Raw genomic sequence first — 252350 nt, 5'->3', positions numbered from 1 at the left:
TCAATTCAAATCAACCCCTAATCGCTTTTATTAAAAAAAAAAAAAAACATTCTTAAAGCTATTAGCAAAAACTTTTTCATATCTTCGTATTTATTTATCTTATTTTTATCTTTTGGTGGCTTAAGATTGAAGATATGGAAAAAGAATACCCCTTTTCAGAGGTGTCAATGAGTCAGGCTGAGCCGACTCCAACTTGGCCCATTGGGTTAATGGGTCGAGCCGAGCTCAAGGCCCAAACAGTAATGGGCCTTCGGGCACTGTAGAGTGTCAGGTCAGGTTTTGTCATACTCGGGTTTTTTTGTGTTTCGGGTCGAACCTCCATTTGGCCTAACCTAATTGACGTGTCTACCCCTTTTCAAGCGTATAAATATATATATATAATATATAAATAATGGTATATTTAAATAATTAAATAATTAAAAATTAAATATAAAATATTATTCAATTATATGATAGCACATTATTATTTATATATAAAATTATATAAAAATTTATACATATAATTTTATCGTTAATCATCCAAAGCCAATTGATAAAAGGTTTTTAGAACCTTTTGATACAAATAAAGGTATCAAAATTTAACAAGTGTAATTTTATGCTATTGGATTGAAGTATTGGTTAGGTAAAATTATAAACACTCCCTCTTCAGCCAAAAACGTTTTAGCCAAATGAAATTACAAATTTCCCCTATCAAAAAAAAAAAAAAAAGTTTGATACCCTTTTGTGAGATTTGGCCGAGTTTAGTTGAAACCAATATTTTCACTAAGGTACGTAAAATATATGTTTTACACTAGTTTAATATAACTTTTTTTTTTTTTTACGGTTGTTAATTCAATATTCACTAGATATGTCGAAAAATATATTAAAGTTATAGTTGATGAATACAAAATTTATCCCTCCCAAATATATGAGCATATATCTCATTGCACAATTTAATTATAATATACTATAAATTTATAATCATAATGAGAATAAATTGGTGTTCGATACTTAACCAAATGGAGTCTCATACTTACTTGGGCGTTGCTTTGCAGAATTCGGGCTGGCTTTAACACCTCATAAATTGTCAGAACTCACTTTTGTTCATGGCCATCTCACGCTGAAACCAACACACACACACACACACACACTCAAGGTTCCTTGGCTTAAATAATTTTACATGTATACTCAATTAAAATCCTAACTTATACCACAATTGAAGATAATCATAATTATGCATGAAATTTTAGTAGTTCTAACCTTGACATGTAACTATAGTAGGTGTTACAATATTCCACTTGTCCTTTATATTATTGTAATTAATTTGAAAAGATTTATATTCAGAAGGTAATTAGATTAAAAATAATAATAATAATCTCAAGATTTCATTAAAATGTTCATCCCAAAAAAAATAAAAAATTGTAAGATATTCACATGAACTTTATAAAAGCCCAAAACTTAAACTTTATGTGTGAACCCATCACAAGAACTTTGTACATTGGCCCAGTAATACAATCTTTTTTAAAACTAAAGATAAAGAAGTCCATCATATAGGCCCATTATCTTTGTTTTATATATTTATATATTATCGTATAATTAAATAATTTTGTATTAAAATCACTCAATTATATAATAATATATATAAATGTGTATATAAAATTAGTACATATAATATTATTTTATATATATAAAAAACATTAAATACCTAAAAAACTGACATATAAAACAAAAACATTAAATTATGCTTAAAATTTCAATATTTTTTACCAAAACATCCCTCATAAACATATTGGTGGATCACGATAGAATGTTAACTCGTTAAACTAATTTAAAATAAATTTAGATATTAACTAATAGTTTTATTTGTTTTTCGAAACATACACATTAATCTCATTTATCAATTTTTATAACATATTTTATTAATATCGTTGAAGAGTATAGAGAAAATACCTCTATTTTAATACATAGAATACTCATATATTATACATAAGATACGAGGAATACTCATATATCACAAAACAAAAATGAATAAAATATAAAATAAGAACAGTTTATTTTAATAAAATTATTACAAATCTCAATAAATTATGAAAATTATATTACAATAAAATATTTATAAATAAGTTTTAATTAATTATTTTATTAAAAAAACACCCTTTGCCCTCGCTTCGGACTTAAACTTCTATCCTTATCTAAATTTAAAATGAAAATTCCGCCGAGAGTCTCAGCGGTCAAATCGGCCCACAAACTGATCAACTTGACATAATAATTTAAAATTACTTTGTTGACTCTTGATATTCCATCATGACTTTGTTAAATTTAAAAGGATTCTTATTCATCTTCTAACACATTAACGAATTTCCTTATCTTGATAAGATTGACATTAATTAATGGGAATTGCTTCATATTATAAGGTCTAAATCAATCACCATAAAGTTTAAAGGAATTTTTGCATGCACTCTGCAATAAATAATAATTTATTATTATTTTTTACAACAAGTTAATCAAAGTCTCCCTCTCGTAATATATTTATATTTTATCATGTGTGAACGTAATCTATTTACCACCCCCGTCTAAATCGAAGGTCGGAAGAATTATTCATTATCTTCAACCTTTTTTTTTTCGGTTAATATAAATTATTAATAAAATTCTAGAACTTAATTAACCGTAATAAACATATTAATAATATTACGTGTATTTAGTTTTAAATATTTAATTGATATTAAAATGATATATCATTACGTGATTAGTTGTTATATTATTTTTAATAATAATAATAATAATACGTGCACAATTTTATACATAAATAAGAGATATCACTGTATGATTGGATGTTGTTTTATTTTTAATTTTTAACTGTTTAATCACATGATGATATGTCGTTATTTGTACATAAAATTATGTACTACTTTATTATTAATTTAAAATTATTTAATTGCATGATAACTTAATTGAGAACTCAAAACTGGATGAAAAAGTTTTATTGAAACTCCCTTAAACTAATAGGTATATGTTGCTCTCAATTGATAGTTTGAGTGATAAATGATGTGAAAATCCCTAAACGAGGGAGGCTTAGGCTCAAGACTTATTGGTAAAATATCAAAATCAATACTATATATGATTTAGTAATTATGAAATTAATTATTGGTTTAATGTAGTCAATTCAACTATGAAGAGACGGTTGGGCAAGAGCCAAATCCAGTTGTATTATCTGCAAAGACCAAACCAAGTAAGGAATAATTTATTAACTTATTGTGATAATACGAAGAACACAGCCAATTAAGCTACAGACAACATGAAAGCCAAAACATAATTAATTCTTTCTGGTTAATAATTTCCTGGAAGCTGCACGTTGAAGAGAATACAAAAAGAACTTGGTTTTCCATAATAAATTAAAAGAAAGAGTACAAAGGTTGGGAGGTTGAGATTCTTTTGCAATGACCTCGACACCTTTGGCTCCTCTTGCCGCCCAGAATGTCAGTCTCTTCGTCAACTAAGCTTGCAATATTCAGTCTCCCTATTCCATATTTTGAATTCCAATATTGTAATTTTCCCGATCTCTGCATATCTATGAAACACGGAAATGAAAGCATAAGAACAGAGTTGCGAAAACACATTTTCTCAAAAATATAAGAACAAAAAGTGAGAAAATATATAAATATAAAAAAATATATATTTTTTTTCTGTAAATACTAAATTTTGTAAAGAATTCAATAACATATATTTATTTAAAAAGATATAACTTTGTAACAACAATAAGGTATGTATCCAATCAATTTGGTATATTAACTGATAACGAAATAAATAGAGTATATCAAATCTTACGAAATCAATTTTCAAATGTTCACCAACAGTTAGAGAAGCCGAAGATGGACAAAGAATAAATTTTAACACATCAAATAAGACAAAAACTTTAGAAGTTGGAGAAGAAGAGACAAAACAAAGTTAGAGTTTAAAATTGTAAAGAAAAGTAAAACATAAAATTGATTAAAAATTAAAGAAAACAAACATGTTTGGAATTTTTTTTAATATTTTCAACATATTTTTAAAACCTTTCGTATTAATTTTGAGATATTTTGGAAACGAAAATGTTTCGAAAATGCAAAAATGCACCATGCAGTGCGTTTCTATGCTTTGTAGACACACACATATAAAATATCAATTTGGGTCACTGGTATGAATCTAATGGTTTTAATCATAGGAGAATTAGTAGTAAATATAAACTCAAATTACTTAGGGATAAACACAAGAATAAAAGGGACAGCCATATGACGCGGAGGTCGCTGGATTATTAGTTGTCTCACATGACCGCCGAAATTAGGATAGCCTGTCCTTATAAGTACGCCCGATTTTTTTGAGAAGCTTACAAAAATTTGCTCGTTTAGTTTATCTATGTATTGGATTAAACCGAGATGGTGATTGATTGACAGTGGACAGTATGTTGATCTTTATCTTGTATTTTCTGTAAAGGAAGAGCCTGGTTGATGAGCGTTCCATGGTGATAACCATTTTTCATTGGACGAATTCTTCTCAATCTTATTCATACTTTGACTGTTTCTGCCATTAAAATAAGAAAGCTGACAGAATGAGGTAAAACAAAAAGAGGATAACTACATTGTATCCTTTCCTTTTCAAACGGCGTGTGCACATTTTCTTGATAATGATCAACAATGGTTTTATCTACACAAAAATCCCTGACTTTTAATCTCTTTTTTATCCTGAATTTTGTCCCTCGTAATCTCCTGTCAACAGAAATTTTCATTAAAAAAAAAAAAAAATCTAAATCACCATAGGTTTATCAACAAAAATGATGTCTCTTTACGTGAACAATATCAATTAAAAAATTATATTTATTATTTTAAATTAAAAATAAAATAATATTTAATTATATAATAATATATATAAATTTATATATTTAAAATAAATACCTATAGTATCACTCTTTTAATATTAACCCATATCAATAATTACTTTTTTAACAGTTACTAGTTAACATATTTATTTATCTATGAATAATGTTATGTAGATATATTTTAAATACATAAATAAATAAACACTTATATGTGTTAATATATGATTGAATATTATTTTATCTTTAATTCAAAATCATTCAATAAATTAATAATATATATAAGTAAATACCCATTTGGGTATTTAAAATATATACATATAATTTTATTATTTATTAATATGTTTAAGAAATTTTTTATTGTTAGTGCTTTCATGCTAACATGTGTTTTTTTATAATAGTATGATTAAGTGATTTTAAATTAAAGATAAAATAAGATTCAATTATATAATAATAAATTATTTAAATATTTAATTAAATACTTAAAATTAAATATGTATAATATTATTTTTTCCATAAACTTGAATCTCGAGGATATGTGAATTTATAACTCTCCCATGGCATATATTTAACTACTAGGAAAAGCATTCGCCAAAAACCTATTATAGTAGATAATATTTAGACATTTTCTTTGTTTTGATCTAAGATAGACAAAACGGTGTCGTGTTGGACTCAATATTTAATATATTCACATGAGAATTGACATTATTATCTACATCCAATGCAATGGTATCTTCAGATTATATTTTAAAATTTAATTTCTTATCTAGACAATTAATAATACTGATTGATATAATTAATATTTATTTAAGGGTCAAATTAATTATAATTAAATGATAATTAAAATTCTTTAGAAGGAATATTGGACTGTGCGTGACGAATGACTCATAATTTTTCTATAAAATGTGTTAAATTACAATAAAAATTATATAATATGATAGTTGATGAGTTTGAAGGAGTGGCAACAAACATGGGTCCAAGGGACTTTTAAAATGGGAGTGGGGAGTGGGGAGTGGGGTATAAAGGCTTCATCTCCATATCATATAATTGGAGTTTGGAATCATGTGGCATGAAGACGACAACGGTTTCTGGTTGGCCCCACCATTCACCACTGTTTGTTTTTCCCCCATTTTAAAGATTCCCATACCATTTTTTTTATTTTTAATCACCACCGTCGATTCCACCCATCAAGCATTTACCTTTCCATCAAATCAAGCCCACGTCTGGTCCCACCCTTCTGGTTCTCCAGGACCCCTAGATCCCCACTGGATGGTGATTGATTTATCATGTGAGAATAGCTTTTTAAGATACCACAACAAGCACAATAGACGTCTTTTATAAAGAATATATATATATATATATATATATATATATATATATATATATATATATATATATATATATAATGTATGCCAAGCTTACAGCTCATCATGTCACACCGAAACACCAAATAACAACCCTCCGATCATGTACAGACTGCAGTTTCGGTGCACCAAAGAGTAGCATTAGTTGTACGGAAAATTCAAAGGTTACCCGTGTGCGTGTGTATGACGTTGATCTAATGACCAGCACGGATTTCTAAAATGCTCCATCTGTACGGCTGCCAATGTACGCATTTTAAACCTGACAGTTGCCTCTCAATAAATTAACAATTCTCTCCGTTTTGGCTTTTATTTTTTTCTCTCCAAATATATGCCATTTCATAAATTTAGGGACAGACTGGTTTGAAGTTTTAACTATTATTTTGGTAATTAAATTAATATTAATTTTATTATAATTATATTATTATTTATGAATTTTTTGAGATAAAAATAAATTTATATTTAATTAATGTAATAAATAATATAAAAAATATTTAAAAATAATTATATTCAAGGTGTTTAAGTAAAATAATTTACTAGTATTCTTTTATTATCTTTAACCAAACATAATAATTATTTATACCTATCATATTTTATTAAACATAGTATCATTCTATCTTCAAGAAAATCTCTCTATTTTGGTAATAAAACATTATCCAAACCAAATACCCCTTACATGTGATAGAATGCCAAATGACATCATCTAACGAGTTACGGCGGCCACAGCAGCAATGGTCATGTGTGGAGGAGTAATGGTTGTGGGGGCAGCTGTGCCGGCGGATACAATGGTGGCGATACGTTCTTCAGGATAAAGAAATTTTTCAACAATTTTTGAACTGGGTAGTCTCACTAACTCTTCCCAAGCTTGGTCCGCCTCTACGCCCCGTTTTAGGAAGACTTCAGTGGCATCTATGCGGTGCATGTTCCAATTGCATTGATTAAACAGCCTTCGAATTTTTTGTAATTGGCGAGAAGCAAGCGAACAAGTGTTGTCTTTGATTTTCGCAATGGCAGCTTGGAGGAATTTGATGCGAGTTTCATCATCAAGAATCGATTCGGCTCGTAAATACTGGTCTAATTCAGGGACCCCAATTGCCCGTCTAATCCCTTGGGAATAATCAGCCTGTGGATCAAATATACTTCTCACCTCTTCTACCAGGCCAAGCTCCACCATCCGATCAACTCTTTCCGATACAAAAGAATGGAGAACAGGCAGGGAAACATCAACCCACAGAAAGCAACATTCGTACCTTAATTGAAAGTCGGGATCCTCGTTGACAAGAGCTTCAATGTAGGAATTGGAGCCACCGGCGATGATGGGGTGGCGATGTCGTGAGAGGATGGATTCAGTTGCTAATGAAGCTTCGTTTCGAAAATCAATTGCAGCGAAATGTGAATTGGGGTCTATTGTGCCAAGCAAATGGTGGGGGATACCATAACACTCCTCTTCTGTAACTTTATTGGTGACTATTTCAAGGCCTTTGTAAGCCTGTATTTTATCAGAATTTACAATCTCTGCAGGGAAACGATTAGCGAGATCAATTGCAAGCCGTGACTTGCCAGTACCCGTAGCTCCCATTACAAACACAACCTTATCTTTCCGTCGGAAGAAATGCTCCATGTTGAGTCCAACCTGGAAATTCACCAGCGGCTGCAGAGCCTGCTTACAGGCAGACATGGAAAGCTTCATGTTCGATTAACCTGATAAGAAATTAAGCACAAACAGTATAAGAAATCTGAAAACATTAGAAAGATCTATGGATGTTTAGTTATCTAAACTAGAAGCATGTAAAACGTTATATATACAAAAAAACGAAATAACCCCACATAGTTTGATGGGCCACATACCTTTACTATCAAATATGCGGCGACCTGTGGAGGAAATATGGCCAGTACAATCTCTCTCCTTGCAGAGAGAGAAGGAAAGAAAGAGTGAACTGTAGCAAAACTTGGTGGAAATGGAAATGTAAATGGCTCGCACAGAATATGAAGCAAACGTAGTGGGAAAGGAGGAGGTGTTTTTCGGGTATATGCAAAGCCAACTCTAAGTAATTGAAAATCTAACCTATAGGTATATGTACACTTGGAATAGAGGATTGCGACTAAAGATAATAGCACAAATGCTGAGGAGAAAACGAAAGATTTAGCAGCTTTGTGATTCTCTCTGATTTAAACTCCAGCCACCTGCTCAAAGTTTGCGTGATTACGCTGGGTATTTATGGTAGCAGGATGAGGTTATTTAACAAAAAGTTGCATCATTATTTTTCAATGGTGGTGGATTCCCCAAAAACACTTGTATTTCTTTGATAGGCAATCTTCTCTACAACCCAATAAACTAAATAACTTAATCAGAAACGGCGGAAAGAAAGGATTGCCCTGTAACTTTCCGGCTTTAATACGTACAAACAAAATTACAGCAATAATATGGTTAAGTGTGTTTCATATTAGGTCAAAGGTTTATGCTGACTTGAGTTTGACTCTTAATAAAGAATAGGACAGTGCTGGGTGCGAACTTTCATTCGTCTCTTGGCTGCAACACAAAAAATATTTTAAAAATTATTAAATATATATTATTATTATTTTTAATAAAACTTGATAAAATATGTATAAATAATTATTGTATTTAATTAGAAGTAATAAAAAAATAATAGTATATTATTTTACTTAAATTTTGTTAGATATAATTATTGTAAAATATTTTTTTTATGTTATTGTTACATTAATTAAAAACAAAATTATTTTTGCCTTAAAAAAATAATAAATAAAAATATAATTATAATAAAATCAAAATTACTTTGATAATTTTTAATAACTAAGATCGATGTGATAATTAAATTATCCTTTATATTATATGTCACATCACCATTAGTAATAGAAAATTATCGAAATTTTTTATTACTTATAAACGAAACAAAATAATATAAATAATAAAATATAAATTACCAGAATAATTTTTAATCCCCTCAAAATATTTATTGGTCACTTCTATACATGAATCAATTGAATTTTACTTTGAATTATCCATGAATCACAAGCTGGTTTTGTGTTTAACTAATTAATTTTCTTAATTTGGTATATTATTTCCTAATCAACATTAAAAGAAAGTAAAAAACAGCACCTTATTACCAACAATTTGAGTGGGCAAGCAGCCTAGTTGTTTCCAAGAAAACAGTGGGCGGGGAGAGCATTTTCTTTGTAGTGGCTTTGAATTTGGTTGCTAAAAATTATAAATAATATTAATAATAAATAAAGGGAATTGACATCCTAGCATTTTTTTATCTCATTAATTTAATTACCCACCAGTAGTAATTAATCCTATATTTATTTATGTATCAAGAAGAAATCAAAACTTTATTAGAATTCTAATTTTATTTTATTGATTTTTTGACAATTTCACATTAATATTCCTAAGGTAAGTCTTGAAAAGTAGTTAACTTTAACATTTGGGTTTTCCAAAGATAGCAGCCAATTTAAGAATCATATAGACTTGAAAAGTAAGGGAATAACAATACAATTAAAATATAAATGACGGTGGGCAGCTTTAGGGATCTTGGAATGTAAATTATAAAACACATTACAATAATCTTCTTCTTTTATGAGATTAATTGGTTATAATATACATAATAATAGACAACGGAAAAGAATATATATATATAAAATTCAAGGATTAATAAAATAAATAAAATATTAAAATTTTTAAAGAGAAAATTTGTGTTTAAATTTTTTCCACGTCAATGAAACTCTGATATTAATTATTTAAAAAACACTAAAGTCTCATTCCAATCATGATTATCAACTAGCTTAATTGATTTTCCAGTAGTCAAGAAGAAAAGTGATAGGGAGATGTACTAGTGTAGGTAGTGGGGGGATGAGATCCTTGTCACTATTTAACATATAAAAATATATATGGAAGATGCAAACTTTTGACCTTATAGTAATTAATCCATCATCCATCTTTTCACACTTTCATGTATAGACTCGCATGATAAGTTAGAAAAGATGGATGAGATGATGAATGATTAGAAAAAAGATAAACAATTCTTGGTTAGTGTCTATCAAGATTAATCACAAGATTTCAATATCAAAACTTTGATACTATTCATCGAAATTAATGTTTATCTTAATCGTTTTAACCTTGACATTGGCCTGTGGTTCAAGGCAACTCTACCCTCTAAGCTCCTATATGATAATATACAAATTAGTTTAAACTATGCATCAACCATATATTTAGGGCCTTTTGATTTCTTAATCATTGAGATTGGAGAGACCCTTTGAATGTTTAGTTGTTGAGATTTATACCTTGCACAAACCTGACACCCAAGCTCACCACCCGTGAGTATAATTATAACTAAGAAACTTGATTGTGGTTCTAATATCAAATGATATGAGTTTAAAAAAACTAAATCTCAAAAGGTAATTATTACTATTAGGAAACTCTAAGTCATATAAATCCTACATCAAAAACGTATATTTTTCTTATCTAGGATTCAAATTTAATGCCTTACAATTGGAATCCTAACACATTAAGGTAGAATATTGATTCAAGTATTGAGCTAATGATTGTCAACTTGTACATTCGGTAATGGGATGGGATGGCATATGGGGTAGGGCAACATGAAGCCATGGATAGTATAAGCACTACTAGGCTTCCCGCATGAAACTTTAAGCAGAAATTTAAAAAAGATAAAGTGGGGAGTTTGATTAGTGATATATGAAAATTTATAATGAATAAAATGAAATGTCCCCACTTAGTGATATTTTTTAGGGTTTGAAAATCATAACGGGGTAGTCATGGACAATGATAGATTAGAGGGTCCTAATAATCATTAGGAGAGAAAATATACAATATTATCTAAGGTGGCAACTTGACTAATAGTTTAACTTAGAGATTGAACATTAATCATATAAAGTTAAGGGGTTCTCAATTGTACATTTTTAGCAACCTAATGAATTGTGACTATGATGGGTTATGAGCGTGCGTGGGATCAGAAAAAAAAAAAAGGTCACTTTAATTGGCACTTACATAGATTTATAATGAGTGACTGAAAGGAATTTTCTTCAATATAAGTAATAAGAACCTTAAAAAAGCAATCATGCGAAGTCAATAGTGGGGGGTTTATAAATATAAATATGCTTTTCTTAATTAATTATAGAATCCACATTTTACTACATTATAAATTATAATATAAGCTTATTGACAAGGCATATTCATATTCACTACCCCCGCTTCTCTTATGCTTAATTTATATATTCAAGGGTCGTTTCTTCAATTGAGCCCACCTTCTTTTGATTCCCCCATCACACATCACGCATCACTTCATTCATTATTATTTAACCTAATTTTATATCTAAGCCACCAGGAACTATTTGTTTTACATGTATGCACTAATTGGCATAGTTATGTCGTCACATGTAAGTCAAACATACATATATATATATATATATAAATTTAGTACCATATATTAAAAATAAATCATTCAAAGTCTACCCGTCGGCTGTTGTAAAGTCTTATTCAATTTTCAAGTTAATTATATGCTTAAACCATTAGACAAGTTGGTACCTTATATAGATAATGTTGTGCATTCTTTAAATAATGATCATCCGAAAAAATTCCTTAAGCATTAGCTAGGTCTGTCCAAAGTTTTAAGTGGGTTTCCTTCTAGTTTCTAAGTCTAATTATTCATTCATTCTTATTGCACTAGAATAACATATCTAATTTCCAACTTTATGCTAAAAGAATTAGCCCGGGTTAAAATATATATTCGACAACTAATTTTAATGTATTATTTAAGGGCGCACTCCAAATCACCAAATTTGGTGTTAATTATAAGATAAAGGGCATAAAACAGAATCGTTTTGTATTAATGACTTGATTCGATACCAACGTTTGTTTAGCACCTTGAATTATAATATAATAATGTAATGTGTATTCAGTTTTGAGTATCTAATTAGATACCCAAATAATATATCATAGTATAATTAAATATTATTTTATTTTTATTTTAAAATTAATAAATCACATGATGATACATATCTAATTAGACACTTAAAACTAGTATTATTAAAATCAAATTGGATTGACCTGTTCAACCATGAACCAATCCATGGTTCTGTCTGTTTTATATATAAAAATTAGTTTTGTTTTGTGTATATGCATTTATAAAGAAACGAAAACCAAAGTGGTGGTGATGGGTAATATTAAAATATTATGATTGACTAATTGGTTTGAAGTTAGATAGTTGTTACTGAAAGTAAACAAATGTTAATTATAGAGAGAAAAGTTGTCATTGTGGTAAACAAATATTAATTAGAGAGGGAAGAGTTGCATTAAATTGATTTTAGTGGGCTAAAACAAATTAATTATCTATATAAGTGTTTCTAATCAGAGAAAACCATATGAGTGACATCAAATATTTGTTGTTTAAATATATACCATTTATGTTTAAAAAATGTGATGAATTTTTGATAGTATTTATAAAGCATATAATAATTTAGGAATAAACTAAACTAATTGGTTAAATCGATCGAAGTGTGAATTAGTAAAATAACCAGTTTAAACATCAATCCGATTTTAAAAACATTGTTTGAAAATGAATGCTCGGAGTTTTATTGATTAAAATAATATTGATGAAGTCGTTTTCTTATAAAAGTTGGTCGTTTTTATTGTTGGATTCATTTATGGATGCTAGTAGCCTTTTAACCTACTACTAATTAACATTGCTGCCTAAAAACTTTTGGTTTTGTAATTTTATATATAAAGGTAGCTTACTGCCTGTAAATTCCTTTCTCATTGAACAGGACTCACCCTCACTCTTCTGCCAGGAATTTTCTATATTCTCTCGAGCAAAAACTCAGTTAAATCCAGCTATAAATGAACTAAAAGAATGACATGAATTGGAGACCGAACACTTGGGAACCCTTTTTACCTGAAAAAATCTAATCAAGTAAAGTGTTTTTAATGTTCTCTCGTTTAGTCACATCTCCATTAGGTTCTATTCTTTCTGCACAGCTATTAGCTTTTACACATTCTAACCGGATCCATGAAAACAAGGATGAAAACAACGAACAACCCTTTTTTCTTTCTTTCTCTTTCTAAATTATGTGGGTGGCCACTCATGAAGCAATCCCATCGAAAGGCATGCCTCATAAAAATATTCTTCTAGCTAGTTACCTCAGTTTGGCTTCTTCCTTAAGAATGGTTCACGCTTGCAGTAGGAATCAAATTACAGAAGATTGATATATACGGCGGTCCTTTTCTAGATTAAAGTGGCAATAATGCACATGTACGTAGGAATTAATCAGATTAGAACCCTAGTTGTAATGCTTTGGTACAGTATTCTGTCCTAGCCTTTTGGCATTTCTAGCTAAGAATCGCAAAGAATATATTACTATTACTGCATATTTATATATAATATAGTTTACGTTGTTCTGTGCTGGATTATCATGCAGTGAGCTCCACTTCACTAATGCAACTGGATTTCAATTTTAAAAATCCATATGTGTACAAATTGATATGACAGAATGCGAAGAGAGTCTCACCCACTTCGGTTACCGTAAAAGCAAGCGAAGAAATTGTAAACCCTAACCGGGGAAAGGTAATATTTTAAATTTTTGAGTTGGGAAAATTGTTATTTTTTAATATTTTTGATTAAATAATGATTTTATCCTTAAAATTAATAAATTTTGTTAATTTTAATAGTTGATGGATGAATATTTAAGTTTTAAAAAATTAACGGACAAGAGTTTAGGAAAAAGAGTAAACCTTAGTGGGAATAAGTCATTTGGCCTAAAAACGTTTTTTTCTAAGAATGGGGAGAAGGCTCCAAGCCTCCAAATATTGTTTGCAGAGGGAAGTTAGAAATTTAGAGGAGGATTGTTATTAAACATTTTTACAAGGAGCAATACTAGGTGTAAACAATTTATATATATAATTTAAATATATAAATAATATATTATCATATAATTAAAATTACTTTATTTTTAATTTAAAATCATTCAATTATATAAAATATACCCAAATTATATAAAAAAATATTTATAATTTTATTATTTTACAAGAGGTTTTGGCATAATTTTAATCATATTGATTTTTTTTCTGCTTAGACCATTCTATATGATTTCCTTATCCACATGTTGCAAGGGGAAGAATTACTGTTGACAAAAAAACGTCCTTTGTCCTCACAAGTTGGATTTTTTTTTTTTTAAATCACAGTTATACATTTTCTAACAATATTTTATTTTATAACTTAATTTAAATATTTTATACCGATTAAATTATTATAAACAGTGTTATCTATACTTAATTTTTAGTATTAATTAAATAATTAGATAATATATTATCAGATAAATAGATAATATATTAGGGTAAGTGCAAAATTTTAAATATAAAAGGGGTTAGTGTAATTTTCATTAGCGTTTCCGTGGTTTATCTAAAATGCTATAATATAGAGGGCTAAATTCAAAAAATCTAATGTAAAATATATGCAATTGGCATATTATCTTGGTCCTTTGTAAGTTCAGCTTATTTAATGCGCTAATTGTAACTTTTTCACACTAATGGGGGGCACATTTAATTTTCCTTAACACCAAATTTCTATAGTGTAAGTTTGAGAAATCTATATTTCACCCATCTGGTAAAGTTAAAGTTAAATGTCTATTTTTGTCATTTTGCATAATATGTAATAAGTTTAATATTACTTGATATATAATAACAAAAGTAAGTTACATCTCCACTCTAATTATTTTATTTTTTAATTTTTCATTTTTTGGCTATAAAAAAACACTTAGATGGAGTTGATATATCTAGAAGCATATGTGATTTATATAAGTGACTGTGACCTATATGAGTGACGAGACATCTCGAAGTTTATGAAAAGGATGAGATCCACCCAAAATGATTCTGATAGTGATAAATCGCATCAAGGAATAATAAATTTGAGTGAGATATCGCATATTATATCGAGTTGGTTGTAAGCAATAACGATAGTATTGAAAAGTTGTGCACAAGTTTGAAAAAATGTAACAATAATAGGACCCAATCACTCAATGATGGAGAGTTAAAAAGTTGATTAGTTGTAATTCTAGGGTGACATGAGTGGAAGAGGAATAATCTTGTCAACATTTTTTTTTATAATTTTTATTTCTTATAATTATTAAGTGGAGGTAGATAAAAATTTTATAAAATTTTGGGGGGTGAACTTTTGTTTTTTTATCCACCCTATTCTCTCTTTTTTTTTTTTAAATTTTAATATTTTTTAGATTTACAGTATTACATAAATTCAAGAGTGAAACTGGCCATTTACTGCTTACCCAAAAAAAAGAGAAAAAAGCTGGTCATTTACTTGACAATTGATCAGTTTAATTTTTTATTTTCATGAACCATTACCATTTTGAGTGATGAAAAGAAATTACCCAAAGTAAAAAGTTGCAAGTATTACCATTTTGAGTGATGAAAAGTAAAAAATTGAAAACATATTTATTTACTGTTATCTTTACAAAGTGATTTGCTTGGCTCCCTTTACAGCGCAATTTTGAGGGTTTTGGAATGGCAGTATTGAAACCCTTTCTTCAATCCCCCAAACCCTGTGGAATTCCATCACTCTTCATCTCAAAGTCCCAAATTTCCACAATAATAACTCCCAAAACTTCTTCAGTCTCAGTTTCTGTTGCTACCAGTGACCGCTACCCATCTCTTAAGCGGTCTTGCTCTACCAGAAACTCAACTCCTTCAACGGAATCAGACACTTCTTCAACTGGGGTTTTCATCAAAGGTACGCATACGCATCTCTAATTTGACTGTGGGCATTCTAATAATTATTGATTATTGTTGTCGGAAACGTTGTTGATGATTGAAATGGATTATGTTTATATTGGTGCAGGACTGCCGGATTCAACGACGGAGGGCCGCTTGAAGAAGGCATTTTCACAGTTTGGGGAAGTTGTCCAAGGTGAATTTCTTTGTTCTGCAAGTAACGTAAAGATATAATTAACTTATTACTAGATGTAAATGTTATATTTAGCAACACTATTAGTAATTATCTTTCAGTTTGATGTTAAACAAGTTCATGGAGTTAACAAATCTAGGATCTTCAATTGAAAGATAGTTCCAATTGAATAGCTCTCAAGCTATTCTATTTAAGCCTTTTTATTTCTGTGTTAGCTTAGTAATTCTGAATTGCTGCTGTTATGTTGTTGGCAAAACATTAAAGCTAAAGTGATTTCGATATTACATTTATGTGTGATCTTGCAGTTAAAATTGTTGTAGAGAAAAAGTTTAAGCAGCCTTTAGGATCTGCATTTGTTTGGTTCACAAATAAAGAGTCTGCCCAACTGGCCGTAAAAGAAATGAACGGTGAGGTATCCGATTTTTCATAGTTTGATCTTCATGGGTATGCATTCATGCCTTTTAGCTGCTTGCAAATCATTTTGGTGTTTCAGTTTTTTGATGGCAGGTTTATCCTGGTTAAGATTGCAGAGCCAGGGTTGTCGAAACGTAAAGGGAGGCTGACACCCTACAAGTTCTAGTTCAATTTTGTTAATACTTTTGCAGTTGATTGTTGAAGCAGAGAAGAATATATGGAGTAGCTGATTTAAATATATTAGTCATCTAAAATAAGATTAGGTAATACTTGATGAAGTTTTGGGATGCCAGTTCCAGTACAGTGGAAAAGTATATGCATTTTCAGCATTTTTAGTTCCTTTTGAGGTTTTGTATTCCATTTTTTTTTCCTTTGGCCTTTTGCCATATCTATCTGCGTGAAGTGTGGTTCCATTGAAGGTTAGATACTAGAAGAAATCAATAATTTGATGGCAACTTCAAGTAAAGTAGCATGGAAGAGGTAAGTTTGCTGGAAATGTTATTTATTCATTCGTTGCTGTGAAACTGACATTGAGAGTTGATTTTCATAGGCTTAGGGTAAAGCTTGAAAATAATGATAATTTTTAACCTAGAATTGAAATAATATAAAAACATGTGGAACCAAAATGAATTTGTTATGTTATTTGATTTGTATATATTTGTGGATGTTCCATGCAATGATAAATACTGAAATCATACAAAAAAAATAAAAAATGAACAGATCATTTGGAAACTATGTTTTACTTTCAAGTGAAAAGTAGTGTTATGTGCACAAATAAAGATATATCATCATGTGATTAGATAGTTGAAAATTAAAGATAAAACAACCTCAATCACATGATGATATATCGATGTTTATGGACAAAAGTTATACACATAGTTTTATCTTTAAGGAGAATCATGGATTGTTGGGTAATAAGACAAAATAGTCTTTTTAACTTGTTTAGACAATATCTAAAACTTTCTTCTTCTTTTTTTAATTATAATTTTACTTTGATCATTGCATATTTGCGATAATATCTTTGTATTCCCACCTATTTATAACCTAATTGATATAGTAGCAAACTTTTAAATCTATGTACATAAATCACCTAGCAATGTTACTAGGACTAGGAGTGGATACAAACCTAGTTGGGCCCAAATATCTTTTGGTTTAAGTTTATTTTAAATAAAAAATAGTTTGACATAAGTTCATCAAACTAGTATTAAAGGTAAATTATATTTGGTTTGAATGAAAATTATTTGCTTCGAATTTAGTTCGAATTTATGATTCAAATTCATAACTCAAATATGTGATTCAGATTCATGATTCGAATTTACGAATAATTGACAAAACGATGTCGTTTAACAATTATTTAATAAAATTCGAATCGAGTTATGAGTCACGTTCGAATTGAATAGAGTCATTTATCTAGCTTATAAGCCGAATTTAGTTGAACTTTTTCTAGTTTGAGTTTAGTTTGGTTTTAAAATGAGTTGAACTTTTAAATATGAATTCAATTCATATTTAAATTAAAAGAATTTAAATTGAGTCGAGTTGGCTTTTAAGCTTGAGTCAGTTTGGGTCGGGTCTAGCACTAATGAGAATATATATTTTTATATATAATTGAGTATACAAATAATTTGTTATTATAGTTATCATCTACACACTTAAAAAAATGTGTATTATAGTTTTATTAATAAACCATCTCGAATAATAAAAATTAAATAGTAGATTTTTTAATTATATATTACTTCGTCATACAAATAACGGTGAAAAATTGAAAATTTTGCTAGTTTGAACTTTGAACGAGCTAATCTAAATTCAATTTGAATTAATCGATATTCAGCAATCCAATTTAGCGTTGAATAAATCATTCTTAAATTACGTTACTTATATATATAATTAATATTAACATGGCTTTTCTATATGAATATTCAATTCAAATCCAGTAAGTAGATAAATAAAATGATTTGACATATGTCCCTTAAGGATTTACCGGGCCTCGCTACGTGTGAAATAATTTATAATTTTTAGGCAATTATACTCCCATTTCCTCAGATGCCTCGAAAATCCATGTGAAAGACGGTGATTCAACTTTCAAGTTCACCTTAGTAGAAAGACGAGAGGTCCAAGATGCATTTAATTAATGCCATGGTGGCGACGAGGATGTTGACGATGATAGGTCAGTCAAGCGGCCTCGCGGAGGGCATTTCGTTTGGCTCCGTCTGGTGGTTCGTCTATGCTGGAGTTTCTTGCTGCTTGGTGCTTTTTGCTGGTATTATGTCTGGTTTAACCTTAGGTCTCATGTCTCTTGGACTCGTCGACCTTGAAATTCTCCAACGCAGCGGTACTCCCACAGAGAAGAAACAAGCAGGTCTCTCTCTCTCTCTCTCGCGCGCGCTTTTTTTTTTTTTTGCTTTAATTCCCGATCTCGTAGCTCAGTTGGATCTAGTTGTTAATATCCTCGAATTCGATCTGTTTATTTATTTATATAATTTTGGCGTCATTTTGTTTTCAGCTAGTATTCTTCCGGTGGTTCAAAAACAACACCAACTTCTTGTAACTTTACTACTGTGTAATGCAGTGGCCATGGAGGTATAAAGTTTAATTCTCTCTCTCTGTTGACTTTAGTAACTTCTACTAGTTGAATATGGCACTAGAATGGTAGTTATTATTAAAACTAGAAGTATGCAGTATGATACAGAAAAGATTTAGCGTTTTCATACGTTTTTCATGATCACATTAATTTTATGTGCACTATCTTAATACATATGGAGATAATTCTTGAAAATATATGGTATTAGACCTGCTTATAGGAGTTAAAAAGTAAGATATTGGCATGATTTTGGGGGCAACATATTGCAGATCAATAGGTGTTTAGGCTCCCATTTTGAATTTTTGTTAGACAGGATAACTTGTAGGAAGCATTTTCTAAAACGAAATAAGTTATTTTCAGAGTTGACGAAAATCCAACTTGAATTTTGTCAATGACTTGAAGTTTCAAAGCTTGTAAATAACTCATTTTTCAGTAGGTTCTGTTGAAATCATCCATGTCAACATTTGAGTACATACTCTCATCATCTAATTAATAACCCTATGATCAATACTTGTTACCATCTCTGTCATTTTCAACAGCCATTAATCATGTTTGTTCAATGTTGATTGTCATCCAAGGCAAGTATGGTCATAGATATATGCAACAAACTGTTCCATTGTGCTTACATTTATAAAGACAATGTATCTGTGATTTGAGCTGTTGATATTATATTTAAGAGGAAATACTGCTTATGTGGCTTTATGCCAAATGAAGATGCTTAAAGTATTGAGTTAAACTTGTTATCTTAATTCGAATCATTGTGGTGCTGTTTTTCCTCAATTAGTAAATATTTATATGCCTTGCTACAGCTAATGGCTTTGATTCTTGCAACCTGCAGGCCCTTCCTATATATCTGGATAAGATTTTCAACCAGTATGTTGCTATAATACTGTCTGTGACTTTTGTTCTGTTTTTTGGGAGGTATACTCTCTTGAATTCCATGCTTTGGCTGTTGAGTTTCAACCTGTATTTCTTTGGCTAGAAAGGAATTTGGTTTTCATGATTCCTTTTACTTGTCAGGTTATTCCGCAAGCAATATGTACAAGATATGGTCTTGCTGTAGGTGCAAATTTTGTGTGGCTTGTACGAATTTTAATGGTTATTTGTTATCCAATATCTTATCCCATTGGGAAGGTAAATTCTATGAGTGATTCTTAGACTTTTGTGGCATCATAGCTCTGATAATATAATTTAGTTGTTAACTTGTGGTGATCTGTAAGAAAAATTCTTTTATTACTTGAATTGGGATTTTCCTATTGATGCTAACAAGATTTTACTCCAGATTTTGGACTTTGTATTGGGACATAATGAAGCTCTATTTAGGCGAGCTCAGTTAAAAGCTCTTGTCTCAATCCACAGCCAGGAGGTAAAGTAAAGCAGTTCAGATGAAAATAATATAACAATTTTAAATATCAACTTGTATATTGGGCAAAGTGTTCAATTCTTCCATTATTAGTGTATAGTAATGCTATGGGAATCACTTTTGGCTATTTCATTGTTATAATATATTTTTTTTCATGGTAATTAGGCTGGTAAGGGAGGTGAACTAACACATGATGAGACAACAATTATCAGCGGTGCCCTAGATTTGACTGAAAAGGTATGCTCTGTGATGAAACTAGAATGTTGGGGCAGTTTATTTATCGTTTTCAATCACTGTACAATGTCCCATAAAACAGCCTTTGTTTTCTAACTTGAATTTGTAGAAATGCATCTGAAAATTGTTCAATTGCTTTTCTTTTAACTTTATATGTGGCTGCCTGTAAATGGATTGTGGTGAAGTATCTCAACTTTCTACTGAAAATTTGTTGTTAATTTGGGGTGGTAAGGGTTTCAATGTTTGACTGTACTGTCCTTGTTGAAGGACCGTATTCCTTCTTTTATCATGCTTGCTTCCAAAACTTGAGTTGGAATCAATTGATATTATTTTTTGTCATCATTTCAACTTACACTTTTTGCTACACTTTTTGAGTGAACAGACTGCAGAGGAGGCTATGACACCTATTGAATCAACTTTTTCCTTGGATGTCAATTCAAAGTTGGACTGGTAAGTCTTGATCCTGAATAAAGTTGGCATACTTATTACTCTTCATATTCGTATTCAGTTTCTTTCCTATGTTTCTATAAAGAATGAAGTGCACATAAAATTTGGTATATTAATTGCTAAAGATAGATTCCTCCATATGTAGTTATCTTCTATTACACAACTTTTATGATATTGTTACTACTTGAGGAAATGATTGTTCTGTTACTTTTGATATGCAACATGCATCTAGAGTTTTGTAATTGTATTAGTTTGTCTTTTCTTTATTTTATTTTATTTATAAAAAAGACAATCTATTAATATTGTTTGTCATGGAAGTTTGAATTTTCAGTCATCAACTTTTGTGAGTTCCATTTTGATAGCATTAGTCATGAAACGAATTTGCATGCAATATATCATTTACTTATATTTCTTTTTCAAATTAATAAACCAGGGAAGCAATGGGTAAAATTCTTGCTCGGGGTCATAGCCGGGTACCTGTCTATTCCGGGAATCCAAAAAATATTATTGGACTTCTGCTGGTGGGTGTTAGAACCTGTAGCATTTGACAAACTTTGTTTTGTACATGAATTCCTGGTTTGAAATGTTTACTGCTGTTAATCTTTTGTTTAAATTTTTCCCTTTCTCTTCTACTGGTTGCAATTAGGTGAAAAGTCTTCTCACTGTGAGACCTGAAACAGAGACTCCAGTTAGTGCTGTTTCCATCCGAAGAATTCCAAGGTGTAATTATTGGTCTGTAAATTTGAAATAATTTCCCTTAATATGGATGCAAAATTAGAGGATTCATCTTTGTGTGGGATTTTTTCCAGGGTACCATCAGATATGCCACTTTATGATATATTGAACGAATTTCAGAAGGGTAGCAGTCATATGGCGGCAGTCGTGAAAGCTAAAGGAAAAAGCAAGACTCTTCCACCAATGATTGATGGAGAAAATAAAGTGGAGGGTGGGGATTCCGAACTGACTACTCCTTTGCTTACCAAGCAGGATGAAAAGACAGAAAATGTTGTCATCGATATTGACAGGCCTTCGAAGCCTGACAATTTGATTCGACAAACCTCTTCACAACGTAGTGATGTGGCAACAAAAGGATTGGCATATGCATCTGAGGATATTGAAGATGGTGAAGTGATTGGAATCATTACCCTGGAAGACGTATTTGAAGAACTTTTGCAGGCAAATCAGGGCTCCTTGATATTTCACTTTCCTTTAGTTTATGTGTTTCTTCATTTTCCACCAGACCATATTTTGATGATTTTCGTGATTAATGCAGGAGGAGATTGTGGATGAGACGGATGAATTTGTTGATGTACATAAAAGGTAGTACAGATTACCTTGCTGGACTAAGTTGAAGTAATGTATGCTTACTGTAAAAACAGAAACATTAAACTGGATGCTGTTTAAATTGCTTTTTCAGAATCCGAGTGGCTGCAGCTGCAGCTGCTTCATCTGTAGCACGAGCTCCATCAAGTCGCAGGCTAATTGGCCAAAAAGCAGCTGTGAGTAGAATATATTTTTCGTATTATTTGTACTTTACCTTGTGCACATATGGCATAAAAAGTATACCAACTTTGGTATTTGACACTTGACTGATGCTATCAATGAAAACAATGAAATAAGCAGAATTTTTTCTGAAAATAGGTTTCAGTGCTTGATATTTTGGACCGGTTGAAAATTTTGGTCTAAGTCAATATGATGACACTAGGCTGCATTTGATTGAACAAGAAAGTCATTTTACTGGTTTAAGAACAAATTAAGTTTATAATGACTCTTTTCGTACTAGTACAAGATTATAACTAGATATCATGGACAGAAGTATATTTCTAGCAGCCGCTGGTTCAGAACATGATTTAGTTTTAAAGGAAACTGCTTCATTGGTGTAACTCAAGTGGTTTAGCAATCTCAATGTATTGTTGATGATATTCATGACCATTTTCCTTCTTGTTGCTGAAGCTCTAGTGTTTCTTATAATGCTTCTAGGGAGGCCAAAGTAAGCAAGGGCCTACGACTCCAAAGAAGTCTGCCAAGAATGATTCAAACTCGACGAAAGGGGCTCCCTCATCTTGAGAGCAATTGTTGTGTCTGTGTTCCAAGTGGTAATCCGGACACAAAAAACGAACAATGTATTTGAAGATTTAAATTTCATTATTGCAAATTATAAGTTTATTATGGATATGGGGAAAATTGTATTCTGATGTAATTCGCGGGAAATGTTAACATTTACAATAAGATCAAGGGGCCCGTATTGGAATACCCGAATGTCGAACTGAAAATGTTGGTACAAACGATGCTAAAGAATCAATCAATTGTTGTTTTGAAAAATTGTGTAAATTCTTTCTTCTAATCTTTTGCCACATTTTTGTTTTACAAAAATTGAGCAGTATGAGTAAATTGTCAGAAAGTTCTTGACAAATTTATCGTTTTTTTTTATAATTTTTGTTTTTAAAAAATTATTTTCTTTTATGATGGTTTTTCGTCTTTTTATTGATGGTCTTTGTTTTTCTTGGACCTTTTTTGTTAACTTCTCAATAAACTCCTTAATTGCATTTGAATTCATCCCTAAAGAAAAACAAACCGAATGGGTAATTGATACCCGAGATGAACCCAATTGGGTCTAGATATGCCAGATCCGTTTTGTAGTTTAAGCTTAAGATAATAGACTCAACACGATAATCATAATTTAAATGACCTGGGATCCCGCCCATGCTTTGTTGGCGATGCCGATTTGTTTAAACTGTTTTCACATGGAGACAAACTAGAAATGCTTTTATTCAGTAATTTGAACTAGAATTGCCCGAGAGAGACGAAGATTTAATATCTACAATTTTGCTCACAAAAAACAATAATCAAAACGTTCTTAATTTACATAGACTTTACACTAGTCTCTAAATGCTTGCTGATCCGACTGTAATATTGAATTTACAGAACTCGTACGTACTAACCTCGATCACGAGTACTCTTCCCAAAGAAGAAGAATCAGTGTGCACTTCCATATGATGTAGCAACGAGTTCGCTGTTCCATGAAAACCCTTGAACATCGTTGCCATGATCCAAGCTTTGGGGCCCCTTTTGAAGGCGAGTGATCATCTCTTTCTCTTCCCATGTCAACTTACTCACGTAGAAGAAACCCAATTCATATAGGAAATTGAGCTCATGATAGAACGTATATATGAAGGTTTTTTATATAGGGAAAATTAATGAGGTTTGGGAAAGCGAGATATGGGACAATATGTAGTGGGTGACTATAGTTGGGAAGGTCCCAATGAACCGAAAATGACAAGGCATAGTCACCAGCTTTGTCTCCCTGCCAAATCACCTGGAAAATGACTCTCTCTGTAACTCACCTTATTTCCAACCTCTTCTCTTTCTCCATAAATGGCTGTAATTTGTCCTACACTCTGTAATATTCCCACACCTGACTTTCTGCACGTGTGTTTCCATTTGTGCTTCCAAACTATGTTTTTATTAACTACTATAACTATATTTACAGGTTTCACGCTACATCAGAAGAGGGTTTAATTGTTTAAATCAGATTTCATCATGCAGGAAACTGATATTATACAAGTTTCATAAACACACTCTACCTGTGTACGATTTCACTCTGTTGGCCATTTAACCTCGGACATCCAAGAATTGTATCCTTGTAAGCTCCAGTAGTACTGTCATAACTGGCGAAAACCCTTTAAAAACTCAAGTTGACAAGTTCTAAGCTGATGAATTACCTTAACACTGAGAGAGGAAGATGAGACTTACAGAAATCTTTGACTTATATTTCTTGCTTTGAAGTAGTATATTACAGGCTATAAGAAAGGAAAATTTAATATGAACAAAGCTCCCTCTACTTGAATATCTGTGTTTTTAAGAGTACTTGTGCCAGCAAAGAAGCATGGTGATGCAGACCCTCATGATATGGAGCTTGCCTTTCTGCTGCCTCACCATTCTCTTCCATTTAGAAAATCTTCTGCCCATATTTTCCATATAATAAGTTCTTGTTTCTGATTGCCCAAATTAACCACCAGTACCTGAACAGCTCAGTTTATATACATATTAAGATGTTGAACTTGTCACAGGGTCCACTTGGACCTTCAATTAACTCATCAATATCAGAAACACTCTCAGATATTCAACCAAAAATTAAACGTTTACTTTCTTTATTATATGAAGTTGCCGGCCACTGATTCTTGTCACCTTTGTAAAGCAGTTTCCAGGTGCCAAACAAGAACCTTATCTTGTATAGTTGCTAAACCCACAGGATTATTGTCGTTTCATGGAGACCTGGACTCTACTTTCCCACCGTTTTAGGCTTAAAAAAGAGTGGAGGAAAGGAACTTTTCGAAGACCCAAGCACTAACTATAAACAGTAAGATTTTTGGTTTAGTAATGAATTCAATTCTTCTGTACCAATGCATAAATTTTAGAATAATTATGCATCATTAAACTATAAATAAAACTATATGTGTATTTTGAATATATAAATGGATACGTATATTTTAAAAAATAATATCTAATTATATTATGACACATATAAATATATATCTATTAATATAATTAAAGCGGGTTTATATATTATTATTTTAAATTATTTTATTATATTTCAAGAATTTTTTTTCACTCTTTTGCAAAGGACTATTTCCTACCCAAGTTTAGGTGAGAACCCAAAATTATACTCACGGGGTTTAAAAAATTCGAAATCTCACATATGACATAATTACTGTTAAAATTTTCTGTTAAAGTAAGAGTAAAATCATTATTTTCCTAATAATATTAAAAAAATAAAATTAATTATATTTTCTCCCATAACTTTTAAAAACTAATCTCTTTATAAGAAACGAAGAGATCATCCAAAGCTCAGATCTCTTCGTTAATGAAGAGGTTTTATTGTCATCATTTTCAGATCATCGAAGAAAGTGGTTGAAGGAAAAGAAAGAAATTTTAAGGTTTTGGGGGGGCGGGGGGAAGGGAATGTGATTTTTCAAAGTTAAAAAACTTTAAGAGGGGTGAAATGTTAGTTTTTAAAATTTAGGAGAAAAATGTAATAAATTTTATATTTTTTTAATATTATTAGTGAAATAACGATTTTATCTCTACTTCTTCTATAATAGAAAATTTTAATCGTAGTTGGTTAATATATAAGATTTCAAGTTTTTCAAACTCTATAAATATGATTTTGAGATCGCATTTAAACTTAAACGAAAAATAGCCTTTTTTTGCCTTTAAATTGCTTATTATTTTATAAAAGCTAAATAATTTAGAGATAAAAAAATCCAATTAATGTGATTACTAAGACCATCTTTAAGATAATCGATGGATATAAAATCAATTCATGATTACAATTACAAGTAATGAAGTTAACACATATAATAATCTTGTTAGCTTACACTATAATTTATCTTTAATCCTATATATATAATAATAATAATCATGATTAAAAATGTCAAGTCAATCCCAAATAAAATCTCGTTAAGTCAATTAAATAAATTAAAATTCTCGAATAACAGTAATCATGATTAAAAAATGTCAAGTTAATCATAAATAAAATGTCATTAAATCAACCAAATACATTAAAAATGAGGTTATTTTTATTCTTAAAAAATTAATAAATAAATAAATAATAATAATAATAATAAAATAAGATTATTTAAATAATTTTTTAATACTTAAAATAAAAATAATAATTAAATTATTTTTTATTATTTATAAATCAAATAGATTATTCTAAAAGTCCACCGGTTACCATCAAACTAAATTGCTTTATTTATAAAGCGTACTGACAAGTTTTGGGGTGTTTAGATTAAGCTTATTAGTCTAACACAGACAAGAACCTGGCATGAACTCTAAAAGAACTACTCAACTGGGACACATTTCTTCGTTCTTGACAATGACGGGTCATGAAGAAAAAATGTTGCAGAGATGGCCCAAGAAATTAAGCAAAGGAATCACAGTTTCATTTGGGTCTTTATCCCGGAGTCCAATCATGTCCCATTGCCATGCAAAAGAGAGGCAACGAAAGGGCTTTACACCTTATCTCAAAGCACCAGCATCAAAGATAAGATCCTAAACATAGCTGATAGACCTAAGTGGACCTTTGTGATTGATAACTTAACTGCTGATTTCCAGCTTAAAACAGGGAAATTATTTGTACAAGTACAAATAAATTGTATAAATTTACTTTTTCTCTTGGTCCAGTGTTAACCTATGACATGGAAGGTACTTGGCAGACATATGCTAAATGAAAACTGGGAGACAAGTGATATAAAGATTTGGAATGTTGTGGTGTGATTTAAGAAAGAGGAAGAAGAATCCAAGGTGGTGGGGAGTTTGATCTGTATAGCAGTTTGTTGGGGGTGGTGAGGATGTGACCAACTGAAGCACCATAGGCACAGCATATATATTTATCCCTTCTAAAGGAACATCGTGGAAAAAGAGATGAGATGGATAGAGATTATCGTGCAGTTGAAATCAAACTATATTAATTATTGGAGCAGGGTCTACGTCTTATCTTCTGAACTTAACATCAAGATTGTTTGTTTCAGAACAGTGGTGGATATACAGTGAAGTGTGCATTAAGTTGCTCATGAACGTGAGGGAAGTTGAGTCTGTCTCTCTCAAGCTGACAAAACCAGTATTTGTCACAGCAATCGCATGTGAAACCAGTGTTCACATTTAAGAGTAGAAAAACAAATCATTTACTAAAGATGAAACCCATTTCAGATTAGTTTGCAAAGTGGTGTATGTGCATATATGCAGTGTGAATGGTTTTTTATATATATATATGTGTGTGTGTGTGTGTGTGTGTGTGTGTGTAACTAGTGGATGAATTGCAGATGATTTTAACGGATGGCTAAAACATTGGTTTTTTCAATTTTAAAGGATATGAATTACTGTCTCATCAAACCTTGGGTGGAAAATGGGCCATTGGGCTAAGTTATAGGATGCCTATCATTTAGAAAATATATAGACTATTTTCCATATAAGGTTTAACTTATTTCTAACCACACGTTTATAAAATTTAAAAAATCCAGAACATCTATTTATCCCAAAATTTTATTTAATGATAAAATTATTATTTTAATAATAATATTAAAAAATATAATTTTATCTTATTTATCTCACAGGTTTTAAAAACTAATAACTTTCTCTCATTCAAGATTTGAAAAGTTAAATTTCGTCCTTTAAGGTTTGTTTCCCTTCTCTAACCACTACTATTCCAATCAATGACTAACCTTTTTCACTCATCTTCCAGATCTAATCACTCTAGCTTGCATTGAATCAAAGAAGGAAGATCAATGGATCTCATGATTCTTTGATTTATTGTCATTCCTTCTTCGATTCGTGGTTGAGCATTGTTTGAGCCATCACAAATTGACTGAACGAAGGTAAATTGTCTTCGTTTGATCGAAGAGACGAAGACAAACTTCGTCTGTCGAAACTGCTCTAGTGTAAAGGTTGATGTAAGGAGAAAAAGATGGTGGAAAGGTCGACGCGCAATGGAAACGAATTCTAGTCATTAAAAAAAAAAAAAGAATCCTAAAGGAAAAAGTGAATTTTTCAAAACTTTATCTTAAGAAAAAATTGTTAGTTTTTTAAACTAAAGAGGAAAAATGAAATATAATTTTATATATTTTAATATTACTAATAAAATAATATTTTATTTTTAATTCTAATAGAAAATTTTTAAATAGATAAAAATGGACTAAATCTTAGATAGATATTTGAGTTTTTAAGAGTACATTGATGTGCCGTGTCCTTGTGTCAAACATTGGGTGGGAAACAATTCTTTGGCCAAATATATATATATATATATATATATACATATATATTATTAAATCCTCTGGAGAAATTAATCCAAAGGCTAGACGAGTAAAATTACCGTGGGCACAGCTACCGAAGATAACAGCCTCTCCTACCAGTGAGTCAAACTATCCGAATCCTTTTTTTCTTGTTTTAATGTAAAATTGTAGCTGCAAGTTAGTAGTTTCTCGAAAGGGTGAAGAATTTGCACGTGAGAGAGGGAGAAAATGTCGTGCTTGGCATCATGCTGTGCAGCGATGACCTGTGGGCTCTGTACATCGGTGGCTTCAGGGATCTCTCAGAAGTCAGCTCGACTCGCTTACTGTGGTCTCTTTGGTCTTTCTCTTATTGTTTCTTGGGTCCTTCGAGAAGTTGCTGCTCCTCTCTTGAAGGAATTGCCGTGTAAGTCTTCATCTTTTTTAGTTTATTGGTTAATCGGGAATTCAGTTTGATTTTTAATCTTCCATTTCAGTGTTGCCGCAAATTCTATTCGTGTCTTCTTGTGCTTTTAAATGTTTCATATTGTTCAGTTTGCCAAATTTCAGTTAATATATTTAAACAAATTCTGAGCTGGGGAAGCAATTGAATTGCGGTGTTTTTTTTCTTCGACTTGCTTGACATATGAGTCCTTTTATCCAGCTTCAATTTTTTTGTTTACTAGTTAATGGGTCATAATTAGATTTTGGTGTCTTGTGAGCAATTTTAAATTCCAATTGCTACTGCCTAATTAAGGTATTTATAGAATAGCTTTTGAGCTGGTCCATGTTCATTTGGGCTTAAAAAAAAAAAACAGGCTCGAGCTCTGTTGCCATAAATGGTATATTGAATATTGATGTGAGAGCTCTTACTCTGAGTTCATGCTGAACTTCTTGAGGTCAGAGTTTGATCTTAGAATCCAAACAATAAATTGCCAAGCTTCAGTTCGGTTCGCTTATTGAACAAATCAAGCTGAATTGAACTCTTATTTCAAACAGTTAGAGAAATACTTGCAGAGTAGCTATCGCCCCTAACTTTAAGTTTCCAATCCATTCTATCTATATATGATTGATATGTGGTATCAAGATAAGACCTCTTGCCTAGTCACACAATTTTTTGATGCTTTTTTGTAGGGATAAGCTCTTCTGAAACACATTCGAAGCAATGGTATCAGATACAAGCAGTTCTTCGTGTGAGCTTGGGGAATTTTTTGTTTTTTGCAATATTTGCCCTTATAATGATTGGTGTGAAGGACCAAAATGACCGGCGAGATTCATGGCACCATGGAGGATGGATAGCAAAGATGGTTATCTGGCTTTTGCTTGTAATCATTATGTTTTTCCTCCCTGATATTGTCATCTCAATCTATGGTTAGTTCTGATCCTGTAGTTAATTTTGATACATGGATTTATCAGAATTCTGCTTTTCTTTGTTTTTTAATTCTTAAAATCATTATAGTAGAGGACTTCACAATCTTTGTAATGATTTATTGCCCTCTTCTTCTTTGGTAAGTTGTCATGTGCCCTTTGGCCACTTTCTGGTTTTTAAATTGTTGAAACCTATTTTGTTTCTGACTTTATTCAGATCCAACATTAAGTTCACTTATAGATTGAATCTAATTAGATTTCAGCAAAGCAAGAGAAGACTTTATTCCTTGTATTTTATTAAATAAAATTATGATATGACCAAAAAATGAAATTTATCTACCTGTTTCTCATTGTTTTATCTTTTTAACTGAACTGTAACCTCCCAATGTATTTTTTAGTGGTTATTGTCAACTAAATGATTCATATGTGCCGATATGAAGGGATTGGAGATAATGATACAGACGGATTTTACTACTTTTCTCCAATGATGATGGTCCTTCAGATTATTTTGGCATAATTTCCCAAATCTGAATTGCATAATTTTCACTATATAACACATTGCTGACATTGAATGTGAGCATTAATTATCAACCTATGCAATTGTACTGTACTTGCAGGAACCATTTCAAAATTTGGAGCAGGACTATTTTTATTGGTCCAAGTCATTATATTACTAGACTTTGTCCACTCTTGGAATGATGCATGGGTTGCAAAAGATGAACAGAAGTGGTTAGCTCAAGTTCTAATTGTAATATTTTCCTCCCATTGATTCTGTTTAAGCTCTAACCGTATTTTTGGGTGTGTTTAGGTATGTTGCTTTACTTGTAATATCAATCGCATGCTATCTTGTAGCTTTTACGTTCTCAGGAATTCTGTTTATCTGGTTCAATCCCTCTGGCAATGACTGTGGCCTGAATGTCTTCTTCATTGTCATGACCATGATTCTTGCATTTGGTTTTGCAGTTATGGCGTTGCATCCTTCGGTGAGCATTAGTATAATGTTTTCTTTTTATTGATGTCTAATAAGCAATATAGTGTTCATGGAGTTACCTTATTGAATGACTTCTAACCACCTGTTTTATATATTCTCTATGCTTAACATTGCTTAATGAATTAGATTGACGTCTAACGCCGTGAGAATGAATCGTGATAACTTGTGGACATATTATGTACTAGTGGGCCTTTCTGGCACTGCACTTCATAATAGGAAATTTTCTTTGATATGTCGTATTCTCTAATTAGTTGGTTTATGCAAAGTAACATTACAAGAGCAGACTTTGTCACTCATAATTAATCAGGAGACCAACTTGTCTTAGGTGTGGCAAGCTTGTTAAGTCACATGTCATAATTTAAAACTTCAGGATAAGGTTTTGCCTTGTTTCACCAATATGAATAGCATGGAATCAGGGAGCTGATTTAATATATATTCAAAAATATTGTCTAAATAAGTTTTTTCCCTTGTTCTGTCAACAAATGACAGTACTAATATGTTCCCTGAGTATGTGGAAATTCCTCTTACGTATATGATCTCTCAGTATGCTTAAATGTCTTGTTGAGTTTGGAGAAACTGGGAGTTTTTATCATGTCGGTGCTATTCTCCTTGATGAAATTAAATTTGGAATCATGTACAGGTGAATGGCAGCCTCTTGCCTGCTTCTGTGATATCAGTGTACTGTGCTTATGTATGCTTTACGGGTCTCTCCAGTGAACCTCGTGACTATGCATGCAATGGTCTCCACAACAAAACCAAAGCAGTTACCACAAGTACCCTTATTCTTGGGATGCTCACTACAGTTCTCTCAGTGTTGTATTCTGCTCTTCGTGCTGGTTCTTCAACAACATTTCTGTCGCCACCATCTTCGCCTAAGTCAGGTGCTAAAACTGCTTGGAATCCTTTTTAGATTTTTGAAAATGCAGGCACAATTTATTTCTAAATTAACATAGTATCTACCAAATTATCTGTATATGTTTATTGTTACTTCATTCTTTCATTTTTCTTTAATCACTGGAAGATACAAACTACTATTGGGGACATCTGTTATAATTTGTTTGGCCTAGTGTCACTTGCTGCATGAAATATTTGGAAATTTGAGAATTTTAGTTTTTTTTTTCCTGGACTACTTGCCTGCTCAAGGATATGGTCAATTCCTAGAAGGTAGCAATTTTCTGGAAAATCACTTGGTTAGTCAATGTTAGGAAAACCACTTATGGCTTTTAACAATGTTGCAAAAGATGATGAATTTAACTAAGTTGACTCAATTCTCGCATTTATGCAGACATGTTTCCTAACAATATTATTTTTGCCTTAACTCAAAAAGCTGAAAGACTGTCTCAGTTTTATTGCATTTTAAGTTATTCCTAATGCTCCTGTGTTGCAGCCGCAAAGAAACCACTCCTTGAAGGCGAGGACGTGGAAGAGGGAAAAGAGAAGAAGAAAGAAACGGAAGCAAGGCCAGTTAGTTATTCCTACTCATTCTTCCACTTGATATTTGCTTTGGCCAGCATGTACTCAGCCATGCTTTTATCTGGCTGGACAAACTCATCTGAAAGCTCAGATCTGATAGATGTTGGCTGGACATCAGTCTGGGTTCGAATCTGCTCTGAATGGGTCACTGCTGCACTCTATGTTTGGACACTTTTGGCCCCTATACTTATACCAGATCGAGAGTTTTTCTAAGTACTCTGTTGATGACTATGCTTCGCAAACCCAAAAGTCACAAATATCCAAACTCCCAAGAAATACCGTGCGAAGTTGATCTGTTTACCTATGCTCAGTTTGCCTATTTTTCATTTTAGCAGTTGATAGAATACGGTAGCGACAGACTTTGCTTGCGTTTTTCATTGTAATGTTCTATAGCAGTCGATGTGTAAAGCAGATATATATGTGTGTAATGTATATGTAGTGCTTCTTAAGAAAAGTCATTTCTTGATTTGTTTGGTGACGTGAGGAGGAACCAACTGAAAGTGCTTACCTTGTGTGCTGGAGATGGTATCTAAGTAGTATTCCAATTCTTTTCTTTTCCTTTTTCTACTTTTTATCAAAATTTTCATTGTCAAGCTATCTAAAGAGCTTCGATTGGGCATGGTCCATTGCCATTTTGCAGAAAAGGGTAAATAGAAGAAAAAACAGTGGTTCCTGTCCTGTTCTGTTTGGATGTTCTCATTTACACACAGAATTTCCCCAGTCACAATCGTAGACCAACTAACTAATACTGTTGAATTTAACTTAGGTCGGACTTGTATAAGCTTGATTTAAATTAGGTCTTTAAATTTATGCTGAAATTAGTTTGAGTTAAATTTATTTCATACATATTCAAATTAAATTTATTTTTGAATTTAAATAAAATCGGTTGGAATCTAACCTATTGATTGGGTATGGCTTCACTTCAATGAGATGACATTTTCATTTACAATTATAGCCTCCGCTAGAAACTCTTCATGTATACTAAAAGTATATAGAAAACACTTTTACTTTTAAATTTAATAATAAAACAAAAATATTTCATAAAACAGCCAAATTGGGCTTCGTCAAGGAAAGAATATATTTTTTTGAAAATAAAAAAAAGAGCAAAAAGAAATATATATTTTCTATCCCCACTCTCACTGAAGGCGCGTGTATGCATTCCCCGACTCTCTTCCCGGTTCCTTCCCACCCACACTCTCTTTCTCTCCCTTACAAACAAGCCCCCATTATTTCGTCTTCCCTAACATGCACCACCACCACCACCTTCTCTGCGCCGCCATGCCCTCCCCCACCACCTCCTCCTCTACCTCCGGTACTGCCACTTCCAATTCCAAACTATGCAAACACTCCCCCTCCGCCACCCTTGACCTCCTTATCCTCATCCTCGTCTTGTTTTCCGGCACTTTCTTAATTTCCTCTTACTTCTCCTACATCTTCCACTCACTCTCCCTCCTCCTCTCCCACTCCTCACCTCACTTCCTCCCCCCAGTCCCCTATATCCTCGGCTTCCTCCTCTTCTTCATCTTCATGGTTTTACTTGTTGAATTCTGTTGTGGACCCCGCTCCAGGAAGTGTCATAACCCTAATTGTAAGGGCCTCAAGAAGGCTATGGAATTTGATTTGCAACTTCAGACAGATGATTGTGTGAGATCGGGTGTTGCCGACGACATTGATCGCTTGCCCTGGAAAGGTGGCTCCGAGTCTAATCCTGATTATGAGTGTCTTCGGGCCGAGTTACGAAGGATGGCCCCCACTAATGGTCGGGCCGTTCTGTTGTTTCGAGCCCGGTGTGGCTGCCCCATCGCTAAACTTGAAGGCTGGGGGCCTAAGCGCGGCAGAAAGCATAAAAAGTCAGTTTTATATTCAATATCTAACTCTTTTAGTTTTCTTATGAATTTGTTTGATGATTGATTGATTGAATTGGTTGTTAGTAAAACATTTTGTACGAAGTGATGAATGGTTGACTTTGTTTAGGTGAATTTGTATTTCTGATCATCTGGGTCACCGGAATGTAATTCCTTCTTCAACTAATGGATTCCTCCCAGTTGTGAATTAATGGATTCCTTCTTGTTAGAGATTAATTTTTTTTCTGAGTTTCATTGGAATTGCGATGCCGATTTTTTTGTTGCAAACATTGGAAGTCTAGGACGCTTGAGAATCTTGATAAACGATGTGCTCATGCCTATTTGGACTATCATTCTGGCACAAAATTTGACCTTGGGAATTGAGAATGTAGATATACTAAAGCATAGATATTGTCTTTCATTGTTTGTTCAGATAGTTGGTGCATCCCTGTCTAATTGTCAAGATGTGCATTCTTGTTTTTGTTAATATTAATCAATTTCTGGTTTTGTCACATCTTTTGCTAAGATGAGGTTCATTTAATTCTTCTGCATCTCTTATTTGAAGTTTTACATGCTATTCATTTTAGAGATTAGATACCAGAAAGGTTTCAAGTTCTTTATTGATTCAGTGCAAGTGTAGGAGTGGTAGACCTGTGCGAGGCTTACTCTTTATATAAGTTAGTTGTTGTTGCACATTCAATATTAAGAATATATCATTTTTGCATTAACATTCTGTTATAATTTAGCCATTATGATATATTGTATTAAGAAGTATGTAAAGAAGCTATGATGGGCCAAGTGGTTCAGTTGTTTGGGTTTTTGCCTTTTCTAGGTTTCCTTGGCTATTGTCAAATTTTGTTATAAACTCTCCCTAACTGTGGTTCTAACCTTTGAGCAAATTATGTCTCTCCTACTTACCATAAAGACACGAAACAAAAGGCTTTGAAGTTGTGGCAAGGTGCGAGTCACAGGATTGCCTATATTTGCCAAATTGCATGAGTTTTGCCTTAAATCTGGGAGTTAAATTTCACATTGATCTTTGATAGCATAAGAACAAAGTAAATTTATTGATGAAGCTCAGCAGAAATGTATATGCACATCATGAATGTCTCTATTCGTGCGTGTGAAAAGTTACTTAATATGATATAGTAGAGGTAATCCTTGTAGTTTCTATAACGCTTGCATTCGTTCTATCATTAACTTAAATATTTTGCTAAAAACTTGCATTATACTTATTGCTTTTGTAAATGGAAATCTCTTTTGACATCCCAGAGCACAAGATTTAGACTTAAGCAATTAAGTTCCAAGATTCTTGTACTGACTTTTCTTAGTCTTTAGTATTAGTAAGAGCCAAAATCGTCAAGCAGACCAATAGTTGGAATTGGTTTGGGCATTTTAAAACTTCCCAACGAGTGATAAATATATTCTGGATTTGCTTCTCTAGCTTTAACTTAGCAAAGTCATGATAATTTAGTTTGCCTCCTTTTAAACCATCATGCAGGTCTGTATAAGGTTGTCTTTCTGAAGTAGAGCTAGGCTATATCTGAAAAGCTGTTGGGCATTCTGAGTGTCATCATCGGATCAATTAACAATGTTTTGACAGTAGTGAACAATCTAAAGAAGTTGCCTACCCAATTTTGTCATGTTTATCCAAGAATGTTCAATTTGTTGAAACCTTGACACTTGCCATTTTCTTAGACAAGATTATATGTTGTTTAACTGAGAAAAACCTTTTACCTTGCAAGCACACACTTGCTCATACCCATTTGTTCCGGCTTGAATTGCAAGCAAATTTTCTTATAGATTTTGTTGTCCTTCCTTGCATTATTATATAAATTGAAGGAATTAATAGGTCATAATTGTTTGCATCTGCATTTGAAAGTCAGAAAGTTCACTCACTGTATTCAAACAGAGTTGATAGGGTTATATGCTGTCTATGATATCTAAGACTGACTGAACTGTATTCAAAACCTCAAATATTTTATTTGTTGGTATGATTAATATTATATTTATTGGTGGCAATGCAGGGCTATTGCTAATCTGGCTTCAAATGGAGGAGATAGTCGCTGACTATTCCCGGTGGTTTTCTGGGTGGACTTCCCCTTATATATTCCATGTTTTTCACTATTTATTCTCCTTTCAGATTTCAAAATCTTTTCTCAACTTTTAGAAGATTTCACTTTGAATCAGAACAATTATCTAATTCAATTCCCTGTCTGGATAATTGTGTCTCATTTCTGGAAATATATACTAAATTTAATGAGAATAAATATATGAAATGCGAAATAGATTATTTGTTCGCTTGAATAATATTGCTGTATTATAATCCCTGTTATTATATTATGAGCATGGCGATGAAGTTGAACTTTCATAAATATTTCAAGTTGTACTACTTGATTACTAGAGTGGCTTTTTAGGTAGCCATTTTGCATGAACAATTTGAGGATGGGTTTGGGACTAGTGATGGAGTTGCTTGTGTATTCACCCCCTATTGCATTTTTGGTTTGGTTTCAGAAATTTTAATATGAATTCTACTCAAATAGGCAAGAATTTTGCAATTTGTTGGGAATCTTGCCTCAAATAAAGGAGAATTGATGAATGAATGTCCGTGATGAGGCTGTGGTTGATCTCCATCCTCAGCCTTGCACTGGCTTTATAAACTTTACTTTTGCGTATGCTTCAATATGATGGGTCACACTCACAAACTCATATGTCTTCACTTTTCACACAAGAAGGATGGTCTAGTGCTCAATTTTAATTTTTTTCATGGTTGAAATAGCCTGCATTATCTACTAAATTAAAATTCATCCTAAAAAAAATTAACCACTTAAACAAAAGTCAAATTCTCATCAACTATGATGATTTTTGGGGCATTTTGGTTCATCAAATTCACTAACTTATTCCAATTTACCGAAAATCTTATACAGCAAGAGATTTTATGAGAAAAATAATGTGAGGTACTTTTATGGCTGTAATTTATAAGAAATTTAGAGAAACCATAACCAACGCTTAAATGGTCGTTACAGCGGATATCTTTTGCCTCCAAAAAACTCCCCCCTCTGTAATCCAAATTCCTTCCCATGATCTCGTCTCATGATCAAATCTCTCACCCACAAACCTTCTCTTTTACTCTCATTTTCACATCTCAAATGGGTCTCCACCACAACCGCCTCCCCAAACCAAAATTCCCCGCTCCACCATCTTTGTATTCTCTTCAAATCCACCACAACCTCTGCTCAAAACCCAAATTACGAGAAGGCCTTAGTTTCAGCTCTCAAGTATTCAGCAACCAATACCGCCATCTCTCAAGGCCTCCAAATCCACTCTCTGATCTTGAAATCAGGCCTTGAATCAAAAAATTTCATCCAGAACAGCTTGATTAACATGTATGCGAGATGCGGGTTCATTTCTTATGCAAAATTTATCTTTGATTCTTGTTCTAGGTTGGATCCAGTATCTTACAACATTATGATTTCTGGGCATATTAGAAATGGTAGATTACATGATGCGCGCCAGCTGTTCGATGTAATGCCGAATAAAGGTTGTGTTTCGTATACTACTATGATAATGGGATTTGCTCAAAGTGACCATTGGAGTGAAGCAATTGATACTTTTAAGGATATGAGAAATGTAGGTGTTATGCCGAATGAGGTAACTTTAGCCAGTGTGATTTCGAGTTGTGTTCATGTGGATGGGAATTGGGGATGTAGAATGTTGCATGGGTTGGTTATTAAAATGATGATGGATGGGTTCGTTTTGGTCTCAACTAATTTGTTACACATGTATTGTGTATGTTTGAGATTGGGGGATGCAAGAAGTTTGTTTGATGAGATGAAGGAAAGGAATATTGTTTCATGGAATGTGATGTTAAATGGGTATGCAAAAGCGGGGCTAATTGAGTCTGCAAGAGAGTTGTTTGACAGGATTCCTTCAAAGGATGTGGTTTCATGGGGCACAATAATTGATGGGTACTTGCAAGTGGAATGGTTAGGTGAAGCTTTAATGATGTATCGTGCAATGCTACATGATGAAGTAGCACCAAATGATATCATGATTGTGGATATGATTTCATCCTGTGCTCGAGCCATGGCAATCAGTGAGGGTTTACAAATTCACAGTACAATAGTGAAGGCTGGTTTTGATAGTTATGTTTTTATACAGGCTACAATTATTCATTTCTACGCAGCCTCAGGGAGGATCAACCTTGCTTGTTTGCAATTTGAGACCGGAATTAAGGAACATATGGCATCTTGGAATGCCCTCCTGGCAGGGTTTATAAGAAATGGAATGATTGAAGAAGCAAGACAATTATTCAATAACATGCCAGAAAGAGATGTTTTTTCATGGAGCACTATGATTTCTGGTGACGCTCAAAGTGATCAGCCTATCATGGCTCTAGAACTCTTCCACAGAATGGTAGCTTCTGGAGTAAAACCAAATCAAATCACTATGGTGAGTGTTTTCTCTGCAATTGCCTCTTTAGGTACACTAAAAGAAGGACAATGGGCTCATGAATATGTTTGTAATAATTCCATCCCTCTTAATGACAATTTAGGTGCTGCTATTATTGACATGTATGCTAAATGTGGCAGCATTAATTCTGCCTTAGAAGTGTTTAATCAAGTCAAGGAGAAGGCATTAACTGTCTCACCTTGGAATGCAATCATATGTGGGTTAGCAATGCATGGACATGCAAGCTTGTCTCTCAGAATATATTATGAATTGGGAAGACAAAATATTAAGCCTAATTCTATTACATTCATCGGAGTCCTGAGTGCATGCTGCCATGCTGGGTTGGTAGATTTAGGGGAGAGATACTTCAAGAGCATGAAGAGTGTGTATAATATAGATCCTGACATCAGGCATTATGGTTGTATGGTAGATCTCTTAGGCAGGGCAGGGCGATTAGAAGAAGCTGAGGAGATAATTTTGAGCATGCCTATGAAGGCGGATGTTGTTATTTGGGGCACATTGTTGGCTGCATCCAGAACACATGGAAATGTGGAAATCGGAGAAAGGGCTGCCAAGAGTTTGGCAGGTTTGGAACCATCTCATGGTGCAAGTAGAGTTCTTTTATCTAACATATATGCCGATGCAGGGAGGTGGGAGGATGCACTTTCAGTAAGGAAAATTATGCGCAGTCAAGGAATGAAGAGATTACCTGGGTGCAGTGGCGTCCTTTAATTCTTGATCAGGTTTTAGTCAAACCTAACATGAGGATGAAGATTGCTGCTCAGTGAAGATAATTTTTTAATTTTATCATCAGTGAAAATTATATATACATTAAGATTTTACTCAGAAAATTTTTCATCTTTATCATTAATAAAACTTTTATATTGTTGTCTTCTGTTTATCAACTCCTTTCTACACCATTTGGTTTGTTGCATCTACAGTCACCCTGCATTCAATTAGTTATAGCATATTTTCTCAATGGTAATTATTAAGAAGCTAGACTCGGACTACTGGAGATGCAGCTAATTCGCCATAAGTTTGGGTACATTAATTTTTAACTGATCTTGCAAGATTGCCCTGCCCCTTGCCAATCTTTTATCTTGTCAGTGGATGATAATGAAGCTAAGTAAAGTATGCAGTGCTGCTGAAATTTATTTTTGATATATTGAATATGTTGACAAACTTTCTTATCCATTTTGAATTGTTTTAGTTTGAATTTAGTTGGAATGTAACCAATGCAGCTTGAAGTTGTTAGAGCAGGTAAGTTTTTGGTTTGCTTTGTAAGAAATTGGATGGTTTAGCTTAATTTGAGCTGCTGTGTACTTGTATTTAGTAAGATAGGATGTATATAAATGTATTATTAAAGTAATGAAAAAAGCAGTGACTTTTCACAGCCAAATAGACTTCCTCCGTTCCAGTTCTGATTTTTCTTCTTTTCTCCTCTGTTTTTTGCGTTTTTTCATGCTTTCTTTGCATACAAATCTCCATTAAAAACCAACAATTGGTATCAGAGCATTCTGTCTTTGTAAAGGCCTGTGTCAAGGAAGATTTGTAGAAGTGTTAGAAAGAAGGAACTCAGCAGTAACCATGGCTTCCAGCAACTTTACAGGAGTGACTGCACCAGTTTTTTCTGGTGAAAACTATGCAGCCTGGGCAGTAAAAATGAAAGCCTATTTGAGAGCTTTCGATTTGTGGGATGTAGTTGAAGTGGATAAGCAGCCAAATCCACTGCCTGAGAATCCAACACTGAACCAGATTAAACATCACTCTGAGGAGACAGCAAAGAGGTACAAAGCTTTGTCTTGTATCCATTCTGCTGTTTCAGAAATTATGTTTGCAAAAATCATGGCTTGTGAAACAGCAAAGGAGGCATGGGATAAGTTAAAACTAGAGTTCCATGGCAGTGAAAAATCAAAGCAAATGCAGATTTTCAACTTAAAGAGAGAGTTTGCTTTACTTAGAATGAAAGATGGAGAATCAGTCAAAAGTTTCATTGATAGATTGATGAAGATAGTGAACCAGCTCACTCTTCTTGGAGAAATCACTTCTGAAAGTAAGGTTGTGGAGCAAGTGTTAGTAAGTTTACCAGAAAAATTTGAAGCAAAGATTTCCTCCTTGGAAGATTCAAAGGATATGAGCACTATGACCATTTCAGAATTGTCCAATTCATTACAAGCTATGGAATTGAGACAAGCCTTTAGAGATAATGTTACAATCTCTGAAGGAGCATTTACAGCAGCCCAATCATCAAAAACACAAGCTGGTTTCAGTTCAAACAAGCAGTATGTTAACAAGAAAGGAAAGGAGAAGAAGGATGGATATGATAAGAGGCAAAGAGGAAAGAAAGGCAGGTTCCCACCTTGTCTGCACTGCAAAAAAACTAGCCATACAGAAAAATATTGCTGGTATAGGCCTGAGATTCAGTGTAGAGGATGTAAGGAGTTTGGTCATATGGAAAAGGTGTGCAAGAACAAAGGAAAAACAACTCAGCAGCAAGCTCAAGTTGCTGAAAATTTGCAAGAGAAGGAGGAGCATTCTGAAGAGCAGTTGTTTACTGTGGACTGCCATAATGCTCAATTTCATTCTCGAAATTGGCTACTAGACAGCGGATGCACTAATCATATGACCTTTGATAAAAGCCTTTTTATCAACCTTAGAAAGAGCAAAATTTCCAATGTCAAAATTGGAAATGGAGAGCTATTGCAAGTGCAAGGAGTGGGCACAGTGGCTGTCAAAACAATTTCAGGTACAAGATTGATCAATGATGTGTTACTTGTTCCTGGTATTGCTCTTAATCTTCCGAGTATTGGTCAAATGTTAGAAAATAATTATTCTCTAAAATTTGACAATAAAAAATGCCATGTGTATGACTCAAAAGGAGTAGAAGTAATGATGGTAGATATGATGCATAGAAGTTTTTGTTTAGAGCTAAATGATGTGAATGCTCAAGCACTTGTTAGTAGTGGTGATGAATCAATTAAATGGCATAAAAGATTAGGCCATTTTCATGAACATGGAATCAAATTGATGACTGAGAAAGAACTTGCTGTTGGAATGCCAAAGGTGGCAATGATGAGGAAAATTTGTGAAGCTTGCCAATTGGGAAAGCAAACAAGGCTTGCTTTTCCAAAGAGTGAAGCATGGAGGGCCAAGGAGAAGTTGCAATTAGTGCACACTGATGTGTGTGGCCCTATGTCAGAAAATTCCTTAAATGGCAGCAAGTATTTTGTATTGTTCATAGATGATTTTAGTAGGATGTGTTGGGTGTATTTCATCAAACAAAAATCTGAAGTTATTGATGTGTTTGTGAACTTCAAGAAGTTTGTAGAGAATGAATGTGGATGCAAACTAAGAATGATAAGAAGTGACAATGGAGGAGAGTATACTAATGAAAAATTTGAGAAATTTTGCAAGGAAAATGGCATCAAACACCAGCTCACTGTCTCATATACTTCTCAACAAAATGGGGTGAGTGAGAGGAAAAATAGGACTGTTATGGAGATGGGAAGATGTCTTTTGTTTGAAAGCAATCTACCAAAGAAATTTTGGGCAGAAGCAGTAAATACTGCAGTCCATTTGCTCAATAGGCTGCCAACAAGAGCATTAAAAGATAAAACACCTTATGAAGCTTGGTTTGGTTCAAAGCCAAATGTAAGATATGTGAGAATATTTGGTTGTGTTTGTTGGACTTTTATTCCAGAAATGAAGAGAGAAAAATTGAGCAAGAAGGCTGAGTTAGGTGTATTAGTGGGCTATAGTGACAAGTCCAAGGCATATAGAGTATATCATCCTTCAAATGGTAAAATTGGCATTCACAGAGACTTAAAGTTTGATGAAGAATCAGTGTGGAATTGGGAAATAAATGCAGCCCAAAGGAAGATAAAGGAGGAGCCAATTGTGCACAATGAAAGAAAAACAGAAAGTGAGCAGCAAAATAATTGTGATGATGAAGATAAAGCAGTCAAGATGAAATCACTTGCTGATATTTATAGCAGGTGTAATTTGGCAATGATTGAACCTACCAATTATGAAGAAGCTTCAAAGTTTTCTGGTTGGAGGGCAGCCATGCAGGAGGAGATAAAAATGATACAGAAAAATGAAACCTGGAAATTGGTTGATAGGCCACTTGATAAACATGTTTTAGGTGTCAAGTGGATTTACAGGACAAAACTAAATGCTGATGGTTCTGTAAACAAGTTAAAGGCAAGGCTTGTAGTGAAAGGCTATGCACAAAAGGAGGGTGAAGATTATTCTGAAACCTTTGCACCAGTTGCAAGGTTTGATACTATTAAACTTCTAATTGCATTGGCTGCTCAAAAGGGCTGGTTTCTTCATCAATTAGATGTCAAGTCAGCTTTTCTGAATGGTGACTTGAATGAAGAAGTGTACATAGAGCAGGCTCCTGGGTTTGTAAGAAAAGGAGATGAAAGGAAAGTGTGTTTGCTGAAGAAAGCCTTATATGGCCTGAAACAGGCTCCAAGAGCCTGGTATAGTAAAGTAAACACTTACTTGGTGAAGCTTGGTTTTGTGAAAAGCTTGAATGAAGCTACATTATATGTGAAGTCTGAAAATGATGATGTGTTAATAGTGTCCATTTATGTGGATGATCTTCTGATTACAGGTAGCAATGCAAATCTAATCACTTGGCTGAAACTGGAAATGCAAAATACATTTGAAATGACTGACTTAGGAAGACTCAATTTCTTCCTTGGCATTGAAGTTTTGCAATCAGAATCTGGTATTTTCATTAGCCAACAGAAATATGCTAAAGAATTAGTGAAAAGGTTTGGTATGGAGAATGCAAAAGGGGTTGACAATCCTCTTGTAGTAAGTCAGAAACTGAAAAAGAATGATGGATTTCCAGAAATTGAATCTGCTGTCTTCAGAAGTTTGATAGGATGTTTGCTTTATCTAACAGCTACTAGACCTGATATAATGTATGCAACAAGTTTGCTTTCAAGGTTTATGCAAAGACCAAGCCAAGAGCACTTTAAAGCAGCAAAAAAGGTCCTCAGGTATGTTAAGAACTCTGCTGATCTTGGAATATTATACAGCAGAAATTTGGAGGTCAATCTACATGGTTTTGTTGATAGTGACTGGGGTGGCTCAATGGATGATTTAAAGAGCACCTCTGGTTACATTTTCTCTCTTGGATCAGGATCAATCTGCTGGAATTCAAGAAAACAAAGTGTTGTTGCTCAGTCCACTGCAGAAGCAGAATATATAGCTGCTGCTTCTGCAGTAAATCAAACCATTTGGTTGAGAAAGATATTAGGTGATTTGCATGAAAAACAAATGAATGCAACACCTATTTATTGTGACAACAAGTCTGTTGTGGCTATAACTAAAAATCCAGTTTTTCATGGCAAAACAAAGCATATAAAGATCAAGTATCATGCAATAAGGCAAGCAGAAGAAGAATCTGAAATCCAGCTAATTCACTGCAGTTCAGAAGAGCAACTGGTTGACCTGTTGACAAAGGCTGTTAGCACAAATAAATTTGTTCAACTAAGGAACAAATTGGGAATGGTAAGTAAGTTTGTCAAGGAGGAGTAATGAAGCTAAGTAAAGTATGCAGTGCTGCTGAAATTTATTTTTGATATATTGAATATGTTGACAAACTTTCTTATCCATTTTGAATTGTTTTAGTTTGAATTTAGTTGGAATGTAACCAATGCAGCTTGGAGTTGTTAGAGCAGGTAAGTTTTTGGTTTGCTTTGTAAGAAATTGGATGGTTTAGCTTAATTTGAGCTGCTATGTACTTGTATTTAGTAAGATAGGATGTATATAAATGTATTATTAAAGTAATGAAAAAAGCAGTGACTTTTCACAGCCAAATAGACTTCCTCCGTTCCAGTTCTGATTTTTCTTCTTTTCTCCTCTGTTTTTTGCGTTTTTTCATGCTTTCTTTGCATACAAATCTCCATTAAAAACCAACAGATGAAACCAAGTTATTACAAAGCAGCAAGCAAAATTTAGCTGACAATAAAGATTGTTTATGGCAAACGACCCTTGGTCGAAAATTTTGAACAAATGAAGATATTTACGAACTTTACAACTACATACTGTTCATTATAAATCACAAGAGATGGGGCGAAATTTAGAGAAAGAACAAAGTCATTTATCATGCTCAATTATCAGTTCAGCAGCTGCACCCATTGTGCCAACTCCACCAATCCCCAGCAATGCCATGGCAAGCTCCTCTTCATTCCATTGTGTTAGCCCCTTGCTTAGCCTCTTCAATACTTCTACATCTATCTCTAGCACCCAAGTTGGCGTGCAACCTACCATCAGGCTCACAAAACCTGAGACATAGGCACGCCAAGTGGCCCTGTCACAACCAAGTGATATCTTTCCATCAAGTGCACTAGCAAGGAATTCCAGATGGGTTCCCAGGATGTTGGGACGCCACTTTGATGCTGAGGATGATGAGTCAATTCCCCAAGCACAGGCTCCACAGAGCACAGCAAAATATGCAAGTGCATATCCACCAAGCATTGTGACTAGCCCATCTAGAGCATCTGATCCTTCTCTTTCAGACCTGTGAACAGATATAAACCAAGAAGGCAAAGTTTCTTTTATCACTGACTGCACTAAAACTAAACCCCCAGAAAGCCACACTAATGAAGCCCCAAGTGAAGCTGCAAGTTTCACTTTAGTCATTGCTTCAGCGTGTGAAACCTGCTGATATCTCATTCCGTTCTTTGTTGTTTTTAACTTCTCCAATTTCTCTCTAGGGAGCCCACTGGACGCTATTTCTCTCACAGAATGCATCAAGAGAGATAGAATCTCCTCGGTTATAAACGTTATATCTCTGATGGATCGATAAACCCGGAGATAGAGAATTCCTGGAGCAACAGGGGAAATCCCACCACAAATATGGGAACCAAATCCATGCCCAAGAAGAGCTCCAACACCACCATTGCTAGAGATAGAATTAGTGTTCAAGCCAAGTGTCGCAGTGAAGCAGCTTTTAAGAAGCTGAACCACTGCATCACTGTTGTGAAGAAAGACAGTTCGAGATGCAGAAAAGACAAGGAAATCAAACCATCGCTTTGCCTTTTGGGTCCATAGTGAGGCAACAATAGGCATGCAAGGCCACGGGCAGCCTGCCGCAAGGGTCTCCAAGGCTGGGCCAGCCAAATTGAGAAATCTTTCTGAGGCTTTATCGATTTTATAGGTAATAGTGAGGCTTACAAAGGCAGCCAAAGGTAGAGGAAGTGTAGCTGGATAGCTCCCCCCTGCTGGAAAAACAAATGTTAGTCATAATATTGAAAAAATAGCTTCTAGATTTTTTAATGAGAAACCATATTCCTGCACAAGTGCAATTCCTTATGGTTGTTCTATCAGTTGTATGAATCAAATGACTTGACCCAGCTAGAGCCAGATAATATTTTAAAATAAGTTAGACTGAATATGTGCAGAGAGACTGAAGAAGATATGCCAAAAACAGCCACTGAAATAGGGCAAGATGGTTTCAACATCCACTCTCTCTGTTCTTGCTAAAGAATGTATAGTGCTCAAAAAAGACATTATCTATATAAGCATTCTAACTTAATTATCCATGAAAATACCTGCAGCAAGGCTTGGGATATCAACACCGGTGGTAGCAAGGATTCTCTTGATATGTTCCTCAACATTTAACAAATTTGCAGCTGGGCTTGGCCAATCCATACCATTCATAAAAGCTGGTTTCCAAACACCTCTACTCACTTCAGCTGAGAAGTAGCTCACAATTGTTGCCAAACATGCAGGAAGAAAATCAGCCAAGTCTTTAAGCCCTGAATTATCAAGTGATTTAGGTTATAGTTGCAGTGACTAACAAAAGAAATTTTTATTGTTTTGAGTACCCAGGTCAAACAAATAGCTTCCATTTGGGAAATTTTCATCAACATATATTTTTTTTTCCCTGTTTTCTTTACTACAACTTTATCTTTGTTTCCCATAACATAAATAACTAAATAAATAAACAATTTTGTCAATAGGATTCTAAAATAGCAGTCTTAAGGTTTCATCCTGCTAATATGTGTCTGTGCTATAGCTAAAACCAAGTAATGCAAGACAAACCTGTAGCAAGTTCACGCGGAGAAAGTATTCCATGAGTGCATGCTGTTAAAGCAGCATCAACGACAAAAGGAACAGCTTCCAGAATATCCCAGGCAGGCAATTTAGGTCTTAGAGAGCTATCTTCATTTACAGCTCCAGATGAACCACTACTTCCAGTGCCAACAGAAGTTAAAGACTGGTTTCCCCTGTTGATCTTTCTGAACATCATGTTAAGAAGTTCTTCTACTGTCTGATGAACTTGAGTTCCATGAACGAGACCAGAGAGAGTGGCAGCTATACACCTTAGATGCTGTCGATACCATACTTTTACTTTTGGAAATGAATCCACAAATATAGGTTTTGGGTATGATGAACTTGCAGCTGCTGAGAGTCTCCTTTTGTTTCGATCTCTGTGGATGCTTTCAGCAGACACTAGATGGGAATTTCTTACTGAGAGGAGGTATTCAGGAGTTAGCTGGGATCCTACAGTAGGCACATCTCCCACCCCATGGTCAATAGGTGGATGATTAAACCTCCATAGCTTTAAAAGAAGAGCAAAAGCACTTGAGAAAACAGCATGAGCAGAGATTTCTTCGCCTGTGGGGAGTGTCCATGAGACATTGGGCACACATGATCCGAAAACCTCACAAATCGGCATCAATGAGCATGCAAGTTGAGGAACCTGGAAAGAGAAGAAAGCCACACCCAAGAAAGAAGAAATTATTCCCATGAAAGTTTCAACCAGTAAATAACATAGGGCAAGTTAGACAAAATGAGATACTGTTTCACCAATTAACAAAATGAAGTCTTATTTTCACCAATTGTGTGGATTAAAAGAAATACTGTTTGCATTCAGCTTTATTGAGAACCATAACTCTTGCAACCCAGTAGTAGAATACCATACTTGTCTTTGCCCTTACCCCTAAATCATATCACCACCATTGCTGGTGTGCCTATTGGGTCTAACAGTAGAAGATAACTAAGCATTGGATAGGCAACCTATAATGACACAGAAGAAAAAAGATACCTCGCAAAGTAAAATCTTATATTTTATACATGTCATGGGAGATAATAGGCCAGTGAAAGTGAAACCTACCATGCCATGTAGAGAGAATATCTGTACACAATCAACAGTGGCAATCCCAACAATCAGTACATTCAGCATCGCAGCATAACTTATAAAATGGCTGTAACTCCCATCACAATCAGCAGGTGCTGGAGGAGACAATAATCTAGTAATGAATTGAATTGCATGTTCCTACATTAAGCATAGAGATGAACATAATCAGAACCTTCACTTAATCAGAGAACAACTTTGAAAAAAGGAAAATGAAATTGCTTCTGTTCCCAGCTACCTTCATTTTAATGAAGAACACATAGGTAAAATATTAAACCAAACAAATACAGAAATCAAACTATGTTAGAACTATCACATTACCTGTACATTCCAACCTCGGATTAGAGAGGCTCCACAAAGAATGGTAGCAGCAGATATCTTCTCATCTTCAGATCCTTTGACAGCAATCGCAAAAACTTTCTCGAGCTCTGCCAGGCTTCCATCAAATCCATGAGCTTAAATTCAGTTGCTTTACCCTTGGTAAATTTACAAAAAAGAGCATCTGATATACCTGGCTTCAGGAAAGAAAAAGGAGTAACTGAAGACCAGGCCAAAATCAAAACAACTAGAAAATCATTTAGAAGTTATTTGCATAGAGAGCACCCTTGAGTGTTCGCACATTGGAGTAACCATCAATGATGTGTAAGACTTAACTGCTGAAGCAATATTCCAATTTATTCTCATAACATTATTGTTGTTTAAATGATTTTGCAAACTGTATGTCAACCTCCTGGCTAATTATTGCACTGGAAATGTTTCACATCTAAGTTTGACGACCTTCAATGCATGGCGAACTACTTGAATAAACCCATACTCTCAGCCTTTAGGTATGATTTGTCAATCAAATTGAAGAATCCAGAACTTTCAAAATTGCCTAAAGAAGTTAAATTTGATTATAGCAAACAGTTGGTAGAACTATAGTTTGTGGGATAAATTTCCAACAATCATAAACCGTAAGGCTTGATCATTCAAATCAACTCAGAAAAACAGATTTAAGTATACCTTGAAGCGGGACTGGAAACTAGAGCATTAATCATTATAGGTGTAAATGCAGCTCCCTTCATGAATGATGACCAACCAGGTACTTGCGTTGGCACACTACGAGGTATTTGGTCAATGCGTCCATTCACATAGCCATGCCAGAAATATGCTGATGTGTCCAGAAGATCTCTGGAAATGCAAGCCTCTACAATCAGGTGGTGTAAATTTCCAGCTGAACAAGGACATAAAATTAAGATTAGAAAGCCTTATATGCTAAGGAGTAATGCTGGCACCAGTGGACTGATAGGATACATTACCAACTTTAAATTACCAGATAAAGACTGAAAAACCAGATTAATACACACATCAACTTTGTCAAAGTTAACTCCACTAAACAGTATTCTCAACAGTTATGTCTCAGTCGGGGAATTTATTTTGTACCATTTTGTTCTGGTTAACTGATATTAACTTTCCTCATTTACTGCAACTGACTAAAAACTTGCATACTCTAGCAAAACGAGAAATTTAACTGATGTTAACAGGTACCTACCGCTTCTTGCATTTGTCTTTCTCATCTCTGCATTTACAGATGTATTTCAAACAAATTCTTCCAAAAGCGCAAAGAAAAATTTTCAGAGAAGGGTCAAATGTAATTTGTTATTGGTTTTAAGTGAGAACCTGTTTACATATATCATCATAGATTATCAATTGATGCGAAACTTTGCTCATGGCAAACAGACAGACTGGCATAAAGCATGGAGAATCAACACTCTTGTAATTTTCACCTATGACTAGACTTTCATACATTGTAAACGCTTCAAGAATCAACATTCTGTTTTACTATCTTCTCTTTTCTGTTGGGTGATACATAGGCACTTAGATGCAGAGTTGTTTAAAGCAAAAATATTAAGAGGATTTTTGGCCTTCTTGAACCTGATGCACTAGGGTCACACTGTCAAGAGCATCACAAAGCAAAGAAAATTCCATGCCTTTTTGTGCTTATCAGGATTAATGAGACCAAAATATTACTTACAGCAATTGATAGGCATGTCTTTCATATTAATGCACTCAAAGTATGCGCTCCCAACACTGATGCCAGAGAGAAACAACATAGCTTTAGCAGCAGCCTGATTGGCTGCAGAAACAACAGATTGTGGTGGAGTCAGCAAGCCCTGATAGTCTCCTAGTACCTGTAAGCTGGAGACCAAATCATTTCGACGTTCCCATGGACCCTTATTTTCTTTCCATTGATTGCTGTACCGACATTCTGTTTCATCATTTGGTGCAGCCTCCTCTTCATCAATAAGATCCGCAATAACAAGAGGTGTGATTGACAACAATACGCACAAACGAGGATCTAGGCGAGGCTTAGGACCCTCAATCGGATCTCTCTCCTAGTAGCAACAGAGAATAATATACAAGAAAAATCAATAAGAGTACAATCTTGAAATGAATATAGACAATACCAAATGAAACATAGAAAATAATCCTCTACTTTTTCTATGTTTGTGTGGATGCCTCTTAATTTAAAATTAGCCAAACACAAGGAACTTATATGAACATAAAATCATGACAAAAAACAAGGCATTTGACTTCACAAATCTAAATTCTTCCTCGGAGATCTAATTTTAGCAGTAGGCATATTATTGATTATATCTATCCAGAAAGTTTGTTAACTATGATGATAAAGCACCAATTATTAGAAAGACTGAAACCTTGGCATAAAAGGTTCATTTTATTCTAGGGCTGAAGATATGGGGTTCAAGGTAAAGCTTTATGGAAACATTACGTTTTGTGCACCAAAAAATTAAATAAGAAAGTTTTTCAAAGATAAAGATTTTTTTTTTCAATCATCCATGACAATGCTAACCCTTTGAACGAGACGGAGAGCAGCAATCCAAAGGCCTAAAAAGGTGTCGTGCCAGGTGGTGCCATTAATTGCTTTCAGTGTTTTAATCATACCTGCACAAATAGGAAACTCAAATTTTCATTCTTTCAATTTGTTTAACAAATGGAATTTATGCCATTTCAATCATATAAGACATTTGGAGGCAAGCACAAAAGCTACATTTACCAGTTATTATTTCAATGGCACTTGTACTGTTAACTTGATATCCGTCCATAACATTCTCTAAGAACAGGTCAAGTGGTAGCCAAAGTGTAGAACGACTAGTACCATGGCGCAGACCAGTAGAACAAGCTAGAGATCTGAAGGTTATAACTGCATGGAAATTCTTTGGTGAACTTGTTTTGCATTCTCGAGACAAGACAATACGAGTATCAGATACCAACTGTAGAAGACCCTCAGGAGTTAAAATTTTTGAATTTCTCAATGCTGATGAATTTTCTCCTAGCAGCCGAATTCTCTGGGTGAAACCTACCCAATATGTGGGCCTAATGAAGTGGCAGGGAAGCGTTAAGCAACAGATAAAAGGGTAAGTAGAAAACTGATTAAAAAGACAAGACAGCTAGAGTCTTTCAAATTGGAGTAAACCTAAACAGACCACAATGGCAAAGAAGTATTCATGTAACTTTCCCAGACATATATACAATACTTTATTGAAGATAAGTTTTAAATATTTTTATCCAAAATATTAATAAGTTTTCAATTTTTACTATGTCCATTGTTTGCACGACCAATAAAACAAAATCATAATTTTTTTATGGTTAGCATGCATAAGATTTGAGAGCAACTGTTCAAGGGAACCAATACATACAAGTTTCGTCGTGCCAAATAAATAATCCTAGAAGTCACTTTATTTTGTAGAAATTTTCCAATTATCTCAAGCGCCATCACAGTATTCATATTATGCAATCTCTCATGATATTCAGTCCTCTCCTCATCAAAGCCATTGCAACTATCTATTTCCATTTCTAATGGTTGAGTTGGCCATCTAGACTTCCTCTCTGGGGTAAGTTCCAGCAAACCTTCATCATCTAGTGATGCATCAAGCAATTGCCACACTATAGAAAAGATAAACTCAACCACAAGAATGCCGGGCTCAGTTGCTGGCAGACCAAAATTCTTGGAAAGATGAAGAACAGCATCTATTGATTTCATAACCCTGTGGAGAGAAGAGATATAAAGAAAAGAAGGATATAATAATCAACTCTCACCTATGTAGTATAAACAATAATCATTTCAATAATAACCTGCTTGAATTTTTCACAGGCACTAGTAACATAAATGGACAACACAAAGTAAAAATCAAACACTTAAGACCTATGCACACATGAATTGGCAACAATAAGGGCATTCATTGGTGTTGAACCATATAAATTAAAACCAATTTCATTTTAGTGAATAGCTATAGTAACACAGTAAATAAAGCTTCCAAAAGTTTGCAATGGCTGAAATTGAAACAATATTATTAATAAAAGAATGATATCTTAAAGTCGCCAATGAAATTACCTGGGAATGAAATCTGTTTCATATTATTAAAAAATAATTGATGCAGGGCTGAGAAGCCTATTACAGCAAAGCAGTAGCATAGTTATTGCCTAAGAAACACTAAAATCTGGAAATGTCTTCAAATTTGTAAGTCTAAGAATCAATCAAAAGAAACAAACAGAGGTGATAGTTGGTTCTCCTGGATCGAATTTACAATATAAAGCAGGCAATGCAATAACAGTGCTTCACTTCTCATACAAAAAACAAACAGGAAGAACTAAAACTTACTTTTGATAATCTGGTCCATGAATTTGGCATTTTAGTGTAAAAGCGTATCTTTTGAGAAGCTCCAAGTAGAGCCTATATGCTGTTGGTTGCAAACGTCGACATGGAATGACTCTGTATCAAGAAAAAACAACCTGAATATGGCATAAACTTATAACAGAGAACTCTCAACTAAACAGCAGTCACCATAAGTCAATTTTTTCCATACATCAACTCACAATATGCCACTTTGGAACAACAAATATTTCAGTTTCTCGATGAAAAAAGAAAGGTTGATTCGTAATCGAAGACTTGAAAGGAACCACAAGAAAAGAAGAAGAAGAAGAGAAATCAGCCGGTTCAATCAACTAGTTGACTTTTCTTTGAATCCATTTTGGGAAAAGTTTTCTCATTTTCTTCAGCTTTCACATTGACACACAAAACTAACGAATCCAACACACAAAAAACAGAAACAAATTCATTCCAAAACTATGAAAAAAAAATCAAAACAAAACAAGAACCTGTCAGAAAGCAGAGCGAGGAGGAACAAAGGAGGGACGATCTTGAGCATGAGAGCCTTTTCTAGAAACTTCCATAGAATGGGAACATTGTTATCCCAACAAATGTACGAAACCAACACTTGAGCTAACTCAGTTGAAGGCAAACTCACTCCCGCCGAATTCAAACTCGAAGACAACTGTACAACCCACAATAACGGATCACTTCCTTTTAATTGCGCCACCTTTGTAATTTCCACTACGCTGTCCCAAACTCCACCACCAGCATCGCCACCGCCTCCTCCACCTCCGGCTACAGTCACCGTCATCTTGGGCCCAGTACTCAGTTTCCGCTTCCGACAAACCGAACTCCCTGTTCTGCCATCTGTTTTCAGTTAAGTAGAGGTTGATTGAGCTTGTCTCTTTTTTCATAGGAGCCGTTGATTGGCCGAGGGTAACAAAGAAAAGTCAATCGAATGAGGGGTAAAAGTGGTATAATAAATAATATTGTCTTATTGCTTGTTTATTTATTGTTAATTAAGTTAAACACGGACATAGAAATTTAAAAAATTATTTAATTTATTATCGATAGTACACACTCAAATATTATAAAAATCTAATATAATACCATTCTTGACCTTGTCAAACAGATGAAAATATATTACCAATTCAAAAATCATTATTTTATGAATGTCAGAATCACTAGTGGCCCACCAACCAACCCTCTCAATTAACTCTAACATTCCAAAATCCCCTATAATTGCTTTCAAAATATAAATAAATAAATAAATAAATAAATAAATAAATAATTTTTTTTGCTAAATGTGGTATATATATATATATATACACACATATACATGAATCACAATTCAGCCATGAATTTTTGTTAAGACAGTTAAAAAGAGCTTACAGAACTCTGAAGTTCTAAATGTCCTGTTGTCATCGATAAATGGAACAATAAATCTATCAAAATTCGGATAAAAAATAACTATTTCATTTTTTTATGTGTTAATTTGATAATAATACTAATGTTAAAAATGATTTATATGGTTAAGTATTGAATACTTTTATTGATACAATTTTAGTAGTATCAGCTTAAATGTTGCGAGAGACTTGGAGTCTGAATGGGGCAAAGACTTGCATATTTGGAGAAGTTAAGAATGATGAAAGAATTTTTGATGCTCGGATTTTGGATATTTAGATCTGGTTCTTCTTTTTTGAATACCTAAGTATCGGGTCAAATCAAAATTTTTTTTTAGGTTCTTAAATCTCATTAAAATTGAATGTTTATTACTGGATATAAGTTATTAGATATCTAGATCTATTTACCTCGTGCGTGTTTTCATATTTATCTTAATATTGAATGTTTGCTATTAGTTCATACAAAATGACATCCTTATCACTGATACGAGATATAAATAAAAATGTTAACATCATTGCAAAAGTCTTACGAAATTTTAATTAAATTTTATAATTATTATCATTAATGACATGAGATATAAAAACTTTATTAAAATCGATAAAAAGAAAAGAAAAGAAAATGGATAACGTGTTGAACAGAAGAGAGTTGTTAGGGTGGGTGAGGATGATGACTAGAGATGATGCATAGTTCCCATCCACATACTAAGTAGTGAATATTGGTGGGATTGGCATCTTTTTATTCATATAAAAAATTACAAGTTTTAGGTATTGCTTTAAGCCAAGTCTTTTTCCAATTGATACCAACGTTTGGCAGAATTGCAATGCTTTTCAATCTTTAGTAGTAGGTAGGCATGATATGAGGAGTAGTGGCTTCATTAGTTAAATCAAAGTGATTTTTTTGCTTCCTATGGGACCACTACAATATTGCCTCCGATGGAGCTTGATTACCCAAATATTTTTCATAATATTTTAATATAAAATTTTTTAAATTTATTTAATATAATAAATATGATACTGTTTAATACGATTGATTTAATCTTAAAAGGATATTTTGATTTTAAATAACAAAAAGTAAAAAATATCAAATATTAAAGTATGAGTTTAAACCCCATTTACGATATATCAAAATCAAATTCTTAATTTACATGATATAGTGATTGTCAGATGATCATTAGATTCGAGATTTTATCTATTTAATGTAATCAATTTAACTTTAAATGAGTGATCTGATTCAAATAAAACTTATCAAAAAAGTGCTTTTAACCCCATTTATCATTTTTATCCGTTAATTTCTCCCGGCTAAACATTGAAATATTGAATACTTTACAATTTAAGGCATATGATAGTAAGGCTTATTACTCAAAGTAATAGTGGGCAAAGAGAAGAGATAATAGTGAATAACAATAAAAAATTCCATGTTTGGAATCATAACATTTTGTGGGGTATGAATAATAAACAGGGTGAGTTTGGTGAGATGGTTGTGTCATACAAGTAACTACTGCACTTGAATTGGTAATAATCATTATTAATAGGGTGGTTAAGTTGTATGAAGAAAATTTGGATACAGTCAAACCCAGTATTTCACTCAATGCTTTGGAATATGCAAAGAGGAACTTAGGTGAGCCTGTGTTTTTCCTTTTTTTTTTTTTCATTTGAGATTGAGAGGTACATGGATGTTGAATCTTGATATGTTACCTAAGAATTAGTTTTAGAATTTAAGGTAGAGATTAATAGTAATGATAGGCAGAAAGCACAGCCACCAAACAGAGAAAACAAGAAAAAGATTCTTTAACTTGACAGAAAAAGTTGGTGGCCCCTGTTGTTATCATAACAAATATAGTAATGGGGTTGGTGGGTTACAGAAGGATCATATGCCCAACAAGTGTTTCTTAAATAAGAAGATCACCACCTCTGCACTCATTTTTAAGCTGCTTTGTTTGAATGCATTAATTGGTGATATATCCATGCCAGCTTTTTCACCCTTTTGTTTTATACTTTTAGTGCTGTTTGAAGGTGAGTCATCACCTCTGCACATAGAGAGAAGATTAACGTTTGGAGTGGCAATGAAGGGGATTTTAAGTATAAAAAAGGAAGTGTTTAAATTTTTTTTGATAATATTTTAAAATTAAAAATTTAATTTATTTAATGATGAAAAAGTTTCATTATTAATCCTGTTTGCTCTTTTAACTAATGTTCTCAGCAATCTGAACAGGCCTTTCACTTGTCTAATAAAAAAATGTCATGCTGTTTTCTGGGCCAACTTTCTAGGCCCTAATTTTTGGTGCAGCAACTTTTTAAAAGGGAGAATTCACAAACCAAGGCAATGTCATGATCTGAGACACAGAATTTGCCACTAAAAAGGATTATCTTTAAGCATAAAGCAATTCCCTGATGCTGTTTCTGCTAATAAAATGTTAACTTTGTGCAGAAGTTTGTATAAGCAATAGAGTGAAGTGAAAGTTATGATGATATAGACATTTTACAATATATGGAAACAGTTCCATGACAATCAGTACAATTAATAGAAAAAGATAGCAGTTAACATCAGACTGAATGGACACATGAATTCAAGTTTCAAGGCAGATGGACATGGGATTTAAGAACAACCCAGTTGGCTCAATGAATTAATGAAGCCTTCGGCAGTTCCTGTAAATAGAGTTCGATACAGACAAAGGCCCAAGTACTATTTCACCCCAAGTTTACGTGTTATCTCATGTCACACCTATGAGGTTTGAAAATCCAAATATCTCACTCATTTATTAAAAATCTTAGTTATAGTTTGGGATAAATCGTCATTTAATCAAAAATTTTAAAAATCTAAAGTTTTATTACGTTTGCTCCTCCCCAGCTTGAAAACTCATAATTTCACCCTACCTAAAGTTTGAAAAATCAAAATTTCCACCTCTAAGTTTTGCAAACCGTCGTTAGAGATGACCGTGTCTGGTGGCGTTGGCTCTCCCTTTCTGCTTAACTTTCCCTATCGATCACTTTCCAACCACCGGTGAAGCTCATCTCCTCCAACGAAGAAGAAATCATCTTTGTTGATGAAAATAATTTCATCTTCATCCAAGACGAAGACCACCGTCAGAGATCTTAGACAAAGACAACGTCACTATTTGAGACCTTTGACGGTCGTTTTTATTTCGGATGAAAATGATTTCTTCTCTGTCTGAGACAAAGACAATTTGACGAGGATGATTTTGTTTTCATTCGAGGAGATAGGTTTCGCCGATGATTGGAAAGTGATCGATAAGGAGAGTTAAATCGGGAGAGAGAGCCAACGCTACTGGAGAAGACAAAGTTCGTTGTCTCTGAAGATGATTTGAAAACCCTAAGGGAAAAAATTTGATTTTTTAAACTTTAGGTGGGGACATTGTGAGATTTTAAAGCTGAAGGGGGGCAAACGTAATAAAACTTTATTTTTTTATTAAATGACAGTTTTATTCTCAACTCTAACCGAGATTTTTAATGAATAGATAGAACTTTTGGATTTTCAAACCTTACAATATAACTTTGAGAAAACTCTTATACTTGGATAGGAAATAGTCCTTTGGCCTACAGACAAATCGTACTACTACAGTGAATAGTACCAAATTTGGATAACTACCTCCGCCACATGAACAATGCTAGAGGAAGGCAGCAAAATTTAGACTAAAAGTCTTCATCCAGCTTGAAGTCATAGTTTCCCCCTCCATTTTGAAGGTTTGACATGATTGATGCCTTCTGATAATCACCAACCCTTCTGTCAAAGAAGTCAGCTCTTCCCCTGCAAAGTCAAACAAAACATAAATACCAAGTAGAAGATATCATAATCGATAAAATATGTTCCTAGAAACTTATCTTAGTTTCAGATCCAGGACAGCTTAAGGACAATTAAAAAATTTAAGGGCTCAAAAGTCATTGTGTGAAAAGTCATAGTTTGCCGACTAATCTGTTTTAAAAAGCTATCCAACTCACGTGGTAATGAGCCTTGTAATGACCATCCTACACTTTCTTGTCCCTTTCACCACCAAGTCGTGCCCCACAAATTTTCAAACATGGTGATGGATTCTAAAGGATCTTAATTCTACTAGTAGAAGTTTAGGAGTCTGGGACCGATTTACAGAGGTCCTTCCATGGTGTCTTCATTGTTAACTTGAGGTATATCATCAATAATCTTATTTTATCATTGTTGTGTAGGATGGAGGAAAGTGTAAGAATTAAAAGATTCACATCTAAGTTATTGCAAGAGATATGTCCTTAGAAGTACCTTACAGCGGCAATAAAATTTATATCTACCTAAACGTTTATAGTACACATACAAATCATGGCCCTCAAGCAATTAGCTTATAGAAGAAAAATCAATCATCAGTGCTTTCAAGAAGAAGCATAAAATCATAATTTTATAGGCCACAAGAGTGTACACCATGTTTACTGCAATGATATAAGTTCCATCTAGTCAAAGGGATTTTCCGCATTGTACATCCTTTGGTACCCTAAGGCAACCTGAAAATAGAGAGGGAAGAATTGGAAATTTTCTGCAGCTCCTTTTACAGAAGCAATTCTTAAATGAAGTAAATATGAAATGAGATGTACCAAAAGACGATCAGCAAAAAACTTAATGTACTGGCTCATCAAAATAGAGTTCATGCCTATCAGTGCACAAGGTAGGGCCTCACGGACAAACTGAGTTTCTATTTCTACAGCTTTGTGAATAATGTGAAGAACTTTTTTCCAATCTAGCTGCTTTCGTAGCAAACTGTAAGAAATCAGAGCAATTACAATTTCAAGACTTTTCTATATCCTTCTTTTTTTTTTTCACTTCTGAAAAGCGAAATTTGATCAATGTATTCAGCTACAAGAAGCATGTCATAACACCTAGTCAAGAAATGATTCTTAAAAACAGCTAAGATCAAACACTTAATAAATAATAATAATGATAAAATGGAAAAATTCACCTGTACAGAAGACAAGCAAAGTCACAGTGCAATCCCTTATCTCTAGAAATAAGCTCGTTTGAGTATGTCAAACCTGGCATCAGTCCCCTCTTTTTCAGCCAAAATTTAGCACAGAAGCTGGACAGAGATGAATGTCAACAACAGGTAAATTCAATAAAATATTTAATATAAATTTCATAAAAAATAATAATTCATACGTTCATCATGAAATTATAATATAGAAGAGCCTGATGCCATGACGTTTAAAGAACAATACCTTCCTGAAAAAAAAATTCCCTCAACACAAGCAAAAACTACAAGTCTCTCTCCAAAAGTATTAGGACTGCATATGGCCCACAATGAGATAATGTGAAGAGTTCCCTTGCTTAAACTTATGCAGAGTTAGGTGCAAAATACAAATGACACAATGAAATTGGTACTATAAAAGTAGAGAATGTAAGAGGAAGCTACAAAACTGAACATGGAATTTGATAACCACAGATAGCAAGAAAGAATACAGAACAAAGAAATTAAGAACAAGGATAAACTCTAATTCATGATGATGTAGTTGTGTATGATATTTGTTCCCCTCCCAGACATTGCCTCCAAAAATTCCAGCCATGTTACCAAGCAACTGAATTTTGGTGGTATACTGAAATAACTGGAAGATGCACACCCATTCACCCAGAAATGAACAAATAACACTTGAACAATGTGACATGAATGCTCAGTATATAAAGAACAAAAGAAGAATGTATGATGCCTATATAAGTTTGCATCCTTGTAAAACCTCATGGCAAACCTCACATTGATAAAACACGAGAAAGACATCGGATATAAACATCTCATAATTAATAAAACTGGACTGATAAGAAAATATTGGTTAAATAACCCATGTACTTCTAAGTTGTCAAACAGTATTTTGGGTTGCAAAACCATAGCCAAAGTGGACAACATCTTGACAATGGATCGAGTTGTTGGACTGGATTTACAAATTTTGAACCTAAAATCATATGCCATCATAGTTGCAGATGAGATTAGAGAATTATATTTAATCCTTGGTGCACCTCAAGCTAGGTTATGTTTATTGCAATTGGAACAAAATGCTTGAGATTTGTATTAATTGTCACAAAATTATGTACGGAACTTTTTGCTCAAAAGGTTGTTACACATAATAATCTGAAAAAATATATAATAAATCTGTAGTAGTACCTATGAATCCACTCCAAAGCCCATTTAGCCTTACTAGCTACACAGGGAATACTTTCGCTGCGTTAACCAATCTATGCTTCTCTTTTGGGTGCTTAACATATGTCTCCAAAAGCAAGCTGTACATCTCTGACAAGAAGCAGCAGAAATAGCATCAGACGAAGCAGCAGCTATTAGTAGCAGAGAAAAGTCAACAAACAACACTAATGACACTCTACCAGAATGAATATTCTCCATTGCAATTTGAAATCCATAGAAAGCCTGGGCATGAGAGATGATAAGCCTTGAAGTTAGATAATCAACTTGAAGAAAGAAAGAAATTGGACCTTGACTCGCATAAATGATGAATAACTCTAAAATTCAAAACTAAAATTAGTCATAACAAGAAATTTCATTTCTCATTCCACCCGTACATCATATGAACCAGCAGGAGTGACTTGAAGCAGTTACCGGGAAAAAATTATGAAGAGCTAAAGAAGCTTTACAAAGAAGCAATAATGCATGCTATATAATTCACCTACTAATGAACAAGATTTAACAAAAAGAACATAGAAACAAAACAATTAAAGATATTATATCCGAAATATTTAAAAAAAAAAAAGGAGCTTAGACTATAATTTCACCTCTGGTACTTGAACATCATTTAGAAACCTTTTAGCCAAGTTCTCCAGAATGATCCCATCAGAAGCAGCAAAAAATGCCAATACATGGCTTATGAATTGTTTCTCAGAATCAGATAGTTTTTCCCAATGTCCCATATCCTGGGAGAGATCAACCTCCTCAACTGTAATCCCATTAACAAGTTAACAGAATATACAAAAGGGAAAAAGCAAACAGGCAATAAATTAACTTTGGCATAGATGAGAAAATCAACTATTTCGGTAGATAAAAGTTAACATGAGTCCAACTAGAAGATAGAAAATCGACTGTCTAATTTAAAGCCGGAAAAAATGACAACTTTTATTCTAATATTTATTTATTTAATTAATGGAAATCAAAAAGAAGAAGAGAAAGTAATTTTTCATACCTTCATCAGCATAATTAACAATCTATCACTAGTCAAACAATTTTACATCAGTATAGCTACCACAAACTTTCCATGCCAACAACTACACACCAGTAAACAACTGATACCATCACAACTTCTACCAACCTATCACTATTACAATCAAGAACACACCAATAAATTGAATAGAGAACCATATTTATATGGTATAATTTCTGGTTAGGCATTTAACGTAATGCCATGCATGACCTATAAGGCAACATATTTAGCATCAAATTGACTATCTGCAAATTCAACCAATGCCAAACCAAAAAATTAAAAGAATGAAAATCAATCAAGGGTCAATAGCTCTTAGCCAAATATGATTCAATCTAAAAAATTATAAATGATAAGCATTACTGAATATTGCCTATATACCTGAAGCTTAGTAAATGAATGACTAGAACGTCCAACCAAAACTGTAAGTTAAAATAAAATAAAAAGAGAATAAAGTTAATTTTTTATCCTAAAATTCAGAGCATTTCATAGCGTAGACATTTGAACAACTGCAAGGCTAACACGTAAAGTCATTTTACAGAAAATTAACACAATATACCCAACAATTCAAACAAAATCCTGTGTATAAGTTCAAACATGAATTTAAGAATTCCATTTCAATAATATATAGAACAAGGAACATAACGGACCAAAATGGACGGCCAAAAAGAAATTCAACAAAGAGTAACTACATTCACGTCAAAACATGAAAGAAACTAGACAGTTGATATCTAAAAAAGACAGTTAAAATAAAAGAGAAAAGAAAAACTACCAGTCCAAAAACTGGCTTCAGCCTTCTTGTACATCTCCCAAAGTTGCTTGTACCTGATGGGGAACATACAAAACCTCTGGTTTTGCTCCTTTAGTATTGGCTCTTCTTCTTTTTCATTATGCTGCTCTCTCTCAGGCTCTGCTTCATTCATCAGAGACCCCATTTCTCTTCCCTCTCTGTGAGGTTTTATTTTTGTTATCTGTACTGACAAACAAAGAAAGACCCTACATAAACCCTCACACAACCGACAGATTGTGAATTGCGGATGGATGGCGAATCTTGAGTGACAGGTTTTTGGTTTTGTTTTTTGACCTTTTCTTCCCTCTCCCTTTTTGTTTGTTTGTTTGTTTGTTAATGGGTAGTTAGTTTGTTTCCCGGTTTATATAACCATCAATTTTGCCATGGGTGTTGGGCGTTCCAAGTAATAGGGTAGACGGGAGCACGACCCAATCGGAAAGCCCATCCAAAAACATCCTATCGAATAGACTTTCTTGATCCCACCAACCTACATTTATTTTGCGTCAGTATTATATTATAGAGAAATTGAAATTTTTAGCGTTTTCTTTTTCACAGTATATACATATATCTCATTCATTTTAAAATTTAAATAAATATATCATAACAATAATTTACTTTTCTAAAATACTCTTCTTTAATCTTTTATGTAAAGATTTTCTATTTTTTTACTATTTTCTCCTTCAACTGAGGAAAGAATCTATGTAATATAAAAAAAAAAAACTTTAATTGCATGATTTTATTTCAGTTGACAAAAAACTTCAATTTTTTTTTTTATTTAACTGAAAAAAAGAAACTAAAAAAAAAAAAATTAAAAAGGGTTAGAAAGGGTTGACAGACGCCAACCCTTCAACCAACCCTTCAATTTAAAAAATAAAAAAAAAGGAATGTTAAGGGTTGACGTCAACGGTAACCTTTGTTTTTATTTAATAAAGGGTTGACCAGACGCTAACCCTTTTAAAATATAAAGGGTTGGCGCTTGACGTTAACGCTAAGGGTTGGTGTTGACGCCAACCCTTAAATTTTTCCCAAATCTTTATTTTTACGTCAACTCTTCCTTCCAAAATTTTTTAGCCAAAATTAGTTTTTTGACAATTTTTTTATTTTTAAAATTACTACACTAATAATCCTCTGTAAGTCAATTTATTCCCTGCAAGATGCTTCTGTAATAAAAATTATTCTCTCATACTTCTATAAATTTTTCCCTACAAGATTCTGTAATTTATTTTTGTTTTGATTTTTCAGATATATATATATATATATATATATATATATATATATATATATTGATGTATTATTTGTATATTCAACATCAAGTACACATAAATATAAATTTTGTTTCAAATATTGATACTAAATATTTATACATTTTCTCTTTCTATAGTGTATTAAAAATAAGTAATACTGAAAACTTAGTTTTGGTTTTTCAAGATTGAAGATAAGAGCAATTTAGGTATCTTATCCTATAAAACGGTAAAAATATTTAGAGTATAAAAAATATGGTATAAATATATATGTGGACCAGATATGGGTAAAAATTTCAATTTTCCTATATTATATAGGCAGCATAAAATGGCTGTTCCTTTACCGTTTAACTTTTAAGTTTATTGAGTCTGAGTTCAACTTGCACAGACTCAAGTCATATTCATAATATGGAACCCAAGCAAGCACAGTCCAAATTGGAGTTTGACTGAATCCACTCCAACATACTTGGACAGCGAATCGTAAGTGACAGGTTTTTGTATGGTCGTTTGTTTCCCGGTTTAAATAGTCTCCCATCACTTCTGCTACGAACTCTAAATGAGTTGGGTTTGTCTTGAATGCCCAAGGCAAAACTAAAATATCCCATCAATCAATCATCGCACAAAAAAATGATCCCACCTTTATTTTAATGAAATTTTAAATAAATTGCACTGACTGCACCAATACACTCGATGGATGTAAATGGTACATCAGCTCCTAAGAAGCCAAGTATAATGGTAGTGTAAATAATGATGGAGAGTCCATCAAAGCTGCAAATTGATTGGAAGAAGTGACAGGGCAATTATTTGACGAAAGCAGTGACGTGGTTTAAATCATTGTTTTATATATATGTCTTCCTATCACTGTGATACGTTAATTGATTTTGATTCCCTCTACTGGGTCCGGGCGTAGTTTGAAGAAAGCTATGGCAAGCTCTCAGTGCCTCGAGAACCCACCAACCCTCAGCCCCACTTGTGGAGCAGGGACTGTTGAAGAACTTGGAGGCCTCAACACTTATGTCACTGGCCCCTCTGATTCTAAGCGCGCAATTATTCTCATTTCTGATGCTTTTGGTAACAGCCCATTCTTTCATTTCCATCATTTTACAAAAGCTGTGTGGTTTATCTTGAAGTGAGGTTCCCCTTATTTTGGGTAGATTGAGTTAATATTATCTGATATATGCTTTTCTTCTTGAAAATTTTACAGGCTATGAAGCACCCCTCTTTAGGTACGGTTATTGATTTTTTGTTAGCTTCTGAATTAATTGATTACTAAGCTTTAACGTTGTCAATAAGTTACGAACACAGACTATTTGTTATAATTATTGATAAATTGAATATGTTTTTAATCCTGTGAACAAGAAACGCAGAATTTTCCTATACTTAGATTTCATGCAAACTGTCTTTTTCACTTCAATTGCTAATGTAAATTGAAGAGACTGATTATGAGATTCAATGCAAACTGTCTTCTCTCATGCTTTGAACTTGTTTTAAAGTTTAGCTATGGAAGTAAAGAGCCAAATGCCATTGAATCGTGTCCTGGAGACTGTAAGAAGCAGTCTTATGTACAATTAGCACTTAAAATAGTATTCTTTTTATTACCAATGGCATTAGAGTCTATCCTCTGCATAACACAGTTTCCTGGGTAAACGAATAGAGATTTTAGAACAATGCACCTCTCTTTATCCTGCAATTTCTTCAGGAAGTAAGTCTCTTAACCTTGTTGATGTGTATTTTTCAGTTAATTTGATATTTGTATTATCTTACCATACAGGAAACTTGCAGACAAAGTTGCAGCAGCTGGATTTTTAGTTGTGGCTCCTGATTTCTTTTACGGTGATCCTGTTGATCTGGATAACCCACAATTTGATCGAGATGCATGGTTGAAAGCTCATACCATGGTTAGTTTCTTGCTTCACTAAAGCAATTGTAGGATGCCCTGTTGAAATTGACAAAAATAAGAAAAGAATAATTTTTACCAATTTCATGATTCCAAAATTTCTTTTTAATATTGTTATAGTTATATGCATTAGATAGCAATTTAGTCACCATCTCTAATTGGGAGGTCAACAAGATGATGATAGATACAGTCATATCTTAATATTGAATTCATTGTGACAAATAATTTAGAGAAATAGATATATTTGATATAGTAAGGGGAAAAAAAAACTTCATATAGTTATCATTTCAATATGAGAGTTGAACTCACTTAAAAGGCCATTCAAATTGATTTTGTTGCCTTGGATTATTTGTAACAATCCACACCAAACTCTGTGCTAACCTTCTCTGGATAGAATTGTCAGTGTCTTTAGCTATTAGAACAGTAAAATCCTCTCTGGCTAATCTACTAATATTATGAATGCCAATATATGGTGAAATGGACTTTGCATATTAAACAATTGATTAAACAGCCTTTGTTGAACTGCACCCACCTTGACTTTAATAATTCCTTTATAGGACAAGGGATTTGAAGATGCCAAACCAGTGATTGCTGCCCTCAAAAGTAAAGGTTATTCTGCCATAGGGGCTGCAGGTTTTTGCTGGGGAGGTGAGCTTTTTTCATTCTCTTTGTCATTTTAAGGAGCCATATCACGCCATATCTTGAAATATTAAACATTTCCAGTATCTGGAATCTAGACTACTTGAATTAGACACTGAAATTTCATCGCTTGCATCTGCATCAGGCAAGGTGGCTGTGAAATTGGCCAGTACTGATGATATTCAGGCAGCTGTTCTTTTGCATCCTGGCCGGATCACGGTTGATGATATCCATGGTAAGTTTCACTGTTCCCTAGTTCATTCTATGTATTTGTTACTGACAAATCATAGCTTGTTTCAGAGGTCAAGATTCCTGTTGCTATTTTGGAAGCTGAAATTGATCATGCTACCCCAGTAGAACAAGTGAAACATTTTGCAGAGATACTGTCATCAAAATCTGAGGTAAGAGATCCTCAAGTAAGAAAATTTGTTGATCATAATTCATTCCATCAAAATCCAAAAATGTAGGCTGTAAAAATACATTGCTTCTGATTATTGCAAAATTTAATTGGTTCCCTCAAGCATATGTGAGCATTTGATATGACACTTGAGCTCACCTTTAAGGTGGAAGAATCATCTTTCAACAATAAACAGAAAAACCAATTTTGCGTAGAGTTTGAAAGACATAAAAGATTTCTTTTCTCTCTAGCAACAGTGGTTGTGTGTTCTCCAACATTCTCTTGCCTACTCAAACTTACATTTATACGTATGATTGCTGATTGCAGATTGATTCCATTGTAAAAGTATTCCCAGGTGTTTCACATTAATGGACAGTTAGGTACAAAGTTGAAGATGAATCTGCTGTGAAGAGCGCAGAAGAGGCGCATGAAGACATGTTAAACTGGTTTACTAGGCATGTCAAGTGACAGAATCAGCCCTTGGTGGGGTATTTGCACTAGGAGTCAAGTAACTGGCTCAGTATTTTGACTATCCTTGTAATCTTCTTGAGTTAGTACAATCGTTGCTGGATATTCTGCTGTTCAGAACATCACCCTTTTCATTTTGTTTCAGAACTTGCTGAAGGCAGTTACAATGCATAGTTTATATGCACAAAACAAATTATTGTCCACCCGGTTGTCCTCTTCTAAGGGATACATAATCTCCTTTACAAGCTATTCAGAAAAAAAAAAAATTGTTTCTGTGATCTAATTGTTAATTTCTCACTTTATATATATATATATATGAATTAATTACATTAACCTCTCTTGGGATTTCGATATTTCATGTAATTATAGAAAATATTATTAGGTTCTTTAACTTCGGATAGAGCTCTATTATGGTTCTCTCTCTATTTGTTTCATTCTAAGCTGTCTTACACTTTTATATTTTCCATAATTGATGTCCAATTGCCAAGAAGATAGTTTTAATCTGGATTGGATCAAATGTTCCCAACAAGATAAAAATGAAAATGGCCACTTGCAGGGAAGAATCTTAGGAAAACTTAACAAGGGTTTCCACATCATTGAGATTTTTTGGCCATCAAGATGAAAATTTAAATGGCTACTTTCATGTTAGTCGTATAAGTAGGCTTTAGTGACCGATGATCGAGCCAGCAGCCTGCCCATAGAAAAGACTAATTCTATTCTTAATATGCCAAGACTTAAACCCGAACTCTTATACTTGACATCGAAGCTCTTTATCATTCAAGTCACCATTTGGAGTAACATCTATCACTTTTGCTATGGACTCTGAGTTGGGTTTGTTTTGACTATGAACCCAAGCCAAAACAAAAATATCCCATCAATCAATCATCTCACAAAAAATTGAAGTACACTCAATAAATGGTGCCTGTGCTCAGCATAAGTAAGCATCATCTCCTAAGAAGGCAAGAATAATGGCTGTGTGAAAAATAGTGGAGAGTCCGTCAAAGCTGCAACTTGATTGGCCAAGAAATGGAAGAAGTGAGGCGACAGACCACGTCGGATTATTCGACGAAAGCAGTGACGTGGTTTAAATCATTGTCTTATTTATATATGTCCTCCCATCCCTAGAATACATCAATCCATTTTGATTACCTCAACTGGGTCTGGGTGTAGTCTGAAGAAAACTATGGCAAGCTCTCAGTGCCTCGACAACCCACCAATCCTCAGCCCCACTTGTGGAGCTGGGACTGTCCAAGAACTTGGAGGCCTCAACACTTATGTCACTGGCCCCTCTGATTCTAAGCGCGCAATTATTCTCATTTCTGATGTTTTTGGTAACAACCCATTCTTTCATTTCCATCAATTTACAAAAGCTGTATGGTTTGTCTTGAAGTGAGGTTCCCCTTAATTTGAGTAAATGGGACGCTTTCTTTGAGTTAGTGTTATCTAATATATGCTTTTCTTCTTGAACATTCTACAGGCTATGAAGCACCCCTCTTTAGGTACGGTTTATTAGCTTCTGCATAAATTGACTCTCAAGCTTTAACGTCGTCAATAAGTTTAGAACACAGACTATTTGTTATAATTGTTGATGTTAATTTGAATATGTATTTAATCTTGCGAAGAAGAAGCGCAGAATATTCATTTATGTGGAGCATGTTAACTGTGTTGACGGCCTATTCTAGCTAGGCTATCATAAATTTCATGTAAACTGTCTTTTTCACTTCAATTGCTGATGTAAATTGAAGAGAATGATTATGAGATTCAATGGTCACTGTTTAGCTTTGTGACAAATAATATATTCATTTGGATGTTTAAAAAGGGAGAATTCTTCTCACATGCTTTGAACTTGTTTTAAAGTTTAACTATGGAAGTGAAGAGCCAAATGCCATTGAATTGTGTCCTGGAGAGTGTCAGAAACGGTCCTATGTACAATCAGCACTTAGAATACTATTCCTTTTACTATCAATGCCATTAGAGATAGTCTATCTACTGCATAACACAGTTTTCTGGGTAAACAAATAAAGATGAACAATTCACCTCTCTTTATCTTTCAATTTCTTCTTGAACTAAGTCTCTTAACCTTGTTGATGTATATTTTTCAGTTGATTTGATATTGGTATTGTCTTATTATACAGGAAACTTGCAGACAAAGTTGCAGCAGCTGGATTCTTAGTTGTGGCTCCTGATTTCTTTTATGGTGATCCTGTTGATCTGAGCAACCCACAATTTGATCGAGATGCATGGAGAAAAGTTCATACCACGGTTAGTTTTTCTGTTGAAATTGACAAAAAATGATGGAAGTATAATGTTTACCGATTCAAAGATTTCAAAATTTCTTTTGAATATTGTTATAGTTATATGCAATAGATAGCAATTTATTCACCATCTCTGATTGGGAGGTCAACAAGATGATGATAGATATAGTCATATCTTATTATTGAATTCATTGTAACAAATAATTTAGAGAAGCAGATATATATGATATACATAGGAGGTAAAAAGAAAAAAAAGACTTCATATAGTTTTCATTTTCAAATGAGAGTTGAACTCACTTAAAAGGCCATGTGATGTGAAATGGTACCACTTCAAATTGATTTTGTTACCTTGGATTATTTGAAACAATCCACACCAACCTCTGTGCTTACCTTCTTTGGATAAAGTTGTCTGCATCTTTAAGTTTTAGAATGTTAAAGTCCTCTCTGGCTAATTTACTAATAATATGAATCCCAAAATATGGTGAATTAGACCTTGCAAATTAAACAGTTGTTTAAATAGCCTTTTGTTGAACTGCACACCAGCTGAACTTAAATAATTCCTTTATAGGACAAGGGATTTGAAGACGCCAAACCAGTGATTGCTGCTCTCAAAAGTAAAGGTGTGTCTGCCATAGGGGCTGCAGGTTTTTGCTGGGGAGGTGAGCTTTTTTCATTCTCTTTGTCATTTTAAGGAGTCATATCGTCCAATATCTTGAAATATTGAATATTTCCAGTATCTGGGATCTAGACTACTTGACTTAGATCATTGCATTCATCTGCATCAGGCAAGGTGGCTGTGAATTTGGCAAGTACTGATGATATTCAGGCAGCTGTTCTTTTGCATCCTAGTCGCATCACTGTTGATGATATCAAAGGTAAATTTCACTGTTCCCTAGTTCATTCTATGTATTTGTTACTGACAAATCATAACTTGTTTCAGAGGTTAAGATTCCTGTTGCTATTTTGGGAGCTGAAATTGATCATGCTACCCCACCAGAACAAGTGAAACATTTTGCAGAGATACTGTCATCAAAATCTGAGGTATGAGATCCTCAAGTGAGAAAATTTGTTGATTATAAATCATTCCATCAAAATCCAAAAATTTAGGCTGTGAAAATACATTGCTTCCGGTTAAAGCTATTGCAAAATTTAATTGGTTCCCTCACGCTTCTGTGAGCATTTGATGACACTTGAGCCTGCCTTTAAGGTGGAAGAATCATCTTTTAACGATAAACAGAAAAACCAATTTTCAAAGAGTTTGAAAGACATAAATGATTTCTCTCTCTAGCAACATCGGTTCTGTGTTTTACAACGTATGCTCTTGCCTATACAAACTTACATTTTATATGTATGATTGCTGATTGCAGATTGATTCTTTTGTAAAAGTATTCCCTGGTGTTTCACATGGATGGACAGTTAAGTTCAAAGTTGAAGATGAATCTGCTGTGAAGAGCGCAGAAGAGGCGCATGAAGACATGTTAAACTGGTTTACTAAGCATGTCAAGTGACAGAATCAGCCCTTGGTGGGATATTTGCACTAGGAGTCAAGTAACTGGCTCAGTATTTTGACTATCCTTGTAATCTTCTTGAGTTAGTACAATCTTTGCTGGATATTCTGCTGTACAGAACATCACCCTTTTCATTTTACACTCCTTAATTGATGGAAGGGCAAAATAGAAAATTTAAGTTAAATAGAATATTATAAATTAATTAATTAAAAATATTTAGAAAAATTCTTTTTAAAAATTAAAATTTAATATTATTTTTGTGATTGCTTTATGTGGGCTAGGTCACAAAGACATGATCTTGGGTCGTGCATTGGGTTTTATCGCAACCATGAGTCAATGCGACCCGTAGGCAGAACAACCCAGACATGGCCTATTGTCGTGTCCACTTCAGTCCAATTTGCTCTCACAGTTGACTCTTTCCCTTCTAATATTCTTTTCCTCCAATCCAATATTCTTTCAAACTCAAACAAAAACACATAAAATCTTATTGGCTATTGAAATCACGCTTCTCCGGTCTAGCGCCAGGAGTAAGAGATGTAGATGTTATGTATTAGTGGTTGGTGGAGTGACTCTAAGAATAGTTGACGAAGATAATAGCGAGGGAGAGGTCTGTACTAGCGATGAACTCCATTTGGTGCCTCCATTTCTATAGTTTCATTCAACAAGGTTGGATTTGCTGGTGTTTTTTTTCCTCAACAAGAGGAGAAGATGAATATGCAGGAGATGCTTGATCGAATAAAAGAGATGGGGAGTTCTGTGAATTGGGAGGAGATTTTATGGCGAAAACAGTGGCGGTGTTAGCGGCAGTTGTGATGCCTTTGTGTACCTTCGCCAAGACAAATTTGGCTTGGTGTGCTTGTGTCATGGTAGATCCAGCTTAGGTCCTGGTGTCAGTGACAGTAAAGAAAAAGGAGGAAAAAGCAAAAAAAAAAAGCAACGGAATTTTTTTTTTTTAATTTTCAAACTTTAGGGAATTAAAGGGACTATTATGCCTCTCCGAGTAAAGTTGATGTCTAGGTTTTGGATGATTCCAATGCGACTTTGGCAAATGGCATAACTTAATAGGCAATAATAAGAAGACACTCTCAAATTCTTTTACTCCAAGGTTGTGAATTTCTTAATTACCCATCCAATTTTTTTTTCCTCTAAATTTCTCTTCGTTACAGTAAAACACTGTTTGTCCCATTATTGTCTGGTGTGGTCTAACATTAAACATCAACTATAATGGGCAGTTAGGATAATGTCTCCGTTGGGTTGTCTAGCCCTGAGATGAAGCCATTAATTTAATTGCAGCCAAATGTCAGGTTTCAATTCATACCAAAAAGTTGAAAATGAAATTAAAATATACTATTGAGATGCTGTAAGATAGCGGCATGGACCAAGCAGAATAGTTCCCCTTTCGTCGAGGACCAGCGAAGCCATTGGCCCTACCTTTTTCATCAAGACAATCTTTTATATCTAACAGCATAATCTGAAACTTATTCGATTTTAAAGTAATTAAAAACGCTTGTAATTCATATTGTTTTTCGTTTTAACGGTAATATTTATTAGCGGAGTTGAATGATGGTTATGTCAGTGATGATGCAAGATTTTAGTGTAGTTGACAATCGACAAGTTATATAATTGGCTAGAGTCTCCAGTAGCTTGTAGTTGTGGCTCGGAGTGTTTTGTTTACTGTTCCAGGTGAAATAATGGCAGGTCGTCAATGCTGTGCGAATCCTCCAAACTTGAACCCAAGTAGTGGAGCAGGCCATGTTGAGAAGCTTGGTGGACTCAGCACTTATGTCACTGGCTCTACCCACTCCAAGCTTGGCGTTCTTCTTGTTTCTGACGTTTATGGTACCCAGCTTCAAGTCTCTCTCCTTTTTTTAAGCTCTTTTAAGTCAATTCATGTTCTATTCAACCATGCTTCGATTTATCAAGTGGGTTATTTGTAATTTTTTTTTCTTTTTACTATTGTAAGTCAAAATTTTTCGTCTTCTATTTAACGATTGCTTCGATCCATCAAGTGGGTTGTTTGTAATTCCGTTTTGTTTCGATTTATAAGGTGGGCTGTTTGCTTTCAACAAATAAATCATCTGATGTGTTTCTGTCTAGTATTTTTGTGATTGCTCTCTGTGGGTTTTCCTTTGCTGAATTTGAAGTGGTTAGGTAACTTAGGTTTTCTCTGTTTAGTGTTTTTTCACTTCAAAATATCATTTAGGTTGCTTGCCATTGATTCGTATATGTGGTTTCTGCCCGTTGTCTGTCCTATGGTTAGGTCAGGCCGACAGCGACAGGGTCAGTTTTACTTTTTTATCGATTATATTCTATCGTGCTTACTTTTTCATTTTTCCTGTTTGCTACAATCTTTTAACTATTACCTGTCTTGACTTGATCATGCAGGGTATGAAGCTCCAAACTTGAGGTGTGGCTTATTCTCATTTATGTTTTCTGCCGCCAATTGTTGTTTTTGCATTATTTTAACAGGATAAATTGTTGTAGACGGTTTTGCCTTTTTTGTCTTTATGTTCCTTGTTAAATCCTATTTGTAGATTGTGATAGGTTTGCTTTAATTTTACTTGATAATTTGGGAGTGATGTAAAGAAATTATTGACTTTAGGGCATTTCATTGGGAAAAAATAATGGTACAGGGATGTAAGGCTGATTAGCAGGTTAGCTTAGCCCAACTTTGCAAAGTCATAGCTGGGTTCCTCTAGCCGTAAAGGGAACTATGTTTAAAGAACCAAACAACATATGTTGGTCCAGAATCAAGTTACTATCTTCATACTGTATTTTTGTTGAGTTCCCATTAGGTTTTTGTTATAATTGCCTTAGTGTTTGTGAAACTGTAGACTTCAGAGAATCATGTAGATGACCATGTTGTTTGATCATCTCAATTTAATATATAAGGCTCAACCTATTGACAATATAAAGCCTTGCCTGACAGGATAAAGCCTAACATCCAAAGGAGGAATCAGTTAGTGCAATGCCACTTGCCCTGAAACTTGAACATGGTATTAAGATTTTGTAGCTCATGTCATTCAGTACAAGTTTATATAGAGAGTATTTAGCACTCTATTGTCTAAGAGACAAATGATTGTTTAAAATGGGAAAAAAGTTTTCGACTGCTGGATGTTGTCTTTTGAAATGAATAGGTCCCATGGTTCACCCAGTTGCTTCCTTCGCTTGACTCATTCTAATTAATTGCCACTGTTGCTTGCAACTCTGCATAAATGAGATTTGCAGAAGAAGAGTTATGATCAGTTCCTAAAATGCAGAGTACCCTATGTTTATAATTCAATAAATTAAATTTTCAAAAATGAAAGTGTTAAGTCAGTTTGGCTAATGAAAACTGTAATACAATGAAACATATTTCAAGCTGCCATTTCCTGACTTATGAGCACCATATATGATAACTGTTGCTTAACATTACTGTGGTTTGGCATGACTATGGTTTAGTATGTACGTGTGTGTGTGTGTGTGTGTGTTATTCTCTGCTTTGTCATTTATTACTACTTCTGGAGCTAATACCTGATGCTTTGTACAATAAAGAAAGCTGGCAGACAAAATTGCAGCTGCTGGATTCTATGTGGCAGCTCCTGACTTCTTTTATGGAGATCCATATGTAGTTAATCCTGAAAGACCTATACAAGCTTGGATAAAAGATCATGGAGCGGTTAGTTCTGAAATTCTGATACATGAACCTGGTCATTTAATCAAATTTTGTTACAAAAGGTCGTTTTGACTTCATTGACATCATGTGGGATTAACGTTTTAGCACTCTAGATTGGATTCAGCTGCCATATTTGTATTAATTGTTATTTCTGTTCTAAGCCTTCAAACTACCTGGCTGTACTCCACCGGTTACAATCTTGCCTAAATTCATAGTCCTGATGTCTCTATGGAGTTGTTAATAATGCACCCAAGTCATCTTTTAAGTGGCTGAGCCATTTATTGTTTTTAATAGGATAAGGGTTTTGATGATGCAAAGCCAGTAATTCAAGATCTTAAGAGTAAAGGTATATCTGCAATTGGGGCTGTAGGATTTTGCTGGGGTGGTAAGATTAGATCTTTTACTTAACTATTTTGTTTTAATTTTCAATAAAAATACACATCCCAAAAGTTATCCTAAAATTTCTATCCCAAATGATGTCTAATCTATGTGGCGTTAAGATGTAGATGCATAGTTGATTTGGTGAATAAAATGGAATGCCAAATGAGATGATACATCAATTGGTAAGTGAATGTTGGGATATTTTTTGGAGGTGTAGTATTACTCTTTATTTTTATTTATTTTTTATTCATATCATATTCTTTCATATTAAATATTTTAACACTGTAATACATCTTCAACTGGATGCATATCAAACTTAGTGCATTTATTGATTGAGCTGACTAATATCCACTTTTCTTCTCAGCTAAAGTTGTAGTTCAACTTGCGAAGGGTGAATTTATCAAAGCTGCTGTGCTGTGTCATCCTTCATTTGTCACTCATGACGATATCAAGGGTATGAATTCTTAGATATTCTGGAGCTATATTCTTGTGTTAGTCGCATATTTCATTCTCAGCAACTTGGGGTGCATTTCATGGGACCATTCTGTTAATCATTTATGTTTCATTTTGGTTTAATTAATTATAATGTTTGTGATTACTCAGCGGTTAAGGTTCCCATTGCCATACTGGGAGCTGAAATTGATCAGCTTTCTCCACCTGCACTTGTGAAAGAGTTTGAAGAGATCCTTACTACTAAACCTGAGGTAGGAAGATGCTTTGTCTTTCATGGTCATATTGTGTTTTGTAAGAGCCGAATGACATTGAACCATTTGGTTTAGGATGTTGAATCCTTATTCTAATGATGAATGATATTTATCAGGTTGATGCTTTTGTGAAAATATTCCCAAAAGTTTCACATGGCTGGACAGTGCGATACAACACAGAAGATCCCGACGCTGTCAAGTGTGCAGATGAAGCTCATCAGAACACACTGGAGTGGTTTGCCAAGTATGTCAAGTGACAAGCTTCCCAGATGATAGTAATGGTATATGTGTTCTCTATGTATCAATAATTGAAGACTTCCAAGAGATTTATCATCTGTGATGTCTGAAGTACCGAATTAGTATGCATCTTATAATGTGTAAAATGTGTCTGCCTGTGACTGAGTTATGCAGTTAAATGTGTTTCTCTGTGGAGTTATGTACCTGTCTGTGTAGTAGATTGTGAAATCTTCAAGACCAATGATGTTTGTTCGGCAATTGTATTTTTCTAGAGTAAGTTAAAAGTTTAATCTTAATATATTGTCAAGAAAACTTAAACCCATGTTTTTATACTTGATATCTCAATATTTTGCCACTCAAACTACCCTTTTTATTGTAATAAAGTTTCCTTTGAAGATTAACACACCTTGATCATATCACAAAAACTTTGCAGTTTCTTCTGACCTAGGTCTCCCACCAATATCATCTACTTGGTGGGCATATTCTTCACAGACACTGAAAGTCTGAAATTGACAGAAAAGGAAGATTTGTCGTCCAGGGCTTCTCTGTTGTGTGTGGTGAGTATTTGATAGTCTCATAACCACACACATCACGCATGCTGGTGACTGCCACAGGCCCCATTTCCTTCAACCAACAACCCTAAACAAGGAAATAGAAATCAATTACTCAAAACCCTCTTTGATTTTCATCTAAAGATAGACATGATAGATGGTTTTAGTTCCAGCATTGTGGGAGCCCTCAACAATCATGGTTTTTGTTGATGAACGCTGGGCCAAATTAGGATGGGGATTGGGTAAATTCCTCAGGTTTCTTATCGAATTCATCCAAATTGTTTTTACAATGGTTTAAGTTTCCAATATTTAATGGAAAAATAAATGAAGTCTGATCTGAAGATTGAATTTGCCAAGAGCGTGACAAAGAACAGTGATAAAGCGGCGGCTCACCAAGCAAGTTGGTCACAAGCTGTGTGTCTGTCACCGTTTATGTCTGCGCTGGCTTTGCGCAAGATGCCACTCATAGTGCTTTGGAGGCAATTGCGCGTGGACTTTGTATATGTAATTGTCTCGTCGTGGCCCGCTTTCATGCATGATTTTACGGACACTTTTCCCATCCCAATTTTGCCCTTCCTTCTTTGATATTAAGTTTTTCATTTATATTTAGACTAGTAAAATTTATTATGAAATTTAAATTTTATTTTATTTTTTAAATCTTTATCCTTATGTTTCATGACTTCATTCCCCCCAAGTTTTCTTACATTTTTTTTTGATATCTATATTTATTCTCACCCTGTATTTAGTCAATTTTCAAATTCTAACTATAAAATTTATAAAACTTAAATATTTATTTATTAATATTAAAATTAATAAAATCTGTTCGTTTTAAAGATAAAATTATCAGTTAATTAATAATATAAAAAATTATATTTTTTTCCTCACAAACCAAAAAAATTAATATTTTTCTTTTAAGCCAAATTTTAAAAAATAACACTTTTTCTTAGAGTTTATATCTCATTTTCAATACTTTTTTTCTCTTTAGTAGCCTCTCTTCTCTGTCTCCTTTTGATAATCCTCCCAAACAAAAATTATGTTGTCTTCATTTGAAAAGATTGTCAGACAAAAAAAACGTTGAGAAAAAGAGACTATCATGAAAGGTACTCGAAAAAATGGTTATAGAATAAAATATAAACTTTAAATAAGAAAATATTATTTTTTAAAATTTGATATAAAAGAAATTATTAATTTTTAAGATTTATAAAAAAATAAAATAAAATTTTATTTTTTAAATTGTTAATTAAATAATAATTTTATTCATAAAATTAAGAAATTTTATTAATTAATAAATTAATATATAATTTTTAAAAATTTTGTTGATAAAAATTTAGAAATGAATTAGCCCAAGGGTGGGGGGATAGGTCCTCTGGCCTAAAGTCAATAATTGTCAAATTCAGTGGCCTTGTCATGTGCCCCCACATGCTCCCATTGAAATCCATGTTAAGCTCTCCAAATTATTCTAACTCTAAGACATTGATGAATAGCCACGTGTATGCATTCAGAGCTGCGTGTACGAACCGCGAAAATTAGTTTGGTTTGCTGTCGTTTATTCTTCTACATATATAAAATACAATAAAAAACATGGACTGCACTTGGATCCACCATCTCCCCAATCACTCTGTTAGTTAATTAATTTCATTTTATTCCTTTTAGCTGTAAATTTCACCAAGTTTTGGTGGCAAAGTGGTCTTTTCATAGAAAAATCATTGTGTTCTACTTTATCAAATTTTAAAAAATAAATAAATAAAATCCCATTTCGCCTATTTTAATTCTCTTTCTGTTTCAGAAGAAAAAATTTCAAGTCGAAATAAATACAGTGCAGAGCCCACGTCGATTTTCCATTCTCCATTCCTCTTAAGATCCAAACGCTCAAACCCCTTTCAGAAAGCATTTCGTGTTTCCATTTTACTTCTGATAAAACAAAGACTCTCTCAAAACTCGAAAATATTTTTCATTTATATTTCTTTTCTCACAACACAAAGTACTAGTTTTTATCGATTTCTTAGATTCATCAAATTTTAGTTTTTTCCGCTAAATGCAATTCTTCTTATTCTGCAAACTTCCTTTTAAAGCTACATTTTTTAGATGCCTCCTTCACAATTGATTCCTTTTTGGTAAAGCAAAATTTGGGTTGCTGTTCCTTATTTGTATTCTAAACTCTAAAGTTTTTTGCTTTAGCCGCAAACTAATCGTTTATGTTCCATTCTTTCTAAACTTCTCTTTTGCTTTCTAATTAAAAAAAAAAAAAATCTTCATTTTAGCATTTGAGTGATTTTTGTTTAGTTTTGGCTTCTGGATATTTTTGTTTTGGTGGAATTGGTTTTTGGTTATCTGGGTGTTTGTGATCTTGTGGTTTGAGTTGCAGTTGAAGTTTAACTTGTTGACTTATTTGCTTTGAAGAGTTTTCATGCTTTGTTGTTAAGATGCAGCCTGATCAAAGAAAAAAGGTAACTTTAATCGTTTCAATTTGTGTGTGTGCCGTTTTGTTGTTTATAAGCATGTATTAGCTGATATTCATAGTGCAAGATCTAAATGAATATAAGAACTGGTGATGTTCACGTGCTGGGTATTACTGATTGCTTACGTTGTTTGTTGCTCTAGATTAAAAAATATGTTATCAATCTGTTCTATGTAGTCCTTGTACTTTCTTTTTTGGTTCAATTATTCTGGAAATTCTTGTTTTATTGTGGGTATAATTTTTGTATCTGGATAGGAAAGAACCGCATGTCATGCCATTCCCATCTTCTCTGCCACATGTTATGTTTCTTTTGACAATTTGATGGGAGGCCCCACTGTAACATTATTGGCATGTATGAACTGAATGGTTAAGTAGCTTTAGCACAAATTCTGGGATTTAAAATTGATTTGGGAGCTGTAAATCTGATCTAGTTGATACAAGGGATATCACAATTTTTGGTTCAGGATTGTGGAGGCTCTCTGCCACAAATTTTGTGCTCTAATTCTTTCTCGTCTTCTTTTTGTGTTCTCAAAGTTGCCGGAGAAAACAATTGCTAATTTTTGTTTTGCATTTACTTTCACTCTGCATATGTCAGTTTTACTTCATCTAGGCAACAGAACTCTAGGAATTCCTTTTCACAGTTTCTTTTATTAAGTCATTAACCATTTTTTAATTGAAGTTAAGTAATCCTTACAATAAGCAGAGAATGTAGACCAGATACTTCTGTTGTTCTTATACTTATATTGAGGTGTCGGCAAAAGCAAATCCTTGATGATGAGGGATGGAAAAAGGGTTTGTATCAAATTTTAGGTTTTTGGATGTCTAAATTGTTGGGTTTTTTATAATGTTTCTATATTTTAGAAGTTGATTGATTTCTACAATAACTGCTAGTGTCTTGTTGATATTGTTGTGGTAATGCAGTCATCTGCAGATGTGGACTTCTTCACAGAATATGGTGAGGGGAGCAGATACAAAATAGAGGAAGTGATCGGTAAAGGAAGCTATGGTGTTGTTTGCTCTGCATATGATACACATACTGGAGAAAAGGTTGCAATTAAAAAAATCAATGATATCTTCGAGCATGTCTCTGATGCCACTCGCATCCTTCGTGAGATTAAACTTCTTAGACTCTTGCGTCATCCGGACATTGTCGAGATCAAGCACATCCTGTTACCTCCTTCTAGACGGGAATTCAAAGATATATATGTTGTTTTTGAACTCATGGAATCTGATTTACACCAGGTTATTAAAGCAAATGATGATTTGACTCCAGAACACTACCAATTTTTTCTTTATCAGCTTCTGCGAGGTCTTAAGTACATCCATACAGGTTGGAATCTTATTCTTCAATTGTAGGGGATTTTTTTTGTCTTCTTGTTTGCTGTATGGTTACAAATCACAGATGTACCTTAAGTAAGAAAGTTACTTTAAGTAGTTGCCAATGAATATGGTGGTCTGATTTTTTTTATTTTATTATGGCTTTGTAGCAAATGTCTTTCATCGGGACCTGAAGCCCAAGAATATCTTAGCAAATGCGGACTGTAAACTCAAGATCTGTGACTTTGGTCTTGCAAGAGTAGCTTTCAGTGATACTCCAACTGCTATTTTTTGGACAGTAAGTTTTCTTTTAGCTGATTGCAAATTTGCAACACTATGAGACAATTTGCATGGACTACAGTTTTTTTTCCTTGTCAATTTTGTTATAATTGAACATACCTTTTTTTTTAATTCTAACAGGATTATGTTGCAACAAGGTGGTACAGGGCTCCTGAATTGTGTGGATCATTTTTCTCAAAGGTGCAAAAATTAATACCACTTACCATTTGCTTGGAAGTAGCTTGATCTTTGCATCTGGTATTGTGATTCTTGTTTTGTTTAAAGTGATTGTTCTTGAGTGCTTTCTTCAAACTTTGTTTGTTAATGTACCATGTACGGTGTATTTTTCTCTTTGAAATCGTTCAGTTTTCTATTATTTTATGCAAACTTGTGGCTAGGTTTGAATATCCTCATTACTATCTTTCTTTGTTTTTCTCCGCACTTTTTGTAATGTGTTTGCTCCTTCACCTTATTTATTTTTTATCGTTTCAATGCAATATGATTTGGATGAATAGTAGCTCAGAAAAACAATTCTTAAAATTCACCTGTTAGTCTGTAGGATCAGAGCCTTTCTAAGGTTGAACTTAATCTTTTGGCTGGATAATCCTAATGAAAATCTTTTGTATACGTATGGCCAATTTTCATAGCCTATTTTCTTCCTGTCTCCTATTCCTCGTCTATTATTGCAAACTGAGTTGGTATATTATTATAATTTACTCTAAATCTTCATATTATCTATGGGAATGTAGCCTCATGCAGGGTGACATTGTCAGGAGGAGCTTTTATGTTTTTTAACAAGCTAAGCCTAGGTTGAATATTCTCTTCTAGTGGATGAGCTCTGCCCAGCATAAATTAGATTCATTCATAATGATTTTTTTGTCTCTTTAATGACATGTAACTTTTTACAGTACTCAGTTTGTACTGTTGATCAAGATACTATAAATTTCTCTATCATAGCATGTTCTGCTCTTGATCATATTCTTTTTGTTGTTTTTTTTCAGTATACACCAGCAATTGATATATGGAGCATTGGTTGTATCTTTGCTGAACTTTTAACTGGGAAGCCTCTTTTCCCTGGAAAAAATGTTGTTCATCAATTAGACCTCATGACCGATCTGCTTGGAACTCCATCTGCTGAAGCCATTGCCAGGGTTCGTTCTATGTTGAACTTACTGTCTTGGTGTGGATATGATTGTTGAAATTTCATTTTTACTGTTTAATGTCCCTTTTTATGCATTTCTTCACAGAACTATTGATATTACATGGACAGGTAAGAAATGAGAAAGCTCGGAGATACTTGAGCAGCATGCGGAGGAAAAAGCCCATTCCTTTCTCTCAGAAGTTCCCTAATACCAATCCCCTCGCACTTAATTTATTAGAAAAAATGTTGGCATTTGAACCCAAGGATCGACCTTCAGCAGAAGAGGTGATTGATATGTCCTGCTTTATCTTAATTTTTGAAATATATTCCTTTTCTAACTGAGATTTGTTGCTGCATGTATTCAGGCCCTTGCTGATCCATATTTCAAGGGTTTAGCCAAGGTTGAGAGAGAGCCTTCTGCTCAACCAGTTACCAAGATGGAATTTGAATTTGAGAGACGAAGGATTACAAAGGAAGATGTAAGGGAGCTTATATACCGAGAAATTCTTGAATACCATCCTAAAATGTTGAAAGAGTACTTAGAAGGTTCGGATCCAACAGGCTTCATGTATCCAAGGTATTGTTGTCTATTGATACCTTGTAATGAAAATATCTACACTATGCTGCTAAATGAAGCTACATTTTTTGCATTGATTTTATTCCACTTTTAGAGTCTTGTATAATATAGTGTGAACTTTTCTTTACTGTACTTCTCTGGATTGTTGATAATTTTAGTAGTTCTGTTGTTTGATATTACTTTTGTTGAGGAACCATAAATTCCAAATCTTAAGTTGAAGCTTTCTAAGTGCCTTATGACACGAATGGTCTAATGTAATTAACAAACTTGTTGCAAGGATCTAAATGGATGTGGATCCTAGCAAGAGATCCTGCTTCCTTTATTTTATAAATTAATAGAGTGAAGGGATTTGACAAAAGACTTCTTGGTCCCCTAAGCTTTGATATTTTCAAAAACCTTTAATCTATTGAAAGAATCTAACAACTGTATTTAAACTCAAAGTTTAGTGGAAACTTTGTTTCTTTATGAATTCACTTTATTCTGAAGGATGTTAAACAGTCCCTTACTGTGAAAGTTGTTATCTTATGTATGCATTTCTTATGCAGTGCTGTTGATCATTTCAAAAAGCAATTTGCTTACCTTGAGGAGCACTATGGAAATGGCGCTACTGTTGCTCCACCCGAGAGGCAACATGCATCATTACCCAGGTATCCTTCTCATTGTAAATTGGGCATGCTGCTATCCATTTCTTGGGCATCTTTGTTTATACGTTGCTATGTTTCTTTGATGCTGCAATCAATTTTTATTTTATAACAATTTCCAGCATCCTCACAAAATTGTATCCATGCAGGCCATGCGTATTGTACTCTGATAAACCAGTACAGAACACTGTAGAGGTCACAGATAATCTTTACAAGTGTTCGATCAAAGAATTTGAAAAGCCACCTTTAAATAGAACTTCTGGGATACCTATGACAAGGCTCCCTCTTCAAGTTGCTCAAAGTACCCAAGGTAAATTTGTTTTGTGTAATTGCCAAGTTTACAGTGCCACCAAACAAGCATATTTATGACATTTGCTGTGGTTTTTTTGGTAAGGCTTTATCTGCAAAGAATAAATATAAGCATGTTCATGTATCTTAATTCTTGTAAATCCTTACCGTTATGAAATTGGCTTATACTGTCTTCCACAATAAAGCGACAAGATTTTAATTTTATATGTCCATTTCCACTACACAAGCCCCCAGACACAGCATGTGGATTGCTAACGGTGATATACTCATCCTTCACTTCTATTGGACCATGTATTATTGTGCTTAAACGTTCCTGTTTTTGCAACTTGATCTGAACCCTGTTGTTAAGCTCCTTAAAACGTTTTTGTTATCCAGATACTGAAATACTTTATGTAGTGGTGCTTAATGTATCACATAGTTGCTGTAGTTCAGCTTGTTTCATATATAGTATACTAATGGCTAATAAATTAATGTTTTCATTCCAGCAGTTGCTGCAAGACCTGGGAAAGTTGTCAGTTCAGTATTGCGCTATAACAATTGTGGAGCTGCAGTGGCAGCAGAGGCTCTTGATCAGCGAAGGGTGGCTAGGAATGCTGCTGTCTCTTCTCAATATCCTGCTAGTTCATATCAAAGAAGAAATCCTGTATGTAAAAATGACTCTGCTGATGATGAATCCGTTGAAAGGTCCAACGGTTTGCAGCCAAAGCCTCATTACATGGCACGCAAGCTTGCTGCTGCTCAAGGTGGTTCTGGAAGTAACTGGTATTGACTCCATGTCGTGTTCTTCTTCTTGTAGATTCTATTGCCTACAGTCAGCTGATGATGGTGGTTACATATCGCTGCAGATTAATGTGCTCTCAATTAAGTATCTCAATATTCCAATGGTATGTTTTACCAGCACAGGCCTGCAGGTACTGAAGTTTGGAACTCTATGTTGCAGAAAGCTCTCTAGTTGTAATTTATAGCACTAACTAGAAAGGTGGAAGGGTAATTTCATGCGCCACTGCCCACGACCCTGTTCTTGTATGATGAAAACTATAACCAAGACACAAGGCATGTCCTCATGAATGAGGAAAAGGCAAGCAATTCCTTGAGCAACCAAGTTCTCTGTATTCTCCTAAATCTTTTCAGACTAGAATTAAGTTATTACCACTTTGTTCTCCATGTCTTGTTTAGGTTATCTTGGGCCATAACTGTTAATTGTTGTATCCTTTTTATGTACTTTCTCAACTTGAAAGAATTGCGTCTGTTTTTGCTCCTCTTTCACATATTGTTGGACTTGGCATTAATTTTTACCAGAAACATGCACTTGCATTTAAAGAGAAGTGTGTCAACCTTAGTTGATGGTAACAAATGAGGTTTGTCACCAGCTTAATGCACATATGAGTTTGTTCATTTCTCTGTAAGAAGCCACTCACTATAATCTAGGGAAGTTGAGCATGAAGATGCAAAATCTTACACATTAAGCCTGAATAACCAATAAAATGAATGGCACAATTGGGCCCCTCCCACAATAGTAAGTTGCAAAAATCAAAATTCTGCTTCTAGCTTTAGTTTGACTAGATTTATTCAACAGAGTCACCAGACATCAGTTGAATAAAGTTCAAATTAATATCTAACAAATAATCCCGGATGCAAATGTATAATTACATACACTCATTTCAGGAGCAACCCAACTCACCAATCTTAACAGTCCAGAAAGCAAACTTATGACAGTCACAAAATGTAGAACAGATTAATCAACCAATAATCTTAAATTCTATCAAATGAATTGTCAACTGTTAGTATGATCCAAAATTTTTTTAATCTAACAAGCTTTATTATTATTATTATCAATGTTCTTCTGGAGAAAGATGAATCTATCTGTTTTGCTTAAATCAATGTGTCCTCGGCTTCACCCGCCTCCCATTCACATCACAGCCATCTAATGTTATCTCATTATATCCAGAAGCGATGACCGAATGCTCACCAATTTGTGCCACATGCTGCAACAGTTCGGTCAGGACAGAAGGGCAGCTTTCTTTTAGGTATTCAAATCCATCTGTTTGCATCACGGCTGAAAACGACAATAGACCACTCCTTTTGTTAGTAATCATAATGGCTGAGAAAGAAAATGGGATCAACCCAAATAAATTCAACCAAATTTTAAACTTAAAAACAAAAACATTATGCTGCACTAAACCAATATGGAGTTGGACAGTGCATTATGTATAACCACACATTAAATGAACAAACATAATAGATACACACAAATTTTGACCAGTTATAAAGAAGGCTGATCTTTGTGAACCATTGGACCGCTAAAAACCAACTTCTTCAACATTTGGTAGCTGTTCATGAATAACAAAGTTATGTAACATTCATGGACAGCCATTCATGGGCAACCCTAACAATACTTGAATTGGCCTGTTGATTATATACAGTTCCTGACATGCATGAAGTGACCATAATGTTCAAGGATTATATCAACCCATTTTTCGTTTCGAGTTCAAGAACATAAATAAGATTTTCTGGATGTCAACATAGCAAAAATCACAAACAAAAGACTAATGCTGTCATTAGAGCTATGTGGCCGATACAAAAATTAGAATAGAGGCTCATCTCCAAAACTACAATATGAGGCACCAGCTCTCCCACCCCTTGGGTCAAAAACATGAGTGAACAGAAAAAAAGTTCATTCTAAAATAACATATGTAACCCAAAAAGATTTTACAAAGAGAATTTAGTAACAAACGATAAATTAAAAAAAGTGGTGATGAATATGTATATTTAAATACCTTTCAAATTTTCAGGCAGTGCAATGAACTTGAGACAAACAGCTTTCAGTTGGAAACAGTGGTGCAGCTCTGCCAAGGCCAATGTAGTAGCAACTGTGTTTATGGCAACATCTTCACAAAGTTTAGCCTCACACAGCAACTTCAGCCTCTCAAGAGCATATCGATCTGCCGCTGCAAGCAGATGCTGAGCCATTAGTGTAGAAGCCCATTTTGGATTTAGATCCACAAGCTCTTCCATGTCTGGTAGGGTATCCCAGTAGATAAAATGGAGTAATGCCTGTAAAGTTCCAACTAACGTTAGAAGGAAGATACTTTCACACAGGTTTTCCAACCAACACTTGGGTACAACTAAAATTTAGAATCTTCTTGCATCACTAACTTGAACCGGAAAGAAGAAAATAAAAAGACATGAATGCATGAGAGGCAAAAAGTGTATTGGGAACCATCTCTGCCTTTGTTCAAACTATGTTCCACCGAGGAGGAAGAAACCATGATATCACTTGTATTTTCAATGCAGAATAAAATCTTAACGAATTTTGAGTAGTTATTGATAGTTCCAACAAAAACCAAAAGCTTGTTCAATTTAGAAATCCATAACTTGTGTCAACAAACAAACAATTGGATAAACTTGTCAAATGGTAGGCTCTCAACGTATCCTTTTAGCTGTGAGAATGCGATGAGAAACTAAAAGAAAAATCCTTAAAAATGCACAATCCGGCAACTAAGTCAATTTAGATGGACTTAAGAGGTGATTCATAGTAAAAAACAATTATACAGTCAAATTGACCAGCTATAGAATATATGCATGTAGCATAGTCAATCAGGAAGCGAAGCAAGAAGATAGTAAACCTTAGCTGGGGGTAAGATTTTTGTACAGGAGCAGCGCCTTAGAAGAAGGTTCCAGATGTACATTCGTGTATATATCATCCTGTACAGGAATGCAATTACTCACCTAACAAAGGCAACTAACAGAAGCCACCTCTTCCTATGAATTTTATACATAGTGCATAAAAAGCTAATTACCATAACATAGAACTCATTCTTGAAGATCACCAAGATGCTCAACAAAAAATTAAGAATACACTTGAGAATGTGCACCACATCTCAAAGAAACATCTGCCTACTGTAAACCAAAACAACCCCTTTTAGTGGTATTAATCCAAAAAAGGAAAAAAAAAAAATAATGAAAAACAACAAAATTATGTTTCAGCAGCAAGAAAATAAGTTAAGTTTACGACGAACCAATGCCTTTTTATAATTTTGTTTTAGCAACATACAAATACGATAGAATGTATTTAGATCACCACCATAACCAAAAGAAATTAAATATTGAAAATCAAAATCTAGCAGGAAAAATATCTCTTTTGGTGAAGGCTGCAGAAGTATGCATACAAAACAGGGAATAAAAATATGCAATAAGAGGGGGCGTTTGGTTTCAGGTTTTTAAGATTACTTTGATAATCTATCTTTTATTTCTTTGTTTGGTTTGTCAGTAATAAAAGATTACAGTAATATTTTATTACCGATACTGAAGTGGCAGGTAATATAGGTGATAATCTGATTACCACCTTCACCTTAGGTATTTAAAGATTACCAATGTAATTTTGATTTTATTATAATTATATTATTATTTATTAATTTTTTGAGACAAAAATAAATTTATTTTTAATTAATATGATAAATAATATAAAAAATATTTAAAAATAATTATTTTCAAAGACATTTAAGTAAAATAATTTATTAATAATCTTTTATTACTTTTAACCAAACACAATAATTATTTATACCTACCAAATTTTATCAAACATAATAATCATTTATACCCAGTAATCTTCTAAGTAATTTATCTTCAAGGTAATCTTTCTATTTTGGTAATAAAACATTACTCAAACCAAACGTCCCTAGAGGTTAATTTTTTTTAATGCCAAATTCCTCTAGTTTGCCTCTGAAACTTAGTGATTATACACAAGACAAGGTTCATAATGAGGCAAATAGAACAAATTTGCCATTCAAGTATATAAATGCAAAAGAAGACTTAGGAGAGTGGAATGAATCACAGAAAAAGAACATTTATATGGTATGAAGGAAAATAATTAATGTTTTCCTTTAAATTTCAACAAACAAGAACCAGCATATATTGCATCTCATATCTATCATTCTGTACAAACTTTAATCCGTACAATCTAACAAAGTAAGCACAACAGTGGTATTGGAGGGAGAGAAAAAGACAGTGAACCTTAAAAACTGGGGCTTCCATGTCTTCAACTTTAATGCATTGAGTATTTTGATCCTTCAGCGGACCAAAAAGTTGAGCTCTGAACACAGGTGAGCGCGCAGCAAGAACCAATTTGTGAGCCGGAAACTTTTCCCCGTCAACTTCAAAATTCACATCAGTAAACCTACCACTTTCTAGAAGCTTTCCAAATTGCTTACTGATATCAGAAGGTGGCACAGCAATTGAGAAAGTATCAGGTCCCTCTGTATATGACTTAACTACACCGACACAGCAGTGAATTGAGAGGCAATCATCTTTAAGGTAGTCTGATGTCTCAAGAAGAGTCCTTTTAAAAAAGCGCTTATAACCCCTGAAACACTCAACAGTAGAATCCATTTCAATACGTTTCCAATCCACAAAAATACTGGACTTCATATTAATTTAATACCACATTAGATATAACAAAACTCACAAGGATTTCTACAAGACAGCAAGTAAGGGAATGTGCAACAAGGCAGATATTTCTGACACTCAAGAACAACTTTCGTTTGTCTCTCCAAAGACAGAAAACTTACACTGTTGTACTCAGTACAGTTTAATCTTTGAATTTATATACTATCATTTTTTAATCCTGGATATGTGGCATTAAGATCTGAAAGATTAATGAAAGGTTTTTTTTTTTTTTAATGGATTGTTGGGGTAAAGCAAATGCACCTCTTCTCACATGAATGATGCTTGCCCTAGATTGAAGGTGGAATAGGGATTGACAATAAAAAAGAGGGATAGCGTTTTTGGAAAAATGGCTGACAATATTTCCTAATAGAGATTATCTTTGGCAAGAAGTAAAGGAGAAGTATTCATGAGATTCACGAATATAGCTGGGAGTCTGATGTGATTAGGGACTCTAAAGACTGGAAGGGAAGTAGCACGAAAGCAGAAACACAAAAATGCAAATATGTAGAAATGGAAATGCTAAAACAAATTTTCCCAAAAATGTAGGAAATAAAAACATGGAGAAAAGTGTTAATATTAAAAATATAGGTTTTTATAATAAATATCAATTTTTCAAAAAAAAATGCCATAAAAAATGGGTGTCTCATAAAAGAAAAAAATATGAAATTTAGCTTAATAAATATTATGCACAAACCATCACCATTAATTGTTCAACACATCCTAATTTCATATTCCAAAAGAATGATTTCATTTCAATTCAACCAATCAAAATAACTATAGGATGGGTTCACATCTAACAAGTTGAAATTTAAAGAACTACACTCTAGTGTTATATTGGCATCACATTCATGTGTAAGAAGTTGCACTAATAATAGTATTGTTTTGGATCCTTAAATCTTGACTTTGAATTGATAAATTCGCCTTTCTTCACTCCATCCATTGGGGGTGTTTACAATTTTATTTTATGGTGGGTACTGTTTTTATTAGCGATTGGACTTTTTGATTTGCTGTCCCCATGAAGTTTTGTTCAATGATAATGCTTTCCACTTAAAACAAATGTAAGAAGTTACTACCTTTAGTGACTTGTCTAAACAATCCTTTGTGTTTCTGGCTTTTGGGATATATCACAAAAACAAATGTGAATTTGAGGAGGTTTATGAAAGTTCTTATATATATAAATTGGTGAATTTGGATGGTGGCTTGGCTTATTGTCTGCAACTAATGATGGAGAAACACAGATTATCAAAGGCATGAAAAGAATACAAAGGGTTAAATCCGTTTCAATATGTTTCCAATCCACAAAAATATTGGACTTCATATTAATTTTATACCACATTAGATACAACAGAACTTGTATGGATTTCTACGACAAGACAACAAATATAGCAATGTATTCAAGGGCAGATTTTTCTGACGATCAAGAACAAGTTTAGCTTGCCTCTCCAAAGAAGGAAAGCTTACTTTGATGTACACAGTCCATTCTAATCTTTGAACTTACATACTCTCATTGTTTAAGATCCTGGGTAAGGTGGCAGTAAGAATTGAAAAATTAATGAAGGGCTTTTATTTTTGGCATGGACTGACCGAGTCAAGCAAATGCACCTTCTCACATGGAAGCTAATTTCTTGCCCCAAGTTGATGGTGGGCTAGGGATTGACAATAATGAAGAGGGATAGCATTTTTGGAAAAATGTCTGACAAGATTCCTTATAGAGCTTATCTTTGGCAAGAAGTAAATGTGCAGTATTCAAGAGATTCATGAAAATAGCTGGGATTCTGATGTGATTAGGGACTTTAAAGATTTATTGGAAGCTAAATAGCACGGAAACAGAAATGCGGAAACGTGGATATGTAGAAATGGAAACTCTAAAACCCATTTTCTAGAAAATTTAGGAAACGAAAACATGGAGAAACATGTAAATATTAAAAAAAAGGGTGTTTCATACAAGAAAAAATAGGAAATATAGTGTAATAAATCTTATGCACAAACCATCACCACTAATTATTAAACATATCCTAATTTCATATACCAAAAGAACGGTTTCATATTAAATTCAACCAATAAAATTACACACGTTCAAATGGTTCATGTGAAGAACTAAACTCTAGTGTTATATTGGCATCACATTAATGTCCAACAAGTTGCACTAATAATCTTGTTACTCATTAACTTAAATAATAATAATAATAGTAGTAGTATTGATTTGGATCCTTAATCTTGACATTGAATTGATTATTTCACCTTTCTTCACTCCATCCATTGTGGGTGTTTACAATTTCATTTTATTGGGGGTTTGGGGGTGTGGTTTGTTTAGTGAGCATTGCTTTTATTAGCAATTGGACCTTTTCATTTGCTGTCACCATGCAGTTTTGTTCATTGATAATGCTTTCCACCTAAGCAATACCTACCTTTGGACTTTTTCATTTGCTGTCACCATGCAGTTTTGTTCATTGATAATACTTTCCACTTAAGCAATACCTACCTTTGGTGCCCCGTCAAACCATCCTTTTGGGATATATCACAAAAATGAATATGAATTTAAGGAGGTTTATGGAAGTTTTATATATCTAAACTGGTGAATTTGGGTGATGGTTGGCTTAGTGTCTGAAACTAATCATGGAGAAACACAGCTTATCAAAGGCATAAAAAAGAAGCAAAGGGTTAAATCCATTTCAATATCTTTCAAATTCACAAAAATAAGGGACTTCATATTAATTTTATGCCATATCTATAACAGGACCAGTATGGATTTGTACAAGACAGCAAATATAGTAATGTATTCAAGGGCAGATTTTTCTGATGATCACAAACAAGTTTAGCTTGCGTCTCCAAGAAGGAAAGCTTACTTTGATGTACACAGTCCTGTCTAATTGTTGAATTTACATACCATCATTGTTTAAGATCCTGGGTAAGGTGCAGTAAGAGTTGAAAAATTAATGGATGGCTTTGTTTTTGGAATGGATTGATGGGATGAAGCAAATGCACCTTCTCGCATGGAAGTTAATTTCTTGCACTAGGTTGAAGGTGGGTTAGGGATTGACAATAAAGAAGAGGGACATAATTTTTTGAAAAAATGGCTGACAAGATTTCCTTATAGAGATTATCTTTGGCAAGAAGTAAAATGAGCTGTATTCACGAGATTCATGAAAATAGTTGGGATTCCGATGTGATTAGGGTCTCTAAAGATTTACTGGAAGCTAAACAGCACAGAAATAGAAGCGTGAAAATGCAGAAACTAAAACATTGAAGCACATTTTCTAAACATTGTAGGAAATTAAAACATGGATAAACGTGTAAATATTAAAATTATAGGGTTTTTTAAAAAAATATCAAAATTTTCAGAACAAATGCAACATAAAATATGGGTGCTTCATACAAGGAAAAAATATGAAATTTAGCTTAATAAATATTATGCAGAAACCGCAGCCATTAATTATTCAACACACCCTAATTTCATAGACCAAAAGAATAATTTCATTCTCAATTTAACCAATAAAATTACACACATATTAAAATGGTTCATGTCTAACAAGTTGCACTAATTATCTTGTTATTCATTAACTTAAATAATAATACTAATAATAGTATTGTTTTGGATCCTTAATTCTTTGACTTTGAATTGATAATTTCAGTTATCTTCACTCCATCCATTGTGGGTGTTTACAAATTTATTTTATGGGGGGCATAGTTTTGTGGGTATTGTTTTTATTAGCAATTGGACTTTTTGGTTTGCTGTCACCATGCTGTCAATAATAATGCTTTCCACTTCAGCAATACCTACCTTTGGTGCCTCGTCTAAACCATCCTTAGTGTTTCCGGCTTTTGGGATATTTCACAAAAATGAATGTGAATTTGAGGAGGTTTATTAAAGTTCTTATATATAAACTGTTTAATTTGGGTGGTGGCTTGGCTTATTGTCTGTAACAAATGATGGAGAAACACAAATTACCAAAGGCTTGAAAAGAATACAAAGGGTTAAAAACATGTCTTTTTTCACTTTAAAACCCAAATCTGATATGATATATTTGCAGAAAACAGAAACAAATGCCAACTTTTTCAGACTACAAACAGAATGTCAATGTTTCATAAGTCAAGGGTAGGAAACTTGATCTGCAAGAATATAAATGGAATCATACGGAAATAAAAATGAGAATAACTTTTAAGTCTAAGATATTTTAAAAAGCATAGAGAATGCCAGCCACTTTCATTAACTCACTTGTTTTTCAATAATCTAATCATTAATAATCTTTTCCAAATACAAATCAATTTGAAGATATTCAACTCAACTCATCATAAATCACAAGGTTTATGATCAAAAGTTGATTCTGAAAAATATACGAAGCACCAATTTGCAGTACACTTATTTAAAGTACATCAAAGAGACAAAAGATAATAAAGTACACTCACAAACATAATATCACAATTTAACAGCAATAAAAGAATACAGTAACTATTACTGTCGATCATCACTCAATTCTGATATGAACGTTGGTGACTCAACCATTGTCGGTGTAACGACGAAGACGAACAAATGATGACAGTTGACAGACAAAATCAAAGAATGGCCAACGGCAGAGAATGAAGAAGATGGCAGAGAAAAGAGGAATAGCCAAGAGCTCAATTTCAATAAAGTTTTAACAATTTCAATTTCGATTAAGTGTGATGAGTGATGAGTTAGGTTAGGCTGGGATTTCATATGCATTATCAGGTAAGTACTATAATTTTAGGGATTTTGATTATTTACCAAATAAATGCGTTTCAAATTTTCTTCAAATTTCTAAAATGCCCCCGAAATGTTTTGTACCAGTTTCATCATGTTTCTGTTTCCACAAGGTTTTGAAAATGCAGAAACTCACCCCATGGTGCGTTTCTGTGCTTCTAGACTGGAGGGCTATTAAAAAAAATTTATCATTTTTCTCCAGACATTTAAAGAACATTATTGAGAGGATGAATAGTTTTCAGTTTCGGGAGGATTACTGATGAGGAAACACTTCATTTTGCTCTTTAGAAATTTTAATGTTAATTAAGTAAGTTATTTTCTCTTCTGATTTAACTAACAATAACTTTCTGGGTGAAATGAATAAATTGAAAGATGACATTAGAACAAATAAATCAAATGAAATGCGGCAGATAAAAACCAATCTCCGAATTCCAGAGTCTCAAACCACACTGCATAAACATGTCACTAACCCCATTACTAGAAACTTTCCTGTCCCTTAGTCCATGCAAACAAATAAACATAATTCAACAGTTTCCTGCTCTACATAAATTTCATAGCTTTTAACCACAAATAAACCATAAAATACACTATAACTCAATAAAGATCCATAAACAGAGAAACTATACTATTCAGTTCAAAACACATACAACATGTTAAAGAAAACCACTCACCACATGCTCCCCCGATATTTAAGCGAGTAGGGTCCACTCTCGAGGGTCCTCCCAAAATGGGTATGAACCTTGTGCCGTGCTTTCCCGCTCTGATCCAAAAGCGCAAGCTCAAACAGAGCTCTAACGTCCGTCCCTTCGCTTGCGAGGGCGACAAACAGTGAAACGTAAGCGGCGTTGTCTTCAACGCTCTTGCCGTCAGGGTAGAAATAAACAGCCCACGCATACCCACCTACAAGGAAGGTATCGGAAGCTATGTACTTTCCGATGCCCATGCCTTTAGAAAGAGAGTAGCCACTGATCTTGAACTGGTGCGACCCATTTATGGTCTCGTTGCGAGAAGTGGAGGTTGTGATGGGTGTAATTAAGGGTTTTGAAGAATCTTTAAAGACCATTGTGTTCATCAACAAGGGTGACAATGAATTTCCACGTTACGAGAAATGAATCTTTGAATTTGTCTTTGATTAATTGGGTTTAATCAGAATTATGGTTTTGAGCGAATTGAAATTAGGGCATTCGGAGCAATGATTATTTGAGAGAAGGGATTAAGAAACGACGAGACGGTGTTGATGGACGTTTTATAAGTGGATGACGTTGGAAAGAGTGTTAAGAGTTGGCTCAGCTGTCGTCCACAAAGGCTGCCATGTGACAAGATACATCAAACGACATGTCGTTTCTTTGTTACCTCTGGGCCTAACTTCTGTGACAAAACCGAAATTGAAGCAAAAGACGGAAAAAAGAGATTTTCTATTTTCTGCAAGAAAACCCCTAATCCTTCTCCACCTAGAATTCCAATTCATGCTCTACTTCCTCTCCTCGCTATAACAACACACTCTCTCTCCTCATGTTTCGCCGACTTTGCACCTCTTTTTCTGTTTCTTTTTCAAAACCAAAACACGCACTTGTCTTCCAAAGCCCCATCAAACAATTAAAGTTGCAGTCTTTAACCCCGCGTTTTTTCTCATCTAATATCACAATGAGCGACAGCCAGAATCCTCAACTGAACAAAGCCGAGTTATTTCGATCTCTTGAAGCATCATTGGGTCATTCCTTCAACACGAACCCAATTTGGCCTCCACCCAATCCTTTGATAATTGTAATAAGCGGACCAAGTGGGGTTGGCAAAGACGCCGTTATAAAGAAACTGAGGGAATCTAGGGATTCGCTCCATTTTGTTGTAACGGCTACAAGCAGGCCAAAGCGCCCTGGTGAAGAGGATGGAAAAGATTATTATTTTGTGACAAAGGAGGAATTTTTAACAATGGTTCAGAAAAATGAGCTTTTAGAGTATGCACTTGTATATGGGGATTATAAGGGGATACCAAAGAAGCAAATAAGGGAGTTTATGGGAAAAGGGTATGATATAGTGTTGAGAGTGGACATTCAGGGGGCTGAGACGTTGAGGAGGATTTTGGGGAATTCTGCTGTGTTTGTGTTTTTGGCTGCGGAGAGTGAGATGGCAATGGTGGAGAGATTGGTTCAGAGGAAGACTGAGAGTAAGGAGGAGTTACTAGTGAGGATTGCCACGGCCAGGGAAGAGATAAAACACGTGAAAAACTTTGATTATGTGGTGGTAAATGCAGAGGGGAAGCTTGATAATGCGGTGAAGTTGGTCGAGTCTATTATTGATGCTGAGAAAGCCAAAGTCTGGCAAAGAAGTGCTGTGATTTGAGTATTTATTTATTTATTATTATTGTTATTATTCAATTATCCGCAAAAAAAAAAAAAAATCACATATTAGTGTAGACATTCTGAATTATTGAAATGAGTTTTATTAATGACTTTATTAAATGGTTGTCTTTGATTGGCTTAGGATAATCACACTTAAATGTTCTGTAACTCAGGAACTATGTAGTCAGCATATCATTTTGGCTACAATTATTTTTAAATTCTATTTTTACTTGTTTGAATTACATTTTTGTAGGTAATTTGTAGCTTTGGTCAATGGCTTCTTTAGTGTTTGTGTAATAGCACTGCAAACTTTTTGTGGCTGCACATTCAGTGTTGAACTAAACCTCTTGAACAAAACCTTTGGGCTTAACAAAACTAATTCTTGTAGAAATTTCTTCAATTATATTTTGTTTTATTCAGTTCTGTATGAAGTTTCCTATAACTGAATTTCGGGAATGTTTTGATTATCATTTTTAACTTTTCACCATGTCTCTTTTATGTTTTTGTTTTCATTATCTTAGTCATTAGTTTCTTAACATGGATTTAAGCATTTACCAGGTTTTCATATTTTAAGTTGTTTTTGTCTTGGGAGGACTTTTTGATATATCTTTCTGCTTTTACTATCCTTAGATGTAAATACTCTTTGCATAACATAGAATAGTTTGTTAAGACATTATCAGGGAAGATGGTGATTTTCTTGGATATATATATGTGCTGTCAAATGTTATATGGATGGGAAAGATTATCTTTGGCATATCTTTATTGCTATCTTGTGTAGAATTGCTGCCCTTTTTAGTTTTTTCAATCTTTTTTGTGGATTTTTGGTTTACTGGTGTACCTACCTCAACCTCTTTTTTAAATATTGTTGACAAGAAAGCTATGTATGTGGCTAGTTGGGATTATGCAGTATTGAGTTAATTGTAATATGCAAATTTCATTCCTCATTCAGGTAGTTAACACTTAACAAGAACTCTTTTAAAGAGAATTGTTGTTGTGATTAGTTTCTTTTTATGGATATCAATTTATCAGTTCTAAGGCATTGTTACGAGCATTTGATTTCTTGGAGTTATTAACTTCTTATTCAAGCATTTGTTACCAACTCATCTTATTTTTCTTGCTGTGCGTTTTCCTTTTATGAGTCATCTAGGTATTGATTCATGAATATAAATCTTGTAGAAATTGCATACTTTGAAAGATAAAAGAGCAATTAGTTGGGAAAAAAGAAAGTTTGTTAAATTGACTGTGTTGCTGAGATATCAGGGAAATGACTATTGTCATTATATTTTATTATTTAAAACATTTTTATTCTTCTATTTTGCATAGAGGAATGTTCTCTTTGCAAATTTGTGTATACTTGGAGTTGAATTTGGTTTCTGTTTCCTTGCAATTATATGTTGCATCTTGTTGAGCATTTTTATTTGGTCCATATCTTATACACTACATGTTTATGAAATCCTCAAATGGAGTACAGATAACTGAGGCATGAAGTTGAAAAAAGTTTCTATCTTGGTTAAGGTCTCATGTACCTTTATTATGCTTGTCAAACCTAAGATGAATGTGTTGTTGCCAAGTAAAGTGCGACGTGCATCTTAAAGTTAGTTCAGTCACCTTAATGTCATCAGTTTTTTTATTTGGTTTTGATCCCCTATGATAATGAAAATTTTGCACTAAAATGTGGGAACTAAATTGTTAGTGGTGAAGACAATTTTGAGAGTAGAGGATAAGATGGTTTTTGATATATAACAACTTGGTTGGTCCCCCATTCCATCTCCTTCCAGGTTGAAAAGAAAGCTTCAACACAAACACAATATATGGTGATTGTTATCTTGTGTTCAGTGTGGAATGAGTAATAGCCAGATGTTCACTGATGTCATTCAGAAAGTCATCTTCTCCAACTTCGGACTGGTTACATTCTTCATACTACATAATCAGGAAGCTGCTTTAAACCTGTGACGTAGCTTTTTCAGTTTTGGGATCTGGTGAGGAGCTTTTTGGCTTTTGTTGATCATGTATCCTGGGTTTTTTTCTGTCCTTAGCTTGTCCACTTTTCACGTAAATCTTTTTTCACATTCATAAATTCCGTAATAGATTAAACATCATACAACAGCTGAAACATGGGCAAAAACATGTCTTACGTCAATATGTTGGAGAACTTAAAAGTAAGTCTTTGAGAAGCAAAATTTTGAACAAGTCTCACAAATTGTTGATCACATTTAGATGCTTGCGTTTGTGTAAGCTTTATCCATTATTGTTAGCATGAGATGGTGTTTAATGATTAGAATTAAAGTTTGCGGAGGCCCCGCCACAGCTTAAAGAGATAAGTAAGACAAACATTACAGCAAGATGAATACGCAAGATGAATAGATTGTGTGCTTGCTACCATTTGGCCTGGAGAAATTGATAGATATTTCGTGTAGTTAAAGGAATATAATGCAGAAGAGACTTGGTCCCTTTGGAGCCTTTAACTTCACTCAAGAACACTCATATCGTATAACCTTTTTTGCAAGCCACAACTAACCAAATTTTAAGCATTAATAACACAAGACCTTGAACATTCTTAGTGGCGTTCTACAGAACACAACCACCCAAAAGATAGATTGAGTCACGAAATGGTTTTATTTTTTTCTTTATCGAATAATATTTAAAGTTGGCAATTGTTGATTAATATCTTAGTCTCCCAATTAAGAAACAGATTATCCTTAAAGCTGGCTGTTATTAAGATTAAAGTCAATGCATAATAGTAAGATATGGATGTTTTTAAGGTTAGTTGAGTCAATGCCCCAGAAAATGATGCATATTAAGATTTTTTTTTTTTAAAAAGTCTATGCAAATTCCCACGTTTCTATGCCAATTTGATTGCTTCGGTAATGGGTTTCTTATAGTGATCAATAGAAAAAAGTGGCTGACAGAGATAGAAAAGCTAGATCCCTTTTGGTTATAGCTTTTATATTTAGTTATTTTATCACTAAACAGTATTAGGCAACAAACAAAATACTTGATGAGAGAAACATGAAACAAATCCTTGCATCCAAGCCAAAAAAGCCTGGAAAAAGCGATAAAGCATACCAAAGCTTCTTGGAAAAATGACAGAAAGAGAAGTAACTTGACTTGACATCACACTTTCCTCTCATTTTCATAGAAGAAACGTGCTCCCCAAGCTAATTCTCCTCTTTATATATAATCAACATTCCAATTCAGACACACCATTCAAGCCAATCTTAAATCTAAAATCAAGTTCGAACAGAAAAAAATATCAAGTAAGAAAGGTGGCTTGTTTCTGAAACATGGAACTCGAGACTTCCACAGAAAATGGTGGAAGAGTTTGTGTGCAAGTCGTTGAGCTTCACAGGCTTACTGCAAATGGTGGTTCAGGTGCGACCATGTTTGAACCACAAAGCGGCATTGAAAAGAGAGAAAGTAGCAATGAACCTAGCCCTGTTTCTCCAACTACACCAGCAATCCGTGCACCTGAAAAGAAACTTACACTCTTTGCTCTGCGCCTTGCAATTCTTGAGAAGGCAGCTACTGGTCTGGGGGCGCTTGGTTTCATCTGGGCAACAGTTGTTCTTCTTGGTGGTTTTGCCATCACTTTAGATAAAAGTGACTTCTGGATTGTCACCATTATTTTGTTGATCGAGGGAGCTCGCATTTTTAGCCGAAGCCATGAGCTAGAATGGCAACACCAAGCCACCTGGTCAATAGCAGATGCAGGAGTCAATAGTTTTCGAGCAATAAGGTCTAGCTCCCACCATCTCATTGAAGCTATCAAGTCAACATTCCGGCCAATTTCTGTCATTGGAAAGCGTAGTGCAAGGACTAGAGACATAACAGAAAATGATGATGGAACAAGCTTCAGAGACTGCCAAAGAAATCAGTCTACTCGAACATGGAAGAGTTCAGATGTTCCAATTCTGCCATATGGGCAATGGGTTTTCCTCTCAAGAAATATCAGCAAGCTTCTTTATTGGCTACAGCTTGCATCTGCAGCAGCCTGCATAGCTCTCTCATTGATGAAGCTGATCAAGCGTAACTATGGGGAGGTAGCTAAAGGAGATACTGACAAGAGGAACCGGTATGCAGCTCTGACTATTTTCTATTCATTGGCCTTGGCAGAAGCTCTATTGTTTCTGGTGGAGAAAGCTTATTGGGAGTGGAAGGTTATATACTGTAAACTACTTGAAGAGGTGAACAAAGATTGTGATCTGGGGCCTACGGGTATGGTCTCAGTTAAGAGGTTCTTCTATGACGCGTATTCAAGATGTATCAATGGAAGCATTTTTGATGGCTTGAAAATGGATATGGTGAGTCTAGCTATGGATCTCTTGGATTCCAATTTCCCTGAAGAGCAGCTCATTGGTGCAAGAATTCTTCGTCAATTTGCGGTAAGTGAGAAGTTTTCCAATGACACCCTCCAGAAGATTGGAATAAATTTGTCTGTAATAGAAAGATTAGTGGAGATGTTGAACTGGAAAGATCCACAAGAGGAAGAGATCAGGCGATCAGCTGCAGAAATATTGTCAAAATTAGCAGGCAAAAAGCAGAACTCTCTTCGGGTTGCAGGAATACCTGGCGCTATGGAATCAATATCATCTCTACTCCAAACTAACAGAAACTCTTGTGGTGCAACTGATGAAATTGGTGAAAAGAAAATCATCTTCGACCATGCAAATTATGGAAGCTGGACAGTTAATCATTTAGGACTTCTCATTCTGAAGAAACTTGCCCGTGACCATGACAACTGTGGGAAGATTGGGAATACAAGAGGGCTCCTACCAAAAATCATAGATTTTACTCATGCTGGAGAGAGTTCGTTGAAGAATGAACATGCTACTTCATCTCAGATTCAGACAGTCAAATATTCTCTGCAAGTGGTGAAGATGCTGGCAAGCACAACAGGCGAAGGTGGGAAACATCTCCGAAGAGAGATCTCAGAGGTTGTTTTTACAATAAGTAACATCAGAGACATATTGAGACACGGAGAGAAACATCCACTGCTGCAGAAATTGGGAATAGAAATTTTAACTAGTCTGGCCATAGAAGAAGAGGCAACAGAGAGAATTGGAGGCACAGGTGGGATTCTTAAGGAGTTGTTCAACATTTTTTTTAAAGAGGAAATCCCAGAGAACCAGAATCATGTAAGAATCGCTGCAGGAGAAGCACTAGCAATGCTAGCATTGGATAGCAAAAGCAACTGTCAACACATCTTGAAATTGAAGGTAGTGGGCAAGCTAAAAGATGCATTGGAAATTCCACTGCTTCGTGTAAATGCTGCAAGAATCTTAAGAAATCTATGCACCTATGGTGAATCAGACTGCTTCGACCAATTAAGAGGACTTGTAACCGCTGCACCCATAGTAAGTCTCTCCCAACGAACATAGTTGATTTGTATAATGTTAAAAGAAGTAACAGACATGGCTTTGATTATTTCTTAATAAATATCATAGATCAATTAACTCAAACCTTTTCCCCCATTGCAGGTTCTTAAGACAATCATATCAGAGGAGCACAAATTACAGGAAGTAATGATTGGACTAGCAGCACACATTTTCAGATTCATGACTCCGGAAGAATCCAGCATCATGTTCCAGGTAGCTAGAGTTAGTGAGGAGGAATTAGCTAATACGTTAGTCCAGATTCTGAAGAAATACCAGTTCCCACCAATTAAGGTTCCAAGAATAAGAAGGTTTGCCATAGAGTTAGCAATTTGGATGATGAGAGACAAGGCAACTAATGTACATAGTTTCAAGGTGCTGGGATTGGAGGAGGAGCTAGAAGGAGTGTCAGAGACCACATCAGAGCTTGAAAATTTTAACATTTTCTGTGGCACCATTGGACTGAGCCGGCACAGCGCATCAATTCACTCATTAGTTGAGACTGCAATGAAGTTGCTTGCACAAGCATCATGCAACATTTAACTAATTTTCTGTACATAATTTATTTATATATATTGAAACAAATGAAAAAGAAACACATTGTGCTGAGTAAAATAATTTTGTAAATATGCATACAAACTGCAAGAGATTCTTTTTTCTCCAAGAAATAAAAATGTAAATTATTTAACTTTCCACCTACCCAGATACATAATGCTTCCTGCTGCAGTGTCGCTGCCATTCTGTACAAGATATTAACAAAACTGGGAACTTCACTGAAGAAAAACCATGTACGTAAAAGGCCCTATGGTTTTCGGTTTTCTCTCCAACCAGCTCATTGAAAAAGATACAAGAATTTGCACAACCATAGTTCATCTTAAAAGGCCTAAAGGGATAATTCGGCTTCCCTTCAATCAATTTAAACTCTTTTGCTCATAATTCTGTTTTCCTCTAAAATAAGGAAAAAAAAATCTACTTTGATCCACTTAGCACGTTTATGGAAGTCTCACGCTTTTTCCTAAAGCATACGAATGTTATTGCAATATGAGGAAGAAACCTATTGCAATATGAGGAAGAACCATGTGAGAGAGGGTTCTTTGAAACACACACACACATCCAAAACCGAAATTGTAAGGAAAAAGAGGCATACAAGCAAAAAATAAAATAAAATCAAAGTTACAATGGCACTGAAAGACTGTTGCCCTCAATGAGGGTGTCAAAAGAATCATTACATCCCTTTTTCAAGTGTGAAAACAAAAAACCACTGTAATTAAGTATTCAAACACATTCACAGAACCTAATTTTTTCTTTTTGATCAATCATTTTACATCACTACAATCTCTGAAACTATCTTAGTTACAAAACAATACATCATCAGACTCAATTTACTAAATATCATATTAATTTCTACCGACTGTTTCGAAAAAAGTTGAGATCCCAACGACGCATCAAACCTTCCATTATGTGCCCTGCTGGGTTTCTTACCACTGTCAACGTGGCTTTTGTATTACTTGACACATCAGCATCAGAGGCCACACTTGTCGGAGTAGTATCACTACGAGCAGATGTTACGGTGCTTGGTGTTTCAATGGCAGAAGGAGGAGTATCAAATACAAGCCCACCTGATGAGAAGCTTGTATCCGGAGATGGGTGTTGGGGAGCTGAATCATGGCAAGGTACTGTAGTAGAAGTGGATTCTGTCTTTACAGGCTTCAAATCATCTACTGAAACAAAAGCAGTAGCGACAGTAGTAGAAGTGGATTCTGTCTTTACAGGCTTCAAATCATCTACTGAAACAAAAGTAGTAGCGACAGAAGATTTAGAATCTTCTGCAGTGGAGCAATCATTTAGTTCATCTTTTTGTACAGACTCAAAGGAATCAGTGGTTGCAGAGGTTGGCTGTTCTCCTGCTTGGGGATGTCGCATCTCCAAGTCCTTTAATGACATAATCACTGCTTCCATGAACATCTGAAAAAGGTAAGTCAAATGTCAATGACCCATATCATTGCGAATAAAGATATGAAAAGAATAGTTTGACTCACCCTTTCTTCCTCCTCTACGTTGCTTGGGAAACCTGTCAAGTCTTCAAGTTGATATTCCACATACTGATCATCATCCATTGTTGTTGGGACATGAGGGCCATATGGATGACCATTGGACAATTCGAAGCTAATCATGTTGGATGATGATGATGGGCAATGATTATCATTAGTTACTTCGTCCTACATCAAAAGATCATTCAGCAACAAATAATAAGACACTCGTAAATTCATATTTTAAACAAGGAAAGAAAATTATCACTGCGGTGTATGGTCCATAGATAAAGCCATCCCACAAATAGGTGTCAAATTGTCACGATTCAGTCTAAGGTGGTAAGCACAGTTATCAAATGCAAGCGTTTTAGATAATATACTCTTCCATACATAATACACACACACGAGTCAGCATTCAGTGTATATAAGGGCATAAAATTGGACTAAAGCATCTTAGAAAACAGTTGAATGATGGATGAGGGGTAGAAGATACTTCAGCTTCTGCATGGTTATCTTTGGCTGATATATCAGAAGGGACCTGAGCAGAATCAAAAAAAAGAAAAAATTATAACCCGTAACAAAGAGAATAATAATGTCTGATGACTTTGACATGCAAGTGCTTGATGACACAACTAATCACGATGTACTAACCTCGGTCCGGCTCATTGGTCTTCTAGATCGAACTTGTTTGATGGCATCTACTGTGCTTCCAGTCACTGGTCCCAGAACTAACATAATTAAAGAGGAGAGTTAATAAAAGAGGCTGCCAAACGATGGCCCCAGCAGAAATTATGGGCTGAAAATTTTAAGTGGCTTGCGGCACATGAAACGTACCTCTAGATGAAGCTGAAGTTCCTGGATAAAAATCTAGCTCTTGCTTGGTGTTCCAACTACCCTGAATGGAAAACAATCAACCATTAGCAATTGGTTGTGGATTTGAAATCTGATGCTTCCAATTAAATCATGATCTAAAAACAGTTAATTGCAGTTTAATTTATTTACCTTACCGATGTAATCATTCGTTGCACCAAAAAGTGTTGTCCCCACCTCATCCTCTGGTGGTTGCAAGACATTATGGAAAAAAATATTTATAGAATCAAAGTAAAATTGTGGGCGTGGTGAGTTGTGATCTCCCTCAAATTTGATAATATTCTTGTCTCCCTGCAAAAGGCAAATGGTGAAACAAAACATAGTATCAAAATAATGGAAAAGGAAATGATATAAAGTGGCGACAAATGTTCACTAACTTCAGAGGTAGAATACTCAGCAGGATTTTATCTAAGAAATATTTTTTAGAAGATAAACTGAGTATAAGTATCATCAGTAGTGTAAGACAAGAAATTCGCAAACTTAAGATCATTAACTGCCCAGCTGATACTAAATGGTATTATAGGAAATTTTCATGCAACCTCAAGTAACATTTAACATTTAGGATATCTAGTCAACTACCAAGAAACAGGGGATGACCTTGTCATGAAGTTTTGCTGTTATAAGGACAATTAGATAAGATGATACAGGTTTGTTTTGTATATAATTTTTTTTAACTTTATAATAGTGTGGAAGAGACTTACTGCATAAACCTCAAATATACGATCTGAGTGATGAGGTTGTATAAAATCATCTTCAACTGCATGCCCAAATAAAGCCGGAACAAAGGAAGACTTTGCCACCTGACATTAAACATAAATTAAAAAAAAATGACTTTTATGAATAGCTTTAAATGAATATAAATTAATACACACGTTCTACTTTTAGGTTCATAATTGATAATTTTTCCCTTTATCCATCATAAATGTTTCACACACTTGTATTTTATCCAACACAAGCAATTCTCTCCTTTACTTCGTCCTGCAAACTTAGGAAGGCAAAATGGAATTTACAAAAAAGAACATGAAGCAATGCTCCAATATTTCATCAAGTTGCACTAATCACAAACTGAATAAATTATGAACATCTAGTCTGCAATTGAGCAGAGTTAGCAAAAAATTCAAATTCGCAGAGAATCCCAAGCTCAATTTCATTTCTTGACTTCTAGATGTGCACATTTCTTGCAACATGACTCTCATATAAACAATCTCAAAAACCTTGTTAAAACAGATGAGCTCTCAAGGTTATCATGCTCACAAATGTGCTATTGTCATTGAGTGACATCTAAACACTTACATTTTTTCCAGAGACTGACAGAATTATCTCGTAATTACATTTATGCTCACAGAGAATGGGTTGCCTAAAACACCTCGAATCAACCAAGATTCTTATTTGAGCTTCTTTCTTCATATTACTACAATAAAAAATCGTCAAGTGACTTCTATGTTGTTAAGAGAGAGATGCTGAAATAGCCAATATGAATTCATGAGGTTCACCAGCATTCTACATTCAAATTTGTTCTTTCCCAGTTTTAGATTGAAGTTGTCATCTCATTGTCAAAGCCTTATCATTATATGGATGGATTATATACTGTTAAGATTAGAACACTTGTCCTCAATCCAATGGTAGTCTTCATTATAAACAGAGTCTTTATGGTTCGGACGAGGGGAGGAGAAAAAAAATATTAGGGTTTTGCATTTGAGCAGCCATCCTTGGTTGATTCAAGGAGGTCTCAGGCACCTCGACTGACCAGAAAATGGGAGGTCCTGAACTCCTCGAATTGTTTGGTTTATCTGATAACCCTTTTTTATTAATGGAATAATTTTTAGTTTATTATGTTTTTGTGTTTTAATTTTCAATTTTAGTTGAATAAGAACTGAGTTCCTAACAAATACCTAACAACCTGGATAGTATTTGACAATTTCTATATAAATAACTCAGCAGGACATGTGCAGGATAAACAACCCCTCATTTTCACACAAGGGAAACAGATGTAGATTAATGCACTTCAAATGGTTAATGCTAATTGTCATGTCATAATTAACTTAAATTGGAAGTCATAGATGTCACTAGCATTCAAAACACATTAATGCAACAGTTGAAATGAAATGAAAAAGAGAGAATAAAACCTTAATAGTATTCAGGTCTGTTATGTCAAACTTTGCTTTTTTCTGGATAGCTTTTCGCATGAATTGGATTGCAAACTTTACCTGAGAACGAGTAAAACAATAAAAGTCAAGGCATCAGGAGAATAATACTCATGCTTCACCACCTCAAGCATTAAGAAGCACAACTGAGCATAGATAACCATACAAAACATCACTATCCAACTGTCTTGACTCCTAAAGAACACATATGAATATAATAAACCAAGTGGTGATTTTACCACAATTAATACTTCCAATAGGATAGTTGCTGCAAGGGGTCACAGTAACAAACATCTAAGAATCTTTACTTGATCGCAACACTAATATTCATACAGTATAACAAAATCTATAACAATATTTTTATCTTGCTCTGTTTTTGACAATTGAACAAATGAGGTACAGCACTGTATATCAACAAAATAAATAGTTGATATACTGCAGCATAATTTATTACTCACAGTGAATTTCGGTAACCGAATCTTATAGGTATCCACAAGTTCCATCATCAGGTCAACCAAATCAGAGAAAGGACTGTCGAGAACCATTCCTGCAATAGAAGGATCCTCTGCCCCATATAACAGGCTGCAATAGACAATGATTATTTTTAATGGTCAATATTTATGCAAAAGGCATCAGCATTATAGCAGATGTACAAATATATGATATAAACTCATACTAGTCCTAGAAAGAAGGCAATGAAGTTTACAAAACTGTATTCTTAATAAACAAAATGATTACAAAAATAGCACATTTTGTTAAATATATTACCATGCATTACTTTAGAAAGTAATGAATCTCAATTTATGGAGAAGGTTATGACCACAAAAGATGGAGGCACAGAATGCCTTCCGAATAAGCACACTAACATAAAAAAGTATTGCATCCTCCAGCCTAAGGTACTGGTTGGTTATAACAAATTCAATCAGTTGAGAATAATGCAATCTCCTTCATTCACTTATACAAATGTTATCAAAAGATATGATCATCTCATAGTTGTAAATCTTTCAAATACATCCATGATCAATGTCAAAGCCTTAGCTCAGGGATCCAGGGAATCCCCATAATCATCCTTATCTGAACCTGAGGAAAACCATAATAAAGCTTCCCCTTACACAATAGCTTGCTCAAGAGATTCACCATATACAATGCATGTTTTCTCATTGTATGTACTTTTTTTTTGAAATGAGACAACACAAACTATGTTTTTCGGCTAACATCTTTCAATGGCAAATAGTTTGTCACAACCTTTGACATGCATAAAGCAGCATCTGCATGACATCCAGTAAAGGTTCTAAAAAAGATCATAGTTTCTTTGAGGTACATTATTATAGAGCCAATACATATGTATAGACCACAGGATAAAAGAAAACAATCTAAACTTAAATGAAGTAGATCTGATTATAAGATAGACTCTTCAAATTGTGAAGTTGCAGAAGAAACAGATTTGGTTAACATAGCCATGAGGACAAAAGAAAGGTAATATGAAGAAAGAAACAATCCAGCATACGGCAAATAAATCTTTTGTTCTAGGCGAGGCTCAAATGATGGGTTGGTTTGGGGAGACAGAAAGTGGATGGAGCTACATTTTAACTCAGGTTTTGTAATTAACCTATGAAGAATTCAAGCTAAAAATGGCTACTAGTCTTTTAGTTGCCCTTTATTTGACTCAAATTGAACACTCAGAAGTAGAGTCATATCCATTAAGTACTATAAATTTACAGGCTGCATGACAACAAGTGTAGTGTTTGAACTATTTTGGTAGCCAGGATCATTGCACAGACCCATAATTCTGAGTTGCCTTTCAGGGTTTCCCAACTGAATTCAACTCAAGTTAAACACTTTGTAGAAATAGATTCACAACAATTACCTTAGTTATTGTCCAAACCTCAATTATATATCCACAACAATATGATACATGCACATTCCTAAAATTTGTAATAATTAACTTTCACTACTTCAGCATAATAAATACAAGTCTACACACAGATTTGGTATATGCCAGCTTAGATTAAGGTAAAAGTGCATGAAGAAAACCTAGTGACAGCACCCATTGAACGACCCCATAAGCCAATTAAGGAGACGTTTCCATCTGCCCGCAAATAATCTACCACGACTTTCAGATCATCCTTCTGTAAAATAGTATTGGAATGTTAGATAACATTAACTAATGGAGAGTAGAATTTACTAAGAAAAAAGTAGTAATCTAGTGCAAAGAGGACTAGATACACCATGTGACGGAGAGAACATAATATATTATAATATATTACCATGGGTTTTCCCAAAAACTACTCAGGTGTAACTCTGAGAGCAGATAAAAATTAATTTCTCTTGATTATTTATTCTTTGAATATGAATGAAATTAGAATATAAATAAAAACATTTTCCTACCACAATCATACATGAAAAGGAGATTACAGTTTTATCTCTCTCTGGCTTCACTTTAGTTACAGCCAATATGTCAAAGATTTTACTTTTGAGGGACAACAAATTTGTTGAACAGAAAACTTGAAATTGGGTTTAGTTGCAAAAAAAAAAACTATTGAAATAGATAAAACACTCATGAGACAGAATAATTTATCTTGTATAACAGATCCACATACAAGGGTAAAGCCAAATAACATGAGTCCCCAACTCCCCACACCCCAAGCTCCAGCTAGCATTCAGATAATATAAAGGTGATCTCAGAACACCATCGTTTCAACCAAAAGTGGTCTTCATGATACAAAAGGAATAAATACGTAGATTTAACACATGTAAATAGCTCTCTACATCAGTAATTTTTTTTCCTCTAAAAACATAAAATATAGGCATTTCTTTCAGCTAGTTAGTCAGCCACTTACTTCATTCCACCCTAAAGTGACATGCTCGCCTCCAGAAAGTCCAGATCCTGAGAAATCAAGGGTGAAAACAGTAATATTTGAAGGCAGCAATATTATTGCAGCTTCACTAGCATCAGCCCTGCAACCACTGCCAAAAATGAAGAAATATTCCCAATCAGCATTCAATACTATAGTTCAAGAGTCTAACATGGATTACATTCATCCTTTAAATTATAAACTTTGAAATGCCTACTGGAGAATTAATACAATATTTGTGAAAATCACTAACAAACAAGAACTTAACATGTTATAAAATAAGTCCTTAGTCACCTGTTTCCATGACAGTAAATAACGCAGGGTAGAGGCTTTTCTTCTGGACTAACAATTGGCACGTAGTGACTACATTGTAGAACCTCCCCTCGACCATTTTTAACCTGAAAAATGTTGAAAGCTTTTTACACGTGATGTATTGGAGTTCTCAAGCTTAAAAAATAATACCTGTCACCAAGATATTTACCTCTACGTCCTTTCTTTGGTACCACTTCCCTCTCAGCATGAACTCTTGATCCAACAAATCATGGTCTGGATGGTATTCAGCTCTATGCCATAAAAATAGATAGTCTCATAATCTCTTTATGTAGATGAAGCATAGTTTAAAATATGAAAATATTAAAAAATAAGATGACAAACCACTAAACTACTAAAAGTTCAGAGAGTCAGAGTGCTGATTTCTTTAGATGCCCCTCATACTATTTCATTTCACATATAATGAAAGGTGCATATAAGTTACATATATTGGCATCAATGCCAAAAGAGTTCGTCAAATCAATCAAGCCTCATGTTCTCCAACATACTCCAGTCATTCTCAGTGCTACAAACTATCTTATTTACTACAAGTAACAACCTTGGAGGGCATCATGATTATAGGTACTCCATAATATAACACAGCTAAACAAATTAGTTTTAGAGAAGATTATTTATAGCAATAAGAAGAGGATTTTAGCTGATACTCATAAATAAGTTGAGATCACAAACACATGGAACTACTACAATCTCAAATCTGTCACAAAAGTTTGCTAAAGTAGATGAAATTCATTTCCAACTGTTTCTAGGTTAACAAACAAGCTGACAACTGCCAAAGAGAACTCATTTCTATTCCCTTTCCTTGCATTATCACATTAGATGCACCAAATTGAAGGGAAAAAGAACTAAGTCCACACAAAGACAGAACCAAAAAGCCATTATCACATGTCAAACGCGATAATATCGTACTCAAATCAATACCAAAACTTCATAACAGATAAGATCAACAAACAAAAATAAGAACCCGGGATGAAAACAAGAAAAAGAAAGAAGATAAAGAAATTACTACTCCGTAGCCATCAAAATTAACTAAAAAAGATCTCAGATATTTATAAATCGAACCAAAGTTTTTAAAAAACAGATATCACTTAAATTATTTCAATTCAACTAGAATTTAAAAGAAATCCCCAGTTTGGGGAGCGAGAAAACGGATTAAAGTAAAATCAAAATCATATCTGAAGTCTTATGATCTATGTTGCATAATTTTTCTAAAGACCCAGATACCAAAAACACAAAGACTTATGTCAAAAATTTAAAAATTTTCCGACCAAAAAGCCTATTAGAATTTCACCGAGAAACAATGAAATCAAAGGCAGAATATTGATTACCTGGGTGGCCGAATAATAAAGTTGACAAGCTGCTCCATAGAAGAGATTCAGAAGGATGAAAACGAAATGATTTTTTTCCTTCTCTAAAGTCTCTATCTTTGTCTCTCTCTTAGCTGTGCTTTTGAGCTCTTTAACAAATATAATAATATTATAATAAATATAATATGAATAACAGTTAAAGATTCAGATTGAAGAAAAACAAAGACACACAGAATCTTCTTCTTCTTCTTCTGGGTGTAAAGATGCTATCGTTGAGACAAATAAGAGAAGCAGCAGCAAAAGAAGAAGAGGAACCGGCCTATGTTAATATTGTTTTTGTTTTCGTTATTTTCGTTGTTGCAGTTTCCATTTTCAGTTTGTTTCTTAGCAAACAAACAAAAACCACATTAATTTCTTTCCTTCCTTATCTGGCTTTCTACAGGCGTATTAATCTCTCTCTAACTTCAACCCTGTTCCTCCCACACGTGTGACTTTGGGCTTCTTATAAATAGCCCAAAAAGCCCATATCAGCCTCCTGATGAACACATGCATGCCCATCTCATCCGGGAATAATTTATGAATGAACTGGATAGGTTAGGAGAAGAGTCAATTTGGGCAAGTTGGAGGCACTGGTATTTGACATTTTCAAGAGGCAAGGGAAGAAAAATGTAAAGAGATGTTTGGTGTGCTTCAACTGTAGAAAAATAAAAAAGGTAATATTCTATGATAATAACTCATCACCACTTTCTTAGTAATTTATGATGTGAAACGACACCCACCTTACAAAATGTTCTGTCATCAACACAAATATAACAATAATTATGCCTGTTGTCTGCAAGATAATAGGCAAATTCAAGAACATTCCCACTTCAATGTTAGCCACAAAATGTGCAAATTCTTGAGGAATCAATTCCTACACCCAAAGTAGCACAAAACTTACAATGGGGCGTATTTCCACATTTCGAAAATGTTTTTATTTCCGAAACTCTCCGAAACTTGTAGAAAACGTTTCGGGTCATTTTGAAATTTTTGAAAAATTTTGAAACACGTTTCTTTTAGAAGAAAAAATCCTGAAATCGATTAAACACATTTTTTGTATTTTCAAACCGAAAATGTCTTTAAATCTTATATTAAATTCATCTCCTCTCTACTTTTTGATATGTTACTTATCTCTTCTTTGACATATCATATAGATTGATATGTATTGTTGTTTTTTTTTACATATTTACATATGTTTGCTCAAAAACAATTTACAATATGTTTTATGATTCTATTTTATAGTATTCTTTCTCTTTATTTTTTTTATTATTTATTTTTATATTATACAAGTTTATATATTTTTGTTATACAAAATCTAGTATTTATAAAAAAAACCCTTACATTTTTCATATTTATAAGTTTCTTCACGTTTCCGTTTCCAATATTTTTAAAAAAATGCATTTCCATATTTCCGTTTTCGCATTTCCACGTTTCTCCGTTTCCATTTCTGTGCTACATAGCCTACACCACCCTTAAAGTGTTTTTAGTGTATTTGGCTTATACTTTGAGGTGCAAGAGAAGTCTCTGTGTATGTTATTTTGTGGCCTAACTTTCTTTCCTGGCAACTGCATTTTGCTTGTCTTCGGCTTAAAGTGTCTCTCTCCTCCATATGCCTCTACTTGGTGCCTTTTTGAGTTTCTTCTTGGGATTAATCTCTTTTATTTTAACATATATCTGGCTGAACACATCATTGACAGCCAATCAATCCAAAGGCTGCTGGTCTGGGGTTTGCAATAGATACTGTTCAGTGTTCAAAATGCATTTAGATGCCGTGTAACTAACCAATTTTGATAGCTTTCAATTGACTGTTAATCTAAATAATTCCATGTATACAAAACAGGCAGCCACTAAATTTTAGATCAAAGGTCACAAAAAATAATTTAAACATGTGCATGATGCATCCCAAAACAAGGCCTCTTAATTCTTATCCAGCCTTCCCAAAAGTGCAAATTGTCTTAGTCTCCAACAACCATTCTCAAGCATTCATTGGATACTTAACCACAACAAATGAATATTCAGTACCAAAACTCAAGCAACTCTCATTCATCAGCAACCAAAAAGCGTATACAACACAATTTGAATGTAAGCAAAGCGTTGGGGCAAATCAATCTTATTAATCTTATCAATAAAATTTAATATAATTCATTGGAATCAAAGCATCATGTGCCAAAGTGTGGGGACTTTAAAGCATAATACTCTTCATATTCCCACTTTCTTTCTTGTTCTAATACACATAGTAAAATGTGATTCCGAGGCTTAAACTAACATTGAAACTATAAATTATTATTTTCTTGATTCAAGAAGAAAATACAAAAAACCACTAAGTTGTCCTGTTACTATTGTGGAGGAGGAGGCAGAAAAGGAGAAGGAAGAGAAGCTTGGAGCCTTATCTTAAAATTTTAGTATGGTCCAAGCTTCTCTTGGAGTCACTAAAGGAACCAAAAACTATTTTCCTCCACTCATAGCTCACCCACGCCTATCTATATGGAAAAAGCCCTCAAAACTTTTTGAGAATCAACCTTTATAATTTGAAGACTTTGTACCATGAACAACCATTTCAGTCTCTCCTTTTTTCTCAAGGCAATCTTGGAGATCATCATTTTTGGTTGCTCTTCAAGCCACTTCAGGCAGCTCCCAGGTTAGTTCTTAGTCGACTTCAGCGAATTTCATGACAGTGGCTGTAATTAGTGTGTGAAATTGGGCAACAAGAGTAAAAAAGGGGTATAGTTGGTCATTTATTATACACCTGCAACCAACTGAAATCCAGCATTTGTTTTAGTTTCTAGAGATCCTCAGAATTTGATTCTTCATTTTCTTTGATATGTTCAAGTTTCAAAAGTAATTCATGAAGATTGAGCTCAGGTGCCAGTAGAATCTGTTGAGACTCTCACAATGCTTTTCATTTCACCTCCAGAACAAAATCAATATTTCATTACATCAGTTGCTCTAGAATTATCATCCAGCTAGCATCAGTGCAGTCACTTTCAGTTTTTCTATTTGTAGACTAAAGGACTATTTGCCAATGTGTCAATCATGTGTCGAGTTCTACTACCTCTCCCATGCAAGATCTACATGTTCTCAGCACCTTTTTATAATCCAAATTCTTTCAAACTTGGCTTGCGAACCCTGAGTTTGAGACTAAAGCCCATATCAAATGCTACAACCTTTTGAAATAGGGAAATAATGGTCCTTAAATCCTTTAATTCAATGAGTATTAGGGAAATTTTTACAAAATTGGATGCCGGTGACAAGATTAAGTTTTAAAACATCGTTGTAACTCTGGTGGCTATTGCTAGTGTGGGTAGTGAGAATATGTTGGTGATGACGGTTGTAAATGCGATGGTGAGGAGGTGAAAAGGAGGGAAGTGATAAAAATATGTTTGTAATTGAACATTTATATAAACTGTTAATGACAATTTTGTAATTTCAATAATAATACAAAACAATTATTCATAAGTAAATTGAACAGATTCTCATATAGAATTGAATGATGCAGATTTAGTATTTTTGAAACATGAAAGATGATAATTTTGTCATTTCATCAAACGTGGAAAATAATCATTTGGCCATTTTTTTAATCTTTTAATGAGAAACAACAAGCAATAATGCATGCTTTACACCCTTGCGGCCCACTGAAACATGAAATGATACCTAGACAAGACAGTGAATGTGGCAGAAACCACAGTACCCTTATTTTATTTTTATCCCTTTGTATTTAAAAAATGTATCTTTTACCAAAATGAGAACTGGGAGGCCTGGCCTCTTCAATGTATTGAACTAATAAATCAGTTTCATTTTGACAGCTTCTTATCACCAAAAGCCAAAAGTGGTTGCACTATAAGACAATAAATTTGATAGCTTATGATGATATAACCCAGAAATGAGTAATTGACATTAATCTGATATGATAAGTTGTGTGGAGTATAATTGTGAAAGGGCAACACCTGTTAGAATGTACTTTTGACTCGCTTGAGTCTGCAGCCATTGTTTGTTTCGTGTAAGGCTATGCTCTTCTCTGTTAGCATGTGAACTTGTACTTAATGTTCTTAGTCACTAAAAGAAGAGAAAGAAAATTTGCAAATAACTAGTCTTGTTCTATTGAGAAATTGAAATAAGGTTTAGTGACTTGGTTGCATATGATGCGAATGAAGTTTTTGTAGCTTAAACTGATAAATTTCTGGTTGATTTTCTGTACTTCAATTTCAACTAAAATCAATGAGACTTTGATATTTTTAGTTTTTCAAGCTTTAAATTGTTGAGCATAGTTGTCTAAATTGTGTAGGGAGCAGGTGGGAATGGCGCAGATTTTGGCACCTTCACGACAACAAAAATGTGGAGTTCTCTGTTGCTGAAGCAGGGCAAGAAGGCAGCAGCTACAAGTAATGCTAAATTTAGAGTGCTTTCTGTGAAGTCTGAGAGCAGCACCATCAATAGGCTGGAGAATCTTCTAAATTTGGATATCACTCCATACGCTGATAAGATCATTGCTGAATACATTTGGTATAGCTTCTTGCCAATATATGTGGAAAATCCTTAATGAGACAATCCTGAAGACTCTTTGATCGCTTTCTTTGGGCATTTGCATAATAATCCTTTCTGATGCTAACTCATTTTGGAACAGGATTGGAGGTTCGGGGATCGATTTGTGCAGCAACTCGAGGGTAATATGATGTTAATAACTGACAAGAATGAAGCTTCTCAACATTTAATTTAACATGTAGTAGTCTTTCTCACTCCTTTTATCATTGATATTTCTGATATGCAGACAATCTCAAAGCCTGTGACACATCCATCTGAGCTTCCCAAATGGAATTATGATGGATCAAGTACTGGACAAGCACCTGGTGAAGATAGTGAAGTAATTATATAGTAAGATCTTGTGAGACAGAACTGTTTTTATACTTCTATTTATCATCACGAGAACATTTTTAATTGAATCTTTTATCCAGCCCACAAACTATTTTCAAGTACCCTTTCCGCAGAGGCAACAACATCTTGGTAAATGTTAATTAGTTTAAGTAAATGGAAAAATTATTTGGAGATTGGTTTGGCATCTGTCACTGAGACAATAAAATATTATGTCTTTTGATGCTACATTATATGTTTTGCAAGGTCATATGCGATACATACCCATCCCTACAAATAAACGCTACAGGGCTGCTCAGATCTTTAGTGACCCAAAGGTGGTGGCTGAAGTACCATGGTGTGCATTTTTCAATTATCTTGTTCGACTGGTGGCTTTGACCGTGATTGCAACAATTCTTTATTTATCATTAAACATTTAGTTTGTAACATACATGTATAATATTGCCATCTTGTCCAATAACTCTTATGTTAGGTATGGGATAGAACAAGAGTACACCTTACTTCAAACAAATGTGAAGTGGCCTTTGGGTTGGCCTGTTGGAGGCTACCCAGGTCCTCAGGTAATGATTTGGTTCACAATCATCAATCAATATAAATATTGTTTATATTATTGCTAATACAGAACTCTACAAAAGCTCAGCCTAGATAATATGCACAATTCTTATATGTTTTCAGGATCCTTATTACTGTGGGGCTGGGGCTGATAAGTCATTTGGCCGTGACATCTCAGATGCTCATTACAAGACTTGCTTATATGCTGGTATTAACATTAGTGGCACCAATGGGGAGATTATGCCAGGCCAGGTTTACCACTCATCATTGGCCTTTCTTTCTGGCTTATGGACTTCATTATCATCACAATAATTTCATTGTTCATTCATTCTTATTTAATCTTTCACCTATTCGCAGTGGGAATATCAAATAGGTCCGAGTGTGGGCATTGAGGCTGGATATCACATCTGATGTTCAAGACACATTCTTGGGGTAACTCTTCCACATCATTATTTCAATAAAGCATGGTAGTCATTTAGTTGGAGAGTGATCTTGATGGTAAAAGTATTTGCATTTGGCAAATATATGATTCTTGTAAATTCAAGCCTCTATTGACTCCTATGTTATAATCTATTAATGTGCTTTATGATATGTGTTAAGAATGAAAATGTTTCAATTAAAATTTTCGCTTTTTACCCATTTTAGAGGACTTCTATGAACAACATTAAACTCAATTTATTGATAACTTTTGTTGAAGTAACTTGATGGCATGTGCTCACATTGTTTTTCTTTTTAAATCCATTTATTCTTTTGAATTGAAATTCAAGATGAACATAGCACAAAGCTTACAGAAATTTTCCGTTCTCTCTTGAAATTTTTACAAAACAGATTGAATAGATAAAGATTAATCATGTGCTAAAATTCAACTTATTTGGTTGGTTGTTTTGATAATGAATAATTCTGATTCTACTCTGCCTTGACAGAGAATCACTGAGCAAGCCGGTGTTGTACTCTCACTTGATCCAAAACCAATAGAGGTAATATAATCTTCATCAAACTTCAGTTCTTGCTATTTCTCAATATTGGTCACACTTCTACTTGATGTTGACAGGGTGATTGGAATGGTGCTGGATACCACACCAACTTCAGGTATTTGGAAAGTCATATATACTGTAGATTAGCTTTTAGGTGAATCAAGGAGAAAGCTAAAGTGTCGATGATATAATCCAACAATTTGTAAGTAATAGTAATAGCTGAACTGTTGTTGCTTACAGTACCAAGTCTATGAGGGAGGATGGAGGCTATGAAGCAATAAAGAAGGCCATCTTGAATCTGTCCCTTCGCCATAAAGATCATATCAGTGCCTGTGGTGAAGGGAACGAAAGAATATTGACAGGAAAGCATGAAAACACCTTTGCTTGGGTATGCTCAGAAGATAACTACATCCATTCTTCCCTTCAGTCCAAGAGAAAAATTACATAAAAGAAGTTACCTACTTGTGCTGTTTGTGAAGTGTATCTTCTCAACATTCAGGGGTGGGCTAATCCTGGTTGCTCAATTCGTGTGGGGCGTGACACTGAGAAGCAAGGCAAAGGTACTGTGCTAAATAGCACTATGATTTTTTTATTTTAACTACTAGAGTAAATGGGGATGTTTTCTGAACTTTTACTGCACATTGATCAGGACAATATTTCAACTGTTTGTGATAGCAAATTTTATAATCCTGCAAAGGTGGAAATCGGCTTTCGTTCTAATGATTAAATGATTCAAAATTTCTTCTTTGAAGTTCAAACTAAAATGAAAAGCATATAGTTTATACAACTAGCAAAAGTTTTTTCCTTGAAAAAAGATTTGTTAACATAAAGAGTATAGAATTATAATACGTTTTGCTCTATAGAGTAACTCAAAATCAAACTTAAATATATTTTCTCAGTGATTTTTAAAGTCTCCAATTGTGGCTTTAGTAAATCTTGGGCATGATTTCTAACAGTAATCATCACCTCTACTGCTGATCCACTTTTTGTTGCTGCCCATTGTTTTGAGTAGGTTACTTGGAGGATCGACGTCCAGCATCAAACATGGACCCTTATGCTGTGACCTCATTACTGGCAGAAACCACATTATTGTGGCAGCCAATACTTGAGGCTGAAGCTCTAGCTGCTCAGAAACTAGCATTGAATGTCTGAGGTTGGTTAAGCCTCAGTTGAAGTAACTCGTGGAGAAATCTCTTGGATTAAAAAAGCCAAGGCATGGGGGAGTTTTTTTAATCTCTTATCTTTTAGCGTTAGAGGAGAGACCTGTAAATAAAAAGTCCAAGAGCCAGTGGTTCTTCCTGCTCAAGACTGTACAGTGGTTTCCCAGATGGAAGACAGCCTGTGAATCAGACATGCTTCACAATTGGTTTCAATTTATGCGCTACTTGGATGCTTGCACCATTAATTTTCTTGTGTACCTTTCTTTTAATCGTTTCTCTTATCGGCATAGTAGCATTTTTGCTTGTAGTTATATTTTGTCTTGAAGTTTTCATTCATTTTTTAAATTTGTTCTTATCAGCCAAGAAGGCAGGAAACAGTAGAAAGACTGGAATAGGAGTCTTAACAAATATAAAGTTTTGGAGACAAAGACAAACACTTTATTCCATTGTTTTGATTGCACAGAAAGAAAGGTTTATTCCTGATTAAAGTGATGATGCTTCGCTGAGTTAAAAATGAAAACAGATAAATCTCTCTTCTAGGAATTTCAATTCAATTGATTTCTTCTACTTCAGGTTATCAAGCCAATAAGGGTAAGGAATCAATGCCATATCATTGAATTGAAGGTATGCTATTCTTGTATAAACAAGGATTTTTAATATTTTTATATATAGTTTCTCTAATCTTAAGGAAAGTAACCCAAATCAAAATTTTCTTCATAGAGCCTCAAGGAACGACATGGCTTCTGGATCCAAATCTGCAGCGTTATTTCTCTTATTCCTTAACCTTGTTCTGTATTTTATTGTAGCAACAATTGCTTCATGGGCTGTTAACCATGCAATTGAAAGATCTCGTGAAACAGGTAACCCTGATGATTGAACAACATGGAATTAGTCAGTAAAGCATAGATCATTTGATAAATTGTTGAACTGTTACTTGTTGTTACCTGTGTGCAAATGCAGCATCTGTTTTATCACTTCCAGCTCGTATATTTCCAATATATTTTCCTTTCGGCAACCTGGCAACCGGGTTCTTCATCATCTTCTCCCTCCTTGCTGGTGTTGTGGGCATGGCCACCTCAATCACAGGCCTCAACAATGTTCAGCAATGGGATGCTCCCAACTTAAATGCAGCTACTGCCTCTTCCTTGTTAACTTGGTCGCTCACTCTGCTAGCCATGGGGTAAAAAAATTCCAATTTGCTCTTTTCCTGGTTTTGACTATAATGTGCACCACCAATTCATGATGCTTCTCTCATTATTCCTTCTGCAGACTGGCATGTAAAGAGATTGATCTTGGGTGGACAGATTCAAACCTGGTAAGCCATCTTTCTGACAGAATAAATTAGCTTCATCATTTTTTGAGTAGAGATTGGTTGAAAGAAAATTATTCTCACATTAACCAAATCATTTGCAGCGTACTCTGGAAGTTATGACGATAATTGTGAGCGGTACACAATTGATCTGCACGGGCACTCTCCATGATGCTGCTGCATGGCAGAGGAGCCAGGGGTGAGTTTGAGCTTCCAGTTTGAACCAACCCCGCGTAATGCATTGTTCTATATATAAAAGATGTAGGCTTGTAAATGATCTGTGCCCCCTTGTGCTCTGTGTGGTTCATTTCTTGAGAGACTGATTATGGATGGAGTGTGTGTAAAGCTCTTGAGCACTTTCAGTTTATGTCATCCTTGTGTGATCAGTATATTATAATTTTAATCATGATTAAAATAAGTTATTAGAATATTGGAAATTATTTAAATAATTAGCCTTGCTTTGTAGTCTCACAATGAAATGTAATCCAGCCAAAGCACCTCAAATCCTGTTTCCACCTTCTTTAACTCAAATCCATGCCCCAAATTGCTCAAACCCCAGATTGTTGGGAAAATCCCTTGCAATGAGAACTTCACAGCACCAGAATAACAATTAGAATTACCATGAAAGCGTTAAATGAGTAAATTGGTTACCCTGGAGGTTTTGCGCTGATGAGGCTTTCAGGTTGATTTCAACCACCACCGCCAGTCCCATTTACCAATTCATTGTTTCACCCTCCACATTATTGCACTCCCTGGTAAATTGTAGTTTTAGCTTTTTGGGTTTAATTTTTGGTTGGTGGTTGTTTTCACTTTATGGGTTTTGTTCGTTTATGTTTAAGAATTTGTGGGTTTGTTCATGAAATGATTTTTGTATTAAAGGAATTCATGCACCGGGTTGTGACTGTTTCTTGCTATTTTAGTTTCGCTGGAGACTGCAACAGCATGTAGCGTAGGGATCAGACTTTTACGCTGTTTTATCTGCCATCAAAGAGAACACCTACACTCTCTCGACACTGTCTACAAGAACCAACATTTTCTTTAGACAATGTTTCAAAACAAATGAATACTTTATGATTCTGAGATTTAGGTCTCTATTTTTGTGAAAGATCTTCCAAATCTCAATTCTCTGCCTGGCAACCACTACCCTGGAACAACTTGCATTTTCCAATGCGGTGGTTTATGATCCCCTGACACATATCAGTGTTCCTGTGGCTGAAATCATCCTTACCCTTCTGCTTTCTCTGAGTACCATATTTGAGACTGTTAAATTGGGCTGTGTGGATTTGAATAGATATATACTGCTTATTTGATAAAAGTTTCCTGTGGTTGAATAGTTCTCTTATGCTCTTTCTAATGGCCTATTTGCCTATAAATTCCAAATCAAACACAACCCAAACATGATATAAAATAGAGGAAAAATCTATTAACATCTTGACTTGACTTTCTTGGTTGCAGAAAGAAAGTGAAGAAAGTTAAAGATACAAAACCTTAAATCCATCCAGAAATAAATTGAAATTAAATATGGTACATTATAAATACTAATGCAATATTAAGCCATGTGTTTCCGGGGACAGAGGGAGATGCTGATCCTTTGTCTTTACCTCTGGGAAAATAGAAAAAACCTCCTCCTCCACCTCCGCCTTTGCTGCTGCGTCCACCTCCACCCTTACCTCCTCCACCTCCAAATCCTCCTCCACCTCCACCTCCACCCCTACCTCCACCCCCACCCCCACCTCCACCTTGGGCTTCAATAACCAAAGATGACATAAGAAGAAACAGAACCAACAATAGCTTTGCTGTCGGGTAGGACTCTTTCATCTCAGATTGCTTGCCATATAAACATTATACCAATTTTAACACTACAATAAATTACTTTAAAAAAAAAATAGTGACTCTAATAATATTATTGGTAAGATAAGTATAATAAATATTAAAAAAATTATCAAATCATATAATTAAACATTATTATCATTATTAATCTCTGGTATCTTACTTTTAAAATTTATTAGTCCTAGCCAAACAAAAAATTTAATCATGTGGCCACTATTTGCATCAAACAGGACAGGGCAGCTAAAATTCACAAAAGTAACTTCTACAAGAATCATCATATTATTCATATTGGCCCCAAAAATTTAAATTCTAAAAGCCTTAAACCCAAAAAATTTAATGTAAATTAAAAAATTCACAACTTTCTCCAAAGTAGTCGTTGTTAACTTCATTCTCACCAGCAAAATCACTCAAGAATTAATCAAAACACTTATTTAATCAATCCATACCTCGGTTAATGCAATACGAGAATGAAAATTCAAATATCAAAACCAGCTCCAAACCCTGGAAAATAGCATTAAGTGCTAATAGAAGAATAGGGTTTGAAATTTTGGGTGGTTATATAGGCCTCCAAAATTCAAAAAACCTAAAAAATAATATATCTTTTCCTATAATCAAGCATTATGAAATATGATATATCCATTCCTATAATCCAGCATTATGAAATATATATATATATATATATTTATTATTTATTTGTACCAAAATATAACAACAATTGTATTATTTAAAATTTAAAATAATTGTAAAATATGTTAATGGCCAAAATCATATTACTTTCACTTATACATCAAAGTTTGATTACTGATATAATATATGGTTGTGATGTGGCTCATGATTGATTTATATCATATTGATAAGGATTAGATTCACACCGAATTGAGTGTGAATACAACTCAATTTAGAAAGAGCCAAACTCACTAAGCGCACTTTAAAAGTATTCAAATTTAACTTGTTTGAGATAAATCAAGTTAGAATTTGATCATATTAAAACATTTTTTTTATACGTACTAATTAAAATGACTCATTTTAATCAATTTATATTAAATTTTTCAGGTTCACGAACTTGACAAGTTGAACACCCTTAAAGTTGAAACTCAAACTTGAAATAAAAAATATTTAACTCTTTATCTCAAACTCGCTTAAACCCAATTTGAATTTAATCCTATTAATGATTTCATGAAAATTAAAAATTAATTTACTCTTCTTTCTTATTATGACTGTTTAGTGTTTACTTTGAAGGATCTGTGGTTTCTGCACTGAAAGGTTTAGAGAGGATGGACCAAGATTTTCCAGCGTCTAACAAAGAAAAACTTAGCATAACAGTATCTCCACACCATTAAAAATTCAGTGAGATGGCCATCCACATAATTTATAGCTAAGTTTTTTATCCAAACACAAATGTAAAATTATTTACTCAAAGCAAGTCAACATATTCAGTTACAGAACTAAGACTCAGCTTAAAAGTAGCTCAAATTACAAAAACTTATCCGAACTCAGGTGCAAAGTGTTACCTTTGCCAACAAAGTTTGTTCCCACCTTCTCTCATTATCTCATAGGCAAGTTTGTATTTTTCTAAAGACCCTGTTCCAGATTCTATGTATTTACATGCTGTTTCTCTTAAACTCCACAACATTAAGGCCCTGAGTTCTTGAAAGCTAACCCTTGATTCTACATCACCGACAACACCATACACAGCGTTTCTTGTCCACCGATGTAAGATATATTGTGGTGGGATTTCCTTTATGTCCAACAGGTTTAACACTTTTAAGATATGCCTGCAAAGTATTCCTTCAAATTCAAACATCTGACAACTACAACTCACATTTAGAGGGCCGAAGGTTACAGCATGCTTCTCATTCTCATTTCCACACTTCCGCACCAAGTATCTGACAATGCTTCCTTCTTCATAAGTTTTTATTCCAAAACAACTATAGCTTTGCACAAGCTCATTCTGAAATATCCTGAAAACAGCAAGTGTATAAAGCCTTCTGCATTGCTCTTCCATTGGTTCCTTTGTTTGTAGCACCGCCTGCAGATTAAATGTGTTGAAATCTTCTTTCCTTTCCTGCTCACGACGTTTCTCAAGACCTTGATTGTATCGTGAAATAAATTCTCTAAGTGCTGTCTGGGCAGTTAAAGTTGAGCCAAAGAATGATTCAATGCTTTCACCTATTGGGATGCCAGCAAAGAAGGTGCCATGTAAGTACAATGGAACCCAACTTTCACGCTTTTCATACATTTGTTTTAGCCAAAGATTCTCCTTCAAGCCATATTTGTTTACAAGTTCAGTCCACATGGAATTGAATTCGATATTTGTTTGACTCTGATAGATGCACTTCTCATACTCATTCATAAATTCACTGGGCATTGACCTAAAAAACTCTCGTTCCTTTGACCTAATCTGCCACATTGAAAAACGATGGCGGGTCCTAGGAAAAACTTGGGCAATTGCCTGTTGGATAGCCATGTCTTGATCAGCTATAATTGACTTTGGACAACACCCAGACATTGCCTGAAGCCATGTTTGAAACAACCAACTGAAAGACTCCTTTGATTCATTAGCTATTAAAGCACACCCTAAAAGCACAGGTTGCTTGTGGTGGTTAACTCCAACAAATGTTGCAAATGGTACGAGGTAATTACTTTTCCTATATGAAGTATCAAGATTAACGGCATCACCAAATTGACTGCATGAATATCTAGACCTACCATCTGCCCAGAAAACACTCATGCATCTACCATCAACAACTTCCACTGAGTGAAAGAATCCTGTATCTTCTGCCTGTCTGGCTTGAAAATACTCAAATAGCACACGATACCAAATACTTCCAATGTTGTTTTCAAGATTTCCTTTCCCAAAAATGCTGTTATTTATTTCAGCTAGATCCACAGAGTCTAAACCATCACTCACCTCATCTATAAATTTCAGAGAAGTTGAAGAAATCTTCCTACTGGTCTCCATTCGGCCATCCAGATCATGATTATGATTTTTCTCAAGACGGTCCGCTATCCAACTTCCAGAATCTTGTCTCTTTATCCTCATAAATGCTCCACACCCTACTCTTGAAGGGTGTTGAAAGCCTTCCTTTGAGCACACAAATCGTCGGGATGTAATTGATCCATCATTCTTTGAGCGGAACAACTGACCAATCCGGATTTTAAATCCAGTAAATCTAGCATACGCTTGATAAAATAGGTACGCTTCATTAGCTGAATTGAACTCTAGACCTGGGTATGGTTCGGCTATGCATTCCCCTTCATCTCCCCCTTTTCTAAGGCGTTTGACACTAATAACACCAGATGAGCATGGGCGTCCTTTATCAACTTCCCCAAATGATATGATTTTGGACCTTTGTAACATATTAGATGATTTTGCAACTCTAGTATTTCTCTGATGTACAACAGGTGAACAATTTTCCTCTGCAGATCCAAGATCATGATTGTGATCCTTCTGGACTTGGTCAAGAACCCACTTCCCAGAATCACGCTTCTGTACCCTAATGAAGGCTGGGCAACCTGTCCTTGAATTGAGCTGAAATCCCTCCTTCGAACAAACATATCTCCTAGAAGAAACTGACCCATCGGTTCGAGAACGATACAACTGACCAGTTCGAATTTTGAATCCCACATGTGCAGCATATTGACTGTAAAATTCACGTGCATCATCTGCTGAATCAAATTCTAATCCCACATAAGGTTCATTTCCTGACTCATTTTCATCCACTCCATTGGCATTATTAGCCACTTGTACCACTCCGAGTGGAAATGCTTTTAAAACCATAGCTTTCCCCCAGTCTTCAGTGTTATCATCAGTATCAGAACTGTGTGAATGCAAAGGAAAAACAAAAATGAGGAAAACTTTTTCCCCTTTAATTTTAGCAGTTGTTCGAATGGCAAAACATAAAAAAAGTATAAAACTAATTATAATTTCACTCAAGACAGGCTAGAAACAAAAACAGTTCAAATGTAACACAGCACTCGAAAGATTATAAAATAAGCAAACACCATAAATTGTCCAAACTCTAACGTTAGTGCCAAAAGATTTCAACACACAGGTTCCTCAATAAAAAGGGCAAAATATTCCGAGTTCTTTTTCTCGTTTCCTACAATTCCCCAGCAAACAAACAGTGTAATAAGGTAAGAAATTCCGAAAACAAAAAATTTCCAGAAGCAAAAGATCAATCTAACAGATTAATACAGATTATAGAAACCGAATCCAAATTTATGCAAAACAAATCAAATGCCGCAAATCAAAAGAGGGGTTTCGCAGTCAACGTAAAAGTTATCACCTCTTCAAATCTGTGAAGTGACCGGAGCCAGAATCTAAAGCCATATCCGGAGAAATTTAAAACAAAAAACAGCGACAATCTTGTGTAGGGATTCGAAGGTTGATTTACAGTTTGATTAAATTCTATTTATAAGGTTTTGAGAAATTTGTTTGATTTTTGGCGGGAAGAAAGAAAGAAACAGAGAGAAAGCACACCTTTTAATGAAAGCCCAGTCTCTTCATCCTCTCCGCCCCCTTTGTTTTGTTCGCCTGCGACTGCAAGTTTGGGGTTTGACCATTTTAAGGTTAATCAGCGACTTAATATTCGTATTCTATTTATGTAATATGTTTTACTAATATAATAATGCCTCATGGTCAATTAAGTAATTTCAAACATATATTTAAACCTACAGTATAAAAGAAAATGTCTGTCTAAGGGCAAAGGACTATTTCCCAGCCAAGATCTACAGCGGCAGTCACCCCTCTCCATAAGATCTCCAGCGGCATTCACCAAAGCCCCTAGCTTTGGAATTTTCATCTGTTTCACTTCCCTGTACCGAGCTTCAAATCGCTGCTGCTCTGTGAGTCCAAGTATCAATCTTTTTTTCAATTTCAAAATAATTTCTTCGTTATAATTTCTATTTAATCTGAGAAGAGAAATTATTTAGAATTAAAGTAATATTTGATGGGAAGAGCTTCATCATCTGTTATAGCTTTTCTTCGCAAAAACCCTCCTACCCGTCAAAGCTCTAACTTCCATTTCAGAAATCTGTCGATAGAATCCAAAGAAACCCCACAACTCTGCTCAGACTTTGCCAAAGAAGTTTGCAAGATTATTAGGACAAAGCCCAGATGGGAGCAGACTCTGCTTTCTGATTTCCCTTCTTTCAGTTTTAATGATCCAAAGTTTTTTCGCCAGGTTTTGGAGCACCAAAACAATGTGCTTCTCTCACTTCGATTCTTTCATTGGTTGAACTCTAATTATACACTTTCATCTGATTTAGATTCGTGTAGTGCTCTGTTTGATTCTCTTGTTGCGGCCAAGGCTTGCAAGGCAGCAATGGATTTTCTTAATCATACTGCTTTTAGTCCTGATCCGGGTTCAATAGAGCAATGTATACGGTGTCTTTGTGAGTGTGGATTGGTTCAAGAAGCAATTGGTCTGCTCTCAAAGTTGAAAGAAGTGGGAGTTTCTGGTTCCATAAAAACATGGAATTCAGCATTGTTGGGAGCTCTTAAGGTTGATAGGACTGACCTTGTGTGGAAATTGTATGAAGATATGATTGAATCTGGTGTTGTAGCCAATGTTGATACTGAGACTGTAGGTTATTTGATTGAAGCTTTTTGCAATGATAGGAAACCTTATAAAGGTTATGAACTTCTTCAACAGGTTTTGGAGGAAGGTTTGGAGCCTGGGAATTTCACTTTTAACAGATTAATATCAGAGTTTTCTAAAATGGGGAAATATGATAGAGTATCTGAACTACTCCACACAATGGTGGCAAGGAACCATGCTCCAGATAGATACACATACCAGGAAGTCATTAATGGACTTTGCAAGAGTGCAAAGAGGCTTGAACTTTGCAAGAGTGGGAAGAGGCTTGACAGTTATCAAATTTTTAATGATGTCAAGGAGAGAGGGTATGCAACTGATACGGTCAGTTGCAAGACAATGACTCATGAACTAAGGCGTGAAGCTTATCGAGTTTTTAATGATATCAAGGAGAGAGGGTACGCACCAGATACAGTCAATTACACAACAATGATTCATGGTCTATGTAAAATGGAATGGATTGGGGATGCTAGGAACCTGTGGTCTGAGATGATTAATAAGGGATATCTTCCAAATGAGTATACATATAATGCATTGATTCATGGATTTTGCAAGATTGGTAAGTTTGAAGAGGCTAAAAAGTTGCACAAGGAGATGTGCAATAGGGGTTTTGGAGAAACCACAGTGGTTTACAATACTATGATTGCAGGGTTTTGCTCACATGGAAAGATAGATGAAGCTTATTGCTTGTTTGAAGAAATGATGCGAAAGGGTATCGTTCATGATGTGATTACGTATAACACTTTGATTAAAGGATTTTGTACCCAAGTTAAGATTGCTCGTAGTGCAGATCAGTTGATAAAACAATTTGCACTGGGTCTACAACCTTCATTCTCTTATGCCCCACTAATTAAAATGCTGTGTCAAATTGGAATGGTAAAACAAGCAAAAAAACTATGGACCATTATGTGTAATAGAGGCCAGGGCCGTAATCATCCATGTATAAAACTACGGGCCATTATGTGTAATAGAGCTCTGGGCCGTGATCATCAATGTAGAAGAGCAGAGATACATAGCAAAAGGAATGCAACAGTTCATCAATGGAGAGGTTGAAGAAGAAAAAATCATCATTATATCAAGAGCAAGGATACATAGCAGAAGGAATGCAATGTTTGATAAATGTATAGGTGGAAGAAGCACAAAAATTGTGGAATGGTATGTGTAATTGTTGAAAAATCAGAGATTGGTAGTGTCTCTCAAAAAATTATAGGTTGGATGATTCTTTACTTGTTTGGTAACTTTGTTTTGGGTAGGTTATGTAAAGTTTCTGTCATTCTCTAGTCACTCGAATTTTGTTGAAACATTATCAGTGAAGATCCAAGAAAAGAGACTAGGTAAAGCTTATCCAACTTTGTTGCTTGTAACTTTCTGTAACTTGATTGTGCTCTAATTCAACAAGAGGATTTATTGAAATTCTTTAGTTTAATCCAGGGTCGACAGATACTTTTGGAACACTGTTTTACCTTCTCCTTTTTCATGCAATTAAGAATTATGTGTAGATATTTTTGCATCTAGTCTTGAGAAGCTCTCACCTTTGGTTGCATGAATTGCCTGGAAAATAGATAGGAAGTGATTGTGGTGAATAAGTCAAGTCTTTGAAGACTTGATAACCTATTGATCATTAACCACAAAAGTCAATTTATTGGGATAGCAATATTATACGTATCTATTTTGAGTACACAAATAAATATATACTTATATTTGTTATTTCATAATTAGATGTTACTTTTTTTTAAATTTAAAATCACTAAATCACATGATGACACATATAAGTATGTATCCATTTATATACTCATAATAAATACGTATAGATTTATTGATATTGGAAATCTAATCACATTGGAAAATTGCTCCCTTGTTTTTTGAATTTTAAAAGTAATTTAAATAATATTTTTTAATTAATAAACATTTTAACTAATTTTTTCTGATAATTTTCCTAGTTATGGGTGGGATACTGAAATTCATTGGAAATTTATTATCTTGATCGACGAGTGGCTTTGACCATGATTGCAACAATTCTTTATTTATTTTTAAACATTTAGGTTGTAACATATGTGTATGATATTGCCATCTTGTCCTATAGCTCTTATGTTAGGTATGGGATAGAACAAGAGTACACCTTACTCCAAACAAATGTGAAGTGGCCTTTGGGTTGGCCTGTTGGAGGCTACCCAGGTCCTCAGGTAATGATTTGATTCACAATCATCAATCAATATAAATATTGTTTATATTATTGCTAATACAGAACTCTACAAAAGCTCAGCCCAGATAATATGCACAATTCTTATATGTTTTCAGGGTCCTTATTACTGTGGGGCCGGGGCTGATAAGTCATTTGGCCGTGACATCTCAGATGCTCATTACAAGACTTGCTTATATGCTGGTATTAACATCAGTGGCACCAATGGGGAGATTATGCCAGGCCAGGTTTACCACTCATCATTGGCCTTTCTTTCTGGCTTATGGACTTCATTATCATCACAATAATTTCATTGTTCATTCATTCTTATTTAATCTTTCACCTATTCGCAGTGGGAATATCAAATAGGTCCGAGTGTGGGCATTGTGGCTGGATATCACATCTGATGTTCAAGACACATTCTTGGGGTTACTCTTCCACATCATTATTTCAGTAACGCATGGTAGTCATTTAGTTGGAGAGTGATCTTGATGGTAAAAGTATTTGCATTTGGCAAATATATGATTCTTGTAAATTCAAGTCTCTATTGACTCCTATGTTATAATCTATTAATGTGCTTCATAATATGTGTTAAGGATGAAAATGTTTGAATTAAAATTTTCACTTTTTACCTAAAGATGACATTTTAGAGGACTTCTTTGAACAACACTGAGATCAATTTATTGATATCTTTTGTTGAAGTAACTTGATAGCATGTGTTCACAATGTTTTTCTTTTTAAATCCGTTTATTCTTTTGAATTGAAATTCAAGATGAACATAGCGCAAAGCTTACAGAAATTTTCCATTCTCTCTTGAAATCTTTACAAAACAGATTGAATAGATAAGGATTAATCATGTGCTTACATTCAACTTATTTGGTTGGTTGTTTTGATAATGAATAATTCTTATTCTACTCTGTCTTGACGGAGAATCACTGAGCAAGCCAGTGTTGTACTCTCACTTGATCCAAAACCGATAGAGGTAATATAATCTTCATCAAACTTCAGTTCTTGCTATTTCTCAATATTGATCACACCTCTACTTGATGTTGACAGGGTGATTGGAATGGTGCTGGATGCCACACCAACTTCAGGTATTTGGAAAGTCATATATACTGTAGATTAACGTTTAGTTGAATCAAGGAGAAAGCTAAAATATCGATGATATAATCCAACACTTGAATCTATGAGGGAGGATGGTTAAAATGCTGTGTCAAATTAGAATGGTAAAACAAGCAAAAAAAAAAAAAATGTGGACCATTATGTGTAATAGAGGCCAAGGCCGTAATCATCCATGTAGAAAACTGTGGGCCATTATGTGTAATAGAGCCGAGGGCCGTAATCATCAACATAGAAGAGCAAAGATACAAAGCAAAGGGAATGCAACGTTTCATCAAATGGAGAGGTGGAAGAAGAAAAAATCATCATTATATCAAAAGCAAGGATACATAGCAGAAGGAATGCAATGTTTCATAAATGTAGAGGTGGAAGAAGCACAATGAAAAATCAGAGATTGGTTGAGAGTCTCTCAAAAAATTATAGGTTGGATGATCCTTGTTTGGTAACTTTGTTTTGGGTGGTAGGTCATGTAAAATTTCTGTCATTGTTGCTTGTAACTTTCTATTCCTTGATTGTGCTCTAAGTCAGCAAGAGGAGTTACTGAAATACTTTTGGAACACTGTTTTACCTTCTCCTTTTTCATGCAATTAAGAATTACCTGTAGATATTTTTGCATCTAGTCTCGCGAAGCTCTCACCTTTGGTTGTATGAATTGCCTGGAAAATGAATAGGAAGTGATCGTGACGAATAAGCCAAGTCTTTGAAGACTTTATAACCTTTTGATTATTGACCATGAAAGTTAATTTATTAGAATAGTAATATTATATATATTTATTTTGAATATATAAAAAAATATATATTTATATATTATCATGTGATTGAGTATTATTTTTTTAATTTAAAATTTGAAAATCTAATCACATTGAAAAATTGGTCTTTTGTTTTTTAAATTTTAAAAGTATTTTTGCAATGTTTTTCGATTAATAAACATTTTAATTAATTTTTTCCGATAAATTTCCTAGTTATGGGTGGGATATTGAAATTCATTGGAAATTTGGTTGGATCCGAGACGTATGCAACGGGGTCAGCCAAGACTAAACGTCATCGTCAGAGTTACACAGAAAACGTGTGGGTCGCATAACAGCATTAACAGGCATTAGATTAGGAAAAAGCCAACCACGATGCGACTGTCCTTTACACACAAAGTTTAACCAACCAGTTACACTAACATACCTCTAACCACCGTCGTCAACTATTATGCTAGCTATTATTATTAGAAGTGCAAATTAGCCGAGAAAAATATTCAAAATTAAAATAAGAGAAAGAAAAATCCGTTGAGCGAGAGAGATGTCGGGTTACGAGAGCGTGAGGACCAAAGACGACGAGAAATTCAATGTAGACCTAGAGGGCGGCTGCGGTGATCAACTGTACCCAGGTATTAGCCTTGGGGAAAACCAACTCCGATGGGGATTCATCCGTAAGGTCTACGGAATTTTGGCCGCCCAGATCGTGTTGACCACTTTGGTCTCCTTCGTCACCGTCCTCTACTCTCCCATCAACGATCTCCTCAGGGGCAGTTCCGGCCTCATCATTCTCCTCTCCCTCCTCCCCTTCATCTGTATGTTCATATCTCTTATCATTTTTATTCTTTTACTAGATTCATTTGGCTGATTTCAACATTCGCTAGGTTAGTTAATTTAATGGATTTTTTAATCTGTGTTTTAATTGGATTATGATTTATCTTTCAATTGTTTGGGAAATTTTCGGAATATTTGTTGGTAGTCCCTTGAATTTGGTACCCCGATGGAATTGAATCTGATCTCATACGGGAACCATCTATATAGTTATTATTTGGGTCTTGATTTATCCTTTTACAGTCAATATAATTTCCTTCTGGTATAAACAAGACATCATTCTTTAACATAGATATGATTACATGTGAAAGATATGTATATTTAAAATTTTATGTGAATACGTCTGATGAGTTTATACTTCATGTGTTCAAGATTGGGCGCCCCGTAGAATTTTGTTCTTTGCTGACATCTGTGTTGTTGATATTAACTTTATATTGGATCTAAAATCCGTGCAGTGTTGTGGCCGTTGCATGTGTATCACCAGAAGCACCCTGTGAACCTGATTGTTCTTGGTCTCTTCACTGTGTCAATAAGTCTCCCTGTTGCCGTGACCTGCGCTAATTCCTCAAGTCAGTATAGTAGCTTTTCTGTTCACTTGAATTTACTCCGCCTAGTGGCGCTGTCCATTTTCCTCTAGCTTCTACAACTGTGACTTGATCCTTGTTATGCATTCAATTTGTTTTCAGGTAGGATTGTGCTTGAAGCACTAATTCTAACCTCAGCTGTAGTATGCTCTTTAACTGGCTACACTTTCTGGGCCTCTAAGAAGGGCAAGGACTTCAGCTTCCTTGGACCAATTTTATTCACCAGCCTCATTATCCTTGTCCTGACTAGCTTTATGCAGGTATGAGGTCTCGGTTTTGTTGAATTACCTTGTTATCTACAATAAATAAATGCATGAATTGGCATACATGTTTGGTAGTTTTCTTACATTATTTGATAAGCCTTGTGTTATGCTCCAGATGTTCTTTCCTCTTGGATCAACTACTGTCGCTGTATATGGTGGAATTAGTGCCCTGGTCTTCTGTGGATACATTGTTTATGACACTGATAATTTGATCAAGCGCTTCACATATGACCAATATATTTTGGCCTCTGTCACTCTTTATTTGGATATACTGAACCTGTTCATTTCCATTTTGCGGGTGCTGAGGTCAGCTGACAGTTAGGCATACAGTGGTCTACAACCAGCCTGGGTTAGTCTTGAAACAGACCATGTGTTGGCCAGTTTATATGTACTTTAAATTTGAAACTGAAGTATGAACCATGGTATTGAAGATATTGTACATGTTCCCATGTACTCGTGTTAGTGTCCTCGCAAACTTTCTTAAGTGTGATAAACAGACATATAATTGGGATATTTATACATTTGATGCTCTTGCCCTCTGCAAATGTGTTTTTTAATTATTCATGAATTTTGCTTGAGATGCTGTCACTGGATGGATACTGGAATAGCATGCTTATTGATTCATTTAGAGTTTGGAATGGATGGCAGCATGTTGGTTTTTCATTGAACACAGTCAATGAGAAAAATTGATGGAAATAAGACGTTATTATACATAGATGATTATATTTGGTTTTCAGCTTGGCAGCAGCTTTGAGGGCTTGCAATATATGGTTATCTGGAAGTATAACCGATCGTGTTGACATTCCAGTCCTAATTAATCTGTGGTTGCTGCTTGGATTTGTTCGTTATATCTATCATTGCATTGAAGGCATTCCTATTTATATCATCATCCAATCATATGTTATCATCTCTGTTTATACTGATACATTAATAAGATTTATTTGGATATATAGTTTTTATTGTTATTCATTCCCCTGCATGATAGTTGGACCATAATTTTCTGATATTCTCTAGACTTGGCAAGAAATGCATTTTTTGGTAGGTAAAAAATCATCAAACAAATTGTAAACCTTTCATCAATTTCATGTACAAAAATGTCTTTTTCTTATATATATTTTACTTGTTCATTACAGACAAGTATTTGGTTGAACCAATCCAAGTGTCTCTCCTATCACATTATTACAAGAAGATTGAGCCACATGATTCAAATATGTCAAATTTACATTCTGCAATCGAACCTCTGTGCATGGATACAAAGTACTACAATCAAATTTTATAGCCACAGTTGTTGCCGATGTTCCTTCAATGTCTTGATACATTACATCTCTAATTCTTACCCCAGATACCTAATATCACAGAACAAAATCAAAATCAAATTGAAATTAGTTCTGCATATATTTTCTTGCTCCTTTTGTGCAATGATTATAATATAAAGAAATTCATATGGGATTTTCTTACTTGGCGAGGACAATTTAACTTGTGAGGGCAATAGTTTTGGTCAATGACGATAGGGTTTTGAACATTTTGTATGGTGGCATTAATGAATCGAACACCTTCAACAAATCCATTGCTAGGCCTCGCCCAAGACTTTATCCTAAACCCATTCTTGGTACCTTTAAAAAAGGTCTTCTGGACAGTCACATTTTCTACTCCTTGTTCATCCATGTCTTTGCCTAGGCTTCCAATGCTGCAAAACCGAAACCGCCATCCACGGAAATAAAGTCCTCCAGGAAAATCATTTTTTTGAAAAATAGGCACTGTAACAGGGTTTGTAGTAAAATTCCATAAATATACAGTTTTCAGGGAATAAATTGGTAGAAAAATTACATATGTAAGCTAATATTAATTATAATTATAATTTAATAAAATCTAATAATTAAATAGTCTAACAACAGATAAACTTTAAGTGATTGATAAAAATAAACTTAATATACTTAAAAGTTATTATTTGAATTGATAATACTAGCATAAGCCTTAAGGCAATCTTTGATGGAAGACCTATCATATATATTGACTAGGTGCTCAATCTAAAATCCTATGTATTATAGACTATAATTTATAGTTTTTCCATTGAAAGTTGTCAGGTTTCAGAAACAAAAGTTGGGCACTTCATTTATATAATCTCCGTGGATTTATGGATTTAAATTACAAGGCAATATTCCAAGTATTTCTATAATTTTAAAATATTTAATTCAAAATTTTATAATTTATGTGTAGATCTTACGAATTAGAATTGCATTAAGAAATATCACCTTATGCCATGGCCAGGACCACAGGTGATACTTTCAATCCACAAGTTCTTCGTTCCCGGGCCAATGGAGATACAGTCGTCCCCAGTTTGTATAGACGAGTTTGTAATCATTACATTTCGAGAGTACTGAACATGTATACCATCTGTGTTGGGACTATCACTAGCAGCTGTGACATTAACTTCTTCAATATGGATATCTTGACAACCGTTGATCACAATGTGAAACATCTGACTGTTTAGTGACGAAACTCCATTGATTCTGATATTGTTTGAGTTTGTAAAGCTCAATGTCTGCAATCCAGTAGAAAAGTCAAATCAGAAAAAGAAAATGTTAAAGCAGTTAAACAAAGTAATTCTGCAATACCGTGGCTCCGGTGGGACAATTATAGCTGGCAGCCTTGCAAGCCCATAAAGCCGATCCATTTGCATTCACTGTCCCACCGACGATGGAAACATTGTCAACCCCTTCAAAGCTTAGCCAATTATCAGCTTCACCAAGGACATTGTAATCTAACGGAGCCACCAGTGTTCCATCAATGAGTATTTTAATATCAGAGCTTTTGCAGTCGCCTTTAAAAGCCACGGAGGAGCCGAGCAAGTAAGTTCCTTTTGGTACATAAATGGTGGTTGATTCTGTAGAGCCACAGGCTGCAGCCCATGCATTGAGAAATGCTTGAGTGGAGTCTGTTACTCCATCGCCTTTGGCTCCAAAACTCAACACATTATAGTTGGTGGCTGCAGAAGATGAATGCAAGCATACAATCAGAAACGTGTAAAGGAAAGTAAGAAACTTCATTTTTTCTGAATTAAAGCACACGGGGAAGCTAGAAATGAAGAATTTAAAGACGTTAGTAAGGAAGAGTTGAGGGGTGGAAGTTGAAAAGCGAGGGTGTAGTTATTTTTTCAAAAGCACGTAGGGGAAGATGAAACTGATAGATTAGATAAGAAGGAATGAATGATTTCAGCTGCAAAATGAAACCCACAGAAAGCAGCGCCGGAAAAATATTTAATACCCCTCTAATTAATGCGCCTGGGGCTCGTACGTTCATTGTAATCAGTAACTGATCGGAGAATATTCAGCTGAAACTTCTGATGATATTATTTTGAGCTGGAAATTAATCATAAATTCTGAATTAATGGCTAAGCGAAGAAACTTGTAAAGCAGGGCAAAAATTTGATGAAGAGGATTCAGGCAGCGCCCGACAATCAGTTGCATAGAATTTAGGGAATTAGAAAAGTCTTCATTCTCTTCACCAAAAATAAATGATTAGCCGAAAGGCCATTGATGTAGGAATTAAACAATCCAGAGCCTTTCTCACATTAAAATTCTTGATAGTAATTAATGAAAGCTACCAACTTTGCCTTCTCAGGAAAAAGTTTCTACACAAAAATTCTTGTATGGAATTCTGCTTTCTCCCCTGCCAGAGGCGTTGCTTCTTGGTCTTCCTGAGATCGCCTATTGTGAAGGTGGTAAGGTGGTCAAGGCATAGATTCTCCGTGTCAAGCTCTTTGTTTAGCCCTGGCGGGCTGGCTTCCTCTGTATTTTCTGTTCTTGGTGGTTTGTTTGTCCTTGTAAATTCTTTGGTGCCCCTCTTGAACTCTAACTTTGTATTTTCTTAGATAGGCTTCAAGAGGAAGTTAGTCTCTCCTTGTTGTTTGCGCAACCTAGGAGATCTGTCCTATGGTGCGTTTTAGTCGCCAGTCTCTTGTTCTCTCTTCGGTCAAGAGATTCAAGTTTTTGTCTGCTGATCTTTTGAAGGTTTCGATTGGTTTTTCTAATATATTATCACTTACCCAAAAAAAAAAAAAAAATCCTTCGGGTTGGCTTTATCACCCTTATTACGAAGAGATACAAGCTCATTGTGTTAAGGAAAATCCTAGTATGGAAGGATAGGAAGACCATTTTTCCTTTTCTTCTACCTTATTCTTCTTCTTCTTCTCTAATTTTGTACAATATCTTACTGTTATTCCATAAAGTTAAATCTCTTATTCTCAATAAATCTTAGATCTTCAGCTTCACTCAACTAAAATGGTCCTTTGTACAATATCTTTTCAAACAGAATTACTTGAGACTGCATTGAGAATGAAAGTAAAGGTGTTTGATATGTGAGACTGTCAAACTGTTAAGAGTGACAGTGAGTGGCATGTGTGTTTAGATATAAATAATGTAATTTAGAAGAGAATAGTCAGGGTTTGGTGGTGAAAAAAAGAGATAAAAATTGAGATTATGAAAGAAATGAATCGAAATGAGTTATTTGAAAGCAGAGGTGGAAATGGAAACTCAGGTGGCAATGAAAAGAAAAGAATTTATTTAGGAAAAGAAATAATAAAATGAATGACATACAGTTCCATCTTACCATGTACAAAAGCATTTTCATTACAATTTAATATTACAAACAATTGCTGGGTTGAACCATGCCAAGTTCCTTCCCAACTGCATTACTACAAGATGATTGAGCCACCTGGTTTAAATACTTCAAATTCACATTCTGCAATCTTATCCCCCTGCAAGGGTACTTTGTGCTGCAATCTAACTTTATGGCAACTGCTGTAGCAGACGTTCCTCGAATATTTTGATATGTTACATCACTAATTTGTATACCAGAAACCTGCAGGATGAACAACAAACAAACATATTTAGAACATAAAGGATCTAATATTTCCCATTTGTGAAGTAGAACTTTGGCAAATCTTTACCTGGCCCGGACAATTTAAGTTGTGAGGGCAGTAGTTTTGGTCGATGATAATGGGGTTTTGAACATTTCTCATAACAGCATCCATGAACCAAATGCCTTGAACAAATCCATTGCTAGGCCTTGCCCATGACTTTATTCTAAATCCATTTTGAGTACCTAAAAAAGTTGTGTTTTTCACTGTCACATTTTGAACTCCTTCCTCATTCATATCTTTCGCTAGGCTCCCAATGCTGCAAATTAAATATATATCCAGAGAAATTAGTACTCATTTGTATACTTAAAAAATGTATTAACATAACATTACTAGTTGAAATGTACCTAATGCCATGGCCAGGGCCGCATGTGACATCCTCAATGAATAAGTTCTTGGTGCCAGGGCCGATGGAGATGCAGTCATCGCCAGTTTTAATGGAGGAGCTCGAGATCTTGACATTTCGAGATAACTGGACATGAACGCCGTCGGTGTTGGGGCTATCGCCGGCCGCTATGACTTTAACACCTTCAACGAGAACATTTTGGCAACCGTTGATGACAATGTGAAACATTTGGCTGTTTAGTGACATGACTCCATTGATTCTGATGTTGTTTGAGTTGCTAAAGCTCAGTGTCTGCAAGACAACGCATAAAATCAAAATAAAGCTAAACTGTAAGCCAAACTAGCAGCAAATTAAGTTATGTAATACTCACCGTGGCTCCATTGGGACAGTTTGAGCCTTTAGCCTTGCAATTCCACAGCGCTGTTCCCATAGCATCCAGTGCTCCACCGATAACGGAAACACCGCTGACCCCTTTAAAGCTTAGCCAGCTATCAGCTTGACCCAGTACACGGTAGTCCGCCGGAGCCACCAGTGTTCCATCAATGCGAAGTGTAATATCCGAATTTTTACAGTCACCTTGAAAATTGATAGAGCCAAGCAAATATCTTCCTTTTGGTACATAAATTATGGCTGATTCAGCAGAGCCACAGGCTGCAGCCCATGTTTCGTTAAATGCTTGGGTGGAATCCGTCACACCATTGCCTTTGGCTCCAAAGCTTAAAACATTATATCTTGTTGCCGCCGATGATGGGTACGAGTAAATAGAGAGAATGAGAAGAAACAAGTAAAAATGATTACTGAGGAACCTTTTCACCATTTTATATGAAATCAAAGAAAGCAAGAGATCTGACGATAGCTGAGAAGAAGTTGCAAGCAGTTATAGTTAGGATGAGTTTGTGGGGAAGAAGTTGAAACCGTTCAGCTATTTATGCCAAAAACATTAATATTTTTTACAGTTGTTTGGATTAGATAAGCAGGAATCAAGTAGACTCGAAGAAAGTCGAAAGGGTAAATGAAATTTAAAGAAAGCAGCGCCATGGCGATTGTTGGTCTCTTACATGTATTTTCTTATTACGTGATTTCTAATGCACAGCCATGGCTGACTCCTGCCATTATCACATGCAATGTTAATGTATTTCCTTACGTAATTCCCAATGCACAGCCACGGCTGACTACTGCTTAATTCGTACCATATCAATTGCATTATCATGGATTGCTTTTTTCGTAAGAGAGAGAGCTTCTTCTCCGAATGGCAGAGTTAGGGCTTGAGTGGAACTCAACGTGGATTCAAGGTTTTGCTAAAACCACAACCATCATAAAATTCCAGAATAATATTATATACACTATTTTATAAAAAAATAATAATGTGTCATTATATAATTAATTAATTAAAAATTAAAAATAAAATAATATTCAATTATATGATAATACATCATTATTTAAATATCGAGATAAATTAAGATAATATTTAAATTAAGAGAGATAACAAATTAATCTATTAGAATAAAATAAAACTATATATACGAATAAATCTTTTATATAATCAAGATAATAATTTATAATTGAATAATATAATTATTTTTTTAATTAATCAATTAAATACTATCCTATCAAATTTTATTAATAAATTTTTATAATTTATTTTATTTGTAGAGAAAAACAGCCCGAAAGATACATATGGTTGGATTAGACGGAAGAAATGGCGTAAAGCTGAAGAAATGTGAATGAATCCTGAAGAAAACAGCGCCGAAACGACTGTCTCTCTCTTACATGTATCAAGTTTCGTAATTCTTAATTAATATAAAAGAAATTAATTAATAAATATTAGATGTATAAATACCTTTTTATAAACTTTACGTATAAATTTAAGTAAAATCATATAAAAAAATGGATTTACGTATAAATCTAATGCGACAGAAAATTTCTAGTATTGGTTTAATTAAATTCTTTACTAGTAATTAAGTAAAATCTTAATTTTGATTAGTGTGGCTTTGTGAATTAGAAAACAATTAATCTTTGTAATTATGCCAATGCATATTTTTTGGTAAGTTAAAAAAAATATATTTATTGGCATTTTTTCAAATTAAGGCAGTTGACGTGAAGTTTAATGAATTTAGGGCATTTTTTCAATTAAAAATATTATAAAGGCCAAAAGATAATCCTCTCCCAAGATTAGTGTATTCCCAAATTTTTAGTTGTAAAGTTTTAAAAATTTAAATATTTATTCTTATATTAAAATTTTTTGTTAAAGTTAAATATAAAAATATCATCTACTTAAAAATTTGTATCATATTTTTTTTTTTTAGTTTAAAAATTCAATCATTTTCTCCGTTTAAAATTTTAAAAGTGATAATTTTTTTTTTAGAGTTTTTTCTCTTTTTTTTCGACGACCATTAGCTAGTGTCCCTGAGTCTCATCTTCTCCCGTCAATGGTCTCCTTCCCACCATCTTTGTTCCTCTTCTCCTGTCTTCTTCCCACTTTCTCTCGTTGAATCCTTGTAGAATAGTAGAGAGAGATAAGAGAAATTGAGAGAGAGAGAATGCGATCAGAGACAACAAAGTTCATCGAAGTATGGTGATGGAAAAAAATAAAACCTTAAGGAGAAAAATACAACTTCTCAAAACTATTAGTAAAACAAATGGTTATATTTTATATAAAATGAGGGAAATATGATGAAATTTAATTTTTAATATTTTTAATTAAATAACATTTTTATCTTTAATTTTAACAGAATGATGAATATTTGAGTTTTTAAAACTTTACAGATAGAAGTTTAAGAATACACTAAACTTGATGTGAAAATAAATTTTTTAGCTTATTATAAAATAATAAGTAAAATCACATGTATATATTTTAAATACATAATTAAAGATATATATATATATATATATATTATATAATTAAATAATTTTAAAATATACGTAAGGGTGACATCCTAGACTCAAAATAGAGCAGTTAGAGGGAAAGTAGAAGTGTTTGAAATTGAGAAGTCAAAGAGTTGGTGTTCAATTAAATAGAGTGAAGAAGTCGTCTTCTAGGGTGGCTACCGGACAGTCAATCACAGAGCAAATATGTAAGCTCGTCAAACATGAACATATTTAGTAGTAACGACCGAAGATAAAAGAATTTATTTGGGAAAAGAACTGATAAAATGAATAACATACAGTTACATTTTATCATCCACAACAAAGATTTTTCATTACAATTCAAAATTCACAGACAATTGCTGGGCTGAACCATGCCAAGTTCCTGCCCAACTGCATTACTACAAGATGATTGAGCCACCTGGTTTAAATACTTCAAATTCACATTCTGCAATCTTATCCCTCTGCAAGGGTACATTGTGCTGCAATCTAACTTTATGGCAACTGCTGTAGCAGACGTTCCTCGAATATTTTTATATGTTACATCACTAATTTGAATACCAGAAACCTGCAGGATGAACAACAAACAAAAATATTTAGAACATAAAGGATCTAATATTTTCCATTTATGAAGTAGAACTTTGGTAAATCTTTACCTGGCCCGGACAATTTAAGTTGTGAGGGCAGTAGTTTTGGTCGATGATAATGGGGTTTTGAACATTTCTCATAACAGCATCCATGAACCAAATGCCTTGAACAAATCCATTGCTAGGCCTTGCCCATGACTTTATTCTAAATCCATTTTGAGTATCTAAAAAAGTTGTGCGTTTCACTTTCACATTCTGAACTCCTTCCTCATTCATATCTTTTGCTAGGCTCCCAATGCTGCAAATTAAATATATACCCAGATAAATTAATACTTATTTGTGTATTAAAAAATATATGCACATAACATTACTAGTTGTAATATACCTAATGCCATGGCCAGGGCCGCATGTGACATCCTCAATGAATAAGTTCTTGGTGCCAGGCCCGATGGAGATGCAGTCATCGCCAGTTTTAATGGAGGAGCTCGAGATCTTGACATTTCGAGAGAACTGGACATGAACGCCATCGGTGTTGGGGCTGTCGCCGGCAGCTATGACTTTAACATCTTCAACGAGAACATTTTGGCAACCTTTGATGACAATGTGAAACATTTGGCTGTTTAGTGACATGACTCCATTGATTCTGATGTTGTTTGAGTTGCTAAAGCTCAGTGTCTGCAAGACAGGGCAAAAAATAAAAATAAAGCTATTACTGTAAACCAAACTAGCAGCAAATTAAGTTATGCAATACTCACCGTGGCTCCCTTGGGACAGTCTGAGCCTTTAGCCTTGCAAATCCACAGCGCTGTTCCCATAGCATCCAGTGCTCCACCGATAACGGAAACACCACTGACCCCTTCAAAGCTTAGCCAGCTATCAGCTTGACCCAGTACACGGTAGTCCGCCGGAGCCACCAGTGCTCCATCAATGCCAATTGTAATATCCGAATTTTTACAGTCACCTTGAAAATTGATAGAGCCAAGCAAATATCTTCCTTCTGGTACATAAATTATGGCTGATTCAGCAGAGCCACAGGCTGCAGCCCATGTTTCGTAAAATGCTTGGGTGGAATCCGTTACACCATTGCCTTTGGCTCCAAAGCTTAAAACATTATAACTTGTTGCCGCCGATGATGGGTATGAGTAAATAAAGAGAATGAGAAGAAACAAGTAAAAATGATTACTGAAGAACCCTTTCACCATTTTTTCTGAAATCAAAGAAAGAAAGAGATCTGATGATAGCTGAGAAGAAGTTACAAGCAGTTATAGTTAGGATGAGTTGGTGGGGAAGAAGTTGAAACCGTTCGGCCATTTACCAAAAACATTAATATTTTTTACAGTTGTTTGGATTAGATAAGGGGAATAAAGTAGATTCGAAGAAAGTCGCAAGGGTACATGACATTTAACGAAACCAGCGCCATGGCGATTGTTGGTCTCTTACATGTATTTTCTTATTCCGTGATTTCCAATGCACAGCCATGGCTGACTCCTGCTATTATCTCATGTAACATTAATGCATTTTCTTACGTATTTCCTAATGCACGGCCACGGCCACGGCTGACTCCTGCTTAATTCATACAATATTAATAGCATTATCACGCATTGAGTTTTTCGGAATAAATTCTTAAACTCCTTCCACACTCGTAAATTTAAGCATTAATGCGTCAAAATTAACATTAAAGGTTTGTTGTTTAACCTTTCACTGAAATAAGGTCAAATAAAATGTCGCACCTAATATTTGACGAAATGACAATTGTTACCTTCTGAGTTTGAAAAAGATGATTTGTTATGTATATGTCAAAATCAAGGGTTAGTTATAACTTGGATTGAGTTGTTAATATAGGGTTGTAAATGTCATTTTTTAAAGATTTGTTAGGAAAATTAGATAATTTTCATATTTTGTTTTGAAAGTCATTATATTTTTCTTTTTTAGTTTGAAAAAGTGATATCTACACATATAATTTATCTTAACATTTTCTGTTTGGATGTTGGTGTGCTCAAGTTTGGTCCATATTTTGTTAGTATTTTTTTATTTTTTTATTTTTTAAGTAAATGTTTATTTTACACCCGAAAGCAAACAACCTAAGCTTATCTTCAGAAACGATGACAGCAGAACAAAAGAAATCACCAAAGCAAAGCCTTAATTATAAATTGAAGGGTTATGTTCTCTGTATTCGATTAAGTAATTACTATGATTAATGCTGCTAAGGCTCAGTCTAATAAACGTACGTGCATTTCAATCCATCTAATTAATTTGCTTTACACGTTAACCAGTAGCTTGTTTGTCACATTGCTTCTGCATAACTTAATTCAGCAGCACAACTATTTGAGAAGGAGCCATTCATTTTAATCTAATAATTTATCTTAATCACTAGGATAATAATTTTTTAGCATACTGGGATCCCTCCTTTGTTGGTTGAATGGATAAAATAAGGTACGGTGATCGAACTAACAAATATTATATCAAATAAATCAAGGTTTTATAAATATAATAAAGACTTAAACTTAAGTTTTTTTTTTTTAAATTCTAATGTTTTATAAGTTTTGTTAACTCTTAAGTTTTATTGTCTCATTTTGTCCTTGATTAATCAGTAAGATGTAAGATTTCTTAATGATGAATCATCCAAATCATTCTCACAGTTCAAAATTTTCTTTGTAATAGAATGGTTCTTCAGTTTTCCAGAGAAAAGAAAAAACCGCTTCAGGTTTGATTTTCAAATGTTGGTAATCAAAACCAGACATGATTCTGGTTCTACAACTTACTACTATAGTTAGAAAGAACAGCTAGTCTCACTATTTTTGAAATATATAGGCATAGACTAAAGAAAACTTAAGTCACTGCCAACAAGTAAAGTCAAATTAATGATCTTAAGAAACTTTTCTTGCTATGGAATCTGACATGATTTGGTTTCTGATTCATGGACACTTTTTTTGCAGGTTTTACATATTTGGCATTGGCATGCAGCTGCAGAGCCCTTCTGGGAAATTGCTCTTTTTTGTGTTCTTTTTTGTTCCATCTTTTATGGGATGCTCATCATGCCCCTTGTGTACCATTTTCATCTTTCTTCATTAACTACTGTTTTAGCATACACTTTCATAGTTAATAAGAAAAACTCAAATATATAGTTAAGTTGAACTTGATTCAGTAACACCTTCTCGACCTGCCATCGCCAGAAATTGTTCCTTCTTTCCCTTCAAAAACATCACATATAAATTGTAAATAAAAGGTAAATGATAGGTAAAATATTCCAATAGAAGAAGGAAGATGACAATGCTGTAAATTCTTTCAAGCTTAAGCGGCATTCCTCATGTATTATGCACAAACACCTATATAAATTACATTTATTTGAAGCCCTCGAACGCCTGAAAAAAATTCTACAAAGGAACAGCCATGGCCATGCAGATGTTTAAGTTTAACCCCCATATCCAGTTACAACCAAAGCTCCTTATTACTCCCTCTATGTCTATGAACCGGCTCTCTCGCACTCTCTCAAGTCGCGTCGTGGTCTCCGGCCGGATTGGTTTTACTTCACGGCCCTCTCCTTCTCATGGCCTCTCTCTCAACCAGCATTACAACCCCAACGAAACCTTTCCGATCAAAATCAACACCACCGCCAGGCAAATAAAAACTCCACCAAACAACAAACAAATACTACTGTCAGGTCCTACTGCTGGTGCTGATGAAGCAGTGACTGAGACAAAGCAAGATGAAGAAGGCTTGAGCAGTGAAGAAGAGAAGAAAGAGCATGAACATGAGCTGAGATGGGGATTTATAAGAAAGGTATACGGCATTTTAGTGGCCCAGCTCATGTTCGCCAAGCTTTTGTATGCAGTTATGAAGATGTACCCTCAAATCACTGCCTTCTTTACACAAAGCTACCTCCATTTATCGATTCTGCTTCTCACTGGCGGCTTGTGTATGTAAATCTGTGGTTTTTCATTTGTGCTCTCATGTTTATATAGTTCTTAGAAATTGTTTCCCAAAATCTTTGCAGCTTTCAAAGCCATGTGCTTCCTTAAGCAAAATGGCCTCCTCCACTCTATCTTTCTTATTCTTTACAATATGGCTTATTGCTCAAGGTGTTATCTTTGGCCAATCTGCGCCAAGCCACTCCCAATGGTTTGTGTTCTGGCTACATTTATATTTTCTTCATGAAAATGATTTCTAGGAGGGTTGATGTTTTTGTTCTTATTTTTGCAATGGGTGGTGCAAACAGGGAGAATGATGCTTGCAGCTTCAATTTCAACCTCAGTTGTGTTTGTTTCACTAGCAACGTTCACTTTCTCGGCTTCTAAGAAGGGCAACAACTTGAGCTCTCCAGGAAAATTCCTATTGTCTAACTATACAATAACTGTTGCTGTGATTGCTGGTTTTATCCAGGTGAGTTTTCCCACCAGCAATTTTATCTGATTATGAACATTTTGGATTTAAATGCAGATATTCTGGCCGATCCCTCTTTCTGTGCAATTGATACTGGATTCAATTCTGTCATATCCTGGGGCTATGTCATGTATGAAACTGAGATGGTGTTGATTCTGCCCATCTTTTTCTGGACATATATGCTCTGTTCATCAGCACAGTAAAGGTCATAAGGATGATAGTGAAATTGTGAAACTTTGAGGCTAAGTAGTAGAGATATTTAGATAATTTCTAGTTAGGCAATGTATATATCATCTATGCCACCATGCCGGTTAAGAATGTCCTTGGCATAGCTGAGATAGGCAGAAATATACTGGGTGCTCTTGTAATTTACAAACTCAATTGTTAAGTCTTTCTGTTTTGATCCTGTCATCCACAACAGTGTACATTGGTTTAGGTTGGAAGATTCTTGAATAGCAGCTTGTTGATTGAACATTTTAGACAAACCAAGCTATTGAATAGACTAGTATGCCAGCAAAATTTATACCAAATTTATTGGCTCCATGAATTTGGAATAATATTAGACCAGATAAACAGACAAACCAAGTTGTAAAGAGTATAGTTAAAATGGATACAAATCCAAAATAGATCAATCTAAATGTATAATGAAAATGCTAACCTATATCTAGCCCTACAGATGGGCAAAATTTCTTTTAACGATATTCCTAAAAGTAACTCTTCTCGCCGTTCTCATTGCAATGTCAAAATAAAATACCATAGACAAAAAAAAATAAGAAGGAATACTTTTGCTCCTAAAAATATTGGCAAAATAAAGTGAAGAAATTAAAAGCACAAACAATTGAAGAATCTCCAAACAACTTATCAACCCGTGGTGATTCTCCTCCTGATACAATCCTTTGCAATGCCACAATCTTCCTCTCCGCTTCACCTTTCTCATCTCCATCTTTTTTGTAATGCCACATTCTTTCTCTCCCCTTCACCTTTCTTATCTCCATCTTTTGTGCGATGCCACATTCTCTCTCTACTTCACTTTTCTTATCTTCATCTTCAAACGTTCTTAATCATAAACCTTTGTGTCTTTTCTCTTCCTCTGCTCACAACTACCACTAGACCTTGTTAATCATAAACCTTTGTGTCTCCTCTCTTCCTCTGCTCATAACTACCACTATTACTAGTTTCACCTCTCTTGCTACACCCAGAGCCACAATCATGCTCCTGCACTGCAACTTCACCAATCTCAGACTTCATGTGGCTTTTTGTTTTTATTTTTCTTCCACTCTTTCAAAATGTGGGTACAGAGTCTTTTGAACTTGCATTCTCCATAAAAATACATCAGAGAAAATGAGGAAGCTTGAGAGAGAATGAAAAGTTAAAACCTTAAACTTGTTTAGTAAAACTAAAAATTAAAAATAACAATTACATGATACTTGCAGTATACCCAGCCCACCCACAAAAAAACCAGTATTTTGATCTTTCTTCGTATCATGAGACCCTTGAATAATAGTGATAGAAAACATATCGGATACAAAAATAGAAAGTGTTTTGTGCATATGAGGTGCAAAAATAAATAACGTGCAAACTTCAAAACAAATTAAAAACTCAATTTTCTGAAACAAGATGTACTCAAAATTAAAGGAGTTAATTAACCCAACTGCACGAACAAAGAATAGACATATAACAGCAGTTATTAGACACAAACTGTAGGCACAAGTGTGGAAACAAGTTAAAACGGATTGAATCACACACTGTCTAGCAAGTAACTAACATTACCGCTTAAGAGTGTTGGGTTAAGGGAGCAGGGGAACACTGCAGCTTAACATGAGTTTTCTTCAACAATATTCATGAGCATTAAAGAATGAAATACCAAAAGACAAAAAAATCTTACACCAAAGTAAATCACTCTGCATAAAAATCCTAAAAAGTATCATGAACAATTAATTGAAGTTTCTATAAGAAAGAAATACCATGAAAACATTTACATGAATAAATTACAACAATTCAATAAATTGTTTAAGAAAGCATTTAACTTATTATTCTGGGACTAAACATTAGTTGTAAAAATATTACTCAGAACACTTCTGTACTGATATCATCACTCTATCATGATTTGATGGGCTCTTCATCATCTTCAATATCCCAACTCAAATCCTCATCTTCCTCTGCAGCACTCAACTGCTTCCGCAATCAGCTCTACTCATACTCCCAACCGCATCCCCTTTTTTCTCATCATAGCTCCCAATATCCTCAATCTCATCCCACCCAAGGTCCTCCACTTCAGGCATTGATGGTTGGGTTGATACCACTGAAAGATCACTATCCTTGCACGATTCACCATTTTCAGCATTCCCCTCCACAACTACTGCTTTCTCATTATCCTTTTCTTCAAATTCAGAATTCTTATTCTTCAAATTCTCAACATCATCCTTCTTCATTACACTTTCATCAGACTCTCTCTTCTCCTTCTCCAAATTACCAGTTGATTCACCTTTAACCAAAGACCCATTTGTCTCCTCATCCTCATCATCAAAATCCCAACTAAAATCCTCATCTTCTTCTTCCATAGCTCTTTTCACCATCCTTGCTCTCGCCTCCTCTGCTTGTTTCAACTTATGCACCCTATAGAAGTACCTACTCCAAAACGTTTCCTCATCGACAACTTTAGTATTCAACACAACATCACCATAAATCTCACCGATTGCCTCATTCTCCTTAACCAAACTATCAATCTCTTTAGTCCTCTCGTCATCCAACTCAAACCCTAGTCTCCAATTCTCATACTCCTTTACATCCTCCGGCTCCCTACAATACGTGTCACGATTACACCCAATAGCAATCAACTGTTTATCGAAACGACTATACAATTTAACATCACTCAAACGTCTACTATTACTATTATTATCAGAATCAACATAAGAATACGAATGATCAGGTGTTTCTGTTGAGAGAGTGCGCCTACCCTGAGAGATGATATCAGCCGTCGATTTCCAAACGGTGATCCCGATGTCGTCGATGGCCTGGCCGACAGACTCGAGAGACTCTTGCGCAACCGAGGCACCGATTTCCAATGAAGTGGGGAGTTCCTTAACGGCGCGAGAGGCTACTTCCCGAATCACGGCGGTCTCTTTCTTCAATCCAGATCGGAACTCCTCAAAATCTTTACGATAGTTCTCCATCACCGACTTGAATAGGCCGCCACCGGAAGTCCACAGTGAGCTGGGATTGGAGTTGTCGGAGGCTGAGGCTGAGGCTGAGGAATCAGAGGGTTCTGCCTCTGGCACTGGATCTTTGGAGAAAACAGACTTGAAGAAATCCATTCGAGTTTTTGAACGGTTTTGATTATTGTTCTACGTATAAAGGGATTTGGGTTTTTAGGTTATATATAGTGGGGCTTGCTTGGTTGGGTTTCAGATCAGATTACTGTAACAAACTCCATCCATTCATGCACTGTCATTGCATTGCAAGCCACTTGAGATTGTTCGTGGCCTATTTCCCTTTCAATGCCACACTAAAACGTGGGTTAAAGGTTATGTTGACTTTATATATTTATTTGCTATATAAATAATTACCCGAAATTACAAAACTATCGATATTAAAACTATAAAAAAAAATAAGGTATAAATTTAAATTTTTATCGTATTTATAAAATCTTAAATTTAAATTTCAGAATGATTCAATTCTTTTTTATTTTCCATTAGGATAGATTTATAATATAATAATTACATCAACTAATCATAAAGTGTCACTTTAATTTGTTTAGATAAGTGTATACTCCCGGTTTATATATATAATTTTATTCCATTTAAAACTTATTAGGTAAAAATTTTAAGTTTAAGAGGATGAAAAGGTAGTGCAAATCCTGAGCAAAAAACAGTGTTTTACCTTGCAAAAATGTACTCTCTCTTAGGGTTTTATCATGTGGATGACACAACCAAGGGAAGGGCCAGAACACTCAAAATGGATCCACATGTTCATAGTGGGATCTCATATCACAATCACACTTTGGTTATATAAAAAAGAGAATTAGATTACAAAGCCACACACATTTATACATCCAACTCCTATTGCTTCCCACATCATGCATCAATCTTTTTCCTCTCTTCCCTGGCCAATTGTGAGCAGAAAATCATTACACATAATCAAGCATTCAATAGTAGATATACGAGTCTCTTCCGGAAAGGAAAAAATGAACCTATTGGTTAAGATTTGATAGACGGGATACTCTTTCGATTTCCTTGATGATCAGTTCCTTTTCCTCTTCGAATTGATCATCGTCTGCTCCTGTAAAAATTTACATGCACAGCTATGAGGGGACAAAATAAATTTTCATAATGCTTGATACATCAAGTGTTAATTCTGGGTGACACAAGGCAGCTCACAGCAACAATACAAGTACCTTTTCCTGCAGAGAGATTGTGAAGAAGTTCCAGCAATTTTTCATGGTTTTTTGCCAGAATAACTTTTACTTCACGTGGTTTGTTAGGATTAGCTACAAAAACCTATATGGGCAAGGAGGAAGCCGAAAAAACAATGAATGAGAACCAGAAATAATACAATTTAAAGTCATTTAACTAATACAATCTTTGTGTGGCGCCAGTCCACATGAAATCTGCATATCAATGAGTCTTGAATCACATAGGATCAGGAATAAATCCATCAAGTCTTTTTCAAACATGCAATCTGATAAAGAGAAATCTCTCAAAACCCACATGAATATGATTCTTTTTCCTTCATTGCATAAAATATATATTCATCTATATATGTGTATAACTGCAGAATGCAAGTGCAAGTGATGACGTGCAATACATATCCCAAACAAGTGATTCTTAAGTAGTCTTGCAATTAATTTAGGCCTTTAGTTTAAGCGGCAACATAATATTGCAATCAAGTGAATGTTTTAGGATCAACTCCTAGGAGAGGATACTGCAAATGAGCCTAGAGTATAATTAGCATAAACACAACCAAGAAAAAATATAAGCAAGCAAGAAAAAATAAAGATAGCTATTATCACCTTGAAAATATGGAAAGCAGAAATTTGAATGTTTTTGCTTGAATCCTGCTCAGATAGATAACAATTTCCAGGGAAGAAGTCGTTAGGAAAAAGGCTACAAAAGATACAAATATCAAACAATCATAGGTTGGGCAGTCCATTAGTTTACTCAAAGTCGATAATATAATTAGTTTGCAGTTTAACCATTCCAACTGGCAAGCAAGGAATTGATTTGTGTCAGAGAGAGAAGGGAAAGCACAGTTCTTGATGAAATAAAATCATAAATCAAAATGAATATTCAATAACCTCCAGCATAGACAAAAATACTACTATCTATTTTAGTTACCTAAAAATAGAAGTCCCACCCAGCATTCACCAACCCATCTTACAGCAAGTAGAAAACCCTTCAGCCAATGAACAAAGGCCCTTTGTTCATTGATCATCTCTCATCTAAAGGTAGATTCCATTACAATATAGCCTTACTAAGACTGAGTGAAATTTAGAAACTACTTTCTGTGTGACATACAGTACAAGTGGAGCAATAAAAAACCTTAAGAAATCAGACAAAGAAAGCCAACAGTTAAATCCCATCATAATGTCCATTACTAAGAATTAGGAAGCATCTTTATGTTTATATCCACATTTTAGAGCTTCCCTTTCCAGTCTTTTGATCATCTTGGACAGTCCTTTAATTGTTCCTTGCCTTTATACACTAATGTGGATTAAAATTGCAATAACATATATTAATTTTGAGGAAAAATGTGTTACTATGTCATACAAACGGTACAACACAGTGAAACATTAAATACCAAAAAAGAAATAAATACCTTCAGCAATGTCATCATCACTTTCAAATACCGAACTTCTAAAATGTAGCGCTTCATTATATGGGAATTTGGCGGCTCCAAAAGAAAATCCGAGAGAAGCTAAATCCATAAATATTTTAAAAATTGAAAATCCTTCTAGAAGAAAATAAATAGAAGAGCAAAACTGGAAGATTATAGCCAGCACTAACCTTCAAAGATTGCCTCCTTGTAACATAATTAGAAGATGTCAGGAGTTTTTCATAAAGATCAAAGAACTGGAACAACAATATCTTATCAGGGATGTTAAAAAATAAAAGTTAAATCAAATATAACAATATATTCTTAAATAAAACTATGTTCAGTGCCTTAACGGCTTAACCGTGCAGGCAAATCTAAAATTCTCAGAAACAACAAGATTTCAAATGTTTTAGAACTGGTGGTAAAGAAACTTCATGGAAAATAATAAAAATATAAGAGTTCTAAAGAAATAATTCTCATCTTGGCCATGTCTAGGTCTGTACAGAATTATAGCATATTGAAAGTAAAATAAAGGCATACCTCATCATAATGGGCAGTCAAATATTCAGAGACCACAGATCCATGTTTAGTAAGCAGATCCTGTTAATCATTAGCAAACATGGACTAAGAACTCCTATAGATAAATGTTTATGGAAATATTAAACTTAATAATAGGTCTAACCTTAAAAGTACAAAACGCATCCGAAGAAATGTCAAAGACAGGTAGCTCCACATATTTGAAGAATAACTGAAAGCTTGCAGACTCTATAATGTATCTGAAAAATCACTACAAATTTAACAGCATGTAAAAGATGAAACTCCAGAGCCAGACAGAAGTTCTAAAAGACAAGGATCCCAAAGCATCAAGTAGTGTAATGAGCATTTTATGGTTGGACAAGGATGAGTTGTCCAGAATTACACTAAGATAACCGATGCCTTCGAGTATCCATTTCTATACAATTTCATTTAATATTCCATTGACTTCAACTTTTGGTTTGCTAATATTTAAGGAATTTTAGTTGCACAACTCTTTTGAGCCCTAAAGTGAAAGTGAAGTTCCTGCAATTACAAGAGACGAAAGGAAAGGACGAAGTGAAAATGGCAAAACAAGTGAAAACTCATAGAAGGTAATAGAACACAGAGCTAATGAACAAGGTAACTACAAGCAATGGAGAGAATCCCCTCTGCCATTCTTTGCATGTAGTAATATTCCTAGCACATACACTTGCCCATTCTTAGAGATAATACACTCAACCATTAATCAATACATGCCCAATTACGAGACAAACCTTCTTCAAACTACAAATGACGGTCCCTTGCTGGATCCTTTAATCTAAATTATGGATAAATTTACCCACGGTACACTTTATCTGCATATGCAGAGTAAAGCCCTAATGAAACGTGTTTTTTCTCCTATACAAAAAAGCAATGTCCATTAATGGTGCATTATGTTGTGATTGAACCCAAGATATCAACATGAGGAATCTAGGCTATTTCTCTAGCATTTAGTAACTACTGGTTCCAATCTTATGTATTATAGCAAGCCCTTTAAACCATGTTAATGGTAAAAATCATGATAATAGAATTGGTATTGCTGAATGGTAGTGTTAAAGAAGACAAACTAAAAACCAAAATATTGGAGAATTCCATGAAATGATATCATAGCATATATGCCAATTATAAAAATGTAACCACACAAGAAAAATTCCTATGTATCTAATGGAAGACTGCAAACTTTAGCAACATAATTCAGGACTTGTTTAACAATCCTGAACAAAATAGACAAGAATCAAGAATATCTTACTTTGCAAGGCTGGGAAATTTGATGCACTCCCTCAACATATTTCCAGAATTCAGGGCAACTTCCTTGTTGTCATAGCTGCTTGTAAAAGATTGAATAAAACAATGTATCACACGCAATACTACCAATTAGTTTGAATATTGAATACAGAAAGATATAGAAAAGCAAGTACCGATTAGTTTGAATATTGAATACAGAAAGATATAGAAAAGCAAGTACCGATTAGTTTGAATATTGAATACAGAAAGATATAGAAAAGCAAGTTTTGATCAAAACAACTTATCCAATGAACAGTAAGTCAATAAACAAATCAACCATTTCTGAAAGTAAACAAAACAACAAACATATGTAAGCAAGTTTGAATTCAGGGCAACTTCCTTGTTGTCATAGCTGCTTGTAAAAAATTGAATAAAAAAATGTATCACACACAATACTACCTATTAGTTTGAATATTGAATACACAAATATATAAAAGCAAAGTTTTGATCAAAACAACTATCCAATGAACGGTAAGTAAATAAACAAATCAACCATTTCTAAAAGAACACAAAACAACAAACATATCCAAGCAAATTAAACATGACAAACAGTTTAAATATCCTTATTGCTAAGTTCCTATTAAAGCTCCAAATTATCCACATCTACAACATATAGGGGAGGGCAAAACATGCTGTAGCCAGGTATAGGAGGGCAAACAATTCCCTGAAGATATAGAAAAACAGGGGAAAACATTTCATAACCTTACCAGACTACAAGAAAGTCCAGTAACTCAAAATGATTCTCAATGTATTGTACACAGCAATATGTGGCGCCAACCTTTTGCTTCAACAATATGGACCAGCAATGGACTAAGTCCTTTCTCGCCTATATCAAAGATTTAAAAAGAAAGAAAAGAAAATCAGTTAGTTAAATGTGCTAGGTAAAGTCATAGAAATCATAATAACTTACTTCCCATCCCAGTATTGGCAACTTATGAATTAGAAGGGTGAGAACATCCTCTTTACAAACTTCAGTCGCTAACTGAGAAACCTGATCCATGTTTGGTTCAACCTCCCCATCTCCAGCAAGCATACATCTCAGTGACACAAAATTCTTTTCAACTTCTTCCAGTGCCTGCAATAAACCCCCAAAAAGAAAAAGTGAGAAATATCCAAAACTACAAAATGCACGTTTCAGAAACAATCCCTATACATCAATAAATCAATTCTCCTATAGATTGCACAAATATGTCAGTCTGAGAAACAACAAATAAGTATATTTGAAGATGGCGAGCTGCCATTCTTATTCAATGCTTCTTTTTCAAAAGATCAAAGTTATACTTCCTCTGGTTTAGGGTAAAAGACTAAAATTTTGGAATAGTCTCCACACTTTTCAGGTTAAATGCATCGTTTTAAGCAATGCGAATAAAGCAACATCAAACGATATATATAATCTTCATTTCAGAAACATTTTTAGTGATAGCATCTCAGATAGCATCAATGAACAGAAACATTATAAACAGAACGACCAAAATAGAGGTAAAATCCATTGAAATTGATCGCAAAATCATCATCAAACAAAACAATTCCCAGAACCCATAAGTTGTTCTTCATCACCAGAAAAAAAGAGAGTGACCCAGATGAAAATTGAGATAAAAATAGAATGACGAATGTACCTTTTCAAGGGCTTTAACTTCGACAACGGTCTTGGTATCAAGAGCCATAAGGCAGTCCTTGGTTGCCTTCACCACCTCTTGTGGCGTTTTAGGCCGTGATGGCTTGAAGAACGAAAACGACATGATCGATCACCGTTTTCGATTTTGAATTTTGATCAAACAAATCCCTATATCACTGTTTCTTCGTGCTGTGCTTGGCTGAGATTCTTTATTTTTGTTTTCTCGTAGATCATGCACAGTTTTATGTCACATTACTTTGCAAAAATTCCCCGAGATTAAAAAATTTGGGATGGAACATCAACAAAAATATAAAATAAAATTTAATTATAATAGAAAGGCGTGTATTTGTTTGGTGAATGGGATTATTTATGATTAAAAAACAAAAATAGCTTAATTTTTTTAAAATAATCATTATTCTTTTATTATATTATTACAAATATTTATATGATCAGTTAATAATTAATTATTATCAATAATAAAATTTTAGAAATTTTAAAAGTGATTTCATTTTTTTTGGTAATTAATTAATATAATTATATATCCTTGTATTTAATATTAATGAATAGTATATTCTTTAACTAATATATATTGAAATAATAATTATATTATTTCAACTTTTGTATTTTGATAAATTAAATTAAATGTCTAAATTCATATGCTTAAAACAAAAATGTCAAATATTATTTATATAAAATCAAAATACCCACTTTAGACATATTGTTATCCAAGTTGTTTATTGGAAAATTAAATCAATTACCTAAAACTAATATATTCAAAGCAACAACTAAGGATGATTTGAAACGAGTTTGTTCAAACTTAAAATAAGTTTAGCTTCAATAAACATGGACATGAGTCTGAGATAATGAATACGAACTTGAGTACAAACTACAAATAAAACCATAAACAAACTGGAGTCTGAATTTGAACTAAAGCCATGTTCAGCTCACTTAAACTTTTAACAAACGATACCATTTCTAGCCCTACCTAAAGATAGGGATGAATTCAAAACAAGTTTGTTTTGTCTTTAAATAGACTTAACTTGAACCAAACTCTAACACAATCCCAAGACAACAGACATAAACCCGATTATAAATATGTGATTGAGCGAGCTCGACGAGCCCAAACTGAATATGAGTCTAGTCCAATCCAAAATAAGCCAAAAACTAGTTGGATCCTGTTTGGGCTCGGCTTATTTCTAGCCCTAGTAACAACAATCAAATCTATATATATTCTAACACAAAACCTTTCAATAAATTTATTCAAAACAGTTAAAAAAAATTATAAAGCTCTTAATATTTTTAAATATTATAGTTTATTTTTTAATATATGATTATACAAAAAAAAATATCTTTATTTATAAGGAGAGATGAAGACATTGTGAAGATAAAATGAAAAGAAATAAAAGAATTTTTATATAATTTAGATATTTAAAAAGTTAATTTTAATTTTTATTAATCTAAAGTATGATTATTTTAAAAAATAAAATAGTAGTGGTAAAATAATAATTTTCTTTTTAATGTTATTATTTTATTTAACTAGTTTAATTTTGAATAGAAAATTATTATTTTTGATTTATTTTGGATAAAAAAACATTATTTATACTAATTAGGGGTGAAAAAGCGAAACCTTGGTGGGACAATGCAATTCACTCTTGGTAATATTATTCTTAGTTTTAAAGCATAATAAAAACTCTATGAGGGACATTTCTGGTAAATCCAGACCAAAATGTGACTTCAACCGTCGGCTTCACCGATTACCCCATCTAAACATAACAGGGACACAGACGCGCGCAATTCTCAAACGAAACAATCATCATTATCGTTGGTTTCTGATATGCGCAGGTATGATCGGATCAACGCGTGTCTGCCGGACGAGTTGATTCTCGAGATCTTCCGGCACCTCGATTTAAAGGTCAGCCGAGATGCCTGCTCACTCGTCTGCAAGCGCTGGCTCACGCTCGAGCGCCTCAGCCGAACCACTCTCCGCATCGGCGCCTCCAGTAGCCCCGACCTCTTCGTCAAGTTGCTTTCTCGACGCTTCGCCAACGTTAAGAACATTCATATAGATGAACGCCTTTCCATTTCTCATCCTGTTCAACCAGTAATAAGCCTCTGATGATATTATATATGCTTTCTTATTTTATTTTTTGTTTTTCCATTTTTAAATTCGGAAAATTTTGAAATTATGTGGTTTTAATGGTTAATTATTCATTCTATGATAGGATTTTGTTTTGTTTGCGGTTGATGTAAAGATGAAGTTTCTTCTACAGGGAAGAAGGCGTGGCAGTGACCAATTGGCTCTTTCATCGCCTAAGCTGCAATTTGTTAGTGAAACAAGTGGATCCGAGGAAGGTCAGGTTGAGCCATATTGTTTATCAGATGCTGGGTTGACCGTACTTGCTGAAGGCTTTTCGAAGCTTGAGAAATTGAGCTTAATCTGGTGCTCTAACGTATCCTGTGTGGGTTTAATGTCCCTTGCTTACAACTGTGTATACTTGAAATCTTTGGATTTACAGGTATTTGTTAAAACTTTTATCTTAGTATCTATTACTGTTTTAGATATCAAATCTTGGATATTGTTAAATATATTCTCTTTTCCAACCATCTGAGGAATTAAGTTTACTTAAACCAGCATGATCTTTGTGAAATTTATTTCCATTGCGGGTGTCATTCAAGCCTGTAGAATGTTGACAGAGGCCTCTTTATCTAGAACTAAGTGCTTTATCTCTTTAGGATGGAATTTTGGTATTAAAACTACATAAATGTGTCCCCATTTGAGTTTTTAAAAAATGTTAATTTGTAAAATGAAAGACTTAGCTGAAAGAGGCTGTTAGAAAGATCATGAAGCGTAGTCATTGCAAGATTTGAGTAAATTTTAAAAACCTACAAGAGCATATGGTATACCAAGGGCCTGATCCATCTAGTTCAAGGCCCCTGCTTCATGTGTATTGTTCTTTGTATGTGGTGAATGTTCAAAGGCAACTGTCTACTATTCTGCCTGACATATTGTGGGACAAGGTTGGAATTCCTTGATTGCTCAATGTGATTCGTTGGGATGAGCTGCCTGGAGTCCCTGCTAACAGATATATGTTTGTATATGTTCTAATACCAATAGGCAAAACTGGCCTATACATATATTTGCCTTTCTATAGTGGGATTGCGCGCTTTATGGGTTTGGTTTCTTAATCTGCTAAGTTAGCCTCTAAGCTGCTGACATCAGAACTTTTGCCTGGTTGTTTAATGGCTTAGCCCGGTGGTTAATCAGAAGGAAACAGCCCTTACTATGCTACCAACATTTTGATTCTGGTTTCTAATCAGCTTTATTTGGAAAGTAAAAAGAGTGAAATGGAACGAGGAAAATAAAAAACCTCTCTCACCCAAGTTTCTAATCTTTCTTAATTAATTTAATTATTGAGAATACTCTATCAGGTATGCTTCATTGTTTTAATCTCAGGCCCTTTGAAAGCTCAAAGCAATGTTATTACTTCTTACATCCTTAATTCTCATCTTTGTACTTAGTGTTTCTTGTGTTTTTTAATGCATAAATTGCATTGCCTGTTTTCCTTCAATTTCGCTTGCTATTTGAGTACTTGATGTACTATCATTGCTTAAATTGTTTTATCAAGGGTTGTTACATTGGAGATCAAGGGCTATCTGCTGTTGGGAAATGTTGCAAGCAACTTGAAGATCTGAATTTGCGTTTTTGTGAAGGTTTGACTGACACGGGTTTAGCTGACTTGGCTCTTGGATGTGGCAAATCTTTAAAATCTATTGGTGTTGCGGCTTGTGTTAAAATTACTGATGTGTCATTAGAAGCTGTGGGATCTCACTGTAAATCTCTTGAAACATTGTCGTTGGATTCAGAATTCATCCACAATAAAGGGGTGCTTGTTGTGGCCCGAGGATGTCCTCATCTAAAAGTTTTGAAGCTTCAGTGTATTAACGTTACAGATGAGGCTTTGATAGCTGTGGGAACTTCTTGTTTTTCTTTGGAGTTATTGGCTCTATACAGTTTCCAGCAATTTACAGACATGTTAGTTACTCTTCTCAGATACTTTATGCAACATTATGACATCGTCTTTTACTTAATTGAACTTATCTACAAAACGTCTGCATAATAAGGCCATGTCCTTTTTTATATTAGTTCCTTTATTGAATGCAAAATTGGAGATATTGCTTCAATGTCTTTACTTGTGTATTTTTCATGCAATGGGTAATATGAGGCTAAATTATTATAAGAGAAGGTGATAAATTTCTGGCAATTATGAGGTTCCTTGGATATCTTAATTTCTCCTTGTGTGTCATCATTCTATTTGGGATGATGTGCAAATTTTGAGACTGTTATCTTACTTTTCAGGGGTTTGCATGCTATAGGAAATGGGTGTAAGAAGTTAAAAAATCTCACTCTTAGTGATTGCTATTTCCTGAGTGACAAGGGTTTGGAAGCTATAGCTGCAGGCTGCAAAGAACTTACACATCTTGAAGTCAATGGTTGCCACAATATTGGAACTGTGGGACTGGAGTCCATTGGACAATCTTGCCAGTATGCTCCTCTCTTATTAGCATAATTTAATTTGGTGTCTATTTGATAACCATGGAACTCTTGTTTTGTTTACAAAAGCCTTCAAGCTATATTTCATTGCAACGTCATCAGAGGTCACTCCTAAATGTCCTTAACCTAGTTTCAGTTAGTACTGCATATCTGTCACAGTTTTTTAGTTCATCGAATTGCAAAAGTTCTTTGACTTGATGTTATTTACCATCTTTAAGTGCCTTTCTGATGACTTGCAGGAGCCTCACTGAGTTAGCTTTATTATATTGCCAGAGAATTGGTAATTCTGCTCTTCTTGAAGTTGGAAGGGGCTGTAAGTTCTTGCAAGCTCTTCACTTGGTCGATTGCTCTAACATTGGAGATGAGGCTATTGGCAGTATAGCTAGAGGCTGCCAGAATTTAAAGAAACTTCACATCCGTCGATGCTATAAGGTTCTCTCTCACTTAAAGAGGTTTTAATATTATTGTTACTTAATTTTGTTAAATTTCTGCTGTCGTTAGAATTGTTGATGGGATAAATTCTACATGTAAAAAGATTATGTGTAGAAGTTTCTGCCGTTCTTAAAGTTTGATGAGTTTTCACACCTGATGAACCAAGTCTATAATCATCTCAATAACCTACATTCTGATTTTAGAGATCATTGTTTTGGTTTTGAACATTAAGGATCTTTGGTTTCTGAGTTTGGAACCTTTTAGAAATGATAGAATTTTTTATATCCTACGTTTTTATTTTCTTGCGTCTTATAGTTCTGGTTTAGCTGTTCATCTGTAATGCAGTAATTTCTCTAAAACTTTATGCGGGTGTATGAGGTAAGATATATCTGCTGTAAGAACTTGCTTAATTGGGTTGTTAACAGATTCTTATTTAATTTGTTTGTTGATAGATTGGGAACAGTGGAATTGTAGCTGTCGGTGAGAATTGCAAGTTTCTGACGGAGCTTAGCCTTCGATTTTGTGACAGGTAAAATCTTCTTCAAGCTTTAAGTTGGTTGAATTTTTATGGAGGTTTGCCTTGGGGTTTTTTTCTTTTTTTTTTTTCAAATGTAATAACTATGTTATTTTATTAAATTAAATTAACAATCAACAAGCTGCTATCACTCCATTCTTCCTTTATCTGATTGCTTATCATTTGAGGAAATAGCAACACTATGCGTATCCATTTTGAGTACACAAATGGACACATACTTATGTGTGTCATCACATGATTAAACGTTACTTTAGACATTAGCTAGCATTTACATATTTAAGGATGTTTTGTGAATAGATTGCATTATATTAAACAACAAATCACCTTATAAATCTTGTAACATCTAAAGTTTTCTGGTTCTCCATCTTTAATTTTATTTGCTATTCACCAGAGTGGGGGATGAAGCTCTTATTTCCATAGGTAAGGGCTGCTCCTTGAAACATCTTAATGTCAGTGGTTGCCACCAAATTGGTGATGCTGGAATTATAGCCATTGCAAGAGGGTGCCCTGAACTGAATTACCTAGATGTAAGCGTTCTCCAGGTAAGTCCTTTCTCTCTACCCTTTTGATACATGATGTTATATATATAGACTGAGTATTTATTAAATCTGGTTCATGATTGACAGAACTTGGGAGATATGGCAATGGCAGAGTTAGGTGAAGGTTGTCCATTACTGAAGGATATAGTGTTATCACACTGCCGTCAAATCACAGACATTGGTTTAGCCCATCTTGTTAGAAACTGCACAATGCTGGAGTCGTGTCACATGGTGTATTGCCCAGGGATTACTGCAGTTGGAGTTGCCACTGTAGTTTCCAGTTGTGTGAACATAAAAAAGGTGATGGTCGAGAAGCGGAAGGTGAGCCAGAGGACCCAAAGGAGGGCAGGTTCTGTTATCTCGTACTTCTGTGTGGACCTTTAGATCAAACAGCCTAGTTATTTTATATGCTGAGCTTGTTAAATGTAAAAGTTTTAATATTTCCAGTTCTTTTTTCTTTACCCCTCTTAAATATTCTTAGTTTAGCTTATATGTGTTCCAGTTTTTGTATACTTTTTTTGTAACAAAATTTTATTTAGAGTCAGTTGTTTAAGTACCGAGTCAAGGAAATTTTTGCCAGTTTACTTGAAGACATTGCAGTCTCTCATGTATAGTAATTTTTAAGGGGTTTTTTACTTCAAAGCCGCCTATTTTGAAATCTCACTTTAAAACATGATCATTTTTCAGTAAAATTAGATCCATAATTTCAAATAAATAATAATACAAACTTTATAATATTATTTGTTGAATTTTATTTACACTAAATGCAGCTTAATGTGTTAGCAGTTATGCGAGATGAAGGCTTAAAATATTTTCATTCCTTTGGTTTAACAAAATACCTTAATTTAGATGTTAGGTTAACAAAAGTAATAGGGTATTAAAATTTAAATAAAAAAGTTTGGGTTTAAATTTTTGTCATATTTATGAAACTCGTGATTTACTTGATGTAATAATAGTCATTTGATTATTATATTTTAGATTTATTTATTTAATTGATAGGTGTGAAATGAAAGCTGGTTGGGCTGGTAAATCTAGTCAAATGACTAAATCTCTGTTTACTTACCAAAATCTCTCTTTTTTGGTCTCTTTGATAGATTTCATGTTCAACAACATTAAAGTATTGAATACAAACAACAGGCATAAATGATGAAACAAATAATAGTGAAAATTGTATAAAAATAATAATAACAAAAATTTAAGTTTATTTACACATTTACTGGGATTGAAACGTCAACTTTGCCCTTGTTCGGTTGTATTTGGAGAATCAGATATCAAGGGCACTTTTATACTCTTACTCGCTCAAATGTTAAGGTGTGAAAAGTCACTTTTTAGAACCTCGGGTACCTCTCCTTCACTAAAACATGATGGGTGAAAATGATCTAAGCCGTGAGATTAATATGGATATGGGGTGGTGATCTGGCGGTTGACGTCATATGAGCGTGAAATTTAAAGCGGTGTCGTCTAAAAGGTTGTTCTATAGTACTAGAAAATCAAATCACGGGCAGGCCATCTCCGTCCATGTTCGAGTAACCGGAGGAATTTCCATTCATTGATTTCTCGTCACTGAAAGACAAAGAAACAACGCCAAGCCATGCCCGTTTGTTGCAGCATCAGAGCTCTCTGGGTCGTCAACAACCTTGACGCCGTCGTTTTCTCCAGGTTTTTCTTTACATTGCCGAATTTACCTTGCTTTGATTTGGATCTACTACATATCTGTTCATCGCTTATAGTATTTTAATTTTTCGTTTGTTGAATTATTAGTTTTAAATTTTTGGATATTTGTATATTAAAAATTAGTTCTGTACATCCATTAGTGTAATTTCATTTTATATTTGATATTAATTTAGTTTCTCCCATTTTGAATATTAGGAGGTTCCCGGTGGTGGAGAAGCGTTGGCAGGCAGCTTGCAAGACTGAAAATGAAAGTTGTAGCGAGGATCCTGTTAAGTACACTGTGTTACCTACACTACCTACTGATTCCGAGTTAGCTGCTGCTTTTGCTGAGAGAAAAAGAAGGTCTACTTTAACCTAAGATTATAATCATGTACTTTACGATTTGTTATTTGAAAAAAGAAAAAATCGTGTGATTATCTTACTCGTTAGAGAACATCATTTTTAATATAGGTAACGCCTCTTGGGAACCTGTATTAGGTTGACTAAGCTGTGTTTGATGATCAAGTAAATTATGTTGGCCTTTTGTTGTTTATTTACACCTAAATGATATATTATTGATTTAGATACTTGCATTAATTTTTATTTATTTCCTTGTTTTGACTGTGGTCCATGTTTCATTTATCATGTTACCGAGCATAATTAGTAACTTTATCTGTAATTATATAGGGAGGGATCTGTGCGTGGTTTTGGCATACGGGTAATTCAGTCAACTAAAGGGTCAGATTCATGGGTTGATGACCCAATTACACGCCATGTTATAAGCCTCAACATTGAAGAAGAGGAGGGAGGAGAGAATCACCTGCTATGGCCATTAATCTTGCACATAAAAGGCCCTTATTCTATCCTTGTACTGCCTCTGGTTGAGCCAAAGCACCTCAAAGCATACACAAAATTATGTAAACGATCTGATTGTGGAAATGCTGTTGGAGTTGATGATAGTTTTTCTTCCCTTCTGCTTGATCTTCCATCCATCACAGGGTATGGTAAGTTTGCTTTTATTTTAGGACAGATTATGCGTTCAGGGTTGTTGCTAGTTGTCTTAAACTTTGAACTGGTAAATTGTACCTCTTGATACTCTGCCAATGTTTGGTGGAGCGGCATTTTATTGAATTTGAAATCAGTAATTCCCAACGGTTCTAAGTTTGTAAAAAACAAAAATCTTGCATTATATATACCTAGGCATTGGGATTTGACCTTAGACCCTTGAAAAAGAACATGCTTTTACAATTTTTTTGAAAGAGCTTTTCCATGTCTTCAACCAATTCTTCTTGTATGAATGCTTTAGAGAAATTAATTAATGTTAACTTTTGTGCCCTTACTTAAGAGTTAAGTTTGCAAATACAGAAACACATGAATTCTCATTGGAACTTCAATCTATTGAGCATCATTGGAATTTTCAAATATTGTAAAGGGATTTTATTTACTTGTTTCATGCTCTTTAGTTGTGAAAAGAAATGGTGAGTAAGCCTGTTTGGAGTTTGCTTTTTGAAGGTCTTGATAGCATTGTTTCTATTCAGAGGATGATTAGGTCCTGTATTCTTGCCTTATATAGAAGTTGTTATATATAAGGAGCAGTAATTTTGCTTTAGTTTGCTTCTATAACTTGGATTCTTCATCAAAAAGAAAATCTTTACCGTTGAATAATTTGGTCGTCACATGCTTAAAGAAGGCAGAGTATAGTTGGCTTTACATGGTTAGAGAACTTGGGTTTACTTTCTCAAGTGACTAATTGGGTTTTTATAGTTGGTGAAGGACTTTGTTGGTTTCCGTTACAGGGCATTCACGGCAGCACATGCGATTGGTGAGGTAATTACTGGCGATGTGGTAGAACCTGAAGTTGTAGTAAGTGCATCACCATCAGTTGGAGGCTTGTTGGATTCACTAACAGGCAGTATTGGAATATCAGGCATCTCGTCAAGAACAAAACCTGCTGCTGCAACAGGTGCTTCTTCTGCACCTTCTGGTACTGCTGTGGTAGGAACTGTTACATCAGATGCTCCAAAACTTGGTTCAAGGGCTTTGGATAAGGATGCACTTCGAAGTTTTATAAGCAGCGCAATGCCCTTTGGTTGGTAATCTTTATTATGGTATCCCTCATCTCATTTTTTCTCTAAAATGTATGCGTATTGATCAATATGCATTTTACCTAATGTGCCTGATTGATTTCCTTCTTATTTAGGTACGCCTGTGGACCTGAACTACTCTAATATTTTTGCTATCAAGGTTAATGGCTTTTCTTCGTCGGATTTACCTCCTCAAGACCTCAAACAACCAGCATGGAAACCATATCTGTACAAAGGAAAACAAAGATTATTATTCACAATTCATGAAACAATTCATGCTGCAATGTATGATAGAGATGAGATTCCTGATAGTTTATCTGTCTCAGGTCAAATAAACTGTCGAGCAGAATTAGAGGGGTTACCTGATGTGTCATTTCCCTTAACAGGGTTGAACACTGGTCACATTGAAGTTTTATCCTTTCATCCTTGTGCCCAGGTTCCAGAGCATGGTGTGGATAAGCAGGCTGTGATGTTTCAACCACCACTTGGTAATTTTGTTTTGATGCGTTATCAGGCAATCTGTGGCCTTGGACCTCCTGTCAAGGGGTTTTACCAATTGTCAATGGTCTCTGAAGATGAAGGTGCATTTTTGTTCAAGTTGCGTCTAATGGAAGGCTATAAGGCTCCTTTGACAATGGAATTTTGTAATGTCACCATGCCCTTTCCTAGGAGAAGAGTTGTGTCTTTTGATGGGACTCCATCAATTGGAACAGTTTCAACTACTGAGCATGCTGTTGAATGGAAAATTGTCACGAGTGGACGGGGCTTTACTGGGAAAAGTGTTGAGGCAACTTTCCCTGGAACAGTTAAATTTGCGCCATGGCAAACCCAAAGGTTAGGAGGCACAGTAGATGAAGATAGTGATGGTGAGACAGAGAATGCAAATAATATGGTTAACATAGAGGAATATTTAATGGAGAAAATGAACAAGGATCTTCCTCCTACTGATCTAGAGGAGCCATTTTGCTGGCATGCATACAATTATGCTAAAGTATGTACTGTGTTTTTTAATATTTAATTGATTCCTAGTTTCATGGCTTCTGGAAATAGTATGAAAGTTGTGTGTTCTAACATAACAATCTATTACATATCTGAAATAACTAATACAACAATGATCACTTTGACGCAAAGTTAAATATTTTTTATGAACTGTTGCATTGTATTGTTCCTCAATGCATTGAGCTACTGTATTCTTGTTACATTATATTATGTAACATTTAGTTCCATAAGAAAGATAATTTTTTTAGCTTAAGTTCTTACTCCGGGCAGTTTAATGTGGTTCGGTATCACATTTCTGTGCTTAATAAATAGAAGAAAAGAAGGTGCTTAAGAGGATTTATGTTAGGAATTTGAAATTTGGTTTCACTGTCTGCTTAGGTTACCAGCCATGACAAATGCCTCAGTTGAGGCATTTGTCAATAATCAAAGTAATTGGGATTTGTTAATTTTTTTTCTCTCAAAATATAAAATTCAGTGTCATCACCATCCTTCTCTTTGATACTTCTCTTTGTAATATTGATACGAACCTTAGGAGAACTACACCTCAAAAGCTAGCTATTAAGATGGGAGAGTCCAAGGCCATATAAACCCCACACTAGTTGCCCATACTTTCCAATGTGGGATCCAAGTCTCATACCTTGCACTTGGGATCCTAACATACCACCACGCTCCGCAGCCCTGACGCCCACACGGGCTGGTTGTGCGCTAACTCCCTACTAGCCCCGGGCGAACACTGCAATGCCGGCGTCACCACCCGCGCTGCATGATTGCAACTGGGAGATATGGTGATGACTCTAATACCAAATGATACGAACATTATGAGAGTCACATCTCAAAAACTAGTTATTGAGATGGGAGAGCCCAAGGCCATATAAACCCCATACTAGTTGCCCATACTTTCCAATGTGGGATCTAAGTCTCATACATTGCACTTGAGATCCTAACAAATACTTTCATATCAATGCATTTATGAACTATTGCTTTTGTCGTTCTTCATGCACTGAGCAACTTAATGCTTTCTTGTTACATTATAATATGTAAGATGTACTTCTGTATGGAATTTTCTTTTAATATCTCTCTGCATGCTGTTTCATGTGGTTCAATACTACATTTTTGTGCTTAATGAACAAAAAAGAAAGGTGCTTTAAAGGAATTGTGTTAGGAATTTGAAATTTGGCTTTGCTTTCTGCTTGGGTTGCCATCAACACCAAATGCATCAGTTGAGGCTTCTATCAAAATGTAAAGAATTGCGGTTTTAGATTACGTTCTAAATTGTCTGAAGCTGGGATTGTGGGATTTTTTATGTGAAACTGCTGTTATTGCCATGTCTCTCTCTGATAGGTTTAAGCTTAATGATATCCTTTCACGAAATTATGATTATACTCTGTTTAAAATTGTCTTTAGAGAATATGACATCTGATATGATCACATTTGCTTGTATATTTTATGTGACCGTTATGTGCATTTGATTACAACAATCGTCAGCAAAGATGTTTCTACTAAGAACTGCTTTATTGGGTATTCATCACAACTAGAATTGTCAGATGTCTTACTAGAGTATTTTTGCCCTTCTGTGTTTATTAGTTGAGTAAAATTAAACTTTGAACCACCTAATTGGTGAAGAATGTTATCATTTAGATTCTGTTTATGTACATTTGAAGATTTGTATAATGCATCTGTTAATATGCTAGACCAGACACAGCCATTTCTAACTCATGATTACAGGTGTCTCTCAAGATTGTTGGGGCTTCAATATCCGGAATGTCGATTGATACTAAATCTGTAAGTTTTTCTCTTGAATGTGAGTCATTCCTTCATTGAACTGTCAATTAGGAATATTATTAAATTAAGAGTCCCCCAGGGTAATTTAGGAATTAGGGTGATTTAGGAATTTATTAAATATTTGGAAAAATTAGTAATAAGGGTTAGCAATTAGATTATTGATTGTCCAATTGGGGCTTGGTTGTTAATTCAATAAATAGTAGGGATTAAAGGAACTTTTGTGAATCTAATTTTCTGAGTAGCTTTGTGTCTGGGAGGTGGAACACCACTGTAATCTCTTGGTGGAGTGCAGGAGACATTAGGTTGCTAATTGTAATCTTTATACAAATTTCAATTAATTCCATTACAATCACAAAGCACTGACCCTTAAAATCCAAGGTCGCAACATCACTCTGTGTAGTCCATGTGTATTGCTCAAGCTAAAAAATATAGCATTGAACTGTTATGTCATGTTTAAACTACTTAACTTATATTTGTTTTTGCCTGTACGCAGGTAAGCATTTATCCAACCGTAAAAGCACCTGTAGAGTTTTCAACTCAGGTAGGATTGTCACATGACTCAGGATATTTCTGGTCATTATTAATTATTAAGAGCATAGTCTTTTTATTCTTTCATTATATGATAGTATGGTCACTATCAATATTGTCACTATATTGGTTGTTACTAAAGAGTTAGTCTTATGAAAATCATGTTTGTTTTTAATAACATGATCATTCATGAATTGTATTTCTTTCGAAATATTATAATTAAAAATTTTTGTCATTATTTAGATTCTATTTATCTGCATGGGATAATATGGTCACTATTATAGTATATGATTTAGAGTATATTTGCCCCAGATATAACAGTTCTCCACTTTTAATTGTCCATTTTGCTGCTTCCTTGTTAGAACTTCTAAGTGCATGTCTGGTCAGTGAAATTTTAGTTCTTGGAATAACTAGAAGGCCCTGTAATGCTTTTTTCACCTTTTTACCTTCAAAACCTGGTGTCTAATGAATGCTAAGCATGCTGTGAGATCTAGATATTTGGATACAAACAATATTCATCATGTAATATTTTTGAAGCTGGCAATTGGCCAGCACTTCTGGGGATTACATTTAGTTTCTAGTTGCTTCTCTCAAATTACAATTTGGTTGTAACAGGTTACATCTGGGGATTACATTTTGTGGAATACACTAGGAAAGTGCCCTTCTGTTGCCACAAATATAGGGGGCTGAATGGCAACTCAGGAGCATTTGTGATGAGAAGGATGCCTCTGTTGGCCAACTACTCCCTGATCTCATACTTAAGACATTGTATGTATGCTAGACTGAGGACTACCTTTCCATGTTCTGCCTTTGAGTTTGGTTATCCTCAGATCAGATTCACCTTCAATTTTTATGCTGCAGATCAAATTGAAAGTGAGGAATTCTAGGTAATTTATTGTTTTTCGTATTCAGTATCGCTCTGCATGGAAGCATTAGCTAGGACAATATAGGCAATTAAATCTAGATCACAAGACAATGGTTGCTTGCACTTTTTAGCATGACCCATTATTTCATTTTTTTTTTTAATTATTGCTACAGTAGTTGTCTTGCCCCCTTTTTGACAGAAAATTTCATGTAAAGAGTGTATTCTATTTGGTTGATGCCAACTGCTTGCACATACACCATGATTTGGATTTAATCTTGTTTATGTTTGTTTCCCAAGTTTTATTAAAAGGAAAAAAAATTGGAACAACTTGAAGGCTTACAGAGACATAACCACAGAGAGAGATTTAGCAGGGTTTTATGTCTATTGGTTGCTAACAAGGATGTCCTGCGGTGGTTCAAAATTGGAAAGGAAAAAGGAAAAAATTACTGACAGCAAAGTCAGAACCATAGGCCCTCTAAAAAATATTCCCATTTGGATTGGTCAATCCAATTTTACTTGAAAAATCTAACATTGTAACCTCTTAAAGATTTCTCACATTATTTCCGTCTTGTCATTGCCCCTAAATTTTACTCTTCTAAGGATCTTCGTGATGAACGGTAAAGGTCATAAGGTGCCCATAGATGATCAATAGCACAAGGCTTTCTAAGCTCTGATCTCAGCCATGGTTTACCCTTTCCACTCCAACGGAGAAGGCTAATAGGGCCAGGATGCAGGCTCCTGCATTTGCCTTCGACATTGTCACCGCCGAAGCCATGCTGGTTCCATCTATGATCAACTGACTTAATGTTCCCAACCAAAACTAGCAAAAACGGTGGCAATGACCCCAATGTCTATATCCTCTTTTGCTTCTGCACAACCATCCACTCTTCAACTTTCTGTGTATATCCTACTTTTCTCCATTTAGCAACCTCCATCACCATCACTCCTGTGTTAAAGTAACGGGGGTTTCTTCCCTGAAAAACGCTGGCTATTTCAGGATCTGCTCAAAATGCATCAGTGAAATATTTTGTAAAATTGGCATGGCAGTATTCTGGTGTGGCCAACGCTTTGCCCTCCATATCAATTTCCCATAGTTCTGCAATATCATCCACCACAACTAGGTCTGAATCCAGATAAATTACCCGTTTGACGGTTTTTGGCATAATATGGGCTAGATAGATTCTTGCATAGTTTAGAGGCTAATCCAAAGCTTGCCCAATTGACTTGGATATCTTCCCACGAACCCGGTTGGAGTCGAAATGATAAATCGTGAAATTCAAGTAAGGGAAGGTTGATTTGATGCTGGAAAAGAGTTGAGGTTTGAAATGAGTCTGAAGGAAATGAAATGTTAAGTTTTCCGGGCAAGTTGAGTGTTGCAGCAATGAGAATGCAGCTGCTATTGTACCTAGAAGATAATTGACGTCAAGGGTCATGGCAATGTGGATGGGATAAGTATCCTGAGAGCCACATTCATCACCATTGCGAAAGGTCAGAGCCTCATGAAATTCAGTCATGTTAGAGGCCCGCGAAGGTTGATGAATAATAGCTGTGGTGGTGATGGGGCAGAGGAGGAACAGGAGGCCTAGCATTAGCTGAGGAGGAGTGCCGCTCCATGAGGCCATCCTGTGCCTGCCTTTTGTGTGTGCGCTTTTGAGAATGATATGGTTACAACATTTAACTTAATTGGTAGATTATTCAAAGGACAGAGCTGTGAGGGAGAGAAAGAAGGACGCTGTGTCTTCAACTTATTATTACAAGTACTTTTAGCATTGTTTAAAATAATTTCAAAAAACAACTATTTTAAACCAACTTACATATATTTCAGTTAAATAAAAGCCATCCCATCACTGTATTTAGAAATCCTTTGAAGCTAAACACATTTTCTAAACTTGCCCTCTTGCCCATTTTTGCTTGTTGGCAAGTCAAACAGCAAGCTACCCATTAAATATAAGAGGATATGGTTTTGAGATATGGTTGAAGCAAGCATCCCAGAATCAGTTGTGGTATGATCCTTATTCTTAACTCTTGTACTAGTATTAAAGAGTAATATTATTTGTATCCATTTTTATTACATAAATAAGTATATACTTATATGTGTTATCCTGTGATTGATATGTTAATTTATCATTAATTCAAAATTATTTAATCACTGAGTATTAAAAAGGGAGAAGAATCTGAATTCTACTTCGACACAAGACTAATCTAATCAAAACATTTTTAGATGTACAATTCATATCACGTTATGCATATAATCCACTCATAACATGTCAACATATAATGATTATGTTATTTTTTAAGTAAAGTAAGAGATACACCATCTCATTTCTACCTACTGCTACACAACTAGATTATTAATTCCTTCCCCATCAAACCAGACGGTGGGCTTCTCTTTCTCAACCCCTTCTTTGCTTCACTAATTTCCAGTTTAATTTAATCAAGGAAAGAAAGAAAAGGAAATGTGGTGAAGTGTCTATATATAGAGAGAGAGAAAGAGAGAGAGAGGAGAGATAAGATATGGGTTCGCCTGAAATGAATTGATTAAAGGTATAAAAAAATGGAGGGTTATAATGTGTAGTACAATATTAGAATCTAATTTGCTGACAAAGCACACTTATTAAACAAGGATTAAGAGTTCCGAGATGTCGGCAATGGGTGGAAGATGAAGTTTTTAATAAGTCCACTGAGGGGGAGAAAAGCCTAATGACACTTTCCACTGATTTCTCATTGGAGAAAGTGTTGAAACTTGTAGGAGCTTTTCAACACCTACTCAGAGATTTTGTCCAATATATAATACTAGAATTTGGGTTTGCAGAAGCAGCATGCAAGTGCTAAGATACATGTAGAAAGTTTGGTTAATAAGTTAATACTAACTTTTGAAGAGGACAGAGAGTTTGGAGCAGAGGGAACATGATGGCCTCCATGTTTACATATCCATGCCTCACTTGCTCTTAATCATCAGTGCCTTCTAAAAGACCTCTACCTTTGTATGTATCATCAATTGTTTTTGTGCTTAATATTTTATCCATGAAAATCTCTTGAAACTCTCAACTTCTTCTTCTTCTCCTTCTTCATTTCTCTCTCTCTTTCATATGACGGACATGACACCATGTTTATGTCAGCTCCACCGCATGCAACTCATTAAAACTTTCATAAAAAAGCCTTTTACTTCAACATTTCTATTCTACCGTAAATGGCAACCCATAACATTAACTTCAAATTAACCCCACTTCCACCCACCACATATATGTTAACCAGAATCTACAAAAATACTTAATGATGGAAAATGTTGGTGTACAGAAGACTTAAAATTTACGGGAAAGTAACAGAAACAGTAATAGCAATAGTAATGACAGTAGACAGAAGTGTAAAGGGAGGGCAAGAGTGAGAGAGAAGATCAATATTGTTATTGTCACAAGTCACACAGTAGAATGATGCTTAATTGCGTGGAGCAATCGAGAGAGATATAGATTCTCATTGATTTTTTTTTCTTTTTCCTTTTATATATAAATAATATAATTATAGAAAATAGAGAGAGATGCAGTAGCTAGCTGGGTCAGCACGAGGAATGATGTGGCGTGTTAGTTGTTCAATATGCCTTCAATATCGAGATAGATTTAGGCCATGTCTGGGCTCGAGGCAAAACTTCACAGTCCCACTCATTTTCATATATGGGTTCGTGGCTTTGTGGGGGCAACTCTCACCATTATATTATTTTTATGCCTAATTTGTGTCTAAATCCTTTCCCCTTTGGTTGCTGTGGGTGGCCATCATCATCCAACCCCAGCTTAAATTATTCATAACCCATCTAGCTCTTGGACCATTTTTTAGAATGTATATCAAGTTTCATGTTAATTAAGATAGAGATGGAGATGCAGATGGATCATTAATGGATGTCGCTGTCTTTCCACTCGCAGACAATATGAAAAAAACAAACAAGATCCATTATGAACAATCAAAAGCTCCAAGATAGAGGAACCAGACCAATAGATTCATCAACATTTGTATTGTGTAGTGTTCATGATAGTGCTTTTGTGGTTTTGCCAATATTGGAAGTGTTCCTTTTTTTTTTACCCATAACCCCACCCATATTGGATCATCCTTTTTAAGATTTAACTAATCATATTAAATAAGTAAAATTCTAAAATTTAATCTTAAAATATTATTAAAGATTTAAATTTATATTTTCTTATATTAAAAATCTTTTTATTACCACTCCAACTACCAACTGGGGGGATTGGGGATACTGAGAAGTGTTAATCAAGCAGTGGAGTGGAGAAACTCAACTAGCTTCCATGTGTCGATGAGTGATGATTGGCCTAATTGAAATCCAAGAAAGATTGTGAAGCTTACAGAGACACCCACCTAATCCAGATTGTCCAAATAAAGCAAAGTCAAATGCAAGGAATGAGACTTATCATGGTGGGGCTTTGTACAAAATTCTGTACAATATTTATGCTGTGCGCATGGTACAGTAGCACTCAGCAACGCTCATTAGTGTTGTTCCAGTAGGCAAAATAAATAAAAATTGTCACATGTGTGGGAAAATGTGCGCGTGCAAGGTTGGATGGCGGCTAAAGCCACTTGGGCAAATGCAAATGTCGCCCAACAAAGGACCCAGTGGGGACTCTGTGTTTAACACAAGATAAAAAAATGGAGCCTTATCTGCCCAGAAGTTAGGGCACAGCTTGGATGATGTGTAGTTGCGTAGGGCCGGGCACGGCGGTTGTCGGGGGCACATTCAACTGATTAGTAGGGCCGATCATGGGGGGCTTTAGCCTAGGCTTCCATGATTAATTATTATTATTATTATTAGATGTAGAGTTTGGAAAGAAGAACAGAAAGATTGAAGAAGAAAAAGAGAAGATTTCTTTCTTTGTCCTTTTAAATTAACCTTGTATGAGTTAAAATTTTGGATATAGATCAAATGGGATTTTGTTTTGAAACTTTTTAAACAAGAATTGATTGAAAGATTGACTATCTACCGGTAATAAAATTATTTGTATTTACTTTGAAAACATAAATAAATATATATTAGATATATGTTATTGTATGATTAGAGAATTTTAAATTAAAAGTAAAATAACATATAATCACATGATAAATTTAAAGTTAGTACACATGATATTACTCATTTAACGTAAATTAAATACACTAATTTTATGAGAATTCGAATTACCTGTTTGCAAGAATGACACGAATTTGAATGTGAAAGATAGGGAATGTTTTTGAGTTGGTTTGGGTGGTGCATGTATTACATACGTATTGTGGTTAGAATAAGAGTTGTAAATCACCCATAAGATTATTCATAAAAATAGATAATCCGAATTATTTCTTCTCTTCTTCCCTATTAACGTTTATAATTTTTTTTTTATATTCTAATTAAACCCACCATTAATTTTCTACCATTTTCTACTCTTAATTATATATAAAAAAATATACACTTTAGACTTGATCATGTTGAAGAATTATGAGTATAATCTTGTGTATAAAGTCTTAAATAAGAGCCAACAATAGTGGGAAAACGTGATGATAATATAAGGTAGTTCAATTCAATTAGGAAACTGCCACCAAAAGCAAACCCAACCAAGCCACTAATTACTCCCATTATTTCCCGTATTTGGTTTTTTTTTTTTTTCAATTTAATCATCAATACTACTTGCTAGTTTCTTCTTTTTTTTGTATATTATTTAAATTGTAAAGAATAAATTCAACATTCAATTATAGGGCATTGGATATATTTGAAATTTAAGGCCTAAATTAACTCTAATTAAACTAGAAACTAAAACATAATTTGCTAGAGTGATCATGGAGTAAGTAATTAGTGGAGCTAAGTATAAATAGAGTTATTAATTAAAAGGCCAAAAGACTTATTTCCACCCAAGGTTTAGTGCATTGTTAAAGTGATATTTGCTACTTTTTGAAAATCTAAATACTCATCCGTTATTCAACTTTTGTTAAAATTTTCTGTTAGTTATAAAGGTAAAAACGTTATTTAACTAGTAATATTAAAAAAATAAAATTTAATTTTTTTTTTTAATTTAGCTTTGAAAACTGACTATATTACTCTAACTTCATATTTTATAGTTTTGAAAAGTGACTTCCTCCTCCCCGCCCCCCTAGTTCTAAGGTTTCATCTCTTTTAGATTTAGGGAATTCGGTCATCAACCAATATTCTCCATCGACACTCTCCTCTCACAATTCATCTCCCATCTTCGTTGGCTCTCCTTCTTTGAATTTGGTAGAATAATCTTCGTCAGTGCTCTCCTTCTCTCACTATTTTTGTCTTCTCTCATGTTTTGTCGACTCTCCACACATGTCCATTTGAACAAATGAAGAAGACTGTCAATTCAAATACGAACAAAAATGAAGGGCGATTGTAGATTCGAAGACGAACAAAGATGCACATCCAATGTCGATTTGAAGATGAACACAAGCATATGACTTCGCCTTCAATAAACGAGATTCAACCAATTCTGTCAGATAGTCTGTCATTGGGAGTGACAGAAGGTGCTAGAAAAAGAAGGTCGTTGGGCTCAGAGAAGGCAATTGGAGTATATTTTGTTGCCAGAGAATGTGTTACCTTAACAGGGGGAAAATACTTTTCAAAACTTATGTTTTATGGGAAATTATTAGTTTTTAAAATTAAAGTGAAAAATGAAATAAAATTTTATCTTTTTTAATATTATTGATTAAATGATAATTATATTATTAGATTTAATGAATTTTGTTAACTTTAACAGTTGATGAATTAGTATTTAGATTTTTAAAATTTAACGGATGAAAGTTTAACTATGGGCTAAACCTTTGGTGGGAATAAGTCTTTGAATAATACTAGATAGACAAATAATGTGCATAAATAGTGACATATTGTAATATGATAAAATAATTTTAAATTAAAAATAAAATAACATCTAATTATATAATAATAAGTCATTATTTATATATAAAATTGTGCATATAATTTTATTGGAAGTCTTTTGGCCTAATTAAAATGCCCACATTTTGAGCGGAATATACTTTACTGATGAATTCTTGAAAGACTAAACCTTCATGACCAAATGACGAAATTAAATATAAGTTTGCCCACATCTCTAACTTACAGAAAAAACCTAAAATCTTTCAACTCTAACTGTAGTTTTCTTCTAACTTAAAAGCTTGCAGTCCAAATTTTACACAAGACAAGCACAACTTCAAACAAGAAAAATTATTAAATCTATATAAAAAGATATATATAATGATTTTTTTTTTCATTTTAATTAATTGAATGGATTGTTGTATTATTAGAAATACAAGCAAGAAATCTTGATTTTGATTAGCTGAATGAATTTCAAGAAGTTTAGTGGGAACGCTAAACTTTCTAGCGGGAGACTAAATTTCAATTTAGGGGGTAAGTGCAACATTTAAAACTATAGGGGTTAGGATTTTCTAGTAGCATTTTAAGGGTATAGGTGCTAAATACAAAAGCTAATTATTCTTGTCAAGTTTAGTGATTCGGCAAAACTTTTAGCAGCACGATAAAATTTATTTTTAAAAAAACAAAAAGAAAAAATATTTTTTAAAATTTGCAATAACATCCTGGGAAATTAATTAAAATAGACAGTCAGTTTGTCGTGTAAACCTTTTTCAGTACGAATTCTTAGTTTTTACCTTTTTAAGCAAATCATATTTTTTATTCCAAAAATATACCTCTTCTAATTTCTCAGCTTTTACAATAGCTTTCACAGCATTAATCTCTTATATTTCAGACGATACGTATTAAACTTAATTTTTCTATAATGAATAATATCTATAGATGAAAAATAGATTAATTTTTTACATAATAATTGATTCTTATATACATTTATACAATTACAAAATGATGGATATAATGGACGTTTTCTCAAAACGGTACGTTTTTTTCAAACGAGTGCAAAAATGTGTGAAATGATGCGTGAAAGGGTACGGGTGCGGGTGCGGGTGCTGGTGCGTGGAAGGGTGTGGAAATTTGGAAAGAGTGCGGGAAAGGTTGCGAGTATGTAAAAGAGTGCGGCAATTTGGAAAGAGTGTGTGAAGGGGTGCGAGAACGGATGCAGGTGCGTGAAGGGGTGTGAATGCGTGAAAGGGTGCGACAATTTGGAAAGAATGCGTGAAGGGTTGTGAGAAGGGGTGCGGGTGAGTGGAAAGGTGTGACAATTTTGAAAAGAGTGTGTGAAGGGGTGCGGGTGCGTGGAAGGATGCGACAAATTTGAAAAGGGTGCGTGAAAGGGTGTAGGTGCATGAAAGGGTGTGACAAATTTGGAAATGGTGCATGAAAGGGTGTGGAAACAAGTGTGGATGCAGGAAATTGCATTTCCTGCACCCCTCTATGCACCCCTTTATATTCCCTTTATATAAATATAAAGGGGTGCGGGAAATGCAAATATATATATTATATATATTATTAATATAATATATATAATATATATATTTTTTATATTTCATGTACTCGCACCCTTTTCAAATTGTCACACCCTTTCACGTAGTTGCATCCCTTCCCGCACCCCTTTACACACTCTTTTTCAAATTGTCGCACCCGTACCCTTTCACGCACCCTTTCAACGTTGCTACATCTTTCTATGCGCTTGCACTATTTCACGCACAATTTCGCATATTTTCGCACCCGCTTGGAAAAATGCATTGTTTTGAGAAAACGTCAGATATATCCATTATTTTGTAATTGTATAAATGTATATAAGAATCAATTATTATATAAAAAATTAACCTTATTCATTACAAAAAAATTAAGTTTAATACGTATCCTCTGAAATATGAAAGATTAATCTACGAAAGCTACTGTGAAATCTATTGTAAACGTTGAGATATAAGATGAAGAATATTTTTGAAATGAAAAATATGATTTGCTTAAAAAGGTAAAAGCTAAGAATTATTACCCAAAAAGGTTTACGCGGCAAACTGGCTGCTTATTTTAATTAATTTCCCTAATATCCTACACCAAAAAATAGTACTACCTCCACCTCTAGATTAAACTTACTAACTCCACAATTTAAATAAATAAACAATAAAACTCTTTAGCTTATTTAGCTATCAATATACCTTCATATTTTAAGTTGGTCATAAACATCAAACTTTCTAGCATGAAATCTCAGGTCTTGGGCTTAGTTTATAGTACTTACACATGTACGCCTGATTCATGCATTCTAGCAATAAATGACAAATATTTATAAAAACCCTAGTTTTTTTTTTTTTCAATACCTCATTCCTTCGAAGTTTAACATTCCTGTTAAGCTTTCTTTACAACCAAAATAAACAAACAAAAAAAGTGACCAAAGGACATGAAATGAAATAAAACGACAAGCACAATAAAGGTTTGGTTTAGAACCAAGTGATTAGAGCAAACAACGATATGTCATCATGTGATTGACTTTTATTTTATCTTTAATTTTTATCTATTCAATCATCTAATAACATGTCATTGTTTGTGTACGTAACACTATTCTAAATATATAAGAGTATTTTTATCAATTTGTCTTCTATTGGTCATTAACATTTAATCCTTCAAGAGCTGGTCATTTACTACAACCCCTCAAAATATGGTCATTTGATTAATAAATATAAAAGTATACTGTACAAGTAAACATAAAGGCATGCAAGAAGACAAAAAGGGTTTGGTTTAGAACCAAGTGATTATAGCATAAACTTTTATCAAACTCATGAAAAGTAGCAACAGTTTTGAAAGTCCATTGTGTTTGAAATTGAATTAACTAGTAAAATGGTGATAATTAGGGGCAATTGTATAAAAAAGGAAAAAAAAAAAAAAAGATAGAGAAATGGATGATAATGCCTCCTACATGAAATTGCATGGAGAATAAAAATGATGTACCTTGCTTTAGATTTCACGTACGGGACCTCCCTAGTTCAAAAATATTCTCATTGTTTATCTGCCACGCCTGATTCCTTTTGTTTTTCTGTTTTGTATTTTGCAAACTTGCATAATTATTATTATTATTATTATTATTATTTTCATTTTCATCCTATAATACTGATGATATTTGGGCACGTCTACCCTTTTCTTAATTAAGACTTGCCCTCTTTGCCATCGACAAACTTGTCCCTATTAACCCACTTCTCCATTTCTCTTTATCTCATTACATCCTTCACTTTCCACCATTTTCTTCTGTTCTTTAATTAACTTAACATCAAATCCTTTCACTGTTTCATCATAATCGTTTAAGTTTTCATATCTTACACAAGCTGATGATATGTTGTTGTCATGCATCGGCAGACATTTAGTCTTTAGTTTATGATTATGTTTTGTGTTTAGAATTTAACTTTGATGCCAGGGAAATGACTTGGACATTAATATGCTGAATATATTTTATACATTTGACCTAATGCCCTAGTCCAAATTATTTTGAACCAACCATATGATGAGATAGTCTTAATTATTAATCTTAATTACCGGCTACTGTTTGCCCTAATTTTTTGATGAAAAAGAATCCTAAAAGTTTCTCAATGATTTGATGATCCCATACTAATTCCCAGTTTGTTGGCTAATCACATTAATTTGACTGAGTTTAACTGGTTAAACATGTTTTTTATTAATAACCCTGTTGGTAAAAAGAATTGCATAATCCATTATATTGTCAAAACCAGTAGTGATGAGTTACGGGTAAAATGGAAGATAGGAAGAGTTTGGCAGCTATGGAGAAAGAAGAAAATTGAATGGAAGCATGCGCGTGAGCATAAAATCGGATTGCTGTTGTCTGTTCTTGTCTGATGAAAGATAGATTTTGAGATTTCTCCCAATCTCAATCTCAAATCTTTTACGCACAAAGAAAATAAAAATAGAAAATACAGAAAAAAATGGTAACATATACCATCATCTTATTCACTTCATTATGCCTGCAATCATGATTCTTGGTTGCCTCACCCGCATGCCTCCCTCTTGCTCTCTCCCACCCCACTCTCTCTCACCGATCACCCACCTATAAATACCATTTAACCTGCCATTTCTCTCTCACCTTCCACTTTCTCACGCCACCTCACAAACATACATTAGCACTTCGACTGCTTACTTTCACTTGGACATTTCACTGTCACTTTACATTTCTTTCGAGTCTCTGATCATCTTCTCTTGATTTCTATGGCTATTTCTGGGTTTGAGGGTTTTGAGAAGCGCCTGGAGATTCATTTCTTTGGTGATGACCCTGTTGAAATTGATATGGGCCTTCGCCTGCTTGATTTCGAGTCTATTCAGGAAGTTCTTGATGCTGTGCAATGCACTGTGGTTTCTGCAGTTGGAAACCAATATTTTGATGCCTACGTGTTATCGGAATCGAGCCTTTTTGTTTACCCCACAAAGGTTATCATAAAGACCTGTGGGACAACTCAGCTCCTCAAATCCATCCGTCCATTGATGAATTATGCTCAGGATTTAGGCCTCAATTTATGCGCCTGTAGGTACACTAGGGGCAGCTTCATCTTCCCCAAAGCTCAACCTTTTCCTCACACCAGCTTTAAGGAAGAAGTCATTTACTTGGAAGAGAATCTGCCCATCAACCTTTGTTATCGAAAAGCCTCCGTTATGCCCTCCAAAATGCCATCTCATTCCTGGCATGTTTTCACCGCCAGTGACCAAACCCATCTCGTTGCAGACACCATGCCGGCTGAAATTACATTCACCATGGAGATATGCATGACTGAGCTCGACCGCGTACTCGCTCGGAAATTTTTCAGGCGAGCAAATGACGGCAAAAACGGCGACACTGCTGGCAAAGAAATGACTGAACTCACCGGCATCGACGACATCAATCCAAACGCCATTATCTGCGATTTCGCATTCGACCCATGTGGCTACTCAATGAATGGCATTGACGGTGATCGTTACTCCACCATCCACGTCACGCCGGAGGACGGTTACAGCTACGCCAGCTTCGAATGCGTGGGGTCCATTTTCGACGACCATGACGACATCACGAAGATGTTGAAAAAAGTGGTACAAATTTTCAAGCCTGCTACTTTTTCAGTCTCAACAACCTGCAGTAGCCATGAGATGTGGGCACATGTAGCACGTGCGATAGAGCCACTGGGTTGGAAATGCCGGAGTTGCGTAATGGACGAGTTTCCGGCGGCGGGAAGTGTGGTGTTTCAAGCGTTCACGGTGGCTCGCCGGAAGTAGTAGATAAGAAGAGATAAATATATTGTGGGGGGTGGGGGAGGGGGGATAGGATTAGGGTTTAAATTAATCAATTAGAATTGGGAAATTTTTAGGGGCTCGGGTGATGATGTGGCGAGACGTGATTGGCTGAAAAGGGTGATGAATGTGAGGTTGACTTGCGTAGAAAGATAAAAACTAAAAGTGGAAGTAGAAAAAGGGAAAGAGGGAAATTGGGATCACCATGATAATGCACCCCACTTAGGCTTGTCACGCCTAAGATTTTTGAGCTTATTTGTGTAGTGGTGGGGAGATTATTTAAAAACCAAAAAAAAAAAAAAAAAGTGCCGATGTTTTGAGGTTTATATATCTACTTTCTTTTCTTTTTAATTTCCTTTTATATATCAATATTTGCTCCTAATCTCTCTTGTTTAATGTCCCTCTCCTCACTTTTTCTCTCTTATTATGGTTTTAGTATGTTTCATTCGCATTTCTCTTCTTCTTCGTCTTTCTCTTCTACTAAGTTCACAATTATTATTTGGGTTAGATTTGAATGAAGTTAAGTTTAAGTTCATTGAATTTCTTTTAAAATTATTTGAGTTCGACTTAATTAAAAGAAATTGAGTTTAAGTTCAAATTAAATAAAGTTTTGAGCTTGATTCAATATTATAGTCAAATTGTTTAGATACATATTAATTAAAGCGATATTATTTTAGTTTATTTATATCGAATTTTTTCAAACTGATGAGTTTTATAAACTAAACACTCTTCATATTCGAGTTTGAAAATATTTCACTATTAAACTTGAGTTTATTTGAATTGAGTTTGATCAAATCGAACTTATTTTTAAATTCGAACAAACTTAGATTTTAATTCTAATTTTTGCATGGGAAAGGGTGTAGGGTGCAAAAATGAAAAAGTAAAATATTCTTTCTAAACTATGATTATGAATCTGATGTGGGAGTTGCCCAGCCTTTTATAGTTGTTTGTCGTGCTGTCACATTTTAAATAAATATTATATAATGTCATCTATTTTGAATACTGTAATTGGTCTACGTCTATGCCACCATACTGACTGGCTTTGTCAATGCCAATACATTTTTGTTTTTAAAATATTGAATTTTTTATCCTAAAATGAGTTCACATATATATTTGTATCATATTTTTTATAATTTAAATATTTTTATTATTTTATGTGTTAAAATATCTAAATTATCCTTATCTTCAACCTTATAAAGATTCAGGTTTATATTGTTATTATTGTAAAATATAATTTTTTATTATTTAATAATGTGATTTTATATTGTTATATTGTTTAATGTTATGATTTTATGATATTATATTATTTAATGTTGTTATAATATAGTTAGAATATTGATGGTTAAGAGTGAGAATGAGTTTACGGAGATTTAAGTCTGGATAAAAACACATGGAGAACAGGTTAACGTTAATGCTAAGGATGTACTAAAAATTGATTCGATCCCATGCAAATAATACCTTGTATGTTACGAATAACGTATACTAAAAATTGATTCAAACTCATGCAAATACGCTACATTTTCTTCAGTCCAACTATATTCATAATTAAATAATAAAAAACGACATTCAAATATATCAAATTAAATATATAAATCTAAAACAAAACTTTTTTAATTTTCAAAAACCTTCCAACCTTAAATAACTGTATTTATCATAAAATTTCTACAAGATATTATTTGTGAAGAGGGAGTTGGTCATTAGGGGTCTACATACCCCTTTGACTTTAAAAAGTTTTAACTATAGTATATGCAAAATATTAATAAAACCCTTGTAATTTTATATTAATTATACTATATTTCAACATTTTGTCATTAACTCCGTATTCAACCTTTTTAAGTTTTATTTCTGATTCCGTTACTTTTTTTTTATTTATCTTTAAAGCGGAAAAGTGATTTATCAGATGTAGTTAGATTTTGATCGACAACAGTTGGGGATGCTGAGATGAACTTTTGAAGATGGAAGAGAAGGATTGAAAATTCAATTTATATATGTGAGAGAAAATAATAGAACAATTGATTCAACAAAGGATATGTGCAATGCATTAATCTTTCAAAGAATAGCCACACTGGGCCAGTACCTGAATTTCCAGCAAACTTATACAAGCGCATATTCCTTTGGTTGAGCCTAGTAGATGACAAACCCTGGGTCTAAATTATGGGCTGCATTTTAGAATAAGTTGGGCTTCTGCAAGGTCCAACTGGCCCATACTATCTATTTTTTCCGTACTAAAATTTGTTGTTAATATAATAATAATTTAAACAGGTAAAAAAAAGATTGTATATATAAAATAATATAAATTTAAAATTTTTTAATAATATATTTAGATCAAATTTTTTATTTAGCTAATTTAATAGTTATGAGATTAGTTATTAAATTCAAAATTTATTCTGTTTAATATAATTAATTTGATTTTTAAAAAAAAATTTGATGCGATGAAATTCCTTCGTAAAAAACAAAAAAAAAGGTGGGCTGGTGAGCTTTTTACTTTACCTACCCATTTGCATTTCTAATTTTAAATTCCAAGCCAGAGTGACATAACGTGTCAAACTAAATGTTATATATTTAATTGGTCAAAGAACTATTTCCCACCCAAAGTATACGCTAATCTTTGTTTCTTCCTATTAACTTTAAAAATACCATTTATCCACCCGTGATCAGTTAAAATTAACGGTTTCAAGGATAAAATCATCATTTTATTTGTATTATTAAAAATAAACTTAAATTTGATTTTATTTTCCCCCATAAACCCTAAAAACTAATAATTTTCTCTAACCCAAGTTTTAAAAAACTATATTTTCCCTCCTAGGGTTTTCAATTTTCTGAGTTTGTTTTCCGGTGTCGTTTCTTCCTCTCCGGTGACCTCCAAGCTACTCCTCTTTCTCTACGGTGTGGCCTCCTTTCGACGGTTGTCCTAGAAACTGTCGTCGACGAAGACGACTTATCTTCGTCGAGACGAAGACCTAGTCTTCATCTCTAGACAAAGACGATTCATCTTCGTCTCGACGAAGACGACTCAACGACCGTGTCTAGTATAATCGCCAGAAGGAGGCCGCACTGGAGAGGAAGAGGAGTCGCTTGGAGGTCACAGGAGAGAAAGAAACGATGCCGAAAAACTAACTCTAGAAAATTGAAAACCCTAAGGGGGAAAATGCTGTTTTTTAAAAGTTGGGTTGGAAAAAATTGTTAGTTTTAAAATTTTAGGGGGGGAAATGAGATAAATTTTTTAGGGGCTAGGGTTCCGTTAAATTTAATAGCCCATGGATGGGTAAATGGTATTTTCAATGTTAATGGGGGAAACTTGACAAAAGCGCATACTTTGGGTGGGACATAGTCATTTGGCCTATTTAATTTGTGTCCATGGTCTTTAAATTGCTTGTTTCGCTTTCACTGTGCTTTCAATTTTTGAATATTTGGACTGGGCTTGGCGTATAAGAAGAAAATGAAGAGGGAAATAGAAGCGTTGTTTAGGGGTAAAATTGCCATTATGCTAGCTTCATGACTAACGTGGAAAGGGGATAGAATTTAAAGAATGGTTACTTTTATGAAGACCCTTAAGACTCAGTCAATAACTATACTTTTCCACACTTATATTATAATAAGATGTAGATTCTTTCTTAAAGAGACACAGTTTTGGTCCCGATCATAAAAAAAAACATTTTGGCAACACACCTGTTTAGGTTGAAGTCAAGCAATTCTATGTATATTTAAATAAGGGTAAATATAAATCGAATTGAGTTTAAATATCTTTTGAGTCAAGTTCAATTTGAATAAAAACTTAACTCAAGTTCATTTAGCTAACATTAAGGATGGTTCGAGTTCAGTTTAAATTTGATTCGAGTTTTACTTGAATTTATTAAATTTATGGTTTAAATATACAACTCAGATTTATAGTTTGAATTTGTGACTTATTAATAAAACGGTATTATTTAACAATTGCTTAACTTAATTTAAATCGAATCACAAGCGAAATTCGAATCAAATCAAATAATTTATCTAACTTGTGAGCCAAATCAAATTAAATTCTTTTGTTATACCATAACATCACTTATCCATTTTATCATTCGCATCGATCAAATAAAAAATTGGTCAGGCCAACCCATTGATCAAGTCAAGGCTAGATATGAAAATCATGTTCAACAAGGCAAATTTAATTCCCTTGGTTTCTATCTAAATCGTGATCACAAATAAAGAATTAAGGTAGAAAATAGTATATATTATTATAAAATATCACCTAAAATACAAAATATAAGATTTGTTATTATTTTATTCATAAAGTAAAATTGTAAATTATGAAATAAATAGCTCAATTATTTTTTTTTCATTTTAAGTGATATTTATAAATTTATGGGAATTTTTAATTACTATTAGGGTTTAATAAAGGTTAATGACTACTTTCCACTCATAGTTGATCAAAATTTCATCATTTAAATTTGAAAAAATTATTTTCTTTATGGATATGATAAATTTATTAAAAATATGTTAGATTTTTTAATTGTATTATTGAATAGATTTAAAAAAAAAAATCGTCGAGCCATATAATATTTTATAGTCAAATTTTTATTAAATAATTTTTGTACTCTTAATTTTTAATTTTATATTTGAGGGTGAATTATAATTTTTAAAAATATTATGAATGTTAATAAAATTTTATAAGATTTTAGAGAGATTTTTGAAAACTTTAAAATTATAATAAACCTTTCAGTAGTTTTTAAAATAATAATTATATCATCTAATAATTAAATATCAAATTATGAATGTAAATATTGTATTACAAATTATTAGAGAAAATTATCTTTGAAACATATGTGGGTGAATATGTAAATTTAAAAATAAGATATGGGAAAATATTCATATGCCTTATTAAGTTTTATAAATTAACTTCTACCCCCTTATAATATTGTTTACAATTCAATCTAACAACGATATTATTATAATATTTCAAACTTCAATGATAAAATAATAGTTAATTACACTTTTATAATAGAGTAATATTATATATATCTACTTTAAATGTGTAAATCGATACATATTTGTATATGTTATTATGTAATTATGTATTATTTAAATATTAGTTTAAAATCATCTAATAATATAATAATATATATTAAATATATATTTATTTATGTATTCATAATAGATATTTATAGATATAGTATTATTGTATGTTATAATATTTGAATGATTGATTTGGATAGAAAATAACTTTTTCAAACTTAAAGGATGATAATTGTCTTTTTATAATACCATAGGTGGGAAATTTTAATTTGGCCAAACCGATGAATGGGGCAACGGCATCTGTTTAAGAGACAATTATTCCTTCTGGTTTGAATTGGGGACTTCTTCTGTAGGGAAAATGAAATGAAAATTAATTTTTGGAAAAGGACCATCCAATTGTATCAAATTTCTGTGAGAAAAGAAGAGGAGAGTGGTCTTCTCCTCTCTTCCATCTTCGTCTGATTAGTAGTAGATGATGAGTAAAGAAGCGGGGCTCGGGGTTTATGCTTGTCCACTTGCTACGAATATAAATTTTTAATCAAAATTTGACAAATCTGCTCACACGTTCTACTTTACTGTGCCCTGTGCGCGTTTTCTTGGGACATGAGCCTTTGTTTTTGTGCAGAGACAGACCTACACACGAGCCTTTGTTCTTGGGACAAGTTCTTACATACATGCACGCACATCGAGTCCTCTCTTGAAACCAACCCCTGTTGTTGTTTATAGGGTTTTCTTTTCCTTCAAACTTTTCTGCTCGTGTTTTCTCTTTTGAGCCTTGATCTTGTGCCCTGAAAAGCTACCATTTTTCTTTGAAAATCCCACAACGCGTTCTCTTTCTTTTGCTGTGGGCAGCAAAAGGGTACAAAGGGAAAAATTAAAGAAACCAGGAAGAAGCTGTTTCACGATCAGACCAAAATGTCCCAATTTTTGCTTCAATCTGAGGCTTGTTTTGGGACCTTTAACACTCTTCTAATCTTTGCTTTTTAATTGGGTTGCTTCTGTTCTTTCTGAAATTCGTTTCTTGGGCTGGAATCCAGTTGAGTCTGAGTCTAATCATTCAAGAAACCGTATTCCCTCGAAGCATAGAATTTCATTTTGCTTATTCCAGGTTCATTTTTATTATGGACTGTAGACAAGATTACCGTCTTCACAGCTACAAATTTGAAATCAAAGGTTACCCATTTAGCCGTTTTCATCAAGAATTTCTCATCTTCATGTTCCATGTGGTTCTAATCATTTTTAGTTTCTCTTAAGACCTTAGTCAAATTCTTGTTCCGCTCATTTGTTTCTCTGTTATATTTTCCGATTTCATTTACCAAAAAAATGGGTTGTGTTCATGGAAAGTGTTGTAGTCGATACCCGTCATCATCAGACGGTGATCATCGTCCTGAAGTGAGTCCGAACAGTTTCCATAACAAGCACTTGATTACACGAAGAACTCTAGAGTCTGCTCCTGTTCCCTTACATAACTACAAATTAGAGTACTCTTTCTTGACACAACGTGGGCACTATCCGGACTCGCCTGATAAGGAAAACCAAGACAGTTTCTGCATCAAAACCCAAGTTCAAGGTAACCCAAATGTTCATTTCTTTGGTGTATTTGATGGGCATGGTCAATTTGGCACTCAGTGTTCAAATTTTGTTCAGCAAAAATTGATTGAGGTATTGGAAAATGAACCCTTGTTGTTGGATGATCCTGTTAGAGCTTATAATGCAGCATTTCAAACGGTAAATAATGAGTTACATATGAGTGAAATTGATGATACAATGAGTGGTACGACCGCGATTACCGTTCTTCTTATTGGAGATAAAATATATGTTGCTAATGTGGGTGATTCGAGGGCAGTAATTGCCGTCAAAGATGGGAATAAAATTGTTGCTGAGAGCTTGTCTCATGATCAAACGCCATTTAGGAAAGATGAGTGTGAGAGGGTGAAGCTTTCTGGGGCAAGGGTTCTGAGTGTTGATCAGGTGGAAGGGCTTAAGGACCCAAATATTCAGACATGGAGTGATGAAGAGAGCCATGGGGGTGATCCTCCCAGGTTGTGGGTTCAGAATGGGATATATCCGGGGACGGCATTTACTAGAAGTGTTGGTGATAGTATTGCTGAGAAGATTGGTGTAGTTGCAGTTCCTGAGGTTGCGGTGGTTCAGCTTACTTCCAATCATTCATTTTTTGTAGTTGCCAGTGATGGAATATTTGAGTTCCTTTCGAGCCAAGCTGTTGTCGATATGGTATGATACTTAATATCTAAGTAGACTAAAGATATTCATGTATGTCTTGTTTAATTGGTTTACTTTATTGCTATTCATTTAAGCATGATTGAATTATTGTCACTATGGTGAAACTTTGAATTTGTTGAGGATTGTATTGTTGGCAAGTATACAAGAGTACTGTACTTGAAGGAATTCGAAATTTAAACTTTCCAGTTGTAGTTTTGTTCCTGTTTTATTGCTTACTATTTTGGTGGAAATTAGTTGGTTGTTTCTTGGTTTAGCTTTTAGGAGATTGTTTTCTTATTTTGTTTTTCAAGCTATATAATGTATGTACTCTAAATTGAATATACAAGAGTCCTGTACCAAACCTTTGGTTAAAGTCGGGTTTTGAGTCAAATGTGAGCAAGTTGGGAATGATTGATATACAAGAATCCCATAATTTAGGGAGTTTGACAGTCAAAGTTTTTATTGTTTGCTATTTCAGTGAAAATTAGTTGGTTGTTTCCTGGTTTAGTTCTTAGGAGATTGATTTCCTATTTTGTTTTTCAAACTATATATTGTACCAACCGTAAATTGAATAGAACAACTCAGAGGAATTAGTTTCAACACCCTCTGATTTCATATATTTTCTTCTATGAAACATGGTGCTCTACTAAAAACTTGCCAGGTGCCTTTATATAGTTGGTGAAGTTATAAATTGACTTCATAACACTCTATGAATGGTTTGGCTTGTATTTTTGTTGTTAATGTTTTCTTAAGCCATATTTTTCTTTTATGTCAATATTAGCACTCAAACAATAAGAATGCATATTTGTTGACAGCTTGTGTGATTAAAAATTTAAAATCATATGAAAAAAGAGAGAGAGAAAAAGGATATGATGAGATTGCAATTGATATATTTGGTACGCTCAGAAGTGTTAGTGTTTTTTTTCCTTAATAAAAAAACTTCAAGAGTTGTTAATGTCTGTCTTGTGGGTATATTGATCCTTCTTCCTTGCTGTCATAAGTCTATTCTGCAAATGGATGGTTTTGGATCCTGCATTGCTCATTCCAATAACAGAGATTAAGCCGCTATGAAACTATGCATATAATTATGTTCATTTAGTTCATTGACTGGTGTATGCACAGGTGAATATTAGGGGGTATTAGATGCTCAAGGTAGATGGAAACATTTGAGGGCATTTGAGAGATTGGAGATATAAGCAGAAATTCGTTAAATCTCTGTAATTTTGGTTTTTTTTTTTTTTGGTGACTGTTATAGCCCAATTTCATACATAGTGTCGTACTGATTTTCAGTGGCATTTGAGAGTTTGGAGACATTAGCAGAAGTTGATAAATCTGTGTAATTTCATTTATTATTATTATTATTGTTATGTTTTAAATTTTTTATTTCTTTTATACCCCAATCTCACACATAGCATTAAACTGACTTACTTGCTGTGAAGTTCAAAATCGATAATTTGTTTTCTTATAGTAGTTGCTGAAGTGATGAATTTCTTTGGAAAGTTGGTATACTGCTAAGACGAGAGAATAGATGCACAAGTGTGAAGTCCTCCCTTGGTAGCCTCATGTAGTGCCAACTAAAATTTTCTAAGGAACCTTTTCCAAGTTATGGATTCTAGTTAATTCATTACTAAAAAACATATTTCAACTTTCTAAAAAAATTCTGTACATACCCTTTTTAATAAGGAATCAGAGTATATGGGAACATAGTATTACCTCAGATGTTTTTGTTTATTTTATATCAATGCATGTTTTGGATACTTGTATGTTTCTTTGGGTATATCAGGCCTAACCTAGATACAGTAATGTCTATTCCCACTGCTGTTTGCAGAATACATTGACCTTGGCATTTAATTGGATAAGGGTTCCATGGGCCAGCCTATTTGTATTCAGTTTGATTCATATTTGGAATTTCCTTTAAATACTAGACTGGAATCAACATCTTCAATAATTTCTGACATCAGATATGGGATTTTCTTCATTCCACTAGGTTCTTCCTGGTTGCCAGCTTTATGCATAATATTTTCTTTTATTTTTTTATTTCTTGATGAATTATTGAATCGTTATGTCCACTGTATCCAAATCTCAGTTTTTTCTTTTTCACTCTGAATATGGCATTACTCTTCACCCTGCTGTTTTTTCCCTAACAATTTTTCTTCTTTGTGCAGGCAGCAAATTATACGGATCCTCGGGATGCTTGTTCTGCAATAGCTGGAGAATCATACAAACTGTGGCTGGAGCATGAAAATCGAACTGATGATATCACAATTATCATTGTCAACATTAAAGACTTTTTTAATGTATGCATGATGTAAAATTTCGTTTGCCTACTTATTTTCTACATGTTTTTTGAGTTCTTACCATAGGCTGAATCTTTTACTCTGATTCATTAGTAATGAAACATGTAGCGATTCCTAGGATCTGCATTTTGTCAACTTCCACTTTTGAGAACTATTTTTCAAATTGAGCTTATTTAAATACCTAGTTTAGAGCCATAGATAAGTATAACCTATGGATGTGAATGCTTGGTGTCTTTCAGCTAGGAAACTTTTGAGGAGAACTAAGAAAGTCATAATTATGGCAATTATAGGAAACAAGAATTCATTTGAACTGTGTCTCATTTTCCTTTGCTCGTGCAACTTTGTAAGTTGTGAATTTGAGGCATGACTCAATAATATTTACTTTCATTCCATTGATTGGTGTGTAATTTCCAATATTTCTTTATATTGCTACAGCCAGGTGCTGCTTCTGCTGACACAAGCGGATACAATCTTAGGCCTTTACTTCTGAAAAATGGAAAGGGAGGTTCTGACATGGCGACTCCTTCAGGGTCAGAACTTTTTCGTTCAGTAAGAAGTGATTTGTCAGACCTTCAGCAAACTGTTTCAATTACTCAAAATCAAGCTAGTACTGGTTCATCTCTGACTCGTCGGAAGCCTGTAGAATTGGTATTTGTCTTATGCTTGCTTTTTTAACCATAATTTTATCTCTGCTGAAGCAGCTAAGAAAATTTTTTCCTTCGAATTCATTGCAGTGATCCGGATCGAAGGCTTTTAGAAGCTACCTTGGATACTGTGTTTAATTTTATCAAGTGGTACCTATCTATGCTTTTTTATTGACATGGTTTTTAAAAGACAATAGGCTGGAAGTGTCTGCAGAAGGGATACATGCTTATCTTTTAGAATAGTTGCCCAAAATTGTGATTCAGTAAAAATCTAATCAATGTTAACTAATGCTGTATATTTTGTTTGGTATCAGGATGTCGGCTTCAGGCAGCAGAAGCCATTTGTTCTGCATATCTTCTTCACTGATTCCAGGCCAGGATATCTTAGTGATGTTATTGAAAAACTGTTATTAACCAGTAACCACACAACATGCTACTGGGAGAACAAAATGCTCTCCTTATAGCTGTAACCTGCTGATTGAGAGGTAGAGAGGAAGGAAATGAAAAGATTTGAAGAGGCTTTTGGCAGATTGAACAGTTGGTAGTTGATGATCGAGGAAATGTGAATTTGAAGATATGTTTTCATTATGGCTGTAAAGTTGCTCGGGATGTTAGCTTTAAAGTTCAATTATATGTAAACCCCACTTATGATCATCTCACCAATACGAACATCGAATGAGGGATGTAACTTCCAGAGGTATATGATTGATAACACCATTTCCTTGGCAATGGCGTATTTAATATTCATGTGATGCTGAACCAGTTTGTATGATGTCAGCTTGCTCGATGTCCGAGGTTAAAGATTTGCAATAAAATTATATATATAAATAATAAGTATAAATTTGTACATAAACAATGATATATTATTATGTTTATGCATATAATATTGAGGTCTGCGATGATGAGATTAAATGCAGCATTTCCTCCGCCAGTACTAAGCATTTCAAGCAACAGTGCAAACACTTTCTCGACACTTGGATCATCAGAATTCTCGTAATATGTATAACCTGCGCATTGTCTTGGCATGACGCCCATGCTACTTAGAGGCTCGTTGAGTGTAGCATGCCAACTGCACCATGCTATCTTCGAATCCTAGGGGTGTATCATTTACCGTCATAGATGAAATTTTATTCACATGCAGTCCAGCATAGGTGACCGACTCCTGCCTGAGTGAACTGAAATGGCTCAAGCTTGTAAAGACGTAAATTTACTAGTATTTCTTTCTATGAATCTTCCAAATCATAGCATTTTAAGGCTTCACATATGTCCACAAGTAGTTCACCTCTGGATTGCATCTTAAAATTACAAGCTCCCAATTTGTCGGCTGAATATCTGCAGAAAACAAAGTCAGAATAGCCAAAAACCAAAGATCTCGTTATAACCTTTGTGTACATTATAAAAAAACATCGGAATAATGTTACAAATAGAGACTCTACTTGTCAAAATTCATATTTCAACTGGGCAAAATTCTTCACAAGCAATTAGCATATCAGAAAAACACCGACAGCCTTTTGTAATTTGTGTTCTGCACCATGAAGCATCGCTCAAACAAATCACTTAAATTTTCAGTCTCTCTCTCTACATTTTCGGACAACATTATTTCAGTGGCTGTGTTGTTTAATTTACTGGTAGTCTGTGAAACATCATCTGTCGTGACCAATTTATCTTTCTGTGGGGAATTTCTTTCATCGTCTTCTAAGTTAATTATGTTAGCAGGTTCTTGAACTTCACCATTTAAGACTAGCCCTGGTAGATGCCACTGAACTTCCGGATTGATATGGTGCCTGTCAATCTCTTTATTTCCAAGGGGCCGACAGTGAGTCCACTGAGTCAAATGAGAGCCGAAGCCACCTTCCAGTACTTCATCTAAAGACAGATGGTTTACGCTGTAAGGCATACCTACAAGTCCTGACTTATCCAGATTATCTAAAGCCAAAGCAGAAAGATGCTCCTCCAAAACATATGCCGAAGATAAGGCCCCATTGGCTAGACTCATTAGTCGCCAATTGAAAATCCGACGGAAAATCACAACCCAGTTTGGAACCATGTAGTAGCTCAAGTTTTGAAGCTCAAGCCTTGTGCTTCTTTGTAGCATTATGGATGCCTCTTTTATAGCTAGTGAAGCTCCCATCATGCATGATTGTGTCAAATATCTAATCAAGCAATTTTCAAGTTGTGATCTCTGAATCTCAATCTCCTTGCCCATGTTAGAGCCTCTACTCAACCAGGATATATCATCAGGAAAAGCTGGAAGTTTTAAGTTATTTAATGAACACTCGAATGATTCTGTTCTCTCTGTAGAGCTCCATCCTATGCTTGGCACACAACAATTCTCGATGAAATCACCAGAATTCTCCACTATTGCAATCTCAGGACAGGGCCAACTGGCAGGATTTGCTTTGGCAGCAGCCACAATTTCGTCCCGTGACAGATCCAAGGCTTTGTTGAAGGCTGATATACAGTGATTTGGACTCACTTCATGATCACTCAACTTTTTAAGCACCTCCAGTGCAGAGCCCAGGTGACTCAGGATGAGTTCACGTGTCTTGACACAATGAACAACAGGTTGTACAGGTGACTCATTTGCCAGCCAATCCAACCCTTCCCTTAGTTGCTCGTCACTGAAAAATCCATCTGAGTAACCCAATTGTTGGTTCCCAACAAGGAATTTAACAACAAAACTCTTCACCCTTGACTTGTCAATGTCACGGAGGCCTAATCCATCGACTATAACAGCAGAAGGATCTAAAACCTCTTCATTACATGAACTACTAAGGATCAGAAGAGGAAGGCAGGAACCAGAAGGTATTGACATCAGAAGATTATGGAGTTGAATTTTTTGGAGCTTCCATGGGATGTTTTCAGATACAAGAAACAGAACTGCACTTACACCAGATACAGTATTATTTGGAGGGTCAACTTTTGTTGACTTAACAATTGAGAAGCAGCAAGTCAAATCAGAGCCAGATTGGCTAGGAAGCCACTTCTTCCATATTGAAAGGCCAGGAAATGAAACTAGCAGATCATCATCATAATCTTTCCTAGGAGGCATTAGCTTTGAAAACAACCACGATTCTGCTGCAAAATGTGAAACCTGCCCCCTCTGCATGTGCTCATCCCCTTCTTGACTGTCCTGAGAACATAGAATAATTTTCCAGCACAGAAACTTAGCATCTCGGTTTCTTCTTCTGAGTATACCTGCTACCACATCTGAAACATTCAGCTTTGACCATGACCGTTCCTGTTTCTCATATCTCTCTATCATGACATGATCAATATCAAACTTGCCACGTGTGAAGGAATGCTACACAGAAAAGAAAATGCAAACAGTAAACAAAATAACTCAAGGTCGAGGAAAGTAATCAGCTAAATAAGCATTTTTTCTCAACAAAAAGATGTTTAGTTGCAGAAGGAACAAAAAAGCAAATTTTGGTTTGACCATTCCCATGTGGACTTCCCAAATTCAATCTTTAACAGACTATTAGCTCATTCTCATATGAAAACTTGAAGATGATTATTCTACAACATTAATATAACAATGATACACAATTTCAAGTATCCAATCAGATGCTCTATAATAGCATGGTAGCAACAAAACCCAAACGTATATCATCTTGAACTGGTGAACCAAAGAGGCTAAGGAGTCAAAGACAATATTTTCTTCTTCATAAGGTGACATGCAAACATTTAATAATAGATAATTTTCTGAACTAATTTAGTAGCACAAATCATGGGACAATACACAGAACTATTTGTTACACAGTAAATATTTGCAGAAGCTTTGAATAAAGTTCACTAATTAAATTGTTGAAAGTGCACTAAAGTCACTCCATTCCATTTTGTTCAAGAGAAGCATGAGGAACAGAACACTGAGACACAAAAGAAGAGGCCATATTTTTCCTTTAAAAGTAAACTATAGGTGCCAGAGGCAGAGACAAAAAGAGAGGCATGCAAGAAACAATGAATTGAATTTTCTGGTCTGGATATTTTGCCAAAATAAAAAAACTATAACACAGAACCAATAGGATCCATATTAAAAGGAGGTGAAATGGCTTACATCTTTGTTCCTTTGAATTCGTGGTCCCAGTGACAACGAATTTAGGGCTGCATTTGCAGCTAGTTTCCTTTGCTCACGCAACTCCTTTAGCTTTGACGAATGGCGCCTCCATAACCTTGAAGGAGAGAAATCCAAGATATGTGGTAAGGTACACAATTCTGAAACTTACAGTTTAAAATTTTTTAGAATTTTGAATAAGTTATCAAACCTTAAGATTAACTTGAGTTTTGCCAGAGCAACTTCTTCCTCTATATAACTTGCCCTAACTTCATCTTTTTCATTTTCCATAGCTTCATCATTTTCACCTATCATAACTTCATCATTTTCTTTCTCTTGATAAGTAACGGAAGGTTCTTCATCTTCTAAGTTATTAATAGCTACAACTTGAGGCAATGCATTATCTACAGAATAATCATATCTTCTAAAACTGGGGGATCTATCTTGCTGAGATGTTCTTGGCACAATTTGAAGAGGAAAAACTTCCATGCCAAAAGCAGACTTATTCTCTGGAGACATTCTGAAAAGAGGATCATCATCTTGTTTCTCCTCAGATACAACTCTAGCTGGCTGGTGTTTAGGGGAAGTATGAGGTACTAAGAAACTCCAGGGAGAAGTACTAGCCATAGTCACCTTGTGGTCATCTTGACTTTGCTGATCAACCATCGATGCCTCAATTAAGGGTGGCACTGATCTGCTATGTTTTGGGGGTGAAATGGCTGCAGAATCAGGCATTTCTTCATTAACTGCACAGACTGAGATTTTCCTTCCAATATAAGGAATGGCTGCTTTGTCATGCTTATAGATCTTATCAAGCTGAATTTCTTTTTTCGCTTCAGTAGGCAAGAATATGGCTTGAGTAGAAGCCAAAATATCCTCAACCATCGTTTTCGATCGTTTCATGTGGACAAGTTTTGAACACTTGGTGGGATAGTCACTGTCACTATTGAGAAATTGGCCTTCCTTTACCATATAATGCTCCTCAAATTCCTTTATCAAAAAACCATGATATTCTAAAAGGTTTTCTATGTCCTCTTCCTAAAATCAGCCACCAAAAGCAAAGATATAAGACCAGTAGGAATTTACACCAAATGGATAATTATAGAATTTAATCATGCCAAGGAAAGGTACCTCCATACCAAGCCACCTCCCAACATGGGCAACAGGGAGACCTTGATTATTCAGTAGACCAGAATGTAGGGAAGCAAGTGCCTGGGTTCGTAACTGATCAAAAAAGCATAATACATGAGACAAAATAACTTGCATATCTGTATTTTTGCAGATGTGTTCATGCAACTTTATTCCAAGCTCATTTTTTTAAAATGAAGTTCCTCATGTTAACATTTCATGACTAGTTCTCACCTTTTTAGGCATCAAGGTCCAACAATTTTTTGTTGCACTAAACATCAAACCAATGATATATCATATATATGCATTCCCTCCAAAAAATGTTTGTTAGCATAAAGAATGCTGAACTTCCCATATCAATATTCAAGCAAACACTTGAATTTACATATATGCACTCCCCTATACAGCACTGAAAAAAGAAGTTTGTTTAACCACTCAAATCAAAATAATAAATACATGAACAAGAGCACCGAGAAGCTTAAGATATATGCCTTAATCACAGAAAACATCATCAATGCATAAATGTATGTAAGCAATAACCAAATGTTCTAAGCATGAATGATAGTAGAGGAAAGAAAATCCTAATAAGATTTATGACAAACTTCAAAAGAACAACACAAGAGTTTGTCTTTGGATTAACCTATTAGCCAATTACCACGAGAACTAAACACATGGAACATAAAAAACTTTATGCTCTTTTGGAATCTTAAAGGCTAAATTGAATGTGACCACAAGCAATATTTCCTCATACCTTAGCAAAATGAGCATGCATTAGGCATGCTTGAAGATAACTCGCTTTCCTTGCAAGTCGAAAGAAGGAGATAAAATTTCCCATTCTACAAGCTCTGAAGAAGCCAAGAAGTTTTACTATTAGATGAAGTTTAACACGTTATCAACCATGTATAATTATAGTAATACTATACATCCTAAATCCAATTCATAAGTTGTGATTTCAAGTGACCGGATAATGTTTTATAGACCTCACAACCACATAATAGATTTACCAATAAAACAATATTGTATCATCACCTGAGAAGCAAAATTTGAAACACAAACCTAATACATAAAATTATTCATAAAATTAAGGAGAAAAAGCAACCTTGCAACATCACGGGCAAATAATACTTCTGGTGTTTGTCTTATCTCCGGAGTCATCTTTGCTAGATCTAACGATAGCTCTGCTGGTTCAACCTAGGACAATTTGCATATTTTCACATAACAAATTCAGATGAAATATGCAGAATTGAGTTGCCAGAGCAAATAACTTACTTTGTACCCAGGATGTTTGTCCAATTTGAGAAGTGCATAATAACCTCGAAATTCTTTTTCTGTTGGTACATTTATCCCCTTTTTCCTGTGATCATCATACATCTGGAACAACTCAACTGATGTTTTATTCATCTGCTCAATATTGAGGTGTGCATCAAATCCCTCAGAAAAGCCCTCTCCCTTTGTGTATTCACATAGCTCATGCATGGCCATAATGTGAAGCCTTATCTGACACCCACAGCAATCAGTTATAATACCATTTCTAAATAATAATCAGAACATGCTATTGCATATATATTACATGGTTAATGCAGATCTTCAGGAAAACAAACAATTTGTGCTTCAATTAATCGGATAAACATGACACAAAAATGAAAAAAGAAAGCAATACACGCGTGGATTAAAAAAACATGCACTTGATTAATATGGCAAGGACCCAAATATAATACATGTGGCCATAATTTAATTGTCTGTGCATTACTACTCATAAATTTTGTTTTTCAAGAATTAACTTGATTGCATCAACAAACAAACAATACTATGACTTCAACCAGAAATGCTCTACAACAAAACCATCAGAAAAAGCATTAATAGAATTTATATCCATCCAGAGTTGTCATTGGCATCACTTTGAGCAACTGCTAGAAAGATCAGCCCAACATGCTTAGAGAACAGCAACATGAGGCTACAATGAAAAGTGCTCCCTAACTTTGACTTCCAAACATTTCGATGTAAGTAATTTCCTTGTCTGGTGTCAAGATTTAATTCACTTCATTTGAGCACCATACACCTTTCTTTAAATATACATATATTTTTTTATATTCCACTCGTAAATTTAAACCAAACCCCTCTAAACAATAGTGCAAGACTTCTTATATACTAACAAGAGATCTTACAGCTAAGCTAACAAGTATCAAATCACAAATCCTAAATATTATACAAACAGAAACTGAAAGCATAATAAGTATGCACCATTTGTTCCAGCATAGTAATAGCTTCTCGGTTAAAAATATGCTGCATCCTCAGGTCCATTCGGATAGCTCGCATCCTATCCCATAGGAAATTGTATAAGCCAAGAAACCTTTCATCATAGGGCTTATCTAGCAAATCGAGAAGATGACCAACTGTCTTCTGCAGGATTGGCATAGGTCGTATTAAATTGGCTTCCCTCTCTGCTGTCCTATTATACTGTGTGAGCATAAACCAAATATATCCGTCATGTTTCTTCTCATAAATGAAATACAGGTGAAAGTAATTTCTTGAAAGAGGATAAAGGTTTAATTACATTAAGTTTAGTTCAAATACAAGTTCAAAAGGAAAATTTGATGACAAAATTACCTTTTTAACAGCAAGGTATTTGCTAGTTTGATTTCTATCCCCATCCAAGCGTTCATACCGATCAAGATCCCCTTTTCTTTCTCGCTCTGCCCTTTCTGACTCTGAAATATGAGCAAAACATCATAATGACAGCATTATTAGTGTACTTTAATAAAAGAGGACAGCTACTTCTCTAGAGATGCCATAAAAGAAGATTCAAGTTTAAAGAGTAAGATTATTTAGTTTTCCCTTTTTCCATCTTGGTATTATTTATCACCAAGAAATTACAGAAACCTTCTCTGCATTCAGATTTTAAAATGACAAGGAACAGATAAATTATGCGTGAATTCACAACCACAAAGGTTGCAACTGGAAAATATTATATTATATGCTGGCTCTTAAGACAAGGTATTCACATACCAGGACACATATCTGGACACAACCCAATAATTATACTGGATGTTTCCAAGCCTTCGTAATCAGATAAAGAATTTTCATTCAGATAATCCTTTGATGATTCTAAAGAAGGTGCCCCAACAATTTTTTGCCTCTCCACAGCAGACTGTTCTTGTCTATCAGTAGAAACTCTTTGATCAGCAAAATCAGGACTGATTTGCACATCTTCACTCAGTTCCACCTTGAAACGAGCCAGTCGCTTTGCCTTGGCTTGCATTTCTCTAAAAATTGCATGGAATTAGGAAAATGAAGTACACTGGAATCATTATACAACATTAATAAACCAAGATCCAACATACCGTTCAGTATCATATTGAGTGGAACTCAAGTTTCTGTGTAGACCTTCATCAAAAGAATGTGGAGGAGACCTAGTTCTTTCTGAAATTGGTGAGCTGGTGAACCTGGTAGCAGCAACACCAGTACTGTTTGCAGATGGCACAGACCTCTGAGGAAATTGAGAATCAGAGGAACTGTGAAAAACATTGAACCTATTACCAGCCCAAAAGCAGAAACAGAACATCAGGCAGGAAAATAAGCTCGAAAACAAGTAAATAAAAGAATTGGAAAGAAGGAAGGTATAAGACTTCTAAAAATCTTCAATATATGCCAACATATATGTTAAAAAGCTTTTAGAGCCACTAAGAGCAAACCGCGGGTTTTCCCAAGAAAGTCTATTTTCCGATGGCACATGTGGGAACTTGGTTCGTTTTGGGCCTTGCACATTAGGAACTTGCTCCATATAACTTCTTTCAGAATCATAAGAACCAACATTAGGCGAGGCTCTGAACGGACCTTGATGAGCAGGTAAGTTGGGATAATTGCCAAGCAATGTGGCATGATTACCCCCCATAGGAGAAGATAAAATTGGTCTGTCAACAAACAATACAACTATCAAAGGATATCACAATTGAAGAAATAACAAGCAATGGAACACATACACACGTGTATGATGAAGCCATAAAGTAAAACTGACAGCAAAAAATCCAATAACAATGTTTTCATGATCAAGAACATGATCTCCAGCATAAGGGATGCGCTTCCTCATTATAATTTCAAAGGTACATGAAATCACACACAGATAAAGAGGCTGCTGCTTCAAAAGATTTTATCAGAAAAGATGGTTTTCTTCCATCATAAGTGGAAACTTGACATGGTTTTAGGGCTTATGACAAACCAAACTGTTTGAGAATAAGTTGGTGTTGGTTTATCAAGATGTTATTGCAGGCTTGTTCAATTATGAGTATGAAAAGCTCAAGCTTTCCCTTGAAACGCATTTTACTAACAAATCAAGTTTAACAACCCTTGGCTCCACATGGATGGGCATCTAAACACAGGAATCTGCTGTTGCTTTCATTACTTTATGCTTATTTTAAAACACACTAGAGCTTGACAGAAGTAGCTTTTTTCTATATGAATATACAATAAATTCGGTACCAGCCATGCCAATGAAAAAAACTTCAACATAATTTAAAATGTTACATGTGTTGTTAAAATCCAAATCTTGTCAGTTCTCGTAATAAATAAAAGAGACAAAGCTAATGTTGGAAAAAGACAGCCAAGCTCAAGTTAAGCTAGCGAAATATGAATGTGGTTGCAGTCCTACTAAACAGAGCCAAGCTTGAACTGTAGTTTGTATATTGTGACCTATAAGGTACTAACCAATCAGTAGGAGAATATTAACAGAAAACTGTAGCCTACATACATTCGTGCATGCAGACAAAGAAACATATGGAGTTGAAACTGAAAACTTACTGTTGACTTTCATCAAAAGAAGGGTGAAAAGTGTCAACAGAATGATAGCTTTGAAAGCAGGTGAAACTTTTCTCAGTAAAGCTAGGGAACTGTGATTATCAACAAGTGAATCAGAATGGCTACAAGAGAAAGAAAGCAACAGTCAAAAGGCTAAAAATAAAATGGTGATGCAATATTCAAATACTTATGTCTCAAATTAACCGAAAAGGCTTTGAAAAAATATTTAAAAGGCCAGAAGTTAAAGGTTTGGTGAGAGAGAGGGAGCGGGAAGAAGACAGATGAATTTTTCATTCATGCAATGGATCTCCAAAACATGGTGAAACTTAAAGTTGATTTCAAAACACAAAATTTCAGGTAATAAAATATAGTTCTTTACACCACAGACATGCATTACTTTGAGAATAGAACAATGCAATTAGTTCCAATTACAGTAACCATCAACAACAACAAAAGGAAATCTAGGGGATATAATGCAGAGTTCTAAAGTTAAAGGACACAGGAAGATCACTCGACCCAAAAGCTTAAGCTGATAAATAAGGTTCAATTGTGGTACTTAAGCTTTAAGATGCACCTTCACGTGCACTTTCACATTGAATAAAACATAAACCAAAACCACATGACTACTTGGTCAACTTGAATCCAATACAATATCAAAAAAACACTTGTGACTTGACCCATAAGCATATTGATATGTAATGACCCAAAATAGTGTTTAAGCTTTATTACAATATGAAACAGGTTACCTTCATTATATCAATAAATAACTTGTGCTATTAGAAAGAAAGAATGATGAATTGATGTAATATACCTTGGATGCATAGGTTGAATAGATTTTCTTGAAAATTCTTCATCTCCAGAGAGTAAAGGAGGTGACCTAGTCCTTTTCAGTTCTTGGAATCGGGCAATCTTAGCCATGGCACTAGTTCCAGAATTAGGTGAAGCAACAACTGATGTCACTGCAGAAGGCCTGGCATGAGATGGGGCATCATAATCTTTGAAGAAAGATCTTTGCCCATCATCCAATCTATGAGGAGGCACAATGGATCTGAGAAAACAAGGCATTAGTAAAACATATGTGGTGTAACAGACTGCTGATCAAAAACAGAAAAAAACACTTTTGTGGTTAGCTAATGATTGTATGTGCTGAAGTTCAAAAGCTACATTTTGGAATATTCATATTATTATAACTCATACAAAAATGAAAAATAAATATAAAAAAGGTGCAAGGAATTTTCATCTAGAACTGCAATGGCAGCTAAGAAATTCCAAGATGTTAGCTCAGGATAGTAGGGGAACAAAGTAACAGGAGGTACTTAGACACGGTGCCTGAAGAGCACAATTTGATCATACAAGTTGGAGCCACAAGCATATGGCCCTAGTGCTTATCATGTGCTAACATGGTTATGTGAAAATACATATTTTATGCAGACATTGCCTTTTTCTTATCAGTCACAGAGAAGGAAACAAAATGGATGTTGTTTTTGGTTCACACTAAGGATCTGGCAGAATTTTTGGGGTGCATCATGATCTATACTAAACTATTTTAGCAGCTCATACCTGACTCAAAAACATGTGCATCAATGCACATACAGATACACATGTACATTTTAAGGGATTTTTTGCCAATAGCATCAGTGGATGTGTAGGCGAGAAACAAGTTGAAGTGACATTGTATGGATATAAATCAAAAGGAACAGTACCATTATAAAAGAAAAGGAAAAGAAAAAGAGACAAAGATAGAAAAATTATACATTAGTCTTGACAGTTACCTAAGGACCCCTGCAGATGAGTAAGAAGGACCAGCAAGAGAATGAGGGTTTTCAAATGCTGAAGGAGGTGACAGCACTTTCTGTGGAGCCTCGGGTCTTCTGGTACCAGAACAATACTCATAAATATCCATAATCAGCACGCAAAAAAAAAAAATGAAGCTTATAAAAATAAAAACTAGATAACTGTAGATTACATGAAGTGACCAAATGCAAAATGATGTCTAGATGTCATTTTGTCAAGATCACACAAGGGCCACTCCTAGGAGAAAATAATGTCAACTAAGTCATTGAACTATCTTACCATGTTTTCCTATAGCAATGGGCAACATTTGTACATCATGTTTTGAGTGGCTATTTGCGAATCCACACAACAGTAAAATATGAATTTCAAGTTTAATTCTCTGTTCTGTTTTGTCAAGAACCTGGACGAAATTCAAACACCCTATTGGACTTCAAGTGGGTAGCTTTCTAAGCACCCAACACATGTATCTTGTCTACGTTTTGCAACAGGAAATTAAACGATGGTCATAATCAGAGTACGAAGTTAATTTTACCTAAAAGTAAAATATAAAACCCTATAAATTTCGAATTGCTCTCACCTTACTCTGGAAGTTTGGTTTAGTCCGGCAGTTGGAGCGGAGCTCCCAAAAGACACAGGAGGTGGGCTTGTCCTCTCTACAACATCATGTTGCCTGAAATCAAAACATCATAATCAAACAAAAACCCATGTTTCATAGAAATATAAATTAGCCATCCAAGAAACGCATGATACTCAAATCACGAAATAGAAAAAGAAAAAATAGAACTTTCACATTAAAAAATCAATGACAAAGTTTGAAATTACTAAGAGAAAAAACAAATATATATATATATATCGTCACCTGGGAGATGGAGTAGTATTGGCAAAAGGAGAAGAAGAAGAGGCGGGAGGAGTGAAATTTCCAAAAGTGGGAAGGGGCTTTGTGGGAACAGAGGGGCCTGACTGCCTTCCAAACCCTGCATTATGATCCGCCATTTGTCTATTCTACTGCATTCCTGAGCTTCAAGAGTTAAAGCTTTCGTTGTTTCTTGCAATCGGCAAGGAAGAGTCGAAGATGGTTTTAATTTTGCGAACTTTAAAACCTTATTGTTTGGTGGGGGGCTCAGTGTGAGTTTGCAGCATATCAGGAGATTTTTTACTGCAATAGGCACACGTGTTTGGGGCCTTTGGGAATTTTTCACCACGCGTGGTGGTGGGTCTTTGAAATTTTCCAATTTGGGGTTTTATGATAATTTTAATCTTAGGGGTAGATTGAAAAATTTCTATTTTAGGGGTTTTTTTGTTAGTTTTAAAATTTTGGTCCATTTTATGAATAAAGCATGTATTATAAAAATTGGCGTATTTTTATTTTTTTTCTTTTAGAAAATTGCCCTAAGACCGAAAAAAGAGACATTATTTGAAAAAAAACTAAATCAATAATTTGAATCAAATTGACCTATAAAGTTGAATTATCAATTTAAATTATAAATTCACATTAAACAAAATCAAACACCACATATCTCGGCTTTAGTTTGGTCTTAAAAATAATTTAAATATTTCAATTTAAATTCATATTAAATAAATTCAAATTTAATTAATTTGAATTGAATTAACTTTTAAAAATGAGTCAATTCTATTTAGAGCTAATCCTAATTTATATATATATTATAAAGTTTTATTAAATATCATAAGTAAGAGTATACTTTAAAAAATTTGATACAAAAATTGAAAAAAGTTAATTACACAAACAACTAAAACGATATAAAATTTGATAAATATCAATTTATCTCAACTGGGTAAAATATAAATTTAACCCTTATGTGGATAAATACTAATAGCACGTATGGGATGATGTGTGTGTGTGTGTGTGTATATATATATATATATATATATATATATATATAGATGGTGGAAGTTTATATAGAAAAAGTGAAAAATAATTATATATTAAATTGGAGATTTCATCGGGCATGTTTAACACAAAAAATATGATCAATTTCATTTTGATTTCTCCACCCTTTTAAGTTTTAGAAGTTTATTTGTTCATTCATAATTGGCTTCTTTTAATGAAAACTATTGCTTGAAATAAGCGTGGAAACAAATCGAGTTATGCACTCATCAATTCAAGTTTGGTTTGATTTAAGTCCAGGTGGTAAATATTAAAGGTAACTTGAGTGAAAAATTAGTGCAATTCGATTTAGCTAAAGTTTATAATTTAAATTTATAATTCATTGATAAAAACAATATTGTTTTATCTATTAATTATCAAAATAATGTTATTTTAACAATTATTTAACCTAATTTAAATCCAGTTATTACTCAAATTCAAATTAAATCAAATAATCATTGATTTACAAATCAGATCAAGTCAAACTCTTTCTAATTCAAGTTTAACTCAGTTTTAAAAATCGAGTTAACCTTTTTAATTTAAATTCGACTCAAATTTGAGATTAAACTAGTTTGATTTGGGTTTATTCCTAATTTGGAAGGACACGATGATTATTTTACACATACTTAGAAAAGGTTATTCAAAAAATGTTTAGAATTTTAAAAATATGACTAGAAATATGAGGTAGTAACTAACAATAATAAAGAGACATCGATAATGACCGGAATCTGATTAACAGTAGATCTAATCCAAACGTAGGAAGAATTAGTAGGGGAGAAGAGAAGTGAGGGTGCGTTTGGTTGGCGGTAAGATAGATTATCTTGGTAATCTATCTTTTATTCCCTTGTTTGGTTTGTCAGTAATAAAAGATTACAGTAATCTTCTATTACCAATGCTGACGTGGCAAGTAATATAAGTGGTAATCTGATTATCACCTTCACTTTAGGTATTTAAAGATTATTGGGGTAATCTTGAGTTTATTATAGAAAAATTATTATTTATTAATTTTTTGAGATAAAAATAAATTTATTTTTAATTAATATGACAAATAATATAAAAAATATTTAAAAATAATTATATTCAAGGGCATTTAAATAAAATAATTTACTAGTAATCTTTTATTACCTTTAACCAAACACAATAATTATTTATACCTATCAAATTTTATCAAACATAGTAATCATTTATACCCAGTAATCTTCTAAGTAATCTATTTTCAAGGTAATATTTTTATTTTAGTAATCAAATATTACCCAAACCAAACGCCCCCTGACAAGTAACATAATGAGAAGGAAGGATAAATAGTCATTTGACCACCCATGATTGGGGAAAAATGCCATCGAGCAACAACGTCAAGTTATAGCTGTGCCTAAAATGAGAGAAAATTATGGGCCTCATTCCGGGCCGGGTTAGCCTAATCCGCAAATGAGTTATGAAACACCATTTGGCCTAAATTCCGTCCAGGTTCATTTCCCCAGGAATCTATAAGATCAAGTACATGTGGATGAGGTTAACAGGTGTAGCAAAATACAAGCATGGCCGGAGCTGGAGATGGAGGGCGTTCAGGTTCTGTGCAGAAATCGGAGGAAGAATGGCGGGCTATTCTCTCCCCCGAGCAGTTCAGGATTCTACGACTGAAAGGAACCGAGTAAGTTTATCTCATAAATTATCACACATCTATTGAGGTTGATCTATGATTATACACAATTGATTGATGGTGAAAATGCATAATCTAAATTTAATTACTTTAATTCATCCTCAATTTTACATTTTAGGTCATCTTGTTTGTTCTGCTACTTCCACTGATTTACAAATGATGTGCAGGCTGCGAGGAACCGGTGAGTATGACAAGGTCTTTGCCGATGGGATTTACAATTGTGCGGGTTGCGGAACACCGCTTTACAAGTCTAGTACTAAATTCAACTCAGGCTGTGGCTGGCCTGCTTTCTTTGAGGGTCTTCCCGGAGCCATTAATCTCTCTGTAAGTTGCTGATTATTTATCACAATAGTTGTTGTTGTTGGTTTTGATTGGATATTTTTTAACCATGAAAGCAATAATTTTCAGCCTGATCCAGATTGGAGGAGAACAGAGATTACATGTGCAGCCTGCGGGGGACACTTGGGCCATGTTTTCAAAGGTGAGGGATTCAAAACACCAACAGATGAACGCCATTGTGTCAACAGTGTATCTGTCAAATTTGTTCCTGCTAATTCCCCTCCTCCTCTGTGACGGCATGTACAATTAGATAATAATGTTGACACTTTTGGTGATAATAAAATGATTATTGAAATGTTGATTGTATCTTGTCGGAATATATTAGGTCTATAAGTGTATAGACCAAAATTCATTAGCTTGTGTTAAAGTTCAATCCACCTTATTTATTCACCTTATTAGATGTGAAATTTTAGTTTTCAACACCTTTCTTCAAGTATAATCACCATAGGTTGATAAAGTCGTCGTTTGGTTGGGTGTGTTATTGCTTAGTGTCAAAATCAAGTCAGATTGTTAGGTAGACGTATCCATTTTGGTTTTGGGCTTTGGAGATCAAAACTCATATTACATAAATTTGTGTTAAAATTTAATTTATCACATTTGTATACCATTTATATTATTTTTTTTAAATATGAGACTTTAGCCTCCAACAAATTTGAATGCGATGTGGGACTTTAGTCTCTCACAAACTTGAATGCTTAAGACATGCTATGTAATGCGGGGGTACAATGAATTGCTAATTTGTACCTTCTATTAGATGTGTTGTAGAATTGTTGAGAGTTTTTTCCAGGAGGAAGAGGTCACTATACACTGATTATTGCTATTACTCTATAGGAAAGACAGTGGAAGTGGCAAGATGAGCTGTGTCAAAATAACAAAATGTCATTGCTTTCAATTAAATAACCATCTACACCACCACCGGTTGTTATCACCCTCGCCAGATTGCCATCACCATCACCCAAACGACCACCACCCAACAAGTCAACACCACCTTTTGATTCTGTCCTTCCTGAGTGTTGTGAGTTTGTCCTGTGACTTACAGCGTTGCCCTCACCCAACACACTAAAGTTGATCTTCTCATCTTGATATCATCTATTAATTTCAGCCTCTACAACTTGCGATGCTGCCTTCACCTGCCACATTGGAGCAAGTGTTTGGGCGTGTTCTTGTCAATTTTGTTCGAGATCAAGATGAGATGGTTTTTGTAAGATCAAGATGAGAAGATCGAATTTGGAAGCAACTGACTAAAGATCAGTGAGCCAGTTCATGGAGCTGCTAGCTTCAACATCAATCAAGGGTGAGTGAGAACGCTCTAGTCATCACAACTGAACTTCTTGATTAGCCTCATGCCTTCTGATTTCTTGCGAAACTTCCCCTACCATGTCTCCTCTAGCACCCCACATTTTATTTATTTGATTTTCCTTGTCTCCACATTATTGATTTAGTTTAATATAAAAGGACATTTTAATAAATTTATATCTCATTATTTTATCATTACTGTCAATCGTATATAGTAATGATTATAAATGTTAACTTAAAAAAATATAATAATAATTTATATCCGGTTTTCTTTATCTACATATTGTTATTTATCTTTAGAAGTTGCATCTACGAGCTTAATGAAGGAAAAGTTTTGACCACATATTAATTACCTCCCTAGTTTTGAGAGTACGAATAACATTACAAAAAATCTTCACCCCTTGTGCATAGAAGATGAACATTATGTGGAAGGTTGAGATTCTATAATTGCTAATATGACAGTAAATAGTAAACATTTATGTATCACAAGCATGAGTTGAATGTATATCGAGTTGATTTATATGCTCATGATGTCTTGTAGATTACGTCTCATGCTTACAAGTGGATGGTTGACATGTGTTTTAGTGAAATCTTAAATCATTGATGAGTGTTAGAGAGTTACAAACTATCATGTTTAACAAGATTACTAACAATTGCTATTAAGGGCAATATAGTAAATTTCAAAAACTGAAATCCTTAAAAGATAATATAATAATTATAGTCTCTACATTATGGCATAAGTAAATTTTTGTTAACAAAATTAAGAATTCCGTGATTGGGTTGGATAATTTTTCCATTCAATGGATGAAAACTTGAAATATTACATTAAATAAAGTATAGTTATATTTTGACAAAATTAATAATAATGTAAAACATCAAAATATCAAATTGGCAATATTATTATAATTACACCATAATTCATAAATGTGTCAAACAATTTACTATAAGTAAAAATTATATGTACTTATTTTAAATACATAATTGTATACATATTTATGTATATCATCATATAATTACGTATTATTCTATTATTAATTTAAAATCATCTAATCATATAATAATATATATATATATTTGTGTCTATAAAATTGGTATACGTAGTTTTATTAATTTACTATATATAAAACTATTGCACTACATATGCAACATTTGTTGTAGTACCATAACCATGGTTGGTTTAAGAAGGCTAATTTAGCTAACCATAGTTACTTTGTTTGGTTAAGACCAATAATAATTATAATAATAATCATAAAGTAATATTACATATATATATATATATATTTTATATATAATTTAAATATATAAATAATATATTATTATATAATTTAATATTATTTTATTTTTAATTTAAAATTATTTAATTATATAATAATATATTATTTATATATTTAAATTATTTATAAAATATATGATATCGTAGTTTTTTGATTGGTAATAATACTCATAAAATATATATATATATATATATATAAACTTCTGTAAACCCATAAATTTATAATGAAGGCTTACTCTTATATAAAAAATTAACAATTAAAAAGGAGAGCTATATATATTTTGTTCTGTTTCTTCGATATCGTGAGATTGGTCTTTCCGCTGGAAACATAGCTCAAGCACGGGTATATCTCTATCGTCAGATTCTGATTATAAATCGGATATCATCTTACTTAATTAAGGATCCTTTTATATCAACAGTGACCGTACAAATTCTTATTTGTATGCTCTTGATGCTCTTTCTTTCTTGATCTAATGGGTCGATTTTGATTTTAGATTTATGTTCAATTCAAAAACTAATTTTATACTTTGGCCTTTTTGCTATCTGGGTATGTTCTGTGTGCATTGTATGTTAAGTTTTTAATTGGGGGTAGTACTTGTTTGTTTCTTGTTTTCTTTCTTCTTCTTTTTTTCCTTTTTAATGCAGAATTTTGATTCTCATTCCTTTATTGTGAGATTGAGGAATAAAGATGCGCTCACTTTTTATTCTTTCAATGGAGATCATTTTAACAAATTTGATGTCATGATTTGATTCGTTTTTGTTTTTGGTAGATGATTTTAATGAGATTTTTTGAATAATTTTGATGTAAATTTTGTTCTTGTATTGTTTCGATGTAGAAAATCGATTGGTATTGAGTGTTGTTATTGAGAAATGATAAATTGATGAATTATAAGGTCTGATAAGTATTTTGAATGACATTGTTTTGTGCAGTTTCAGATGGCATCAATGGTTGCTAAGGGAAGTAGTAGTAGTAGTGCTAGTTGTCAAGTGTCTCCTCTAATGTCAGTTCAAGAAAAAGGAAGCAGAAATAAGAGGAAGTTTCGAGCTGATCCACCTTTAGGTGAAACGAATAAGATTATCCCTTCAGCTCAAAATGAGTGCCCAGCTTATGAATTCTCTGCGGAGAAATTTGAAATCTCCCCAGGTCATGGACAAGCTAGTGCCTGTGACTTGTGTGGTATTATGCAAGACCATTCTGATGGATTAAAACTGGACCTTGGATTGTCTACTGCTGTAGGTTCATCTGAGGTTGGTCCAAGCCGACCTAGAGAAGAAATAGAGGCAGAAGAGTTCCAAGATGCTGACTGGAGCGACCTCACAGAAAGTCAGCTAGAAGAACTTGTTTTGAGCAATTTGGATGCAATTTTCATGAGTGCAATAAAAAAAATTGTTGCTTGTGGCTACACAGAAGAAGTGGCTACAAAGGCTGTGTTGAGGTCTGGCCTTTGTTATGGTTGTAAAGATACCATTTCAAATATTGTAGATAATACCTTAATGTTCCTTAGAAATGGCCAAGAGATAAATACTTCTAGGGAACACTATTTTGAGAATTTACAGCAGCTGGAGAAGTATGTACTGGCAGAACTGGTTTGTGTTCTTAGAGAAGTTAGGCCTTTCTTCAGTACTGGGGATGCAATGTGGTGCTTATTAATTTGTGACATGAATGTCTCGCATGCATGTGCAATGGATGGTGATCCCTTGAGTAGTTTTTCAAGTGATGGAGCTTCAATAGGGAATTCATATGTTTCCGCCCAACCCCAGCTGACAACAGAGGCAAAAAGTGCTGAAATGAATCTTCCGAATCTCAGTAAACCGGTTCCTTCAATCTCTTGTTCTCATAGTTCTCAATCTGAGGCACCTGCTATGGCAGGGGTTCCAAATATAACAAAACCAAAGAATTCCCTTGCTCTTACTGGGCTATCAGAGACACAGAGATCTCATTCCATATCCAATCCTGCAGATAAAACTTTCAGTGCTGCAGGAACATCTCAACCCCCTGCATTGGAGGAAAAGTTTGTGGGCAGTAGAAAGGTGCATTCAGGTAGTACCAAGAGAGAATATGTACTTCGTCAGAAGTCTTTTCATTTGGAGAAACACTACCGGACATATGGATCTAAGGGATCTTCAAGAGCTGGGAAACTGAATGGTTTGGGTAGCTTACTCTTAGATAAGAAACTAAAATCCATGACTGAGAATGCTTCCCTTAACATAAAGAATACTTCCTTAAAATTAAGCAAGGCCATTGAAGTACATCAAGAAAATGGGAACCATAATCCATCTACCGCTCCTGGACCCTCTTCGCCTGTAGTGTTCACTTCAGAAAGTTCTAGTGCCATTTCTGCATTGCAAAAGACCAGTATACTATCCACATTCCCTCCAGTTGGCACTCTATCTACTTTGCCTTTAGCCAAAAATCTGTCTGCATTACCAACTGCTGATACAGAGCTTTCTCTTTCATTGCCTACCAAAAGCAACTCTGCTCGAGTAACTGTTAGCGCTAATGCCAATGGACCTAATGGCTGTTATGCTGGTTTACATTATGATAAGTCTCTGGGACAGTGGGTTCCTCAGGACAAGAAGGATGAGCTGATTGTGAAGCTTGTTCCACGGGTGCGGGAACTGCAGAATCAACTCCATGAATGGAATGAATGGGTTAATCAGAAGGTTATGCAGGCTGCTCGAAGGCTCAGTAAGGACAAGGCTGAACTTAAGACACTGAGGCAAGAGAAAGAGGAAGTGGAACGACTCAAGAAAGAGAAGCAGACTTTGGAGGAAAACACTATGAAGAAGCTCTCTGAAATGGAGAACGCTTTGTGTAAGGCCAGTGGGCAAGTAGAGCGAGCTAATTCTGCTGTACGTAGGCTTGAGGTAGAGAATGCTGCTTTGAGACAAGAGATGGAAGCAGCTAAACTACGTGCCACAGAGTCAGCTGCAAGCTGTCAAGAAGTATCAAAGAGAGAGAAGAAGACACAAATGAAGTTTCAGTCATGGGGGAAGCAAAAAACTTTGTTACAAGAGGAGCTGGTGACAGAAAAACGCAAGGTTGCACAGCGGCTACAGGAACTAGAGCAAAAGAAACTTATCCAGGAACAATTTGAGGTATGCCTTTTGGAAGTTCTACCCCTTTTTCTCTCTCGATCCTCATTTTCTATGTTAAAAGAGATCTACTTAACATTGTAATTAGGCTACCAACCACTTTTTAAACTTTGCACGCATATTGGTAACACCCAGTTACCAACCATTGCAGGACATGAGGAGTTAGATTACAGATTGATCTCATTGGATACAGTAAATTTTGATTTGTTCCATGTTGTGGATGGTCAATAAAGGTTGTGACACTGCTGCAGAAAAGAATTTGTTGATGGCAGTAGATAGCATGTAATCTGCAGTAGGATTTAGGAGCTTCAAGTAGAATTTGTAATCCTTCACCGTCTAATCTCTATGTGCTAGGTTTCACGTGCATTTAGTGTGCTACTGGTCATCATATAGATACAACATAGTTAGGCGGGTTGCCCAGTACAATGTGAAGGCAATATGCTGTGGTAAGTGCCCGTTCAGCACTTAAGAGTATAGTCAAATATGACAGAGTGGTGATGCAAATATTAATAAGTACATATATTGAGGGTTTTCTTTGTGTAAAATTTGCCGAATAATCTAATTTAGGCTCAAAAGTCTTGACATCCTAGTTTTGCTAAAGTCAGAGGCTAATTCTGATAACACGTTAATTTACTATTTTATTTGCTTTCTCAATCATAGATCTGCATTTTCAAACTCCTTCAAAGATCTTCTGCTGTCTTTCTTACTGTTTTAGGAATGTTTTCATTTTTCGGCCAACCAAAAGTCACTTTTGAAGCAAAATTTTGAGCCACATATCAGAAGCGTGAAAGTATGATATAAAAATGTCTGGTACCTACTGTGAATCAGTAGAAGTGTCAATTTGAAACTGCTCTTGTGCTTTGGAGCTATGATGCTTGATTGTTCCAACAAAAGTGTCCTTTCCACTATCAAAGTGTTCTACTAGTAATTATGGCTTTTACTTGGCCTTTACTCATTGAAAAGGAAAAATATCTCAGGCTCGATGGCAACAGGAACAAAAGGCGAAGCAAGAATTACTTATGCAGGCCAGTTCAATAAGAAAAGAAAGAGAGCAAATTGAAGCTACATCAAAATCCAAGGAAGATATGATCAAATCAAACGCAGAAAAGAATTTGATGAGGTATAAAGACGATATCCAAAAGCTCGAGAAAGAAATCTCCCAATTGAGATTGAAGACAGACTCTTCAAAAATTGCTGCACTTCGAAGGGGCATTGATGGAAGCTATGCTGGCAGACTTAGCGGCATCAGAAATGGCCCAATAAACAAGGAGTCCCAGACTCCTTTTATATCAGAAGTAGTGGCAAATCTCCATGACTTCTCTGGAACAGAAGGTGTTAAACGTGAACGTGAGTGTGTGATGTGCCTTTCAGAGGAGATGTCAGTCGTTTTTCTTCCATGTGCCCATCAGGTTGTATGCACAACGTGCAATGAGCTCCATAAGAAACAGGGGATGAAGGATTGTCCTTCTTGTAGGAGTCCTATCCAGTGGCGTATTCCTGTATGTTATGCTTGCTCTTAATTTTAGTTGTGTTGAGTGGAGTGTTCTGAATAATCATAGTCGGACTCCTTTATATGGAATAATGCATCTTCTGAATTACCCCTTTCGAGAGTTAAGACAATTAATCTGTCATACATTGCAAGGTTGATGCTTCTGTGTACTTTCCCCATATCTTTAATGGGGCTTGGCAGTATATATGCTTACATTTCAATCTTAATATGAAGCAGTTCACAATTTTCCTGGCTCTGTTTTGTTCTCCATTATATTTACTCGATACAAAGAATGTTATACATCAAAGTTGCATTATTTAGGGGTACAAATATTTGTTGCTTCATAATGTTGATATAAAGCTGAGATGCGTTCATCTTGTCATCTATGGATATTATGTTCATGGCATTGGGCATTCTGAATAATGGTATCATTATGACTTGACCTTTGATTCTTTTGTTTCCAATATTTCACGGAGAGTCGCAAGAATGTGAACTTGACAAGGGCCATTTCAAGTTGTCAAAGATATATGGATGATTGGATTATTGTGGTTGAATGTTGACAATATATGTGGGAAAATTATTTTATAATAAATCTATGTGTACTTATTTTAAGTATATAAATAAATATATATTCATATATATTATCACATAATTAGATAATTTTGATTAAAAATAAAATAATATTTAATTATATAATAATATATATAAAAATATATATATTTATATGTTTAAAATAAATATATATAATATTATTGGTTATTTTAATTAGTATTTCTTATTTATATGTAGGGAAGTTAACGAGAAAAATAAGGATAAGGAGGGAGAGAGCAAGATTGAAAGTTTCATCTTGTGTCAAAGAATGAGCCACGTGGCATGAGCTTCCCTTATTCATGTTATATTTCCGTGAGAGTGGAACAGCCCCCATCCTCACCACCTCCGTTAAATTTGAAATCTCTAAACCCCCCTTCAACTTATTCTTAGTGCCAAGTAAGCCTGCTTCCACAATGACAATTTTGACCTCATAATTTTGAACCGATTGCCTTAAAACATAAATAAAGTATTTTTCTAAAATTGAGAATAGGGTTTTTTTTTAAATTATGTGTTTGTTAAATTATATTTTAAATATTTAATTACTTAAATCAGGTTATTTTATCAAGATTGAGCCGACTAATCCAAGTAATTCTTAAGTCTAAATAACCGGCTTTAAATAAATTCAAAATTTTCACTTTGATATATAATCGATAAATTTTAAAACCATGTTCTTTTCTTTCAACATTTTTATATATGTTACTTTTATATTTATATATATATATATAGAAATTATATTTTATATTTAAGTGTTGTGATGACGAAATATATATAAATTTTAACGAAGAATGTCGTGTTTATTAAATTGCGTGCCATTGGCCCTACTTATCCATTCATCAACTACAGTAGAATCTAAAAACTACAGCATCTCTACGTACAAATTTGTAAGCTTCCAACGGCCGTTTCAGGGGTAGTTTCGGTAATTCACTCGTTTACCTCCATCACTTCGCGCCATTTGTAACTGTAATTTCATCCACACAAGTCACTCCATCAATCATCGAACATTACATTTTCTTTTTATTGCATAATTATGATAACAAAAAAACAGAATCTTCAACTGCCCATATCGGTTTTCTGAATCAAGTGACGCGCATCCTAGTCTTTTTCTCCTCCCACCTTCTGGTATGCACAGCTTCATCATCACTTCATAATTTTTATATTTATATTTCTTTGTAACGTGAACTTCTCTATATTGATCAAGTTGTTTTTGAAGGGAAAAAATGTCTTCTATAATGGAAGGTATGTTCATGAGAAGTGCACCAGAATTATGTAACCCGAGGCAGTCCTTGAAGGGTAATTATAACAAGTATGTGGATCATGAGAGTGATCTTCTGAGAGAAAACCAGTATTCGTTTCTTCGTTTGAGGCGGGTTGGAGTTTTTTCCAGAAGAAATGATCAGCCTCAGCAGCCTCCATTGCGTGGTCAGTATCGAGCGCAAGCTATCCTCACCCCAGTGACAGACCCAACGCCTACTAGAAAAAAGGTAATGCTTTTATACGGCTTCTTAGTCATTTCTACTCTGTTATTCTTCTTCTTTTGCGGGTTCCAAAAACCAGTTCCGACAGAGTGATGCGTTGGAACTATTACTGAATGAGTCACTCCGGCAAAAAGATGTCTTAGTGCATAGTATGTGTTCACCGATTGTTGGCCATGCGTGGAGGATCAGTATCCCCCACAGGTCCTGTCCGGCGATTTTCCGGTGCAATCCTCTGCGCGGGAAAAAGTTAGCTACTAAACAGGATTGTTTTCTGTGCCGAGAGAGAGCTTTATTCATGTGGCAAGGCGAGGCCTGAACTTCAGTAAACTTATGACCCATGTTTCTCGCAAGCCTTATTATATGTGTGCACTTATGATAGTTTACTAGTATACTATCTTAAAAAAATGGCATTTGAATTGAGGTGGGAGAATCACTATTTGGTGAAGAATAGCCAGTGGCATATATTATAAAGAATCCCTTTTGCTTTTTAGTGACTAGACTGTTTGTAATAAATATATTTGTAAAGGGATGGGGTAAATGTTGATGCCACTGTTAATAGTAAGTTAATCTGGCAAAACTAAGCATTTACTTTATTTACTTTCTAATGTTTAAAACCTGAGGGCTACATATCTTTTCTGTTGTTTTTGCAGCGCGTATTTACTTTTGGTAAAGGAAGAAGTGAAGGCAACAAGAGCATGAAGTCTTTGGTTAGCACTCTTTAATCCTTAATTTGTAGCAATCACTGTGAATGATTGTTGAACTTGTATAAATTCAATGAGTTAAGGCTTATCTGTGTTTTATTTGGCTTAAACGATTGATCTAAACACTCCCATTATATAATTTGAATAGCTAATACTTGGTAATACATTTTGTAATCTGTAGTTGGGAGGGAAGGGAGCAAACCTGGCAGAGATGTCAAGCATTGGATTATCTGTGCCTCCTGGACTCACCATATCAACAGAAGCATGCCAAGAGTACCAACAAAACGGGAAGAAGTTACCAAAAGGCCTGTGGGAGGAGGTATTGGAAGGATTAGAGATTGTAGAGAAGGACATGGGAGCCTCCCTTGGTGACCCTGCCAAACCTCTTCTCCTCTCTGTTCGCTCTGGGGCTGCGGTAAGACTTGTCAAGTTTAATTTTTTCTGAGCAATGAGCAATGAGCAATGAGAGAGCGTGACGCTACTAAATTATAGAGAATTAGTCACGGTCTAATTGATTTTTTTTTTTTAAATTTCTCATAGATTTCAATGCCTGGGATGATGGACACCGTCCTTAATCTTGGACTAAATGACGAAGTGGCTGCTGCTCTTGCAGAAAAAAGTGGAGAGCGTTTTGCTTATGACTCTTATCGTCGTTTTCTAGATATGTTTGGAGATGTTGTAAGTTTCACCCTTTTACTCAATTCTTAGACACGAACATTTATTGATTGGTAGGGCTTCTCAATTCTTAGCTTCTTGTTCCAATTAAATGTGATTAATATAATAACCAGTCTCACCTCTACTTGTCGCTGAATTTGTAATCTGCTGTCTAATTTGAGGTAATGGGCATTCCACATTCGTCATTTGAGGAGAAGTTAGAAAAAATGAAGGAAACAAAAGGTGTTAAACTTGATACTGAGCTTACGGCAGGTGATCTTAAAGAGCTAGTGAAACAGTACGAAAATGTTTACCTTGAAACTACGGGTGAAGAGTTTCCTTCAGGTACCAAGCACAACACAACTTGTTCGTATTTTTGTCTCTCTCACTGTCTTTACTTGAGGCCATTTGATGTTTTGGGACATAAATAAAAAAATTCTAAACTTATTTGCTTTAATCTGTATCATTTTGCAGATCCAAAGATGCAGTTACAGTTATCTGTTAAAGCAGTTTTTGAATCTTGGGAGAGCCCGAGGGCGATTAAATATAGGAGCATCAATCAGATTACCGGACTCAAGGGAACTGCGGTGAACATTCAGTGCATGGTGTTTGGAAACATGGGAAACAATTCAGGGACTGGCGTTCTATTCACTAGAAATCCAAGCACTGGTGAAAAGAAGCTCTATGGAGAATTTTTAGTCAATGCTCAGGTCTCATAGAATAGAAGTATCTCTATATTAAAGCCATTTATCTTCTGATGATGTCATGAGTCTAGCTGATGAATGGCTGTGGACAGGGAGAGGATGTAGTTGCTGGAATTAGAACACCAGAAGATTTGAATGTCATGAAAAGTTGCATGCCCGAAGCTTACAAGGAACTTGTTCAGAATTGTGAAATTCTGGAGCGACATTACAAAGATATGATGGTAATTCTTTTAGTTTATTGATGGATTTTCAATTTTGAGTTCATTGATTTTGGTTTTTGTGGGACTTGTCTTCTTTAACCAACATTGCAACAAACATAATTTTACCAATTCAATAAAGGTATTGAATTTAAAAAGAAGTAAGACGGCTCTCTGTTTTGGGAAATGCAGGATATTGAATTCACTGTTCAAGAAAATAGACTGTGGATGCTGCAATGCCGATCTGGAAAGCGTACAGGTAAAGGTGCTGTAAAGATAGCTGTGGAAATGGTAAAAGAAGGGCTTGTTGATACTTGTGCTGCAATCAAGATGGTCGAACCACAGCATCTTGACCAACTTCTTCATCCACAGGTATATCTCCACACTCCAATCAAAGTAAACACAGAATGTAGCATAATTATATATATAGAATTGGTCATTATTGATGATGTAACTTGATAACCAACTCCCTTGGATGTTTAAGTATCATAGCTGGTAATATATGCAATGGCCAGTATGAGTATCTTGCACACTGCATGAACTGTTGTTCTAGGTAATTTCTATAGTAGTAAACATCACTTCTCCTCATTGAGCTTTAACCGTGCATCTTGCATATGTGTATGTGTTTGTACATGTATGTTTATGAGTAAATTTAAATATCTTTCTGAAACCATTAAGATTCTGTTTGATTAGTTTGAGAATCCATCTGCTTACAAAGACCAAGTTGTTGCCACGGGGTTGCCCGCATCTCCGGGAGCAGCAATTGGGCAGGTTGTGTTCGGTGCTGAAGATGCTGAAGAATGGCATGCACAAGGAAAAAGTGTCATCTTGGTATGTGTTAATGTATTCATACTGATTTCTTTTTTTTTTTTTTTGGCTCAAAATTTCTATACCATTTAAAAGTCTACTCTAGCAGTCATTGATGGAATTGCTTAAAAGGATAAGGCTTGTAATGCTTACTATCTAAATCTTGTATAAAAGCCACTTTGTCACAAAATTTCAAGTATTATGTGATCCAACTTTCTTTGTTACTGTTGGTAACTGAACTCTTTTACTACTTCAAATGTTTGAAGGTAAGGACAGAGACCAGTCCAGAGGATATTGGGGGCATGCATGCAGCTGCAGGTATCTTGACTGCTAGAGGTGGCATGACATCTCACGCTGCTGTTGTAGCACGTGGATGGGGAAAGTGTTGTGTCTCCGGCTGCGCTGATATTCGTGTAAACGACAATGAGAAGGTGGAGTTTTGACTCTTTCTTCCCACGTATTTTTCAGTAAAAGTAGATTCTATAAATAGTTGACATCATTGATGATGCAGGTTCTTTTGATTGGGAACATGGTGATTAATGAAGGCGAATGGCTTTCACTCAACGGCTCCACAGGTGAAGTGATACTAGGAAAACAACCACTCTCTCCTCCTTCTCTAAGTGGTGATTTGGAAACCTTTATGTCTTGGGCTGATGAAATAAGGCGTCTCAAGGTACTTCATTTTCTTTTGTAGAGGATTTTATGTTGTGAATCTTGAGATTATTTATGTAAATTTCTTGACTGATTAAGCAAATATAATTGCAATATAGGTTATGGCAAATGCTGACACACCTGATGATGCACTAACAGCTAGAAATAATGGTGCCCAAGGGATTGGACTTTGTAGAACAGAACACATGGTAATTCCTCCATCTATATTTTCTCTGTTGAATAAAAATACAAATAGTTGATAACGACATAAAAAAAATTAATTTTTTTCGTAGCCTTCCAGTTATATGTTGTAACAATTAGATGAATTAACCTCTTGATTGGTTCATGTCTTGGGTTCTTTCAGTTCTTTGCTTCCGATGAAAGGATAAAGGCTGTGAGAAAGATGATAATGGCAGTTACAGTCGAACAGAGGAAAGCTGCGTTAGACTTGTTGCTTCCCTATCAAAGAACTGATTTTGAGGGAATTTTTCGTGCAATGGATGGTATGCTCCTCTGCTTTCTATTCAAGTAAATGTGGTGATCTGACTTGTAGCATCGAAATACCAATGATTTGATGAACAAAACTGTAGTGAAGTTTTATTGATGCAGAATGTTTCAATATAAGATCTTGTCATTCTGTTTTAGGCTTCTCTAATAAATGTAATATACATCATTATAATTTCAGGCCTTCCAGTCACAATCAGATTGTTAGACCCTCCGCTTCACGAATTTCTTCCAGAAGGTGACATAGAACAGATAGTGAGCGAATTAAGTACAGAGACCGGCACGAGTGAAGATGATGTTTTCTCAAGAATTGAGAAATTGTCAGAAGTGAATCCCATGCTTGGTTTCCGAGGCTGCAGGTCTGGTTTTCTTCTTATAACCCTTTTTCAGCATTTCCTTCTTAAATGCATTTGCATTTCAATGTCTCTAGCGCGCAGATCAATCCATTAGTGTGTTCATATTTTATTTTTATTTAGGGCTTTATCTGATGTTCAACAGGCTAGGGATATCATACCCAGAATTGACAGAGATGCAAGTGCGTGCAATCTTTCAGGCTGCTATTAATATGAGCCTCCAGGGAGTTACTGTTCTTCCTGAAATAATGGTTCCCCTTGTTGGAACACCTCAGGTGTGAAACTTTTTCTTCTTCTGTTATGCTTGTAATGCAGTAGAAATTGCATATGTCGTCCTTTCTCTTTCAAACATTTTAAATTTGCAGGAATTAGGACATCAAATGAGTTTAATACGAAGTGTTGCAAAGAAAGTGTTCTCTGAGATGGGCTCTTCCTTAAGCTATAAGGTGGGGACTATGATCGAGATCCCTCGAGCTGCTCTGTTGGCAGATGAGGTATATTAAGATAAATTGTCTTATTGGCTTGAAACATCATATTGATTTGTTTTGTTCATCAGCTAATACTAAAATTATGCTATATGTTCTTGTCGATTGAGTGCTTATTCTTTATCTGAAAACTATAGATTGCAAAGGAAGCAGAGTTCTTCTCCTTCGGGACCAATGATCTCACTCAAATGACATTTGGCTACAGCCGAGACGATGTTGGCAAGTTTCTTCCTATATATTTATCCAAAGGCCTTTTACAACATGACCCATTTGAGGTTAGTAATATCTTCTTCAATCTGAAGATGTCATTGGAAAGAAAAATGGTTGTTTCCCAGGTTGATATTACATAAACAGAGTAATATAAAGCGATCGGTTTCAGGTACTTGATCAGAAAGGTGTAGGCCAACTCATCAAGATTGCCACAGAAAGGGGCCGGGCTGCTAGGCCTAGCTTGAAGGTAATTAGTGCAATTGTATTTTATAGCAAACATGCTTCAGTTTCATCATAAACTTTGAGTGATGATCATTAAACAGCTGGGTATATGTGGAGAGCATGGAGGAGAGCCTTCTTCTGTTGCATTTTTCGCCGAAGCTGGACTTGATTATGTTTCATGTTCTCCATTCAGGTTCACTGCTGCTTCCATATGACCGTCTCTATGTACAACTTCAAGAGATTGGATTGCTTTCTAATTTGATTTCTCTTTACAGGGTTCCCATTGCAAGGCTAGCAGCAGCTCAGGTTGCCGTCTGAATGGTTGATTTTTAGAGAAGAGAAGCAGCTTCTGTCTTGCCTGACACTGTTCACCTGTAAATAAAGTGTATTTGACAGATACAGACAATATATAGGAAATAGCTGAAACAGAAACTTCGTATACAAAGTGTAAATAAGGGTCGATCCCTCTTATATACTGGGAATATTTCATTCTGATATATACAGAAATCTCTTCAAAACTGGTTGCAGGGTGAAGAGATTCTGTGAAATAAAGCTTCTCCTTCACTTCAGAATTAAGTTATTTGATTTGATCGGAATTTGGCAAAGTTTTCTATTGTGACTTGAAAATGATTTCTATACGGTGTCGTTTTACAAGTGGCTAATCGCCATCCGCTCTCCCGCTGTTGAATGGCCAAACCCCAAAAATCCCCCGCGAATTAAATCTTCTACTCTCATTGATCGCAACAAATAACATAGCGAAGCGGCACAACGTGAGGACGCTGGCTCGAAGCTCGACGGCCTTGGGCGCAGAGATTTCAACGCCTTCGGAAGCCACGGCTCCACCCCTCACGTTAACTTCAGACACTTACACTCTCTCACCGACGTTCGACAATTCCTCAAGTCCAAAGATTGCGACATTTGTGGAGTCGAAATCACTCACGACGCTGTGCCTTTCAATCACCACCCCTTTAAAAAAAAAAAAAAGCACCGCATTCCTCCTTGGAAATGAGGTATTGATTTTGATTTATCCAATTTACATCATGTTTCTAGATTTTTACATTTTTGAAATTGAAAATTTAGGGAACGGAAAAATGAAGAAACTCTTTGGTGGCTGTTTTCTTTTTTCTTATTTTAAATTGCAAAAATGAGGAAAATGAAGCTGTTTGCATTAAAATCGTGTGTTACAGATTTTACGAAATAAACGAAAAATACATTTTTAGTGTTTTCAATATCTGCCTATTTATTTTTTTAAATGTAATATTTTCTGTGCTTTGTCTTTTAAGTTAATTTTTAACATTATCAAGTGAAGATGTGATGATTGAAAGACTGAGCTGGACTTATGGGCTGAGCACAAGATTAAAATCACCAAGGCATGTTGATGATTTTATGCAGAAAATTGTTTAAAGAAGAAGAACATGTGCCCCACATATTTTAGTTACCTTTTTCATTTGTTCTTTTTCGTAGGGCACTGGCCTTTCTGCTAAAGAAGGTGAAGTATGTGATTCTTTTGTCTAAATCCCCAATATGGCAGTGCCACTGCCTCGTTGAATGTTACCATTGCAGCTTATCTTATTTTGCATCATTTTGGAGGTAATTTCCTCTCTCTGACAACGTTCACTTGGAATTTCATATGGTACCCACATCTGTATGCGGGTTTTTTATTTCTGTATGAAAGTGACATGTGAAAATTATTTTCTAATGTATGATTCTCTTCAATCAGTATTATGATGGTTTTGATCCTACAAATTTATTTTGGAGATGTATAATCTCAAATTTATATATAATCTTTGTTATGTTGATTAATTGCTTCTAAGCTTTGTTGAATTTTAGAATTTGGCTTTTGTTTATTCTTTCAATTGGTTGCTTCACATCTATTGTATTTTGATTATTGAGTGCCTTCTGCCAATTAGAAATTGAATTTATAAACTTATACCTTTACTTAGATAAGATAGAGAAACAACTAACACTAGCCAAACTATGGTATCTTATGTCAATTTCAGAACTGAGCTATTAAATTTATTACCCCTATATGTTTTCTGATTTTAATTTTGTAGCGCTGATGTTAAATTGAATTTGCTGAAGTTTTTTATGTAGTATAAATCATTTTGTGGGATTGCAATTTTGTCGCTCTTCTCACAAAATCTACTTTCAGTTTGGGCAGGCTTTTCAGAGAGAACTCTAGATGGGAACAAATTTGTCGTAGCTGAAAAATCTGTGAAACAGATAAAACAAAACTACTGCTCAGAAACCATAGATTATATAATTTTGGAGCGAAAATCTCAAAGGGAAAATGCTTCTAACGGGTTCTTTGATGAGAGTGGAATCAGTGCGTCATCTTCTAATCTTCTGGATGCAGTGTTTGGTCATGTACAAAATGTTGGTCATTAACATTGGACAACATCACAAGGCAACTGTCTATATTTTCATCCCCATGCAGTAGCTTGAATGACTAAGTGTGAAATATCTAAAGCAGAGGTTTTGGATTTGAGACTTCTCGTCGTCATATTAAGATCGGACTATTGAATTACTTAATGTAGTATTTGTGGGACTTGTTATTGGACCCAGAAAATGACAGTCCAACTTGAATAGAGTTCTTTGTTATCATAAAAAAAAAAAGTTGTCTATATTTTCTCAACTGTACCAGAGAGGGCAGCTAGCAGCTTTGATAATATCAGTGAGAAAGTGCTGCAATTTTGGCCCACTGAGAGGTCCCTAAAACCACCATGATCAAATGGGGATATTCAATGAAGTTACATTGAATTTGCTTGGATTAACATTCTATGGAAGGTATAATTGCAGTGATCATATTGTTGTATTTTTTTGTACCTGATAATGATATGAATATTGATATTTGACTACTGTGCAATGTTTTAAACCTTTTTTAACTTTAATTGAAGTATCGCACAGGTTTCAATTTGCAGATACTCTTTTAACTGTGGGATGTAGTGGGCTGAGGCACCCATGAACTTTTAAAAGCATGTATTGTATGAACTTACGAAACTATAATGCTCAATTATCATTGAATTTTGACTTTTGTGTATCTGCAGTTGGGCTTTCGTTTTGCACAGGAGAGCCTATTCCATTGAAGGAAACTGTTTCTTTATTTATTCTAGTGCTTATCCGATGAACCAATGACAGAGGAAAGAATCCAGGACCATGAATGACTGTTGCACCTCCAATTGACAGTCAATAAAGTATTTTAAGCTATTATGAAACCTACCATGGAAAAACTATCTCTACGATAACCTTGTCAACCATAGTCTTTTAAGTAATTATACTATTGTAGAGAAAAAGAAGTCATGTTTCTCGTTTTATAGTGTAATGGTAGGTTCCGATTAGATATGGGGCAACAATCTTGGTTTTATTGGTAGTAGTTGGTGCATTTTTTGGCTTGTTAGAAAAGAAGCTCAACAATATTGCCACTTTGTCAAACTCTCCATTTCGGAGCAGTTGGGATGGAGCATTTTTTGTCTCGTCTACTTCTACTTTTCTCTCTTTATTTTGTCTTTCTGGGCTAGCCTGTCCTCAACTTTGATCTGAACTTCAAGTGGTTTGCTCTAAAAGTTTCCATGTCTTCAAAGAAGATTCATGAGATCTATTATAATAGTCGAACGTCTTACATTATAGGTACCTTCAGAAGGAAACTTTGCAGCATCTGTTCAAAGTTAAGGTCTCTGATATGGAGGCGGCCAAGGACCAAAGTTATCATCAGGAGGTTTGGAAAGACTAACTTTAAAGGTCAGACTAAAAGAGACGCAAGTGGCAAGAAGTCCTCTGCTCGTTTGAATGGCCATCTGGGCTATTCTAACTCTAAATACCGATACGCCTTGCCACATTTAATGTCGCCATGTTCTCACTTGCACCTGCCATTTCAAAGGCTGAGGAATTAGCTATGGCGGGCAACGAAGAAGAGAATTATGTGGAATTAAAGAGTGATCAAGTGGAGACCATCAAGAATTTCAACAAGTCTACAAATTATCATCCCAAGAGTATACTGAAGCAATCTCCTTTGCATACTTCTGTAACAAGTCCTGATAATCTTTCCAAGCAAAAGAAGCACTCCAGATCGAAGTTGAAGGTCTCGATTAACCTCCCAGATAATGAGATCTCCTTAGCCAACAGTAATGCTTTGATGAGGTCCCCTGTGTGCCTTCCCAGTAGTATGATTACGTGGAGTGATGATTGCTCGAAAAGCGGTAGGAGCATTGCAGAAGTACTTAGAGAGGTGGATGCTGATATATTGGCCTTGCAAGATGTCAAGGCAGAAGAAGGGAATGCCATGAAGCCTTTATCCGATTTGGCTGCTGCCTTGGGGATGAAGTATGTGTTTGCAGAGAGCTGGGCACCAGAGTATGGCAATGCCATTTTATCAAAATGGCCGATCAAGACGTGGAAAGTTCAGAAGATTGCTGATGATAAAGATTTCAGGTACTTGATTCTTCACAGAATTTTCTTCTAATTGCAATTTCAAGCATCCTAAAATTCCATTGTGTGTGATGCAGGAATGTGCTAAAGGCCACAGTTGACGTGCCATGGGCAGGAGAAATAAACTTCAACTGCACTCAACTTGACCATCTGAATGAATATTGGAGAATGAAGCAAATTAGTGCAATAATCCAATCAAGTGACTCTCCCCACATCTTAGCAGGAGGTCTCAATTCTCTAGATGGATCAGATTACTCATTAGAAAGATGGATGGACATTGTCAAGGTAACAAAATTTCACCTTTACACCCCACAAAGAATAAAAGCAGATCATACTCTGTTCATCCAACTTTATTTCAATAAATTTTCAGTATTACGAGGACATTGGAAAACCTACCCCAAAGATTGATGTGATGAAGCTTCTCAAAGGAATAGAGTATGTAGATGCAATGGACTTCGCAGGCGAATGCGAGCCAGTAGTCATCATAGCCAAAGGCCAAAGTAAAACATCTTTCTGAGCAATTCCATTTCTGTCATTTTCCTTTAACATTAGCAGATGTGTAACAAATTTGCTTGAAATTGAAATTTGGCAACCCAGATGTGCAAGGAACATGCAAATATGGGACTCGGGTAGATTACATCTTGGCGTCACCAGATTCGCCTTACAAGTTTGTTCCAGGGTCATATTCTGTCATCTCATCCAAAGGCACCTCTGATCATCACATAGTTAAAGTTGACATCACAAAAGCAAGATAGACTGCTGGACAAATGTGATTGAACAGCAAGGGGGAAAAAAAACAACACTCTTTTTAGGCAAATTCTTTGATAAATTTGTTTACCCAGTTGATGGATGGAAGTAAATTTGTATGCAATTTTTGAAATGTAAAATATAATTTTGAGAGACATTTGATTTGTGTTAAATTAATAAAAGTTTATCTGTTGATGTCTTTATTAAATTTATATTTAACTTAAAGTGAAGATTAGAATTTTAGTTATGAATAAATTAGTCAACACTTAATCTTAAAAGTTAACAAAATTAGTATAACATTAAAACTTTTAGAAAGAATTGGAGAAGGTTTAGATTTGAATTTTTAAAATGTTTAAAAATTCACAAATCAATCCCTAAAATCGTTTGACTTTAATAGTTTATAATATGATATTTACACTCTTAATTTGTTATGTTCGATTGAATTCTTTGAGAGTATAATTATTATTTCTAAAATTGTTAAAGGGTATTTAAAAATTTTCAAAATACCTCCAATTTTTTCCCAATTTCCAAAACCTCACAAAACAATCATATTCAGCCCATATAATTCTTATATTTTTGTTATCATGTTTTTAAAATATTTTGCTTTATTATATTTTTTAATATATTTTATAAGTTTTTATACAAAACATCATATATATATACATACATATATATATATATATATATATATATAGAGAGAGAGAGAGAGAGAGAGAGAGAGAGAGAGAGAGAGAGAGAGAGAGATTAATTATTGGGGAGTTTTTATATATTTAATAGGCCAAAGGACTTATGTCCTCCCAAGGTATAGTGAATTTCCAAATTCACATCTATTAACTTTTAAAAACTCAAACATTCACCCATAATCAAATTTTCGTTAAAAATTTCAATTAACGTTAAAGGTAAAATCGTTATTTAACAAAAAATTAAAGTTTTATCATATTTTTCTTCCCTATATTTAAAAACTTATATTTTCTTCCAACCCAAAATTCGAAAAGTGACAAAAACCCTCTTAGGGTTTGTTCCTCTTCCTCTGACATCGATTTCTCTTTCCTCGATCGTTCTTCCTTCCTCTTTTATCTCTCCTCCGATCTCTGTCTATGGCCTCTCCAGCCGTCTTCAATCGGAGATGAAGACGATTTGTTAATTTCAACCATTGAAAAGAATTGATCCAAACTAAAACATTTGTTAATTTCAACCAAATCATATCACAAATTTTAAATAATTCAGCTTGATTTTACCATCTAAACCTCTTTATGCGTACCTCCAATAAGAGATCCGGTTCACCAGTTGAGTCATCTGGAGAATTCACGTGCACCAATTACGTATGGGAGCCCAAACCAACACTAGAAAAGGACGGTATAACAGAAGTTAAAGGAAAAGGAAAAGAGTGTCCAATTCTTGAGTAAACCGAGTACAGGTACATATTTAGGATCTCTTCTTTGTAATACGCCAATTGCTTTAATAATTTATGTCTTGCAAGAAAACTATTATGAGCTGTCGAAGATTCAAATAAAAAAAAAGTTTTATATCTAATAAAAATAAAAATAAAAATTATATATATGCACGGTGAATTAGATATTAATACAAATCAATTGATTTTATATAATATAAGTTTTAGTCTCTATATTTATAAGCATAATATATTTCCAATACAAGCTTATTAATTACTTAGAGAATTGGACACCTTCAAAAGAAAATATAATTTATATACTTGCAATGAATTGAATAAATATTAAAGAAAATATAATTTTCTTTTTATTCCACCATTTGCTCAAACTAGTGCTAGAGTCGAACCGACTTGACTCACATTCAAAAGTTAGCTGGGTTTAATTTGGTTTAATTTAAATTTGAATTGAGTTCGAATTTAGAGGTTCAACTCGTTTTAAAACCAAACTGAATTTGAGTTAGAAAAAGTTCGACTAAAAAGATGGTTCAATTCAGTTTGAACTTAGTTTGTTGCTCAATTCAAATTATAATTGAGTCATGAATTCGAATTATGAATTTTAGTCACATATTTGAGTCATGGATTTAAATTATAAATTCGAGTCAAACTTGAATCAAATCAATTTTATTCGAATCAAACTCGAACCACTTTTAATATTGACTTGATCAACTCAAGTTGAACTCAAACCGAATTATTTTTCGTTCAAATTCAATGCAAACCAAGGGATGGTCAATAGCCACCCCTAGCCCGAATTAAGCATTTAAAAAATAAAATTCTTCAAATCAGGGAGAACTTGACACCCAACCTAAATGCGGTTAGAAGAAAATTATGTATATATATAAAAGAAGATAATTCAATTGTGGTGTTTTATGTGGCAAATTAAGTAAAATATTATGTACTAATCTGCTTTGACAATATGAACTTCATTATAATAAATCACAATGACACTAACTTTAGACAAATGAAGAAGATCAAAGATATAATTTGACAGGGGGAAATTACACACAAAGAACGAAAAAAGAAGCAAATTTTCTCGGAAAATAAAACAATGTAAAAAGAGGAACCAAGATCTTCATTCTTTCTCGGCGACCAAACAAATTGAAATTTGATTTCAGACGTATTATTATTATGGCCTAAGACTTATTGTCTGAAGAGTCAGTTGAAGAAGATGAAGGGTACCCAATTCCATGGCGATTGTTAGGGAACACCATGAAAACCGCACCAGAAACAGCACCAATGACGGGAGGCAACACCATCAGCAAAATCTTCTCACTGGACTCAAAAGAGGGATAAAAGCAGTCCACAGTGTTGGAGTCCAAAAGAGACACCACAGCGAAGACGATGACGGCAAAGAAGGCGTGGACAAAGTCACCAAAACGCAGCTTATATTTCGACAAGTCCACCGAACCCGAGTCGGCGGAGGGCCAAAGCCCTTTGGTAGTCACAATTCCATAGTGAGTCTTCCCATCGCTGCCTTTGTAGCTGTCGGTGAAGCAAGAGAAGGCGCATGACAAGCCACAAAGGCCGATGAGAAAGCTCGTCAGGTATTTTCTGACGGTGCTGCAATTGCCGTTATTTGTTAACACGGGGTTGAGGAACTGGAACACGAAGACTGTGCCTGTTGGAAGGAGCTTGATTAAGTTTCCGAGGCCTGTGAGTGTTTTTTCGGAGATAGAACTGGAGGAGGAAGAAGAGCTTGTAGATGGGGCCATTGGAAGGCGTTAATTAATGAATATTGTTGGATGGGATGTAGAGTGTTTTTGCAAGTATGTATTTATAGAGAGAAATGGAGGTGAAGGGGTTGCTTCTACGTAAAATGGTGCTGCCGGGGAGGCGACGCTGGTTTTGCTTTCACTCTTACGAAAGGTGGCTTCATGCTTAGCTAATCGAAGCTTAAGCTTGCAGGATTGAATTTGTCTATCACTTTTATTCTTCTTGGAGATAATCTACGTGTTATGGAAACTTGCTAGTTATAAAAAGACCACAGGACTATTTCTTACCTAATGTAGATATAAGAGGTTTGAAAAATTCAAATATATACTTATAAGTTAAATTCTATTAAATTTTTTTATTAAAGATATTATTTTACTATTAAATTCTAAACCCTATCAAATTTATATCATTTCTCTTTTTTAGTTTAAAAAAATAACAATTTTCCTCTCGGGTTAAACTTTGAAAAGCACCATTTTCCCCCCTAAGGTTTCTCTTTTCTTCTTCTTCATCTTGGATGACTAGAATTCAGTCATGCCTCTTTGTCTCTTGCCATCAATGCTTTCTTCTCTTGGATTCACCGTAAATGGCAACGATGATATCTTCATCTCTGGTCAGAGAAGAAAATGAGGTCTTCGTTCGAAGATATTCGAAGAGTTTGTGATTGGATGATATGATTTTTTACTTTTTCTCTTATTTTAAAATCATCCCATTATTATCACAATTTATCCAAATAAGTTTGTACAATTTGTTTATATATAAAACAATAAAATAATGTACACACATTTTTTAAGTACATAATTAAATATATATATAATACGTCATTATATGATTTGATGATTTTGAATTACGGATAAAATAGCATTCATTTGCACGATAACATATCAACCATACACTCAAAAGCATGCACAGAAGCAATACTCTATTACAGTTGTATAAAACATGTTACAAATTCTCTTGGAATAAAGTGAATTCCATGTATAATAATATCATAACCTAAAACCAAACATTAATGCATATTATTTAGAATTTTGTTTTATATTTATTATCTTTTATTAATTACCTTCTTATCTTTTGCTAAAATAAAGATTAAATCATAGAAGAACGGATCCGTGTACATGAATGAAAATAAAGCAGTATAGTCCTTTGATTGTATGATATGAGTGTACAAAATTATCGGGGAAATTTAAAAAAATTATAAAATGACTAACCACCTAAGTGATTTATTTGTTAATATTTAATTCCAAAGCATTATCTTGTACAAGCTATAAGGACAGTATAAATATAATTTTTGAGTCAATAGTCTTTTTTTTTTTTTTTTAATTTAGTAACCGGGTAATCCTGTTTGAATTGATTAGACAGGTTAATCTTATGACATAATAATCAAACTTATAATCACTGTAATAAATAAGCCAAACTTTTATAAATATGACAGAGATTCGAATTCAAATATTTTCTCTAAAAATTCTAAAACTTTACTAATTTTGTTAATATCTAGTGTTGTGTCATTAGTTGATCATAAGCAAAGTCTGCTCAATTGTATTCTTCACTTCAAAACTAAACTTGATTAATTATTTATATATATATATATATATATATATATATATATATATATATTGATGTATGTGCATATATATATTGAAGATAAGGGTGACGCCAAGTCACTGCTGAATAACAAAGTAATTAATATGTTGGTTGAGCAGGTTTGTTTAATAAATGTACAACTAGAAATCATCACGTGCTTGCCGTGAGAGGAGATGGATGTTTAGTCTTATACTTGTTGCATTGAAGCTGGTGGAGGGATTTGATCGTAGATTATTTTGTTTGTTTTATCGGAAAATATCAGATAAGTTGAACTAGATGCAAGTAGAGTTAGATTCAAATCGAATTGAATCGAACTCGCAGCCAGCTCAAACTTGGCTCGGTTCATATATGAGTGGCTCGAGTTCAGTTCGAGTTTGACTCAGTTTATTTCGGGCTCGCGTTCGGCTCGACTCGTTTTTCCTTATCAAAATGACATCGTTTTTAATATATATTAACAAAACGACATCGTTTTGTATAAAAAATTTAAAAAAAAAATCTACCGAGCCGAGCTCCAGCCCTAGATGCAAGCATGTCCTAGTTTTCGGGATATATTAATGGCCAACAAACTATTTCTCACTCTTAGTTTTGATGTGTTCACAAACTAATGTTTATAGAGTTTAAAAAATCTAAAATCTCACTTATAAGTTAACTATAATTAAAATAAGGATAAAATCATCATTTTACTAATAATATTAAAAAAATATAAAATTTATTATATTTTTCCTCTTAAATTTTAAAAACTAATAATCTATGCTTATGGGGCAAGGAGGGTAGAGGACAGAAAAATATGACTTTTTAAAGTTAGAAAACCTTACGAGTATGACTTAAAAAATGCATTAAAACTTAAATGAGATATAGTCCTTTGGCCTATATTAATCACGGGATGTCATCAAGGTGAAAGTGAAACTAGCAAATAAAAAAAGGGAAAAGACTTATTCCCACTCAAGGGAAACTATATTTTCAAACTCACACGTTAACTTTTAGAAACCCAAAGTCTTACTTATGAGTCAATTTCGGTTAAAATTTTCAATTAAAATTATGGATAAAACCATCATTTTAATAATGATATTAAAAAAAATACATTCTATTATATTTCTCTAAATTTTAAAAACTAATAATTTCACCCCTACTCAAAGTTTTTCAGTTTTAAAAAGCCACATCCCCCCATCGAGGGTTTTCAACTTTTTTTCATTTGCAATCCCCCCCAAAATTTTTAAAAACTTTAGTTTTACCCCCTCTTGAACTTCAATTTTTGGTATCACTTCCAACCATCTTCAGCTTCCCCCTTAGCTTGAGTTAAGCTAACATTGGCCTTGTGTTAATAGATCTATTCTCTGACGATGGGAAATGATGGTCAAATCCAAACAAAAATTGAAAATCTCAGTTGATGAAGATCTTCACCTCTCGGAGATCTCAGTTCAGACAACCACCACCAAACTCTTCACCTCTTAGAGATCTTGTCGTTTGATTAACGTTTTACTTTATTGGATAGAAATGTATCTGTAGACAAAGAGATGTCTCTTCATCTTCTTATCAGTGAATAAAGATGAAGACAATGTTGGAGATGTCATTGTCTCTTTTTTTTTTCTTCAGTTTGTCACCTTCACCATCACCAAAGAAGGAAGAAAGAAAAGTTAGGGATTTGGGGGGGGGGGGGGGGGGGGGGGGGGGGTTTAGTGGGGGGGAAATGTAAGATTTTTATATTTGAGGAGAAAAATGTAATAAAATTTTTATTTTTTAAATGTTTTTAATTAATAATAGTTTTATCTCTAATCCTAACTGAAATTTTTAATAAAAATTGGTTCAAAAGTAGATGTTTGAGTTTTTGAAAGTTAAAGGATGAGACTTTGAGATTTTACTTTATCTTTAGTGGGAAAAAGTCTTTTGGCCAATTTTTTTATTGGTCAAAATATTTGTTCCCACCCAAGGTTTAGCCTATTTTCAAGCACATCTTTATAGGGTTAACACCTACTTATGAACTATTAAATTTAATAAAATTCGTTAGTTGTAGAAGATAAAAATATTATTTAATCAGTAATATTAAAAAAATATAAAAATTTATATTATTCCCCTCTTTAATTTGAAAAATTAACAAATTTTTTTATGATTAAGTTTTGAAATGTTGTATTTTTCCCTATAAAGTTTCAATTTTCTGGTAAAATCTCTCCCTTTTTAGCAATTAGCACCCTTTGGTTCTTTCTCTCTCTTCTTCTAGACTCGTCTTTGTTCAAACAAATCAACAAAGACGTCGATTTGTCTTTGTCGTCTGTAATCGACGAAGACAACAACTCTTCTTCTTCAATCTGCATCGTGAGCCGACAACAAACGAAGAGCCGACGAGAATCCATGATAAATCAGTGATGAAGAGTTGTTGTGTACGAAGACGAATCGATTCTTCATCTTCGTGCACAAAGTGAGAGCATGTCAAAAGGGAGAGTCCGATGGCCTGAAGAAGATGGCCAAAAGTTATTCCGTTGGCCAAAAAAGTTAGATTTTGAAAACTAAATCTTAGGGCAAAAATTATGAATTTTTAAAACTAAGATAGAGAAATAAGATAAATTTTTATTTATTTTAATATTATTAATAAAATGAAAGTTTTATTTTTATAACTAATAAATTTTAATTAATAAATATATATTTAAGTTTTTTAAATTATATAGATGTGAGTTTGAAAATAGACTAAACATATAATGGAAATAAAATGAAATTTTGGTTTAGAGTCAAGCAAGAGCATGTACAGACTTTTATAGCCTTTGGACTTGAAACATGTAGAAATTGGATTGGGCTTTCCATATTATATACAAAAATACTCCATGGATTGGATTGGAAACAATTATTCTATTTCTATCGCATTTAATATGTGGTCCGAAAGAGAAGAAGTTTCCCTTGTAACATCCATCTGCTCGGTGTCAAAATTGTCCTGTATTTTCTTTTTACATATCATCATTTGTGTTCAGATGCCCTTATTCTACCTGGACTCATTTTTCCATTTTAATATTGTGATCACTCACTAACTACTTAATACAAAAATTAATATATTAGAGTTTGAATTTACTCTTACCCTTACGCGGAAATAAGTCTTTTTGGCCTTTATATGAATATTAAACTAACATCAAAATTACGTTACCATCCTTGTCCATGAAGCTGCCACTCATATTCTTCACCATTATTAAATCCGATACTACTTCACGTGTTCACTCAGACATGGGGTTACTCCCGGTTTACCACCGCTTTGAAAACTTCACACCTACCTTTCAATCATATTAAAAGCCCCACCCTTCATTTCTTGCCACACAAAACCCAGAAGCTGATGATACAATAATCACAACATCAGACTACCCTCTCTGCAAACATAATAAAATAAATAATTGAAACTGAAAAAAATTACGAACAAAATCTTAAACATAAGGGAAATTTGATCTGCTCAAATTTTCCCCAGGTTTTATCTCCTTGCTTGATTACTTTACAATACAACAGGACATCAGTCTTGCGCTTCTAATTCACAACAGATCAGACAAATAACATTTCACCGCCCACACTAATCACATATCCCACACTTTCTTTTATTTTTTTTAAACTAATATTACATTTCAACCTCCTCTTCTTCACTTCTTTTCAACTCTACACCGATTTTACCCTAAAATAGCCACTCGTCAACACCACAAATTTCGACATATTACAAGTCACCCCTTATTTTCCCTGTACTTCAGATCTACTCCTTCCCGTTCAAAAAAATTCTCGGGAATTTCGGAACTTGAAGATCAAGGAAGAATTGACGGAGACGAGATTATATGTTAAAATCAAGCGTCGGATCCGGGTCTCATAATTCGAGCCGAAGCAAACGCTTGAGATCTCGGGTTGCGGAGTCATCAACTGAAATCTGTTTCTTAAAAAACGACGGCAAAGGAAGTGAACTCGGCTCCGGAGACACCGAGAACGCCGATCCGGCATAAACATCACACTTACCGGTCATTTTTTCCAGTGCAGCGGGACCTTTCTTCTTCATCATGGAATCTAGGGACTCTCCACGTTTCAAGATCATCACCTTCTCCATCGCCAGACCACTGTTATTATCACAACTTCTCACCGTCTTCATATCATCGGAGCTCGACCTCTTGATCATCATTTTCGAATCATCTGACATCGACGATCTTCTTGACATCATCATCGACGGCTCCGATTGAGCCCGCTGTCGTCTCTGATCCGGTTTCTCATGTCGAACCGTCGGTCTCCGGCTCGGTCTGGTGTTGTTGTTGGAATAACTAGGGTTAGGATATCCATAGTTTCTCCGACGTGAATACAAAGACGCCGGAGGAGCTCTAATACGTTGGATCAAACAATCCTGAGGACGTAAAATTTCAGTCCCCATAACTAATAGGAAAAAAAGAAACAAAAAAGAAAAATATCTGAAAATTATAAAAAGACTTTTCAATTTCTTTTCTTCCTTTCTCTCTTTCTGTTTTAACCTCTTCTTCTTCAAAACTAAAGAAGAGGAGGTTTATTTGTGGTTTTTTTTTTTTTTCAGTTTTACCTGCTCTGTTGCGTTTTAGACAGCTTCGGAATGAGGTTTTCTGGTGAGATATATACTTGCAGAGAAGAGGAAATGCGGGGACAGGTGGCACCGACCGCGTGAGAAGTGGGGCCAGTCTGAACTGAAATGGGCCGGGCTGAGCCGGACCGCTTGGTTTGATTAAAATGACAACTGTCTGACCTGACTGGGTCTTTGTATCTTTTTGTGTGGGACCCGTGGTGGAAAAGTCTATACGGAAACCGTCAGCTCTCCGTTTAACATTCGATGTCTGATTAATAGCAGTTGGACTAACGGCGTTGAAGATCACGGTTTGTAGGTTAGGAAAAGAAATTAATATCCATATAGTGGGGTCCACAGTAGGGAAGGGTTAAAATTAAGATTTTAAAATTTAGGGATGGAAATAGTGGTTTCGTCAAACTGTGGGTTAACAAAATTGAAGAACTTTTTATTTATCAAATCGATCGGGTAATTTTAAATTAAGTAATACTTAAGGTGCCACTGTTATTAAATTATGTAATTTTTCTCTTTTACTCATGGTCATAAATAATTTTTTATTCCAGTTGTATATAGGTATTTAATAAAAGAATAATGAAAGATGATTTGCCACAATAAATAATAAAACAATAATAGATTATGTTACTTGAATGGAGACATGCATACTTTTTCCTCTTTTAAAAATTTGATATTATAGTTATGCGCATCATTAAAAAAATTGTTTAAGAAAGCCGAGCCAAATATTTTGTGCTAACTCAAGCGAAGTTCACCTTGTCTATATGAATCCGAGTTAGATGCGAGTCAATCACAAACTCTTAAATGATAAACGAGATTAATACAAACTGATATTTTTTCATACTCAATGGCTTCAACCAAAAATGAATTGAGCTCATCTGAAAATAAGTTTCACTTTATTAGGTTTGAATTGAATCATATCAACGACTATAAAATCAACATAAATAAATAATTAGTAAAAATTTCAATATTTATATACAAAGGAATACCAAGTCTAGATAATATAATATGGGCTTGTATATAATTAGCATAAATAGAGTTACAAATTTGCAATTTAAATATTAAATAATGTGTTATTTGGCCATATTATTAGATTAATAATTAGTAAGGGGGTGGAATGAGTGGACCTTGATTAATTGGTCCCCGCTATGATTTTCCTTCAAAAAAAGGGAGAAAGAGGAAACAAATCTTGAGGACTTTTGATAAAAATATGGGGTCCAATATTTTAATAATAATAAGGAAGCAATAATGCTGCAGTCTTGTCTCCTGTTTCACTCTTTATCGTGATAGATACATTGCATTGGGAAGTGGGAATGTCTAATGGAAACATCCCACCACCTCCTTCAATCCAACACACAGAAAATTGAATAAACACATAAATAAATGTTAAAGTTGATGCAAGGAAGGGAGAATCGTGGAAGCTTTCTAAAAGCATATGCCTTTTAATCATTAGCCACCCATGAAAACAAATATATATTATATTAAACGCATATATTTTATTTTTAATTTAAAATTATTTATAATAATATATTATTTATATATTAAAAATATGTGTCTATAATTTTATTATTATATTAATAAATTAAATAATATTATATGTGTAATTTTATATATAAATAATAATATATTATTATATAATTAAATAATTTTAAAAAATAATATATAATCATATAACGATATATTTATTACATATATTATTTATATACATAATTTTATTATAATAAATTTATACTAACAAATATTAGTGGAATTAACTTATCATGTTATGGTGTAATTATAAATTAAAATAAAATAAAGAGTGAATCACATATTCCACCCAAGGTTTAGTCTTAAAACATTTTTTATCTGCGGTTAGTAAAATAATATTTTTACTCTAAAAATCAATTATAAATTTCAATTTTTCAGTTAAAATTAAACTTTGTTAATAAAACAATAGTATTAAGAAATGGTATTACTATTTTATCCCTATTATTTTATTTTTTAAATTATCATATAACTTTAAATTGAAAAAAATTAAAAAAAACTTTTAAAATATCAAAATTATATAAAAAGCCGCTTAATTATTTTTTCTTTTACTCTCACCCTTTCTTTATCTCTTCTTATGGATAGAGATATATATATTATATAATAATATGTTGTGAGATAAATTATAATTTTTTTAAATATCAATGGTCTTCTTAAACTTTTTTAAGGGTTATTTGAAATTTTAAAAAAATTGGAGATTTTTTTAAATATTTTTGCCCTCTTATAGTTTCAAAAGTGATAATTATACCCCCAAAAAATTGAATAAATTGAAATGACGTTTTTTAGAGATCAAAATTATGATGTTTAAAATATTTAGGTTTGCTAGAAAGTTATTATTTTTTTATAATTAATTATAATAAAATTACTATTTAACCCTTATACGGTTAGTTTTTTAAATAATATTAGAGTTTGGGTAAAAAAAAATAATAATTTGTATAAACTAGACATAAAATAGTGATTTTAGACCAAAAATTGAGAGAGAAAATATTAATTATATAAATAATTAGAGAAGTTAATCACATAATAACTTATCAACCATTAATATCCATCCATTAGTATATGTAATTTTACACTTCCTATGAAAACTGCAGCATTAGCTTTCTTTTTATATTGTTTGATCTAACCACATTTTTACCCTAAATCTAATAAGGAAAAAAACCCTAAATAAAATATTTTAAAATTTAATAATACAAGAAAGGTCATTTTGTCAATTCACCTATATCTGTTATAGAGAGAGAGAGGGAAGGTCATTTTGTCAATTCACCTACCCCTGTTGAAGAGGGAGACAGAGAGAGAGAGAGAAAGGGACGTATACCCTCGACTTGACTGAATTCAAATAAGGTATTACATTGTTAGTTGACTGTTGACCTTCCAACAGCTAATGCCCATTACACACTCTGATGATAAAAAAATATATATATATATATATATATAAATAAATAAATCTTATTAATTTATTTATACAAATTAAAATAAAATTTTATAATAAAATTTTATAATTAAATAATATAAAAAATTTTATATAATTTATTTATATATATAATATCACTCTCTGGTTAAAATTGCCTAACCTGTCAGCTTTCCCAACTGTGTCTTCACGTGGGATCAGGTCAGAAAAATTGACCATTTCATCCCTCTACTACGGTATTGAGTGAAGAAAAAGGAAAGAGGTAAGAGCTTGCGTTAAGTCAAAGTTGAATGGCTAGGAAAGCCCAAGGAAGCTGAAAATTCCTTGTAATCAAACCTCAAGACTTCCAGGGTGTGCCTGAGCCTGACAAGGATGTCCCTTACTGTACTGGCATGCAAAATATTCAGATATTGTTTCTCATAATCTCCTTTATTTTAATCAGCTTGTTCATTCATGCATATGGGGTCGCAGATTGAATGAGGAGATTATTTTGATAACCCATATCTTTGATTTTGATTTGATCCTTGTTAAGATTTCAAATACAAGGTATGAGATTTGAATTTTATATTAAAAAATATAAAATTTTAATGTAAGGTTTATATAATTTTAGCTTTTCAATCTCAACAGTGAGGTTTCGAAACGTGATTTCCCTGATGTTGATATCATCTTTGTGGATGAAGTGTTTGCCTTCTTCAATGGGTTGAGCAGGGATTGGGATAGATAGAGTTAAAAAAAGATTTTTATGCATGAGTTGAGTGGTGTTGGGTGTCCTGCTCAAGATCTTTTACAATGTATGTTGTTGATTAAACACATGAATATAATAAATAAATAAATGACAGATTGAACAACAACCACCGCATTAACTTGAAGTGGGTCCTCTTGAAATGGAATCCAATTTCTTCCTTCTTCCTTCATAGACCAGTCAGTCGTCACCAAACAACTGTGTGGATTGCTCCTTTCTAACATGCAAGTAGACAAACTACACGGCCAGAGTCCAGAAGCCATTTGGTTCCTTTTGCTTTTTGGGCTGTTTACTATTGTTTTGACTTTTAAGGCAGCATGATGAGGCCCATATCTGTTACACTATGGGAAAGATTATTTCTCCTTTATGTTATAATTTATCTATATATATTTACAAAGTTTTAAAAATTTAAATATCTACTCATAAATTTATTTTTGTTAAAATTTTTAATTAAAATAAAGATAAAATCTTTATTTTAATAATATCATTATAATATATATATATATATATATATATATATATATATATATATATATATATATAATTCGTTTATTTTTCCTTAAAGTTTTAAAAATTAAAAATTTCACATTTATCTAAACTAACAACTTTGTCTCTTCATCGAATGAAGAGATCTAGAGATCTTCGCCCGTGTCTCTTCATCGCTAGCTAACCATTTCGACAGTTAGCCAAATAGAGAAAAAAAGAGGAGTCATCGGAGAAGGGTGGTAGATAGAGAGGGGAGAAAAAAAAAAGCCAGAATTAATGGGAAATAGACACTTTTCAAAACTGAAAATGTTTAGGTAAAAATGAAATTATTAGTTTCTAAAATTTTAGGAGAAAATAAGATAAAATTATATAGTTTTTAATATTATTATTAAAATAACAATTTTATTTTTAACCACGATAAAAAAAAATTAATAGAAATTAAAGTAAATATTTGAATTTTTAAAATCTTACTAATATGTATATGTGTTTGTATTACTAACTTAGGTGCAAAATAGTCCTTTGGCCGTTATACTATAGCCTAGCTCCACCAGCAAGGGCATCCACTGGTTCTTCAACAGTGAGATTCAAAGCCAATGCCTGCGCTGCGCCCATGTCAAGGAAACAGCATCCTCATCCCAAGCAATCAGCGCCTCACGTTAGGAGAAGCCTTTGTTAATGTGCTGTATCCTTTTGTATTGCACCCAGCAATGGCACATAATTGGTAAGATAATTGTAACCACTTAGCCGATGATATCAATAATATTGTCACAAGTAATATTATATGTATAAAAATTTATACAAATTAATATAATAATATCTTATTTGATAATTTTGAAATAAAAAATAAATAAATAATCACATAATACAATCACAAGTTATACATATAAATTTATATAATTTATTTATATATATAATTTTATTATATTATTAGCATCTATATGAATGTTTTTTTTTTGTGTAATGAAGGGCCCCTCCCAAGTCGAATTGTTTATTTAAAGTTAAACCAGTCATATAAAATAAATAAAATTTTAGATTTAATGATTCATTATATAATTACTATTATATTAGATAAATAAAGTTAAAAAATGTAATTTTAAGATACTACTAAAATTTATATATGAATCCTTTTCAATGGACACTCACACTCAATCAACCCCTGGCTAACTTATATCGGAATTGGTACAAAACTTGTCAACTCTTAAGACATGGGGTTGGTTTCAAAACTAGCCTTGTTTTGCCCATCATCGTCAATCTTGTCAGGTTACACCAATCCAAAGAATGTGCATGACAATTGAGATGAGAGGAACAGGACAGACCACTCATGCATAGTTTGTCTTTAGTTAATTTCTATCCTTTCTCCAACCACATATTCCCAACTACACAAAACACAACTTGCTCAACATACTATTTTATACTGCTTGTTGTCCTCAGTTTTTGTTCCGTTTAATATAACAAAATTAAAATAATAATTACAAATTTAATTTAAAAAAAAAAAGCAAGAGAGAGGAAGGAAATGTTTCGCGAGGAATCGAGTGGCTCCACCTTCGATTTACCCGAGGAGGTGTTGCAACTTTTGCCGTCTGATCCTTTTGAACAACTCGACATCGCCCGCAAAATCACTTCCCTTGCTCTCTTCACACGTGTCTCCGCTCTCGAATCTGAGTCTTCTGCTTTGCGCGCTCAGCTCGCCGAGAAGGACTCCATCATCGCCGACCTCCAGGCTCAAATTGAATCCTTTGACTCTTCTCTCTCTGACATCGCCGATAAACTTTCCCAGGCCCAGCTCGCAAAGGTCTCACCTTTACATTCCTCTGTCTGCCTCTTTTCTTGATTAATATGTACTTTTGTTCTTCCTTGTTTCAGGAGAACTTGGAAAAAGATAACGCATGTTTGGCAAACACCGTCAAGAAGCTACAGAAAGATGTGTCCAAGGCATGGTTTTGTTCTCAGTTTTGTGCGTTTACAGTTTTAATTCGGACTTTATGATATGAATTGTTGTTTTTGTGTGTGGGCAGTTGGAGGTTTTTAGGAAAACTCTTGTGCAATCACTTCAAGAGGATGAAGAAACAACCTCTGTAAGTTTTATTTACTTGATAAATTATGGTTGCTTCTTTGAAATGAGTTGTTTTCTGCGGCAATGCGTTCACTTCTGTGACCTTGATTATCTACAGACTGGAGCTGCGCACGTCATTGCCAAGCCTACGCCTCATGGTATACTGGATTTTGTTTATTTTCTTTTAACAAAAATGTTATGGTATAGCTGCTCTACATTGCTTTATGTGTACATATTATTCTCAATGGTTTCCTGGTACGGGAAAACGTACTTGCTTTAGTGTTTTAAGGTGGGTTGCTAATGAGGGCTAGTTTTAGATGAGATAGAAGCGTCGCTTAATCAAAATGTTTGTCCAATAAATTTTCACAAGTGCATTCGTTTAAAATTACTTACCATAGTGGTGGTTAAATGGATGATAGCAAATAGTTTTAGATGAGGCAGGCGTACATGTATAAATGTGATTTTAAGGGACAGTTGCATCAATGCTGTTGTACACCAACCCGAGTTAAGACTTCTCCTAGAAGAGTTTTTTGGTAGTGTTTGAAACTTTTGAATTTACGATGGTTTTCAGTTTCCTTTGGGACTATTCTTGGCCATTTTTTAAGTCATAAAAGATTATTTTCATGCAGTATTTATTATCCCATTTCTTTCACGATATGCAACAAATCAGATGATTAAAGTTATCTGAATCACTATTGCAATTTCTTTCTCAGTGTGTCACTTTTTGGTTGGTATGAAGTTGCTTAACATATTATAGATTTTTGGTGTTCTTACCCTGATAAATTTGTGATGATCTATGACTCTACTACTGTGGAGTATGAATGTATGGTTGACATTTTCGTAAGTCCTCAATTCAAAATTTTTTTCTGATTTGTTCCAGAAGATGAAGCTACCCTCCCACCTTCAAGGTCTTTGTCAATGAGGAGCCAGTTTTCAGAAACAGGAATTTCTTCATTTAATGAGGATCGTGAGACAGATGGTATACCAAAATTTTATTACAACTATAGATTTCATTTCTCAAAAAGAAATTTGTTCTCAATGCTACTTGCACTTTGTTATATTGCTTCATTTCTTGAGTTAATGAATGTGTATTGCTTGCAAGTACATTACAAACAATACACCTTCGATTCTTAATGTTTTTATTTTGTTAGCCTCAAGACCTGGTATATCTCATGGGCTTTTACTTGCATCTCAAACAAGCACACCTAAGATTACTCCTCCTGGGTCCCCTCCAAGTCTATCAGCTTCTGTATCTCCCACGAGAACATCTAAACCAGTTTCTCCAAGACGGCATTCAATGTCATTTTCTACCACAAGAGGCATGTTTGATGATAGGTCATCTATTTTTTCTTCAAGTCCACACAGTTCTGTATCAAGCTCTGATACAGGATCACACACTGGTAAGTAATAGAGCTTTTAAGAATATGACCTTATGTGGTGTTTAATATTTTAGGTTTGATGTGGACTGTAATACCATTTCAAAAGAATCTCTCACATTTTTTTGAGAGCATTCGCACAAAAAGAATAAAAAGAAAAAGGGCTCTTTGAAATTTCATATTTGTTAATGCATTTTGCTTCAGTATGAGGGGATGCGTGAAAAATGCATATTTTTAACAGTTTTTACAGTAACTTTTGTTGTTGTATTCATATATGATTCCAATATTTCTAGTGTTTGTTAATAAATTGTGTCTGGCTGATAGCTTTTAAGACAGTGCTATCTTTCAGAAACAATGTTATTGCATAGCATAAATGTACTATCATACTTCTAGAGTGTTTTTTATTTTTTATTTTTTTTGTAATTACTTATAATGGGCAGATAGAATGGTATTAGTGCAGTAGCTCCTTAAACCTCCACAGGCCTTAAATGGTAACTAACAACACTAAACGCCTGTCTTTTATTTTTTCATGATACTTTCTGGTTCTAGTGCTTGGTTCGGAAGTAGCTTAACATTTATAGACACTAAAAGTATTGAACAGACATCTATTATGCTGTGTCTTTTTTTTTTTCTATTTTCAGGACGAACACGAGTTGATGGGAAAGAATTCTTCCGCCAAGTCAGGTAAAGATTATCCAACATTGGGCATTGTAATAATGGAATCTGTAATTTGTTTAAAACCAAATGCTAACCTTATCAGATTTAAGTCATTGAATAACCAAGTTCACTGTAATTAATAAAGGTCTATGCTTCTATTAAATAGGTCATCTGCACATGTCTGTAGTTACAGGTCTAGATGGCTGCAAGCTCCCGGGGTTTACCGCAAGGGTTCCCACGGTTAACCAAAAAAAAAAAAAAAGGTCATGCACAATTATCCCTGCATGATGTATGTCATCTGCACATGTATGGCAACATAATATTAATTATAGGGCAACAATTATGTGCACTGTTGCAAGTGGATATGTGTATGTTGGTACCTTGAAAGCTTGCTATCACCTTGATGAGGATCTATATCTTATAACTGGCTTCATGGTTGTGTCACTGGATTATATTAAGTACTGTTGCTTGGTTTAAATTCTTGTCATTTTTTGCCTTGCTCTGTTACTTTCAGACCCGTCCACCTTTGTGAACTGTACTAGTATTGTTCATAATATGCTCTTAGGAATTAGCCTTTTTTGGTACTAAAGGCCGATTTCAAAATTTCCTGTGCTTGCAACTCAACTTTTGACCTGTTGGGACTCAGGAGTTGAACCCTTTTTTCTGTTTTATCAGGAGCCGATTATCATATGAACAGTTTGGTGCATTTCTGGCAAATGTTAAGGAGCTGAATGCACATAAACAGACAAGAGAAGTATATAACTCCACTCAGTAACTCATATTTACTGCCAATTTTATCTATTATATCTCTCAATTTTTTTCCTTTTTTTTCAGGAGACTTTGAGGAAGGCTGAGGAGATTTTTGGTTCAGAAAACAAGGACCTTTATGCAATATTTGAGGGATTAATCACTCGTAATGCCCATAGAAACTGTTAAGCTGAAAGCACGAAACATTACTCCAATCTTTCATTTTACCACATTGTAATGTTTGTCACACTTCTTTTTTCTGTAAAGTAAATTGTAATTCAAGTGCATTGACACTTTTGTATGAATAATCTTTTAATTCACATTGTGTTTCTCAAAAGAAGAAATAATTCAATTCCAAAACCAATAATCTGGGAGTAAAAAATAATAAGAAAATCAGTCAATGCTTAAAATAGTAAATCCTTACCCTTAAGATTGGCTTTAAGGAACTTCAAGCAAGGCTTTATCCTTTACCCAAATAATAAAATTATGTATACTCATTTAGGGTATACAAATTAATTTTTAGTCACACAATAATATAAATTAAATGTGTATTTATGTGAATATTTAGAGTGCTATTACAGAAATGCTCTTTTATTAGAGGAAAAGGAGCCTGCATAATTCATAACTGGATGGTTAAGCGATAGGCATGTTTTTTGGGGTAGCGAAGTTGTAATCTAATGGTTTTAGAAGCAAAATTCGTTACTTGAGCACGTGTCAAAAGCCACCCAATTTCCCGGACTAGCCTCCATAGTACCAAACGTGCTTGCATGCAAATTTTACTAATTAATTAAATTAATTAGCTCAGTTGGTTTCTTTATTCAGATAACTAGATTTTGATAAACATGGAAGAACGACAGACAAAAGCCGGTTTTTCAGCATAGAAATTAGGTCCATTGTCTAAATTATATGGCATATTAGAGAAGCTAGGACAATTCATGCCAACCGCCAACTATACCTTTTCTTGTCTCTCTCATGCACCGCATTAACAAATCACACAGAGTAATTCCCTTTTCCTTTGGCCTTTGATTTTGGTTTCTCAGGCCTCTCTGCTTCCCATATATGACGAATTAATGGAGTTTCAAGATGCCAAGGAGACTCTTGATTCACCAGGGTTTTTACCTTCTCAATTTTCTCTCTTTTCCCTTGATAAGTTTTTAACAATGCATCTTTCAAAATGTTATAATCATTGTTTGCTTCTTCTTCGTTTCCATGTTTAATTAGTATTCTTTAGATATTTGGTATCAAAGTTTCTCTTGTTATATGTATTCTGTAATATATTATATTTTCTTGTGATGATTGCAAATTCATTTTGGCAGGATTGTTTCTCCTTACTCCACTTATGGAAATGTTAACAGCGAGACTAAAGGTATAACCAGTGAAAATATTGAAAAGAAGGCCGCATGTGGTAAAGGCAGAAAAACTAGAGCTGGGTTCTCTGATTCTCAGTCATCCCAGGGTACAATTGCCTTTCCTTTTATGTTCTTCCCTTGAATATATTTTCTCTTGCGATAATCTTCATATATGGATGTACAAATGTCATGTTTCTGTCACATTTGAATCAAACTATTCTTCTTTAGGCATGGAGAAAGAGGACTTTGATGAATGCTCTGAGGGAGAAGATCTTGAGGAAGCCATTGATGAATGTTCCAAGGCCAGTACTTCTGATACAGAAGATCACCACCACCACCACCACCACCACCACCATCACAACAAGCATTGGTCTGGCTTCTTTGGTTTGTTGAAAACTGGAGTTAAATTCCAAGCTTTTCCTTCTCGGAAACATGCCCTCAAGCTCACCAAAAGCAAAACAAAAAAAAATATGGAGGCGTCCTCTCCTGTACTGAATACTCCTTTGGATGCTGAACTATACAATTTGAAATCCTCCTGGAAGAACTTTTCACTCAAAGAACTCCAAGCTGCAACCAAAGACTTCAGCCCTGGTTTGTACTTTTTCTTTTCTTAAAATGTGTTCTCTTTAAAATGTTGCTGCTAACAAACCATTTGATCTGTGAAGAAAATTTAATTGGGCAAGGAGGCTATGCTGAAGTTTACAAGGGGGAATTGTCAGATGGGCAACATGTTGCAATAAAAAAATTAACTAAAGGTTCCCCAGAAGAGATGACAGTGGACTTTTTATCGGAGCTTGGAGTCATAGTCCATGTTGACCATCCCAATATTGCTAAATTGATCGGTTATGGGGTTGAAGGAGGAATGTACCTTGTTCTGCAGTTGTCTCCCCATGGGAGCCTGGCTTCGTTACTTTACGGTTTGTCTATCAGTTCCAGGCTTTCTAGAATGAAATCTTCTCAAGTTTTCATTTAATAAATTTATGCATTGTTCCTTGCTGCATGTCTACAGGCTCAAAGGAAAAACTGGATTGGGGCATCAGATATAAGATTGCTGTGGGGACTGCCAATGGCCTTACATATCTTCATGAAGGGTGCCAAAGGAGAATCATCCATAAAGATATCAAGGCTGCCAATATATTGCTCACAGAGGATTTTGACGCTCAGGTACCCTTTTAAACCAAATGATGATCACCAACCCTGGAATATTAATGCAACATTTCACATGAAACTTGAAATTTTGATGTCAGATTTCTGACTTTGGATTGTCAAAGTGGCTACCAGATCAGTGGACTCATCACACTGTATCCAAAGTTGAAGGCACATTTGGGTTTGTTCCTCAAATCTTTATATGAACTTCTGAATTTTACAAGATAAATTTCACTCCAACTTGACTTCGTTTCTGTTTTCTCCTGGAAGTTATCTTCCTCCTGAGTTTTTCATGCACGGCATAGTAGATGAGAAAACTGATGTTTATGCCTATGGAGTACTACTATTAGAGCTCATCACCGGAAAGCAAGCTATAGACTGTACACAGAAAAGCCTCGTGATGTGGGTATGCTATCTCGCCATGCCACAATTTCATCATCTATTAATCAAGCTGACATGCTATTATCGAATTGTATCTACTGATAAACCAAACTGTCAAATAATCTGTTTCAGGCCAAACCTTTGATCCAAAAGAATAACATGAAAGAGCTGCTTGATCCTGCACTGTGCGACGCCTATGACTTGTATCAATTGCAACGGTTGGCCGCGACTGCTTTTATGTGCGTGCATCAGTGTCCAAGCAATAGACCACAAATGAGCCAGGCATGTTAATTCCTGCAAATCCTGTGTAAGTTAGTTCAACAAAGAATCACATTTCGATTGACTTTGTTTTGCAATGTATGCAGGTTGTGCAACATTTACAGGGTACAGAAAACATACTGGAACTAGTTGAAGAAGAAGATCTGTGTTCGAAAAGCCTCGAGCTTCTTGAAGCCGATGAAGACAGCCCATCAACATACGTAAATGATCTGAATCAACATATGGAGATCGTTCTGGGGCAGTCTACTGATAGCTAAATCCGCATTCATCTTCCAAATTTACAGCCCTGGACTGTTGCAGGATTCTTGGGAACATGGGAAGCCAAACCAAAGCAGTTTGTAAAATCACATAAATGTTCCAGTCAAGTGAAGGTGCTGTGCAGAATCAATTTACCTGTTTTAAATTTAGTCTTTGAATTCAGTATAAGTAAAATCTGGGAGAAGAAGAGCTGAGATTGATCATATAATTATGATTTTGTGAACCATTTTTATCAAAAAAATTTGTGCCTAGTAGCATTAGTAGATACTACAAACTTTCCAATTTCATTTTGTGTGAGAAACAGAAAAGATCAGGAAAAAAGCCAAAAAAAAAAAAAGAAATCCATAATTGTTTCTTGTAAATTTTGTATCTTTTATAGCTTGATTATTTATGCTGTTTTTCAGTTCCTGGTTATAATAATAATATAAATGATTTGATTTTGAATCACCCACCATCAAATTTCTGAAACCATTGGAAACAATTCACACTTCCTTATAAGATTGAAAATGTTTCCGATTCTTTCCTCTGAATTCTATATATTGATAAAACACAACGAGAGATATATTTATTAATATAAATAATATGATATTAATAATAAAAATTATTAAAATTAAAAAAAAATTATAGATGAATACAAATATTGTAAATGTAATTGATAACACATCCATCAATCATAAGATTAAACTATAAATCACAAAATCTTTATTTTCTAGTTGGGTTTAGTTTGAAAATTTATCAAACTGCTTTTTGTAAAATCAAAATATTGAAAATTTGCTATAAATTCATTTTTTTTAATTTTAAAAATTAAAAAATGTTTCAAACGACGTCGTTTTGGAGTGTGTAACGTACTGTGAGATTTGGAGTAATGACAGTTAAATGGCTCACGTAGCTCGACGTCACATTTAAAATACTTTCCTTAATTTTTCTTGACATTTTCCTGGAAAATCTCTCCATTTTTCGCATTCGATCGATACACTCATGTCTACCACATCTGTCTCACCGTATCTCCTCTTCGTCCTCTTGATCTCGTTTCTAATTCACAAATCTTCCGGCTCCTTCCTGGCCCCGCCTAGTTCCATCATCAATCCCTCTAAAGTCAAACAAATTTCATGGAAACCCAGGTTTCCAATCTCGTTTGTTTAATTATAAATTACAATGACATTGCTTTGTTTTCTAACGTTTGTTGATTTGATTTTTCGCAGAGCTTTTGTTTACGAAGGTTTTCTCACGGACTTAGAATGCGATCACTTGATCTCTCTTGTGAGATTTTTTTTTTACTGATAATTTTTTTAATTATTTGTTATTCTATTTGTTTGATTAGTAATGGTAGTTGTTTTGGGTGGTTGGTTTGTGTTTTGATTAGGCAAAATCTGAGCTGAAGAGATCAGCCGTTGCGGATAATTTGAGTGGAGAAAGTAAGCTAAGTGAAGTTCGAACAAGTTCTGGAATGTTCATTTCTAAGGGAAAGGTTGTCTCTTTTATGCTTCTTCATCTTGCCTAGCCTTTAATTCTTTGCATAGTTGATTTTCCTCATTTTTTATTATCAATTTATCACTCATTGGTTGCTACTGATGTATGATTATAATCTCCTGCTTTTTAAGTATAATGATTAGAAACACGAAATTTTGCTTTTTTCCTAAAGTCGGATTTAATAGTACTCTAACTTTTGTGAATGTGAATACTCATTTTTTTTCGTATGAAGCAATTGCCTAGTATAGAAAGAGTGTTTATTGTGGGGAATGGTATATTAAATGCTGATATCATGCACTTTTTTTTTTAAAAGATTCATTGCACGCATGAACTTTCAGTCTTGGTCGCTGAGAATAATTTAGTTTAAGATAGTGGGTAAACTGTACATATATGTGCTCTTTTTTCTTGGAATAGTTGTATGCATCTTCAGCATACATCGACAATTGTCATCATCTTCTTATGCTTATGTATTTCAGTATCTATTAATTATATGTTAGTCCTTTGGTCACTGTATTTCTTCTTTGTTTTGTTTACTCCTCACCCATTTATGATAAGTTGAAATTAAAGATTACTTTGGATGCATAAGATTTCTCTTAATGGTTTGTTGATAAATCAAAGGAAGATTCATGGACAGCAAAGAAAAACGTATGCAACTGCTTTTGATCATGAGTTATTTCTCAGTATGTACTTTATAAGCCTTTCCTTCTTTGTTAGGATGCTATTATTGCTGGTATAGAGGACAAGATTTCAACATGGTCGTTCCTTCCAAAAGGTGTGCCATATATTGAAGATGCTCTGCATTTTTTTGTTCTTTCTTTTTTGGGGGGGTAATTAACAATATTGCCATTTGGTGACCAATTTACACATTGATCATGAGAGTGGTGCACTTAGTGAAAGTTTTAAGTAAAGTTGTTAGTTTCTATTCCATATTCTGCATTGTAATCATTATTTTTATTGAAAGGGAGGAAGCTGATACTTATGTTGAATTAACCTGTATGGTTGTGTAGTTGATAATGTAATTAAAATTATTTGTGGCTTATATTCTGTCTTAGTGGTAAGTGACTAGATCATGAATACCTTAAGAATTCATTTCTTTATTATATTCTTGAAAACAAGTTACTTTATCTCATTGTTCCATAGAATAAAAGAAAACATTTCTTCATCGGTAATAATTAATGATATTCTGGCTTTTTTGTCATATTTGTAATAATGTACATCAGCGACAATATTTTTTGGGGGTAGAATATAGCATAACAAGCAATTTTTGTTGCTTGATTTTCAGAAAATGGAGAAGATATACAAGTCTTGAGATATGAACCTGGACAGAAATATGATCCACACTATGACTACTTTTCTGATAAGGTTAATATTGCTCGGGGTGGACACCGTATAGTAACTGTTCTCATGTATCTTTCTGACGTTGCTAAAGGTGGTGAAACAGTGTTCCCCAATGCAGAGGTTAGTTCAAATGCATTTTACTGTTATGTAGAATTTGTGTTATGCATAGTCTCAGCCAATCTCCTATCATATGCTGAGTAACATATACCTGATTCACTGGGCTTCATATGAGAATATGATAGTTGTTTTCATATGCTTGATGTGTGTATGATATCTGTTGAATGAGGTACATAAAAAGTATAGGAGTATGGGTGGTTATATTATTATCTAAACTGGAGGATAGCACTGAAGGGTATTTTGACCAACCTTTTTTCCTTTTACAAAAATTGATGGGTTCTCTTTTCCTTTAACAATATGCAAACAGGAGCCTCCACATCGCAGAATTCCTGCAACACACGATGACCTCTCCGAATGTGCAAAGAGAGGAATTGCAGGTGGGCCTCTTGACATGTTGTAAATACCTTATATGTATTGTACATGTACTACTGCATTTGAAGTGACTTGATATTCTTTTTCTTATCTTTTATCTTACTTGAAAATTTGTAGTGAAACCACGAAAAGGAGATGCTCTTCTTTTCTTCAGTCTCCATCCTACTGCAGTTCCAGATACAAACAGTCTCCATAGTGGATGCCCAGTGATTGAAGGCGAGAAATGGTCAGCAACAAAATGGATTCATGTTGACTCATTTGAAAAGAATGTGGAAGCTGCAGGGAACTGCACAGATCTGAACGTAAGTTGTGATAGATGGGCAGCTCTCGGTGAGTGTACCAACAACCCAGAGTATATGGTTGGAACTGCAGAGCTTCCTGGGTATTGTCGAAGGAGTTGTAAACTATGTTAGATCTGTAGGCTTCCTTTGGGTGGATTGTATTTGTGTTTTTCCTCACATCGTTCAATTTTTGGTGGTATGTTATAATAATGTTATTATTTTCTCTATGATGAATATCGAATTAAATCCTTGCTACAAAGTAATTAAGAATGTCATTCTGCTAATTTCTTCAGTGAAATTCCATAGGCATCTAGCCACTTATGGGTTTGTTAATTTCTTATTTGTTAATATGCGAGATATATTCTCTCTCTTGTTAATAAGAGATTTTTTTTTTTTTTTAAACCAGTCAAAGTATCTTGGATATGATTGTGTTGCTGTGAAACAAGGAAATGGTGGTGCCATAACATAGCAAATTCAAGGACCACAATCAGATCCCCCCATCACATTGAAAGAACTGTCTTATGTTTAATCGAGCCAAAAACACCCATG

General features: G+C 34.3%; 38 protein-coding genes and 3 pseudogenes across 59 annotated transcripts; 26 read left to right on the top strand and 15 right to left on the bottom strand.

The window, feature by feature from the left end:
* Positions 1 to 6825: 6825 nt before the first annotated feature.
* On the bottom strand, positions 6826 to 8430 carry LOC123220602 (adenylate isopentenyltransferase 5, chloroplastic). The gene is made up of 2 exons (XM_044642941.1): positions 8038 to 8430; positions 6826 to 7890 (listed from the first exon to the last, which is right to left on the bottom strand). The coding sequence occupies exon 2, from the start codon at positions 7877 to 7879 to the stop codon at positions 6893 to 6895; it is 987 nt and encodes a 328-aa protein (XP_044498876.1). The 5' UTR covers positions 7880 to 7890; positions 8038 to 8430; the 3' UTR covers positions 6826 to 6892.
* Positions 8431 to 15681: 7251 nt separating this feature from the next.
* On the top strand, positions 15682 to 16886 carry LOC123221156 (organelle RRM domain-containing protein 1, chloroplastic-like). Of its 4 annotated transcripts, none has more exons than XM_044643889.1 (4): positions 15682 to 15959; positions 16068 to 16136; positions 16439 to 16540; positions 16657 to 16886. In XM_044643889.1, exons 1-4 carry the CDS (start codon positions 15734 to 15736, stop codon positions 16683 to 16685), a joined length of 426 nt encoding a protein of 141 aa, XP_044499824.1. In that variant the 5' UTR covers positions 15682 to 15733; the 3' UTR covers positions 16686 to 16886. The 4 variants fall into 4 exon arrangements, with proteins under 4 accessions (XP_044499824.1, XP_044499823.1, XP_044499825.1 ...); XM_044643888.1 differs by having other exon boundaries at positions 16439 to 16545; XM_044643890.1 differs by having other exon boundaries at positions 15683 to 15959; positions 16627 to 16886.
* Positions 16887 to 18620: 1734 nt separating this feature from the next.
* LOC123221157 (DUF21 domain-containing protein At4g14240-like) lies at positions 18621 to 23491 on the top strand. Its single transcript, XM_044643891.1, has 13 exons — positions 18621 to 18903; positions 19048 to 19124; positions 19964 to 20042; positions 20141 to 20259; positions 20408 to 20491; positions 20654 to 20725; positions 21105 to 21172; positions 21603 to 21690; positions 21816 to 21889; positions 21979 to 22345; positions 22443 to 22489; positions 22587 to 22668; positions 23150 to 23491. Exons 1-13 carry the CDS (start codon positions 18663 to 18665, stop codon positions 23234 to 23236), a joined length of 1485 nt encoding a protein of 494 aa, XP_044499826.1. The 5' UTR covers positions 18621 to 18662; the 3' UTR covers positions 23237 to 23491.
* A 5505-nt stretch (positions 23492 to 28996) lies between these two features.
* LOC123221318 (probable serine incorporator) lies at positions 28997 to 33320 on the top strand. The gene is made up of 6 exons (XM_044644138.1): positions 28997 to 29362; positions 30070 to 30306; positions 30921 to 31032; positions 31112 to 31286; positions 31935 to 32175; positions 32682 to 33320. Exons 1-6 carry the CDS (start codon positions 29188 to 29190, stop codon positions 32978 to 32980), a joined length of 1239 nt encoding a protein of 412 aa, XP_044500073.1. The 5' UTR covers positions 28997 to 29187; the 3' UTR covers positions 32981 to 33320.
* Positions 33321 to 33853: 533 nt separating this feature from the next.
* Positions 33854 to 36921, top strand: LOC123221915 (uncharacterized protein At5g19025-like). The gene is made up of 2 exons (XM_044644891.1): positions 33854 to 34617; positions 36639 to 36921. Exons 1-2 carry the CDS (start codon positions 34013 to 34015, stop codon positions 36679 to 36681), a joined length of 648 nt encoding a protein of 215 aa, XP_044500826.1. The 5' UTR covers positions 33854 to 34012; the 3' UTR covers positions 36682 to 36921.
* A 582-nt stretch (positions 36922 to 37503) lies between these two features.
* LOC123221914 (pentatricopeptide repeat-containing protein At5g19020, mitochondrial) lies at positions 37504 to 39968 on the top strand. Its single transcript, XM_044644890.1, has one exon. The coding sequence runs from the start codon at positions 37705 to 37707 to the stop codon at positions 39793 to 39795; it is 2091 nt and encodes a 696-aa protein (XP_044500825.1). The 5' UTR covers positions 37504 to 37704; the 3' UTR covers positions 39796 to 39968.
* A 5036-nt stretch (positions 39969 to 45004) lies between these two features.
* LOC123221912 (mediator of RNA polymerase II transcription subunit 33A-like) lies at positions 45005 to 53806 on the bottom strand. Of its 3 annotated transcripts, none has more exons than XM_044644889.1 (12): positions 53384 to 53806; positions 52887 to 52997; positions 51925 to 52272; positions 51282 to 51601; positions 51078 to 51169; positions 50241 to 50601; positions 49229 to 49439; positions 48548 to 48662; positions 48206 to 48367; positions 47131 to 47791; positions 46638 to 46781; positions 45005 to 46307 (listed from the first exon to the last, which is right to left on the bottom strand). In XM_044644889.1, exons 1-12 carry the CDS (start codon positions 53686 to 53688, stop codon positions 45181 to 45183), a joined length of 3957 nt encoding a protein of 1318 aa, XP_044500824.1. In that variant the 5' UTR covers positions 53689 to 53806; the 3' UTR covers positions 45005 to 45180. The 3 variants fall into 3 exon arrangements, with proteins under 3 accessions (XP_044500824.1, XP_044500822.1, XP_044500823.1); XM_044644887.1 differs by having other exon boundaries at positions 46638 to 46844; positions 53384 to 53803; XM_044644888.1 differs by having other exon boundaries at positions 45005 to 46304; positions 46638 to 46844; positions 53384 to 53803.
* A 2923-nt stretch (positions 53807 to 56729) lies between these two features.
* Positions 56730 to 62580, bottom strand: LOC123220426 (annotated as a pseudogene).
* A 1604-nt stretch (positions 62581 to 64184) lies between these two features.
* LOC123220917 (endo-1,3;1,4-beta-D-glucanase-like) lies at positions 64185 to 66984 on the top strand. The gene is made up of 7 exons (XM_044643520.1): positions 64185 to 64549; positions 64683 to 64704; positions 65250 to 65376; positions 65933 to 66023; positions 66160 to 66249; positions 66315 to 66415; positions 66739 to 66984. The coding sequence occupies exons 1-7, from the start codon at positions 64402 to 64404 to the stop codon at positions 66778 to 66780; spliced, it is 621 nt and encodes a 206-aa protein (XP_044499455.1). The 5' UTR covers positions 64185 to 64401; the 3' UTR covers positions 66781 to 66984.
* Positions 66985 to 67752: 768 nt separating this feature from the next.
* LOC123220915 (endo-1,3;1,4-beta-D-glucanase-like) lies at positions 67753 to 70747 on the top strand. Its single transcript, XM_044643516.1, has 7 exons — positions 67753 to 68210; positions 68357 to 68378; positions 69015 to 69141; positions 69703 to 69793; positions 69920 to 70009; positions 70075 to 70175; positions 70502 to 70747. The coding sequence occupies exons 1-7, from the start codon at positions 68063 to 68065 to the stop codon at positions 70640 to 70642; spliced, it is 720 nt and encodes a 239-aa protein (XP_044499451.1). The 5' UTR covers positions 67753 to 68062; the 3' UTR covers positions 70643 to 70747.
* Positions 70748 to 72187: 1440 nt separating this feature from the next.
* LOC123220916 (endo-1,3;1,4-beta-D-glucanase-like) lies at positions 72188 to 75877 on the top strand. Of its 2 annotated transcripts, none has more exons than XM_044643517.1 (7): positions 72188 to 72481; positions 73028 to 73049; positions 74177 to 74300; positions 74592 to 74682; positions 75043 to 75132; positions 75282 to 75382; positions 75499 to 75877. In XM_044643517.1, the coding sequence occupies exons 1-7, from the start codon at positions 72334 to 72336 to the stop codon at positions 75637 to 75639; spliced, it is 717 nt and encodes a 238-aa protein (XP_044499452.1). In that variant the 5' UTR covers positions 72188 to 72333; the 3' UTR covers positions 75640 to 75877. The 2 variants fall into 2 exon arrangements, with proteins under 2 accessions (XP_044499452.1, XP_044499453.1); XM_044643518.1 differs by lacking the exon at positions 72188 to 72481 and adding an exon at positions 72787 to 72922.
* A 2065-nt stretch (positions 75878 to 77942) lies between these two features.
* LOC123221230 (mitogen-activated protein kinase 15) lies at positions 77943 to 84160 on the top strand. Of its 3 annotated transcripts, XM_044644005.1 has the most exons (11): positions 77943 to 78617; positions 79332 to 79420; positions 79550 to 79958; positions 80116 to 80243; positions 80366 to 80425; positions 81226 to 81375; positions 81495 to 81650; positions 81731 to 81942; positions 82488 to 82589; positions 82733 to 82893; positions 83378 to 84160. In XM_044644005.1, exons 2-11 carry the CDS (start codon positions 79400 to 79402, stop codon positions 83659 to 83661), a joined length of 1683 nt encoding a protein of 560 aa, XP_044499940.1. In that variant the 5' UTR covers positions 77943 to 78617; positions 79332 to 79399; the 3' UTR covers positions 83662 to 84160. The 3 variants fall into 3 exon arrangements, with proteins under 3 accessions (XP_044499940.1, XP_044499938.1, XP_044499939.1); XM_044644003.1 differs by lacking the exon at positions 79332 to 79420 and having other exon boundaries at positions 77944 to 78617; XM_044644004.1 differs by lacking the exon at positions 79332 to 79420 and having other exon boundaries at positions 77945 to 78617; positions 83381 to 84160.
* A 324-nt stretch (positions 84161 to 84484) lies between these two features.
* On the bottom strand, positions 84485 to 94263 carry LOC123221231 (BTB/POZ and MATH domain-containing protein 2-like). Its single transcript, XM_044644006.1, has 4 exons — positions 93729 to 94263; positions 87906 to 88254; positions 85670 to 85946; positions 84485 to 84948 (listed from the first exon to the last, which is right to left on the bottom strand). Exons 1-4 carry the CDS (start codon positions 94127 to 94129, stop codon positions 84770 to 84772), a joined length of 1206 nt encoding a protein of 401 aa, XP_044499941.1. The 5' UTR covers positions 94130 to 94263; the 3' UTR covers positions 84485 to 84769.
* Positions 94264 to 94426: 163 nt separating this feature from the next.
* LOC123221232 (guanylate kinase 3, chloroplastic) lies at positions 94427 to 95638 on the top strand. Its single transcript, XM_044644007.1, has one exon. It carries the CDS (start codon positions 94570 to 94572, stop codon positions 95395 to 95397), a length of 828 nt encoding a protein of 275 aa, XP_044499942.1. The 5' UTR covers positions 94427 to 94569; the 3' UTR covers positions 95398 to 95638.
* Positions 95639 to 98326: 2688 nt separating this feature from the next.
* LOC123220403 lies at positions 98327 to 101386 on the top strand. Its single transcript, XM_044642619.1, has 2 exons — positions 98327 to 100750; positions 100874 to 101386. The coding sequence occupies exons 1-2, from the start codon at positions 98681 to 98683 to the stop codon at positions 101309 to 101311; spliced, it is 2508 nt and encodes an 835-aa protein (XP_044498554.1). The 5' UTR covers positions 98327 to 98680; the 3' UTR covers positions 101312 to 101386.
* Positions 101387 to 101925: 539 nt separating this feature from the next.
* Positions 101926 to 110731, bottom strand: LOC123221032. Its single transcript, XM_044643699.1, has 14 exons — positions 110323 to 110731; positions 109149 to 109230; positions 108962 to 109065; positions 108653 to 108779; positions 107847 to 107941; positions 106271 to 106394; positions 105795 to 105875; positions 104370 to 104468; positions 103801 to 103959; positions 103633 to 103693; positions 103450 to 103526; positions 103292 to 103336; positions 102808 to 102987; positions 101926 to 102733 (listed from the first exon to the last, which is right to left on the bottom strand). The coding sequence occupies exons 1-14, from the start codon at positions 110358 to 110360 to the stop codon at positions 102173 to 102175; spliced, it is 1833 nt and encodes a 610-aa protein (XP_044499634.1). The 5' UTR covers positions 110361 to 110731; the 3' UTR covers positions 101926 to 102172.
* Positions 110732 to 114235: 3504 nt separating this feature from the next.
* On the top strand, positions 114236 to 117883 carry LOC123221782 (annotated as a pseudogene).
* LOC123221783 (membrane protein PM19L) lies at positions 117881 to 119629 on the top strand. Of its 3 annotated transcripts, XM_044644697.1 has the most exons (7): positions 117881 to 118146; positions 118252 to 118363; positions 118466 to 118516; positions 118613 to 118752; positions 118853 to 119072; positions 119162 to 119207; positions 119306 to 119629. In XM_044644697.1, exons 4-7 carry the CDS (start codon positions 118629 to 118631, stop codon positions 119402 to 119404), a joined length of 489 nt encoding a protein of 162 aa, XP_044500632.1. In that variant the 5' UTR covers positions 117881 to 118146; positions 118252 to 118363; positions 118466 to 118516; positions 118613 to 118628; the 3' UTR covers positions 119405 to 119629. The 3 variants fall into 3 exon arrangements, with proteins under 3 accessions (XP_044500632.1, XP_044500631.1, XP_044500630.1); XM_044644696.1 differs by having other exon boundaries at positions 118252 to 118516; XM_044644695.1 differs by having other exon boundaries at positions 117881 to 118363.
* Positions 119630 to 122411: 2782 nt separating this feature from the next.
* LOC123221637 (protein FAR1-RELATED SEQUENCE 7-like) lies at positions 122412 to 125627 on the bottom strand. Of its 2 annotated transcripts, none has more exons than XM_044644506.1 (2): positions 125515 to 125627; positions 122412 to 124852 (listed from the first exon to the last, which is right to left on the bottom strand). In XM_044644506.1, exon 2 carries the CDS (start codon positions 124810 to 124812, stop codon positions 122539 to 122541), a length of 2274 nt encoding a protein of 757 aa, XP_044500441.1. In that variant the 5' UTR covers positions 124813 to 124852; positions 125515 to 125627; the 3' UTR covers positions 122412 to 122538. The 2 variants fall into 2 exon arrangements, with proteins under 2 accessions (XP_044500441.1, XP_044500440.1); XM_044644505.1 differs by lacking the exon at positions 125515 to 125627 and adding an exon at positions 125321 to 125508.
* Positions 125628 to 125742: 115 nt separating this feature from the next.
* LOC123221271 (pentatricopeptide repeat-containing protein At5g18950) lies at positions 125743 to 128141 on the top strand. The gene is made up of 2 exons (XM_044644068.1): positions 125743 to 127786; positions 127885 to 128141. The coding sequence occupies exon 1, from the start codon at positions 125984 to 125986 to the stop codon at positions 127682 to 127684; it is 1701 nt and encodes a 566-aa protein (XP_044500003.1). The 5' UTR covers positions 125743 to 125983; the 3' UTR covers positions 127685 to 127786; positions 127885 to 128141.
* Positions 128142 to 131146: 3005 nt separating this feature from the next.
* On the top strand, positions 131147 to 132895 carry LOC123221646 (BI1-like protein). The gene is made up of 4 exons (XM_044644516.1): positions 131147 to 131487; positions 131959 to 132072; positions 132190 to 132347; positions 132466 to 132895. The coding sequence occupies exons 1-4, from the start codon at positions 131217 to 131219 to the stop codon at positions 132670 to 132672; spliced, it is 750 nt and encodes a 249-aa protein (XP_044500451.1). The 5' UTR covers positions 131147 to 131216; the 3' UTR covers positions 132673 to 132895.
* A 582-nt stretch (positions 132896 to 133477) lies between these two features.
* Positions 133478 to 135397, bottom strand: LOC123221538 (polygalacturonase-like). The gene is made up of 4 exons (XM_044644371.1): positions 134966 to 135397; positions 134603 to 134892; positions 133809 to 134037; positions 133478 to 133696 (listed from the first exon to the last, which is right to left on the bottom strand). Exons 1-4 carry the CDS (start codon positions 135395 to 135397, stop codon positions 133478 to 133480), a joined length of 1170 nt encoding a protein of 389 aa, XP_044500306.1.
* A 1594-nt stretch (positions 135398 to 136991) lies between these two features.
* LOC123221537 (polygalacturonase-like) lies at positions 136992 to 138431 on the bottom strand. The gene is made up of 4 exons (XM_044644370.1): positions 137985 to 138431; positions 137616 to 137905; positions 137299 to 137527; positions 136992 to 137210 (listed from the first exon to the last, which is right to left on the bottom strand). The coding sequence occupies exons 1-4, from the start codon at positions 138429 to 138431 to the stop codon at positions 136992 to 136994; spliced, it is 1185 nt and encodes a 394-aa protein (XP_044500305.1).
* A 2371-nt stretch (positions 138432 to 140802) lies between these two features.
* Positions 140803 to 142283, bottom strand: LOC123221939 (polygalacturonase-like). Its single transcript, XM_044644929.1, has 4 exons — positions 141822 to 142283; positions 141452 to 141741; positions 141136 to 141364; positions 140803 to 141047 (listed from the first exon to the last, which is right to left on the bottom strand). The coding sequence occupies exons 1-4, from the start codon at positions 142266 to 142268 to the stop codon at positions 140829 to 140831; spliced, it is 1185 nt and encodes a 394-aa protein (XP_044500864.1). The 5' UTR covers positions 142269 to 142283; the 3' UTR covers positions 140803 to 140828.
* Positions 142284 to 147327: 5044 nt separating this feature from the next.
* LOC123220953 (BSD domain-containing protein 1) lies at positions 147328 to 148923 on the bottom strand. The gene is given in 2 exon segments (XM_044643581.1): positions 147328 to 147629; positions 147632 to 148923. Coding segments are annotated over 2 exon segments (1212 nt in total). The 5' UTR covers positions 148761 to 148923; the 3' UTR covers positions 147328 to 147546.
* A 380-nt stretch (positions 148924 to 149303) lies between these two features.
* On the bottom strand, positions 149304 to 155011 carry LOC123220952 (calcium-binding protein 39). The gene is made up of 12 exons (XM_044643580.1): positions 154713 to 155011; positions 154007 to 154171; positions 153804 to 153922; positions 153062 to 153136; positions 151940 to 152033; positions 151798 to 151857; positions 151449 to 151514; positions 151261 to 151359; positions 150455 to 150499; positions 149840 to 149942; positions 149636 to 149724; positions 149304 to 149547 (listed from the first exon to the last, which is right to left on the bottom strand). The coding sequence occupies exons 1-11, from the start codon at positions 154833 to 154835 to the stop codon at positions 149636 to 149638; spliced, it is 1038 nt and encodes a 345-aa protein (XP_044499515.1). The 5' UTR covers positions 154836 to 155011; the 3' UTR covers positions 149304 to 149547.
* A 1413-nt stretch (positions 155012 to 156424) lies between these two features.
* On the top strand, positions 156425 to 161322 carry LOC123220951 (F-box/LRR-repeat protein 4). Of its 2 annotated transcripts, none has more exons than XM_044643578.1 (8): positions 156425 to 156812; positions 156934 to 157227; positions 158338 to 158744; positions 159069 to 159254; positions 159503 to 159695; positions 160148 to 160224; positions 160622 to 160772; positions 160857 to 161322. In XM_044643578.1, the coding sequence occupies exons 1-8, from the start codon at positions 156546 to 156548 to the stop codon at positions 161151 to 161153; spliced, it is 1872 nt and encodes a 623-aa protein (XP_044499513.1). In that variant the 5' UTR covers positions 156425 to 156545; the 3' UTR covers positions 161154 to 161322. The 2 variants fall into 2 exon arrangements, with proteins under 2 accessions (XP_044499513.1, XP_044499514.1); XM_044643579.1 differs by having other exon boundaries at positions 156427 to 156812; positions 156982 to 157227.
* An 869-nt stretch (positions 161323 to 162191) lies between these two features.
* LOC123220949 (AP-5 complex subunit mu) lies at positions 162192 to 168953 on the top strand. The gene is made up of 8 exons (XM_044643577.1): positions 162192 to 162428; positions 162639 to 162785; positions 163110 to 163421; positions 164219 to 164511; positions 164623 to 165497; positions 167231 to 167287; positions 167781 to 167828; positions 168431 to 168953. Exons 1-8 carry the CDS (start codon positions 162361 to 162363, stop codon positions 168503 to 168505), a joined length of 1875 nt encoding a protein of 624 aa, XP_044499512.1. The 5' UTR covers positions 162192 to 162360; the 3' UTR covers positions 168506 to 168953.
* Positions 168954 to 169267: 314 nt separating this feature from the next.
* Positions 169268 to 170302, bottom strand: LOC123220950 (annotated as a pseudogene).
* A 9169-nt stretch (positions 170303 to 179471) lies between these two features.
* Positions 179472 to 181182, top strand: LOC123220591 (S-adenosylmethionine decarboxylase proenzyme 4). Its single transcript, XM_044642854.1, has one exon. The coding sequence runs from the start codon at positions 179803 to 179805 to the stop codon at positions 180835 to 180837; it is 1035 nt and encodes a 344-aa protein (XP_044498789.1). The 5' UTR covers positions 179472 to 179802; the 3' UTR covers positions 180838 to 181182.
* A 5027-nt stretch (positions 181183 to 186209) lies between these two features.
* LOC123220095 (probable protein phosphatase 2C 35) lies at positions 186210 to 191740 on the top strand. 2 transcript variants are annotated; one of them, XR_006502980.1, is made up of 5 exons: positions 186212 to 188082; positions 190236 to 190367; positions 190803 to 191015; positions 191102 to 191161; positions 191326 to 191740. XR_006502980.1 is itself a non-coding variant. In XM_044642110.1 (4 exons), exons 1-4 carry the CDS (start codon positions 187171 to 187173, stop codon positions 191473 to 191475), a joined length of 1407 nt encoding a protein of 468 aa, XP_044498045.1. In that variant the 5' UTR covers positions 186210 to 187170; the 3' UTR covers positions 191476 to 191740. The 2 variants fall into 2 exon arrangements, 1 of the variants encoding a protein (XP_044498045.1); XM_044642110.1 differs by lacking the exon at positions 191102 to 191161 and having other exon boundaries at positions 186210 to 188082.
* A 643-nt stretch (positions 191741 to 192383) lies between these two features.
* LOC123220094 (SAC3 family protein B) lies at positions 192384 to 203888 on the bottom strand. 4 transcript variants are annotated; one of them, XM_044642106.1, is made up of 16 exons: positions 203638 to 203888; positions 203356 to 203448; positions 202757 to 202855; positions 201796 to 202032; positions 199886 to 200104; positions 199535 to 199723; positions 199200 to 199456; positions 198801 to 198901; positions 198435 to 198650; positions 197463 to 197690; positions 197293 to 197384; positions 196945 to 197038; positions 196197 to 196289; positions 195277 to 196103; positions 195069 to 195183; positions 192384 to 194315 (listed from the first exon to the last, which is right to left on the bottom strand). In XM_044642106.1, the coding sequence occupies exons 1-16, from the start codon at positions 203769 to 203771 to the stop codon at positions 192501 to 192503; spliced, it is 4809 nt and encodes a 1602-aa protein (XP_044498041.1). In that variant the 5' UTR covers positions 203772 to 203888; the 3' UTR covers positions 192384 to 192500. The 4 variants fall into 4 exon arrangements, with proteins under 4 accessions (XP_044498041.1, XP_044498042.1, XP_044498043.1 ...); XM_044642107.1 differs by having other exon boundaries at positions 202757 to 202852; XM_044642108.1 differs by lacking the exon at positions 202757 to 202855.
* A 2262-nt stretch (positions 203889 to 206150) lies between these two features.
* LOC123220017 (peptide methionine sulfoxide reductase B5-like) lies at positions 206151 to 206965 on the top strand. Its single transcript, XM_044642006.1, has 3 exons — positions 206151 to 206311; positions 206488 to 206644; positions 206729 to 206965. Exons 1-3 carry the CDS (start codon positions 206199 to 206201, stop codon positions 206891 to 206893), a joined length of 435 nt encoding a protein of 144 aa, XP_044497941.1. The 5' UTR covers positions 206151 to 206198; the 3' UTR covers positions 206894 to 206965.
* A 2486-nt stretch (positions 206966 to 209451) lies between these two features.
* LOC123221095 (putative E3 ubiquitin-protein ligase RF298) lies at positions 209452 to 214069 on the top strand. Of its 4 annotated transcripts, none has more exons than XM_044643784.1 (3): positions 209452 to 209571; positions 210159 to 212327; positions 213302 to 214069. In XM_044643784.1, the coding sequence occupies exons 2-3, from the start codon at positions 210165 to 210167 to the stop codon at positions 213842 to 213844; spliced, it is 2706 nt and encodes a 901-aa protein (XP_044499719.1). In that variant the 5' UTR covers positions 209452 to 209571; positions 210159 to 210164; the 3' UTR covers positions 213845 to 214069. The 4 variants fall into 4 exon arrangements, with proteins under 4 accessions (XP_044499719.1, XP_044499721.1, XP_044499718.1 ...); XM_044643786.1 differs by having other exon boundaries at positions 209484 to 209668; positions 213040 to 213362; XM_044643783.1 differs by having other exon boundaries at positions 209516 to 209668.
* Positions 214070 to 215394: 1325 nt separating this feature from the next.
* On the top strand, positions 215395 to 221943 carry LOC123221300 (pyruvate, phosphate dikinase, chloroplastic). The gene is made up of 21 exons (XM_044644106.1): positions 215395 to 215523; positions 215615 to 215885; positions 216530 to 216586; positions 216762 to 216995; positions 217121 to 217258; positions 217417 to 217579; positions 217709 to 217944; positions 218031 to 218159; positions 218328 to 218507; positions 218829 to 218966; positions 219209 to 219373; positions 219454 to 219615; positions 219713 to 219802; positions 219958 to 220096; positions 220279 to 220456; positions 220596 to 220725; positions 220816 to 220944; positions 221073 to 221210; positions 221315 to 221392; positions 221469 to 221560; positions 221643 to 221943. Exons 2-21 carry the CDS (start codon positions 215622 to 215624, stop codon positions 221683 to 221685), a joined length of 2883 nt encoding a protein of 960 aa, XP_044500041.1. The 5' UTR covers positions 215395 to 215523; positions 215615 to 215621; the 3' UTR covers positions 221686 to 221943.
* Positions 221944 to 222829: 886 nt separating this feature from the next.
* LOC123221301 lies at positions 222830 to 226747 on the top strand. The gene is given in 7 exon segments (XM_044644107.1): positions 222830 to 222957; positions 223520 to 224154; positions 224415 to 225180; positions 225183 to 225795; positions 225870 to 226077; positions 226163 to 226292; positions 226390 to 226747. Coding segments are annotated over 5 exon segments (1353 nt in total). The 5' UTR covers positions 222830 to 222957; positions 223520 to 224154; positions 224415 to 224936; the 3' UTR covers positions 226548 to 226747.
* Positions 226748 to 228890: 2143 nt separating this feature from the next.
* On the bottom strand, positions 228891 to 229750 carry LOC123220395 (protein DMP2-like). The gene has a single exon (XM_044642603.1). The coding sequence runs from the start codon at positions 229693 to 229695 to the stop codon at positions 229117 to 229119; it is 579 nt and encodes a 192-aa protein (XP_044498538.1). The 5' UTR covers positions 229696 to 229750; the 3' UTR covers positions 228891 to 229116.
* A 4925-nt stretch (positions 229751 to 234675) lies between these two features.
* LOC123221607 lies at positions 234676 to 235793 on the bottom strand. Its single transcript, XM_044644464.1, has one exon. The coding sequence runs from the start codon at positions 235644 to 235646 to the stop codon at positions 235098 to 235100; it is 549 nt and encodes a 182-aa protein (XP_044500399.1). The 5' UTR covers positions 235647 to 235793; the 3' UTR covers positions 234676 to 235097.
* A 5589-nt stretch (positions 235794 to 241382) lies between these two features.
* Positions 241383 to 245130, top strand: LOC123221879 (uncharacterized protein At4g15545). 3 transcript variants are annotated; one of them, XM_044644848.1, is made up of 9 exons: positions 241386 to 241769; positions 241841 to 241909; positions 241993 to 242052; positions 242149 to 242188; positions 242914 to 243009; positions 243182 to 243430; positions 244048 to 244090; positions 244739 to 244817; positions 244898 to 245130. In XM_044644848.1, the coding sequence occupies exons 1-9, from the start codon at positions 241491 to 241493 to the stop codon at positions 244997 to 244999; spliced, it is 1017 nt and encodes a 338-aa protein (XP_044500783.1). In that variant the 5' UTR covers positions 241386 to 241490; the 3' UTR covers positions 245000 to 245130. The 3 variants fall into 3 exon arrangements, with proteins under 3 accessions (XP_044500784.1, XP_044500783.1, XP_044500782.1); XM_044644847.1 differs by having other exon boundaries at positions 241390 to 241769; positions 242911 to 243009; XM_044644849.1 differs by lacking the exons at positions 244048 to 244090; positions 244739 to 244817; positions 244898 to 245130 and adding an exon at positions 243847 to 244040 and having other exon boundaries at positions 241383 to 241769; positions 242911 to 243009.
* A 617-nt stretch (positions 245131 to 245747) lies between these two features.
* On the top strand, positions 245748 to 248490 carry LOC123220547 (receptor-like cytosolic serine/threonine-protein kinase RBK2). Its single transcript, XM_044642798.1, has 9 exons — positions 245748 to 245921; positions 246127 to 246266; positions 246388 to 246750; positions 246825 to 247076; positions 247169 to 247323; positions 247407 to 247486; positions 247576 to 247711; positions 247819 to 247968; positions 248052 to 248490. The coding sequence occupies exons 1-9, from the start codon at positions 245881 to 245883 to the stop codon at positions 248220 to 248222; spliced, it is 1488 nt and encodes a 495-aa protein (XP_044498733.1). The 5' UTR covers positions 245748 to 245880; the 3' UTR covers positions 248223 to 248490.
* A 638-nt stretch (positions 248491 to 249128) lies between these two features.
* Positions 249129 to 252134, top strand: LOC123219919 (probable prolyl 4-hydroxylase 4). The gene is made up of 7 exons (XM_044641885.1): positions 249129 to 249344; positions 249426 to 249483; positions 249587 to 249691; positions 250408 to 250465; positions 250976 to 251151; positions 251456 to 251525; positions 251638 to 252134. The coding sequence occupies exons 1-7, from the start codon at positions 249202 to 249204 to the stop codon at positions 251931 to 251933; spliced, it is 906 nt and encodes a 301-aa protein (XP_044497820.1). The 5' UTR covers positions 249129 to 249201; the 3' UTR covers positions 251934 to 252134.
* The last annotated feature ends 216 nt before the right edge of the window (positions 252135 to 252350 follow it).

Source organism: Mangifera indica, chromosome 7 (genome assembly GCF_011075055.1).
Source record: "Mangifera indica cultivar Alphonso chromosome 7, CATAS_Mindica_2.1, whole genome shotgun sequence".
NCBI classification, from domain to species: Eukaryota; Viridiplantae; Streptophyta; class Magnoliopsida; order Sapindales; family Anacardiaceae; genus Mangifera; species Mangifera indica.
The sequence above is the reverse complement of the archived record's forward strand: the minus strand, read 5'-3'. Positions and strand labels throughout refer to the sequence as shown.

Coding starts and splice junctions, on each gene's coding strand:
- LOC123221537 (XM_044644370.1), bottom strand. CDS start 138,431: ATGGTGAAAAGGTTCCTCAGTAATCATTTTTACTTGTTTCTTCTCATT. Junction 137,906..137,984: donor ACTGTCCCAATGGAGCCACG/GTGAGTATTACA, acceptor GTTGTCTTGCAG/ACACTGAGCTTTAGCAACTC. Junction 137,528..137,615: donor GGCCCTGGCCATGGCATTAG/GTACATTTCAAC, acceptor TTTAATTTGCAG/CATTGGGAGCCTAGCGAAAG.
- LOC123220017 (XM_044642006.1), top strand. CDS start 206,199: ATGGCCGGAGCTGGAGATGGAGGGCGTTCAGGTTCTGTGCAGAAATCG. Junction 206,312..206,487: donor CTACGACTGAAAGGAACCGA/GTAAGTTTATCT, acceptor AATGATGTGCAG/GCTGCGAGGAACCGGTGAGT. Junction 206,645..206,728: donor CCGGAGCCATTAATCTCTCT/GTAAGTTGCTGA, acceptor AATAATTTTCAG/CCTGATCCAGATTGGAGGAG.
- LOC123221538 (XM_044644371.1), bottom strand. CDS start 135,397: ATGAAGTTTCTTACTTTCCTTTACACGTTTCTGATTGTATGCTTGCAT. Junction 134,893..134,965: donor ATTGTCCCACCGGAGCCACG/GTATTGCAGAAT, acceptor ACTGGATTGCAG/ACATTGAGCTTTACAAACTC. Junction 134,038..134,602: donor GGTCCTGGCCATGGCATAAG/GTGATATTTCTT, acceptor TCGGTTTTGCAG/CATTGGAAGCCTAGGCAAAG.
- LOC123220915 (XM_044643516.1), top strand. CDS start 68,063: ATGGCAAGCTCTCAGTGCCTCGACAACCCACCAATCCTCAGCCCCACT. Junction 69,142..69,702: donor GGAGAAAAGTTCATACCACG/GTTAGTTTTTCT, acceptor ATTCCTTTATAG/GACAAGGGATTTGAAGACGC. Junction 69,794..69,919: donor TGCAGGTTTTTGCTGGGGAG/GTGAGCTTTTTT, acceptor CATCTGCATCAG/GCAAGGTGGCTGTGAATTTG.
- LOC123220395 (XM_044642603.1), bottom strand. CDS start 229,695: ATGGCCCCATCTACAAGCTCTTCTTCCTCCTCCAGTTCTATCTCCGAA.
- LOC123221637 (XM_044644505.1), bottom strand. CDS start 125,364: ATGGCTTTAGATTCTGGCTCCGGTCACTTCACAGATTTGAAGAG. Junction 124,853..125,320: donor CACTTCACAGATTTGAAGAG/GTGATAACTTTT, acceptor GCATTCACACAG/TTCTGATACTGATGATAACA.
- LOC123221912 (XM_044644887.1), bottom strand. CDS start 53,688: ATGACGGTGACTGTAGCCGGAGGTGGAGGAGGCGGTGGCGATGCTGGT. Junction 52,998..53,383: donor CTCGCTCTGCTTTCTGACAG/GTTCTTGTTTTG, acceptor TTCTTGATACAG/AGTCATTCCATGTCGACGTT. Junction 46,845..47,130: donor TCCGCGTGAACTTGCTACAG/GTTTGTCTTGCA, acceptor TTGATAATTCAG/GGCTTAAAGACTTGGCTGAT.
- LOC123221156 (XM_044643887.1), top strand. CDS start 15,734: ATGGCAGTATTGAAACCCTTTCTTCAATCCCCCAAACCCTGTGGAATT. Junction 15,960..16,067: donor AACTGGGGTTTTCATCAAAG/GTACGCATACGC, acceptor ATATTGGTGCAG/GACTGCCGGATTCAACGACG. Junction 16,137..16,438: donor GTTTGGGGAAGTTGTCCAAG/GTGAATTTCTTT, acceptor GTGATCTTGCAG/TTAAAATTGTTGTAGAGAAA.
- LOC123221646 (XM_044644516.1), top strand. CDS start 131,217: ATGTCGGGTTACGAGAGCGTGAGGACCAAAGACGACGAGAAATTCAAT. Junction 132,073..132,189: donor GACCTGCGCTAATTCCTCAA/GTCAGTATAGTA, acceptor ATTTGTTTTCAG/GTAGGATTGTGCTTGAAGCA. Junction 132,348..132,465: donor TCCTGACTAGCTTTATGCAG/GTATGAGGTCTC, acceptor GTTATGCTCCAG/ATGTTCTTTCCTCTTGGATC.
- LOC123221157 (XM_044643891.1), top strand. CDS start 18,663: ATGCATTTAATTAATGCCATGGTGGCGACGAGGATGTTGACGATGATA. Junction 19,125..19,963: donor GTAATGCAGTGGCCATGGAG/GTATAAAGTTTA, acceptor TGCAACCTGCAG/GCCCTTCCTATATATCTGGA. Junction 22,346..22,442: donor TATTTGAAGAACTTTTGCAG/GCAAATCAGGGC, acceptor TGATTAATGCAG/GAGGAGATTGTGGATGAGAC.
- LOC123220094 (XM_044642106.1), bottom strand. CDS start 203,771: ATGGCGGATCATAATGCAGGGTTTGGAAGGCAGTCAGGCCCCTCTGTT. Junction 199,724..199,885: donor CTTTCTTGGGAAAACCCGCG/GTTTGCTCTTAG, acceptor GGCTGGTAATAG/GTTCAATGTTTTTCACAGTT. Junction 195,184..195,276: donor AAACTCAAGTTAATCTTAAG/GTTTGATAACTT, acceptor CTCTCCTTCAAG/GTTATGGAGGCGCCATTCGT.
- LOC123220951 (XM_044643578.1), top strand. CDS start 156,546: ATGCGCAGGTATGATCGGATCAACGCGTGTCTGCCGGACGAGTTGATT. Junction 158,745..159,068: donor TTCCAGCAATTTACAGACAT/GTTAGTTACTCT, acceptor CTTACTTTTCAG/GGGTTTGCATGCTATAGGAA. Junction 159,696..160,147: donor ACATCCGTCGATGCTATAAG/GTTCTCTCTCAC, acceptor GTTTGTTGATAG/ATTGGGAACAGTGGAATTGT.
- LOC123221914 (XM_044644890.1), top strand. CDS start 37,705: ATGATCAAATCTCTCACCCACAAACCTTCTCTTTTACTCTCATTTTCA.
- LOC123221939 (XM_044644929.1), bottom strand. CDS start 142,268: ATGGTGAAAGGGTTCTTCAGTAATCATTTTTACTTGTTTCTTCTCATT. Junction 141,742..141,821: donor ACTGTCCCAAGGGAGCCACG/GTGAGTATTGCA, acceptor CCTGTCTTGCAG/ACACTGAGCTTTAGCAACTC. Junction 141,365..141,451: donor GGCCCTGGCCATGGCATTAG/GTATATTACAAC, acceptor TTTAATTTGCAG/CATTGGGAGCCTAGCAAAAG.
- LOC123221783 (XM_044644697.1), top strand. CDS start 118,629: ATGGCTTCTGGATCCAAATCTGCAGCGTTATTTCTCTTATTCCTTAAC. Junction 118,753..118,852: donor TGAAAGATCTCGTGAAACAG/GTAACCCTGATG, acceptor GTGCAAATGCAG/CATCTGTTTTATCACTTCCA. Junction 119,073..119,161: donor CTCACTCTGCTAGCCATGGG/GTAAAAAAATTC, acceptor TTCCTTCTGCAG/ACTGGCATGTAAAGAGATTG.
- LOC123219919 (XM_044641885.1), top strand. CDS start 249,202: ATGTCTACCACATCTGTCTCACCGTATCTCCTCTTCGTCCTCTTGATC. Junction 249,484..249,586: donor GCGATCACTTGATCTCTCTT/GTGAGATTTTTT, acceptor TGTTTTGATTAG/GCAAAATCTGAGCTGAAGAG. Junction 251,152..251,455: donor CAGTGTTCCCCAATGCAGAG/GTTAGTTCAAAT, acceptor ATATGCAAACAG/GAGCCTCCACATCGCAGAAT.
- LOC123220602 (XM_044642941.1), bottom strand. CDS start 7,879: ATGAAGCTTTCCATGTCTGCCTGTAAGCAGGCTCTGCAGCCGCTGGTG.
- LOC123221879 (XM_044644847.1), top strand. CDS start 241,491: ATGTTTCGCGAGGAATCGAGTGGCTCCACCTTCGATTTACCCGAGGAG. Junction 242,053..242,148: donor AGGATGAAGAAACAACCTCT/GTAAGTTTTATT, acceptor GATTATCTACAG/ACTGGAGCTGCGCACGTCAT. Junction 243,010..243,181: donor TGAGGATCGTGAGACAGATG/GTATACCAAAAT, acceptor TTATTTTGTTAG/CCTCAAGACCTGGTATATCT.
- LOC123221915 (XM_044644891.1), top strand. CDS start 34,013: ATGCACCACCACCACCACCTTCTCTGCGCCGCCATGCCCTCCCCCACC. Junction 34,618..36,638: donor CGCGGCAGAAAGCATAAAAA/GTCAGTTTTATA, acceptor GTGGCAATGCAG/GGCTATTGCTAATCTGGCTT.
- LOC123221095 (XM_044643784.1), top strand. CDS start 210,165: ATGGCATCAATGGTTGCTAAGGGAAGTAGTAGTAGTAGTGCTAGTTGT. Junction 212,328..213,301: donor TTATCCAGGAACAATTTGAG/GTATGCCTTTTG, acceptor AAAATATCTCAG/GCTCGATGGCAACAGGAACA.
- LOC123220591 (XM_044642854.1), top strand. CDS start 179,803: ATGGCTATTTCTGGGTTTGAGGGTTTTGAGAAGCGCCTGGAGATTCAT.
- LOC123220917 (XM_044643520.1), top strand. CDS start 64,402: ATGGCAAGCTCTCAGTGCCTCGAGAACCCACCAACCCTCAGCCCCACT. Junction 64,550..64,682: donor TCTCATTTCTGATGCTTTTG/GTAACAGCCCAT, acceptor AAAATTTTACAG/GCTATGAAGCACCCCTCTTT. Junction 66,250..66,314: donor CACGGTTGATGATATCCATG/GTAAGTTTCACT, acceptor AGCTTGTTTCAG/AGGTCAAGATTCCTGTTGCT.
- LOC123220949 (XM_044643577.1), top strand. CDS start 162,361: ATGCCCGTTTGTTGCAGCATCAGAGCTCTCTGGGTCGTCAACAACCTT. Junction 162,786..163,109: donor TTTGCTGAGAGAAAAAGAAG/GTCTACTTTAAC, acceptor GTAATTATATAG/GGAGGGATCTGTGCGTGGTT. Junction 163,422..164,218: donor GATCTTCCATCCATCACAGG/GTATGGTAAGTT, acceptor TTTCCGTTACAG/GGCATTCACGGCAGCACATG.
- LOC123221032 (XM_044643699.1), bottom strand. CDS start 110,360: ATGGAGCAGCTTGTCAACTTTATTATTCGGCCACCCAG. Junction 109,231..110,322: donor TTTATTATTCGGCCACCCAG/GTAATCAATATT, acceptor TTTATGGCATAG/AGCTGAATACCATCCAGACC. Junction 109,066..109,148: donor ACCAAAGAAAGGACGTAGAG/GTAAATATCTTG, acceptor AACATTTTTCAG/GTTAAAAATGGTCGAGGGGA.
- LOC123221300 (XM_044644106.1), top strand. CDS start 215,622: ATGTCTTCTATAATGGAAGGTATGTTCATGAGAAGTGCACCAGAATTA. Junction 216,996..217,120: donor CTGTTCGCTCTGGGGCTGCG/GTAAGACTTGTC, acceptor AATTTCTCATAG/ATTTCAATGCCTGGGATGAT. Junction 219,374..219,453: donor GTGTAAACGACAATGAGAAG/GTGGAGTTTTGA, acceptor TTGATGATGCAG/GTTCTTTTGATTGGGAACAT.
- LOC123220916 (XM_044643517.1), top strand. CDS start 72,334: ATGGCAGGTCGTCAATGCTGTGCGAATCCTCCAAACTTGAACCCAAGT. Junction 74,301..74,591: donor GGATAAAAGATCATGGAGCG/GTTAGTTCTGAA, acceptor TGTTTTTAATAG/GATAAGGGTTTTGATGATGC. Junction 75,133..75,281: donor CACTCATGACGATATCAAGG/GTATGAATTCTT, acceptor GTGATTACTCAG/CGGTTAAGGTTCCCATTGCC.
- LOC123221271 (XM_044644068.1), top strand. CDS start 125,984: ATGGGAAGAGCTTCATCATCTGTTATAGCTTTTCTTCGCAAAAACCCT.
- LOC123221318 (XM_044644138.1), top strand. CDS start 29,188: ATGTCGTGCTTGGCATCATGCTGTGCAGCGATGACCTGTGGGCTCTGT. Junction 29,363..30,069: donor TCTCTTGAAGGAATTGCCGT/GTAAGTCTTCAT, acceptor GCTTTTTTGTAG/GGATAAGCTCTTCTGAAACA. Junction 31,287..31,934: donor TTATGGCGTTGCATCCTTCG/GTGAGCATTAGT, acceptor AATCATGTACAG/GTGAATGGCAGCCTCTTGCC.
- LOC123221230 (XM_044644003.1), top strand. CDS start 78,594: ATGCAGCCTGATCAAAGAAAAAAG. Junction 78,618..79,549: donor AGCCTGATCAAAGAAAAAAG/GTAACTTTAATC, acceptor GTGGTAATGCAG/TCATCTGCAGATGTGGACTT. Junction 80,426..81,225: donor GTGGATCATTTTTCTCAAAG/GTGCAAAAATTA, acceptor GTTTTTTTTCAG/TATACACCAGCAATTGATAT.
- LOC123221231 (XM_044644006.1), bottom strand. CDS start 94,129: ATGAACACAATGGTCTTTAAAGATTCTTCAAAACCCTTAATTACACCC. Junction 88,255..93,728: donor AAATATCGGGGGAGCATGTG/GTGAGTGGTTTT, acceptor TGAGTGTTTCAG/GGGTTATAAGCGCTTTTTTA. Junction 84,949..85,669: donor ACTGCCTGAAAATTTGAAAG/GTATTTAAATAT, acceptor TGTCGTTTTCAG/CCGTGATGCAAACAGATGGA.
- LOC123221232 (XM_044644007.1), top strand. CDS start 94,570: ATGTTTCGCCGACTTTGCACCTCTTTTTCTGTTTCTTTTTCAAAACCA.
- LOC123220952 (XM_044643580.1), bottom strand. CDS start 154,835: ATGTCGTTTTCGTTCTTCAAGCCATCACGGCCTAAAACGCCACAAGAG. Junction 153,923..154,006: donor TGCCAATACTGGGATGGGAA/GTAAGTTATTAT, acceptor TCTTTGATATAG/GCGAGAAAGGACTTAGTCCA. Junction 153,137..153,803: donor CTGGACTTTCTTGTAGTCTG/GTAAGGTTATGA, acceptor TTTTACAAGCAG/CTATGACAACAAGGAAGTTG.
- LOC123220403 (XM_044642619.1), top strand. CDS start 98,681: ATGGAACTCGAGACTTCCACAGAAAATGGTGGAAGAGTTTGTGTGCAA. Junction 100,751..100,873: donor TTGTAACCGCTGCACCCATA/GTAAGTCTCTCC, acceptor CCCCCATTGCAG/GTTCTTAAGACAATCATATC.
- LOC123221607 (XM_044644464.1), bottom strand. CDS start 235,646: ATGGGGACTGAAATTTTACGTCCTCAGGATTGTTTGATCCAACGTATT.
- LOC123220095 (XM_044642110.1), top strand. CDS start 187,171: ATGGGTTGTGTTCATGGAAAGTGTTGTAGTCGATACCCGTCATCATCA. Junction 188,083..190,235: donor GCCAAGCTGTTGTCGATATG/GTATGATACTTA, acceptor TTCTTTGTGCAG/GCAGCAAATTATACGGATCC. Junction 190,368..190,802: donor ACATTAAAGACTTTTTTAAT/GTATGCATGATG, acceptor ATATTGCTACAG/CCAGGTGCTGCTTCTGCTGA.
- LOC123220547 (XM_044642798.1), top strand. CDS start 245,881: ATGGAGTTTCAAGATGCCAAGGAGACTCTTGATTCACCAGG. Junction 247,487..247,575: donor AAAGTTGAAGGCACATTTGG/GTTTGTTCCTCA, acceptor TTCTCCTGGAAG/TTATCTTCCTCCTGAGTTTT. Junction 247,969..248,051: donor ATAGACCACAAATGAGCCAG/GCATGTTAATTC, acceptor CAATGTATGCAG/GTTGTGCAACATTTACAGGG.